This window comes from Pteropus medius, unplaced genomic scaffold (assembly GCF_902729225.1).
Source record: "Pteropus medius unplaced genomic scaffold, Ma_sr-lr_union100, whole genome shotgun sequence".
In the NCBI taxonomy this organism is placed as follows: domain Eukaryota; kingdom Metazoa; phylum Chordata; class Mammalia; order Chiroptera; family Pteropodidae; genus Pteropus; species Pteropus medius.
Window position 1 is genome coordinate 41,621,862 of NW_024351730.1, and position 265,992 is coordinate 41,887,853.

At 35.8% G+C, this 265,992-nt stretch overlaps 5 protein-coding genes, 2 non-coding genes and 4 pseudogenes across 12 annotated transcripts; 4 read left to right on the top strand and 7 right to left on the bottom strand.

Moving 5' to 3' along the window:
- The first annotated feature begins 5,837 nt into the window (after nt 1–5,837).
- On the top strand, nt 5,838–5,956 carry LOC120588631 (uncharacterized; annotated as a pseudogene).
- Nucleotides 5,957–33,609: 27,653 nt separating this feature from the next.
- EIF4E (eukaryotic translation initiation factor 4E) lies at nt 33,610–67,981 on the bottom strand. Its single transcript, XM_039845770.1, has 7 exons — nt 67,140–67,981; nt 47,486–47,592; nt 41,429–41,524; nt 38,802–38,865; nt 38,017–38,130; nt 36,691–36,830; nt 33,610–34,702 (listed from the first exon to the last, which is right to left on the bottom strand). Exons 1-7 carry the CDS (start codon nt 67,155–67,157, stop codon nt 34,588–34,590), a joined length of 654 nt encoding a protein of 217 aa, XP_039701704.1. The 5' UTR covers nt 67,158–67,981; the 3' UTR covers nt 33,610–34,587.
- A 37,333-nt stretch (nt 67,982–105,314) lies between these two features.
- METAP1 (methionyl aminopeptidase 1) lies at nt 105,315–158,689 on the top strand. Of its 2 annotated transcripts, XM_039845775.1 has the most exons (11): nt 105,315–105,517; nt 132,754–132,805; nt 137,558–137,670; nt 138,694–138,754; nt 142,238–142,329; nt 143,250–143,333; nt 145,101–145,239; nt 146,913–147,044; nt 149,835–149,978; nt 154,230–154,295; nt 156,997–158,689. In XM_039845775.1, the coding sequence occupies exons 1-11, from the start codon at nt 105,404–105,406 to the stop codon at nt 157,158–157,160; spliced, it is 1,161 nt and encodes a 386-aa protein (XP_039701709.1). In that variant the 5' UTR covers nt 105,315–105,403; the 3' UTR covers nt 157,161–158,689. The 2 variants fall into 2 exon arrangements, with proteins under 2 accessions (XP_039701709.1, XP_039701710.1); XM_039845776.1 differs by lacking the exon at nt 132,754–132,805 and having other exon boundaries at nt 105,317–105,517.
- Nucleotides 108,186–108,304, bottom strand: LOC120588383 (uncharacterized; annotated as a pseudogene).
- On the bottom strand, nt 127,509–127,627 carry LOC120588454 (uncharacterized; annotated as a pseudogene).
- LOC120588510 (uncharacterized) lies at nt 156,716–156,833 on the top strand (annotated as a pseudogene).
- Nucleotides 158,690–167,781: 9,092 nt separating the features above from the next.
- ADH5 (alcohol dehydrogenase 5 (class III), chi polypeptide) lies at nt 167,782–179,156 on the bottom strand. Of its 3 annotated transcripts, none has more exons than XM_039845773.1 (9): nt 179,005–179,156; nt 176,257–176,358; nt 174,520–174,661; nt 174,017–174,104; nt 171,456–171,675; nt 171,056–171,316; nt 170,195–170,330; nt 168,206–168,344; nt 167,782–168,067 (listed from the first exon to the last, which is right to left on the bottom strand). In XM_039845773.1, exons 1-9 carry the CDS (start codon nt 179,029–179,031, stop codon nt 168,043–168,045), a joined length of 1,140 nt encoding a protein of 379 aa, XP_039701707.1. In that variant the 5' UTR covers nt 179,032–179,156; the 3' UTR covers nt 167,782–168,042. The 3 variants fall into 3 exon arrangements, with proteins under 3 accessions (XP_039701707.1, XP_039701705.1, XP_039701708.1); XM_039845771.1 differs by having other exon boundaries at nt 178,972–179,072; XM_039845774.1 differs by lacking the exon at nt 176,257–176,358 and having other exon boundaries at nt 179,005–179,128.
- Nucleotides 179,157–180,704: 1,548 nt separating this feature from the next.
- Nucleotides 180,705–180,774, bottom strand: LOC120588703 (small nucleolar RNA U2-30). The gene has a single exon (XR_005649287.1). It is a non-coding gene; the product is annotated as a small nucleolar RNA U2-30 (small nucleolar RNA).
- A 171-nt stretch (nt 180,775–180,945) lies between these two features.
- Nucleotides 180,946–181,022, bottom strand: LOC120588704 (small nucleolar RNA U2-19). Its single transcript, XR_005649288.1, has one exon. It is a non-coding gene; the product is annotated as a small nucleolar RNA U2-19 (small nucleolar RNA).
- Nucleotides 181,023–182,535: 1,513 nt separating this feature from the next.
- Nucleotides 182,536–205,984, bottom strand: LOC120588342 (all-trans-retinol dehydrogenase [NAD(+)] ADH4). 2 transcript variants are annotated; one of them, XR_005649229.1, is made up of 10 exons: nt 205,831–205,984; nt 204,557–204,658; nt 203,410–203,551; nt 201,961–202,048; nt 199,946–200,177; nt 198,364–198,624; nt 194,629–194,764; nt 194,033–194,171; nt 191,940–192,035; nt 182,536–182,552 (listed from the first exon to the last, which is right to left on the bottom strand). XR_005649229.1 is itself a non-coding variant. In XM_039845777.1 (9 exons), exons 1-9 carry the CDS (start codon nt 205,846–205,848, stop codon nt 192,011–192,013), a joined length of 1,143 nt encoding a protein of 380 aa, XP_039701711.1. In that variant the 5' UTR covers nt 205,849–205,984; the 3' UTR covers nt 191,617–192,010. The 2 variants fall into 2 exon arrangements, 1 of the variants encoding a protein (XP_039701711.1); XM_039845777.1 differs by lacking the exon at nt 182,536–182,552 and having other exon boundaries at nt 191,617–192,035.
- An 18,421-nt stretch (nt 205,985–224,405) lies between these two features.
- On the top strand, nt 224,406–243,336 carry LOC120588343 (all-trans-retinol dehydrogenase [NAD(+)] ADH7). 2 transcript variants are annotated; one of them, XM_039845778.1, is made up of 10 exons: nt 224,406–224,601; nt 227,368–227,453; nt 227,975–228,076; nt 228,954–229,092; nt 229,384–229,471; nt 229,573–229,789; nt 236,222–236,482; nt 237,922–238,057; nt 240,481–240,619; nt 242,593–243,336. In XM_039845778.1, exons 2-10 carry the CDS (start codon nt 227,409–227,411, stop codon nt 242,615–242,617), a joined length of 1,152 nt encoding a protein of 383 aa, XP_039701712.1. In that variant the 5' UTR covers nt 224,406–224,601; nt 227,368–227,408; the 3' UTR covers nt 242,618–243,336. The 2 variants fall into 2 exon arrangements, with proteins under 2 accessions (XP_039701712.1, XP_039701713.1); XM_039845779.1 differs by lacking the exon at nt 227,368–227,453.
- Nucleotides 243,337–265,992: the final 22,656 nt, after the last annotated feature.

A 265,992-nucleotide genomic window follows, 5' to 3' on the forward strand; every position in this document is an offset into this window, starting at 1 on the left:
ACTAATTTCAAAAACCAGAAATACATTCAAATACACATGCAAATTTTGACCTAGCAATTCTAATAGTAGGATTTTTCAACTAGTAAAATATTTGCATCTAAGCAAAATGACACATGTGCAAAGTCATTCATCATAGCATATTAAGAATAGCAAAAGATTGGAAATAGCCTAAATTGGAAATATTCCATTAATAGGGACTAATTAATTATGATCCTTCCACACAATGGAATTCTATGCTTCCATAGAGAAAAATATATTCTCTATGTACTGAAAACAAATGTTCTCCTAGATACAAAGGAATGTGTTTAGCACACGACCACTTATTTTTTTAAAGAAGGGGAGGGAAGAGAATTTACGTCTGCCTGGAAGGATGTGTTGTGGTTGATAGGAAACAACTGCGGCAACAGGAATTCAAAATATTATCTTTATCACTGATAATGCTCATATCAGAAAATGCCATTTAGATATGAGTCAACAGTGGGTTTCCCAATACCAAACCCCAGAAGCAAGTAGTCTCCTCCACCTAAGTGGGATCCTCACATGCCTCTCCATGTAGGAGCCACCTTGGTACATTTCCCAACATGAAATTACAGAGCACAAAGCCTTTGCTGGAGTCATCTTGGCTCCCAAAACAAAAGAGAAGAGGAGGAGGACTGGGCTCCACATACCAGTTTTTCTCCCAAACTCATAAATCATGTAACTCATTCCATTCTAAGGGGATAAGAAAGAAATAGGGTTAAAAGTGAGGAGAGTTAGGAAAATAACTCTCTTCTTGTAAACCTTGTAGATGAGCAAGAAGTGTTCTTTCCTATCTCCTGCCCCAACAAGGTAGACAAGAAACATAACTGAAAGCCTGAAGGAACAGGTGCTACATAACTGGGGGACATGGATTAAAGGAGACCATGAAGTGGTTTCCCTTTTATATTTTCAGATTTTAAACCATGGGATTATATTCTCTATTCAAATATAAATAAAAGTAAAATAAATAAAACCATCTCTGTGCAGATAATTGAAAACTGCCAAAAAGGGATAGAAGAAGCAAGACTGAATTCATGTATCATTGTTTCATAACTGGTGAAAAAATAGAACTTTACCTAATTTGAGAATTAGAAAATTAGATAGAAATTTTTTTTCCAAAAGCAGGTAAACTACCTAGAAAGTATGACCTCTCCAGCCATGTTTTTGGTCCTTTTGCACGAAATGTGCTATTTGTCCACCAACAGGCCGTAGACAGGGTTCAAGAGGGCTGCTGCAGACATGATCTGTAAAGAATGGTGGATCTGGAGAGGGATGCAATATGACTAGTAAACACCTTCCCAGTGCCTGGGGCTCATACGAAGTGAGTGAATAGCCTCATGGATGCTCTGGATGAAGAGCTCATGTTGACCAACATTTATAATGCTGAAGAATGTCTTTTCTATGATCTAAGGACGCTTCTTACCTTACAAGCTGGCTGGTTCATATAATGGTACCTGCCCATGCAAACACAAATGGGTGTGCTCTGGTCCCCATTTTGTCCTCTTCAGATTGATCTCTTCTTTGCTTCGTGAACACTGAACAAATGAAGAAATGAATAGCTGTTGTCACCTTGACTCTGCTTTTGGGGACCTGAGAGGTCTAGATTTTGACTACTCCTATATGCTAAAAGTATCTATTAGGTTTATTTATTTTTTTGTAGTTTTTATACCATTTCTACTTATGTTCTCATATTTTTGGTAGACTCTGAAGTGTCAAACCAGGCATATTTTTAAAACGGCACTATAAATAGATCAAGAGAGGCAGCCAAGGAAAATGTCACCAACTCACAGTGGCACTGAAAGTAATGTTTCAAGAATGATTGACTCGAAGTGCTTCCTTGCTGGGCATGCAATGGCTGAGGCAATGGTGAAAAAGTTTAACGTACCAAATTCAGAAAGGACATTTAGGACAGCTATCCCACTCTGCCCTCCCTCTTGTCCTCTGACTTCCTCCCATGGAGAAATTGGCTTCTTCCTGAATGGCTTTGCTATATTTGAAGTAGTGTTGTGTAAATTTGGTTCTGAGTTTTCCTGTTAGGTTAGAGGAAGCAGAGGTATAAACTGTGTGTCAATGAAGGGGAAACAAAGTGAAAAGAGGTGGTAAAAAAAAAGTGTAAAAGAACTGATGAGGGATATTAATAAACAATACCAAACAAGGCTAAACAAAGCCCACCTCTTCTCTCAAACACTGTAGCATAGAAGTGGCTTCTGGTGGCAAAGCATTGCTTTGGGCAGGTCATGTACCTACCAGGACCTCAGCCTTCCAGGCAAGCCTGCCCCTCACAGTCCATTGGCAACAGTGCTGGTCCCCAGACCAAAGGAGTTTTAAAATAAAGTTTTCCCTTGTCCATGTGAAACTGAGGAAATAGGAAGCAATGTGGTTAACTCTTTTATTCTGATGTATTGACCCTGAGCAAGGACATACCTGTCAAAAAGGACTCCTTGTGGGTAACTGGCCCAAATTAATAATCAAAGTCTAACAGTAGTTGTTTAGAGGAGACCTCTCATTCACACTGCTTCTCAGGGAAAAACTACAGATCCCACTGCCACACCTCCTGCACTGTCTTCTTGCAGACTAAGCTGACTCTTATAAAGGAGGTCCTGGAATCATATTTTGACCAATGGGCTGAGAGCCACCCTAGCCAATGGGGCGTGGCTCCATAACAACCAATCAGGATGCATGATTTTGACCAATCATGACTGTGCAATTTGAACAAATCAAACTGTGTAAATTTGGATCCTTCATTTGCATAAAAATCGATGAATCGGGGACCAAGAAGGGCACTTTATATAAGTTGGCATCCCTTTTGTCTTGAGATGTGCACTTCTGATTTCTCCCACAAGCTGCATTTCTGTGTTTTACAAACTGTTCACCTGAATGAAGTCTCACCTTTTTCTGCACCCCAGAATGGGGATTCCTATTGGCATTGGATTGGTGGCAGTGATATGCTCACTTTGGCAGCAAATATACTAAAATTGGATTAGCGGTAGCAACCTTCTGTTGACAGGTGTTATGTCCTTTCTAAACTGGTGATGTTAAAATGTTCCTTTTTCACTCTATGGAGCTGTTAGACGCTGGTTGGTTGTTTTTTGTTTGTTTGTCTGTTTTGCTACTTGCCTTTAAATTTCCATTGCCTGCTCCATTTTCAAAGGCAGGAATGGCACATCGAAACCTTCCCACACTTGGAATCTCTCTGACTCCCATTCTACTATCAGATGGAGAAAACTCTATGCTTTTACATGGCTCAGGTGATTAGGTTAGGCCTACCTAGATACTCCATCTTAGGTCACTGATTAGTGCCCTTAATTATGTGTGAAAAATCCTTTTACCATGTAACTAATATAATCATGGGAGGAACATTAGGGAGCAGAGACCATGGAGGCCATTAGAATTCTGTCTGCAACAGTTCAGAGGAACAATGACAGGATTCTGTCTATATGCAAGTTAACAGAGAAGTACCATGAGGCTATAAAGAAAATTTTAATGTGATTCTTCCACCATATTTTAAAAATAGCCTGAGTGGAAAAAAAATTGTTCTCACAAAGAAAAAGAGTTAAAAGACCAAGAAAAAGAAAAAAAGAATAAATTGCACGTTTGTTTTTTTTTCTTTTTAACGCCTACAGAACCTGATCTTCCTAGGTGGTCTTCCATATATTCTGATAACATCAACTTGGAAAGGCATGGAAATTGACAAGAACATAGTTTATATCCACTTGGTTTGTCTCTGTTTCATTTTTATAACAGGCTTTCCATAATAATTTCCAATATGAGGTGAAACAATAATAATAGTAAGTGCCCTGTATTGGGACGCAACGGGTCTTGGTTCTGATACTGACTACTGCTACCCATTTAGGTAATCTTAAACAAGTCTCTTAATCTTTCTCTGGTCCCAGTTTTTCAACCAATAAAATAGATTCTATTAGATCGTTGTTTCCCAAAGTGCATTTTATTCATGAATGTTAAATGCTAAAGAAAGTTTGGGAAACTTTAAACCCAATTAAAGAGATTTCCTTTATGCAGGACTTCTCAGAACCTTTAATGTGCCAATGTTTATTGTGAATTTCCAATGGGGAAATACATTATTCAGTATCTTCTAAACTTGTCTGACTTTATAGCTCTTTTATTGAGAAGCATTTAATAGAAACACTGTTGAGAAACACTGAACCAAGAAATTCCTGAATTATCATTCAATACTATGATTTTATAATGCTATCTAGGTCTTCTTTCTAATTCTTTCAGGATCACACTCATATCCCAGTTTTAGACTTCAGGTCTACTGTTTTAGAATTTTATCCAGGGAGCAAGAGATGCAGGTAAATAAGTTTGCAAATTTTAAGTAATGTACTAAATCTAAAATATATCAGAAGGGAAGTATAGAGACTTATGCCATTACTGACATGGTTACCACTTGTGGGTAAAATACAATTTTTCTGACCACAGGAATGAAAAGTTTTAGACTTTGCATTAATATTTTGCTCTAACTTTACTGAAGTTGTTGAAACAAAAGTAAATGGCTATTTGAGGTTTTTAAAGAAGGAACCTTAAAACTATTAAAGCAAGAGAAAAATTTATGAAGCCAGCAGTCTTTAATAACAAATAGATTTTTTTAATAACAGACTTTCCTTAACTCTTCCCGACTAATTATTTGAGGAGTGACATGTTTGCACATCATTTGCAATTTAAAAGGATTATTTTTATACCTGCCGAGCTGCTCTATTGTGAAATTATTTTTGATATTCATTTGAAGTAACTTTTAATCATAATGATATCTGTTTTGAACACATTTTATCCACACTGGATTTGAATTACTGTGGTACACTTTTGGGAAACATTTTAGAACAATGTTTTTCAGGTTACTGTAGTTCATGGGTCGGTAAGACATATATTTATAAAATTGAGGCAGAGAGTTTCCCAACCATTTTTTTTTTCCCCAAGTGGGACAAAATAAAAGCAACTAGCAAAAATAATTAAGAAAAATAGGTCCTAGTAAGTGCTTTTCAATAAAAGATTTGTATAGTCAAAATTTTGAAGGGTGGTTTGTAATTGGTGGATGGTGTGGGGAAGTTGCTTTTTCCTGAGACTACTGTTATTCAGATTATATATTGTATGTATGAAAAACTGAGACAAAGATGTTAGCTTCTAAGTAACACACTGAAGCCCTCTGTATTTAAGGATCAAGTTATAATGGGTTGGACTAGCATGAACTTGGATACTCTTGTGTCAGAGATTATTTTGGGCATGTGTCTGACAATTTATTCTTAGAATGAAAATAATATACTATACAATGTAAAGTCTCCATAAAATATGTTCATGTTTATTTAGGTATACCTAATACCTTCAAACATTTTTCATTTAGAAATTTCTTAACCTAAATTTAACAAACATCATTTTTTAAAAGTACTCTTAAAATTTTTTAAAAAATAATTGTCTTGTAGCATTAGTGTCCCATATCAGAATAGAACTAGTCACATATTTCTTATTAGTTTGGAATATCGTGAGATGGTTAATTATAGAGTGTGTACCTGAAAGATTTCCATTGGTTCCTTGAAAAAGGCCTTAGTGATCCATTTTGTACCAATGGGTTAAGAAAAAGAAAAACAAACACTTCCAATTTGATAGTTCTTTTTATTTTGTAGAAACTACTTCTGAGAGATAGTTATTAAGAATGTTTTGTAAAAGTGTTTAAGAAATACATCTCCAAATTATCCCACATAAAAATCTTGTGATGGTGAGAGAATAGAATTTCAGAATAGTCTTCATATTATTCATAAAATGATAGAAGTGGTTAGTGACAGTTTGTTCAAAAAAATGTGCAATTTGTCTACAGCCATGCCACCCTGAACACACCGATCTCATCTGATCTCAGGAAGCTAAGCACAGTCGGGCCTGGTTAGTACTTGGATGGGAGACCACCTAGATAGATCGGGTTCTGTAGGCGTTAAAAAGAAAAAAAAAAACAAACGTGCAATTTATTCTTTTTTTCTTTTTCTTGGTCTTTTAACTTTTTTTCTTTGTGAGAACAATTTTTTTCCACTCAGACTATTTTTAAAATATGGTGGAAGAATCACATTAAAATTTTCTTTATAGCCTCATGGTACTTCTCTGTTAACTTGCATACAGACAGAATCCTGTCATTGTTCCTCTGAACTGTTGCAGACAGAATTCTAATGGCCTCCATGGTCTCTGCTCCCTAATGTTCCTCCCATGATTATATTAGTTACATGGTAAAAGGATTTTTCACACATAATTAAGGGCACTAATCAGTGACCTAAGATGGAGTATCTAGGTAGGCCTAACCTAATCACCTGAGCCATGTAAAAGCATAGAGTTTTCTCCATCTGATAGTAGAATGGGAGTCAGAGAGATTCCAAGTGTGGGAAGGTTTCGATGTGCCATTCCTGCCTTTGAAAATGGAGCAGGCAATGGAGTGAGGAATATGAACATTCTCCAGTGCTGAGAGGAGACAGCCAGCAAGTAAATGGAAACCACAGTCCTACAAGACAGAAAACTACCAAAAACCTGAAGGAGCTTGGAAGAAGATTTCTCCCCAGAACCTCTAGATAAGAGCCTAGTCCAGCCTATACATGAGTTCTTTAAAAATTATGTTAAGGAAATCTCTATCAATTCTTATTATAAAGTGTTATTTAAGTCAAGATGTTAATTTTCATAAAATGCCTGTACATATCTACAGTGATACTATCATTTCTCTCCTTTTTACCTATTAATCTGGTTAGTTATTATTGTTTTCTTGGTGACTGTCCGTATTTCTGATATGAATCCAATGAAGGCATAGACTATACATTAATGCGCTACTAGGTTCTAACTTGCAAAGATTTGTGCACTGATGTGTGATTTACATTGTAACCTTCGTGATGTTAGTTTTGTCAGGTATAGTAACTGATATTAATATACCCATTCCAACCTGTTTATGCTTATTGTTTGCATGGTATATCTCCTTCTATTCACTTGTTTTCAATCTGTGTCTTTATATTTAAAATTCATCTCTTGTGGAACAAGTCTTGTTTTTTTTAATCCATCCTGATGATCTCTGACTTTAATTGGAAAGTTTTGTCCATTAGTATTTAATACAAGTATTAACATGGTAGGATTTAGATCTACCAATATATTATTTTCTATGGTTGACTCCTCCATTTTTTGTTGGACTTTTTAATTTTTCAAGATTCTTTTTGCCAGTCTGGTGACTGTGTGGTGCTATCTTATTCTGCTTTTACTTGGGATTTTCCTAATTACTGAAATTCACCACTTTTTCATAGGTTTGTTAACTATGTAGACATCCTCTTTGTGAAGTTGATCAGGTCTTTTGCCCATTTTCATATTAGGTTAGCCCCTTCCTTATTGATTTGTAGGTTCTTTACATGTTCTGGTTACGATTCCTTGGCTAGTTATATGTGCTGCTACCGCCTTCTTCCACTTTATACTTTATGCCTTTTTACTATCTTAATAGTCTTAAAAAAACCACACACACACACACACACACACACACACACACACTCACCACACTCTCCTCTCTCTCTCTCTCTTTCTCTCTCTTAGTTTTAATGTGATCAAATACTTAACATGAGTGTTTTTGTGCCTTGTTTAAGAAATATTTCCCCATTGCCAGAGGCCATGAAGATACGTTATCTTCTAAAAGTTTCAGTGTTTGGCCTTTCATTTAGGTCTTTATTCCATCTGGAGTTATTTTTTGTGTATATGAGTTTGGGTCTAAATTTATTTTTTTCCAGTAATTTTCCCCGCACGTTTATTGGAAGACTATCCTTCCCCCACTGATATGCAAGGTCACCTTTGTGGTGAATCAGGCGTTCATATATGCATGAGTCTATTCTGGGTTTTCTATTCTATTCTACTGGTTTATTTTCTTATCCTTCTGCCAAAAGACCATATTTTTAAATTTTCCAATACTTAAAAATGTCTTGATAAATGATAGAGCAAGTTCTCTCAATGAATTCTTTTTTGAGTGTCATCTATTCTTAGTCTTAATTCTGTATCAATTCAAATTACTTTGTTAACTTATACACACAATTTCTGTTATGATTTTGGCCAAGATTGCATTGAATCTATAGGTCTATGGACCAAATCTGTCCATAGCTTTACAATATTGGATCTTCCATTCCATGAACATGACATATCTCTCCACTTATTTTGTCTGTTAAAATTTTTCTCAGCAATGTTTTTAGGTTTCTGCAGAAAAGGTCTTCTACATTTTTTTCATCAGATTTGTTTTATTAGATATTTTTGATGCTAAAGCTAATACCTATTTTAAATTTCATTTTGTTTGTTAATCATATATACAAATATAATGTGACATTTATAAATTGCTTATGAATCCAGGAACTTTGCCAAACTCTAAGTTCACAATAATAATATCTGCAAATAATGACAATTTTATTTTTATTTCTTACTCCTATGCATTTCTATATCCAGACTTCCTGCTCTTTCCAGGGTCTCTAGTACAATGTTGAATAGAAGTGAACAACTGTTTTTTTCTCCCATTCACAAAGGGAAATCTTTTCACTTTTCCTAGTTAAACATAAAATCTGTAAATTTTGATAGATGTCTTCTCAGATTAAGAAAGTTCTCTGCTAGTCCTAATTTACTGAATACTTTTAAAATCATGAATATTAAATTTTATCAAATTTTTTATGCATCTATTGGAGAAAGTCTTATGCTTTTTCTCCTTTAATCTAATTGGTAAGTTATATTGATAAATTTTCTGTTACCAACCTTGAAATCCTCACATAAATCCAATTTGGCTGAAATATACTGCCTTTTTTTACATATTGCTGAATTTGTTTTGAAATTATTGTTTAGGATATTTGCATCCACATTCATTAATGAAACTGACCTTAATTTTCTTTTCTCAACGTGTCCTTGTTAGATTTTTGTGCCAAGACTTTGCTAGACTTATAAAATGAGTTATAAAGTTTTTCCTCATTTTCCATTCTTTGGAAGAGTTTACAAGATTTGGATTATTTCTACCTAAATGTTTGACAAAACTCATATTTAATACCATTTGGGACTGGATGTTTTTGTATGTGAGTAATAGATTTTTAATGATAGTTTCAATTACTTTAATAGTAATATGACTCTTCAGTAGTAATATGACTCTTCAGATCTTTTTCCTTCCATAAGTTTAGTAAGTTGCATTTTTATTGGAATTTTCCATTTCAATCAAATTTTCAAATTTATTGGCATAAAGTTGTCAAAAATATCCACTGGTCATATTCTTAGTGTTAGTAGGATCTAAAGTGACATCTTCCTTTAAATTACTTGATTATTTGTACTTTCTTTCTTGACCACACTGAGCAGATTAATGAATTTACTAATCTTTATTATAAAGAACCAACTTTTACCTTTGTCGATCCTATCTTTCGTATATTTGTTTTCTGTATATTTGTCTTGTGTATTTTAATTTCTGCTCTCATCTTAAAAACTTTTTACTTCTTTTCTAACTTAAGATGTTTAGTTTATTTTCAGTCTTCTGATTTTCTAATAAAGTTCCATCTAAGTAGTGTTTTAGCTGTATCCCATAAGTTTAAGATATAGTATTTCCATAATCAATTAAAAATATTTTCTAACTTGCATTTCTTCTTTAGCTCAAGGATTCTTTTAAAGTATGTATCTTAATTTGCAAATATATGGAAATATTTTCAGTCTTTTTGTTATTTATTTCTAGCATACTTGTGATTAAGATATAGAATTGTGATTCTTTAAAATTTGGTTAATACTTTTTTATGTACCCTTTAGAATTTCTTTAGTGCAGGTCTGCTAATGGTGAACTTTAATTCTTGCCTGGAAATGTCTTTTCAGAGCTATAATAGAGGAACCAGACTTGTTCCTTCTAAGTAAACATGCTTACTTAGTATGTAGCTTCCAGACTCAAGCTCACTCATAATCCTAGAAAACTGCTAGAGTTCCGGGAATTCTGTTTGCATTCCTAGAAGCACAAAGAAGGAAAGAAGGAACAAAAAACACAACCAAGCTATCCATCCTTTTTTAAAACAACTTCTACTTATATCTCATCAGCTACAACTTAGTTACATGACCACACTGATGAAGGTGGGTTACAACATGTAGTCTTTAAGCTCAGTGTTTGGTGTTTGGAATGAATCGAAAGTATTGTTACTAAGAGAAAAGGGAAAAATGAACTTGAGTAGGCAGAGAAAACAGTGCTTGAAAAATTCAGTTTTGGCTTTATGTAGCTAAGGAGCTACATGCTGTACATGTACAATGATGTCATACATTGTGGAGACTGTCAGGTAGGGGTCACAGTAGAGAAAGTTCTCTCTATATTCTCCAATGGTGAGTAAGCAGGGAAGGATGCTCATGGCAAGGAACATGGCAGACAGCTCATGGCCCGGCTTTTGAAGCTGTTTGCACCAAAGTCCACCTTTAATACGCCTATTTCCAGTTTACAGACCTCCTTTCATGGAAAGGGCATAGTAGAATACTCTCAGGGTGTAGTTCACTCTGAGGAAACAGTAGGCAGAATATGCATTTTGTTTCGTTTTAAAAAATTAGCTATGCTCTTGTTTGAATACTCTCTTAAAATTTTTGGACCCCATACAGGAAAACTTGGGTAAATCTAGGGAGAAAGCTAATTTCACTCCAGTCTCCTGTAGGAAAGCTCTAGAGGCACAATTAAGTTCCTCCGGTTATTTTATCATCCTTTTGTGTTTTTCTACAACAGAATAGTTATAATACTGTGTTGATTACAGACACAGAAGAGTGATTTAATCAACCAGCAAGGGCAGGACATAATGATAACATCCCAACTATGGAAGCCAGCCTCCAAGATGGCTCCTGAAGATCCCTGCCTCCTGGTATTCATGGCCTTGGGTCTCCCCCTCCCATGTTGGGGAGCCACAGAATATTACGAAAATAATAGTGTGACTTCTGACCCTTGTCTTAAAAGACACTGCAGATTATTTTTCTCTTTTGAATCACTTGCTCTGGGGGTAGCAAACTGCCATGTGAGGTCATGCAAGCAACCCTACAGAGGCTTACATAGTGAAGAACTAAGGCCTCCTGCCAACAGCCATATGAATGAGCCACCTTGGCAGAGGGTCCTCCAATCGCAGACAATCACAGCTCCGGCCAATAGTTTGCTTGCAACCTCATGAGATATTCCAAGCTAAGCCATCCAGCTAAGCCACTCTTTTATTCCTGACCCACAGAAACTACACAATGTTGTTTTCTAAGTCATTAAATTTTGGGGTCATTTTTTACTCAATAGATAACTAATACACTAAGTTTAATATGTTTATCTCCCAACAGAATTCCTGAGAGGTACATCTGCAAAACATCTCCCCTTAATAAATCTTTTCTCTTTACTTTACCGATAAGATTGTTGCCTCTCATCCAGACTCTAAGTGCTCCTCTTCCTGAATGAGGGTCTGCCCTCACTATTTGCTTGATGAATATCTTCCCACATGTCCACTCAGTGGGAAAAGCCCGGCCCAGAAAAAAATCATCCAGATATCTAAATCTGATAATTATCTCCTTATGATCATCTCTTCTGTCAGGTTATTAGTATGTGAATAAATGGTTAGAAAAAAGAGCAAATGTGCCATCATCCTTGGTTTCGAGACATAATTATAGTCTAAAGCAGTCATTTTGGAATAATCTAGAGTTTTACAAAATACAGATCCTAGGCCTAGGCCTCACTAAGTCTGAAGTGAGGCTCAGGAATCAATATTTTTTTAATCACTAAATTATTCTGATGATCACCCACTGTTGTTTTTTCTGCTAAAACCGTATTTCCTTCTAATATTTATCAGTCTCCTCTCTCTGGAATATAAGCTCCATGAAGGCAGATATTTTTGTTTATCTTGTTCATTGATATATCCCTAGCAACTAGTACTGTGCCTGGCACACAGCAGATGATCAATAAATGTTGAGTAAGTAAACAACAATTTCAGAAGCGATGAGTGCTATGGAAAGAAATAAGAGTTGGGTGAGAAAGATCAGAAATGAGATATAGGGTATTTACAATGTAAAGTCATAGTAGGGTAGATTTCACTAAACAGTGACTTTAAGAGGTTAAGGAACGTGCTGTATGGATATCTGATGGAAGAGGGTTCCAGGCAGAGGAAAAGCAGTAAAAAAGCCCTGTGTCTGGAATATTCTAGAAATATCAAGGAGACCAGAGTGCTTGGAGTGGAATGAGCAAGGAAAGTACTATGAGATGGAAAGCAGAGAGGTAAACAGATATCAGATCATGTACAGTCATACATATATATCAAAGAACTTCAGCTTTTAAGAAATGAAAAACTATTGCAGTGTTTGAACAAGGACATTGCATTTTTAAAGGATCATTCTGGCTGTTTGTGTTAAGAATAGAATATAGAGGAGCAGGATGAAAGTAGGGAGACAAGTTAGAAGTTAGGCTGAGCTTTATTAAAATGACTTTAAGAAAAAATTGGAAGAAAGAAATTGGATATAATGAATAAACACAACCTTCTTGAGTTTTGCTGAAAGGGGCAACAAATTATTCAAGCAAAGGTTTTATTTTTTTGAGATGGTAGATATAACAGTGTATTTGTATGCTAATGGATGACCCAACAGAGGAAAAAAGCACGGGTGGTTCCCAAACCTGGGATTCTAAACCCTAGAAGAGACAGGAACCAGTGAAAGAGATCAGTAAAGACACAAGGGGATCTCGAAGAATAAGTCATTAAGACTTTTTTGTAGACACTAGCTTCAAATTGTAGTGACCAAAAAACCTTTCCCTGTGGAATGTTTGAGAATAAAGTGGCACATCTCCACCTCTTTTTACATAATAAATGCTATAATCATGTGTCAAGAGAGAATGGTTTCTCACAGAAGCGTCTGCTAACCTTTTCCAGTCTCCATGGGGAACGTGGGGTTGACCTCAGTTCATGTTACCATCACTTTCTCCTTCAGTTTTTTATTTTGCTCTCTGGTAAACTGCATGTGGTTTATATTAATATTTAAATCCTCTCTCTCCACCTCACCCCCCACACCATATTCACTCAGCAACGCACATCCTGGCCGCTCTCTTTATTTTGCAAATATCATAGCAGAATTTAACAGGTGGGTTAATTTGCCTAATGATATTTCTGTTCAAGAAACATTTGATCATCTAGATCAGGGTTTCTTAACCTCTGCAGTATGACATTTTAGGCTGGGTGTTTTTTTGTTGTAGTGAGAGCTGATGCATTTTAGGGTATTGAGCAACATTCTTGGCTTTAACCCACTAGACGTCAGTAGCACCTTCCTTCTGCCTCCACCTCCTGCCCAATGTGACAAAAAAGTCTCCAGACATTGCCAACTGTCCAGGGGGTAAAAATAGCACCCAGTGCAGAATCACTGATGTAGATGTAAAATTCAATACAATAATAACAGATCTTGATGGTATCAATGATAATACATGGGACAAAGCTGGGGATTTATTACCTATATCTTTATCCTGTGCTTTTGTCACAGATATTATTGTTAACCTTCCACTACTTACCACTATTCTTTAAAGAACACAAAAATTTCACCCTGGTTTTAAAACCTGATACTTTTACAAATGATTGGACTGGGGAGAATGAAGGAATGAGAATAGGTGGACTATGGAAACTTAAAATACTATTGGTGAGATTTTGTCATCTAAGGCTTTCCAAAATATTTGCCTGAAACATCATACGGAAAAATATTTTTTCTATTAACTGATTGCTGATGGCTTAAAATTGGTCTTAGCTGCAATGGGTCCATAAATGCGTATTACTTTGACTTTGAAGTATCAAAAAACAGAACCAGAAGAGCCCAATCAAGCTTGAATTCAAGATCTAGTGCAAAATTACAGTAAAGACAGTATGGGATTGGCACAAAGATACACAAATACACTACTGGAATAATCAGGAAGAGTATGACAGGTATCAATGCAAGTCTATAAAAGGATGAATGGTTTTTCAATTGGTATTGAAACATTTGGATATTTTATGGAACAAAATGAGACTTGACCCTTACTAAACATGATATATAAAATTTAATTTGAGATAGAGCACAGTTCTAAATGTGTAAAACAATAAGCTTTTGGAGTATAACAGGAAAGTTTCTTCGAGATCATTAAATAGAACACAAAGGGCACTAACCATAAAAGACTGACTTCATTAAAATTAAGAACTATACTTACTCATCAAAAGACACAATTAAACAAGTAAAATGACAAATCACAGACTGAGAGATTTTCATGATACATATATCCGACAAGACTCATATTGAAATCAGTAACAAAATGACAAATAATCCAACTTTTTTAAAATGGGCAAAACACCTGAAGAGGTCTGTCACAGAAGAGGCTGTTCAAATGGCCAACAAGCATGTAAAAAGATGTTCAACATAATTACTTGTCACAGAAATAATTAAAATATAATACACCTACCAGAATGATTAAAATTAAAGACTGTCAATATCAAATATTAACAAGGATATGAAGCAACCATTGCAACTCTCATACATTACTGATGAGAAGGAAAATTAGTTCAACCGCTTTGAAAAACAGGCAGTAAGAAAACTGATAGCACGATGCACTAAAATGAAAAATACACCTATCCTATGATTCAGCAATTCTTCTCATAGGTACAATTCACGAGAAATGAGTGCACATATCCGACAAAATGTTTTAAGAATGTTCACAGCAACATTATTCGTAATTCAAAAACTAGAAACCCAAATGTCCATCAGTAGAAGAATCAATCAATTATGGTAGTCTCACAATGGAATACTCTGCAATAATTTTTTTAAAAAACTAATGATACTTGCAACAAAATAGATGATTATTACAGACATTAAGGGATGTGTTTATATGAAATTTAAGATCAGGTTTAACAATTTTATCACAGAATAGTGTTACCTTTTGATGATGGTATTGACTAGGAAGGAGCATGAGGAAACCTGGAATGTTCCATAAATTTATATGGATGGTGGTTTCATGGGTCCTATAGAGTATAGATAACTCAACTCTTGATGAGTTTTGCTGCAAAGTAGAGAATCAGAGTCGTAGCTGGCAGAGAAAATGGGGTTAAAGTTTCATAGAGAATGGGGAAATAACATATTTATATGTTGATAAGAATAAAGGAGTAGCAAGGGACAACTGATGGTGATGGAGAGGATGATGAAGCAATGTCCCCGAACAGGGTGGGAGGAGATGAGATAGCCCGCCTATGCGGAGGTAAGGGAGGTTCTATAGCAGCAGATAAGAAGCCAGAATACATCTAATTGTACAAGTGGATAGATGTCATGATGGGAGGGAGCCTGGAAGGTTCTGATTGTTTCCATTTTCTCATATTTAGTTTAGTGTGGCTGTGTCCAGCTACACAGGTATGAGCACCTGAAAGGCAGAGCGTTGGGTTTAACCAGCTTTTCAGTTTGCCATAGACTAAGTAAGTTTTGTGAGCAAGATCATATATATCTGGAAATCTTATTTTTACCAGTTGGAGCATAATTACCATTAGGCTCTTTCCATGGACCAAACTAGGAAATAATCTTAAATACTTTTAAGTGAATTCATATTAATATTTGTAACTTTAATATTACAGGGATATTTCATCTCACATTTATATTTTTTCTCTGGCAGTGAAAATCTTGGGTCCTGATTAATTCTGATACCAGTATTACTATCAACAATAAAATTACCTAGTGAAGTTTTAAGATTTCTTTGCAGTAATTTTTGTTCTTAGAATATATACCATTAAGGACGTACAGATGGAATATTATATTCAACATTCACTTAGAATAATTATTTTCTCTGTATAAATCCTACCAATATGAAATATAGGCTTTTTAACTGTTGGAGTTAAATTTGGATGTTTACATTTTACATACCTCCTACATTTTTTTAATATACACAACACGTTGTTAAAGACAACCAAAACTACATAAAACGTTATACTCAGAGAAGTCTTGCTTCCATCCTTCTCCTCTCCCCAAGCCCTCTTCATCCCTTATAGGTAACCGTTTCTTTACTCTGTAAAGGAAAGAATTAAACATTTATCCTTACCTTTGGGGAAGAACTATAATTTATTTCCTGTTAATGAGGGAAAATTCTTTTTTATAGGAAAATGTCAATAAATGTTGAAGAAATTATTTAACGAAATTTTTTTCTGTAAATTTTAGTGAAATATTTCAGACAAGGATATTAAAACCATTGGGCAAAAGGTTGTTAAAGATAATGATACTGGCACAGAACCAAAGTATCACCCCACAGATTACTTGCTTACTGCAAAGGAAAAACATATCTTACGAATGAGAGATCTGGTATTACCATCTTAGCTAAATGATCAAATCTGACATGTGCTTACTGATGGAATGCAATATGAAATACACAACATTAACCATGAAGCACTCTTGCCAAAAAAAAAAAAAAAAAAAGCTTAAAATAAATCTGGCCAAACTCTAAGCTAAACTTGCAATTAATGGAAATAAAAGATTCCAGAAATAAAAGAACAAGTTAAACAATCAGACAAATCCAGAGTGTGGGCCATCCTACAATACAGCTAATCTGGTTTCTTCTAATAGGCAATGTCAACGGGGAAATGTGGCAGAGCTATTGTTATAGGTTAAAAGACACTAAATGATTTAAAACCTATGTTTTTAAGACATAATGACTCACAAACAGTAAGGTATTCATACCAGGAACAAACCATATATTTTGTGTGTTAAGCAACTCATTATTACTCTTACTGTATAAAAAGTAACATTTGTGTAGAAGTAACATGTGAAGTGTGTTACTGATTCTTTACATTGGCAACAAGATGGACATTGAACATTAGAATTGTAAATTTTATGTATATAAATCACTTAATAGCATTTCATTAAAGTTTCAAAAAATTAAAAATTTTTAATTTAAAATTTTATTTAAAATTGAGACATATTTATATTTTGCCTTTTAGTTTTAATAATTTTGAATATTTAAGACAACTCTTTTGAAAACAGAAATAATTTTTAATATTTATTTTAATGTTCATTTTTGATGAAATAATTTAAATATTGTACATTTGGAATACATTTTTTATAATTCATATCACTGCCAACAGAAATTTAAGAGAAAATTCTTATTATAAAATGTAATGATTCTGCTAGAATGAAGGCAAGACAAATGTTTCCTCAAAGATTTGAAAAGACAAAAGATAAACACAATGGAAGAATAACCAAATATATAGAGAATATAATCAAAATAAGCAGTGTTCCTGACAGAACAGAACAAAAGAAACAGAGGCATTAATCAAAGACAGATGTCCTTATCTCTTTACCCAAACACTGCTGTTCAATGCCCAGATATGGCAATAATTAAATTCAGTCATTTTTGATATTTTGCACTTTGTCATGTAAAAACCATAGTGCTACACATCTTTTTCAATTTTATTGTAATGAAAATTTACTTTCCAAGGTAAAAGGATGGAATATATTTTAAATTTGTTAGCTTGACTCAAACAATTTAAATATTTAGACATATATTACATGTAGATCTCCATTTAACTCTTGCCTTGGGCCCTGTAAACACTGGAGATGAGCCTGACTGCAATTTTCAATAGAAAGAAAAATTAAGCAATATCTATAAAGTGTTCAAAGAGAAAATCCTATAACACTAGAATGTTAAACCATTTACACCTAGTCAAGTTTCCTTTGCATGTAAAAAAGAAACAAAAAGATCATTTCATCTATGCAAAGGCTGAGAAAATATACCATCTAGGACTCCTTCTTGGAAAAGGCACATAATGATGTCTACCAAATGGCCCCAAACTAAGAGCTCTAGAGTTTGAGGGATTTCTGGGAAGACGGCAGTGGGAAAGCATTCCTACCACTCAGCTCTCAACTGCAGCCCAAATGCCCACTACCTCCCCCAAGTAGGCAGGTAGAGTATATGAGCTAAAGCCTCAGGTCTTTAGAATGAGTGAGCAGGACTTTCTCTTCCAGGCCAGATGAAATACTGGGGTCCTAGAGAAAGATAAGAGCCCTGAATTAGGACTGAAAAGTCACTTATATGTGATCATACCAAATCTTATGATTATTCCTTTTCAAATCTCTGGCCCTTGGAGAAAAGTGGGAACTGACAGATTGACTGAACACTTCCTGCCCCAGAAGCAGAGTTCAAGGGAGCAGAGTTCTCTGTAGGGGATAAACATAAACAACCTTCTGGCTCGAGCACCAACAGCAGGCTACATGACATCAGTGTCTCTCAGGACTAGCGGAGTCACGCTGGAGGTACACCAGCAGCAGGATTTGGGCCCTGAGCAAGGCTGAGGCCCTGTGCAGGCAAAGGAAAACAACAAGGCCCTTCACCTAGCATCCAGAGTGAGGAAAAACAGGAACACCCAGAACAGAGATTACCTCCTGAAATAGAACCACTCAAGGGCAAAGAAGCTACCTTAAACATAAAAAATGAAGAGCTTGAGGAAATCTGATTACAAATCACAAAGCATGGATTTAAAAACTTTAAATTAAGTAGATAAATCCAAGCACAGAAAGGTCACTATTTCGACCTCCATTAATTAAAGTGAAGTCAGAGGCCTGTCTCAAAACCACTCAGCAAGCAAGAAAAATGGAACTCAAGAGAAAAGATGACATCTGACCTGTATAGATCAAATCGCATCTCTCATTACAAAAAAACAAAAAACAAATACACAGGAGTGCCAGAAGTTAATGAAATGTAGATGAAGGAAAGGCAATAATTAAACAAATTAATTAAGAGAAAACTTAAGTTTGTAGATTGAAGGGGTTAGGAGCCCCAGTCAGGATTGAGAAAATATGCACACCTAGATTAGCTTCACAAAACTCTCTATTTCAAGAATAAAATCATACAATCTTCTAGACTAAAAGAAAAACAGTGAGAGACAAAGAATCATCTCCCCACCTACCTTCCAAGAAAGATCAGTATCGTGTTTTCAAAAAAATCTCTTAACAATTTAAGATAAAATCAGGTTAGCTTCTTTCTTAATCAAGTTTGAGTCCTTTCTTATGTTGCTTGGTATAGTATAGTCTTTACTAGGTAGCTGATATAGTCTCTGAATACTTCCTGATTTGGAACTATTTTGTTCACTTAGCAAGTGAAGGATATCTTGGCTGGGTAACAGATACATCGTATGTATTATGTCAGGCACTGTTCTAAGCACTTCAGAATTATTAACTCTTTTAATTCTCCTAACAACCCAGGAGGTAGATGCTGTTATAATTCCTATTGTACTAATGTGAAATGGAAGTACAAAGAGGTTAAAAAACTTGCCAAAAGACACAAGCTGATAAGTGGCAAACTTTTTCTTTCTGCTAATACCAGCCAATGTACAATATTAAAAGCCATAGCAGAATAGAGACATTATAAAGTAGTGATTCATGCAGGTACACCAGTCATAAATTTGTAAGCACTAACAACATACAGATTTGACTTCAAAAAAAAAGTCAATTTGTGAATGAGAAAAAAAATACCAAAACTTGTCACTGAAAGATATAACTGTAAAAGTATTTATAATGCAAAATAAATAGTTAAATAGCTCTTAGAAAACAACAGTAAAGAGAAACAACAGAAAAAATGGACTAGGGATATAAACATGCAGAGGAGTATTAATAAGCAAGAGTCGATCTGAATATATACACATAAGAAACTATTTCTCTACAATGCAGAAAAATATAAAGAAACAATAACATATCACTTTACACCCATCCAATTGTCAAGAACTAGGAGCCTCAATCAACACCTTATGAGCCCTTCCTACAGCCGACAAGGCCATGGTGAGCTGGGCCTGGGCTGTCCCGTCGGACCTCATTTCTTTCCACTCTCATCGCTCCATTCAAGTCACTGTCCAGCTAGTGATCTTTAAACACCAAAACAGTCTCCTCTGCCTGAAACCTTCTCTCCTTAGATATGACTACAGCTGCTCTTTCACTCTAATCAGGTGTTTACCCAAAAGTTAACTGCTCAGGAATTTGCCTTGATCACCCACCCAATCTAATACAGAATCCTCCCTCCCATAATGCTCCATCTGTTTATCCTACTTTATTTATCCTTACAACACTTATTAGTTACCTAGTATAACTGCTTGTTTTAATGTATTTGTACAGTATTTGTTTTGTGACTATATTAGTTTTATAGTTGGGTATTTGTATATTGCCTGTCTCCCACAGTAGACTCTAAACTCCATGAGAGCAGGAACTTTTTCACTCTATGACAGAGTATAGGACACACGGCAGAGACAGTAAATATTTGTTGACTAAATGAACAGACATACAATGAGCGAACACCTGCCACTAGTAAAGGTGCTAATAAAGTGGAATTCTTCTGCACTTGTGGGAGATTTCAGGATTTATAATAGTGTGTTTGAATTATGTAAAATTATGCATTTGTATGACAACGTTCTCTTCAACCTAGCAATGGGTCACCATCTCTATAATCTGAATAAAGTTCCACAATATAAAGACTTTTGCATAAGAAAGATGTCTATATTAACAATACTTACAAAGGGAAAAAAAACTGGAAACAAGAATGAATGCTCATCAATAAGGATATGGTTGAATAAAATGTGGTCCATACACAGCCTAGATAGTGCAGGCTTTAAAATAACTGAAATTAGATCTGTGCCTGTTGATTTGTACTACATAGTAACCAAGAAAGGCAAAATTCAGATTAATGTATACATGAGCTCATTTTCTAAAACAATGACTAAACCTCTACTCTATACTTCTGTGCATATATAGCAGATTAAAGGTGAGGTATCAGATTTTTAATAATGGTTATGTGGGGTCTGGGTATGGTAAGGAAAAAATAAGTTCTTTTGAAAAATGTCCACAACAAAATAAACACAATACACGGCCGCTTTATGTACAATTATACATGTGACAGATACTGTAGGTTATCTACCTAATAGATATTCCCCATCATTCTTTCTTGCTATCAAAGTCTACCTCTTGATACAGACGCCAAAAATGCCAGAAGCGCTCTTTCCCAGCCTCCATTGCAGTTGAGACATGACCACGTACCTTAGCAATGGAAAGTAAAATTCTGCTGGGGTCTCATAGGAAAGATTTCTTTTTTCCTTGAAAAGAGAGGCACAAGGAATACGTTTTTTCCCTGCTTCCTGCTTTTGAACATAGTTATCTGTGGAAGTTATGGCTGAAACTGTGAGAACTATCTTGTGACTATAATAGGTAAATCAAGAAAATCAAGAGAAGCCAGTCTAAAGCCCTGACGGCTAAGCTGCTGTAAATCCTATAACTGTCAACATCTAGCCTTCTTATTATGTTACATATTTAATTAATAAATCTATTATTGACATTACTTTTAGTCAAATATTTGAGACAACTGCAGCCCAACATAGTAACTAGCCCTATTTTATGTGGGTATTATGGATACATGAAAATATGACCATCAAAGTATTAACAGTAGTCCTCATACTTTTATAAATTGCTTGAATTTTTAATAACCAAACATCATTTATATAGTCAGATCGAAATAATAAAACTGATTTCATTATTTTTAAAAATGATGATTTCAGGGACAAGCAGTAAATGAGTAAATTTAAATGCTGTAAATGTAATTATAAAACAGTGCAAATTGTCAAAATTACTACTCAATGAGAAAACAGACATTGTAAAAACAGTATTAAAATAATCTAGCTTTTTGAGAATAGTTAAGAGTTGAAGCATTTTCTTAAACAAAAGGAGCTGAAAACATTACATGTCATAGAATGGTAAATACTGACAAAGAAGAACACAAGTTTAAGAATGTTTGAAAATTTCAAACATCCACTACAAGGATCAAAAATAAAATACACATTTTAGAAAGACAAAAGCAGATAGTTTAAAGCAAAACACTGAAAAAAGTAGCAATCAAGCATTAAAACTAAAAGATGACTGTCACAAAGAAAGAAATTATAACAGAGACAGATGGTCTCAAAAAGGATTAAAAATGACCAAAATCTGGTTTCCAACAGAAAATAATATACTGAAGATAAATTTACCTCCCCGCCTTGCCATAATCGTAATGAAATAACAATAAAGAGGAATGAGGACTTCTGATGTGCAATAGCTATGGAAATCATCATCTTTCCCTCTCTCCTCCTAGAAACCGGACAAAAGCAACAAGAGTATAGGGAAGAAGGAAACCCTGGAACTTTTGTCATTGAAACGTAGAAAACATAAAATTTGTAGACACCAAAACATAGGTAAGTTCTGCCAAAATCACCTGAGACTACTATATAGAAGAAATGACCACTGGTGGCAGATCTCAGAGAGCACTAAGAAAAATACACTTCTACCCTAAAATGCATGTCCTTCTTTACAACAACCAGTACAAGAACTAAAGTAAGGGCAGTCACAGGCAAAAGGGAGTAAACAGCTTAGACGGTATCAAGAAATTCCAGCAACAGAAAATCTGAGAAATGCCAGAAAAGTACACTTAAATTTCAACTAAGTAACTTTTTTAACTGGGTGCATTAAAGATACTTTAAGAAATAAAATGAAAAAAGCAAAAGTGACCAAAAAATGAAGAATACTCTTTTAGAAAATATAAAAATTATAGTAAAAAAGAATGAAATGGCTATTTTCTTCAAGCTATTCTGGTAGCGACTGAAATACAACTAAAGTAAAAAAGGGAGGAGGGGATTTATCTGCTCACAGAATGCAGAACTCATTGAAAAAAAAAAAGTAGGAAAAGTAGGGAAATATATGGGCTTCAGAAACAAATGGGACCAAGAACTCCAAAACATCAGGTCTCACATTCTCCTCGATTCTGGGGTGGACACACGTGATCACATACACATCCCCTCCCCCAGACCTTAAAATATATTCAACGTCACTCAAAATAAGACAATATTAAAACTATACCAAAATAGCATTTGTCCTCTTTCCATTGTCAAATATTAAAATATTAACAACATACTGTTGATGAGGCCATGGGGAAACAGGCACTCACACACTGCATGTGGCATGCACACTGACGCAAACCTCTTAATAGGGAAGCGATTAATAAAACTACATACTACTTACCTTTAAACCAAACAATCCCACTTCTAGTTGTTTAACCTGAAGATACATGAAAATTTAACTGTAAGATTATTCATTGCAGCACTGTTTGCAATTGCATATATTGGCATGCAAATGGTCATACATAGGAGAGTGGTTGTATAAACTACAGGACAGACAATGTAAGTACTCTGTTGCTATAAATAAGAATAAGACCTCTGTGAATTGATACTGAACAATTTCTAGAACACACTGTCAAATGAAATAAAGTGCCAGAGTCATCTGTAGTATGTTATCTTTTGTATAAGACAAAACAAAAAAATATAATGTATCCATTCCTTTGTGCGAAAGAAATTAAAGATAACCCAGAAGACATATGAGTTTGGTTACCTATAGGAAGCAGGTAGGAATGGGGTAGAAAGGACAGAAGGAATTGAGGGCAGGATGTCATTTTTCTGAGTATAACTTTATAGACCATTCTGACTTTTGGAAATGTGAATGCTTTGCACATGCAAAGAAGATAGGAAAGAAAGGAAAGGGGGAGAGAGGGAAGGGAAAAGGGAGAGAGAAAAAAAATGAAAAGAAAAAGGGAAAGGAAGAAAAGGAGAGGGAAAGAGGGAAAAAGGGAAAAAGAAAAACGGGGAAGGGAAGAGAGAAACAAGTAATTATGGGGGCAGGGTCCTTAAAATGGAATACAAAAAGACACAATTGAACAAAATGTTATTTCAAATGATAATAGCTATACTGAAGGAAGGGATGGGTGGGAGGGAGAACTGAAGTTTGAACACAGTATTTGAACTAAATGCCCTAAATTTAAAGATAAAATTAACTCTAAACATTTCTTAAATTGTTAGGCTAGCAATTTTGAACTACTTTGTTTATTCTAGGATTGAACAAGTAACTACATTGGGGATATTCTGCTTTCACACTGCACACAGAAAAGAATTACACATATGGAGAGAGAGAACTGGAAAAACTCATGATGTTAGGTTAGAATTAGAGATATCAGTGTCAACTCATGGATTTAAGGCATATATATATATATAAATAATTACAGAAATCAAGATGTGTGTGGGTATATATACACGCATCAATTTCCTAGCTGTCTGCTGTGAGAACTTATAAGCAGTGACAGCCTGGCAGCAATGGGTATAACCAACTGCCCAGATCTTGGTTACTAAATTCTATTCTCCACTAAAGGAATCAGGGTTCCATGGAGAAATCACCAATTTCAGGGCTGAAGTAGGGAAAGTACAAGATGAGTCAAGAGATACCTAAGACTTAACTTTTGGACCCCAAAGTAAACTCCATCAAAAAAGGATGCGATTATGTCAAAAGGACAAGGAGCCAGCTTGAAAGGGCTCTCAATGGCCAAATTTGGGACAATTATGAGCATCAAAATGACAGTAAAGGATTATCAATTGAATAAAATAGAAACCATGAATCTGCACTGAATAAAATTATGTAAATAAGAAAAAGCTCTTTCTTACAATAGAAAGTCAACTAATATAGAAGGATAATGGAAGTAGAAAAATCGTCACTTGGCAATCAAAACTGAAGGCCATCAGTGAGTACTGAAACTTTGCAGGTAAATCAGTAGAGAAAGAGGAAGTTCTACTACAAGATACGTATTAACTACAAAGAGAAAATTAGTATATTTATAATGGAGAAACTCAGAGATATCACCTTAATCTAGTGATCAATGTTAACATCACCAGTAATGGAACTAATTGACATGTGCTCCCTGGTACGATGTCCTCAGAAAAACATTTCTGTTCTTGCCAAAAGTTCATAACCTGATTCTGATCACATGAAAACATTATTCAAACCCAAACTGAGCGTTGGTGGTATAGTGGTGAGCACAGCTGTCTTCCAAATTCAAACTGAGAAATATTCTACAAAATAACTGGCATGTACTCTTTAAACATGTTCAAAAAAGAGGACTGAAGACCTGATCCAGATTAAAGGAGACTAACAGGATGACAACTGAATGGCAAGTATAAACCAGTTTTCATTTGCTATCAAGAAAATTACTAGGACAGATTATACTATTCATGTTAATTCAGATCACTGTATTATGGTAAGAGAATGTCCTTCCTTTTAAGAAGTATACACTAAATATTTTAGGAAACACACACTGAAGTATTTAAGGCACAGGAGATGTCAGCTTATTTTGAATGATTCAGAAAAAAAAAATTAGACAGAATACAGTAAATGTGGTAAAATGCTAACATCTGATGAATCTGGGTGAACGGTCTATGGAAATTCTTTGTATTATTCTTATGACTTCTGTAAATTTGAACTATATCAAAACAAAAAGTTAAAAAAAAAATTTACCTGGAGTTCATACATAGGTAACTTTAATTACTGGTCTGGAATGAAACTTAACTATTTAAGATTCTAATCTAAAGCCAAATGGACTTCAGGAAGTGGGAAGAAGCAATAGTTCCTAGATGGGAGGTTTCAAGGCAAGTAACACCAGTGGTGTCTACTGCAACAAGAAATATTAGCCATTTCTCTGTATGATAAAGCATGAAATTAACAACAAAAACTGTCATCTTTTAGCATCGAATAACTGCTTTGAATTGTGTTAAGGCAAAAACTGTTTGAAATACAAGGGGGAAATGAACGTATAGACACAATTACAACAAAAGCTTCATTGGGTGAGAAATTTTTGTTCTGCTTTGTTATTAGTTAACTAGCCTGGCATATAACATTTAATAAATGTATTTTCACAATTCTATTATATATATAAACTTACAGATTATAATCAGCATGAGGATAGAACCACATCTATTTTATTCTCCAGTCTATTAAACACTTAGCAATAACTAGCACAATAGGTGCTCAATAAATATTTACTGAATGGCTAAACATGAGTCTGCTCTTTAAGTTGGTGGGAGACTGCATAATAACACCTTTAACAAAGTGGAATTCTAGTGGAATAAAAATATTAATATACATAATCCCTCTATCTTCTTTTTTAATTTATAACTTGATATTACCCTTGGATAAGATGAATATAGGCTCTTTTGCTACACCAATGTAAGTATTCATATTACAAATGAAATGAAGTATTTTTCCCTCATGAATTGTGTGACCTTAAACAGGCAACTAGTTTTACAATGTAATTATTTTACATCCCCTCCCTCCCCCCAAAAATCAAACATATTCCACAGAGTACCTAGAACCAGCATTACTACTTTTGGCAATGTCTTAACTATTTAACTGATTAAAAGTTAATGGTGCCATATGGCAAAACAACTCACCTAGAAATATATTTTATATTTATGTTAAATTAAGAATTGATTTATGCTAAGTAAAATAAGTCAAAGACAAATACTATATGATTTCACTTATATGGGGAATCTAAAAAATAAAACCAGCAAACAAACAAAACAAACTCATACACACAGAGAACAACAAACTGACATTTGCCAGACATGAGAGAGGTTATGGGGTTAGATGACAAGATGAAGGGATTAAGAAGTACAAATTGGCAGTTACAAAACAGTCACAGGGATGCAAAGTATAGCTTTATAAAGTACAGGAATATAGTCAACACTATTGTAATAACTATACATGGTGTCAGGTGGGTGCAAGACTTATCGGGACCATTTCGTAAGTTATATAAATGTCTAACCAATTTGAACACCTGAAACTAATATAATATTGAATGTCAACTGTAATTTAAAAAATTTAAAAAGAGGTGAAAAGTTAAATTAATCAAGTAGAACAAATGATGGAGGCTTTAAAAAGCATTTTTATAGCCAATTGATATAAATTGCTTTATAATTTTAATAGGCAGGGACTGATAAATGAAGATGGAAACCATAATAAAAAAGAATTAGCTTCGCATAGAAAAATCTCAGAATGCATTCCTTATGATACAGCTGAGGACACCTTGTTTTGGTATATGAATAAACTAAGTCAATTTAAAGTGTATTTCTTATGGTAGGTTGCAGTAAGAATATTTTGAAAATGCTTTTTATGCTTTAGAACACTTTCAGTAGAACCTAGGCCCTTCTGTGCAGATTTTGTGACATACCATTCAGGTATATGTCTTTATCAAGTCCAACTTTCACAAAAAGAATGGCAAGCTTATTCTAAACTCTGTTCCTAACACATATAATTGTGCGCATAATTAGTTCTTTAGATATCTGTCAAAAAGTAAAACTCACTGCTATTTGAAATTTATTAAAAAACACCAATCTAAAGGACTGGTTCTCAACAGACACAGTGCCACTGGCATTATTAGGGATGAGAAATACACAGAAAGGATCTACACACCTAAGAGCTAGTATCGAAATGATATCCATGTAAATGTTTTAAAAATCTATTTATAATATTAAAATTTTAAAATCTAACTGTATTATACACCAAGTAATTTTTGCAAAAATTTAATATACAATGACTTTTCCAGAAATACCACATGAAAACTGAGAAAAGATATATTTTGTCTAGAACTTTACTTATTGTTCACCATTGTGAAGTAAATAGCTTCAAATTAACAGTTGTTATTCACACTGATACGAGATGTAGGTTCAATTATCAGACTACTTCATAATGTCATTACACTTAGGCTACAATAATTTTACTAAAAACGACTTCCTTCTAATTTCTCCTCTCAATATTCTATTATCATCTACTATTCTTTAGTTGGGGAATTTAATAATTTTCTTTTAAAAAGTGGGTAAGCAAGTTCAATTACCAATGAATTTCACTTCAGGATATCAAGAGTGTACAATGATCTATTTTCTTTTGCATATGGGGTGCTGTGTCTGATAAAGAACCACTGATTTAAGGATTTATGTACCCATGACCATCTCACTAAATCAGAGGCTCTTAATTTGGGAATACAAGGACACTCAGCCTATGCAATCCATGGAGTGGTTTCAGATCAACAGAGTTCTCAAATAGTGTGTACATACTAGAATAACTAACAGATTGCAAAACTAGAATTTGAACTCAGGTTGTCTGACTCCAAAGCATGTGTGTGCTTTTCTGGAGCAGGGGGCTGTTTTTTCTTTAATCTTACTGTGGAATATCTACTGGATACTGTCTTCCTATAGCATAGCTTGTCAGATAACTTAGAGCAAAACTTGTGTCCCACAAATGGCCATTGCCCAAGCATGACGTCATCATCTCTGAATGACTTGCTTCTCCCTTTTCGTTTGGTCACTAGAACAGGCTTTACGGAATGCATTTCACACACTAACCTTACTTCTAGCTTAATCTTCTCACATTTTCTCCCCTTTCATTTTTTTACTTTTTGTAATAAAGGAACAAATAAATGCACACCACATGCTACTTTAGGTAATACAGGAATTAAATGAGTAAGACAGTCCAAGTTCTACGGAGTGAAAACAAGTTTTGCTGGATTCAGAAATCACTTTGTAATCATTTTTATAATTTAAAACACCAACTATCACTTCAATAACAAGTACATATGCTCCAGTATTTTCCAGTTTGAGAGAACTCTGGTTACCTTGCTGCTTTCCAAAGAGCAATAAAAGAAGCCTTAACTTGCAGATAACGAGCATTTCAGGACATGGGTAAAGAGTAGGAAGGTCAGTTAGGATGTCTTAGCGTAAGAACCCAGACAGTAACAGGGAAAATGAGAAACTGCAGTATCCTCAGAGATACTATCTAAGTGGAAGGTGAGAGGAAGGAATAATGATGCAAATCACACTTAGTTGACTGTACTGATGATAAAGCCATCAGGTGGAAATGAGGTTAAGGGTTTGCCAAATGTGAAAAGGAAATGGAAAGAGGATATCTGGTATTTCTCAACAACATCACTACAAAACATTTAGTTAAAAGTCAGCACTTTTTCTATAAAGGCCAGGTTGTAAGTATCTTAGGCATTGCAGGCCAGCCAGTCTCTGTCACAACTAGCCAATGCTGACACTGCAGCTGAAAAACAGCCATAGAACTATGTAAACAAATGGGTGAGGCCATACTTTAATAAATAAAACCTTATTTACAAAACAGAATGCAGGTCAAATATGGCCTATGAACTACGCCCCTGACAGAAGTCCAATAGGCAGAAAGAAGGATGGATGTGAAGTACAAGAGGAAGGTCATGGCTGAAGACACAGATTTCAAAGTCACTGTCACAAATAAAGTGACAAGATGGAGAACCTAAGAATAGTAGAGATGGCAGATATATATTTAAAGACAGAACCCTTACGAATAGCAGCATTTTTTAAAAAAGCATTAAGAGGAGGTAAATAGTCATTTCCTGAAAGGAGAAAAAGTATGTGAAATAGGAACTTATGATTCCCTTAAATATCATTCTGGCTCAATTACAAATTCGTTGTACTTGGAGAAGTGCAGGACACTGCAATATTTAAAGACCCAAATGTGTATGCAATACATTTACACTATGACATAACAAGACAAAGCAGAGCAAGGTCAAGTTGCGATAAACCTTATGCTACACTTATCTTATTGCGTACCCCACACCCAAACAAAATGTCAGAAATCACGCACAGACTATTCACCCAAAACTCAGTCAAAGGTTGAAGACAAAAATAAAGGTAAAAAATAATATCCTTAAAAATAAAAACAAATGACAAGATGAACTGGTTACAAGATAAAGATGTTTGGGAAATGCTATCATTTCAAAAGCTGTGAAGTTAAATTTATTACAAGGCTTAAAAACAAAACTAGGTCCAATATCATTGTATCTGATTTCAAGCTTTTCCAGTGTTTATAAACCTAAAACAGAATTACTAGCTAATTGCTTATCTTTGGGAAAAGTACAGTCTAGCAAATAAACTATTTTACTTGTATTTATAACAATGTTGGCTCATTAAAACAATTAAACCCCAAGCCAAAAAAAAAAAAAAAAAGAGAGAATCAAAATTGCAAAACTTACAAAGTAGTGCTGTAGAATAACACGATCATAAAACTGATGATTCATGTATGTAAATTAAAATGGTCTGGGTGTGAAAGGGGTAGAAAATGAGTGCCACTCAGTACTTCTAAAGAAAAGCCATTTTCTTTACACACACCAAAAATCACAGTGCATACAGATAAGACTACCACTTACACTGGGGAAATGTAAAGGTAAAAATAACAAGGAAAGAAGGAAAGAAAGAAGAGAGGAACACAGTCCTCCAATAAGGTATATATTCATATAATGGATCACTAGACAGTTAACAAAAATGTTCCACATGCACTATGACATTTTAAAATGTCCAAGATTATTAAATGAGAAAACAATGCTAGCAATATTACATGTCCAAATAAAAATGTTACACAACACGCACACATACATATATCTGGTGTATGCACAGAAAATTTAAGAAATTTGGGTGGTACCTTGAAAAAGAAGAGTAGGACGGAAGACAGGAAATTTTCACCTTCTACTCTTCTGTAGTGAAAATAAAATAAGCATATATTATGTTTGGTCAAACAAAGAAAAAAACAATCAGTATTTTGGGAAGGTGGTTAAAGCGAGGACTGCTATCTATAAAACCACACCAATGCAAACACAAATCACACTTAAAATGTTTCCTCATACTCAAAAAGTATGTTAAATGAATGGTGAATTTTTAAGAAGTGCAATCACATAACCAAAAAAGAGCCACAAAACTTCACTTGTAAAATCATAGAGTTCAGTAATATAAAGTAGAAATTAAGTCTTGCAAAAGCTATAATTTCTAGTGTTGAGGGTTTGGCCAAGTCCTCCTATATGATCTGTTTAGATACAATGTTAGAGCAGGAAGGGTCTTCAGAGCAAACCACCTCATTTTGTATTTACCCCTAGACTACTAATCTGCAGTAATACAAACCCTAGGACTTCAATTTCAATAACAAAAACTATTCGTAGAAACTTATGAAGAGAATTATTTTTGAATAATGTTTGCTTTTAAAAGTTTAGAGCAGGCGCTAGTCCATTTTGTTTTCTGCCCACACCTAGAGCAAAGAGAGGTAATCAATACATATTTTTTTTGAGGAAAGGTAGAGACAAAGTGCATTTGAAGTGCAAAACTATAAAGAATTATAAGTTCTAAAGTAAAAGGAGCAAAATTAAAATGTGAAAATTGGTTCAACTGAATTGGAAAAGACAGTGTCATGATTGGGGTTTTTTTGCTCCTAGTTGTGCAAGAAACAGTCACAAGAATATTAAAGTCTAAAACCACTTAAGATACTAGGTAGGCTGCCTTAATTTGTAATTCATAATAAGCATACCACAAAATATTATTGCAAGATGCTACAGATTAAGACTGAAATTTTGACACCAAGTTCATTAGTTGTGAGGAAATGAGGAGTGGAGAGATGAAAAACTCAATTGCTTTAGGGATTACTGGGCAAATGAGCTGGCTTTGACAACTGAGGATAACAACCTAAGAGTAGTGTTTCTCAAATTGCACTGTCAAAACCATACTTTCGCAAAATATATATTTTTTAATTACTAGAAAAATGACCATACTTTAACATCATGGCAATATCAAATCGCTGTATAAGTTTCTAGACACACTCGACTTCCATATTAGTCCACAGAGACACTGGATAGCAATGGCCTACTTTTGATTTTTACTGTCAATCTGACCTAAAATCGAGATTTTAGTAAGAAATTTCAGTTTTCTTCCCCAATGAAATAATGAAGACAATTAATAACAATTAAGAGATTAAAAAGTAGCATAGACTTGTCATTAATGTTTTAATTTTGAAACATAAAACATTGCATTACCACATTGCCTTAGTAAATTAAAATTATTTTTTAAATGTAAACTTTGGCATTTAAGAATTTCGACTCCTATCAATCTGAAAATTTTGCCATTTATCATAGAGGGTAATAGGACAGACACCTAAAATTGTATATGAAAGTATATATTTAACCTACATGCCTATAAACTCCTATACCACTGTCTGCTGGTTCTCGAAACTTCCCCAAATGATTAGTTTAGTATACTGCTAACAGAATGAACCTAGGGGAACTCTCCATCTATTATAAGTTTCATTATCAAAGGAAGTAAAATGAAATGTTTGTATGCCTATACACTGACTACGTAAGTCTGGTGCATTTTCTATTGCCTACCAGATAAAGAGTCTACACTATTGAGAGAGTGTAATGTGATTTACAGGATTTCTGGAACCAAATTTCTAAGACTCAAATCCATACTTTGCAACTTAAAAACTGTTAATCCTTACTGCTTATTTCTTCATCTGTAAAAAGGGAGTAACAGCATCTACATCAAAAGGTTATCGTGTAGGTTAAAGTGCATGTAAAGTGCTCAGATACTGCCTGGCAGATAATAAGTACTATATAAGTACTGTAATTATTTAATTCTTACATAGTATGCCTCAAATCCTCCTGTAGAATTGGGATTAACAATTAAATTGATTAAATGTAATATCACACATCCCTACAATGAATTACTATTCATCTGTCAAAGATTATTTTAATTCTCTATTATGAAAAAATATTTACAACATCCTATAGGACAGGGAAAGAAAAAAATCATGTACGGTCTAATCTTATATTTAAAAGTCAATGAAATTATGAAAAGTTGCAAGTCACTGTAATACTTAAGTGGCGTTTGCCAAAAGTGACTCAGATGATTTATCATTCTTCCCCACCAACTGGGAAAAAGACTTAAATTAGTTTTAAAAATTTAGAACTGTGTACATTCAATACATTATTCTTCCTCCATTCTTGAAAGCTGATGCTTCTTAAAATGGACTGCATCTTAGAATTAAGGAAATAGAGACTTCGTTTCTAATATACTAATAACTCTAATCCTACCCACTGACAACACACCACCACCACTTTTAAGTTCTTGAAGTGCTCACAACTACACATATCAACAAGTAAGTCGCCTTAACCAATTACCCAAGCTTAAACAGCAGATATTAGCTACACTGAGATTATAAACACAAGAGTCAGTATTTCTAGAATATTGAACAAGAGGTGTTTGTGGTATTTAGAGTACTCAGATGATAGCCTGCAGTACCTTTTAAGCTGTTTTAAAGTTCTTAAATGAAATCAATACTATTAATTTCATGTTTATTTTTTATAAGATTTGTCAAGCTTTTCCATTTCTAAATGATTTCATTCATAATCACCATTTAAAGACAAATTTTCCTCTCAACTAATGATTTGCAGTCTACCTATTAATTCAGCTTATTCTTTTGTCTATGATAGCCATATTTCATTTCATGGTATCTGAAATACATAATTATATATTATAGGCAAAAATGTTTTCAAATTTGCTTTCAAATGATGCCTACAAAGATCAAATTTTCAAGTTTACATGAAACCATACTACACCAATTTATCAATAAATAAGTCTTCATACCTATTTATTCCATTCTTAGACAGCAACATTAACAAAATTCGATCATAATGCTCCCACCACCTGTACTCTTTCCCTAAGCTATCATTTGACACTTAGAAGATTATCTCAATTCAGCAACCAAATTTTACAACTACTATTCCTACCAATCAAATGGTGATGCACCAAGATCACAATTCTCCTAGGTTATTATGCTGTTCACGTGGAAGATACTACAAGAGAAGATACAAGAGACTGCCTTGCAATAAGAAATAAAAATTCCTTCTATAGACATGGAGAAATAAAAGGACAAATCTAGTTGTCTAAAAGACAATTCACTGTACACATTTTATTTACAGTTTTGTACACTGTCTTAATATGAATGGGACCGCTTTTCTACTTGAGCCATTTTTTAACCAAAGCAAAATAACCTAAGTAATACAAAGTGTTAAAATACAGCATAAAGATACAAAAACAGACATACTAATTCTAATTAGGAATGTAATTATGATGTTACATTTTTTATAATCCACAATTATGTTTAGGAAATCACACAAACATAGATCACTGATTTGAATGAAATGCATAAATTTGTAGCAAAGCTTTGTAGTTACAAAAAAACAAAAAATTGCCAAAGAATGCACAAAATTAATGTTTATTCCACCTTTGTGTCATATTCCTGGATCCTTCACCAATGTTACATGAGGAAAAAAACAAAAGCAAAACAAATGAAAAACTGAAATCAGAATCACTAATGTTATCAAGTAGGGAAACAAATAAATTAAAATCTAGCAGCCATCAGCAAGAGTACAGCAAAGATAATGCTGTAAAAAGAAACAAAGAAAATTGCTAGAAAACTGTATGCATCATACTCTTTCAAACCAGCAAAATATGCTTCCACATACAATGGAACATAAACAGAATTATTTTCCTGTAAGGTATAGATATGCAAGTTCTTTTTTAATATTGTGGATGGGTAAAATGTATTTGTAATGGTAATTCTACTAAGCTATTACAGAGTGGGCAAGGAACATATTTATGGATTCTGGGGATGATGTGTACTGTAATTCTTTGATTGGGAAAGTGGACACTCTAGCCAAAATTTAAAAAAAAAAAAAAAAAATGAACACAGAAGTACAAGACAAAGGCGAATGAGACTTCTCTTATATCTTAGCAACATTTAGATGGAAATCAAATTTAAATGCAGTCCACTCTGCTTTTGAAGAGGCTTTGGTTCAGCTCCCAAATCTCGATTGCTTGACGCAGTCTCCTATGAGAATACTCAGAAGGTGTCTTCTTAAACAACAAACCTATTTTTAGTGGTGGAGCCGCTCTTAGTAGCTGTGTCTGCATGGGACTGATAACCAATCACTATCTTTGGAGGAAGTCCTAACCTTTCCTTATATACCCTCCTAGAAGAAGAAAAAGAAGAAAAGTCACCATTAATTTTTATTCACACACACACAACACACTGAATTCAGTATTATTCTTTATATTTAGAAAATATCTAGAGAGTGAGATAAGAAATTTCAAACTCTTTTCCTCTTAGCAAAATTTACTCTTCATTTTCACGACAATCTTGGTTAACGACTTAACCAATATTTGAGAGTCTATTATGTATCAAGTACTGTGATAATTAATAATAAATAATAAATCAATAATAAGCAAAGCAGGGAGTCCCTGGGCTCAATGTTTGTAGTATTTCTATTATTTACAAATAATTGCAAATACACATGGTGAAGCTATAACACATATATAATTAAAATAAAAAACAAAATCGATACCATGAAAATGTCTATTTTAATTCTGATCTAAAATGCTACAATTATCTTACATATAAATTCTAATAAATACTGTATATATGTTACTGCACATTTACATTTATACCTACTACTGACAAGATGCAGACATGAAAATTAAAAATTTTGAAGGCAATTTATGATATTTTCAGGAAATAACTCTACAACCAAACTTTCAAATAAGATGTGCATCAATTTTAGGAACAAAATATGGTAAGTGCCAAAGAGGGTAGGTATAGGGGCTGTGATATTTTATAATGAGCTAATCTCATTTGTGAAATTAGAGAAATTTCTCCTTTAAGAGTCATGAAGTCAAAAGTATAATACAAGATAATGAAGCATATCTGAAATATGAAGAACCAAAATAAGGCTGTGTGGCTACAGCTAATAAGAAAAATGGATAAGATTGAAAAGGTAAAATTAGGGACAGATCACAGGGTATCGTAGGTCAAGTCAGGAATCTAGTTCTTTATTCTAAGAAAAAATAGCAAAATGTCAAACATAAGCACCACAATTAAATAAAAATGAAAGGATATACATTTTAATGGAGCTAAATTCTCCAATATGACATAAGATAGTTTTATTCCTACTCCATCTTCCAGAAGATTTCACTACATTCCTTCAATTAAGGCATCTAAAACCAATTTTATGAAAACTAAAATTATCACCATTATCAGATTTACATTATGATACAATGTATTCCCTTCAATTATACTTAATCATTAAAAATACCAGAAAGCAAAAGCACTGATCCACATGTAACTTGGATGGGTAAAAGATAAAATCTGTCCTTGAAAAACTAAAGACAAATGTTTCATAAAAATTTCAAAAACTTTTAACATTGACATAAATACAAAATTTCCTGAGGAAAGAAATTCATATTTAATTTCTTTAACTCGTTTTCAAATAAATATGAAATTCTCACAATTAATACATTTTGATGCTGACAGAAAGATCGAGAATATGAATAATCAACTGCATTCTCCTATAGAAACCTGTAGAATGAATCCTGGAAAATCCTTATACCTTTTAATTCAGAAAGGATTCATAGGAGAATTTACGATGTTTGAAAAATCACAAAGGGGCAAGCCAAACATTTTATGATCTATGAACAGTGGTTAATTTTAACACAAAATCTGAAGTCAACTTTTATTAATGTAAATGTAAAAAGAAAATTGTACTTAACATTGATGCTAAAAAATAAAAACAAAAAACAGGCAATGTTTGTAAACAATATTACCAAAAAGTTTAAAATTTACACATGTGCATTTGAAATATGGACCAAACCAAGATAGTGTCACTTAAATTTCAATAAAAACTTGATGTACAGTGTACACACGTGCATAATACACAAAATATACACACAAAAATCACTGATTATAAGTATTAATCACTAGTACTACATTTTTAAAGTAGAAAAAGACTTATATTCTCATTTGATAAATAAAATGCTACGTGCCAAAACTGATAAAATTGTTCATGAAAATACAAGAAAAATAATGATCTACAAATCCAAGTATTTCTAAAGCTCTAAATAAAAAGTACTTCTGCTTTTAGTTATCTTAATATTTTAAAAGAAACACACAAACAGCAAAACTTACCCTATATGTGTAACAGCTTCTCTGTTTTCACATTCAGTAGTCCATATTGCTATCTTATCCCCTTTAGCTCTAACATTAACAACAGCTCCACATACATCATCACTGTAGTCATCAAAAGATTCTCCAATAAGGCACAGCAGCTTAAAAACAAAACCAAATTTCAAATTACATCCAATAGATTATAAACAGCTTACTCAACTACAAACATCTCATATATTTGTATATATACACGAAACTGAAAAACAGTTTTTAAAAATCAAGAGTAGGCTTTCTGAATGTATACATTATAATTATGTATACGGTTCTCTCTCCTGGCTTTCGAAAACTTCGTTTGTTCCCCTGTTTCTTTTATCAAGAACATTTACAGTTGTTTTAACTTTCTCAGTAAATCGGGCAATTAATGTCAGGACACACATAAAAAATGAGTTATTTTATTAATATGCATTTGTTATGCTGCTGCTTAGATTAAATGCCTCTTGTTCTTGCTGTTTTTCATGAACACTTTCTCATTTTTTTTTTAATTGTGGTAAATATACATAAAATTTACCATTTTAACCATTGTTAAATGTATAGTTCAGTGGATAAAGTATATTCACACAACACTGTGTAACCATTACCACCATCCATCTGTAGAACTTTTGTCATCTTGCAAAACTAAAATGATTTTTTTCATGTATTTATTGATATTTACTGGTATTTATTGATAATCTCTCCCAAATGCAAAACTCCCTTCTTAAAAAAAAAAAAATCATTCATTCAAATATTAATTGCTTAATTTATTAAGTGCTAACTATAACCCAGACACTGTGCCAAGTGCTAGAAATACAAAGAGACTACAATTCCTGCTCCTAAAAGACTGGGCTTTAGGATTTTTCACTACAGAAAATGCTTATTATCTCATATTTAATATATGTCCTATGAAGCCAAAAGTTTCAGGTTATATCACAAAGAATAAGCTGAATGATATCAAGCTACAATTTCATTGTTTGCTTCACTGATCTAAAAAGTTTAGTATACAAAGCAATACTTTAAGAGGACTGTAAAAACTTACATTTTATAAAATGTAAGGTTCTGTAATTTTGAAGTTAATGAAATGACTAGAATGAGATTGCTGTAGAAGATGAGTCAATTTGTAATGTGGTAGGGAGTTTCGCTGTACTAGTATGTAAAATACACAGGATTCACATGATAGAACGAAATTAATTGCTGCCTCAGATTTTCTAGAGTGGGCACCCTTATCTCTTCTTTGATTAAGTGACCAACATAAAACATAATGTAAATCAAGTTTTAGTATTCCAAAACTGTTTGAAAATTTTAAAACCTTACTGTCTCTAGCCAAAAGCGATCAAGGTCACTTCGTCTCTGCTGTTTGTTCAATGTAATTAGCCATCGTCCTCCTCGTTTGTTTTTCTCATCTTCCCACATAGGTTCAATACCATCCTAACAAGGTTAGAAGACAACATTAGACAATATTGTTACTTTAACTTAAGAGATCATCACTAGAAATAGCAAGTAACATCCTGTCAATTTTTGACTTCATTCCCAGTAAGACTATTATTGATGTAGTGGGGAAAAAAGCATACAGGACTTAAAGCCAGAGGCATGGGATTGCAGAATTAGCGTCCTGACTTAATCACTTATTAGCTATCAAACCTTGCATTTCATTTAATTTGGAAATTCTTGAACATTCTGGAAAATGTAGCTTTGAGAAGCTACATACACTTCTATACATAGAAAACATGCAAAATGCTTATGCAATTTCAGCAAATTAACGAATGCCCCACTACTTCCTATTGCCTGATAAAACCCATTTGTAAATATCTCAAGGACCCACAAAACCCACGTTAAGATTTCCTGACAAACTCTGGACTTAAGTCTACTTAAATATATAGAGATTGAATTGAAATCACGGTATGTGCCCATAAAGTAAGACTTTCACTTAATTTTAATTATTTATACTATAATAGGGGAACATATATTTATGCTAAAGCCTAGTAAAGGTAATTTAATTTTCTCCAAGTAGAGCACTGACTATTTCTGGCAAGATTTCTTAGTGAGTATCTGAATGGTCCAGTTTTATAATAAATAATGAAATCATCAATTAAGCATACCTTAAAAAGTGAGTAGTCACAGCCAGGCATTAAATTACTAGACAACTGGATATGGTTGTACAGACTAGGCAAAAGAAAAAGACAATTATAAACACAAAATATGTAATGCAGAGTTTAGGAGCTTACATATATATTTAGAAAATATGATAAAAATAAAAAGATACAAGTTTATGTTTACTTGTTTTTCTATGAAGTCAATTAAGACCGAACAGGTCTTAATAACATCTAATGATTTTTCAGAAAATATTTTTAATAATTTATTTTGACAAAAATAAATTTTGATATCTTTGTTAACTCAATGCATTCCTGGGTATACAAAAGAAATTGAGAATAGAGGTACGAGGTAGTTTTAAGTAGATTAAAAAATTTATGAGGCTAATGAGCAGTTTTAAATACACAAAAAGACAAATCAAGAGAAAGCAAGATGACTTCTCGACCACTAGCATTGTATGGCTAAAATAACCCAACATTATTATTCTTGAAGGTATCCAAGAATAGAACAAGCGATGGTTCCCAAACTCCAGATTATTACTAGTCAGCAGAGTAATCACTTGGAGAACTTTCAAATTGTTATAAAATTGACAAGAGTAAAAATGTTTTGCTTGTCACCAATATAAATGCAAATACCATGATTTGAGCTGTGACTACAGATCATGGATGATGCTATTTATCTTTAGTCAGATTCTCTTGGTGTTTTTTTCACCCAGTCTAGGAATACTTTGAGCACAGTTTTAAGAAAGAGTATGGCATTCTTTGGATCACATCCCAACAGGATAACATACAAATCCAATTTGGGTGAGACAGCATATGACCAAATAAGGTCTGTTAGCCACTACCTCATGGTCACTCTTCCCAAACATTATCATTGACAGCTTCCACTAGACAACAAAAGAGTTTTGGATACTAATAGTAACTACAGAATTAACTCCACTATTTTTATAAAATTAATGGATTGTGTAGAAGTGACCTTCTTAAATGATATTCAAGGTAGAAAAGGTCTTTCTTGTTCATGTTGCTCTAAGATCTCTTAGTAATAAAGTTTATAATGAGAATTTGTAATGGCACAATTTAAACAGAATCCTAACAATATAGACTGGATGAATCCAAAAGGACTCAATGGTTATCACTAAATTTGCCAGAAAAAAAATAAAGTGACTTAGATATTTAGAGAAAGCAGAAGGATTCCTTCATATCTCTAAGTTATAGTATTAAAAATCTACTATGCAATGACATTGTTCACATATAACTAAAGTGTGGGGCCATGTTCTAATTAGAAACACAATTATGCAAACTGGTGAAAGCTAAACTAAATAAATGCAAGTCTGATTCAGTGGAAGAAATGGTTCGAGATATTTGCTCCTCCCTCCTCCACAGACTAGAGACTTTTTTTGTTTTAGAGGACTCTTGAATAAATTATAGAAAAAAAAACACGATGTTTTGAGGAAGGATGAAACATAATAACCCCAGTCAACTACGCAACTAGACCTATGAAATACTGAGGGTTTAAATGTAATTCTATTACTTAAGAAAAAATAAAAGTCAATGCTTTCAATAAAAAGTGGCTAGTTCACCATTTGTAGTTTTCTCTAATTATTCTGTAGTTTTTTTCCCCAGTGATTCAAATGCATAATAAATGTCTATTACGGGAGAAGCATTAGAAATATACAGAAGAATTCTGCCCTGAAGGAAGTATACATGAATTGTCTGAATTTGTTCTTTTGTGTGAGCAGAATACACTCCAGTAGTTACATTAAAACATAAGAGGAGCATTGACTTCATAAATATATAAAATCAATTATATATCAAATATATATGTAAAAATGATACAAAAATATGCTAGATACACATATTATAGAATATTTTAAATAATCACTAGGGAATTTACAGCTCTTCATTATCTTAATGTTTTCAAAGTTCCTCCCTACATGTATACTCAAGTATATATACTAAATTAACTGAGTTCTTAGAGAATCAATATTGCAAATCCTGAAAAAGACTTTACAATTTTATATTTTATTTTGAAGTCATGCAAAGGTTCATTCATGACCCCCGATCTTAACTTTTTGCTAAATCTGAAACAAAATCTCAAAAACATTTTTCAACTATTCTTGAAGTTGATCACAAAGTATAATGAAATTAATAGATGATCATCACAGAAACTGTCATTCTTTGACAAACCCTAAATATTGAGCACTTCAGCCTTTGAAATCTCAAAATAACTATAAAAAGAAATCTCAGAGGTTACACTGAAAAAAAATTTGCAAAAATGAGGACCTAACAAAGCTCTGGAATACCCAAGAATGAGGCAAAAGTATCTAGGCAACCAAGAAAGGAGACAAGTTCCAACAAGTTGTCAAAAAGTTCTAGGGGCAATAAAGGATTCTGAAGCCAAAGATACCTCAGGACAAGAAATAAAGAACATGCAGGGCTAAAAGATGACAAGACTGAAGGTTTCTAAAACTTGATGAGGAATAATCACCAATTCTAACAGTTGTGAGGCGATGGACAGACAAAAAGGTAATTCTATAGATGTTTATTAATTTTTCATCTTTACCTTCATTTTGTAAATGTGACTTAAAATGAAAATTTATACACTAATAAAACAACATCCTAAAAGAGTTACTTACGCCCAAAAGTCTTCAACAGTATCAAACTTAGAGATCAGCCGAAGGTTTGCTTGCCAAGTTTTGCTTTTATCATTTTTAAAAAACCAGAGTGCCCATCTAAAAACAAAAAGTCAATGTCAAAAAATGGCAATTTTACATCCAAGTTCATTGCATCATTACTCACAACAGCCAAAAAATGGAAGCAACATAAGTGTCCATTGATATATGAATAAACAAAATGTGGTAAAAACAGACAATGTAATATTAATCAGCCTTAAAAAAGGAAATTCTGACACTTGCTACAACATGAATGGACCCTGAAGACATTTTGTCAATATTCTATGATTCCACTTGTATGAGGTACCTAGAGTAGTCAAATTCAAAGAGACAGAAGGTAGAATGGTGGTTGCCAGGGGCTAGAAGGAAGGAGAGTAGGGAGCTGTTTAATGGATAGTGCTAAGATGAAAAGAGATGCAGAGACTGGTAGCTGCAAAACAATGTGGATACACTTAAAGCCACTGAATTGCACACTCAAAAAATGGTTAAGATGGTAAATTTTATGTTAAGTGTATTTCCCCAAAATTAAAAATAAGTAAAAATTTTTACATGTTATTACAATCGCAAATAATGAGTAGCTTTCTTTCATTTAAAAGGTATGTATTTTGTGCCTAATACGTAACAGATTCTTTGCTATACAGAGAAACCCACTGAGGTTCATCCGTCATGGAAACTGACAGATATTTAGTAAAGGAATAATTATTGTGTGCTAAGTGATATGATAATCAAGCACAGTTACTTAAGAAAAAGAGAGCGGAAGCACTTAACCTGAAAACAATGTAGGGAACAGGAAAGCTGAGTTTTCAGAGAAACAAAAGGGTATAAACCAAGGGGAAGAAATGAGAGTATTAGAAAGGGGGAAATTATTAAATGCGATTCTGTTTACTCAAACACACAAATGGGAAAATAACAAAATAAAGGGATTTATTAATGCTACCAGAGATATGTTCTGCAATGCTGTATACCAGCTTCTATATATCTGTACATACTTCTCTGTTAGAAGAAAACAAAGTTTTACTCTAATACCCTGAAAATAAACTCATGTCACATCAAAGTTACATTTAAATGTTATCATCCCAAGATGATTCATCTTTGGTAGAATTATATTCTCTGAATTACTATACCAGGTAACTCAAAGGAAAATTTCATTTTCTCATTGATAAAAATGTTGTCCAAAGACAGGATTTCCAAATGTATGTATTTCATTAACTCTATAACTAATGCTGGATAACAGACATAAAAATGAGATACACTTTATCATCTACCTGATAATTTGTATTTGCCAACCCACTATCAAAGAAAGCAAACAAACCAGAAAATTTATTAAACATACACACACAAGTTCACATGGTATTTATCCAAATAAAAACACTAAAAAAAGATGCCTGCACTCCCATATTCACTGCAGCATTATTTACAACAGCCAAGATATAAAAACATCCTAAATGTCTATCGATGGATGAATGAATAAAGAAAATGTGGTGTGTTTATGCACACACACACGGAAATATTATTCAGCTATAAAAAAGAAAAAAATCTTGCCAACTGCAACAACATGTATGGACCTGAGGGCATTCTAAGTAAAATAAGTCAGAGAAAAAGAAATATTATACAATCTCACTTACATGTAGAATCTTATAAAGAGAGAGAGAGAGTGAGCTCACAGATACAGAGAACAGATTGGTTGTTGCCCAAGGCAAGGTGGGTGGGGGAGGGGGATGGTGGAAGGTACTAACTTCTAGTTATAAAATAAACAAATCATGGGGATGTACTATACAGCATGGTGACTATAGTTAATAATGCTGTATTGTATATTTGAAAGTTGCTAAGAATAGATCTAAGTTCTTATCACAAGAAAAAAATTTTGTAACTATGTTTTGCGAGGGATGCCAGTTAGACATATTGTTATGATCATTTCAAAATATATACAAAATATCAAATCACATATTGTACACCTGAAATTAATACACTAATGTTATATGTCAATTATACCTCAATTTAAAAAATAAAACAATAATAAAACTGTCTTTTTCTTTACTGCATTCAGCCAATAAACATATAAAGATTTATCCTAAGAAAATAATTAGATGATTAGGCAAAAGTGTTTATATAAGAATGTACTTAATTTTGGAAAGTTTGGAAACATCTTAAGTGCCTATCAACAGGGATTTTTAAGCAGTTTTCAAAGTATGGTTTGCAGACACTTAGGGGAACCCAAAACCCTTACACCGGAGCTTTAATGAGGAAAACTATTTTCATAATGTGAAAACATTATTTTTTCATTGTGTTGACATTTGCACTAATGGTACAAAAGCAATGGTAGGTAAATCAGCTGGTGCCTTAGCAAGAATGATACAGTGGCATCAAACTGTACTAACAGACACTGTATCCTTTATTATCACCAACTCTCACAATAACAAAATCAGTTTCAGTTAAGAATGCCATTATGAAGCAGTAAAAATTATCGGTTTCATTAAATTTCAATCTGTGTACATGCCTTTTTCATATCTGTACAAAACTGCATACCAAAATACAATTCTTAGGCAACTGCACTGTGAGGTGAACTAGCCATTTTTTTCATGAAACACTATTTTTACTTGAAAGAATGGCTGATAAACCATAGTCATTTCTTCAAAACCGAACAGAGTGAGCCTGCTGGTTAAAATGTGAGCTTTCAGGAGAAAATCAGAATGTTGGAAAGCCTGTGTGTGCCACTGTGAGCTTGATATCTTATTAAAATGTAAAGATATTTTTGATGAGTTTAATATATTAATGTTATTGTTTAAATACTATATAATAAAAAGTATCAATATTTGGAAGATCTGCATAATTCACTGAACCAATATTTTCCAAATGACCAGTGTGCTGCAAAATTCTGTAGCTGTAAAAAGTTTATTCTCCTTGGAATATAGACCAATGGATTTCAATGTAACAATGCAGGAAAAGTTCTTGGATATGGTTTCAGATTCCACATGGCAACTAACCTATAAGAAACCTAGTATCAAAGGAGACTACCCATAATTATTTTAAAAGGCTATCAAAAAGTCTTCTCCCTTTTCCAACTACATACCTGTATGAAGTCATATTTTTGTATGCTTCCCCTGGAACAACTTATCTCCAAAGTCTGAATGCTGAAGCAGCTATGAAAATCTAGCTAATTTCTAAGTCAGGCACTTGAAGAGATTAACAGAAATGAAAAATCTATTTCCTACTATGTTTTATTTTGAGTATTTTTTCAAAAAAATATTTAACATGTAATGGATTTTTAAATGAATATATAATTTTACATTTTTTCAGGTTTATTTTCTAATATAGTAAATGGAAATAGATAAAAATCTATAAAATCAAAGCTCTGTAGAGCTCTCAAAAATTTTTAAGACTATGAAGAGGTCATAAGACCAAAAAGTTTGAGTACTGATGATTTAAATAAAATATAATGCATACATGCAAGAGACTATGTGGCCATTAGGATAACTGTGTGGATTTTCCTAAGACTGATATGAAACCCAGAAGCCATGAAGGAAAAGTGATATTTGACTACATGAAAATCAAAAATCTCTAAAAAATATAACTCCATAGACAATGTTAAAAAGCAAATGATTCTGATCACTCATTTCCAACCTAATCCCCCTTCTGGATGGGTTAGCATCCTTAAAATACAATGCTTGGAAATAGACTTGAAAAGATAACCCAGGAAAAAAAAGTCGACAAAAGAACTAAATGTCCACAGCCTGTTTAAAAACATAAATAAAAACACAAATGCTCAATATGCAATTGTTTTGAAACTTCAATGAAAGAAATGCACATTTAAAACAATAATACATAGTTTTCTCCAATGAGACTAGGACCAATCTGTTTGGCAATAATAATAAAGATTGATGGTTGACAAGGATTTAAAACCAGAAACTCTCCCAATGGTTAAAAACTCCAAGCTGGTAAAGGAGGATCATTTGGCAGTATCTACAAAGGTTGTAAAGGGTAGTCTTTAACATAGGAAATCTAAAATTTTACCCTATAAATATGTTCACAAAAGTGCACAAAAACCTGTAAGGATGTACAGGTTTGTAAATAGAAAAAAAAACCTGTATTCCCATTAATGTAAGCCTGATAAAATACATGACTTTATATTCATTTACAAGACAGTAGTTTAAAATGAGGTAAATCTGCACTGTCAAACGAAAAAGTCAATAGTATAGCTGGCCATCTGTATTAAAAAACAGTATAGATATATGCACATTTATAAGTTTTAGAACATAAAATAAATCTAACACTGACTACTTCAGGGAGCAAAGTAAAATGAAGAAGAAGAAATCTGAGAAAAGCAGAGAATTTCTACTTTATACACTTATACTCTGTTGATTTAATCGCTTATAATTATTAGGTTATTTTTAAAGATAGCGAAATAAATTTTGCAATATTTGTGAAAAGTAAACAACAAGGAAACTAAATCTGAACCATTAAGCATCTTAGAATACTTTTCCAAATGATATTTATAATTTTACACAAGAAGTAAAATTTACAGAGAAACTGAAATCCTCAGAGACTTCATTTTAACATTTAATCAGTTTGTTTTCCAATGAGGACACTTTTCAGAAATCTCAAGACTTCATTCAAGCTGTGAGAGGTATCTCTTGATTATTTCTTCCCACAATAAGAGCAACACTAAGAACTGTGCTCACAGACAGCTAGAAGGCATACAAAGATAGTTTTTAAAGATACCACTATAAAGAAGAAAAAATACTTTAAGGATTTTGGTGTTATTGTTAGGTTGAACTATATGAAATTCTCACTATTCAATTGCCCCATTTAATACCTTTGGCACAACGCTTTCCTAAGGAAGATTTTACCCTCTCTCTATGGACTATCTGACCTTTGTTATCTCACTCACTAGCTGACAGTCCCATTGTCTAAAGAATTGAGATTTTCCTGACTGACAGACATGCTAAAACCATGGGTCTCCTATGAAAAAATGACAGAAAACATGTTTGGACTATTATTTCAGTAGCTCTACCATGGTATGAAGGTTAAAAAATATTTAGGCCATAACGGGAAAATATGTTCCTTAGATAAATGATAGAATCTTTAAAGTAAATAAAGGGTGAAGGTACAGAAAATGAAAGAAAATGAAATACTTAAATATATTCAGAAGTCAATTCCAATTTTCTTTCTTCCAGATTCTAACAATGTTTATGTGTTGCCATTTTCTTCGCACTATCAATTCTCAGTGAATTCATATATATTTTCATTATATAAACCAAAAAAGGCAATTAAGTAAAAACACGAACATACTGGGAACAGGTATGGTAGAGTTGGGAAAACCATAGAATGAACAACCACTCAACTACTACACTAGAACTGTGAAAACTTAGCTCATCCTAGCTTCTCCTACCTTGTCATAACTACAAACCAACCTCCAGGTTCCAAATCCCCCAGCCCTCTATTTTCCCCTTCATAGCCCAACTTTAAGTTGCCTATTCTTGCTCTCTATACCCTTTTGTATACTTTCTATTCACCCTTTACGCTACTCCAATCTTTTCCCATCATCTACACTAGACGTTCTCCTGTGCATTAGCAAGGTTTTAAAAAAAATCATCCAATCCAATGACTCTTTGACCTTTCTGTGACATATAAAATGTGTATATAGTTTATATGTATATACCCTTCATGGGCATTCTCCCTCCAAAAAACAATAAAAATAAAAAATAAAAAAAATCCCCTATATGCTGATATCCCAAGCCTCTGTCTTTAGTCAAGTTCACTTAAGAGAACTCATTTACTACTGTGGTTTCAATTACCACCACTGATTACTGTTGAATTTCAAACCAATCTCTCAACCAGTTCTTTCTGAGCTCAAGATTCACACATAAAAATGCTTGCTAGACATGGGTCATCCAAGAAAAAATGGAATCCTAAACCTGACATACCTAAAACTAGTCTCACCTAACCTTTCTTTCCAAACCTGTCCTATTCACCATTTACCTTGTTGTCTAAGTCAGAAAACCCATATGTCAGAAAGCTTACCTGTTCTGTAAAGGATGTTTAATATAGTGTTCTGGGTTAGCAACCTCCTGATTAGATTCTGTTTTATCTTCTTCTGTAGGCGGGGGATTAGGAGTAGGGGTGGTTTCCTAGTGGAAAATAATAAAACATTTAAAATTTCTTAACATATCTATGACAGCAATACTCTAAATAAACTTGAACGAAAGTGCCAATATCTCTTTACCCAACCATGGACCAGTACCAGTCCGTAGCCTGTTAGGAACAGGGCCGCACAGCAGGAGGTGAGTGGAGGCTGAAAAAGGGAAGCTTCATCTGTTTTTGCAGTGGCTCTCTAGAGCTAGCATCACTGCCTCAGCTCCACCTCAGGTCATCAGGCATTAGATTCTCATAGGAGCACTGGTCCCTGGTGCCAAAAAGGTTGGGGACTGCAACAGACCACAGGCCAACCTCTAAGAAAAGCTCCAGACCCTCTGTTCTAGCATATCTTCATTAAGAGCAAAGGGTTTCTCAAATTTAAAAACATAATAATAATATTATATGTAGTTATCTTCCACTTACACATTTTAATATCAGAAAGACTATCAGAGACCATGTAACAAAGCTGAGAAAATCATCTGTATTAACATACTGTTATATTGAAGTATTGTATATGAAAGTTGGGATGGAGGAAGAATAAAACTAAAGTTTGAGAAGTGTAATAACTATGGTACAATAACAAAGTTTTATAAAGTGATCAAGCCAATATCATACATTAAGGTCCTTGCTTTTATATCATACTGATATGATGACATACAGTAACTTAGAAGTTCAGCAACTTCTGTCATTTCTAATTTGGTCCTATGCAAAAAAGCTGGACACTGGCTTGACCTTAAGTCGTTTTCTAGGCTAGATAATAATTAATACCATCATCTAATGCCAGAAAATAAAGGTGCCTGGTAAAATAGGTGTTCTCCACATTACTCTGCGTAGCTCTTCATTCTATTATTAATTGGTGTCAACAAAAGAGAGAGCCAAGGAAAGTCACCAGAAGCTGAACCAAAAGCTGATACAAAAGGGGATGAGGGGGGCCTGCAACAAGAGTATGGGTATCAGATTTAAATTGAACAACCAAAACAATAGATATATGTTCACATTAACAAGATTATGTAAATCAAAAATGTATAATCTAAAAGATCACAGAACAGATAGGTGATTAGTACCTATTTCACAAAACACATTTTTCTTATCAACATGACATGTCCAAGAACTACTTTCTACTATTCTATGAAGTCACTCATAAAAGGGGCTGTCTTGATTTTGCTCACAGGTATAATGCTTCACAGCGCTATATCCAATAGGAACTTACTGACTTGATTACTTAACTGAATAAATTTAAAGGTTTACATAGAGTAGATAAGGCCCTAAAATTTATAGAGTAGTTAATGCCTTAGAACCCAAATTGTTTTTACTAGTATTTCCTTATTACAGCCACTTTAAGTCTTCAGATAATAACTGTCAAATGCCATTGCTTACTCTAGTAGCTCAACATTAATGATGGTCTCCAAACAGTCTCAAAGAATAAAGAGACAACAGTTAGGGGCTGACAGGCAGAGGTGGGCTTTGGGGGACAGTGTAAAAGTGAAGTGCAGAGGAGTGAGCCTCAAAAATCGATGTAAAAACCCCTCAGAGGCCTTTGGCTGACTCTGGTGGCCTAGCAGAGAACAGCTGAGCCAAGACTTCAGAGGCTAGACACCATTAGGAGACAGCATCTACATCCGGCCAGAGTGAGTGGGTGAAAATCCCCAATTTTCAGATGAAATTCTAGGAATTTCATGCCCTAGGAATCAGGTGAAATACATCTGCCTATCAAATCCTAAAATCAATCCTTGACAGGATCAAGGTAATCAACCTATAAACAAACTAACTGCCTCCAAGAACCGAACTCTACGCTCTTCAGACGATAACATAATCCTGAGCCTCTATAAATATTATTTATAATGCCTAACAAACAATCAAACATTACTAGATATGCAAAAAATTCGTTTAAAGTAACTAATGATCAAGAAATTAAACTGTCCATAGAAAGACACTCTGACATGATCCAGATAATGGAACTGGCAAAGCCCAAATAATAAGTACAGTAAAAGAGAAGAAAAGGTGGAGAAAAGGGATGGGAAAAAATGAAAGTATTTGAAAAGAGACTTGAAATCTATTTTTAAAAATAATCAAATAGACATTAAGGAACTGTCAACTATAATGTCCGAAATTAAGAGCTCACTAAGACTGAACTCAGCAGAATGTAGGACTGGTGAACTCCAAGACAGGCCAATAGAAAATATTTAAACACACTGAGAAGGGAAAAATTGAATGGTATGAAACAGATGGAAGATAGTTAAAAAGTTCAAGCACAAGAAGAAAGAATAAGACAAGCAGTATAGAAAGAGATAATAACCAAAATTTACCAAATTTCATAAGAAATTCAAGTTACAGATTTAAAAATATTCAAGGAACTCCAAGTAGTATAAACACAAACACCACCTGCACATATCACAAACTACTGAAAATTAAAGATGAACAGATAACATTAAAAGCAGTCAGGAAGGGGGAAAAAAACCACACATATTACTTTCACAGGAAAGGTAAGAATAATGGCAACTTCTCAACAGAAACTATGAAAGCCATAAACTATGAAAGACAAAAGAATGGCATCTTAATGCTAAACAACAACAACAACAACAACAACAACAAACTGTCAATCTAGAATTTGGTGCTTAGGAAAAAATATCTTTCAGAAATGGAGAAATAAAGGCAGATTTAAACATCCCCCACATCCCGCCCCCAAACACACCAGACACCAGGAGGTCTGAAGAAAGGAAAATCTTCAAACCAGGGGGAGCGAAAATCCCAGATGGGAGCATGGAAGTACAAAAAGAATGAAAAAGGTAGATATGTGAGTAAATATATAAAAGGCTATTAACAGTTTAAAGGAGCAATAATATAGGTGGCTTGTGGAGTTTAAAATAATAATGATGGTCCTACCAAAGGGTTGGGCATATATGATTCTGTGAGGTTGGTTGTATATGAATAAAAGATCCTCTTCCTCCCAAAGTTAAGAAGTACTATAAATTCTCTTAATTAAAAGACAAATGATTAAGAGAAAATTTATTCATAAATTCAAAATCCTCATTATAAACCATAATTTCACATTTACTTAAATCTTTTACCTCAGCAGCACATAAAAAATAATGAATTAGAGCAATTACAAGTTTCATGGGGTCCAAAATGTCACCCTCTAATTCATTTAGTATTTTCTCTTCTTTTGTTATTTGACTTTTCACCATTAGGAGAATGATGAAAGAAGACTTAGATGGTACCAAAAGTCTCTGGACACACAGGAACTAAAAGCAGGTAATAATCTCAAGGGAAAAATATATATTCAGTTCCTAGAATTAAAAAAGTTTTCTTTTGAATAGAAAGTCCTACTTTAATTGATGTTTTAAGTAAAAACATGTAATTTTGAGTTTTTCCTATAACTAAAAAAAAAAAACTACTCATGTTTAAATAAATGTGTGGCTGTATAAATCGATAAACATACTAATTTAAATTCTTTCACTTTTAATATTTTATATAAACATGCTACATTTTAAGACAAATGTTCTAAGACATTGACAAAAAAGTTTAACCACAATCATCATCTCAGTATTTGAAACCTTTTTTAATGTAAGCATAGTGTACTGATGTTTCTCTTTTAGCCTTTTAAGTTGCTATCTACAGTTTAATGGTCCTGTGTTCAAATTTTTAAACTTATATGAATTTCTCAAACCCTCTAAATTGTTTTAATAGCCAATTGTTTCCAAGCTAGGATACAAAATATTCAGATACTCTATGAAAATATTCATTCACATGGCACAAACCAAATCTAGTAACATTTAGAAATCACTTCATAGTGGAAATTACTTATGAAAACATTAACATTTAAAAAGAGATAAAAGGGCATATGTTCTCAGTACAAATTTCTCATTTAGGTCATATTTTGCTATGACCAGATCTACTGATTTCAACAATCCATTCTTAATCAGCAGAGATTTAAACCAAAAAGCTTACTATCAACCATTCATCCTTTAAGTTTCCTGATTTCACAATTATGTTGTAAATTATTGCAAAGGAAAAAAAATTGTTTGAGACTGCTGAGACATGCCTCATTACAAAATCATTTTGTTTATTTCTTTCAACTTATTTTGTTGTTATAAAACCTCTGAATTTCAATTTAAATAATCAGGATGGCCTTTTTTATTTTCAAATTAAAATGCTTTCAGCTCACTCCTTAGTTAAGCATAAACCTCAACTATGATAACAATCTCCAAATTTTTCATTAGTGGTCTCAATTTCCTAAGTACTTTAAATATAAATTAAATTTGACATTAAAATTAAAGTATTCTGAAATTGTATCTTTTCTTAAAAATCTTTGTAAGGCTATTAACCACTGAGGTATCTGAGACAAGATCAACAGAATCACCATTAAATAGGTACAAGAGGACGATGTAATACTATATCACCAACTTCACAAAAGTGTCCCTAAAAACCCCAAAAACCCCAAGAATAGGTGTTTTCATGGGACGAGTTTAAAATTGTTTCAATCAGATATTTTCCCATTTATGTAACCATCAAAAAAGTAAATAAGATTGTCATGTAATCTGTATGGGAACTAAGAAAGATATTTTTCAAATTTGTCATTTTTATGGTTGCTTCATACAGAGCAGGCAATAAAATAGTTTTAAATTTCTTTTCAGTTTAATTCTTTACTGCCAAGTCCCACAACATTACTCTACCTGTTCTTTCAGCTTGGTGGTCTCCCTCATAAACAAATTTCACTGGAAATTACATTTGAAATATCCATGGTTTAAAAATTAATCAAAACAAGAAATGTGAATTTAACAGAAATGGCTACTCTCAAAGTAATCAAATTCATTAACTCGAAAGATGAGCTGTACTTGAAAAACCATTGCAGAACACAATTCAGATGGGTAGACTACAGTGTAAAGCCATGAGATGGTGCAGTGTTCATCTAGAAAATGGTAAAGCACTGGTAAGAAAGAAAGACAGAGTTCTTGAAATCAGACAGAGCTAGAATAGTAGCATAAGTGAGACTGTGAAAGGCCTTAAAGGTCAGGCTAAAAGTATACCTTTCATCCTGTGAGCAATGGAAGCCATTAACAGACATGTCAAAGTAATTAAATACAGATGACAAGGAAACAGAAAAGACAAGTTTAAATGCAAAATACTAAACTTGGTTTGGATCTGCTGAGTTTATGAGATTCAAATAAAAAAATGTACATTATAATTTAGTGGTCTCAGAGTTCAGAAGCTGTCATAGCAATAGAAGAAAGCTGAGGGGAAAGAAAATATGTTAAGCAACAGTGGGACAATCTAACAATTAGTTGCAAATAATCTCAGGTAGCTTTTCACATTCTACAAAAATCAACACATGTATCAGGCATAGTAGTAATTGTGTGGGACAATTATATTATAAAGCTAAATATTTCTCAAACCTACTAGTATCATTTCTGTGGGTTTTTTCCTAATCTGACTAAAGTTTAGATTCTTCTCTCGCCATGTTCAAATTGACACAGCTTAAGTTCCTAAACCATAGTATGCTTTCCACGGTTAAGAACATTCAATATTTCTCAATCCAAACACACAAACCATCTCTTCTAGAAATAATGAGCCTTCCCTTCAGGACACCCAATTTGTTTCCTCCATTACTTCACTGAACAAATATTTACTCCGAAGAACTTCCAGGATTTTTTCCCCTAGGTTAGGACATCACCTAAATCTTAATTTAAAGTATGCAAAATCAATTGTTCTGCTGATACTAATAATGGTTTGAAGCAGTAACTCAAAGTGTGGTCTATAGCCAAGTTAAGTATAGAAATGGAAAGTAAACATTTAGAAAACTTTCTAGCAATTAGTACTTTGATGTCTGTTGAAATGAATTATATCAAATTTAGGCTTATATTTTGTATGCATTTTTTACCTTTATCCTATTTTTAACTCTTTACAAAAAACATTAGATTGGGAATTGCTAAAACACAAACTAATTTTCTACAAGAGAATAAGCAGCACTGGTTTAGATCACATACACTGGAACCATATTACCCAGGTTGAAATCCTTGCTCTGCCATTCACAGCTGCATAATTTTGGGCAAGTTCAACATCACAGCACCAAATAACGGATAACAATACTATTGGTAACCCATCTCCAGTAGCATTTCCTTATATTCCCCCTTCTTTGCTTCATCACTGTTTTAACTGAATTGGAATAATCTTAATAGAAATGGAAATGCTCCAAAAAGACAGCAGCTAACTCAACATTTCAGTTAACTGAAAACACAATATATATATTAAATAAAGATATGAACTACTAAGCAGAAGGGTAAGCAAACTAAGAACAAAAAATAATAGCTTTATGATTTTTAAAGTGGTAACACCAACCCTCACACTTCATCCAAACTGAATTTTTACTTGATAGGCAACATTTACTAAGCAGCAACTATCAAGCAAGGTGCTACATATTTTTATATACATTATTTCAATATATATACATTATCTCAATACATTCAATCTTCACAATATTGTGAAACTACTATTCTGCTCTTCAAATCTAAGCCCTGGAACATCAACATGTCCTAACTCTATGCTATTTAAATCCAGGACTGTCAGTGTTCATGGCCAGAGATACCTTGTATCTTACTTGTACCTGTTTGTTGCTTCATCATTATTATTACTAGAACGCTTCTTCTCTCAAAAGTCCCAGAGCTGAATATATTGTTACCAAGGTACTCTTTCTGGGCGGCACAAGCCTACAGCATGTACTACATCTGCCCACAGCCTCGGATTCAACATCTTCACTATCTTGCAAATACATACCATTACCAACAGACTAGGAAAAAAAGGCATGAATGGCACATCTCACTCTCCCCCAACACACACACAAAATCTCACTAAGAAAAAAGCAAGTAAATGTCAACGATTAGTTATAGTGAATTTATATCATTATGCAAGACAGCATACTAAATGTCTGTCGTAGAGAAGTGTAAAATAAAAGCCTCTCTTTTATGGATACAAATAACTAACTCTGAAGAAATAATTATTATTAAATACAATAAGATATGTAAACAGACCACAAAACTCTATTCTTCCTTCTAGTTTCCAAACACTCAGTTCCCAGGTCTCTTTTCAACAAAGGATGCATTTCTCCCAGCACCCTCCCACACGTAAATTAGGATAATTAATTAACTAGTACACAAGAACAAGTAGATTTTCACCACCTGCCTCGTAAGGAAAGGAAATTTTGGTGTGAACAATGAAAATTACCACAAATAATTAAATCAACTGTTTTTAGTTTTTGAGAATATATCTATAGTAAAGGAATCACGTAATCTGACATCACTCATCAGGAAAGTGTGGCTGTGGATTTTTCAGTTGTTCTACCTTTTCTGTAACGAAGGATTAAAATGGTAACCTTTGCGCCCTAAACTAAAAAGTTGAAGTAGAAAAACAGAGAGAGATTTAGCAAAATACAAATATGTTAAGTTTAAAACACTGCTCAAATGAAATTTTTTCATGCAAAGGACTGTAAGACCCCAAATATAAAATTTGATTCAAAAGACAGTACTTTTAAATATTCTTTTCAACTAATATAAAATGACATCTAAACAAAAAGTAGCTGAGATATAGAGGGGAGGAGCTGATTTGTACAAATTAGCATGTGTCTAAAAACACTGCAAAATTTTATAACCCAACATTCCAATCTACTTAAATACCAGTAACCTAATTAACTGAGTAGCGCTAAACTCTTACATGAACAGAGTTAAGTTGTTGTTGCACTACAGCTAAAAATTAACATTTCTGGAGAGACAGCAAGCAATGTTTAACTATATTTTACTAAAGTATATATGTACACACATACACACCCCTAAGGGCCACACTTGAACTTCTGATCTTCTAGAATACTATTTTAAAACTTGAATGCACATATCCTTAACTCTACTACAAAGACTTGTAGGCATCTTGTTACATTTAAAATAAACTTTTTTTGTTAATAAACTAATTATTAAGGTAGCATTAATATCTGTCAACCAAATTACCCATCTTTTGTAGCTTAGGACAAAATTACAAATTCAGAAAGAAAAGTGTGGCAATAGAGACATAAATAAACGTTGTGATCTAGAATGATAACATGACTAACAAAATAAATTTTTATGTCAATGCTACTTGAAACAAAGGCTCCCAGATGACTCATATTTAAAAATAACTATGGAAAGGTTCACCTAAGTCGAACGTTATATACAAAAGTAAAAAATATCTCAAACTATATCAAGAACACTAAAATGACGTTAGGACAAGCACTTATACTGCACAAAATAATATTGGTTCCAGTAACATGGTAATTTCTATTTCAATTATTCTTTAAAGCTTTATAATAACAATTTGAAAGGCAAACATTTTGACTTTAACTGTTGCTTCTAAGTTTATATCTTTCAACTTTGAAAAGCATAAGTAAAATGTAATGATTGATTAAATGTTAAGTTTTAAAAGATCAATTTTTACATATCAGTTAAGCAGTTGAATGCTTTCTAAATTCTTAGTTTTAAAAAATTCTATGTTAAAAGTTAAAGGTTAAAATTTCAATGTAAACTAGTTTTAATAAGAAAAATAAAATAAAATCTATTCTTATACTCCAAGTATTTAAATCACCTTTCAAAAGAAATCAAGCTATAGTTTCTTAAAAAGTTAGAAAACCATGTATATTGTCACTGTTTCTTAAAAAGTTAGAAAACCATGTATATTGTCACTGTTTCCAACCCCAAGTTTATAGAGGTTATATCCTTCCACTTACTGAACTTAAGTTAATGAACTATCAAACTTCCAAATATAAAAAGATCTATATTCTTTAAGTCAATAATTATACTTCTAAGAGATTTCTTCAAAGAAACAGGACACCATTTTATATACTTTATGCTAGTAAATAAAAGTAGAGACAATATCTATATCTATATCAAAAGAAACAACCAAAAGGTAACAGATAAATTAGTGTTCCATGATATAGGCACTAAATGTGATGTTTGGAAAATTATTTTAAAATGCTAATGTAAATGTAGGAAAAGGTACATTACGCAACTGTATAAATAATGAGCACTTTACTTTTTTGGAGGAAGAATCACTTCATTTTTAATTTAAGAAGTCCTAAATAAACTGTGGTCTAGCCAATGGAATATTATCCCTCACTAAAAAGAAATGAGCTATCAGACTGTGAAAAGACATGGAGGAACCTTAAATGTATATTACCAAGTGAAAGAAACCAATCTGAAAAGGCTACATATTATATGATTCTAACTACATGACATCCTGGAAAAGGCAAAACTATGGCAACAGTAAAAAGATGAGTGGTTGCCAGAGGTTAGGAGGGAAGGAGAAATGAATAGGCAGAGAACAGAAGATTTTTTAGGTCATGAAACTACTCTGTATATATTATAATGGTAAGTCCGTACCATTATACACTTGTCCAAACCCACAGAATGTACAAGAGTGAACCCTAACATAAACTATGTATGTGAGGTGATAATGTGTCAATGTAGGTTCATCTAATGTAACAAATGTACTCTGGTGTGGGGTACTAATAGTAGAGAAGGTGTTCATATGGGGGGGAGGCAGGGAAGGGGAGTGGAGAGGTGGCAGAAGGTATACCGAAACCCTATGCACCTTCCTCTCAATTATGTAGTGAAACTAAACTGCTCAAAAAAAAATAGTCCATTTAAAAGGGTGAGGGTGAGGGGGAGGCATAGAGTGAGGTATAATGAGAAAAAAAGAGGCCACAAACAGGTAAATCAAAATATTAAAGAACACCTAGTTGTTAGAATTACTGATTTTTATTTTCCTCACCAATTTCTTACAACAACATTATACTTAAACTCACATACTTTAGTCTACTTATGGACAGCTCCGTCTGTTGCAGTGATCTGTCAGTCCCCATCTGCACCAATAACACATTTTAAAAGTTACCTTTGTTTGGTAATGTTTTTTTTCTTGTTGTAGAGCAAGTTCTCCGTTCCCCCTTTTCTCATTCTTCTCAGAAATGTACTGCCAATTCTCATTTGTTTATTCTTTCAGTTAAACTTCACAATCATTTTATAAAGTAAGGGCTTGCAAACTTTCTCTACAAAGGGCCAGAGAGTATTTTAGGCTGGTAATCTTTCTATCACTTATTTTTTGTTTTATTCTACAAGTCTTTGAAACATAAAAACCATTCTTACCTAGCAGGCTACACAAAGTAGCATGGCCAGTTTGTGGAGCCCAGCATAAAGTGTAGTTCCCTACTGTATCTGCAAAGATTTTGACATTTTGATTCAGTTTGTACCGAATTTAGGTATTTAGGAAAAATTAACATCTTTCCAATAGTAAATCTTTTTCAAAAGCAAATAATGATTCTTCATTTATTAAAGACCCCCCTACTGTATTACACAGCAGGAGATGTATGGCTTTTATTGATGAATCTTGCAAATTATTCATTAAATTTGTAATTCCTGGGCACTTGCGTACATGAATGCTGCAAATTGCTTGCTAGGTTTATTATTCCTGGTACTTTTTTCCCAGTTATAAAAAAGCTGTAACACTGTATTCCATAATCAGAATGTAATAGTAAGTTACTTCTAAAATGTCAAGGTGTTATTTCTTTATTTCTTTTCTATTCAGTAATTCAGTAACTATAAGGTCTAGGGAGAGCTGGGTTAAACACTTGTTAGTGCTTGGCACATGACAGGCACTCAAATGTTTGAGTAATTCCAATTTAGTTTCCTTTCAAAATTCCACTGAAACTACTGGTAAAGAGATTCCTTTTTAAAGCCCACAATCATGGGGGCGGGTGGAGAGGGGGGCGGCTGGAACACAGATGGAGGACAAGCTGTAACTGATCAATGCATACAGATCCTTAAAGTCTCAGAAGCTGGAGGCATCTTTAGAATTGGGACTGAAGGAAGGAAGGGGGTAAATTAAAGAGAATTTTGTGAGAGCTGTTTGAGAAATAACTAGAGCCCTCATTCCCTTCTCCAAGTCACTAGGATTGCTGCCATATGGGTTCAAAAAGAAAAAGAAAATAAGCAACTTGGAAGAAACAGGGAGCAAAAATAAAATGCCTTTTAAAATATGTACCTATATATATCCTCAAAACTTAAGGTTTTGTATACACACAACAATTACTGGAAGCTATAAAAAAATAAAATAAACATTCAGGAAGGGGAGCGTGCGCAAGAGAGAGAGAAGAAACCTGGAAATTAAAATTATCAAGCAGAAAAAATTAGGAAATAAATGAAATTTCCCAGAAAATCAAGCAAAAAGAGATGGAAAAATTAAAGCAAGATTTAATTTTTTTTAAGTCATAGAACCAGTCAGGGGGCCCCACCGTCTGAACGACTGTTTCTAAAAGAAAAAAAGAGGAGAGGAAAATAACAAGTATGTCAGAAGCGAGGGACGTCAGTCCTTGCCATATTTTAAAAATCCAACGAGTAGGTAGCACAATGGGCAAAATTATTCACACTTAAGCATGTTATTGTAAAATGGGGACAAGGGAAGATACTTCTGACTTATCAACAGCTACAACTAAAGAACAATGTGAAACAACGTGGAACATGACTTCAAAATTCTGAAGAATTCTACACCTAGTCAACTACAGATATAGTTTAAAATGCAAGGTCTCAAAAATCTTCAACTCTCATGTTACTTTTCTCAAAAAATTACTTGGAGATGTGATCTCTCAAAGTGAACAAGAAATAAAAGAAAAGGGACACAGAAAATGGAGAGGTGCACGAAGAAGTCAGATGAGAGAGAACCAGGAGCATAGTAAAAGGAGATTCAAGAAAGACAGGTGTGCACCAGATATAGAGAGGAACAGTCCAGATTAGAGCAATGTGATTCCAGCTACATTCATTTGATAAGGTTGTTATGACCAAGATGCTTATAATTCTACCTCTAAAACAAAAACAAAAACAAAAACATTGCCATGATATGTCTGGCCCAAACGTTTACCTATACTTAACTCAGCTTAACCATGTGTTAACCAAGCTCCTTTTCTCGTGTCCTGCTCCCTGAACAGCTAAGAATTTCACACGGGAAGAGTTCAGCTTCAACCTACTCTTCAAACAAGATATACAGAGAGGGCTGACTCCCACAGACAACTCTCCAAACTGAAGGTTCTTTGCTTGGACCATGCCATGGCCCCATCAGATAACTGTAAAGTCCTGTTTCCCAGAATATGTTTATGATCTTACCCACTGGTTTTCCCAAGATGGGGTATAGTAGAAATTCCAGGAAGCTGAACCCAAACTATAACCCAGAAACTGTTCAGCTTATCTTCTCTTGGGAACCTTCACCTAACAGCGGCAATAGTATCCTTTCTTACGAGTCATCTGAGTCTTTAGTTTTTTGAAACTAAAACACATAACTAAAAGATACATACACAGGAGATTAAACTCTAAAAACAATTATACTGTTAAAAAGTCAAGGGAATGGCTAATGCAAGTCAGGATGGGGGCAAAGAAATATGAATGTAATCATGAAATATAAAGTCAAGCTACTGGTAATTTCTTAGGTGACAAGTACCATAGGTCTTCAGTTTATTACTGTAAAACTTATCCACATATGTATTTTTATTTTTTCTACAAAGAAACATTTCACAATTTGAAAGGGGAGGAGCCCTAAAACAAAAAAGTAGTCTGATAGCCAACTACAGTTGCGGAAGTGTTTTATTTGACCAGTAGAGGTAAATTTTCAATTTGGTGCCAAAACATTTTCCTTACAGATATACTATCCTATGTATGGAATGATATCGGTAAAAAGTTATTCACCAGAGCACTAAAATAGCAAATGACTGGAAATAACCAAAATGTCAATTAACATAGAAATGATTAAGATCAAACCATGTCAACCATCAGAAAAAAAGTGAAAGCTTTGTGAAAGCTTTGACATGCAATGCTCTAAAAGACATATTAAGTGAAAAATAAAATGTCAGAATAGTGTATATAGTTGGCTACCACTTACTTTTTAAGAAATATACACGTACTTGCTTGTGCATATACAAATCTCTATGGAAAGATACAAAATGATAATGTTAATTGCCTCTACAGGTGATCCACCTGGATAGGATCAGCTTGAGAGGACTTCACTGTATACTCTTACATGAAATTTGAATTCTGAACAATGTAAAGTACTACTTATTCACACACATTTTTTTAAAATAGCAAAAAAAAAAAAAAAAGCCACAGAACAATTTTAATTCCATATAAGACCAAATAACTATCTTTGAAAGTTTAAAACATAGTTGTTTCCCTAGGATAAAATTAAACAATAATTTATTCAACCAAACTGGTCATATTCAGTTGTAACTTACAAAATTAGGCCAAATACAATATACACATCTGTTTGTATATACCAGAATATGTCTCAATTTTAGAGCTATATTGTTCATTTGGTAGCCACCAGCCACATACGGAATTAAATTTCAAGTAATTAAAATTACATTTGAATTAAAGTTTAAAATCCATTTCCTTGGTTGGACTACTCACATTTTCAAGTGCTCAGTAGGCGTGTGTGGCTAGTGGCTGCCATGTTGGACAGCACAGATATATGTCATTTCCATCAACACAAAGTTCTCTGGGACAGACCTTTTCTAGAAGAATCCTCAAAAAACTAATTAACGGAGAATGCTTTGGAGAGAGGAGAGGGTGGCTGAAGATAGAAGATAGGTTTTCCACACTAATAACAAAGGATTTAGCCTGTGCCAGGCAGCATCATTAATGTTTTGTGTTAACTGAATCCTTACTGTACACTTAAATATAACTGAATTCCTTTGTAATCTTAAGTATTTTATTTAATACATTTTAAAACATTATTCTGAGAACAGGGTCAAAGGTGTCACCAAATTGCTAAATTTAGGCCATGAGCATGTATTACAATTACAAATTCAAAAAATTACAAAAAAATTTTAAAAAAGCTAAATACCATTAACTATAAACCAAAGTTCAAAAGATTTTTACAATCCTAAGCATTATTAAAAAAATAAAGTGTACAAATTCATAAAAAAGTATCACTTCTACTTCCACTATGCCACTGCCCATAAATCATCTCATATATTCTTTCAGAAATATGATTTCTTATTTTATTTGTGTATAATGATGACCTATGTGTCAATTTTATCCTTAAGGTAGGAGTTTTACTGAATAAGAGTTGGACTTTTTAGCTTCAGTTGAATTTTCTTTTTGAACAGAATTGTTATAAAGCTTACCGTTTAAACCTAAATTTGTATTCTAGCTCTCTCACTTAGGAACTATACGGCCTCGATAGAGAAATTTTAAAAATCCCTCGAAATATGAATTTCTCACCTATAAAAAGTATTTATTCCACAATATTAAGAGAATCGGAAAAAACTACAAGAAAAAGATATGTTTTAGCCTTCCAATTAAAATATCAAATTTTCTTGCCTTAGTTAATACTTAAATATTATAACTACTTTACAGTAATAAGTTTAAAATATACAACTAAAAACATGCAAATGTACATTTTAGCTTTAAAGATTACTGTAAAGCCATGAGTTTCAGAGAAATCTCATTGTCTTATATATACCTTCCCAAAACAATTTAGCTTTTAGGACTAAGAACATACTACAACTAAAATTTTTTCAAAACTGTTTTACTCTTTGCCAAACCTCTCACCAAAATTACTAAAACAACAAAGGTAGTTGAGAATAAACTCCATATTCTCAAATTTTTAAAAATGTACTTACTGCATTGTTTTCAACAGCAAAATATTTTAACTGGTAAATCATTTGTTTGACAGGATCCAGAAATCAAATGAAAAGGGGAAGAAGGGGACTATTCACTTTCTTTAGAAATCTACCCACAAAGTTCTAGACCAGTTACTAAAATACACCAGTGTTATTACTTGTTCAGTCCGCAGATGCAGACACAAAGGTGCTATTTTCTTATGATTCTGTACTTCAGTTATCAAACACTGTAGTACAACAAAGCCTAAAAAATGTTCATACATTTTCTCTTATACCTGTAGCAAAATATCTAGTGAAGTTCCTCAAATTAATTTTCCCAAGTTGCACAAGGAAACCATATTACAACAGGCCTACTGGAAAGACTGTCATAGTTAAGAACATATACTCTGGAAATGGTTGCTTTAGTTCATACTCCACCCCACCACTTAGCTGTGTGTTCTTGGACAAGCTTGTAACACAAAGTTACTTAATCTTTCTGTGCCTTGGTTTCTTCATTTGTGAAATAATAATACCACCTACCTCATAGAGTGAGAATTAATATATGTAAAGCACTTAGTGTGGTGCATAACATAACAGTAAGTTCTATATTTTAGCTATTATTAGAAAATAAAAATCTGGTTACATTAAAAATAACTAACAGATTGTGTTTAAAAGGTCATTTTTATTAAGTCAGTTGCTTAGAACTCTAAATTCATATCCCTGGAAATCTAATGTTGGTTAGATTTGTCATAATTCCACAGAAACTTATTGAACACGGTGTGACTAAACTACAGCTTCCTATTGTTTCTGTGGAAAAATATCAGAAGTTCCAATGGGGACCTTATTTTCTGACATTCTCAGGTTCTAGAAGTGACTAGAAATGACTACTCAGTACCTAAGAGACAAAAGTGATCCTTTCTTTTTTTCCAAACACAAATAGGAACTTTTGAAGAAATGCTAGTGATTTTTATGGTAGAGACAGAGTGGGAAGAGTATCTCAGGGTTGTGGATCACAAGCTTTGCATTTCTTACTACTGGCCAAGGATTGATAATCAAAAGACAGCTATGTGAATTTCCTAGCAGAGAGGAAAAGGTGCATATATGTATCCTGTATACACCTGCATGCAACACATTCACAGAATATGAACTTTATCTAGTCTTTTATAACTGACAAAATATCACCTCAGAATACTGCATAAAAATAGCAAAATCACTGTAAGATATCTTCTTATTCTCATTTTTCAGCTAGACTTAAGATTTTCAGTCTTCCTTCAAGGTCACACACACATTATACTTAAACCATGCTCATTTCCACTTCTAAAATGTCTCTATGACAAAGATGAAGCAAGTTATAGGTACTAGAAGAACCAGAAAATTTCCAGTAGTAGCAGGGAAGGAAAAGTAGAAATAACCATTGCTAGAACAACTATTTCACAGATTCCTTATTATGTCCAGGACTGTTGGTACTTCTACATTCTTTACTATATATAAAGTTTATTAAAAATTTTTTGCCTAAAATGTTCTGTCCAAATTGGATTAAGATTACAAAATTTTTTTATCCTCTGCAACGTCAGTGTGTAAACTGTGTCTATTTACGAACTGCATTTCTCTAAGTCAAACAATTATGCATACTATTAATTAATTCAAAGTGTAAGATGAAGTGAAATTTAGACTATAAATATCTGAACTGAATTTAGTTGGTTTATGGATGAATTTGGACAGACTGGGTTCTTTCATTAGAGCAAGAACACATATTAATCTGTAAAGTCTGTTTGTCAATCAAGTCTTTGGTTAGCGAAAAACCCTGAATTACATAACATATTTGTCAATAAGTATTTAAGCCTTACTTTTAATAAACTCTGCAATAAAAAGCATGTTCCTAAAGAATTAAAAAAGAAACAAATCAGCTGACTGTCCAAGTTGATTCTACTTATGAAATTAATGTAGTTTAAAAAATTCAAGAGACACATATAAAATTAAGTAAAATTACACATATTCGGCTTAACTAAAAAAAAAAAACTTACCTTGAAAAGAACTACAAGTTAAAAAAAAAAAAGTCCAATAATGAAGAATGCAAAATGAAGATAAAGCTAGCTACAAAGAAACATGACCCACTGGAGACAAGATGTCCTGGGGAAACCGCCTTGCCATCTTCAACAATATCAAGTCTAATTTTGACCTAGCCACAATCAAATGCCAACTAAATAACGAGAAAGCATTATTTATCTCAATATTCAAAATTCTGCCTTATTACCTGTAAAGAGAGAAAATGGCTCCTTTAATTTTCCCCATCAAGCTTCTCAACAAATATTTGAAAGCCATATCTGAATGAGAAAAATCACCCAGTATCAAACTGAAATGATTGATATTTTATATAATTTACATAGATAAAAAGTCCCCAAATGCCTATGAAAAGTGGAACAAGCAGGAAAAACCCAGGGTTCTTTTAAGTGCTTACGATTATATTCAGCAGAGAAGCAATAAGGAAACTCACAAGCTAGCTGAAATAGCAATGAACAAATATGCTTTTTGTAGGCTTCCGCAGCGATACCTCAATTCCAAGCAATACTAACCAGCTGCTTAAAAAAAAAAGAAAAAAAAACCTCACTATTTAAAGTTGTCAAAAAATTCTAAATAACCTCTGGACAAGGATGCATTAAAAGTAATAAGTACTTGCATTTTCACTAAAAATAAACATTTCAATACTATTTTACATCCTCAAACTACTACTTTCAAACTGGCTTTCCACTTTCACACACTTTAGGTTTTTAGGTTCTCTACTTCGCAATTTAAATGCAGTAACCAAATCTACAGGGACAGCACTAGAATACTATACTGTATCACTGACCTCATTGCTGTGAATTAAGCGGTTACACTGAACAAGGTATAGAATCACATTTTGTAAATTCTGTATCCTAAAGAACAATTGGTATAGTGTCCTAAACATATCAGGGTCTATAAATATTTACTGACTCGAAATAGTCCTTTAACACTTTGTAGTTCTGTTTTGTGCTGCTGAAACAAAACTGCATAGCTCTGCAAAATCTACAGGACCTAAATACTACTTCACAGAATACATTATTGTTTCGAGGTTTTAGCCTTACCCCTATTACCAGTTGTAATGCTTTATACTGACACTGGTTCAGTGCGCAGGAAAGCAGATCCAGTCAAAAGTGAACATTAGAACCCGTTAAAGGGGTTTTAAGTTAAAAATTTTCAAACATCCTATGTCTTTATTCTTTATGTACATTAATGTTCTAAAGTCAATTAATTGTATCAGCAACTTAAGACACAGTTTTGCAGTCAATCTAATATCCAGAAACATAAATGAAAAGGGGCACCAATAAAAGAACCCGTAACCAAGCAGAAAAGCTTTCAATTCTGGCAACAAGGTAAGAGTAGTTTATAGCGATGTAAACAGAAATAAGTCTTTCTCTTCTCTACAAGCCTTTCCATGACTAGTTTTCGAAATAATTATAAAAGTCCTTAAAAAGTCAAAGCAAACTGGTAAACCATTATCAAAATCACAAACTACCATATACAAAAATATCTAGGAACCCAGGTCTAGAACTGATTCCAGAGTATCAACGTTTTCTGGTTAGTAAACTCCATTAGGCCTCTAAAACAACGTCACTTTAGATGAACCGGCAACATAGGCTTAGAAGTTTCAATGAGCCGGTGCCAGCAAACACTAACTATAACAAAGATACCCTTTCTCCTTTGGGCGGTAAACTACCAACTTTCTGCTCTGGGATCCACTTTCTGCTTGCTTCCACTAAGTTTAAAATGGTGTCTGAGAGGAAAGCCTGTAGAACAGATAAAGAGAAAATAATCAAATGGAAAGTTAATTTTAAAAGTTCCTAATTCTAACAAACTGTGCCTTAGAAATGTCAGACGATAAAGACTCGGAAGAACAGATGAATTTGAACCCATTCGCATTCTCTGGGACGAGCGCAATGCGCAGAAAGGATGAATGAATGGAAGACAGGCGCGCGTGAAATGCAGCAGGTCCAGCCCGCAACCACACCGGCAGCAGCGATCAGTAGGCCTCGCTCCTCCCCCTTCCCTCCTCCATGACAGCCCAGTCTCAAGCATGGAGGGGCGAGGACAATGTGATCCCCCTTCTCACCGCCACCACCACCCTTCATCCTACTTTAAGAGCTTTACCGCGTGACACGGGGTCATCCTCCCCACCCCAAACCTTTCTCGCCTCCCCCGCCGCCAACCCCGGCAACTCTCCGGCGCGCTGGAGTAACATGCGCTCGCCCCTCTCGGCTCCCCTCAGCGAGGTCAAAGCTTCTCTGCGCGTGCCGCCGCACCACTCCCGCCCAACCCACCCTCCGGCAACGCGCGCCCAGAAGCTCCCTGGCCCACCGGTCTAGCGAAGACCCGCGCGCACTCCGCGCCCGAGCGTCTGGGGTGAAGGGAGGGAGGGAGGAAGGGGAGAGGCCGTCCCGGGGCTCCTTCCTCCATCTCATTCCAGGCCTGCACGCCGCCCACCCTCCCTGCGGCTCCCGGAGCCCGCTCGGAGCCAGCGCCGCACCTTCCCATCCCTAAGACAATCCCCACACACCTATCGCAGGGCCCAGATCACTCTCCACCCTTGTGGGCCACCTCGCGGCTCTACAGGAGGAGCCGCACCGCCCCTCCTCCACTCCTCTCCCCCAGCTCTCGGGCCCCCACCAGAACGTGTGCGCTACACGCCGCCACGGCCAGCCTCCGGGGCACCCCCAGTTGCCCACGGGGAAGTCAGGCCCAAGAAGAGGGGGAGGGGGCGGCAAGGGGTAGCGTGCGCGCCGGGAACGCTGTCCCGCGGGGTCCCCCAGTCCGAAGGGAGACTGAGCGCGGGGACCGGTGGGGGTGGGGGCCACAGGCAATACTCACCGGTTCCACAGTCGCCATCTTAGATCGATCTGATCGCACAACCGCTCCTGAAGGGGGGGGTTAGAGGAAAAAAATGGGATTCCAACCGGATTGGTCGGTTACTGTCCACGTGACGGACGTGTCCGTTTGGCCTTGGCGGCGCCTGCGCAAGAGTGCGGCTGCGTGGGTAACAAGAGGCTTCTGGGAAGTGGAGTCTCTTTTTTTTTTTTTAAGAGCAAAGAAATTTTAAAAAGGACTGGTCACGTGGTCGATGGGTAAGGTGCGCGGTTCGCGCGGCAGACACTCGCGTGCTGGAAAGTGGTTTAAAGTCCTCTGTTCTACCGTCTGGTTGCTGCTGTCTCACTTATTGCCAAGCATGCCTACTGTGCCATTTGTTGCCCTGTCCTCCCATCTTCCCCGGAGTCTGGGAACTAGAGGTTCAGCACACACAATAAGGCTTCATTTGTTTAGTTGAGGTCCCAGGACAAGTTGCCTGTGTGTTTATTTAATTTTCTTTTGACTTCCCACCATTTTCTCTCAGTTTCAAAAAGAGGCGAAGGCGATGAAGAGTTAAGCAATCAACCCTCCCCCAGTCCCCCAGCTTCGCTAACGCTGGTGGTCACTTGCCATGACAGCGAAACGGGGTGGCGGAACCGCCCACAGTACCCACTTGCCACAGGCTGGGGGAGGGGGAGAGCACCCGACAGCTTTTCCTGTCCCAAATCCTGAGATTAAGACCTCAGGGCTAAATCTTGCGCGGAAGTAAAAGTTATTTGGAAGTTCAGCCCTCTCTGTTCCACTATTCTGCTTTGTCGTGAATGGAAATAGCCTAAGTCCAGGTGCCAGCCAGGGAAGCCACTCTGGCCCCACTGACTAAGCACTGGACTGATCGTCAGAAGTCAGGAGTCGTTAGGCAGGGTCAACTATGACTCGATGTTGACTCACTCTCCTTAGGCTGGTGACAATCATTCAGTGCCTCAGCTTTTTCATTTATGAACCGCAGGTGGTAATACACTTACCTCACAAGGGTGTGCTGTGGTAATGATTGTAACCAGCTTTGAAAATGCATCAGACTCTATAAATGCTTCATAATAAGCAACCTCATGCCTTCCTAAGGATCGGCTGCTTCCTCTGATGTTTTTTTAAACGATGTTTTAAAGTTTTTGTTTACTTTGTTACATGATCATGTACACCAATGCAATTTTAAAGTTTCAAGACAATTTTTGTCTTTATAACTGTAGCTACCCTTGGTAGGGGCTTTAATGTTAAGGAAAATATTGTAATATTCACGATAATCACTGGCATTTAGAAATTTATCCCTACTCGGGCATCCTATATTTCCTCTCCCTCTGAGATAACTGTGCTATCATCTCTCAAGATAGTGTTATTCTGCCCAGTCTGGTTATCAATACAACAAATAGGGAAAAATCTAAGAGCTTTAATGAAAAAGAACCTATATTATTACTATTTTTCATGCTTCTTAGAAATGTAAACACCAGAAAAATCAGTATACGCATGGCTGCCTGTACTGCTTATAGTGTTACTGATGTCCAGAGCTGTGTCATACCTATTATTGAGTGCATAATGGTTGCTTGAGTTGCCTAACACATAATTGAGGCTGTATAAGAACTCAAAACCAGTGCTTGTTCATATGTTTCAGTTTTACCTGGATGCCAGATGTGATTGATGAAAGCTTTTATACAGTCAGCTTAGCTCTAGTAGGTTTAAAGTAGATGGAATTCTTTAAAAATTTACCAATCAATGTATTTCTACTTACAGAGACTATCTGTAACTAGTAACCAGTAACTATTATTGTTACTTAAACAAGCCAAAGTAATTACAGTTGATGTCAGAGATATTTTCTGTTGGTTAAAAATAGTATCTGCTTATCTTCTCTGAGAAAATACCATAGATGTACTATCTTCATGATGCTGCTAGATAACAGAGCCAAGAATTAAGATTTCAGTCCCTATATGAGACCGAAAGCCAATTATTTTCTTAAAATATTTTTTAAATAATAGCTTCCATTTTATTAATGTTTCTCTTGATCTGAAAACTCCCCACTTTTGTCAGTCATCCTAGTTCTTTTACAATATTTATATATGCTTTTATTCTTTATAACTTCATTTCTCTCCGATTTGTATATATTTTGTTGCATGTGTTTTATGGCACATTCATGTGTCTTTGCCTAATATCACCATTAAATTCTGCCATTTCAAAGATTTGGTGATTAGATTTTTATTTTTGTGTGTATGTAGTTGATTGGGTTTTTGCCAATCTGAAATATACAGAGCAGAAATTGTATACTTTTTTCTCAATTTCACATAAAAAATACATTTGTTACTACCATATTTGTGCTTATACCTAAAGTAATAAGCTATATGAAATGGGATATGTATTAAAATACTATTCTACTTGATCGAGTTATCTACTTTAAGACATAACTACTTATGGCTCAGCACAGTATCATGGTAACTATTATTTATAAGCCTGTACTAATTAGTTATCATTTAGCATCTGTAAATAGTTATGAATTTTTCTCTACATAATATATTCAAGCTGGTGTATTATTAGTCTATAGATTTAATTCATGGTAAAAAAAACTAATTTGATAGAACGCAAGTTGCTTTTATCATGTATTTACCTCTTTGTCATTGGAATTTATTACATTTTCTAGATAACCAAAGTCATTGTTTTGCTAGGCATCGTTTAATTATGGTTCAAACTGATCATATCTGCCATGATCAATCCGTCAAAAATATTACTGCTGCATTGTCTATGATTAAAAAAAAACAGGCCTTGGAATTTTAGACATTCTGTTTAGATTAGATGACTTTCTTAGTCTCTGATCACTACTTAGCAATCATTTTTCTTTAATGAGTAGGTTTTGAAATAGAAGATATGAAATTACATAACAAATGATCCTTAATATTACAGGGTTGGGTATTAAATATAATGTAAACTAATCTCTAGGTAACACTAACATTGTTTTTAACCTTGTCCACTCACTTTTAAATTTGCTTATACTTACACTTTATGCTCTGTTATTGTTATCGTTGCTTTCTATGGTGATATTTCTTTAGGAAAGACCTCAGATGATGGCTTCTAACAGGATAATAATTTTAAATTACAGTTGTATAATTTAGTGTTTAAGACTATGAGCTCTGATGTCAAACTATCTTGGTCTAGAATCCCAACTCTGTTACTTACTGCGTGACCATAGGCAGTTTCTTTATGCCTCATTTTTGTCATGAGTTAGATGGGCATAATAATAGTACTTATCTTGTATGGTTAGTGTGAGAAATAAATGAGTTAATCCATGTAACATGCTTGGGATAGCTCTTATAACATAGTACTCAATGTTAACTATAATTTCAATGATATAATATGACATACATTCCTTATTTCTACTATTTTTGTCTAGTGTCATATGCTTAAGAATTCTTTTATGCAGAGAGCCAGCTTCAGCCCATTATCTTTAAGGATATTCCAAACTTTCAAAGTAAACTAACATTTATTGATTTCCTGTAACATACCAAGTATTTTTCACAACAGTTACTTCATATGACCTGGATAACAATTATGTGAATTAAACATTATCATCCCCATTTTATATATAAACAGATTCAGTAAAGTTAAGGGACACATGCAAGTCAACACAGCCAGTGATGAGCTGGAATTAATCCAATTCTCTTGATTCCAAGATTCTCTTCTCCCTATCATAGCTGCTTCCCTCTGATAGGTTCTTCCAAATGTCTTTCTCTTCAAAGGACTTCTCATACTAAGTTCATTTACAGAACTGACGCACCATTCAAGAAGTACTATGTTAGTAATGGGAAGTGTGTAATCACTGAAGGCTATTTAAAGGACATGGGAAGCCCAGGCACTTCCTTCCTGGACTATAAGATCTGCTTGACATCCTAAGTCATAGAAATTTAAATAGTTAAGTACCCATATGAAGATGAGTGACTACGAACCAAAAGGATGCAGCTAACCAGCACTCATACCTAATGAATGAGACAGTTACATAGTTCTTCCGTCATTTCATTCAGATCTCTGTTGCAATGCCATTTCCTGAGGGAAACCTTCTTGACCCCCCTGTCTAAATCAGCATGCCCATTATACTTTATGCAATTACCTTGCTTTATTTTTCGTTAGACCACTTCATAACCCTACCTCGAAACCCCATATTATATTAAATATTGTTTAATTAACTGTTGGTTGTCTCCACTAGTAAAATATTAGCTTCTTGATGATTTGTAGGTAGATTGCTAACTAATATTTGGGGAGAAACCGTAATCTAATTTTAAACACTGCACAAAAGTCTAGCCTCAGGACTAATAATGTAAGTAATAAGAAAATGACTATGTCAAGAACCATGTTAGTCAGTTCACATGCATTGATAATACCTCATTTTATCTTCAAAACAACATTCTAAGATAGATAAGGAAACTGAGGTTATACAACTTTCCCAAGAACACAGTTCTGTCTCTTCATACCATAATATTGACTTTCTTATTAGACTGCCTAATAAGAAAGATTATTGTCTGAAATAATGAGAAAGAATCTACAAAGAATTTGTGAAAAATTCATGTAAATAGTATGTTGGTCCAACAATAAGGTACTTTTCCAAATGAACTTAATTTACCTTTTAAAATTGAAATCAGGAAAAAACCAAAATGTATGGGACAAGATCAGGAGTCTTTAGAAATAACCTATAAGATTGTAAACACCCAAAATTCAGAGATTATATGGAACTCCAGGGAGACACAACTGGATTTTCATTGCTACATACATGAAGAAGTGCTTACATTGAACTTGTCTAAAGAAAGAAATGTATTTAATGGGTTGCTTGCCATCTATAAAAGAGGAATCTAGAATGACAATATTTGATGATCTATCTCTAGCACTGTTCTGGGGACAGGGTGCCCTGGAGTAAAAATATGGATTGCTGGTCCATTGGCCCTCATTGGGAATGGTTTCTTGATACCAACCATACAACTAGTTCACCTTGTGTTAATTCCAGGTTCACCAAATAACCATATGATAAACATGTCTTCCGTGTTGATTTGTATATAGGGCTGATATAGAAACATGAATACTCAGACCATAACTATTATATTGCTCAGATTCTCTCTCTTTCTTTTTTTAAATGGTACTAAGTTTTTTAATTTGTTATAATTGTGCTCCATGAGCTTCTCTAAGGGAAAGCTACCCCTGTGGACCGGATTTTCTCTGTCTTCTTGGATTGTGATGATTCTCTGAGGAAATGCCAAACTATAGGAATTGTCTGGGTGGCTAATCACCTTTCCCAGGATTTGCCATGTGCCTTTCTACTCCAACTGCCTCTTTGGAGACCTGGGAATTAGAAATTTTTTATTCACCTGCCTCTAAATTCTTATTTTAATTTCGGAATTTGAAAGATACCAGTCCTCATTCAAGACATTGCTTAAAAACATGGGATGTACTAAAAATCCTCAGATGTGGTCCTATGTGTTTCAAGTACCTAATGGAAAACTATGCTTATTATTTTATTAGAAGGAAATGATAATAGTAATAATACTCCAAGAGAGCCATTTTTATCTTTTGAAAATGAGAAATTTCTATTAAAGACTTGCTATTTGGGGAGAGCTTTTGGATGGATGCATTTAGTACAAATTGAGCAACAAGATTCAGAGCTCTGAAATGGCAAGTTAAGAAACAAAGGTTCAATCTTTATCATATCAGTATTTGAGATTAGAGATAATCAGGTTTTAAGAAGGGGAAAGATTTTGGTGCAGATATGTGTATTAGCAGACAGGATGTATTTAGCTTGTAAAAAGTGACTTCTGGGAAATGATAAAATAACATATTGGGCAGACTTATGAAACTAACAATTTAATTGCTAGGCAATTTATGGAAATGCTACCTTAAAAAAAAATCTGACCTTGCTTAAAATTTTTTCCTTAAAATTTTATATGCTTTTGCCCCCTGAAATTGAGAGAATTTGTTCAGATGAGAGTTAAATGTGATAACTATTACAGTCAATAAAATTGCAAGCTGAGTAAATATGATCATTTCTTTATTAGAGCTTAATTTTTACATTCCAAAAGATATTTTTGGAAGTATACAGGAAAATATCAGCAGTCGTTAAAATTGAAAAAAAACAAGCCGAAATTATTGTTTTGTAAATTATTTTTTAAAAGATTAATATAATTAATACTTGAAATACAGTAATCAACAATGCTTGACTGAAAATATTTGAGTGAAAGCATTTAAATATTTTAGCTTATTTTGTTTTTTTGTTTTAACAAGGAATATTACATTGTATGTCAACTATACCACAATAAAGTTGTTTTTCTTTTTAAAAAAAAGTTGGAAAAGAAATGTTAAATATAGGAAATTCATGCTATTTTCTGAACCTGCTTAGAGAATAAAGGTATTTAATGTACTCATAAAGAAACTTGGAAATATGTTGTTGTTTGGAGCGATTAAATCAAATTCCTGATAGAAGACAAGATTGCTTAAAAGCCTGGTACTCTTCTATTAAAAAAAAAAAAATTCACAGCCCTCCTCAGAGGTGAATTTGTTTCATTATTAGTTTGCTTTTTAACTTGGAACTGAACTTTCGTATAATATTTCACTTGGGGGATGAGACAATAGCTTAAATTGGTTTGAATCTATAAATTAATCTTTTGCTCTTCAAAATCGTTAAGGAAACTTGAAGCAGAATTGGAATTTAAAAAATGATTTTATTATTCTTATTGTTAATTTTTTATTTTCTTATCCTTTGTGATTTTTTAAATATATTCAATTTTATATAATGGTTTCATTTTAAATGCAATGTAACAAACAACATTAAAAAAATTATGTGTGTGTGTGTGTGCACTTTAAAGATGAATCTCTCCTACTATTCAAATCTCTCCTACTACTAATATACTCACATGCGAACGTTTTGTGCTTTTACAATTATAGGGCACCTTAAACTTTGAACTCTGCATTTTTTTACATGATATTTTATTGCAAATATTTTGGACCTTGGTTATAGACTAGATAACAATTTTTAAACTTTATTTTGAAAAAAATGTATCAAATTTACAGAAGAGTTGCAGTAGTAACTCCCACAAACTCTTCTAAATTTACCAATCCTTAACATGTTGCTTTGTTTCTCTCAATCTTTCATTATGTCTTAAGCCATTTGAAAACAAGTTGCAGATATAATGACATCTGAATACTTCAGCATGTTCCTCTTAAGTATAAAGACATTTTCTTACGGAGCCATAATGAAGATAATGAAATCAGGAAATGTAATGCTGATTAAATACTTTTATCTAAAACATAATCAGATAGTGAATATTCGAATTTTTCTAATTCTTACAATAATTTTATAGACTTTTTTTCCAATCCAGGACCATGCATTGCATTAATTGCCCTTTCTTCAATTTCCTTTCATATGGAAAAATTCCTCAGTTTTTCTTGATCTTTTGAGACATTGACACTCTGAGGAGTAAAGGACGGTTGTTTTCAAGAATATCCCTTAATTTGGTTTATTTGTTTTCTTGTGACCTTGTTATATTGATACAACACTTTTGGATTTATACATTTTGGGCAAAAATACTACATAAGTAATATTGTTTCCTTCCTAGTGCATCACATCAACACTGATAACATCAATGGCTTCAGGATATACCACTGAGTAGATACATTACAATTCCCTTACCCAGTTCCCCATGGTTACATGTTCAGGTTATTCCCAGTTATAAATAATGCTCTAATGCATACATTCATGAGAAATTGGTTTTCGTATGTTAGACAATTCCTTCAGAATACATTTTCAGCAATGGAATTAAATGGTTTATAGGATATAAACAAAATCTTCACTCTTTATACTTATTAGCATTCGCCTTGCTCTCAAAAAGTAGCAATATAACAGGTCACAAACTTGTCAGCCTTGAGTGTTAAAAAGGATTAAAAGAATGTATTGTTAATAACTTTTATCACTGGTTTCTATGTTTATTCAGAGCCTCTACTCCTACTTAAGATTTTTTTTATTTATTGGGATAACATTGGATAATAACATTATATAAATTTCAGGTGTACAACACCTATATTGTGTGCTTACCACCCAAAATCTAGTCTCCCGTCACCATGTATTTGATCCCCTTTACCCAAGTTGTCCTCCCCACCCCCCTTTTCCTTGGGTACCCACTATTCTGTTGTCTGTATCTATGAGAGTTTTTTCGTTTATGTGTTTGTTTTGTTTGTTCATTTGTTGTTTTTTGTTTTATATCCCACACATGAGTGAAATCATAAAGTTCTTGTTCTTTTCCATATGACTTACTTCGCAAAATACTCTCAAAGTCCATTCACGTTGCAAATGGCAATATTTTATATTTTTGTGGCTGAGTAACATTCCATTGCATATACGTACCATATCTTTACCCAGTCATCCAATGAAGGACACTTAGGTTGTTCCCATGTCTTGGCTATTGTGAATAATGCCATAGTTTATATAGAAGTACACATATTGTTACGAATAAGTATTTTCAAATTTTTCAGGTAGATACCCAGAAGAGGGATTGCTGGGTCATATGGTAGCTGTATTCTTAATTATTTTTAGGAAACTCCGTACTGTTTTCCATAGAGGCTGCACCAGATTACATTCCCACCAGCAGTGTGTGAGGTTTCCCTTTTCTCCACGTTCTCTCCAACACTTGCTACTTCTTGTTCTACTGTTAATAGCCATTCTAACAGGTGTGAGGTAGTATGTGGTTTTGATTCACATTTCCCTGATAACTAGGGATGTTGAACATATTTTCATATATCTGAACATATTTTCATATATCTGTTGTCCATCTGTATGTCTTTCTTGGAAAATTATCTGTCCTCTGCCCATTTTTTTTATTAGATTATTTTTGTTGTTGAATAGTATGAGTTTTTTGTATATTTTGAATATTTGCACCTTATCGAAGGTATTGTTTGTAAATTTCTCCCATCTGGTTGGTTGCCTTTTCATTTCGTTGATAGATTTTTGTTTGTTTGTTTATTTTTGTTTATTTTGCTGTGCAGAACCTTTTTAGTATGATTTAGGCCCATTCATTTATTTTTTCTTTTATTTCTCTTGCCTTTGGAGGTCAAGTTCACAAAAACCCCTCTGAGACCAAGGTCCATGTCTGCATTGTTTTCTATGTATTTTATTGTCTCAGGTCTTATATTCAAGTCTTTAATTCATTTTGAGTTAATTCTTGTAAATGATATCAGATAAAAGTCCAGTTTCATTCCTTTGCATTTAGTTTTCCAGTTTTCCCAAACACCACACAGAGGTTATTTTACCATTCTCCAAATGTGTAACCAGAAAAGACATATCTCATAGTTGAAATCTTGACCCTTGGGAGAAGAGCTATCATAGTGAGGAAGGTCAAGTGAAAACTTTTGAAACTGCTCCCCATCTCCCACTGAGTCTAGTTAAGACAATAAGCCAAAAGTAATATATTTCTGGGCAGGATAGTAATAGTGCAACTCCTAAAATTCAAAAGGATGCAGGGATGGTGGTCCTCATCATATCTTGATTTAATTCGCAGGTCTGGCCCATGCAGAAACTGAACAAATTCCCCAAAATGACATTAGACTATTGCAAATCAACCAGGTGAAAGCCTCAAATGATGCTGCTATAACAGACATAATATCTTTGCTATAGCAGATGAAATGTCTTTTCTATTCCTATCCAAAATGAGGATTAGAATACTTGGCATTTGCACGGACAGGACAGTATACATCTATAATTTTGCCCTTGGGCCAAGTTATACTACAGTATATTATATATTTCTGTCATAACATAGTCCAATGAGATTTTGAGTGTCCGAACATCCTGCAGAAGATCACAATGATCCACTATATCAGTAACATCACTCTAATCAAACTAAATGAGCAAAAATGGGCTAGCACATTAGAGACCTTGTTAGAAGATATATGCACCAGAGGGTGGAAAATAAGCCCTATTAAGATTCAGGAGCCTGCCATGTCAATAGAATTTTTAGGGGTCCAAAAATTCAGGGGCATGCCAAGATATGCCTCCAAAACTAAAAGACCAACTAAAGGATGCAATTATTGCATCCCACACTTCTCACATTGAAAAAGGACGTACAATATCAGATATCCTTCAGAGTCTAGAGGCAGCATATTCTACATCTAGGATCAAGTAATAAGAAAGGCTGCTAGCTTTGAGTAGAGGGGAAAGAGCTTTGAAGCAGGACCCGACTGTGGTGCAAATAGCTCTGCTCCTTGGACCATATGACCCAGAACACTTATGATGTTAGAGTTGTCAATGGTAGAAAAAGATGCCATGTGAAATTTTTGGCAAGCCCCAGTAAAATAGTCATAATGCATGCCTCTGGAGTTCTAGAGCAAGGCCATGTCATTTGCAGCCAAGAATTTTACTCTTTTTGAAAAACGATTCTTGGCATCCTGTTAGACACTGGTAGAAGGAAAATACTTGACCATGGAACACTACATGACCATATGGTTACAAGTGTCCATGATGAGCTGGGTCCTATAAAATCTAGTACACAAAGTCACAAGGTCAGACAGCCTAGCAACAATTCGTTATGAGCTGAAAATTGTACATCTGGGATCAAGTATAAGTAGGACAAGAGGGCACAAGCAGGTTGCATCACCACCTCTCCTTCAACTTGCACTATGGTTATATGGGAAATTCCTCATTATCAGCTGATGGAGGAGGAAAAGTTCAAGCTTGAACTTTTTGAGTCACAGCTGGGTCAACTTGATAGGTGAGTGCAAGCTGAAAATAGAAATGTTGCCACAGCCCCTTAAAAAACAATGATGAGGGAAATTCCTCGCAATGGGTACTTCCACTTCATGTGTAAAGATAGGTGGCCCAGGGTTAGAACATATATAAACCAATGTCAGTTGTGAATGACTTGGTGAGCTGGACAGAGGCCTGAAAAAAAAAAAACTAGATTATGGTCAAGTAGATCTGGGGTATAGCATATGGATAAACATGAGAATCAACACAAAGTATGAGAATCTTTGTATCATGTTAATGCCCACTAGAGCATATCCACTATGGAAGAGACTCTAAACAACCAAGAAAACAAAATGAGTTGGCCACTTGATGTTAGCTAGCTCCTGTCATCAGCTACTTCAGAGCTTGCACAAAGGATGCATGAACAGAATATCCATGGTAGCAGGGAATGGAGGCTGTACATGTACCCAAAAAGATGAACTTTGCTTACAAAGGATGGTCCAGCTTCTCCCACTGGTAAACTCCGACTTACCAGACAAAAAGAGGAGTCATCATCCTGTTGGAAGTAATTGACTCTGATCATCAGGAAGAGGTAGACATGCAGTTAAACAAAGGAGGAAGGAAGGATAAGCTTGGTGCCCAAGATATCCACTTGGGTGCCACTTGGTATTTCCTTGCCCAATTTTGATGGTAAATGGACGAATACAGAGATCTGGCCACACAGAAGCATGGCATCCTGAGAATCAGACCCTTAGGATAAGGACATGGGCCAAACCATGGGCAAACTACCAATACCAGCAAAGGTGCTCTCTGAGGATGAGGAGAATCTTGAGTGGATAGTAGAGTAGAGAGATAATGAATCTCAGCCACAGTCCTAGCATCAGCTGCTGTGATAGTGGCTGTAGTTCCTCCCCATCATCTTCCACTTCTAGATTTCCCTGAGAAAATAGGTCTACTGGGATCCAGGAGGAGGTATTCCAGAATGTATGTGAAGTGGATCTGAGCAGCACGAGGGGTAAACTGCTGTCAACACTCTGGTGAGCCACTGAGATTCTCTTTCAATGAACAGCTTGTTGCCCCTAGCTCTATGTCAAAATCTGCTTCCTAGTGAACCAACCAGACACAATGAATAGACGTAGTTGTAATTTGAGATATAGGTATGGAAGAACAACTTTAGCATATTTTAATAGAAATATCTTAAAAAGATATACCAGCATTTGAGCTGACCTGGAGTTTATGATTAAATTGTAATTTATGAATAAATTAGAAAATATATAATGGCATATTTTTTCATAAAACCTTGAATACATATATTAAGCTTAGTATGTAAATCAAAGAGTGAAAAGGTATTAAGTGGCAATGTGATACATCTGGCAACTTAAGCTGTGATTTCCATATTTTTTTTCTTAATTGCTACATAAAGAACTCATATGTCTTGATCTAAAGGATTATTATTGCTATTTAGAATAATACAGTTTGAGAATGTGGCTAAATATTATTATATTTAGGTGGATAGCTTACATATTTCTATACTTAGAAATGTTAAAATCCTGAAATTGTACTTTATATGTTTATTCATAATGGTCCTGCTATTTCTGCTTGGGTTAGGAACAGGTAAAAATATAACCTTCAGGCAAACTTACCCTACAATCTGCAATCCCCACCAACAAATTTTAGCCCCCGAGCAAGACTTTCTCACTAAGTGATATTATGTGATTATATTAGGGTTCTCCAGAAAACAGAGCCAATAGGATATATATGTTGTATGTGTGTGTGTATATACACACATACACACACACACACACACACACACACATTCAACATATATATATATTTACATCTCCTGTATATATGACTTACATACAGGAATTGGCTCACACAATCATGGAGGTCAAGAAGACCCACAATCTGTCTCTTGCAAGCTGGAGAACCAGGAAAGCCATATGGTGGTGTAATTCAGTCTGAGTCCAAAGGCCTGAGAACCAGGGGAGCCAATAGTGTAAGTCCCAGTGTGAATTCAAAAGCCCAAGAATCAAGAGGCTGATGGTTTAAGTCTCAGACCTCGTCTAAAGGCTGGGGGACGAGGAGCATTGATGTCCAAGGGCAGAAGATGGAGGTCCCAGCTCTAGTAAAGAGCAAGCTCACCCTTTCTCTGCCTTTGTTCTGTTCATATCCTTAAGGGATTGAATGATGCCCACCCACAGTGGTGATGGCAATCTTATTTGGTCTACCATTCAAATGCTAATCTCTTCCAGAAACACCCTCACAGACATACTCAGAAATGATGTTTTACCAGCTATCTGAGCATTCTTTGGCCCAGAAAAGTTGACACATAAAATTAATCATCACAGTGTCATTAAGATATCTATCTAAATCTAATATCTGGGACTCACCAGCTTCAGGTAGAGTTGGAATCTTACCCAGCTGCCTCTATTGTTAACCAGATGTTTTCTTTTAAAATAAAGTGCTGCAGATATTGTTGCAACCCTCTCCACAGCCATAAAGCATCCTTCCTAAACACTAAACCTTTAAAAATCTTTTTATATTACATGTTGGTCATATGTAATTTGTAGGGTTTGAATCTTCTCTAATTTAAAATAATTGCTGTTTGCAAGCTTTAAGAAAATTTTCGAGAAATTAATGTTAGGGTATTTTGTCAAAACCTGCCAATTGGACTTACAAATTTGAATTCCAGTAATTAATATGACATGTAACTCATCAAGAGATTGTGAATAGAATTGATGAAAGACATGTTTTAAACTATGAAAATTTACCAGTTGTATATAAAGAAGGAATATATTTGCATGACACTTCCTTAAATCAGTCTCGCTGATTTCTAGCCCAAAGAACATGATATGATTCTGACTGTGAATCTGCACACTGCTTATTGTCATCCATGTACAGGTAATGAGCAAAAGGTGTTGGTAGTCTGATCCAGCTGATTCAGCATGAGTATTCCCTGAAGAAATAGTATCTCATATTTACAACTTTGAGAATCCTATTAGTGAAAAAAAAATAAGTTTCTAACAGCCTGTGTAATCTCAATGACATACCTTGAAACATTTTGTTACCACCTAAACCAAGTAATGTTTCAGAGATGAGAGGAATGAAATGGTAGTCTCCTTAAACTAAAGAGGATATGTTATTTAGGGACCTAGCAGAAGCAAAAAGGGTGGAGGAAATTACTTATGAATCTCTCTTAACTGGAAGAATTTGAAAAAGACAAGAATGCAGCTAGGTTTCAAGAACAGGGAACTTGAATGACTTCAAAACTTCCTCTGACTCTTACAGTGCTCTACAGTTCTTTATTCTCTCACTGCAAACTGGCTTTCTCCAAATTGTAGGAAACATGGCTGCCCAAACCTCTAAACCTCACTGGCATCCTACAGGCTTTGGGGCCATAATGGTACTGACTCCCATGATCCTATGTTAAAGGAAGAGTTCTAAGTCAAGTGCCAAGCCTAGACCAATCAACAAAGTCCAGCAGGGGTAGAGTGTTATGATTGGTCTAACTTGGATTGTGTGCTAACTCTTGGACCAGTCAACTCTGCCTGGGGGAGGGGTGGCATTTGTAACAATGTAGTAGCTTCTGTGTGTCAGAAAGTTGGAGGAAAAGTAAGAGCAGGTTATAGAAAGCGGGTAGGAAGGATGTGCTGCCAAGAAAAGAGTGTTTAATACAGAAGAAAACCCAAGGCAAGAGCTTAAGGTCATACGCAGATGAATAATTAACCAGATCAACCAACCTAAATATTGTAGGATGAATAAACTTTAACAACAATAGTGTAAAAACTAAAGCATATCTTGACAGAACAGTAATATGAAAATATCCAGAAGGAAACATATTGATGTATTAGTAATGGTTATCTCTGGGGAGTGTGCAGGGGGAGGGGGTCAAAGGGAGAATTTTACTCTTTACACTTCTATAGTGTTTGAAATTGTTACAAAAAGATGATATATATCAAAGCTTGTAGAAAAATAGCAAACAAAGATAAAAGATGTAAGGTTCCTTTAAAGTCTTTTAAGCAATAATAATTGGAGAATATTATGTACTGGGAAACTAACAGGTGGCATGCGTGATGAAAAACACATCAGAATCTATAGAATGTAATAGTCTCCGATTCTGTAGATTTGAGGTGAAGAGAGAATAGCTGTTCTATTCTCAGAGAGAAGAGTACAGTAAGTCCTCACTTAATATTGTCGGTAGGTTCTCGGAAACTGCGACTTTAAGCAAGAAAACTATGTATAAGGAAACCAATTTCATTATAGGCTGATTGATATAAACAAAAGTTAAGTTCCTATGGCATATTTCAGGACATAAAAACATGACTAAACTTTCATATAAAGACCCAAAACATTTCTAATGTTAAACATTGAAATAAATGTCTCAATATTTAGCTCTATATACATTTAAGAAAGATGAATAAAAACAAGTAATAGAATTTTTTTCCAACCTGCTTATTCAAGTTCAGGGTTACAGGTGGCCAGAGCCTCTCCAAGCAGCTTAGGGCACAAAGTGGGGCCCATCCAGGACAGGACACCCTTCTATAGCAGAGTGCACTCACACCCACATTCACTCGGCCTGGGACAATCTAGACACACCACTCACCTCGTGTGCACATGTTTGGGACATGGGAGGAAACCAGAGTCTCCAGAGAAAACCCATGTGGACATGGGGAGAATGTGCCAACTCTACATATATAGTGGTACCGGCTGGGAATCGATTATTTTTTCTCATCAACATTATAATGAAATGACGTCGAACAAAACGACGTTATTAGAAGACCTGCTGTATCTATAAGAGTAGTAGCAACAACGCTGATGAAATTGGTAAGGTATTGATATGAGGTCACAAAGTACATTGGAGTCTAGATAGATAAGAAGGACAAATAAGAAATAAGAAGAATCTGAGGCAAGAATAAGTTGGCTAGTGATAATTCAAACATTTCTAAGGCCTAGAATGTTGAGATGGGCCTGTAACAAATAATTATAAAAAATAATAATGAACATGGGCTGGGGGGTAAATTTAGGTGTTTCAAGGAGATAAAAACAAGGCAGGATACAAAGTGATGTGAACACTTACCCAATGAGAATGGAATTAGGAAGTGTAATGTTTTCTGATTAGGTAGAACTTGACGTTTGTTTTAACAAATTAAAAAATTGCCAGCTGCTGCTCTCAGTGGAGACAGAAGAATCACCCCCACCCCCCAAAAGAATCACTAGAGTGGCTGCCTTTAGTTATGTAAATGGAAAACATACCACCCCTTACCCTTTACTTCAGTGGTTTGACAAAGGCTGCCCTTCCTAATGCCTCTTGATATGCAAATTTTTATAGAAAACGGAGCCTCCTGGATAGAAAGGAATCAAGACCTTGACCTCTTCTCTTTTGATATTCCAATTTATTAGACTCTATTTAATAAATTGAGATGGTCTCAACTAATCCTTTCTGGCAGTAAAGGATACCAAAGCCATCAAGAATTCACTGGGAAGAAAGGGGGCATCTGGGTATAGGGACAAAGCCCTATGGGGCACAGCATGTGGCTCACAAGAAAGCTTTTCTCCTCCCCACCTCATATCTTACTTGTCTTGGACAGTGTGTTCCCAAATATAAGTTAAAATGCTATACTTTTGTGGGCCCAAAGCTAGAGTGACCTGTGCCCCATTTGGACCAGCAAGTTTATCCTTGTTCTTTTAATAGACAAACTCATAACCCTCAACTAAGGCTGTTAGTGAACTGGTCCACTTCTCTAATTCTCTCTTAAGCAGCTAAGCAATTGGGAATTAGAACAGGCCTCTTTAGACTGAGTAAGTTTCTAGGCTTTTTCATAATTTAGGGGGAAATGCCAAAACAAGTATAAATTACCAAATAACAAGTGTAAATTACCAAATTCAAGAAAAATGACCTAAGTATAAATTTAGGGAAGCACAATGAGATTGTGATTTTAACGAAGAAACTTAAAACTAAGCCATTACAATATATTCTGCCTGAACAACAATATCCTTTATTGTTGGGGCAGATGGGGTTCATGGCGGTCTCCATGTCTTTTTCTCATCCTCTACATCTAATAAATCATCAACTTTTAACAATTCTTTTAATATTCTCAAATATTTTAATATTCTCTTAATATTCTCCTCTTCATTCTCACTATGATAGTATAGAAGGCATCTTTAGATCTATAGCTCAATTTTCTCCCACTTCTGATAACAGTAGCTCTCTTCTTTTGGCGACTTACTCTTTTGCACTCTAACCACGTGGTCCTACCAGAATCTCTCTCATAGATCCCCTTATTCCAACTGACCACAAATGGAGGCACATAACCTAGGGTAGGAAGTTGGAAAGGGAAGCATAACTGAAAGGATGTGCTCACGCATTTTACTTTCTTCAAGTCAAGCTTTTGTAGAGGTCATGGTGGATGACTCTCCAGCACTGGTCCCTCCCCAAATGATTAGTGTAAATCAGTAAGTCACCATACTATTGACATTTGGGGTCAGATTTTTTTTTTTTCAGTTTTATTGATATAATTGACTAACAGTTCTATACATGTTTAAGGTTTATAGCATAATAGTGACATACCTTTATTGTGAAATGATTACCAGATAAGTTTAGTTAACATCTATCACCTTATATAATTACGAAAAAATTATTTTTTTCTCAAGGTGAGAACTGTTAGGACATACCCTCTCAGCAACTTAAAAATATACCGCACAGCAGCGTTAACTATAGTCATCACATTGTACATTATGTTCCAATACTTATTTATCTTATAACTGGAAGTTTGTATCATTTATTCACCTTTACCCAATTTCCCCCTTCCCCACCCCTACCACTGCCTCTGGTAACCACAAATCTCATTTTTTTTTTAATGAGTTTTGTTTTTGTTTTTGGATTCCACATATAAGTGAGATCACATGGTATCATCTTTCTCTTTTATTTCACTTAGCATAATGCCATCACAGTCCTTCCATGTTATTACAAACGGCAGGATTTCTCTCTTTTTTAGTGGCTGAATTTATGTGTGTGTGTGTGTGTGTGTGTGTGTGTGTGTCCATCCATCTGTCAATTAGGTTGCTTCCATGTCTCGTCTATTGTAAATAATGCGCAGTGAATGTGGAGGTATAGATATCCCTTTGACGTAGTGATTTTGTTTCCTTCACACATATACCCAGAAGTGGGTCATATGATATTTCTATTTTTAATTTTAATTTCTATTTTTAATTTTTATTGTTTTCCATAGTGACTGTACCAATTTACATTCCCATCATAGTGCACAAGATAAGTCTTGGTTATAGGGAGCTGTTCAATGCATTCCAAGATGGTTAGCAGTAACCCTGGCTTCTATGTATTAGACATCAGTAGCACCTTTCCCCCAAGTTGTGACCAAAATGTCTCCAAATACTGCCAAATGCCCCCTGGAGGATGAAAATCACCCCAGGTGGAGAACTACTGGTCTAAGCTATTTATTTTCCAGTGTTAGTTTAAGACTGGGCAGTCCTCCCAGCCTCCCAACCTGGCCAATGTGACGTTAAGGAGTCGACCATTAGAAGACTTCTAGAAAGATTTCCTCAATCTTAAAAAAGAGAACCCAAAAAGAAAGTCTTCTTTTTTTTTTTTACTGGAAGTTGTGTCTGCATGTAAGTACTTAAACTGCTACAGCCGTCATGACCATAAGGGATCAAGCTTTAGGATGAAGCCAATATGGAGGGATAAATGTAGAAATGTAGGAATGTAGAGAAATGTAAGAAACTTGCATACTTACATATTGAGCTGATGATTTCTCCGTGTGTACCCTACAGCAAATTTATCTCTGCATATTTTTAAGTATATATACTCATTTGGGTACGTGTATATTTTTTAATATATTCATATTATAAACAGCAGTATAATAATATACCAATATACCCTCATTTGGGTGTATATAAATTTTTAATATGTATTTTTACATAATTCTTTTTTCACATATTTGTAGGAGATGCCACCATATGAGTGTACATAGAAATCTTTCATTCTTTTCATTTACTGCAAATTATTCCATTTTATAGATGAAACATAATTTATTTAACCAGTATCTCGGAGGCTTTTATGTGTTTTTTTTTAAACATTTCTCTAATGCACATATGTGCATATGTGATTTTGATAGATATTGTAAAATTTCCTGGGCAAGGGATAAACTAAATAACACTCATTAGCAACATATGACAGTGTCTGCTGCCCCATGCCCTCATGAATAAGGTAAGTTACCAAAGTTTTTGTGCTTTAGTGTTTTGTGAAACGTGGTACTGTCATTTTAGTTTGTATGTCTGTTCTAATGAATGAAGTTTTTCTGTATTTAAGAAGGAAATATAGAAAGTGCTTTTTCCTATGTTTAAGAACTGTATGTAATTTCTACTTCTATGAAATGTCTGTTCATATCTTTGTCCTTTTTTTTTATTAGGTTGTTAGGTCATTTTATTATTGACTTTAGGAACTCTTTCTGTATTAGCAGAATTGTCTCTTTGAGACATGAATTGTAAATATTTTTTCCCAGTTTATGGTTTGTCATTTTTCTTAATTTTTATTGGCTTTCTTTATTCAAGAATTTAAAATTTTTTAATGTGATTTACTTTATTTGTCTTATCTTTTATTGCTTCTGGGTTTATTTCATACTTAGGAAGCTCTACCTGATTCTAAGAGTGTGTTATTTAAATTTTTCTTTTATGTAGTTTTTATATCTTCTAAATAGTTTAAATCTTTGCACTATTTAGAAAAACTTTTAGTGTAATGTGTTATGTAAGAATCTAATTTTATTTTTTTCTGAACAATTATCCAATTGTACCATAGTTCTTTTCTTTTAGTTTGTGTATTTATTTATTATTGTAATTTTTTCTACAGTTGCACCTATGACCAGTTCTATCCATGTCTCCTTTTTTGCTCCCCACCCCAAATTGTTGATGAATTCTCCTTGACTTCTTACTTTCTCTTTACTTGTCCCATAACTGTCCCATAATATTAGGATGGGTATATTCTCTTTGTTATAACAACCACTATAGTTTACCGTCATATGTAATACATATGAACCCAGCTTCTGCAGCCAGAATTTAGGGTTGTGTCTGTTGCTTACTAGCTGCATGCCCATAGCTTCTTAATTTCTCTTTGATTTAGTTATCTTACCTGTAAAGTGAGGCTATCATGAGGATTAAATCAGTTCGTGCTTGTAATGTACATAGTTCAAGGATTTGTAAGTATAAAAAGATGGTGGACTATTATAACCTCTTGGTCTCAGCGGCGAGGAGAAGGAGATTGCTAGCACCTACAGAGAGAAATGTATCTAGCAGGACTCTAAATAAATGCTGGGTGTATGGTAGAGGGAGCAAGTCGGGGAAATTTGTCAGGGAGAGGGAGGGCTAGCGGATACATAACCCTGCTTTGTTCTTCCCCTACCATCCGATCTTCAAGTTAGCTGAACCCAATTGGAAAATGGAGGAAAAGCAAGTTTACCAAAACAGGTAAATTTCGCAAAGCACACGTGATGAAACAGTGTAGAGCACAGTGAAGAGGTGACCCAAAGGAATCAAGTGGAAGTTATCTGGCACACCTTCCATCCCATTTACTCTCCCTCTTAAATCACAGAGTTAATCTCCACAGGTTGTTATATTTTCCCTTTTGCTATTTATCTGGTCTTCAAGACCATTTCTACCATTTCAATGAAGTCTTCTCCAACTTTTTTAGTCAATTTGTCCTCCAATGTGTTCCCATAAAATTCCATTTTAAATATCTAAATTTTATACTTCATTAATAGCTGTCTAGATATTTGACTTCTCTGATATATTGTAAACTCTTTGCTTGTAAGGGACATTCTACAATCATTTTGTATCCCACTTCCACCTGAAAATACAGAAACCCAACTGTCACAATGTTCTCTTCCCAGAATCAAATATTTCAGAGCTGGAAAAAGTTCAACTATCTCATTTTATAGGTGAAGAAACTAGGTCTCAAACCAGTGTTGTTAAGAGCCCAATAAATGCTGGTTGAAGCGAAAGTGAAGATTCAGCCCAAAAGGTCAGTGAATATCTTTAAAAACCCTTTGAAAACAAGTGGGAAAAAGTTACCTTCTTCTGGAAAACCTACAGTGCCTTGTCACCTGGAATCTGGTGTATGATTTTGTTTTTGACCCAGGCCTCACTTCCCTTATAAGAAGAATGAAATAAGCTAATGCACATAGTTTCTCAGCAGAGGACCTGGCACATAGTAAAATTAAACAAACATGCCAGAGAGCAGGGGACTGATCTACTATTCAAGCTCTGAATGAGAAGAGTCAGAGAAACAAATTTAGGCAGCACCTATCCAAGCACTGTCCAAGGAAGGGACATTCATGGCCAGTGGAGAGGTTTTATTGGCAAGACCATTCCTGTTGTCAGATAGGTTATCTCAGGAACTCTCAGCCTGGTGGCATTAAATTATAACCAAAGAAAAAGATGAAAAAACCAAATGCACCATATTAGATATGAGAAACGAGATGTAATCAAAAATCTGGCAGAGATTTTTAAAAGTTACATGAATATGATATATATAAATTTTTTTGCAAAAAAAAAATTTTTTTTTAATAATTTAGCCCAGAAGCGTTATAATTAAATGCTCCAGTAATAACAGAAGATATCAAGAAGATGGTCAAAGAGTTAACCTTCCTCAAAACAAAAGGGCCAAATGGTTTAACTGATAAATTATATCAGATTTTAGAGAACAGATATAATGTATTCTAGATATTTTGGAACAAATATAAAAAGATGAAAAAATTCTCAATTTCTTTTAAGAGGCTAACATGATTCTGACATCAAAACCAAAGAACAAAAATCAAAATTAAATCTACGAAAATGATCACTTAAAAATAAAGGATAAGAGGGGTGGGAGATGGGTAAAATGAGTGAAGGGAGTCAAAAACTACAAACTTCCAGTTATAAAATAAATAAGTCATGGGGATAAGATATACAGCATGATGACTATAGTTTGTAATACTTTATTGCATAATTGAAAGTTTCTAAGAGTAGATCTTAAAAATTTTCATCACAAGGAAATAATTTGTAACTATATATGGTGACAGATGTTAACTAGACTTCTTGTGATGATCATTTTGCAATATATGCAAATATGAGATCATTATATTGTATACCTGAAACTAAACTAATGTTATGTGTAAATTGTACCTCAATTAAAAAAGAGAAGAAAAAGGATTCCAAATAAAATATTATAAAAATATACCAACGGTGTCTTAAAATGAATCACGGCAAAGATTTGTTTCAGCATACAAAATAATGCATGTATTAAAAGCCTATCACCTATATGTATGTGTTATATAAAAAATCGAGAACATTAAACAGTTAAAGCAAAAAGTTCGCAAACTCATCTAAATAAATACTGAAAATATGTTTTATAAAAATTCAGTACTACCACCTCAGATTCAAAATAAAATTGGTCTACTCCCTTATTATAATAATAACTTATCTGAAACAAATGGCCAATGTCATTCTTAACGATGAAATATTCCAGGCATTCATCTGAAGTCAATCTTGGACATTTTCATTCTTTTGAAAATTGTTAGCAAGATACTAGTTGTTACGACTATCTATATGGTTCAACTTAAGCAAAGTTTCTGAACATAGCAGAGAACAAATATCTATGTGGAAGGCGGGTTGTATAAATGTGTGAGGCAGCCAGGGTATAATGATATTCTTTGACACAAAAAAGGAGAATGCTATCTTTTTCTCCCAGAAACATATAACACATGGGTATAAGGAAGCTTTTATTTTCCTTCGAACTTTTACTACAGGAAGCACAGCAACTCAGATATAATGATAAATGTCAATTGACAACAGCATTAACGAGGGGAAGCTTTATAGAGTGGTAGCAGCTGTGCGTGTGCTTGCTGGCAGGGCAAGCATCTTCACGCATGTCGCTGAAGCAGAAACAGAAAAACTTACACAAGGTGAGCTTGAGGTGGAACTCTATTAGTCTGAGTCTTAACTTGCATATAATTGTGAACCACGTCTGTGGTACAAATCAAAAGTAGCCTCAGGAATGCGATGTGGGGGCGCCATAAGTGTCTGTTCACATGGTCCATTTATGAAATGCAAGAAACCATTCCATAGGGAAAAAGGTCCCCAAAAGATTGAGTTGAAATCTTTTATTAAGATCAATTCATATGGTGACCAGATCTGTGGTGTATCCATTGGTAATATTTATTTTGGTTTTGTTTAGTCTTTTTGTGATTTGGGATCTCTCACCTCTGCTTTCACCTTGCCCATCAGTACTATCTCCTGTCACCAGGATTTCCTGCAAACCTCAGAATTCTCTTACCTCATGGTCACATCTCCTGGATATCTTTTATTCTTCAGCAAACATGACATTTTCTATGCTGAAAATTTCTTAAAAGTTTAGTCTTTGGTTTATGTAAAATTAATTACAGATAATTTTGAAAGTTCAAAATTCTTCAAAGTTTTTTTTCTTAAAATGGAATATTCATATATGTTAAAGGAATAATAATAAAAATCACTTTTGCTTTATAATGTGTCAGATAATGTTCTAAAGACTTCACATGTGAAATTTCATCCTCACCACAATCCTGTGAGATAGGCACTATCATTATCTTCATTTTCAGAGAAGGAAACTGAGGCACAGAGATGTTAAATGCATTGTACAGGTTCACACTGCTAAGAGATAAAAAGTTAGAACGTGAACCCAAGTTATTTGGCTTTAGAATGCACTCCTAGCCACTTCGCCACGTCGCTGCAAGAACACTGGCCAAAATACTTAAGGGAAACACTCTTTCATACATGCCAATCATTCATTTGCTCCTTAATTATCATGCTATTTGGAATGCTGACTGTAAAAAAAAGATGCTCTTCTGGGAATGGTACAGACAAAAAGCAAACAAAAAATAACCAACAAGTGCTAAGAAAATAAAGAGATATGTAAACTCTTAAATAAACTCAGAACCATTTAATCAATTAGTGATGTATTATAATCATATTTACTTTTATGTAGTTCATGGTAAGTTGTTCTTATATCCCTAAAAAATACTTTTGGCATTTCTCAACAAAACTAGCTCAGAACTTCATTTTATTATCTCTATTTAATTGTTTAATTTTGGTAAAAAGTTTACTTTAAACAAATCTGATTTAGTCGCTTTCCATGAGTTATCATGCTAAATTTGGTCTTTAGTGTCTTTGTTCTTTACTCTTAAATGGATATATAAATAATCTAGTGATCATAAATCATCATCAGAACTGTTGGGACTATTTGAAGGGGGTCACTTGAGAACTAGTGTCATAATCATTGAAACAAATAGAAAGTAACCTCATTTTGTAGGCTACCATATATAGGGTCTTATTTAAGGCTAAAAGACCCAGACTTTGGGAAATGCATCAATTTGGACTCTGATCATTGCCTCATAGAGATCGTGGAGCCAAATCATATCTGCATGAATCAGTGCAGGGTTTTAGCCCCAAAGGGAAAAATATATTTATATTCTGAGAGTAGTAATTGCCTTATATATCCTACCTTTAACATCAATATTGAACAAGTTAAACCTTAGGATACCTGTGTTCCCATAGCCCCTTCTAAGAGATTCTTCTGTATAGTCCTCTTCTAGAGTTTTATTTCTGCATAGAATTCTCTTCTTATATAAAATGACCTTGTCACCTAAGCCACAATTGATATGAATAAGGACAGTTATCTGATCCAAGGAAAGCCAATAACCTATTTAGTCAATAACCTATGAGTTAATTGATCATGAAAACTCTGTCGAATGGGAAAAATTGTAGCTAATTAGTCTGATGACTATCCTCTTTGTTTTGGAGGTGTTCAAATGATAGCAAAGGCTACCTATTCCATGCTGAAGGAAGAAGAAGGAGAAACTAAAATGAACTAAGATAAGCATCTACTTATGGTGAGAGGAAGAAGAGGGTCAGTTTATTGGTGACATGTGCCATAGAGCAGGACAATCAGATAAGAGAGCGGCTGAGTCGTAATGAGCACATAATGTTGTGGAGCATACAACAGGGGTCATTGGAAATTTATGCAGTCACTTCCAGTTCTCAAGCCATATTCTGTCATCTTGAGTCCTAATAGGTTGAGTATGTTTTTATTCCTACGATCTGATAGATCCTAGCTACTCACCCATGCTCTGCAATAAATTTCATTAGTTTAAAAAAACCAATACTGATTTGAATAAGTAGAATAATACATTTGTTTATAAGGCATAAAGTTAATAAAATGAGAATGACAATTGGAAATCAGAATTTAAGAAAGATAAGCTAGGAAATATTCTAACTCCAAAGATCTATACTTGTTATGTGTACTGAACATAAAATTTGAAGCTAAGCTTCCAAGTACCTAAGGCAAAAAAAAAAAAAAGAACAAAATAACGGTATTATCCTCCTTTATTTTTTTCCTTTTCTTCCTCTCATATAAGTAGGTGGACATGTTTGTGCCTTCTTCATCAAGATGAAGTATGTAGTAAGGATGGATACTGAAGTTGCCTAGAAAACTTTCTGGCTTTTATTTCAAAAGACTAATCCTCTGTAGAGAAAAGAAATTGCATATAGAGACAAAATGACTTGGAGAAAGGACTTCCCACAGTTTAGAAAAAAAATTCTACAGGTTATCAGGGGCTAAAGGATTTGGGTTTTGAACACGGGAACCTGGATCATACCTTTAGGGAGTATTGCTAGGGAGGGAGCAAGATCGACTCCAGAAAGGAACTACTGCAGGGCACGGCATCCCCTTGCCTTGGTGAAAACAGCCATGCTGCAAACCAAGTGCAGGTGCAGCTGAGAGCTGCTGGACATGAAGGGATGATGCAGACAGAGCATGGTCACTGCTGTGAAGAGATAACCAACAACATGCTTGATGTCTTGGCACTGCATCAGATTCTAGAACCATGAGCAACCTTGGGTAGGTAGAAGTCAAGCTCCAAGAATGCACCAGGTTAAATTTTCACATGCCTGGTAGAATGGTGGTGATAGGGCTCAGAATCAGGAAGTATCTTGATGTGCAACACTTTTTGTTCATCTGTATCTGTGAACTGATATTCACATTACCAGAAAAAAGTACCAAGATCACTTCTAAGTTTCAAATTAACCCCAGTGCCTATCATGACAATTAGGTTCTTTCAGATGACAAGCCAAAAAGACATGCTAGGGAATCTTAAGTAATAGGGCTTTAAGATAAGAAAGACAAATATCTTACAGTCAGACTCTTTTCCTCCACTGGAATGAATCTAGAAGGTCATTCAGGATATTAGAAGTTCATGTCATTGTGTTATGCTGCCATGAATCCCTATTGCAGTTCTATACCATTCTGGGGACTCAGCTAATCTTCGTAGCTGCTATTCCTGCTATTCCATTCTCCCCATTGTCTTTCTTAGCTCTTGCCATTCATGGTTTCTGACTACTCTTGGCTTCTATTGTCTCATGGCTTCTGATCATTGCCTTTTCTCTGGGTGTTTGGTTGGTTTTGTTCTTTCTCACTTTTTTTTTAATTCTACTCCTATGATAAACTGCTGACTTACTCTGTGTGTTATACACTCGGCCTTTACAAGAAAGAATATTGATCTATTTATTCAGTCATGGCCACTTCTGTTGGGCAGAGCTCGCACACTTGGGTCATCTCTGCTGCAGCCAGGGCTATGAGTTCTTGAACCTTTCTGAGAAGGAGTTGTGCTAGGGATAGACTCTGTGAGAATAATAAAAATAACTAACACAGAGTGCTTACTGTAGACCAAACATTGTTCCAAGTGCTTTATAGTTAGTTTACTCTGAATAAAATTTCCATTTTACAGATGAGGAAGCTAAGGTGGTTAAGGTTGAGCAATATTTCCAAAGTCACACAGCCAGTAAGCAGCGGAGCCAGGATTCTAGCTGAGCAGTCTGGCTTTTAATCGTCTTTCCAATTCAACTGAATTTAAAGAAACCTACACTGGAGTTGCTGTGCATAGAAGAGGTGGCTAGCTGACCACTAAAGATTTAAATTCAATGTTCACAATGAGGATTTGTTATCTAGGTTTTCCAGTCTCTCTAAATCTAAGTAGGAGCATGTGACTGGTTCTATCCAATGTGAACTGAAGTGATGTACCTCATGTTCAGGTCAAGGAGGTAAGGACCTGGTGTGCCTTCCTTGTGCTCTATTCCCCTTCCGCAGAAACCTTGGAGCTCACGTATTTAAGACAGTGGTGCCAGAAAGGAAGTGACTAGTTCCCTGAATGACCTGTTGGAGAATAATTGCCTAGGAGAGCTACCCAATCAGGAGCATTTACTAGACTTTGCATGACGTAGAAACACACTTTAATGCAGTGAGACGTGGGAGTTATTTGTTATGGCAGTTAGCCTATTCTGAAATATACCATGTAAGCACCCATTTCTCGAATAAAGTCCATAAGTTTGTTGTTAAATATGTGGTCGAGATGTTCTAACCATATAAATGTTTTGGACATTATTATTAAGTGAGAAAATTTCTAAAAAACTTTGACAAAGGCTCTGGGAAAAAATGCTTTAATCTTTATTGATCATTACTAAAGATTACATTATAGCAATAATTGACTTTTGTTTTGCATGTGTGACCATAAATGCAAATATTTTTGTACGTTGGGACATCTTTCCCTGGAACTCTTAGAATAATGTAAATAATCAAGATCATCAATTGGGAAATACTGTGAACTGTTTTCCTATTTCCTGGAGCTAGATTCTGATAGATTTAGGAGAGTGTATTTTCCAATGTCATGGGTTGAGCTGTGTACCCCTAAAAGCCATATGTTGAAGTCCTAACCCCCATTACCTCAGAATGTGACTGTATTTGAATATAGGGACTTTAAAGATGTAATTTAGGTAAAATGAGATCATGTAGATGGGCTAATATGACTGGTGTCTTTATAAGAGATTAGAACACAGAGAACACAGACCAAAGGATGACATATTGGGTCCAGCAAGAAGGTGACCATCTGCAAGCCAAGGAAAGTGGCCTCAGAAGAAATCAACCCTGCTGACACCTGATCATGGACTTCTAGCCTCTAGAATGTCAGAAAATAAACTTCTAATATTTAAGCCGCCTAGTCTGTGGGGGGAAAATCTCTTTCAAAGGAATAACAAGAAGACTAACACCTAACTTTTAAATAGAAAACCTGAAAACCAAGAGACATCGGAGTAACAGCTGTAAAGTTCTATTTAAGAGAACCTCCACGTGTCAGTTTTTATATCTTTTTTTCCTTTTCTGTTTCAAAGTTACTTTTAAAAATTGCAATATAATTCATATACCACAAAATTCATCATTTTAAAGTGCATAATTCAGTGGTTTTTCATATATTTACAAGGTTGTACAACCATGACCGCTAATTCTAGAACATTATTATCACCCTAAAAGAAACCTTCAATCATTCCCCATTCCCTCCTCCCCGGGATTCCTGGAAACCACTAATTTAATTTCTATCTCTATGGATTTGCCTATTCTGGACATTTTATATAATCGGATTCATACAATATGAGTTAGGCTTCTTTCACTTAGCATAATGCTTTTGAGGTTCACCCATGTTGCAGCATATATTTAGTACTTCATTCCTTTTTATGGCTGAATAATATTCTATTACATAAGTATAACACATTTAAAAATTTATTCATCAGTTGATGAACATTTTCATTTTCTTTTTAAATAAATGTATGGGATTATTTTTGGACTTTCAATTCTATTCCACTGATTTATATGTCTATCTATAAGCCAGTATCACACAGTTCTTTATTTTCTTGAAAGCACTTATGCATCACTGACATTTATTTATTCGATTCTTGTTGGAACCTTTGAGAATACAAACTACATGTTTTCTATTATTCACCGATATATCCTAAGACTCTAGAATAGCACTTAGGATATGATATGTACTCAACGATACATGATTCAGTTGCATTTGGACTTATTATTCTGTTTTTGATAATTTCTAAACATGGAATTCTAGAAAATCTTTCAGAAGTTTTCCAAATACCTAGTTTTATTTCTGTCAATTATCCTTTGGCTAATTTTATAACCTTCAATTTCTCACTTTTGCTCTTTAATTCATCATTTAAAATTTTTTCCCCCAAATGTTACCGAATTTTCCCAAGATTATTTATTTATTATCCTTCCCTTTTATATGTGTGTGTGTGTGTGTGTGTGTGTGTGTGTGTGTATATATATATATTTTTTTAACACTTTCAACATATATAATATGTGAGGGAATTCTCATACATAAGAGGCAGACAAGGAGAAACTAACAGGGCAGGGGATTAATTAGGATTTGAATACAGACATTCTTATTTTTCCCACTTCATCACTCTGCTTTCTAGATGATTTTGTCCCATGGGGCTATATTATTGTACTGCTACCATATATTAGAATTAGTCTTCTTTTCTAATTTATTATTTCTCTTCCATACCTTTGTGGCTACCCTTGCCTGTTTTTAAAAAATAAATAAAATTAAAAATAATTTCAATAACAATTAGCAAAACAATAACAACATATCTCGGATATTTTAATTGTAAGTATAACTAACCTACACATTCACTTGGGATAAAATGACATTTAAAAAAATGTCTGTCTTTCTATATTTAAATATGTGTCTTTCCATTTATTTTAGTTTCTCAATAGGTTTTCTAAATTTCTTCCTCTTGATATTAACACGTTTCTCAACAAGTTACTTGTTGCTATTTTTAAAATTGGTATTATAAAAGAAATCTTTTTTTATTATATTTTCTAGTTATATCTACTAGATGTCATTTATAATGTGTGAAAATCATCTTCTTAAGAGCACTAACAAATATTTATTAGCTAATATTTATTGTGTCCATTTTTAATATGGCTTTAAATGCAAGTATTGTATTTTGAATATTTTAAGAGCCTATTCATTTATGTATAAAGTGAGTGTGAGAGATTTTTCCCTTAATGATGATTCCACATCAGTAAATCAAGACCAACAGAAAGTTTGTTAGTCATGTTTATAATTTAATCAATTCATCTATTACAATGCATTTTGTACTTTACAATTTATTAAGAAGAACAAAATATCATTGCTCGGAATTCTAAACAGCCTGTTATAATCTAGTTATTTTAAAATTTAAAAAGTATATTGCAGAAGTGTCACTAAAGGAAATGTGACTTCTAGACAGGTTTTAGCAAAACATGCTTATTGTGTTTCTTGAATAAAAATCATTGTGAGAGATACAATTTACCATATCTATTGTCCAATGAACACATTGATATTGTATATAAGCACAGAAATATGTTTTATGTGATTCATGGCTGAAATTTGTATTTGTGTGATCCCATCATTGTTATTTTGTTACTCCGTGTACATATACACACAAAAACATACAAAGTATGTATGTTGTTAAGATTAACTGTAAAAACCACCTTCTAGTAGAATTAAAATATGTACATGCTAAAATAAAAGCATTTGAATCAAGGTCAGGGTATCGCCTCAAAGTAGGTCAGGCAATTTTCACTACACCTGTAGGTCAAGCAGTAGCTCTGCCTTCGGTTAAAATTTTTAAAAAAGTTATTGTACTCTGCATTAGAAAAATTAACTAGTATATGTAAAATATTATTTCTAAAATACCTTGCATAGGATAGGGCTACATTTCTTGAAACAATCTCAAACTTAGAGAAAAGTTATAAGTACAGTACAAAAATTATTTTTTCTTAAACCATTTGATAGTAAATTGCCTACCTGATGGTCTATCAATCTCTAATACTTTAGAGTGTTTTTCCTACAACCAGAACATTCAGCTACATAAGGAGAGATATAAAGCACTACCATGAAAATCAGGAAATTATCATTGATATATTATTACCATCTAATCCTCAGACTCTGTTCAAGTTTTGCCAGGTGTTCAAATAATGTTCTTTAGAGCAAAAGGATTCATTTCAGCATCATGAATTTTTTAAAGCCATGTCTCTTTAGCCTCTTTCAGTTCAAAAGAGTTCCTTAGTCTTTTTTTATTTTCATGACTTTAACTCTTTTGGACATTATAAGGCAGTTGTTTGTATAATATTACTCATTTTTGGATTGTCTGATGTTTCTTCATGGTTAGATTCTGTTTACACATCTTTGGAGGGGACATAAATTCTTCTCATCCGATCTTATCAGGTGGAAGATGATTTCAATGTGTACCTTTGCTAATGGTGTTTACTTTGATTAATTTGATAAAGTTGATGTCTTGTTAACTCTGAAGTAAATTTTCATCCTTTATAATTGATAAGCATTTTGTGGGGAAGTATTTTGAAACCATGTAAATATTCTATTCCTTATCAAATTGTCAATTCATTTATTTATCATTTTATAGCAGTATGATTCATTGTTTCCTATTTTATTCAATGGGCTATAATTTATTACTTTCATTATCATTATTGCTGTTCCTTTTAGTAGAGACTGATATTTAGAAGCCAATATCTGGGCACTAGGTATGATCCTTGCTTTTGGAATGCTGTAGATCTCAGGCTTGCTCAGTGGATAGAACTAAGGGATGTATGTATTTATATCCACACATATACTTACCTCTGCATCTATATGTTTATATCTATCAATATAAATTGAAAACCGTAGCTGACACCAATTCCTCCAATTCCAATTCAACATCACAGGGTTTGTTTTAGTTTTCTGTCTTTCCATACTTTAATTCCCTTCTCTGACAGAGAGAAAACTAGCTTCAATTATCCTTAACATATTATTTGATGGACCCAGCATACGCAACTAATTTCCACTGCTGCTGCTGCCCTCCCTTGTGCACATTTTCTTCTTACTACATGTAGGTTCTGACACCCCCCATCATTACCCTCTTCCACATGGATGCCTTCCTCACTTAGCTCAGGCTCTGATGCTCTGCACCTGCTCCCTTCTGCACGGGCCCCCTCCTTGCAGTATTCAGGCTCTGACTCCCCATGTTGGTCTATCCCTCTGCAGGAGGTGTCCCATCTTACCTCCATCAGGCTCTGAACAGGAGAATACATATATTGTAGTATAATAGAATAATAGGATACTATAAAGAATATAAACAAACTAGAGCCGTAGATATCAACAAAGATGAATCTCCCAGTCATAATGAAGAATGATGAAGGTAAGATGAAGACAACCCACAGTACAATGCTCTTCAAGTTTGAAGATATTCATGAGAACGATAAATACCAACTTTAGGATAATGACTCTCCTGAGGGAGAGAAAGAAGGGGGATGTGATCGGTGAAGGAACTTCAACTGTATTCCAGTTTTTAAGGTGAATGGTAAGCACAACATTATCCTAGATTATTTTTCATTTGCCCCTCTGGATCCATTTTCTGCCCTTCTCAAATTGGCCCTCTGCTCTAGAAGGCTGCCTTGTATGGTCTCCTGTGAATCAATGTATGCCTTATCCTTCTAAATTGTAGAAGATTGGAAGGAGGGAAGATATCGAGGTCCCGGATTCTTGATTTTAGGATGGCCTTGGACTGGCTAGGTTTCTTAACCAAAGGTCACAACTCCTGCTAGGAGGCCCTCTCAACCCAGCTCACTTTGGTTTTGGTTATTTGCCCGGTCCCCTATCCCTTCATGCTTAGGAATGGAAATGTTGCCCTTTGTTAACTATCAGTTATTGCAGTATTCCTTTTTGGTTTCCAAGACACTGTTCATGCCTTAGTATATATTGCCTTTATTAACTCTTCACTCTTTTCAAATTACCCAACTTGAGAATGCCATCTGCTTTTCACTGGGTTCTGACTGATAGAATATTTTCTCTATCTCTCTTTCTCCCTGTCTCTGTCTCTCCACATACACACACCTTTTTTCTCTTTTGTATATTTGAGATAATTCATATTTACAAAAACCTTAAGAAGGAAAAATGCTTATGAAGCACTTATATGTCAAACATTCTGATAGGGTTAAAGGTTGAGAATATAGAGAAAAATGAGACAAAAACCTACTTGTCACAAGGAAGTCACAGTCTAGAAGGAGAGACAGGTGAAAATGAAAAGTTAATAAGTATAGTGGTTAAGAGCATGGGATTTGTAATCAGGCAGACTTGAGCTCAAGTCCAGAATTAGCCACCAAATGGTTATGTGACCTTGGGCTAAAGAGATAAAAATGGGATCAGTACTAGTACTTTCCTCATAGAGTCCTTGTGAAAATTAAAAGTAAACTCATTACCATCTATATGTACTTATACATTGTATAAGTCCTTAATAAATGTTACCTAAAATTGTTGTTAACTGCAACAATTACACTTTGTACCTGGTTTAGAGGTAGCACAGAGGAGGCACATGTTAATTATAGCTGAGGAGGTCTGCACAAGTTCAATGGGTGAAGTGATGCCTGAGCTAGATTTTGAAGAAATAGTAATTTCACTGGGATCAAATAGAGATAGGCAGGCCAGGCAGAGGGAAGAGCATGTATGAGAACATGCAAGAATGAGATAGTATTGCGTGTTCAGGTAACCGTGAGCAGTTTACTATTGCTGAAGGGTCAAGGCCAAGGCATGATGAATAGTGAGAGATGAAGTTAAGCAAGTAGTATAGGGAAAAAAGCCTAGATTGGACTTGATCCTGCAGGTGATGAGCATCAAGGAAAGATTTTTAAAAGCTGCTTCTTTTTTTTTTTTTTAAAAATATATTTCTAACTTACAGAAATGTTAGAAGAATTGTAAAAAGAACTCTGGTATACCCAAGTTCCCCAAACACTAACATTCTACTACATTTACCTTGTCATTAATTTTTTCTCTCTGTATATTCTGAACCAACAATACAACTATAGCATAACTGTCAAAATCGGAGAATTCATAAGGGTACAATGCAACCTAATTTCATTCAGAGCAAAAACACTTTTTCTTTCGGTGCAAAATCCACCCCAGGGTCAAGTGTTTAGTTGTCATATCTCTTGATCTGGGACTGTTCCTCAAATCTTTCCCTGTTTTTTGGGACACTGGAATTTTGGAGTACAGGGCAATAATACTGTAGACTATCTTCAGTTTGGGTTTGTCAGATGTTTCCTCATGATTAGAATCAGTTATGCATTTTGGGCAAGAACACCACAAAAAATATACTGCATTCCCAGTGTTTCAGATCAGATGGTGCACAAAGTCGATTTGTCCCATTACTGGTGATTTTAACTTTGATAACATAGTTAAGAGAGTATTAGCAAGGTTTCTCCATTTTAAATGATATTTTATAAGTAGTTACACTGAGACTACATGAATATTCTGTTTCTTAAACTTTCACCCAATTGTTTTAGCATCCATTGATGAGTCTAGCCTGAATAAATTATTATAACTGTTGTCAAAGGTAATTTTCTAACCCTACCATTCCTTCCAGATTTGTTAGTTGACATTCTATTGTAAAGAGCTTATTTTTGTCCCTCATTGGTTTATTTATATATTTTTATCAGTATGGGTTCCTAAATTATTACATTTTTCTCATGGGCTATAATCTGATACTATAATTATTTATGCTGATGCTCAAATTGTCTCCTGTTTGGACAGTGGGAGCCCCTTCAAATTGGCTACTGTATCCTTTTCATAGTCTCCATCATTTTTGACCTCTACCTTATGTTCTGGTACAATGAGATTATCTAGACTTATCTTGTACTTTCCTTGCTCTGGCCCTGGAACAAGTCAATTCTCCAATTCCCCAAGGAGCCCTGATTCTTTTTAGTGGAGAATTGTATTTAAAAACAAAGATCTGGAAATTAGGTGTGCTCATTGCCATTAGGCCCTTTTAGGGGTCAGAGCTTTACACATACATGCACACACATTCATCTATACTATCCATCTCCTTAGCTATCAAAACCTTGAGTTGACATCAATATTTCTAAATCCAACAACACAATTCATTCCAGCCTTCATTCTTTCCATGTTTGTAACTCTCTTCTCAGACAAAGAAAAACTTGGCTCTCATTATCCTTCATATAGTTACTTATTTACTCGTTTCCCCTTTATGTACCAAGCCCCTGATCCCTTTGACTGTTTCCTTAGCTTTGGCCTTGGTGGTTGCATAGATCCCCTTAACCTTGACTAGTAACATACCTCTGTTTACTTGGCCCCAACTCTGCAGGTTCTGTCCACCTCTTTGACCCTGGCTCTAGCTCTGCAGGCCCCACATTAATGAAGGATTTTAAGAAAGGGAAAGGCATGCTCAGATTTGTCTCTTAGAAAATCAGCTTGATATCAGGGTAGATTCAATGGATTAGAGGCAGTTAAGAGGTTGCTGTAATAGTCCAAGCAAAGGCTTAAAATGGCCTAAACTAAAGCTGCAGCTATTAGAAAATAGAGAACACATAAAAAATATTTAGAAGATAAAATCTATAGGACTGAGTGATTAATATGATGGAGGGTGGCAAGGAAGATGAAGGAGACTAATTTTTTTTTAGATGCGAATTTCCTTTTATTACAACATAATGTAAAATCCCATGCTTTTCAGAACACTTTCTTACATTTATTTTATTTATTAATTTGTTATTTATTTTTTTATTATGGTGACATTAGTTAATGAAATCCAGTAAGTTTCAGGTGTATAATTTACCTGTAAGGCATATATATATTGCATTGTGTGTAGAAGGGGCCTAATTTTTAACTTGGGAGATAAGAGTAGACAGAGGGTGTCACTAAGAAAGATAGGGAATTCAGGAGAAAAAGCAGATTTAAGTGAGGTGGCAAAAGTGGGTAAATAGAAGATAATTGTTTCTTTTTGGTCATGTTGAATTTGAACTGTCTGTGGACACTGGGTGTATAATAGCTAGTTAGATAGATGGCTTTTGGGCATATGCTTAGATACTATCCCCAAAGTGCTTTTTCCTGTGCAGATGTCCAGGGAATCAAGTGCCTTCAGTGCCAAAGGACTTTTCAAAAATGCCAAATTCTCATCTGAGATCCTGTAGTCCATTCTTCCTCTTGGAAGTGTGTTAGCTGAACTTTGCTCACAGGAATGAAAATAGTAACCAAATGTCCAATAGGGACTTTGAGTTAAGATTTCAGAAAGAAGAATTAAAGAGGGACTATGACATAATTTTGTAAAAAAACTCCTATGTTCTGTCATGTTTTTATGCTTAAACAAAAGATCTGGGTGATTATCTTAACAGCCAGAAAGGTGGTCTTAGGAAGTTTATCTCACTCAATAGCTTGTCTTGTGGGAGTAAAGAGAACCATGGAAGGAGATGCTGATGGCAAGGCTAATAATGACAGTATCACTTATTGGGCTTTTAAGCACTTCGTAAATTCTATCCAACTTAATTATAACAAAACTCTATGAGGTAGGTACCCTAACCAGTATTTTTCAGATATGGCCAGTGAAGTTAAACAATTTTGCCCATGGAAACATAAGGGAGGGGGGTTGAAAAGAGAGATTTCAACTGAGGTCTGCCTATTTTAATGTAACATCTGTGCCCCTAGCACTGCTTTCCTAAAGATGCAAGGAGGCAGCAGCCTTCAGAGCAGATGGCCAGCAGGGGTAGGAGAGTCTTCAGTCTTCCTGGTCGCAGGGAGAACCCTTAGGGTCTTTTGGACTAGAATTTTCAGCAATTCTTGTACCTCCATTTATTAGCTCAATCCTGAACATAATCCATCAGGGGTCAACAAAGTGAAATTCCTTCAGAGTGGATGGACAAAGATTGCAAGTCATCTAAATGTGCTATATAATACAAGAGAATGTTGTAAGAACTGATAAGCCATAAGACATGACAGTTCATCTCAAATACATAAAGAACTATTATATAGAAAAGGAATAGAATTTACTGTTTTTTTTTTCTCTAAATCTAAGAGTAATCCATGTTATGTGAATATGTAGGATAAAAATTTCATCAGTGGCAGGTATGTAAACATTGAACATTCTGGTGGACAAGGACTGAAGGTAGAAAAGACAAATGAAATGTGCTTAGTTGATTGTATTTTGGCCAATTTGTGTCTTGGACATTTTTTTAGTATTTTTCTGCAAAAATAAAAGCAAACATAAAAGAAATACAAATGTTAATAAAAAAGGACATCACTTCCATTTAACAAAAAGACATGAATTAAAAATAGTACCGAGCACTAGTAGGGTCTCAGGAAATAAGATCTCTAGTACAATTTGACCATAGTAAATTCGTATATACTTTCTGAAAAAAATTTTGACAAACTATATAAAAAATAAACAGTAACAACCTTTTGATGCAGCAGTTCTATTTTGAAGACTATATCACAATAAGGACATATGCAAAATTCTGGCTAAAAGTATATTCACTGAAGTCCTGTTTACAATGTATAACAATTAAAAATAACAAATGTCTATTAGTGAGTTTGGTTCAGTAAATTATCCATACAATAATTGAAGAAAGCGGTTAACTAAATACTCTGCATGGTATGGTCCTGTTTTTGTTAAAAAATATTTTATAGGTACATATATACATATATATACATGTATAATATATACTTATATTTAGTGGTTGATGTCTTTTTGTTTATGTGTATATCACATTTAAAGTTTATTGATTTTGTTACATTATTTGTATTGCTTACAATGCAAAGCTAAGTTATTTAAAACACAATATGAGCTTTTCTCATCTATTAAATATGGAATTTAAAAATGGATTAGATAATACAAAGTTTACACTACTTAGTCGTTGATCAATATTAGTTCCTCTATCCTAGTGACAGGAGGTATTCAAGTACAAGTCAGAAAATGGCAGATCTGGGATGTAGGTGAAGAGATTTAGGCAACAGGTTTGCATCAGACGACGTCTAATGCTCAGTTAATCATGACATTTCAAGATTAACACAATTCTCTCCTATTTACCTCTTAAACAATTATAATACAAAGAATATTATATGTATAAAATATAATTAAAGTTTGTAGTGGATATCTATTAACTGTTGTGTTACTATCGCCAGCTCTGTAGATTGTGAATGGAGGTGGGTAGTGTGAAAAAATATCCGGCACCACCGAGGGCCCATGCAAATGTCAGCCCACCTCCTCATAGGCAACTCTCTGGCTCCCTTTTTTTGTGAATGAGCGGTGATCCTTAGGCCTCAGATTAGACAGTAAGCAATAGAACTTAAAAAAGGGAATTACTTTCTTTTCCCAAGGAGCTGCCAGATGGACTAACACAGAGAAGTGGAGCGCCCTTTCCAACAGCTTGCGAGCGTCGGGGACATTCAGGACACTCAGATTCAATCCGTAAGGGACGACTGGGTATCTCTCTCTAGGAACAGAGGGCGCGAGGCATGTGGGCCTCTCCTAGCTGGCCTCCCTTGGCCTTCTCCGCCCAGCCCCCGGAGGTCGCGCTCCCTGGGGGTACCCCTCCGGGGTGGGCGCGGAGCAGGTGGTCTCCACAGGGTTACCTCGCGGCCCCCACGTGCGCGCTCGTCCCGGAGGCAGGGCCCTTGGGCGGGGGGCGGGGCGCCAGCTGCGCGCGCGGGGCGGGGGCGGGGCGCGCAGCGTGGTCAGGGCCGGTCCCGCGAGCCTCTTCCTTCCGCGCCCAGCCCGGGCAGGCCGAGCTCCTCCCCCGGCTCGGCCTCCCTCCCTCCTCCTCTTCCTCGGTGAAGCGCTCCTCCAGCAGCCTGGCAGCATGGCGGCCGTGGAGACACGGGTATGCGAGACGGACGGCTGCAGCAGCGAGGCCAAGCTCCAGTGTCCCACCTGCATCAAACTGGGCATCCAGGGCTCATACTTCTGCTCTCAGGTAGACGCCTGCGGCGCCGGCGGCAGCGGACTCCCTCCGCTTCCCTCCCCGCCAGCCCTCGCGGCCGGTCGGGACGCACTCCTCCTCTTCCCATCGGCGCGGACTGCTCTTCCTCCCCTTCAGCCCGGCGCCCCGCCCGCCGCCCGCGGTCCTGGGCCCTTCGCGACCCGGGCCGCGCGGGACGCACGCGGGGGCGGGGCGCGCTCGTCGAGGCCATGTGGGCTGGAAGCGGAAGCGGACTTACCCGGGGTCGGCCCGCTGCCCTGCGGAGCCGCGTGGAGGGACCGGTTCCCGCGGCGCATATTCTGCCGGGGCAGAGGCTGCCAGTTGTGCGGGCTACCTGGGACAGGTGGGCACACCGGAAGAAGAGGGCCGCCCCAGCCGAGAGAGTCGCCGCTGCCGCAGCTTCCGGCAGGGCTTTGGTGTCGGGTCGCGGGGGGCTCCAGGGCCGGTAGTCACTCTGGTCCCGAAGGGATTGAGGGTCGGAGGAGACCCACTGGGCTTTGAGGAGTGGGTTGCCTGGGGATGGTGGGAGTAGAAGAGAGGAAGAATATAGGTTCCAGCTCCACCTCTGTCCTTGTGTTTTACTACGGCGCTTTGACACTTAAGCAACTTTGGGGATGAGGACGGAGAGGGGTCTGTGGAATTCATTCTTTTCCTTCGGCATCCAAAATTTTTAATTTGGAAAACCGTAAGTTAACGGTATGAGTCGCATTTTGCATTTACTGAATTTCCCTGAGTGGAAAATTCAGTTTTATTAAGAGTTAAGGCTGTAATGTCTTAATAAGTTTTGTGCAGTGGAGCACACCTAGCATTGAATGGGGTCCTGATTGAAACTGTGCTCATATTTATGTTTACTGAAAAGTACTAGTATTCCGCCTGCATTTTGATACTCAGAATTTTGGCTGGGTGGCAGTGATAGGACTCTTAGTTACAGTCCAGGTTTGTTGAAGAGAGACGCATGAATATTCAAGTATTAAATTGGTAGTTACCTGCGGGGAGAAGAGCACGAACAGAGTCTGAAGGTCTGGTCAGGGTTCTGTCCTCCCCAGTTACTGTGCGATCTTGATTTAGTCACGTTACCTAACCTTTATGAACTCTTGTTCCACCACTCTACAGAGGAGAAATGATTCTTTTACTTACATATTTCACAAGGTTGTTTTGAGGCCCAAGTTATTCAATGAATGTGAAATGCTGGTAAAATGTAAGGCATTTTTTAAGGCCACCAGTACGATGTAAACACTGCCATATATGAAAATAATAAATGAAAATATGAAACAACAAATACAAATAATATAAATATTTAAATACAAGATATATGAATATAAAACTATATGCAGAATAAACATAAATAAAATCCTCAAGTCACACTTGTAGATATGCCATTGTAAGAGATCTTAGCTATGTTGTATAGGTCTTGTTTTTAGTTAGGATTTGATCCTTGACCTTGTTAATATCAGTTGGAAAAAGTTGCACATGGAGGTATGTTGCTCATTCTAAAAATAGCAGTGGGACTACTCCACATACTAAACTTGGTATGAATCCTTTTGTTTTTTTAAAATAATTTTCAAATTCTAGTTTGTTGAGGCCTATGTGGGACCTGGACTTAAAAAAACACAGTAGTTTCCTTTTGGAAATTGTGTAACATCTGAGTAGAATAATGTAGTTTACTTTGCTAAAGATTAGGTGGCATTTTGTAATGCTGAATGAATTCATATATACAGACACTTATCTGTTGAGATTTTAAAAAGATACTATGAAACCATATTCATTAAACATAGATGATATTCTGTTAAGCATGGTGTTATTCAGTAGAAAGAACATTGGCTCATTGGGATCTGTGGAAAAATTCAACACATTTTTGAAAACCTAAGCAGAGTTTGTTTAGTTATTTTAAAATAATTGAAGTTATTTTATATTCATGTTGGATTCTACGGGTATATTTCTGGTACCATTGCTATACCTGTAAGTTAAACATATCCCAAGTTGCTCTCACAGCTATCTCTCTTCATTCCTATTACAATCTCCCATGGCCAGTTTTTAAAATTTCTTACCAAGTCAGTTGTCGTGGTGTCTTAATTCATCTTCCTACTGTAGTTTCCCCATTGTGCAAACAAACACCCACAAAAAACCATCCAAATAAAACCTTATGAACAGAAGTTACTTTCCCCTAGCATTGCACAGTTCATTTATGCTTACCCTCCACTCGTAACAAATAGTTACCATTGCTTACGGGATTCTAGTCCCATCAGGGAACCTCTTTGGAGTCCAGCTTATTTTCTCTTGCTCTCATCAGAGGCTGGCTTTCTTTCATCCAAAATGTCACCTGTCTTCTGGAATCATAGCTATTCTTTCAGTCTCAATTTGAGACTTTGATCAAATCGCTAACTTTTCATAAGCCAGTTTCCACATCTGTGTTGAAAGTAGGGCTTCTCCTTGCTACTTTGATCTTCTTCACTAGGATTGGTGGTCTTTCTTTATTGCTTGCTCCTTTGGTCCCTAGAGTGGCTGTCTGGCCAGCTTGTCTTTAGGAAAAAACAGAAGTACAAGAGGCCATAACAGAAGTAAGCCTTTCCCAGTTACTCTGTCACACCACCTTGTTTATTTCCTCTGTAGTATTTTATATAATCTAATTATCTCATTTTTTTACTTTTTTTTTTTTTTTTAACGCCTAAGGCACCTGGTCTTCCTAGGTGGTCTCCCATCCAAGTACTAACCAGGCCCGACCCTGCTTAGCTTCCGAGATCAGATGATATCGGGCACGTTCAGGGTGGCATGGCTGTAGACTGTTTTCTTATTTATCTGTTTTTCAGTCTCTGATTTAGGTGAGCTTTATGAATAAGCTGTCTTGTTCACTGCCCTATCCTAATTTTTCAACACAATGCTCTTTATGCAGTAGTTGGTCAAATGTTTGAATCAATGAATAAGTGTATCAAAAGGCAGAATAGAGAGGTAACCGGCCTCATTTGAATCACAACTCCATCATTTACTAGCTTTGCAATGGTCAAATAACCTGTTTTCTGTTACATCTTTTTAAAACAGGGCTATTAATAGTACTTATCTCAGGGTTTTAGTGAAGACTAAATATTTAGTGTATGTAAAACAGCACATTAGCAAACTTAATCACCGTCAGCTGTTTTTATTATACATCTGTGTTTTATGCTGAAAAAGACAGAAATATTTTTATCTAAATGCTTTATTCTAAGAAAAGTTTTGGTTCTTTAAATGAGTAAAACCCATTTTACCTGAAAATTCAGCTTTTTAGGAGTTCCTCATGTTTGATAGTATTTGTTAGAAGTGTTCATTCTTATTTAATAGTAGTTCACTAATTTTAAAAGTAATTTAGTAGTTTACTCCTAGTTCCTAGGAGTTTGTAATACTTTTTTTTTTTTTTGAGAATGGAGGCTGTGTTTTACTCATTTTTGTGTTTCTCTAAGTGCCCTGTACACAGTAGACACTTAGTTCATTAAATGAAAGAGAGATAGATGGGCTTGAAAAAGAAAGCAAAGAGCCTTCAGGCCTTCAGTTTAACAGCCCGGGGCAGATGCTATCTTGCCCTTAAAGGAGCTGAAAAGGACCTGAGTGGTTTGCAACCAATGTAATGCATAAGAACTTAAAAGGTAGTATAGTGCAAGTGAAAGGATACTGACCTGGGTTTAAACCGTTTGCTACCATGTCCTTGGGTAAGTCATCTAATTTTGTGAGAGAGGGCTAATGGTACATCCTCTTTATGGAGTTTCGGGGGCAGTGAATAAGAGAGCCTGCAAAATGCCTAGCACAGTGTTCAGTAAGTGGTTTTACTTTGCATATAGCCTCCTGCCTAATACGGTTGCAGTCAGTTATAAGGAGGGTTTAAAAGTGTTTAAAAGTGATATTTATCAATGTTTTGAACAAATTCTTGCAATAGTTTCTTATAAAGAAGCAGTGGCAAGGCAAGGTGATTAACTAACTGGATGTCCAGGAAGAAAGTGAGAGGCTAGGCATCTTGCAGGAAGGATTGCCCTAACAACATGTAGCATCTTTGAAATGCAACCCTGTCCTCTGAAACTCTCTCTCCTTTAGTGATAGAGTTCTAGACATTGAAGCGTGTTTCTGGAACTCATCATCAAATATTACTATATTATACTTTTTCTATTTATAGAGATTTTCTTTAAATTCCTCACATTACTCATCACACCTAGATATTGCTGTAAGTTAAATGATTGAGTACAACTGTTGTCTCATAAATTAAAGGTAGAATGAAGGTATAGAAAGGTTATGATTTTTAAACAGAAATAACTGCTAATATATTTACTGTAGAAAAATTAGGAAATACAGGTGAAAAGTTACTCTGATAATTTCTGTGAAATTTTTGATGTGCATTTTTACAAACATTTTATATACATTAATATGCATATCATTGCATATGTTTTCACAAAAATGTTACCATAATATAATCCTAGGGAAATTGGCCAGTCTTTTGCTCTAACTAATATATTGGGAGTGTCTGTCATAGCTACATTTACAGTATCCTTTGTAATGGTTGAATTGTATGCTATGTTATAGATATACTGTCCTTTAATTATTTACCTGTGATTGAATTTAGTTTATTTCCAATGTTTAACTGCTATTTAATTACTCTTCAGTAAATGTTCCTGTACATTTTAAATCATTTTGATTTACTCAGGGTCATAGAATAATGGTAGGACTGGTACATGAACCCAGGATTGAACCATCCCAAGCTGCTAGCAATTCTCACATTGTAGTCAGTGGTTTTTTGTTGGTTTGAGGACCTTCTGGTGGTCAGTGGAGATCTCCTTTTATTGACATGCTTATATTATAAATACTTAATATTGAGGTTTTGGAATGAATTATACTTATATTCAAATAGGCCTTGTAAAAAGCAAGCTTCATTTGGTTGGCAGGTGATCAAAAGTTGAGCAGATCTTTAACTCTGAGTTACTTTTTTGGGGTTCTGAGGGCTGTTGGAAGTTTGTGTATCTTGTATGGTTCATATAGTTTGTGGATAGAAGTTTTAGTCACTTTTTCTTGAGAGCCTTTTTTCAGGTTTGGCATACTTGCAGAATTTTTAGTTTGGTCTTAGTAAATTTAGTGGGGGTGATAGGCGCATAAGCACATAGCTAAGTACATACCCAGCTGTAGATGTCAGGAGGGAGAAGCAGTAGCATGGTACCTCCTTCTGTATTAATGAGGAATTATCTTTGGTATTAATAGCAAACCTATGTAGTAGATGTATATAGGCAGAAATGCCCTACACAGCAACCATGGTATTCTCTCCATATTAAAATTTTAATGTAATGAAATATAAATATAATTATTACCCTTTCCCTTGACCCTACAGTTTTAACATGAAGCCTTCGCTTATTCATGTTTGGGCAGGTAGTGCTCCCAGCTCAACAATAATTAGTCTTTTTATTTTGATTTCTTTGATTGGCATCAGTCTTGTATCTGGCTTTGAATAAAGAACAATTCAAAACACTCTGTAGGCTAGGCTTGCCTTTCTCAACATGTGTATTTGGCAGCTGCAGTTGAACCCGAAAGAGGGCCTTGGGAAACTTCCTCCAAATTAAACATTGCAAGAAAGTTCTCTCCTTGCAGCACCGTTCACAGTAGCTAAGTTGTGGAGACAACTGAAATGTTCATGGACGGATGAATGGATAAACCAAATGTGGTATAAACATAGAATGGAATACTATTCAGCACTAAAAAAAGGGAAATTCTGCAATATGCCATAACATGGATGACCCTTGAGGACATTATGATTAGTGAAATAAGCCAATCACTGAAAGACAATACTGCAGATTCTGTTTACTTACATGAAGTATCTGATACAGTCAAATTCATAGAACCAAAGAGAGGAATAGTGATTTCCAGGGGCTGGTGGGGAGGGATTGAAGGGAGGGAGTGACTGATGAGTAATATGAAGTTTCAGTCAAACAAGATGAATAAGCCCTAGATGTCTGCTATTCAGTGCTGTACTGACAACAATTAAAATTGTATTGACACTTAAATTTGTTAGGAGAGTAGATCTCAAGTTTTAAGTGTTTTTATTATTATTAAAAAAAAAAAAATTCCTGTTTTTATCTCCAGAAACTGATTTTTTATTGCAAAGTTCAGTAGGGCCTACTTCCTGGTATACCAGAACTGTGCCAGGTCTGTTGGAAAGCATTCCTCAGAACCCTGTCAGCTGAGTCTGCTAGTGTGGCAGCATTTATCTGGGTCATAAGCTCCTGCCTCTGAAGAGCGGGTAAGGTATAAATGATAAGAGAAATTATGACTAACAATTTCTTTACCATCATAAAGTAAGACAACAGAGACTTCTCCATGTTGTGAACCTGTATTTAATGATTCTGCCTCGATAGAAGGTGCAAAAGGTCAACACTTTGTATCAGATTTTGAAGGTTACCCTGTCTTATCCATCAAGTTATGAGCTTAAATCATTCCGTAAAATAGGTAAATGTAAGGTTTTAGATTTGGTGTAGTTTCTCTCCCCTAATAGGTATTTTATTACTAATTATTTTGTTAATTAGTATTAGTGATGGGTTTGACTATTTGAATACTGACAGCTTTGTATTGTTCACTACTAAACAAAAGTACAGAAAAATATAAATGCAGTTATTATATGAATAATGTAGTATTGCTTTTGAATTGAGGTTTTAAGTACCTGAAAGTCAAGATTTATACATAAGTTTTTAGATGTTGACTAGAATAAAAAATAAATAATAAGTCATCCATAGGATCTAAAGAAGCATGACACAGTAAATGCCTGTATACTTACCACCTTACTTAATAAAAAGAGTATTCCTAGGAAAAGCCAGAAGGCTCCTATGTGTTCCTCATATAGAGGTACCCCCTCGTCTTGAATTTTGTGTTTATTATTCATTTGCTTTTCCATATGTTTGATTCCCTAGATAAAGCATTATTTAGTTTTGAGGTTTTTGAAATTTTTATAAGTGAAATCACTGCAAGTATTCTTCCACAACTTCCTTTCTTTGTTTAACGTGTTCTTGAGATTTGCCCATGTTGTACATAGCTCTAGTTCATTCATTTTCATTGCTGTATGCTATTCCAATGAAATAATATATCATAATTTATTCATCCCTTTGTTACTGGATAATTGGATTGTTTCAAGTTTTTGCTATTATAAGCAGTGTGGCTCTAAATGTTCTTGTACCTAACTCCTGGTGCCTGTGTGCAGTAGTTTCTCTTGAGTGTACACCTAAGAGAAAAATTCTTGGGTGATAGGGTATGTGTCTGTTTAGCTTTATTTGGATGTTCCAAATTGTTTTTTAGTGTGATTGTACTTACACTTCCATTGTCAGAAATTTTATATTGTTCCATATCCTTGCTAGGACTTGATATTAACAGACATTTTGATTTTTGTCAATATGGTCTTTTGTGTTACTTTTGAGTAACAGCATTCATTAGGCTATTTTCATATCTGTAAACTTGGAAAAATTTAACTGTCCTCAAGGGGCTTCTGGTTGCTTATACTGACAGGAGGCACAGAATGCCTGGTTGTCCCACTCCCAGTGGTACTAAATTTGATCACTGGGTTAAGGATGTTACTGCCAGATCACCATAGCAAACATAACTTTTCATTTTGCAATTACTATGTAATCCGTGGGATGATATTTTGGCATTATGAGAATATGCATTTCCTCAACAGTCTTTCCCCCAGTGGTTTTAGCATCCGTGATGATCCCTGCCTGATAATTATTTCAATGTTGGTTGCCAAAGGTGATTCCTACCCCAACGTGATCCCCATGGTCCTTTAATAGCTGATTATTTTTACCTGTAAGGAAGAGTTTTCCCTCATCAACTGGTGAATAAACTATGTTCCACCTAAAAGTGGTATTATTCCTACTTTTTAGTAATGGACATGTAATGATAACATACTGGTTGCTTCCAGTTGTCATAAATGTTTGTTTTCTCATTCTTCAGTTTAGGGGTCTTTGGACTTTTTTCCTTCATTAAATATTAAAATCAATTACAGTCTTGTTCTTTTATATGTTGATCAGTATTACAGTTTTCAAAGTGGCTTCAGTACCCTTTTGACTCTCCTCCATTAGTCTCTGATTGCTTCCTGGCTTTATGGCACAAGACAAATCAGATTTACCGTGTAATTTCTCTATCCCAGATCTGGAATCAATCCTGTCTCCAGTAGCCCTGGTTTCTGGTAGGAATGTCTTTAGATTTCTAGATCTGCGTGCTAAGTATGCTTCATGCTACTGGAGTGTCCTTGGGCGGGTAGGGTAGTGACATCTTCAAGGAACTTTGCTGATGGCTCTGTGGAGGACACAAACCACTATAGGGCGGTGTTTCAAAGCAGCACACTAAATAGGTAAAGAATGGTATAGGTAAGAATAAGTCCTAGAATGTTTCCTAAAGTAGGAGCGTTAACTGGATTTTGATAAATTAAAAAAAAAAAAACAAAAAAATTAAAAGATAAAAAGGTGTGTATTTGGATGAAGGAGAGGACATTCTCTCCAGGGAAAGGATGTGTTTATGGAAAAAGAAGGAAGCAGAGCATATCTGTTACAGCAGATAGATTAGCTTTACTGTAGTGAAGAATCCCAGTACAGACATGTAAGGAAATAAAGTGGTTGTAGGGATAGAGACTCTGCTCTCCCATTGAGTATAATTTTTTCAAAATGTAAATATCTTTTGTTTTTCATTATAAAAAGCAGTGCATAATCTTTGTATATATTTAAAACAAGTGTATAAAGTGAAATCTCCATCATGATCTTATCTTAAGAGAATGTTAACAATTAGGTTTATTATCTTTCTAGACTTTTATGTATGTATTACATAGAGGATGAGAGCGTGGATACTGTCTCAAGAAGGCCTGTATTTAAAACCTGGCTTTGCCATTAATTATCTGTGTGTTTTTTGGGCATGCAAACCCATCTAGGTCTCAGCTTTCTCATTTGTAAAATGGGATATAATAGTAGAACCCACCTCTTGGAGTGGTTGTGAGGATTAAGTGTTAATACATAGTAAGTGCCTAAATCATGTACTTGGCATGATAGTAGTACACATTTGATGGTACACGCTCAAATATTAGCTGTTGTTTTTATTTTTTAAAAACAATAATAGGATCATTGCTTTGTATTTCATATAGCTATGTAGTTTAGTAACGTTTTTTAAAAATATGTCTTTTTTTCTTATTGTAAGAAACATATAAACTTTACCATCATAACTATTTTAAAGTGTACACTTCAACAGTGTTAAGTATATTCACATTGTTGTGGAACAGATCTTCAGGACTTTTCATCTTGTAGAACTGAAGTTCTATACCCATTAAAGAACAACTCTCCTTTACTCCCTCCTCCCAGCCCTGATAGTCACTGTTCTATTTTCTGTATTTATGAATTTGACTATTTTAGATACCTCATGCAAATGGAATCATACAGTATTTGTCCTTTTGTGACTGGCTTATTTCACTCAGAGCCCTCAGTGTTCATCGATGTTGTAACATATGACAGGATTTCTTTCTTTTTTAAGGTTACAGAGTATTCCATGGTGTGTGTATACCACATTTTATCAGCCCATTCTTTGACATACATTTGGGTTGCTTTCACCTCTTGGCTATTGTGAATAGCACTGCTGTGAACATGGCTATGCAAGTATCTCTTTGACCCTGCTCTCAGTTCTTTTGGATATGTATCCAGAAGTGCAATTGCTGGATCATTTAGTAGTTTTATTTTTAATTCTTTGGAGGAACCATCATGTTTTCTGTAGCCATCACCGCCCCAGTGTAGTTTACATAGTGCTTTAGGATCCTACCAACAGTGCACAAGGGTTACAACTTCTTCAAATCCCTGCCAATATTTGTTATTTTTTTTCTTTTTTTTTGATAGTAGCCAGCTTAGTGGGTGCAAGATGATATTTCGTTGTGGTTTTGATTTGTATTTCTCTGATTAGTGATGTTGAGTACCTTTCATATTCTCATTGGCCATTCTTCAATCATTTTTGGAGAAATGTCTATTCAAGTCCTTTGCCCACATTTTAATCAGGTTCTTTGATTTTTTTTTTTTCTCCTGAGTTGTAGGAGTCTTTGTATATTTTATTTCTTTTTCTTGCCTGAATACTCTGGCTAAGACTTCCAGTACTTTGTTGAATAGAAGTGGTGAAAGCGGGCATCCTTTTCTGTTCTTGGTCTTTAAAGAAAAAGGCTTTTACTCTTTCCCCATTGATTGTGATGTTAGCAGTCGGCTTTTCATATATGGCTTTTATTATGTTGAGGTAGTTTCTAGTTTGTTGAGTGTTTTTATCATGAAAGAGTGTTGAATCTTGTCACATGCTTTTTCTGCATCTATTGAGACGATCATGTGGTTTTTGTCCTTCATTCTATTAATGTGGTATATATTACGTTAGTTTTGTATGTTGAACCATTGCATTCCAGGAGTAAATCCCATGTGGTCATAATGTATAATCTTTTTAATGTTGAGGATTTTTGCATCAATATTTAGCATGATTATTGATCTGTAGTTTTCTTGTGAGTTTATCTGGTTTTGATATCAGAGTAATGCTGGTTTCATAGAATAAAGGCACTGGAAGTTTACCCTCCTCTTTATTGTTAGTTGAATCTTTACCTTTTTTTCCTCCTTAGTTTAGCAAAGGGTTTGTGGATTATGATTTCAAAACAAAACAAAACAAAACACCCAGCTCTTAGTTTGATTTTTTATATTGTTTTTCTGTTTTATTAATCTTCACTGTAATCTCTTATTATTTTCTTCCTCCTGCTAGTTTCAGATTTACTTTGTCGTTCTTTTTCTAGTTCCTAGAAATGTAAAGTTAGGTTGTTAACTTGGGATCTTCTTTAATGTATGCATTTATAGCTATAAACTTTAGCATTGCTTTTGCTGCATCCCGTAAATTTTGGTATATTGTGTATTTTGGGATGTTGTGTATTTGGTGTGTTTGGTATTTTGTTTTCATTTGTCTCAAGGCATTTTCTAATTTCCCTTGTGTTGTCTTTGACCCATTGATTAACAGTGCATTAATTTTCACATAATTGTGGATTTTTCAGTTTTCCTTTTAATTAACCTTTTAAAACCTAAACCATTGTAGACTTCTTTGTATGCCCATATATATGTAAGGTTAATTTCATTATTTTTAATGACTGTATAGAATTCGCTTGCATGGTTGAATCGTATTTTATATAACCCATTTTATATTGATGGATAAATTCTCTTTAATTTTTCACAATTATAAATAATGCTTCTGTGAGTATTAAGTTTGCATATATCTTTGCTAATTTGTCAGGTTATTTTCTTTGGTTAAATTTCTGTGTGCGGGTATATATGTTTTTATGTATTAAATATTTATATACATGTTATATTTTGATACACATAGCCTTCTCAGTACCAGCTGATCATTCAGCACTCTCACTAACATTGTATGGGGTACTCTTTTTTGCTTATATCTTCATTAATGTGAATTGATTTTAGTTTTCAAATAGTAGAAAAGAGAAAAATAATACAGGTTCTTAAGAGGATAGGAGTGGGTAGGTAATCATATTATAAAAACCATTTCATGTTAATTCCAGCAATACCTATAGGGTGGTTTGGAATAGGAAAAGATTAAGGAGAGGAGGGGATCGAGGTGGGGAAGCTGTTTTGGTAGTTTGGCAAGTCAGTAGGGCCTAAAATAAGGTGGGAGATAGATGTTGGGATTATTAGATGAGAAGAGTAATATAGGAAATGACTTGTTCTGACAGTGAAATGAAAATACAGATATTTTAACTCTGGTGGTACTTTTACATTCTCCAGTGATTCATAATCCTGAAAATAAATAAGAATCACATAGCTTATCCTCAGAGATTCTGATTTAATTTGAGGTGAGAAACAACATGAGTATTTTTAAAGAAAAGCTTTCCAGGTGATTCTAAGACATCGCCAGAACTGAGAACCACACTACCCCATATATCTTCTAAAACTGATAGATACCTCTTGGTACTAAAGGAAAAGTGTGTTCTCTTGGGGCGAAGACTCAAGTTTTACTTACTATTTATAAAAGGTTATCAGTAGACAGTGCTTCAACATTGTTAAGTACGTGAAGAATAAATCAGCGAGAGAAGGTGCTCTCAAAGAGTACCGAATAAGTACACGTGACCTGCTGGGCTTAGGTGTGAGATGGAATGTGGTGTGGGGATACTTTATGGAGGAGGCAGCATTTGAAATAGACTTGAAGGGCAGGTAGCTTCAGAGGATATAGATGTAAAGGTGTCAGGAAGAAGCAGATAACGCAGGTTGTGCAAAGGAAAGGAAAGTGTGGTCTTCGTCAGGGGAAGTCTAAATCTAGTTAGGTCATTGGTACATTTTTCAGAGATAAAGAAGGAAAGTTCGCCCAGTTAAGGAGTCAGGAGTTGATTCTTCATGGAATGCATAGTCACTCAGGGTTTTGAGCAGTCCTAGTCTGGTAATGAATGAGAGAAGAGAAGGTGAGATTATGGTTTAGAGAAAGAACGCTGTTAGGTCTTCAGGAGTAAATAGGAGATGTGGGCATGTTCTTCGACACCATCGGTGACTTTGAAGACTATCAACTGGTCGCTTCATGGCCTCAGCAAGTAAGAGGAAGTTCGGTGTCCTTATGCAGGTAAAAAGTGTGTATTATGAATATTTCGTTTCCTTCATTTACTTGAATCCTCATATATCTTGAAATAAAAGCTGTTAGCTAATTAGGCTGTTTTGTGAGACAGTTTGCCCATTTATTTAATGATTTATTTAATGACGATAATCCTTATTTAAAAGTTGGGATTTGGTATAAGTTTCATGAATCAAATAAAGTACTGTGAAACCCTCTGAGGAAAACACAAGGCTATTTGGATAGTTACTTTTCAGTGAATGTGTGGAATTTCAAAATGTTAGATGATAATGACTATATTGAGAAAAATAGATGTGGGATAGTTTTGAATGCCAAGTAGTCTGAAAAATGTAAAGCATGTTCCTCTTTTCCAGGAGTATGTTCATAACCTTGTTGAAAATGTTCTTTGCTGAATAGAATCAAGAATGATTATTTTTAAGTCTTGGTAATTGTTCCATAACTTATGACTTTTCAGAATAGATATTGAAAGGAAATAATTTTCCATGAACACTTAAGATGTGTCCTAAATGTTGGTCTTTATACATTTTCCTGGGTTATTTACTCTGCCCACTATAAAGTAAGGATGGAGGAGAAGGGTTTTGATTATAGTTCCTTCAAAACATTTATACTGCTTTTAGTTTGTTCAAAGTTTACCTGACAGTCAAATCAACAGAAGCGATCACAGTGGAGTAGATTATCAACTTAATTGCAGAGGCAGTGATGGCTAAAAGGGTTTAGAAAAAGTATCATTTCCCATTAGAGGACAGTAGGAGTTTTACAGAGGAGATGGTATTTAAAATCAGTTATAGTCATCTTCTCTACTCTTGAAGGAAGGTAAGGTTTGAATAGAGAGAAGGACATCTGATTATTTAAGTATAATTGCTTTGAAGTATACATATAGAATTGGGTACAAATGAGAGCTGCACCAGCTTCCTGCTCCTGTGTCAGTCAGAGCAGCTCTTTTTTAAAAACTATTTTAAGTACTGAAGGTTCCTCTAGATTTCTTTTTACAAGACTTCTGTGGGTAAAAAGAAAAATATTTGGAACCTACTCTGATACACTCCCTATGGCAAGCCTTTGCAATTAGAATAGAAAAGTCTTTAATTAAAATTCAGGAAGATTTGATGATTGGGTTCCGGGCGTTGTCAGGTTGTAAATGACATTACCTTCTGAGGAAGAAGGTAGGAACAATCAACAAATACTGATGAATGTGTAGACATATACACTGTAAGGGATGGGTCACTGAAGACAACAGTGTTGGGAAGGGAATTGGGTTGATGTGAAAGAAAGGAGAAATCTGATCGTTTCTTTGGATGCCAGTCTGTCAAGCTTAGTTCACCGAAGCTTAGTGTACCCCAGGGAAGAGGCTGAGAGAGGTGGGCTGTATGTTTTGGACACTGGGGGGATACTGAGTTGTGGTACAGAGAATAACTTGTCCACTCACACTGTGAGCAGACAAGTATAAACGTGTTGCCTTAATGTCGTATTAATTGGTATATAAATAATACCTACCTCATAGGGTTAAAAGTTAACATACATAATTAGAATAATGATGAGCACATTGTAGGTACAAAGTAAGTATTATCTGTTACTACATTGTGATTAAATTTTTTTTCTTGTGCAAGTCTACTTAGCTTTCTGTGTACTTATCTTTAATTTACCCCAACTCTTCCTTTGGTTCCATAAATCTCTTCTTAGTATGTTTAAACATACTTGGTATTCTATCACTTGGTTTCACGTTCTTAAAAGAGTCTCTTCCAGAGTCTTCTGATCTCTAGCTCTGCTGTATAGTTTTTTTTTGGTAGAGGGAGGGGAATCATCTCACATCATTGGAGGTTTTTCTTGACCATCTCTTGTACAGTATCCCCTGATTCCTGCGTCCTACTAAACTATTCATGGAAAATTTCTTGAAAAATAACATTTTAAGAAAGTATTTTCCTTTCTGGAATATAAAGCAATTGTTTTTAATTTAAAAGCATATATGGGTGGCAGTTTTATACTTTATGCCCTTTTTAGAAAGAACTTTGATAATCATTTACAATTACATATATCAGTAATGGTGAAAGCTATTAAATAGCAGTTTTGCATGGAATTACCTTAGTTTGTACCCAAATGCATTAGACTGTCACTCCAGGAATGCTTTATATATTGAGCGCTCATTTAATATTAATTGATTGGTTTTGGCAACTGTTAAACTTTATATTTGTTGAAAATTTTAAAATAGAAACAATCAAGTTTTATGAAACCACAATAATTGTTAGTTGCAGTATCTCTAGAGCTTACAAAATGGGCCTGTATCCTCTTAAAAGGACATTTTCTTGAACTTAAATGTCATCCTAGTCCTTCTTCCTTGTGTCTGGTAGGTCTTATAGAATAAGTAGGTAGTTTTTGTTTCGTTTTCCTTATTTGGAAATGGGGAAGAAAGGACTTACTTGTGACGCACCAGGAGGGCTTAAAAAACCATGCTGTATAACATTCTGGCAATGTTTGCTCATTTTTATTATTTAGAGGTTGCATTTTACCAACATAAAGGATAGTAATCTGGCGGAGTGACTTGCTTAGCACTTAAAACTTTTTTCAGTAGCACAATTTACAAGTTCATTCCTTTAATGTAAGACCTTTCTGGGAGCCGCAGTGTAACAGTTAGTTTTGTATCCCCAGGTGTATCTCTTAATCAGCATATTGTTCAACAGAATTCAATAAGAAACATTCTGGGGTTTTTTTTGTCTCTGCTTGATATCATGGGTTACTATAGTGTCTAATAAAGAGATAATTGCTACTGGTAAGAGAATTAACATGCAGTAATATAAGCTCTCTGAATGAAAACATTTGATCTGTTGTAGAATGTTTAAGTTGTAAATACAATTCTGCTTGAGACTAGTCTTATGCTTCTTTAACTTTATCCTTTTGCTGATTCTTACTATATGCCGAGAAATGTTTTTTATATTTATATTTTAAAAAATCTAAGTTAAAAAACTTTAGCCTTTTCTCTTAAATCTGTCTCTTTTTACTTTGCCTCTCATCTGCTGCTGCTTCTCTCTCCTGTATGCTGCTAGGTTGTTTTTTCTTTACATTTACTAGTTTATTATAAAGGATACAACTCAGAGACAGCCAAATGGAAGAGATGCATAGTGCAAGGTTGGGGGATAGGGGCAGTGCAGGCCTGTATCTCATTCTTTTTATGAAGCCGTTGCATCTTCAGAGCACTGCCTTGTGAGCCTTACAGTTCTTTGGAAAGAGAGTGGACTTTGGAGCCAGAGAGTCCTGTATTTAAATTCCAGCTCTGCCACCTGACAGGTGTTTGAGCTGTCAATTTATTTAACCTTTCCCTGCTTTAGTCTCCTTGTCTGTAAAATGGTAATATTAATATCCAGTTTCTAGGATTAATGTGAAATCTGAATGAGATAATACACATGTAAGGTGTCTGATATTCATAAAGGGTCTCAACAAATGGTAGTTCCCACTAGCAAATGTTAAATGGAGGTATGACGGGCTGTTACCTATAATGGAAGGTGATGTCCTTCTAACTTGGCTCGATGGGAACCTTCCTCTATAGATATTCACCACCTGGTCCTCTTTACTCATTAAGAACATGACAGGGCTATTTTTACTTTAGAGACAAGACTGAAGCAGAAGTAATGGCTTGGTTTCCTCCTTATTATGTATTGGGAGGGTTAGATAATAAGGGTTTATAGTAACAGTTAATAACAGTAACAACAACAATAATAATGGTCAGTAGCAATAGTTAGTGAAATGGCAGGTAGACAGGGAAGGGAAGAAAGATTAGCAAGAAAACTCTGAAGTAAAATAACCTGCAATACAGAACACGTCAAGAGACAGAATGACCATAACTTTGTAAAAACAACTATTACCAAGTTGCATTTATGCGGTATATAAAATAATAATCCACCATAGTCAGCTAGTTTATTTCATGGAGGTGAAAATCATTAAATAATAGGAAAAGCTATTACTGTAATACATCAAATGAATGTTTAAAAATACAAAAAAAAAATTGCTTCTCTAAAATGTATTTGATAAGATTCAACATTAGTCCCTTGTCGCATTATTTCTAGGGTGGAAATAGAAAAAAATATTTCCTTAATATAAGAAAAAGTATAAGATTTCTCCAATTTTCTTTTTTAAAACTGTTTTAGCTGTTCTAGTTCATTTGTCTTTTCATACAGATTTTAGGATCATTCTTTTCTGTATCTAAAAAAAATCTTTTTATGATTTTGATTGGAATTGTTTAAAACTTACAAATGAATTTGGGGAGAATTGACTTCTTTCCTATGTTCAGTCTTCTACTTCATGAACACAGGATATCTTTTTATATCTTACTTAATTTCTTTTATCATTGTTTCTTAGTTTTCAGCATATAGCTTTTATACATGTTTTGTTAAATTTATACTATATTAAATTTTGGGAGGGGTGGTTGTAAATGGCATCTTTTTGTGTAATTTTTCAATTATACATTGCCAGTATATAGAAATACAGTGGGTTTTTGTGTGTTGACCTTATATTTGTGACCTTGCTAATTATATCATCTTTGAATGGGGACAGTTTTATTCCTTTCCAGTTTGTGTGCCTTTTATATTTATTTTTCTTGCCTTTTTGCAGTGTAATACTTTTGGTGTGACATTGAAACAAGAGTGTTGAGAGTGGACATCCTTGTCTGGTTCCTTATCTTAGGGATAAAGCATTGTGTTTTTCACATTAAGTATGATATAATCTATAGACTCTTTGTAGATGGTCTTTATTAAGTTGAGGAAATTATTTTCTAGTTTACTGAGAGTTTTTATGAATGGATGTTGATTTTTGTTTCCAACTATATTGTGGATTTTTCTCTTTTTCCTTCACTTCTGTCACTTTTTGCTTCAGTGCCTTTTGAAGCCCTGTTAGATATAGGTAGTTTAGACTGTTATATCATCTTAGTAAATTGATCTTTTTTTATCATTATCTATTTTTTTGTCTTTACTCTTAGGAAATTTCTTTGTTCTTGTCACATAGGTCCCTAAGGCTGTGTTCATTTTTTAAAAATCTCTTCAGTGTTTGAATGGGATAATTTCTTTTGATCTTTCATTTCATTTCACTGAGTCTTTTCCTCTGTCATCTCCATTATGCTATTGAGTTCATATAGTTAGTTTTTAATATTAGCTGTCGTATTTTCCAATTAAAAACTTTTCATTTGGTTGTTTTTATATCTTATTTGCAAATATTTTCTTTTATTCCATTGATTTCAAGAATGTTCTTGATTGCTTATTGGAGCATTTTAATAATAGCTGCTTTAAAATCTTTGTCAGTTAATGTCAACATTGCTAATACCAGTGCAGGTGTCCGTTGACTCTCTTCGTGAGTTGAAATTTTCTTGGTTCTTAAAATGCCAACTACTTTTAGATTGTATCCTGGAGATTTTGAATATTATATTATGAGATCTCGAGTTCTGTTTAAATCCTGTGCAGAATGTTGATATTTTTATTTTAGCAGGCTACTAATCTGGTTAGATTTAGGCTGCAAGTTCTAACCTGCCTTCTTTGGGCTTTGGTTCCAATGTCAGTTCAGTTTTTAAAGCCTTTGTTTTGTTATTCAGACCTGTCGCATTGCTTGGTCTGAGACCTGGACAATGGTCTATTCTGTTCTCAGAAGCATCTGTATTATTTATTATGGACAACTTCATGGGGTCACTCTCTGGAATTCCTCCTTGGTACTTTCTGGTTCATTGGAAGTCGTTTTTTTTTGGTCCTCCTGCCAGAAAGTGGGAGTTTAGTTACCTGCTCTGCTGCACACTTACATGACTGTTCCTGTGTCTGGGGCCAAATGGCAAGAGGACACAGAAAAAAAGCAATGGGTTTTGGCCCCACCCTCTCTGAACCACAGCTTCACTGATAAGAGAGGAAAATGCCTCTTTCCAAGAATTTTGGCTTCTACAAGCTCATGGATCACTTGGGATCTGGGGTGCAAGAGGACAGGAAAGAAGAAGGTGGATGTCAGTATTCTTTGAGTACTAGGGGTACTCTTTCCTGTTCCATGAGCCAGAATTAGAGGGTTTCTCCTGGAGCAGTCTTGTGTTTGCCCTGGTGATCACTTCCCCCTAGAGATTAGGCGCCAGTGGTTTGGGATGGTAAACTCATTGTTAGTTCAGTGGTACTTCAGATTTTGGTCTCTCCCTAATCTGCCCGCTACTGTTCACTTTTGAGAGTCCTTAAATAACTGCTCCCTGCATTCTGTTCAGGTCTTATATTTTATAATTTTTATAGACACAATCTGTGAATTTGTGATTTTTGTCTCATTTGCACTATGACTGCTGATGTCTATGCTCATTTTATTTTTTATTTAAAAAAATTTTTTTAAAGAAAAAGCCTGGCTTCCTAAGGGTTGCTATTGTGTCTGCATAGCTTAGTATTCTGTCAAAGATTGGTCACAGGTTGTGCTCAAACACCTTGAGCCTCTTTTGTTCTCAGTGATGGTTTGTGTGTTGGCCAGGAAGTGCATTTGAACTTAAGGTTCTGCTGGGCTCTTGCATCCTCTTCCCAATGTGCAATTTCTGTGAACTATGATGCTAGTAAGATATAATGCCTGTAGTAGTCACTAGCTGCTTAATATCATAAGTTTTCATAAGCCAAGAATTTGGGTCAGGTTGACGTACGTGTTAAAGACAAATATTTAGTTGCATCATCTTTTCACATTTAAAATTTAAATTGCTTTTAAAAGTAACAAATTGGTGATATTTGGAATTGAGCACTTATTATTGACCACACATTTTACACAGTTATGTTCTCTACATTACAATTTAGGAAAGTGGAACTTAGAGATATTAAGATTTTTCCCCCTCAGCGTCTTTCAGCTAATAAGTGACCAAGCTAGGATACAAGTTTGTTTGACTTCAAAGTCCATGATTTTAGCCACTGTCCTAAATTTAGTTTTGAAATTGAATATTTTAGAACACCACGTGGGTTTTGAGTTGTCTCTACTTATAAACTCTTTACGAATTGTGAATTATCCTTAGAAATAAGTAGGCACTTATTTCTGTGTTTTAGTAGTAGTAAAAAATTAGGCAAGGATACCGATCATAGCATTTTAAATGCTTCTTTTACCTCTGTTCTCTAATGGTTTCTTTTCTACTCCCTTTCATAAATTAAATTGGTATGTAAAGCCCCCTTCTAGATTTAAGTTGGTATGTAAACTTTTGTGTTACCTGAATCAGTTGAGATAGAGATGTTATTTTTGGAAATGCGTGTCAGGTTTTGTGAGGGTAAAAATAGATGCTGGGTGATAACAAAGGTATTTTGCTCACATAACCTATTTAGAAAAGTTTTATAAATGGATTGTATCAGGTTTCCAACTATATAAAAGCAGATCTTATTTTGCAGTTTTGATATGGATGAATTTTGTTACCACAGTTCAGTTAAACAAAACCAGTTTCCCAACAACAGAGAGTAATTACATAAAGTATAAACTTCACTGCTAGCTCTAAAGTCCTTGGACCACTGCATAAATCGCAGGTGTGCATTTTGATCAGTGACCAGCCGTTTCACTTCTTTTGAAGCCCATCAATGACTGGTCACTGTGCATTTGTCACTCAAGTCTCCAGCAGGCAGCAGAGCCTGTAGCCGTGTTACTTTCTTGTTTCCCAGGGATAACTTAAGTGACATTTTACAAAAATGGATAATCGAAAGAAGGAATTGGACAACAAAGATGAAAGTTCAGCAAAGAAATGAAGTGATAATGCTAGAATTGAATTCTAAATCGAACATAAATGGAGTTGTAGAAGGCTTAACTGACCATGGGAATGTTGACATTGCCCACCATGCGAGAGAGTCTAGATGTGCAGCCAGAGGAACTCTGTGAGGCAAACTTTTGACATAAATGAGGAAATGGTTATGATGTCAAGAATGACAGTGTCTCAGGGGAAGTGACACCAACCAAAGACTTCACATTAAAGGAACTCTCAGAGGTATTGACAGTGCAAGGATAAAATTTGGAAGCTGTGCCAAACTTCGGCAGGAGTATGACAGCTGGCCCAGCATGACTGTATTTCATAAGTTATACAATGAGAAGAAGGCATACAATCGTTTAAACTTGTCTTGATAACATTTTTAAATAAATAAAAGCCTCTAACTATCAATATTTCTGATGTTTTAAATTATAGCATACTAAACAGATACTAGTTTTATTTATTTTTTCTGTTCCCTGTATATTTAGAACTGACAGGAAGAGAGTTTTTAATATTTTGACAAAAAATTTCAGAGGTCATAGACGAACTGTAATTGTTTATATTGATTATGAAGATTGCTTTTTAGGTTGGAGCTTGCATGGTCATTTTTATAGTTCTACGCTGCTATGCAAAGCAGGGACTGCCTGTATTAAAAACCATTTTATGGAGTTCTTCAAGACCATTCTGTATATTATTTAGAAAAAGTTTTAATCTTGGTTTTGTGGATGGAGATCAGGGATGCCAAGAACTCGTTTTTATCCGGTTGTTCTGGTTTAAAACCCTTTAATGGCTTTCTGTTGTTATTAGAATAGACCAGAATCCTTAACCTGATCTGACCTCTACTTATATCTATCTTTAGCTCTTCAGCCTCTTCTCATAGCACTGTATACATATAGATATTTTTTAGCCCTTATGACCTAAACTATGTAGATAACTGTGTAATTAGCCATATAATATTTGTCTGGAATGGGCCTACATTGTTCACTGCTGAATGCCCCGCACCAGTGCTTTGGTCATAACATACACTCTGTATTTGCATGAATGAATGAATAGAATTGTATGCACATGTTTGTTTGTGCATGCATGTTCTCTGCCTCCCCCTGCCCTCCGCAGAGAGTAATGATTTCCCAAGATTCTCGAAGGATTCAGTGGTCTAAAAAAGTTAAAGTATCACACTACAGGAAGTTTTGCAATGAAATGGGTACTCAGCCTAACTGGTATCATTAAACATTAAAGATGTTTACTTTATAGTCTCAAATTGCATTTGACTGTCTGGACATATGTGTAGTACTATATGTGGTACTATATATGGCCATGAGCAAGCATTCAAAATTATTATTTTGTAGAACATAAAATTTATTTTAAAAAATGTTATCTGTGATGGTTTGTATTAATAACATCTAAAAAAATCTGTTGATTATTACATAAGATGTATAACAGCAGAATAGAGTTGCTGTTGAGTGGGAGATTAGCTACTTGGCAGATTTCATCTTCTATAAAATTATGTTTCTTTTAGTTTTAAAATTCTGTGTTTTCTTTCTTATTTCTTTTTTATTTTTTAATTAAAAGATTTTGGTTTTGTTTATTATATTGAGTGGTGGTCTGGAGAATCACTGAACTAGCAATTTATATATATCAGATTATAAGAATTTGTGAGTTATTTTTGGTCCACTTTTTTTTTTTTCTAGATACCTACAGCACCTGGTATTCCGAGGTGGTCTCCCATCCAAGTACTAACCAGGCCCGACTCAGCTTAGCTTTTGAGATCAGATGAGATCGGGCACATTCAGGGTGGCATGGATGTAGACTTGTGTTTTCCTTTTTAAATTACTGATTTTTAAAGTGCAAATTCATTCTTGTTATAAGCTTTAAAGGAGTTTCTTTAGCGGTAGGTGTATATATATATATATATATATATATATACATATATATATATATTTAAAATTTTTTTTATATCCAGTCGTAACTCACAATAAGGTGATTTAAATGTCTCAACATCATAGAAGCAAAATGTCCATAGTTAATTAAAATAATTTTTTATAACTTTTTAGTTGGTTATTCAAATTATTTCAAATAGACTCCCCTCCTCCCTTACTTATTTCTTAGTCTTTTAATAGTTTCCATTGGTCAGTTAACCGATTTATCCTCATTCTCTTCCACAGTTGTTTAGGACTCCTCTCAATACTTTTAAATATGTTTGTCATATAATTAGTTTTTTCTTGGTAATGGCTCTCTTGAGATTTTTTTGATCCTCTCCAACCAGAACTTCTTGTTGCCTGGGCTTGTTTTGTAGCGGTCACCCTTGTATCTCTCTTCAAGCATCATCCTGGAGGTTCCCTTTACTTCTCTCTGTCTTGTCTGTATCACATCTTCCTCTTTCTTGATTTATTTTTGTGTTTTATATAATATCTTCTCTAGTAGCTTTCTGAGAAAGATTGTATGAGAGGTAAATATTTGAGATTCTGCATGTCTGAAAATTTCTTGCTATACCTTGATGCTTGGTTTTCAGTTTGGCTGGATATAGAATTCTATCTTGGAAATGGTTTCTCAGAATTTTTATGTTATGGCTCTGTTTTCTTTTAGCTTCCAGTGCTGTTGAAGTCTGATGCCACTGGGATTCATAATCTTTTGCATATTATGTCCTCCCTCCCCCCTTTTCTCCATAAACTTATTGGATCTTCTCTTGTTCCTGGTATTATGAAATTTCAAACCGTATGCTTTGGGCAAGTTGATTTTCATCTTTAGGGGGCCTTTTTGCTCTGGCAATTGCCCTTCAGTTATGGAAAACTAAGTTATTTGAACTCTTCCATTTTCTTTCTGAAGGTTTTGTTCAGATGTTAGACTTGTTGGTTTAACCCTCTGTTTCAAAAATATCTTTTAATTTTCAACTTTTTGTGATTTTGCTCAAATTTTGGGGGAGATTTTCGTAACTTCATTTGGAGATATTCATTTCTACTGTCATATGTTAAAATTTCTAAGAACTTGTAATTTCGTAATTATAAAATGGAATTATAGACTGGTAGAGCTGAAGAGTATCTAAAAGCATCTTTGTTAATCCTGCTCTGTTCAAAGTTGTTTCTTTGTTGCTTGACATATTTTTTTCTCATTTTGCATGGTCATCTTCTTTATATTCTAATTTCAGTGATGGCAGGAAAAGGGATAGCCAGGCTGAAGGTGGTACAGACTGCTGGTGCTTACCTAACATTTGGAGTGGTTTAGGATTTCGGATAAGGGGGCTTACGTGCCAGGAATCTGTCCTTAATATTTTCAGGGAAGATTGTTGTTCATAGTGATTCATAGTGGTGCTGCAGTATTGGCTGTAACAGTACCTAGGAGAAGTGTAAACCACTTTAGCCATACATAATTCTTACTGGGCAGGCAGTTAATTGATTTACTCTAAGATGGCATAATGAAAATGAACTGACAACCAACCGTACCAAATGTAGTTGGTATTGAGATGGTTTGTCTGGTGTTAAGGAAACATTAGAGTTAAGGCCTTGAAGTGAAGAAAAGCAGTGGTATGCCAAAGATGCAGTCGTGGTGGGGTTTTGCCTCTGGGCCTGGAAGACTCTTACATGGGTTCTAGGACCTTCCCCGAACTTTTCCCTTCTCTCCTTTCCTTCCCCATCCCTGATCTTTTTCTGATAGTCTTATTGCCATAAACATCATTGCCGTAAGACTAGACTGGATGAAGGAAAAAGAAATGAAACTCCAATCTGCCTCATCACTTTTGCAGTCATATCTGTGATGAGGAATAGCTCCGATGGGGAGGAAGAGAAGAAATTGAAATTGCCGACTGAAGTTAGGGTTCTTAAAATAAGTCATGTGCCTTTGCTCACCCCATTTAAAAATTACCAGGAGTAATTGAGAGTTGACTCCATAAATAAGTACATGTAAGTGGAAAAAGCTTCAAAAAGACTGTACTTAGTCCATCACCTTATTTTAGTGTAGAAATTGGATTCATTCTTGTGTGCCCTGATGTCTTGTCAGTTACCGTGTTAGTTTCCTGTGGCCGCTGTAACAAATCGCTGCAAAGTGAGTGACTTAAAACAATGGATTTATGCTCTCACAGTTCTGGAGGCCAGAAGTCCAAAATCAGTTACATTGAGTGTAAGTCAAGCATGAAGCACAGAGCTGTGCTCCCTTCAGAGGCTCTACTGCATTACTGAATTGACGCTTTGAATTCAGTATACACACCCGAACACCCACCCATCCACACACTGTAAAGCAGTGAGAAAGCCTGACCTTTAGTCGGGTAATGTTGGGTTTGAGTCTTAGTTCTGCTAGGTTTGGTTCTGTTATGTGATAGACAAATTATCATGCTTGTTTGTGCTTTGGCCTTGTCATTTGTAAAATGGGGATAATGCCATCTGCCTTACAGGGTTTTGTGAAGATGAAATTAGATATAGGCATAAAGTGCACATATTCAGTAAATGGTAATTTATAGTTTATTATGATTGTCTTCCTATTTTAGATCCATGTCGACTTCCTTTCTTATTCTGTAGTAGGTGTGGTAATACTGACGCAATTATTTATTCCCATTTTAGATCTTGGGATTTTTCAATGAAACATCATTTCCCACTCTTGTGGTACAATAGATAAATATTTGATTTTCTACCAATTTCCTGTAACTCTGAGGTGGGGAGGAACTGATCTTTTTGCCAGTTGTGAGTGGTTTTTGCATTTTGACAACAGATAAGGATAACTATTTTCCTTCCTGTATTAGTTTTTCTATAGCTGCCATAACAAATTACCACAAAATTGGTGGCTTAAAGTAACACAGATTTATTATCTTACAGTTCTGTAGGCCAGAAGTCTGAAACAGGTCTCAGGGCTAAAGTCAGGTGTTGGCAGGTCAGCATTCCTTTCTGGAGGCTCTGAGAAGAATCTGTTAATTATCTTCCCAGGTTCTAGAGGTAGCCTGTATTTCTGGGCTCTTGGTGTCCTTTCTCCATCTTCAAAGCCAGTAATGTAATGTCTCTCTGACCCTGCTTCCATCATTATATCATTTTCTGACTCCTTCTGCCTCCCCCTTCTACCTTTTAAGGACACTTGTGATTACATTGGGCCTGTTTGGATAAAACAGGATAACTTTCCCATCTCAAGGTCAGCTGATTGGCAACTTTAATTCCCCTTTATCTTAGTTGCAGTTTAGCATATTCACAGGTTTTGAGGATTAGGACATGGACATCTTTGGAATGCTCTTAATCTACCCACTACACCTCCTATCCTTTCCAAAAGACTGAGCTCAGTTTTAGCTTTTAGAAATGAAAAAAAAAAAAAAGAAACCCATTAATGTTGTGGATACCTTCTTATACATTTGAAGTCCGTTGTTGTAGGTTGTAGTAGGAGGAAATAAGTGTGACCTGGGTTCTTGATTTAACTGTTGTAGGCTGTGAGGATACAAGAAGAGTGAAGGAGAAATAGTTAAGATCTTGACCCTGGAGGGAGAAACTGACTTCTCAGAGGTCCTTGGTAAACCTTTAGTGAGAATAGCCTTAGTGTTACTGGTGTAATGTGTGGTTCAATTACTACACAGTCCTAGGGATGTTTTATTTTGTATTTTTTCCTTAGATTTTTCTCTTAACCATGACTTACTCTTTTATGTTTGCAAAAAAACATAACTCTTTCCTGCTTGAGCGATTCATATCAAAACATGTATAGGAATTTGTGAATTTTTGTAGTATTTGTAATGATTTATAGTAGTCTCCCCTTATCCCACATTTCAAGACCCCCAGTGGATGCCTGTATATACTGTTGTTTTTTTGTTTTTTTTTTCCTGTACATACCTATGATAAAGTTGATGGCTTCTCTTTGACATATCCTAATTGCCAGCATCAATCTTTTGCTTTGGAGCCATATTAAGTAAGGTAAGGGTTACTTGAACATGCTCTCTGATAATGCCATGGTTTGACAACTGAGATTCCTACTAAGTCATTAACAGGTGGGCAATATGTACGGTGTGGATATTACTGGACAAAGGGATGATTCATGTCCTGGGCGGGACTGCACGAGATTTCATCACACTACTGAGAATGGAGCACAATTTTAAATTTATAAATTATTTATTTCTGGAATTTTTCATGTAATATTTCTGGGCTACAGTTGACCTCAGATAACTGTAACCACGTAAACTGAAACTATGATAAGGGGTAGACTACAGTGTGTTTGTGTAATTTTAAATTCTTTGAAGGAGGGACTCTAAAATTTAAAGCATAAATAAGAACTATACCTGGTTGAATCATTTTTCTAATGTATTAAGTTCATTACTTTAATTCAATTTATTATTCAAACTCATTTTTCCCAGTTCAGTAGTTTTTACTGTATCTGAAATATGTTATGTGAACATATTTTCCTAAGTGAAAAGTTAGTCTTTCTAGTCATTCATCCATTTGATCAGTCAGTCAGCAAGTCCTCACTGAAACTACTGTGTGCCAGGCCTTCTGCTTGGCTCTGGGGACATGTCGATAAACTTGACATGGTCCCTTCTCTCATGGAGCTCATAGTTTAGTAGGGCTGTGAGCACATAGTAAACAAAGTGGGTGTGACTGACTGGGAATGAAATTACTATAAATAATCAAAGAATCTGCAAAATTTTCCTTGTCTTTTTTCCTAATGCATGATTGATTAATTGGCTTGTGGTTCTTTTGAAGTATTTCAAAGTAATTTGGTGACATAAAATTGAACTATGACTACTATTTACAATGTAGGCTAATGTTTCTTATTTGAAGTAATATAAAGTTTAGGCTGCTTTTTGAAATGAATTTTTAAGCAGGTCTCATATTTTCTTAAGCTTTTCTAAATATTTATGTAGTGAAATCACAGATTTGATTTTTGCAAATGAAATTTCCAATAACTTTCTTATATACAACATTCCTTAAAATGTTTCTAATTATGGAAGGCCTGACACAGATTTTCATGTTTGTTCTTTTAGGAATGTTTTAAAGGAAGTTGGGCTACTCACAAATTACTACATAAGAAAGCAAGTAAGTGAAACCACACATCTCTGTACCATTTGTCTTAAGCAGCTTTTGTACAGAAGAACAATATTCTTTCAATTCTGAAAGTGTATGTTTGAACGTTCTGAAAATCTGTATTTGAATATTCTGACAGTGTAATCTCAAGAGCTGGAATTTGGACATATTTTTTATTTGTCGTATGTAATCATGAAAATAAAATGTGGCTGAGAGATATCTTTGTTGCTGTGTGACATATGTAACATGGAAACATGAAATGTTTTCTGGGATAGATGGATCTGGCTTGAGCAGTACCTGAGAATGTCTAATCTTTTGGCACCCTCTTTCCTTTGCTAGAAATACTGTATATTCATATGAGCTATCTGGCTCCAATTAGCCTGCTATCTTTTGTTTTTGTTTGAACAAAATTTTGAATTTTGATTGCTTTTTCTTCTCAAAATTACATTACTCTGTTTTTTGGTGTTTTAATGTTGTTATTTTCAGTCAAAGGTTTAATTTGCTCTTTTGAAGCTACTTTGTCAGACACCACAAAGTGAAAACTATTGGCTGCTTCTTAGCTATTCTGTCAGCCACAGAGAGTATCTCTGATTCAAATGGCCTTTCTTGCTTGGGCTATTCATCTGTAAATTCATGATATGATTGTGTTTGGCTTAAGACAACCCATCACAGTTACCTGGCTATTGACAAGGGCTTTCTGTTATCATGGCTTTGCCTTGCTCTTGGAGGAAGCTATGGCAGGCAGCATGTGGTCCTTGGTTAGGGGGTCTGCATTTAATGGAAATGCTAGGCTATTGTGGGAGGAAATGTGGTTAGAGGTGAGAAAAAATGATTGTGAATAAATGCGTTTATCAGAGCATAAATGACAAAATTTGTTACCTCAAATCAAAGTATAGAGCTTGGTTTAGATAATTTCATTTAGCTTTATTCACTCATACATTAAATACTGTATTTCTACTGTGAGGTATTTTTAGAGCTCTTTGAGTCAGTTATTAACATACTATAATCAGGAAGTTAGAACATAAACAAAGGGTTTAAGTGAAACAGTATGTAAGTAAAAGAGCTTAGAATGGGTCTCTACCCAAGCATTTGCTAACTCATCGAAGTGTGTGCCTATTTCTTCAATACTGGATTTCTAAAGGTAGAGTTATTTCATTATGACCTATACTACAGGAGAATTAAACAGCCAGTGTGCCCTAAAATAAAAAGAACATAATTATTACTTCATTGAACTGAGGCTGTTTGGGTTTTATGTCTAGTGTTCAGTATCCCTTTGGGCTGTGTTGGGTAGAAACAGCCCTCAGGTGGCCAGCCCTGTATCTTTCCCACCCTAATAAACTGACCCTGACTACACCAACTACACACTTATGGATGACTCTCCTAGAGGAGGGAATGTGTAGGGAAGAATGTTCTTCCGAGTGAAAAGAGTATTGGGAAAGAGAATAGGGGGAAAGAATGTTGGGTTATGAAGGAACAGGGAATCAAAAAAGACAGCACAGCACCTTATTTTAAGAAACAGTAGAGTGATAACGTTTCCAGCAATTCATTTTGTAAAGATGGTATGTTCAGACTTTTTCTTACCGTGTGATGTGTACTCATCTTTACAGATGGGTGATATATATCTTTGTGCCTCTGGGATATTGGTCTGTAATTTGCTTTTAATATCTTTGACTGGTTTTGGCATTACAGTAGTCCTAGACTCAAAAAATAAAATGGAGAATGTTTTCTTCTGTTTTCTGGAAGAGATTATGTAGAATTGGTATTATTTCTTCCTTAAATGTTTGGTAGAATTCACCAGTGAAACCATCTGGACCTGGAGTTTTCTCGATTGCAGAAACTAATTAGGCTTTAAGAAAATTTCAAGTGTGAGTTAAATAAATGACTGGAGGGTGGGATTTATTTTTTGGTGTCATAGTAAAGACCAGATTATAAAGCCCTCAAAGGCACATAATGCTAATATATGGGTGGATAGTTCTTATACTGTATGTCCTGCCAGAGTGTACATAGTAGCGTTTGCTTTTAGTCTGTCAGATCTGTAAAAGTTGTAGCATTCCATATCTCAATGCTCTATTATTCTGCATGCTTTTTATGTATCACTGTTATATTCAGTGTATTTCTTTGTCTCCCATTTCCTAAAGTAAGAGGTGGAAGCATTTGACAGGTGTATTTTGAGTAGTCAAAAATATGCTATAAAAAGCCATTTAAAAAAACCACACCAAAACTCTAAACAATACTTTTATTTCACTCCTCTACCCTCCAAACTAGTGTGCTTGATTTTAGGATTGCTTAGTGAAGTTGTTATGTAATGTTTCAAAATTGGTTCCACCAAGCTTTGTGAGCACGGATTATTTTGAGCCTCACCTCCAAAATGCTGAAATCATGTTTGATGTGAGGATTAAATGAACAAATCCATGTAAAGTGTTTAACATATGTAGAGAGCATAGTAAGTGCTCCACAGCTATTTAATAATAATATCTAGAAGAATTGAGTCCTAATTATGATCAGAAAATCCTGTCCTAGACAGAGCTTAGACATATACAGTTATTTTATGTCAGCTGACTGGAGGAGGCAGCCTGCACAGAACCTTTCAAAGATTAAAGCCTGGATGTGGTGTATTTTGGGCCAGACCTCGCATGTATCAGGTACTCTCTGACACTGTCTGCATCTTACCTAGCTGCATTACATCGTGATGTTTGAGAGACACCTTAAAGATATGTATTTACACTGTCCTATGCTTTCACAGCCTTTTGAAAAAGACCATTAGTATGCATTTTTGTTACCAAACCCTAGTCCATTTCAGATTTATTACATGTTCATTATATGTCTAGCACTTAGGGCTCAGATCAAACTGACCCTAAAATGTAAATAAACTGACTTTTGAAGTGTAAATTTCCCTAAGTAAATTATTAGAACTTGCCATATTTCAGTCTCACATGGATAGCTTTTTGGTTATATTATTTGTTCAAGGTCTGCTTTCAGTTCTCTTTTGAAAATAGACTGTAGAAGGCTCTGAATGCAGATCAGCAGGAAGCTCTTAAAGAATTTACATCCTTCTTTCTTGTTCCCTTCCTCAGAGTGTATTAAAGCAAAAAGCCTGCATCTTGATTGTTAGTCTCTTCTATGTTTCAAGTGAAAATTATTCTTGAGGTTCATATTTGAGATAAGAGCACTTGATGCAATTCATAGTGGAAGCCGGCATTGGTGGGCCTGCATTTCTAACTATTTTCTATAATATTTGATCTTAGTGGCAATGAATGGAGTCTATTTTTGTCCTGGGATGAGAAACAGTTTTCTTATTGACATTAACACTCATAGTGGCTCTCTTGAACTCCAGAGGGGAGAAAGATATTTAAAATTCAGTAGCACAGTAGAGCTTTTCTTTTTCTATCATTCTTTTCTGTTCCTTTACTTTATATGTAATATCATAATTGTATTCTCTTCCAGAGTACTGTGAATGGATTGACTATATTTTTGTATTCCTTATCTCTGTCCATGTGAACCCCCTTGCCTCAGTTTCCTCATCTGTAAAATGAGGAAATTTGACTAAATTGTCTTTCTGCTGTTGGTTTTTAATCACCATGCTGTACATTATATCCCTAGAACTTATTTATCTTATAACTGGAATTTTGTACCTTTTGACCCCCTTCACCCATTTCACCATTCCTCAGTAGCTTAATATGGTATGATTCCATCTCTTCTCCCCCATTTCATATTTTATTTTAAATAGATTGTTTAAAGGAGGAATTTTATTTTTCTTGTACACTTCTAAAATTATTCGAAGCCTTTCAAAACCTGTGATAACATGACAGTGATCAGGAAAAGATGGGTGTGCTTTGGGAGGTATATAGGTTGATTTGAATTCTTTATAGGTTGATTTGACTTTAAATTGTATTTAAAGTCTTAGGTTAGTAGTTTTATTTCACATTGGAGATAAGAGGTGCAGCCAGTTCACTGATACCACATACCATAGAGGGTCTGTTCTGTGTGATAAGGATTCTTAGATGCATTTCAATAAATACAACATTATATATGAATAACTGACCTGATAAGGGGTGTGTGTGTGTGTGTGTGTGTGTGTGTGTGTGTGTGTGTGATTCTTAATTTTTCTACTGAGTTTTCAGTAACTTTCTACTGATTGTTCCCTCCCCTTATCTTTGCCTTTTCCTACCTCCTTCTGTTACCCCCTTCCTGCAGAATGGTAAATGATGTTCATAAGATTTTTAAAGCAATTTGAAATATTGACTTGAAAGCCATTCATCATCTAAGTGGGAAATTTTTATTTTTTACTTTAAGTTTGCTTTGGGGTTCTTTAGAATCTTTTTTTTTTTTTTTTAGTAAAAGCATAGAATTTATTTCTAATACCTGCTCTCAGTTAGGAAGTTATGCCTAGGTTCAGATTTTATATTTCAAAATGGGCTTCCTATAAATTGATATTGTAGAGAGAATATATTTAGCATTTACTTCCGAAAAGGATTTCTACCGTGAGCAGTTCCTAGTTGATATTGTGTAAAAACTTACAATATGGTTAGCTTGGGCTTTCTCCCCCAAGACACTCAACATCTTTGAGTCGTCTTGGGATTGTGAACATAGCAGGAAAGCAGCAGTAGCTTTGGTGATTTAGATTGGAGTGGGAGTTGGTTAGATTTTTGTGCCTGAGCTGTTTGGTGTAGTGTTCAAACAAGTGATAAAGTATGCTGCTGCTCTGTAGCTTGACCATTGAAGCATTTCTTTCTCTCTCCTGTATTTCATCTATCCATCACAAAGAAGATGAAAAGGCAAAGCGAGAAGTGTCTTCCTGGACTCTAGAAGGTGATATTAACACTGACCCATGGGCAGGTTATCGATATACTGGGAAACTCCGACCACATTATCCACTGGTGAGTAAATAAGGTAATAAAAATTTAACATTCTTTTAAAACAATTTTCAGAATTTGCAGTTTCTTAAAAATGACACTTGTAATTTGTATTCCAGTTATGAGTCATATAGTCAGGATTAAGTTTGTGTTCTGGCTCCTCAGTACATTATTTGGAAGTTAGTAAGAGAGTAACTGGCAATCAGGGATGAAGTAGAAAATTATAGATGAAAGGATTAAAACAGCTTTAATCTTAAAAAGAAAGTGGTGGAATTGATATTTTCTGGCTGGCACAATGGTACTGTATATTGCTTTTCTAAAATTTTTTTAACATAATATATTTTTACCTTAATTTTGAGGTGGCTTTCCTGCCACTCCCACCCTTTTCTATGTTCTTTTTTTTTTTTTAATTTTTATTTTTAAATTAGAGTTGTCATTCAACATTATTTTATATTATTTGAAGTGTATAGCATCCACCCTTCCTATGTTCTTGTCAGATGGGGCTCAGAGTCTTAACATAGGAATCCACTGAAGTTGAAATCTATTTATCATCCTTAAATATTTAAATTCTCTTTACTGATATTTCTCTTTTTATAAAAAGAATACACCTTTAATTTTAAAAATTTGGAAAAATTTCAAAAATATAAGAAAATCTTTTTAATTCTACCTCTTAGAGATAATGATCCAGGAGCATATTGGTGAATATTTACTTACAGACATTATTTTATTGTAGTTGGTTTGCTAGTTCGTTTGGAATAACATAGGTACCTGTTGTCTGTGTGCACTCTTAAATCCTTAATAGCCTTGGCTGCTCTCCTCCTTTTTTACAATATCCTAAGAAAGAGGGTGGCATTAGGAAAGTGAAGCTTAATCTTCATGATAGATATATCATGATATTTAAGATGTCATTTAAAACTTTTCATTTAAGTGAAATGAACTTTTTAGAGTTTTTCCCCACTACTTTTATTTCCTTTGTTAGTAAATTTTAATAATGAAAGTGACTTTAATATTTGATTCAGTTTTAACTAACATCTTTGATGTTTTTAGATGCCAACAAGGCCAGTGCCAAGTTATATCCAAAGGCCAGATTATGCTGATCACCCTCTAGGTAAGTTCTGCTATACTGACTCTTCAGATTTCAATTTGAGAGCCTGATGACTAGTGCAAAGGAAAGGCGTGCTTTTTTTGTAGAAATTTTTTAGTGCTGGATTTCTAAGGTAAACATTTTTGAAAGAGACACTAGAACATTCGAGAGAATTAAAGATTCTTTTCATCAGTTAGAAATCTATCCAGTTAATAGATAGTGAGACAACCAAAGAAGATAGGTAATTTGCAGTACAGGTTACTGGCGCAGTCTCTGACCTTAGGGCCTGTACACATAAGTTAAGTTGGATTTATGTGAAATTACTGATTTTGCATGTCAAAAATGGTTATCAGTATTTCATGTGGTTTAATCTGCTGAGCTAAGCTACCTTCGCTTTGTCTCTGAGAAATGGGGAACCATATTATGTTTTTATGAATATAATTTCAAAATTTAGTTAAACTTCATTGTTTCAGATATATGAAGGAAAAGGTAGTTTGATAGATAGCTCTTGAGGCTGTATAATTTCATTACTCTATTTAATATTCTTGAATGTAGTTTTAAACTGTAGTTTAAAAAAAATACATTGACAAGGTAAATTCTAATAGGAAAAATGTTACAGAAAAGTAAGTCCTACTCCACAAAGGTAACCACTGTTAACAGTTTGCAGAAGTTTCCAGAGATGTTTTGTGTGTGTACACACATAAATACCACTGTGCCCCTCCCCCCCAATTATACACAATAGGAACAAACTATATACACTTTTTCACCTGTTGTATTCTCTTAATATATCTTGTAAATATTCCATGTAAGCCCCTATAAAACTTCTTTCTTTTCAATGACAGGTGTATTTCATTGTGTGGATGTACCATAATTTATTAAACTAGGCTCCCATTAATGTACATTTAGATTATTTCCAGGTTTTTACTTCTGCCAGTTTGACTGCAGTAACTATTCTTGGAATTACATGTTTGTGCACATGTGATAGTATTTCTCTGGGTTAACTGCCTAAAGTAAAATAGCTGGATCAAAGAATACATACATTTTTTATTTAGAGAGATATAATAAATTTTAGAGATTTGGCAGTTGTTACTTTCATTAAAAAATATAAGGATCTCTTTTTTTCTGTTATCTTCCTCAGCATAATGTGCTATCAGGCTTAATGATTTGTGCTAATCTGAAAGATGAAAAATGATATTTTGCTGTTATTTTAATGTATTTTTAAATTACGAGTAAGGTTGGGCATCTTTTTATATGTTAAAATTATTTGTATTTTCTTTCCTTTTGAACCATCTGTTCATCTTCAGCCCTTTTTTCTCTCCCCCAGTTAGGTTACTAGTATTTTTCCATCTGATTTATAAGTGTTCTTTCTATAATAAGGAAAACAGTCTTTTGATGTATGTGGTATAAACATTTTTTCTCAATTAAGCATTTACATTTTGTCTTTATAGCATCACATTTGTGACAAACTTTCAGCATTCTTCTGTAATAAAATTTATTAGTGTTTTTCTCTAAGGCGTCAATGGCTTAATGGCCTAGAAAGAACTTTTTGATTCAGAGATTATAAAAATATTTTCCCATGTTTTCTTCCACTATTTTTATGGATATATTCTTTTTGTGTGTGATAAAATTTTTGATTCATCTGAAACTTTTGTAGTACTAGGAATTAAATGTGGATGCAATTTAATTTTTTTCCCAAAGAGTATCCGGTTGTCACATCACTAGTTTTTTAAAATATCAGTCCTTTTCTTACTGTTTTAAAAGGTAGCCTATATCATTGTATTTAATTCTCACATGTCTTTGAGTCTGTTTTTGGATCTATTCTGTTTCTTTAACCCATTTGTCTAATCGTGTGCCATAGCCAAATAATTATTATAGCCATATAATATTTTAATATTTGGTAGGCCTTGTTGTCCCCACCTTTCCTCTTTTTCAGAATTTACCTGGCTATTCTTGCATGTTTGTTTTTCCATGTGAAATTTGGAATCAGTTTGTCTGGTTCCCAAAAAATTCCTGTTGCCATTTTTTATTGGGATAGTATTAAATTTATAGACTAATTTTGGAAGAATTGACACCTTTACAATATTGAGTCTTCCTATCCAAGAACAGGGTATGTTTTTCTATTTTATTTAAGTCTCCTTTTATGTCTTTCTGTGGTATTTTAAACATTTCATCATTGAGTCTTTTATTAAAGTTTATTTGTGGATACTTTATCTTTTTTAGTTACTCTTATAAATAGTATCTTTTATATTTTCTAGCTCATTATTTGTATATGGGAATTATTGATTTTGATATATTTAGCTAATAATCTGCCAACTTGCTGAGTTCTTATTGCTAGTCATTTACTAGGTAGTCTCTTATTCTAAGGATACATAATCATCTGAAATTGATGAGGATTTTGTCCTTTTCTTTTTAATTTTATATGTCTTATTTCTTTCTCTTGTTTAATATATCTGCTAGTACCATCAGAACAGTGTTAAATAGTGGTGCTGAGAGTGAGCATTCCATGATGTGGGTTCTTGGCTTGAGATTTATTTTTAGCATATTGGGGTAGTAACTGGCCATGTTATTTGAATCATCTTTCTAGATGATCATTTATTTATTTTTCTTCTTTAATCTTCTATGACTGTGACAAATTATATAGATTTGTTGATATTGAACTATCCTTGCCTTTTCAATATGAATCTCACTTAAGTCATGGTATAATATATATATTTTGGATCCTGTTGGATAATATTTTAGTTGGGATTTTTATATCAGGTTTATAAAAAATATTAGTTTATTTTTTTGGTCAGATTTTGAAATGATTATTATACTGGTTCTAATATTTTTAAGTATATAAATAATTTGAGTTCAGCTGCTTTTATTAGCGAAGATTCTTAGGGCAGTATTTTTCAAACTTTTCTGACTGTGACTCCGAGAAACATCTTTTATAACATGATCTGTGTGTCTGTGTCTATGTGCGTAAATTAACAGTCAGACGTTTTACAGCAGCACTTCCCCCTACCCCGTATGATGTTAATATTTTCTCTTCCCTTTATTTACTTTGGAAATTAATGGGCCACAAATAGCAGTTTGAAAAACACTGACTTAGGTTCCTATTTAAAAAAAATAAATTTGAGTGTAATTGACTTATCAGTTGTTGGTATAGAGTTGCATCATAAGATGATAATCATAAAAGCTTTTGTGAATTGTGTGGTACTACTCACATCGAATCATTTACTGACCTTATTAGCATAGCGCCTATCATGTAATAAGTGTACTCCATATTGACTGATTTCTAATAGATCTGGAAATTCATGCTTTAGAATTCTTCCATCAGTTTGTGTAGTAAATTTTCTTTTCACGTTGAAAATGTATTTTCAAAAAATTTGACCTGGACCCTCCCAAATTATGAAATACTGTTCTTTGAAATAGACTTGATGATTATTATATTATCGGGGAAATGATTATGCTTAGTATTATATCTGTCCATTTGTTTGGGTTTTACTTACTGATTTTCCTTTCCAGGAATGTCTGAATCTGAACAGGCTCTTAAAGGTACTTCTCAAATTAAATTACTCTCATCTGAAGATATAGAAGGGATGCGACTTGTATGTAGGGTAAGATTTTTTTCCCCCTCATGGTGTAGGACACGTTTAAACAGTTACTAGACATGAAGTCAGTGATGTGCTGAAGGGAGGAAATGTTATGTTGTAAGGCTGTGAGTAGCCATACTTACTATTCATTAAACTTACTTTAGTATATAATTCTGTGCAATGGTTGTTTTCTATTTAAATAGTCTATTTGAAAATTAATATGGCAGGTAATCTATATTTAGTTGACAGTCTGCTTTACCCCTTATATATTTTTTTTAAAGAACCAGGTTTTTATGATATTTTGTCATTTTATATTCACAAGTCATTATAATTTAGGGCAGAGTTTAAGGCTTATATAAAGTTAAGCTAAAGCTCCCTTTGAAATACCTATGCCATGTAGTGGTAGTGGCCGATACTTATTAAGTGAAATCACATGTTCACATTTTTCTAAGGAAAAAATTGAAGAATTAGTAGTTTTCATTTAGAAATGGTTTTTAAAGTTTTTATTCAGTGCTTAAAAGTGATTTGATACTAATATTCTTTGATAATCTGGAGAAATTTATATTTCTATCACTTTTGTGCTATGATTTTTGAGGATATCATTCATCGATTCTTTTATTTCCCTCCCTTCCCTTCCCCTTTATAGAAATATGACAAGACTCAGCCTCTACCAGTTGATTATTGTTTAGATTACTTAGGATGTACGTTTTCACATGGAAATCATTCAAACTTACTAAGTTGTTTGCTAGTCACCCCAATTTTATTTATGTATTTATACACACATACACATGTTTATTGGATGTTAGAAGTACACATGGTTTTAAAATAAAGAATTTAATATTCAAGGCAAGATGCATTTTACAAATCTTTCACAAAACCTACGTAGTACAAAGGGTACAGATTTCTGTTTCATCTTGGATGTATTAAGTGTTTCTCTTTTACAGCTTGCTAGAGAAGTGCTCGACATTGCCGCTGGGATGATTAAACCAGGTGTAACTACTGAAGAAATAGATCATGCTGTACACTTAGTAAGGACTTTACTTTTATTCTTTGAAAAATTTTTTTCACATTATTAGATGTTTTAGACATCTAAAAATTAAATAAGCCTAAGTAGCAAATGTCTAAAGTAACTTGGCTAAGCCATTTTGAAAGTAAATTTTTACTTGGTTTCAAATATAGAAAATATTCAACAGTAATTTTCCCCATCTTATAATATCTGTGATATTGAGGTCTGAGGTGAGCTTGAAATATCTTGTTTCTAAAACCTCACATTTCATAACATTTTAGTTTATTTGTGCTTTAAATAAATTATGCCACCACATAGAACAAAGATTCTGAAATAAAAAAGAATACAGCTTCCGAAACTAGATTAGTGAAAAAATGTTTCTTTTTATATCCACAGTAAGGCAGTAAAAAGAGGTAAATATTTATAGTAAATATCATCTTGAGATATCTTTTTTATAAAGATGATCTATGCATCAAGGAGAGACCTTAAAACTCTTTAGTAGATGAGTGCATACCTTATGTGAACAGATTGTTCACAGAAGAGGAGCAATAACTAGTAAATAAAACACATTGAAAACTAAACTTGCTCTGGTCATCATACAAATGCAAATCATAAAGTTCTACTAAATTATTAAGTATTTTAAAGATGTTTATATCCACTGCCTGTGTGGGGATGATGAAGCTGATACTCTTTAACGTAGTGGTGGTATTGTAAAGTGGGGCAACCCTTTTGAAAGGACAGATGTTCTTGAGTATAATAATGTTTGTAAAGACTTTATGTTCACAGTTTTATAAATCGTGATTTTTGGTTATTGTTCCATATGTTACAAAATATGTAGTATGCAATAATAGCATTTTGAGTGCTTTTTTTTGGCCACATGCTCTTTTGTGTGCTTCTTTTACTAACTCATTTAATCTCCCCAACGACTCCATTTTATAGATAAGAAAACTGAGGCAGGAAGGGGTTAACTTGCTCAAGGTTACACAGCTTGTGATGGAGTTGGCATTTTCAGTCAAGACATTCTACTGTGAGAAATATAGAATTATATCATTAAGCAAGGGAGAAGTGATAGACATGTAGTTATCGACAAGGAGTAATATAGTTTTATAATCCAGGGAACTTTAAATTTCCAAAAATAATAAGACTTGTCAACAAAATTCTAGTGCATTCCACAAATTGTATTATATGCAACTATTTAAAAATTATTAGTCTGAAGACTGTGTAGCACTACACTGAATAAAAACATCTAAGTAAAATAAGACTTGTCATGGAAAACCAGACCATTTTCTAGGAGGTTCCTTTGTTGTTCCACGTGACTGTAGTGATTAAAATGTCTCTGACAGTACTTTACCATTTCTCAATTATACTTGTATTCATTTTTTGGTCAGAGATATATACTTGTTTCTATATAAGAAAGTATAACTATATTAAAAGTGCACATTAATGTTTATTTAAAATAGTTTTTACTTTAATATATTTTTCATAGGATTAGTTAATTCTAAACTAGAGTTTTCATATTTTTATGTATTTATTAATATTCGAAATATGTGAATTTTTCTTGGCAATTATCAGTAAACTGGTTTGCCTACAGTCTATCTGACTGGCACATATCCTTTTCTATACTGTTTAAGATAACTACTGCTATTTCTAAAATAAAATATTAAACAAATTTTTCATTAGGAGCATCTTTACAACAAATATTTTTACATTTTTCAAATTTTAAAATCTGGTTGATTGCATAGATTAATTTTTTTCTTTTATATATTCCAAATTATTCTCTTTATTTTAGGCATGCATTGCCAGAAATTGCTATCCTTCTCCCTTGAATTATTATAATTTCCCAAAGTCTTGTTGTACTTCAGTGAATGAAGTAATCTGCCATGGAATTCCAGACAGACGGCCCTTGCAAGAAGGTGATATTGTTAATGGTAAGAAATATGTAAATGTGACTTTTGTCACCATGATCAAAGAGACAACAAGGTTTGGACAGCCTGATAGTGATTGTGTCTTCTCCATTTGCTTCCTGTCTTTAACTTATCCTTTTTCATATTTAGAATTTAAAATAAATCTTAAATCCATGGAAACCTTTTTTATGGTTTTAAGATACTGCTTTTAAGGTACTTCTAGTATGATGTGTTTGGTACAGCATGTATTTCTTTAATGCAGATTATCATAAGTGATTGTGGAATAGATGAAAGATGTCAGTGAAATGTGGGAGTAATGTTGATTCAAGTGGGATTATTATTTTTTGTTTCTTTTAGTCTACTAATGGTTTTGAAGAGATCAGGACAGGCTTTCTTCCAGATAAAGAGAAATCCGTAGTAATATATGAAGACCTTAAGAAAAAAGCTAAAAATCCTGTGAAAGTGCCTTCCCTTATATAAGAAGTTCATCCAGTGACTTTCAGGACCTCTGTGTTAAGCTGTCTTGGGAAGCTGCAAGTGCAGCGGAAGGAGCTGTCCAGATATTTTCCTCTGTGATTCAAGAAAAATTGATGAAGAAGGCTCCCCTAGATGGTGTTTTTAATGTTGATGAAGTTGGTCTTTTTGTAATCAGGGATCGTCAAGGACCTACCTTTCAAGTGAGGAAGCATGACCCCAAGTGTTAAAGGCTGCAGAGAATGCACTGACTGTGATGCTGGCTGTGAATGATAGTGGAGACACTGTTTTTATCTGGATTGTTACTGCTTTAGTTAGAGTATCTGTTCATAAAGTTCCGTAGGTTTTTCAGGGGTCTGCCTGAATAACCCTGTTTTTCATATAAACCCTGTTGTTTTATTTTATTATTTTATTTTATTTTTAAATCAATCAGTTTTTTATTATGGTGACGTTGGTTAACAAAATCCAATAAGTTTCAAGTGTACAGTTCAGCGGTATGGCATATATATATTGCATTGTGTGTTCGCCACCCTAAACCCTCTTGTTATTTTACTATATGCATAATGCGTGGGTTTTTTTTTAGGAATGTATGTATTGTGCTAGAGCCAACATACCTGTGATATTGTAGGTTGAAAATTCATGGTTTAAAAACACTCATTTCATGTGTCCTCTAATAGACATTTATTGTATTATAATGGTGTAGTAGTAATCTGTATTCTTAAACATGCGGACAAAGAGAAGGATGAATATTCACAAATAAGAGAAAGGCAAATGAGTTTTTGAAAAATAACTGTAGAACAGTGTAAGTTTTTCTGTTTTGATTTATTAGGAGGAAAAACTTCTTTGAAGATAGTAAGTTTAAGCAGTATTTTCTGTTTAATATCAAATGTAGCAAAGTCCTCCAAAACTTGGGTATTGACCTTACATGAATGTATCCTGGATACAGTTTTCTTCTGCCATAAATGATCTACTTACTACTATATAAGAATATACAAGCCCACCATCTGGCTTGTGCTGTGTGACCATGTCCTGTCCTCCACGGTGAGTTTAGTTGCATTAGAGATAAGAAGTGTCTGTTGGGCACTCACTATATACCCATTGTCTAACTGACAATGAAGAAGTTATCTTTCTCATTAAGCTGCTTGATGCTGTCATATTGAAGAAACTACATTTGTTTGACATAAAAACAAATGTAGTCTTTATATTTGCACATTCTTTTGCAGTGGACATCACGCTTTATCGCAATGGTTATCACGGGGACCTGAACGAGACATTTTTTGTTGGAGATGTGGATGAGGGAGCACGGAAACTGGTCCAGACCACGTATGAGTGCCTGATGCAAGCCATCGATGCAGGTCAGCTTCAGGGCTGGGCACCCGCTTGAACGTCTGTGTGTTGTTGGGTCTTCAGTGATTTGTCACTGCACCATGAATTCCTTGTCCCAGCTTGGCCTCTCCCCTACCTGAGTTAGCTTTGGGTTTTACCAGTGATAGTTTAAGGATGATTTGTAATCCCTTGATAAGGTTGGACTGAAAGACCGTTTATTTTTCTCTTCTCTGATTTGCCCGCCTTTTCTTTGGCTGATAAATGAGGGGTAATGTATGCATAGTTCTTGAGTTCAATCTTTTCTACTTTTTATTCTTTCATAAATATTGTGTTCTCATTATAAATAATTATAACAAGACACTAGATTATGAAGGAAAAATGAATTATCCTCCATTACACTTGCCTCTCCTCTTTCCTTTTTATATTTCTCTTTTCTCCAGAAGTATTCACTTTGAATATTTAGGTTTTTTTCTCCTCTGTGTATTAACACACACATATACTCATACCTATGTGTATGTGTTTAGTTAAATAGAATCATAGTATTCTGTAATTTGGTACTTTTTCAACTAATAACATCTTAGTGATCTTTCTAAATTAGCATATGTACCTGCATGCAGCATTCTACCATATTCTTTTAGTGACTGTATGTTATATTCCATAGTACAAACATTTCTGTAGCTATTCCCCTACTGGATTTTGGTGTTTTCTAGATGTCTTGCTATTGTAGTGAATACTATCTTTGGGTAGACATGTATTTCTCTAGCATTTTTTCTCAGGCTGTCTGTTTTTGTCCATACAAACAATTCATTGAGGGTTTTTGTTTATTTGTTCTGTATCTTGTGAGGAGAGAGAAAGGCTTGTCGCAAGTGTTAACAGACTTTTACTGAAAAAGACAGTTTGAGGACAAACAACTTTTTGGTTGAAATCCATAGCAGTTCAGCTTTATTGTTCAGTTTATATTATCTGCATTTCCCACCCACCAAACAAACAGAAACACCTCTGATATATCATCTACAAAGTATTGTTCTTAGGCAAACATTTATTTATCTTTAATAACACAAATCCATTATTTTTATTATTTTTAGTCAACGTGTGGGAGATGATGAAATTTTTACTGATTTGATGAAGTTTGAGAAATGAACAATGAAAGTATATGATATTTTCATGTATCAATTTTTTTTTACTTATTCACTGTCGATTATTGAAAAACAATATTCCCAGTGGTATTGTGAGATGAGAACTTTAGTATTTAGTTTCTTGTTTGTGGAAGCTTTAGATTTAAATAATTTTTAGAGTTTCTGCCAAATAATGTATTCATTGTTTATATCCTTTTTGCTTCCCTGTGAGTTAGTTAGCTGAAATAACCGGACAGCTGTTATGTCATTTTACAAAGACATAGGAATAAAACATGCCAAGAAACTATCAGAAACTAAAGTCTTTATAACAGTAACCAGGAAAGAACAAAAGTTGCTTAATCTCTTTGTATGTATCATTCCTGCCCATTATTTTACAATAATTTGGCTGCCTACGGTGGTGCAGGGCACTGGAGAGCTTGATCATTTGTTGAAATTAGCCTTCTGGAAGAGGGCTTCTCACTTTACAGGTGAATGGCATTTTGAATCCGATAAGTCTTTGTTGTAGGGGCCTGTCCCGTGCTTTTTATAGGACACTTAGCAACATCCCTGTCCTTACCCATTAGATGCCAGTTGCACCACCACTCCTAGTTGTGGAAACCAAAAATATCTCCAAATATTACAAAGTACACCTGTGGGACCAGAATTGTCTTTTCTTTGAGAATTAGAAAGGAATCTCCCGCTTTCACCCCATTATTGTCAAACGGGGACGGTCTTTACTGTATACTATGCAACATGGATTAAAATTTTGCTTTTCTTGCTGAATGGGACTGATATGAAGACTTGGATGGGAATGTAGGAAAATTGTGAAAGTCCATGTGGTTCCTCAAAATCATTAACCTTCTGCCCCCTAAAAATTTCAAGCTGGAACATCTGGTTAAGGACAAGTAAGTGTTACTTAAAATGATTTCTTGGGCTGTTGGCCCAGAAATTTGATAGGCTGGAGAAGATATGTTGTACCTGAACCTCAGGTTGGAAGTCAGGCAGAGAAGGAGACTGTAGGGGGCCTGCGTGACTCACTTTCTGGATCTCAGTGCTAAGAGAGCCATAACATCAGTGAGAACCCCTTCTTCTGTTTGGGTTTTTGTTGAAACAGTAGTAAAGTCATAAAAATTAAAAGGAGTAGGAAGTATGTAGTGAGAAGTACCTTTCTATACCCTAAGCCCAGGACCTTCTGCAGAGGCAACTATGAATAATTTGAGAACCACTTTTATGGAGATGAGGAAGCCCAGGGGAGGTAATTCTTTGAGAAATTGACCAGACTGAAACTCAGGACAAGTCAAGTTACTTTTTGGACATTCCTTTTTCTCCTGGTGCTCTTTCCTTTTTTGGCTCTTCTGTTCACTTTAATAGAAAGGAAAGGAAGAGAAGTGTGTTTTCCATTCCCTTGTTTATTCGGAAGGCAAGAGGTACCTCCCTGCATCCTCTTAGTACTGGGCATTGGACATGTGTCCTACTCCCCCCGCCCCATCCCCACTCCCATCGAAGGAGGTGCTACCGGTTTGAATTTCAGCTTTACTATTTACTGGCAGTGTAGCCTCTCTATGTCTCGGTTTCCTCATCTGAAAATTTATGCATGTAGCCGTGTAAAGCATTCAGAAAAGTTCCTGGCACATAGATAGTAAGTACTTGCTCAGTAAATGTTAGTTATTACTTTTTGTCACGAGTCTTTTCTTTATCTTTCAGTGAAACCTGGCGTTCGATACAGAGAATTGGGAAACATTATTCAGAAGCATGCCCAAGCAAGTGGCTTTTCAGTTGTTCGAAGTTATTGTGGGCATGGAATCCACAAGCTTTTCCATACAGCCCCCAATGTACCCCACTATGCCAGTAAGTGCTGTCCAAAGATTTGGTGTTCGCCAACCATTTATCCAACAGATATTTATTCAAACATTTAATAGGACCTACTATTTTATATTTATTAGAATAATCTATTAGCTATTATAAATAGACCTCCCCAAATGTATATTTGCTCAAACACAATACACGTTCATATGTTCATCTTGCTCACAGAATAGTCTAAAGCATGCATGTTTGGTTGCTCTGTGCGGTAGGGCAATTATTCTGTGATCCAGGCTCTGTCATCTTCAACCTACAGCTTTCAAGATACTCTGGAAGTTGACTCATATTCTGTAGATATTAGGAAGGAAGGAGAGAAGCATGGAGGGCTATGCTTGGGAGGTTTTAATGAACCAGCCTGGAATTGGCATAATCACTATATTTACTTTTCATTGGCAGGAATTCAGTCACATGTCTACCTTAACTTAAAGAGAAGTTGGGAAATGTTATCTAGCTGAGTACTCTGGGAAAAAAGTAAACTAATTTTGGTGAACAGCCAACAATCTCTGCCACATATCTAGCCATCACTGTTCTGATTCTTTAAATAAAATTGGTTCAGCTTGGTTTGATTTGAATACTTAGTTGTATGTCAGATAATATACCATTGTTGGTACAAGCAGACAAAATACCTTTCCTCAAGTTGAGTGCTGTCTGATAGAATAACAAAGGGGGAGTGTAGGACAGTTAATGTCTTCCAGAAACCTTTTCTCTTGGAGAGATAAGACGTGCAGGAATAAGTCATGTTGCTTAGTGCTAGAAATGAAATCTATCCACTACAAGTAACCTCCGAAGGAATTTAACAAATATGTAGGAGCCTCTGCTCTATAGAGGCTTTCACCTATCTCTTTGTGCTTAAGATTTCTCATCTGTACAATGGGTAAGGAGTAGCACCTTCCCTCAAACTGTTAATAGGATTAAGTGATACAATACATGGAAAGCTCTTAATGTTAACATTTAGAGTGATGCATGTGATGATGATAAGGTAACATTGTCCAATTTGATCATCACAATTCAATGAATAATTATTTTGCTCTATTTAAAAAAAAGCAGATTCTATGCTTAGAGAAGTAATTTATTTACTCAAGTTCACAGAGACTAGTAAATAAATGCCAGGGCAAGGATTGATACCTGGGTTCTCCCTGGCTTTCTATACTTATTATTTTCTCCTGTACTTCGTGCTGTCTAGTAAGGACCGAAGCAGTTTGGTAGTATGTCCTGTGGGAGAAATAAAGAATGATTGAGATTTGGTTTGGAGGAGAAGATGTAGAAGAGCATTTCTAGGTAGAGGTGAAGCATGAATGGGTGCAAGTTAAGACTGAACAGAGACAATAAGAGCTTAGCTGAGTATTATGTGTTAGGAACTAGTAATAGGCAGTGCCAGACCAAGGATATTTGACCTCATTCGTAGGAATTTGCAGAAACATTTTTGGGCAGAGAACTAGCAAGGTGAAGTTGTCGTTTTGGGAAGACCAGTTTGGCCTTAGTGTCTAGAATGTATTGGAGGTGCGAGTTGGTGTGGCCAGTCGGCCCGGTGCACTGTTGCCGTGGTCCTGGGAGGAGGTAGTAAAATTCTAGATGTCCCAAGTTGTGAAGAGAAAGTGAAATGAGTGAGAAACTGCCTGACAGTCGGAGCTCGAGAAGTCATTTAGAGCACAGTATTTGACATCAATCAATAAGCGTTTATTAGCAGACCACATAGTTCTTTTTACTTAAGATTTGAACTGTGCTTAAAATAAAAGCTGGCAACAGAAAATTAGTAGCCAACTTCATTCCTTCCTGGTAAGCCTCGTAATAATCACCTGTTGTGCATTCTCTTTAACAGAATGGAAGTAGTTATTTTGATTACAGTGGTGTGAGTGTGTGCATGTGTGTAAATAAAAAAAGTATGTGCAGGGAAGGAATGAAAAAAGTGCCCTTGTAGAGGTGACAAACTCAGGTTTAGGTATGGATTATATAGAGACTGTCCGAAGAAGATAGGATTTGTGGGAGGAGGGGATATGCATCAGTAATGATGGTGTCAGCCAACTATGGTGCCACTGACATACAAGAGATGCCACTTGAGTTTCTTTTTAAACTATTTAGTAAGAAATAAACAATTCTGAAAAAAAGCAAGGACCGGGTAGGTATACTTCATTTCATACATTTGATATGTTTATGAAAAGTCAAGTGTAAATCAGGGTTTATATAAATCACAATATGTTGTGATCGCTTTGGGGAAGTGTCGAGGAACCTGCTGGGATAGTCTTTGTGGAGCAGAGAGAGGCCTTTTGATATGTAAATGATCTCTGGCCTGTAATTCCATATTCCTAACCAGCTAAAGGTGGAACCAGGAAATTGTGTAACTTCCCTCCACCTCTTTTACGTAAGAGAAGTCCTTGTTATAGTAGAGTTTATTTGCTTCTTTATTTAAGTTATTAATGGTTGAGAAACCATGATGATAATACCTTACATTTAGAATATATAGTATGGTAATCTTATGAGGTAGATGATAGAGCATGTACAAATTTTTTAAAAAGTACTTAGCGTAGTGTCACTCAGATAATGTGTGTTGGTTGAGTGAGATATGTTGAGAAACTTGAAACCATGAGTCGATATGAGTAGGAGTTGTAACTTTTCTTGAATAATGAATCAGTGGCAGCAGCAGAGTTGGAACTTAGATTCTCTGTATCAGTGCTGTCCAGTAGAATATATGAGACACATATGTAATTAAACATTTCTAGTCATAGTCAAAGAGTAAAATAAAATAGGTGAAATTAAGTATGTTTAATCTACTACATTAAAAATATTAGCATTTCAACATTTAATGAATAAAAATTATTGAGATATACTACATGCTTGTTTTTTTTTTTTTTTTTTTTTTTTGCCTTTGTCATATTTTTACACTTACAGCCTGTCTTATTCTGACTGGCTGCGTTTTAAGCGCTCAGTAGCTGCACGCAGCAGCTCTAGATTTATTTATTCTCTTCTTGTATGACACCACACTGACACTCCTGGCAATCTTCTTTTTGATATCCTCAGAGGAATAGCATTAATTGTGTATATGTAGTAAATTGGTGATCATTTGGAAAGTTCATGAGATTAGAAATAAAAAGTCAAAATTATTTTTTGCCGCTTAGATTTTATAACTGTTTAGAAACTCCAGATTTGGAACCTGCAGAAAGTGTATTTGGGAAATACGTAAGATAGTGGAAAGCAGCATGATGGCTATTCACAAGGAGAGATGTGCAGGAAAGAAGTGTGGGTGAGGTTAGACCATAGTAAAGAGTGTGGTGTTCAGTAGATTCAGTCTCTGTGGACACACGGCAAAGACCAAGAGCCAGGCGGAGAAACTCTGAAAGCTGGTGCTTTTGCCATCTGCTGGTCAGGCTGAGCAAATGCAGGCATTTGTTTACTGGGGCTCTCTTTTTTAATTTAATTTAATTTTTTTACCAGTTCTTGTTTTTCAATTTGAAATTTAAACTGGGTCTCCATTTTTGTCTGAGATTGTCCTAAAAAGGCCTTTCTCTCTCTCTGGACACTTTAATTCGTAGTTATGTTTCTCATGATGATCTTGAAAAATACTCGCATATTAGTGAACTTGATCAAAAACTAAAACAGTATTTGGAGGGAGAAATGGAATTTTGTTTCAAATAAAAACGAATAGTCTTGTCAGCATTAGGTTAGTGTGCAGAGCCAATGTTCCCCTTTGAAGATAAGAAAAAGAAGACAACGTATAGAAGAATTTAATGAAAATTGGCAATTGTTTCTACAGGCTGTGTCCTCCCTCTACCCCACCTCCACACATATCCCCACCCACCTACCCATCCACCCATCCAAGAGATGGGAGATTTATGGCATAATCTGAAACATCTGTTATTCTCCTTTAAGCTGTTATACCTGGATGAGTGATGGAACTTTGTTCGGTTCCATGATTGCAGTTCCAGTCCTACTGTAACAAATGGTGGACTTTTCCTTTTATAGAAGTGATAACCACATCTGAAATCTAGCCTACAGATGTCTCTCTGTATTTTCCTAGAGATAACATAAGCAGAAGGAAATATGCCTAGGAGAATATCTGTCCCAAAGTAGGTGCTTATCAGTAAGGTACCTGTTTGTTGAATGATCTACTTTAAGAAAGGGGAATCAGAAGGTAATTTAACAATCACGGATGGGACTATAAGTTATATATTTTTTCCAGTGAGCTGTTCAACAGTATACTGTTGGTTTTTTGCTATGTTTTGAGAATTTTTTCTTTAATTTCAGAAAATAAAGCAGTTGGAGTGATGAAGGCTGGCCATGTATTTACAATTGAGCCAATGATTTGTGAAGGTGAGAAAAAAGGATACAGTAATGTTCTTTAATTGAATTTTTATTTACTTTTGGTTACTCGTGATCAGATTAGTAGTCTACTTTCTTTTTGCTTATTTCCTCTGCCTGTCCCATATTGAACTTGATTCAGTGTCATTTAGAGAACTGAAAATTTTAAGAGTTGTTAAGGAAGCAGTATTTTCTACACTGTAATTTTCTTGCTGTCAGTAAATGCTAAAGTATTTCATTCCCAATCCCTTTTCATTAAGATCCTGTCAAAGGGTATAGTGTAATAATTAGGAGCCTCCATCAAGCCTGTGTAGAAATTTATTGCTTGACATTAGGGGGCACAGTGCGGGGTGGAGGGGAGGAAAAATGTGGAGCAACTCACTTTGAGGCAGACACAGTTTTATAATTTAATTCTCTACAACTTATGAGGTAGGTGCTATCCCCATTATACAAAAGAGCAAACTAATTTTTGAAGAGGTTACATAATATGCCTAAAGTTGCTTAGCTAGTTACGTGGCAGAATTTGTCAGACTCTGATGTCCTGAGCTGTTCTGCCTCTTCAGGGTCTACACTTATTTCGTCAGGTGATGTCTTACAAATATTATGGAGAAAGCACAGCACAGACACAGTTTTATGTCCTCATGGTTGTTATGTCCGGTGACAGGCATGTGGCAATGACAGTAGACTCTGTCGTGGTTAGGGCCCCTCACTGAGATGTCAGAGTGATAGCTGGAGCCTGCTCGTGAAGCCTTCACCTTCTTTTCTGCCAGTTCTCTGTTGGGATCATGGGGTACAGAGTGAGACAGTAGTTAGTAGCAGGCAGTGTGTCCTGGCCCTGTGTTAAAGGTACCTACCTCTCTCTGAGTTCTTCCAGTCTTTTTTGTACCTAATCTTGAGAGTGACATCCCACAGCTTCTACCAGATTCTCTTCCTTAGAAGGGAGTCACTTAATCCAGTTCACACTCGAGGGGAGGAGGGCATTGGAGGTTGTTTTAGAGGCTGCCTTAACCTGATCCTTTTCTTTAACATGGAAATCACAATCTTTCTCCTGCTAACTCTGAGAAGCTGCTCTAAGAATTAAGTGAGATGATCTATCTTAACACAGAGTACCTCGTATACTATAAAGGGTTGTACAAATATATTGTTTTTGTTGTCCTTATGGAATAAAGTTCTAATCATATATAACAAGTTGAAAAGGCAGTAAGTACTATTAGCAGAGAAAGGCAAGACAGTGAGAGGAAATTGTCTTTTGGTCACATACCTATTTTCATTAACTGGCACCTGGGTGGTGAGACATAATGTGATGGTTACAGGCATAAGCAAATAACTTTCTGTAGAGCTGGTTCAGATAATCAGCAAATTATAACAGTGTAACTCAGGCTAAATCCCAGCCTCAGAGTCTCAGATCCAAGAATTTGAATTTCTTCAGAATAGTGGCCAACTATGTTCGACTTGACATTAATAACTTGTTTTAGTAGATCATAGTAAAATCAAAGAAGTATTATGTGTAAAATCCATTTGTGAAAAGGTCATTCATTACATTGGAAAATAACCATTTACTCATCTTTAGGTGTTTGGCAAAGTATGAGTTAACTTTAAGCTACCTCATATTCTTTTTAGACCGAGATTTAATTTTGCAAAAGTAGGTTACTTCAGTGCGGAGTTTGTTGTGGGATTTGTCTGAGTCAGTGAGACCTAATCTTTAACGAAGATTACTCAAAATGAAGAATGGATTGATGTTTTGACATGTAATTTGGAGGCCAAAGTATATGTAAATAGGTGTTTTTGTAGTATCCGGAATTGCACAACTTTCTTATTCCCTCTCTGCCTCCCCTCCCCTGTCCGCTCTCTCTCTTTCTCTAGTGTTGTGGCTTCTTTTTACCATTGTCTCCCAGCCCGTTTCATGTCTCTTCATTTCCTTTCATTAGTTTCAATCCCTCTCTAACCCATTCTGCCTCATCATAATTTTTTTATTCTCTTGCGAATCCTTATTTCATTCTCTGCCTTCTTTCTGTTTACAGGGGTGTGGTCTACAAAAATTTCACAGTATAATCTATTCTCACCATCTGTGTGCCAGCATATCAGGGATTAAATGCTATAATAAAAGTATATAAAGTTACATTATTTCCTTCACAATATATGTTCGCTATAGTTTAGTCAGATGCCAGAAAAGAGCTAAATTATACCAATAAAGAATGGAATTTATTCATCCAATTTTTTTTACTTGTAGTTTTGTGATGACTGGTATCAATATGTTTTCTAAAATGTATCACCCACTGTTTTTATTTTGGGAATACCATCTTGATTGGCTGTTTGGGAGGTATAAAACATTTGAAGTTTTAACACACTTGAGGTAAATTTAAATATTATTACTTCATTGAACTAAAGACCAAAATGAAGTTGGAAATGCTTTAGCTAAAACAATTGAGGTAGTCTATGGCCATGCCACCCTGAACACACCCAGTCCCATCTGATCTTGGAAGCTAAACAGGGTTGGAGTGGTTAGTACTTGGATGGGAGACCACCTAGAAAGACCAGGTGCTGTAGGTGCTAAAAATAAATAAACAAATAAAACAATTGAGGTGTAAGTAGGAATCTTAATAGTGAATTTTCTTATTGGTTTTCTGTAGGAGTATATGCAAACGTACTTACCTAGCACTTACTTAGAAAATTGGGTGATAGATTTAAGAAAAATTGTTTTTGTGTATTTAAGGCGGATGGCAGGATGAAACCTGGCCAGATGGCTGGACTGCGGTGACGAGAGATGGGAAGCGGTCTGCTCAGTTCGAGCACACCCTGCTGGTCACGGACGCTGGCTGTGAAATCCTAACTCGACGGCTCGAGAGTGCGAGGCCTCATTTCATGTCCCAATTTTAATTTCTTCCGAGATGGCACATCTCACTAATGCCTTCTGGCTGTACTTGTGCATTTTATTGAGAGTACAGAATGGAAGATGAAATTTTTTATTACTTGTTTTGTTTTTGACTATAGATAAGGAAGGACTACAGCATTTGACGTGTGTCCTCACGAACTTGTCTTGGGTCTGAAAAAGCCGAGAAGGATAAAGGAAACATTTCTCAACTCCTTTGAGTGCTCCCCTGTCCCCCGCAAGAATCTCTGTACCCTTGTTTTCTCATTCGCCTTTGAGCACTTTTACTTAAACCTGCTTCTAGTTGATTTTATCACTGCCACAACTGGGCCATCGAGAGCCAGCTGCTTTCCAAATGAATGTTGAAGATGGGAATCCTTGAAACTTTAGCAACATAAGTTGCTTCAGCTTTTTTTATTATATATGTATGGAAATATATATGTATACATTTTAAATTCCATATATATAATTACTGAACACTATGTGACCTGGAGTTTGTGTTGATTCTGCTCTGACAGGGTTATATGCTGTTGTAAATGGACCCATAGTTTGCAGTGACTGAATTCCCAGTTGGGAATTGGCCTCCCTCTTCCCCCATGCTAATTATTTACTCGTGTAATTGTGTGTAAGGAAGCACTCAGGTCAGTGAGACTTTCTCTTCAGTGTGGACTCTGTATCAGCGAATGGATGTGGAAAAAATTCACTTTGAAAAAAGATTATTAGGTTTTTAAAAATCTAGTTTATGACAAAAATAGCCATGCTCCAAGTGGTAGCTGGCTGTTTCAGAGCATGAGAATTTTGTATTACATTGCTGTTTCATACCTATTTGGTCGAAATGGGAGGGAAAACGTTCCTTTTCTCCTCTCTTTTATTTCCAGGGCATACCTTGGAGATATTCAGAGAGGGGTGGAGGTTGCACTATAGAAGTTGATGGGGAAAGCCAGTTCTGAAATCTCTCCAGCAGTGAGCAGAGTAAGTCAGGTGGGCTGTTAGATCCTAACATTTAGCAAACCTGGTCGTGATAAGAAAGGAACCTCTCTGAAGACCGAACTGTTCCCTCATGGCAGGGATGCAGCTCTCCTTGGTGTGCTGAAAGCACGTTTCACCTTTTCATCGCTGGGAACCTCATCACAAATGAACTTAGGTGCCCAATCTCTGTTCCTTTCAGTAGTTCAATTCAAATGAGAGTGGATCCAGTGAAGACAGATCAAAGTCATTGTTATTAGGCTGTACTTGATTACTGAGTATCTGGTAAGTTTCTTGTAAGATAATTTGATACCACTGACATATTATACTTGTACGAGAACATCTTTCCCAGAGTGCCTCAGACCTTTATTGCTTTAAAAGAATTATGATAATGTTTTCATTACTTGTATTATTTTAATGATTTAGTAAAGTGACCGAATCTGGTATACACTTTCGGGGGTATGTGTGTGAAATTTTTTATCAAACTGTAATATTTGTGAATGGAATGCCTTGCAATATCAATGTTAATATAATGTATAAAGGGAGATTAAAAAGTTTGATTATCCCACCATGTAGTCGTTAACGCTGCATTTGTTTGGGATTTCAGGGGGAAGTGGTGGGAGCGGGGTGGCTGATTTCATAATCAAAAATAAACTCACAACCATTCGAATAAAAACTTTTTTCAAGTTTAATGACTATATAAAAATTCTTGTACTGTGTTTAGTTCAGTAGAGTCTATCAGCAGCACTTGATATGCAACCATATTTTTGAGAGCTTTAAGACAGAATGCTGAATATTTAGAGAGGCATTTTATATACTGGTAGTGGAATTAACAGTACGGGCTGATTCAATGTCTATCAGAAAATAAGCTTAAGGGAAAAAAACCTAGGTGGGGTAGTTTTTTTCTTAAAAGATTTTAAAAACCCATCACATTGGTGATGATGTTTTTCTTGGTTTGGGAGATTTTAAAACAATATGGGCTGTAGTCTAATTGTATATATCTAATTATAAGTGTGTATTAGATTTAGGTGAGAAAACATCCAGTTTCATCATTTTGCCTATTTTTCAAAATAAGTCAATGTATTAACGTTTTTGTTTTTTGTATTGTTTTAAAAGAATCTTTTCCCCACCCCCTCCCTGCCCCCTTCTCCGCCACTACTCCTCTCTATGAAATTATATTTAGAAGATGGGAAACATGTTAACCTTTTTTTCTTCATTTTATGTCATTTGCTTACAAAATAGATTAAGGTACGTTAGAAGTCATTTACCATCACCTTTATACCACTTGCCATCCATACGTATTAAGTTAACAAGAAGTGGAAGTTTAGAAATTTGTTTGCCATCTTGGCTTGATTCCTCAATTTGTTCTGCAACCACTTCTGGTTTTTCATTGGGTTTGGTTAAAATTAAGAGCAGGATGCACCACTTTGCTAAAGCCCCCACACGTACCCTCATGCTATCTGTAAGCTTTTTTTTTTTTTAATTTTTTAAATTACAATTTTTTATTTAGAAAATTTTCAAGTTTACAGAAAATTGTCAAGTATACAGAAAGTATAGTACAATGAAATAATCATATAGCCTTTTCCTGTATTCAACAATTGTTATTTTTCTGTATCTCTCTGTATAAGCACTTTTCTTTTGAAATAAGTGGCATCATACTTAACCCTTTTACTACAGCATGTCTCTCTTAAAACATAAGGACATTTCCTACATGATCATAATACAATTATCACATCCAAGAAATTTCAGAATTGTCTAATGTATAGTATGTATGCAAACTTAAGTCTCACTTTCTCCCAAAATGTTCTTTAAAGCTCTTCTTTTTTTAAATCCAAGACCCAAACCCATGGCATTTGGTCGTCCTCTATCTGTAGTCTTCTTTAGAATAATTTTTCTACCTTTTTTAAAAAAGGTAGGAAAAATCAACACTTAGAAAAGCAGGCCAGTTAGCTTGTAGACGTTTGTATTTCTTTAATTGTTTCTCACCAGTATGAGTAGGTTCAGGATAAACATTTTGGCTGAAGACTCCATAAATGGCGTATGTTATGTCTCATTCATTATGTCATATCAGGAGGAACATAAAGTTATTGTCACATTATTGCCAATGTAAGTTTGATCACTCGGTTTCTGTCTGATGTTTCCATTTTAAGAATATCTTTTTCTTAAGCGATATGGGAGGAGATAATGTGGAGATCATTTGCATATCCTGTTCACTCAAAGGTTTTAACATTCATCAATAATCCTTTTCAGAATTCATTTTATTACATTGGTGGCTGCAAATTGGGACTTTCTAAAACTAACATTCCATCTACATTATTTAGCTGGCACTCTTTTACAAAGAATCAACTTTTTTTCTTATCTCTGCCCACTTGTTTTCAGTATGGCTCATCGATTCTTTTTAAACATTCTATTTAAATTACTGTAATTTTTTCAAATTTGGTCAGCAAGAGCACCTTTAAGGGTATTCATGGATCATTTTTACCTGTACCTATCAGTCTTTGAGCACTTTCTTGCTTTTTGCTATAGCAAGATAGTCTAGATTTATCATACAGTTTGCCTGCCCCAGACTGGGAATTGGCTATTTCTCCAAGGAAGGAGCCTTGTTTCTTTTCTTGGGGGATGGTATTTGGAAATCAAGATCTAGGTGCTACTGGAGTGCCGTTGTTTCTAGGCCCTTTTAGGGAACAGAGCCAGGAAATGCATTTTCTATATATCACGAGTTCCTTCTGATACTTTCATTTCAAATTTAATATTCATTTTCCCTCCCCTCCCCTGTCCCATATTTGTATCTTCCTTCTTTCCTGGGGAGAACTTGGGGTTTGAACAAGACCAGTATTTACTTATTTGATTCTATAAGACATTTAAAATTATTTCAGAATTACATCAAAATCATGACCAACAGTAAACTTATTAAATGCAAATTTTGTGATTCTTTTTATTTTTGGAACACGTCTCATTAAGGGGGTGCAGAGTATTGGTTTAAAAATTATTTGAAGTAATTAATTTTGATCTTACTGTATTTTAAATTTCATAACCATACGCTACTTTTAAACAATGCAGTGAATCTTGGGAGCAAAACGTAGGAGTGGGGAGGATATTTTAGTGGTCTGGAAGTTAGAAATACCGGAACTATTTGAGGTGGTGTGATAAGATTCTATTTATACTTGATGGTGTTTGACTTCTGCCAAGCTCTCTAGTTATAGGAGGAGCAAATTATACCACTTTGTGGATGTGTGGCTTATTTTGCAGTATTAGTAGAAAAAAATGTGGACATTCATGTTTTAGGAACAAATTGTTTCACAATGTAAACTGCATCATGCTAACATTCTGAATGTGTTTCATATTAAAAATGAACGTCTAAAAGTGAGCTTAGCAGTACAAGCTCCATGCAAAATAATAGTTTGCATTTGGTTTATTTTGTAAAAGAGCAGGAATAAGATGGCATTGGCTACCTGTAACCTGTTGCTTTTCGTTTTGGGGACTGGGTGAGGAACAACAGAACTGTCTGTATATGATAGTTATGTGCTATATTTAAAAAATGTGTCAGTGCTGGTGTATTTTACTAAAATGTGTCAAGAAGTCAACATGTGAACACTCAAGGAGGACTTCCTGGAAGGATTTTTACTCATCACTATTATGCTTGTTATAGTTCAAAGTATTCTGATATTTTTTCCTATGAACATCCAGCTTTTTACTACCGTAAAGCTTTTAGAGTTATTGCTCCCATCTCCTGAGTTGTTAGTCTTTACTATTACTCCAGCCTCCTCATCTCACTCCCTCCAAACACATACCAATACTGAACTTTCCAAAACATTTAGGCAGATTTGCACTACAGTATCACGAGACGAGCCACAAGGTCAACATTCAGGACAGCAGGGCTCTTGTTTCTCTTAATTTTTTCACTGGTTGCATGGCGAGGGGCCAAGTCACCATACTTCTCTGTGGAGATCTCCTATTTAGTGATACCACAGTTTAGCAACTGTTTTCTAGATATGTAGTGTGACTATAAAGCAAATTTGCCTAATTTTAGTAGTTGGGTCAGAGGTCAACAGAGAATTCAGGTTAGAATTTTAAAAACTTTATCAGTAAATATGAGCCCTAGGTAATTCTGAGGGAAAAAATAACCAAGGATAAGAACTTTTAGTGTTAAAATGTAGACTTGAGAAAGAGATCCACAGATATTCTTAAATTTCTACTGTCTTAACATATCTTGATATTTTTGGTATTTCAGTCCATGTCTAAACCAGAGGGAGTTCTGTGGTGGATGAGCACTGCTTTCCTGAAGGGAGCATGTGCATATTTACCTCATCTCAGGGAATTGTTGTGGCGTCCTACTTGATAAAAACGCATCTGCTTAAGAGCCCGTCCCATCTGCTTTGCTCCCATAAGGAAAAATTCCACTAAAGGAAATTGGCATAATGGAGGGCTTCATATGTCCCTGTTCATTTCATAATTGTTTCTCTAAAGATATGGTTTCCTTGGTATAGTTTTATACATTTATTATCTAACTTTAAAAACACTTTTTCAAATGCATTTGTGGTATACTTTTTCTCAGGTATTTGCTGGCACAGAATCTGATTTTTCGTGCACAGTGTCTGTAGACCTAAAGAACTGTCAGCTGCTTTCAGACTTTGATCATCAGCCTGCTTGGCAGATGGGTAGCCAAGTAGAAAATGTTCTGAAGCATTCTGTGCATGTAAGATATGTTCCCCCTTCCCCAAATCAACAAAACATTTTGAGAATTACCAGCTGCATTCAAATGGGATAAATGGAAGTAGCATTATATATTTTTGGAGCCGTTTTTGTTTGGTGTAAGTTTTACACACATGAACTGGCTCCCTGTGACAGAGTTTTGAACATAATGCAATTTTTCCCTACCTCCAATCCCCCCAAACCCCATGGTTCTACACATTCTACTTTACATGTTGTTAGTTCCCTCTGCATGTAATAAAGAACTTGTTCCAACTCAGACAAACCCGTAAATGGACTAGCTTTCTCTAGTGAACATTAGTAGATGGGTTAAGTAGAATTAAGCAGAAGGAAGAATACCCCAACATGCTGAAAATGGAAATAGACAAGATTTGAAAAATGTTAGGTATGTGAAAATTTTTCAATAAAAATAAAGCTAAGATCCTTAACATTTTAAATCCTTAAAAAAAATTTACTAGCTTTCATGAAATGTACAATGCAAATTTATAGCCATATGTTAAAATTATATACCTTTTATCCAAGATAGCAGTTTAAAGATATTTTCAAAAAATTCCCAATACTTCGAAGATGGTAGAAACCTAATTTTGGACAACCAGGATAGATGTGCTGACATGAACACAGTGAATGGTTTTTAGTCCTGTGTTGTATCTGTGCTTTCCTCCAAAAACTATTTGGTTCAGCAGTATACATAACATCCAAGAGGATGTAGTAAAAGGATCTTAACAAAGAAGACTTTATACCTACAGTCCCATGATCCAAGGACTCTTATAGTAAGGATCTTGTAAAATTGATTCTTTATACTGGTTCTTTGAAACAGACAATTATGCTTTCCACCAGGAAATGCTCATACCTTTTAAAATGAATTAGCTGGCTCAAGAGTATGTACATAACTGTGACAGAAATGAAAAGTAAACTAATTGGGCAGCTACAAGTATTGGAGTTCCATTATTTGAATTCCTTAAAACTGCTTTACTTTTTCATATTGGTGAACATAAAAATGTTTGCCATTCTCATTCATGTATAACTTATGAGAAGAAAAAAGGGAAGAAACTTTTAAAATAATTATTAGCTCTCCCCCATTATTTCCCTACATGCTAATTTTGTTATTGCAATTGCACAAGGCAATAACGTTTTGTTCCTGGAAGGCTGGGCTAAACCAAACCGGATTAAAAACACATTTCCCTCAGCTAGGGTAGAAGCTAGTTTTTATTTCCCCTTTCTTCCAGTTCACCTAGAACAATAGTTCAGGGCCATCTGGGCCTCTACTATGTCTCCAGCCCTCTAGGTTACATTGCCTAGCCCTTCAAATGTACCAAAGATGTAAGAAGAACTGAAACCTGTACTGCCGCTTTTCCACTTTACAATCAACTAAATATTGCTCTCAGAAATACAGCCTTTTGAGAGTAAACTACATCAAAATATTTAAAAAAGCATCTGTTTTCAATCTAAAAGATAAATATGTGTATGGCATATCTGATGTGCTTGAAACAAGTCTAAAATACGCTATCATGGAAAAACAGGCCGCTGAAGAGCATTAATAGTATTGCTTTGTGTAATTTTAAAGGATGTGTATAGATGCTATTAAATGCACAGAAACTTCTGGGAAGATACATAGACTTAGTGGTCACCAGGTTATAGGGGGAGAGGAGTATAGCTCATTTTATCTACTATTTGAATTTTCTAACTCTTGGATATATTGCATTCATGTGTTTACTTTTATGTCATTACATTACCTGGGATGGTAAAACTATGGGTCATTTTATTTGCTTTATACTGCTCAGGATAAGGAAAAAAACACCTGTGCTACTTAGCACTAGGAAAACACTGATAATAGATCTGACTGTATTAAAATAAAAAGTATATTAAAATAAAATATAAAACCGACAAAAGCTTGGCATGTAGAATAAAGACCTAAATATTACTCAAGAAATGAAATAATCCAATAGAAAAATGGGCAAAGTATGTGTGTGAACTGATACTTTACAGAAAAGGAAATACGAATGGCCAAAAAATGAGATTTAGTAATTGAAATACAAACTAAAGTCACAATAAAGTACCTTTCCACACCCATGTGATTTGCAAAAATTTCCAACCACTTTGAAGAGCAATTTGGCAATTTCTAGTAAAAGTTAAAATGCGCTTATTCTAAGTAACTGACACATTGAGTACAGTGTACAAGAATGTTCCACCACAGTGTTGTCAGCAATACAGAAGCAGCTTTGGACCACACCTTTAGCCTGTCGAATGGAGAATGGATAAATTATAGTAGCTCATATAACTGTATCACAGCACGGCATTAAAAGTAATGAATGAGCGCCTCACATGCAACATAGATTAAGTACACAACACAGATGAAGCATATGAGTGAAAAATGAAAGCTGTAGAATGGGACAGTTTCAGGTTTAAAACATTCACAACAATACTGAAGATTATAGAGGGTTTATGGATATATCCAGGCATACCTCGGAGATATTGCAGGTTTGGTTCCAGACCACTGCAATAAAGCAATTTACATGAATTTTTCAGTTTCCTAGTGCATGTAAGTTATGTTTACAGTATGCTGTAATCTACTGTGTGCAAAAATGTCTGAAAAACAATGTACATACCTTAATGTAAAGACACTTTGTTAAAGTATGCTAACCATCATCTGGACCTTCAGCGAGTTATATTCATTTTGCTGGTGGAGGGCCTTGCCTCAGTGTCGATGGCCACTGATTCATCAGGGTGGATTGCTGAAGGCTGGGGTGGCTGTGGCACTTCTTTAAAATAAGATAATGAAGTTTGCCACATCAACTGACTTTCTTTTATGAACTATTTGTAGCATGTAATGCTGTTTGAATTTTACCCAAAGAATTTTTCAGATTGGAGTTAATCCTATCAAATCCTGCTGCTGTTTTTATCAACTAAGTTAATTTAATATTCTAAATCCTTTATTGTCATTTCAACAATCTTCATAGCATCTTCTCGAGGAGTAGATTCCATTTCGAGACCACTTTCTCTGCTCATCTGTAAGAAGCAACTCATCCACTCAGGTTTTATCTTGAGGTTGTAAAACTTCGGTTACATCTTCAGGCTCCATTTCTAATTCTAGTTGTCTTTTTGTTTCCGCTACTTCTGTAGTTACTTCCTCCACTGATGTCTTAAATCTCTCAAAGTCATTCAAGAAGGTTAGCATTAACTTATTCCCAACTCCTGTTAATGTTGATATTTTGACCTCTTCACATGAGTCACGAATGTTCTTAATGACATCTAGTAATGATGAATCATTTCTAGAAGGTTTTCAATATACATTGCCCAGATCCATCAGAGGAATCACTCTCTGAAATATTGTGAGAATTACCAAAAAATGACACAGACATGAAGTGAGCAAATGCTGTTGGAAAAATGTTGCTAACTTGTTCTACATAGAGTTGCCAGAGTCCTTCAACTTGTAAAAAAACAAATGCTGAGAAGCGCAATAAAGGGACATGCAGTAAACATGGTATACAGCAGGTCCTCAAATAATGTGGTTTCCTTCAAATTCATTGTAATGTCAATGAGAAAACTGACTTCCAGCTGAGGCCATTGTCTGTGCAGGATTGGCACATTCTCCCCGTGTCCACATGGGTTTTTTTGGGGTATTTTGGTTTCCTCCCACATTCCGAAGATGTGATTATGTGGTCAACTGGCTTGTCTGAATTGTCCAAGTGTGGGTGTCTGTGAGTGGCCCTGTGTTGAGAGCGTTCTGTCCAGGGTGGGGTCCTACCTTGTGCCCTGAGCTAGCAGGAGACACTACAGTCACCCATGACCTGAGCTGGAATAAGTGGGTTGGAAAATTATCTGACTTTATTAATCTTTCTTAAATGTACATATAGCTCGCATTTCAGTGTTTTAATATTAAAAGTGTTTTGAGTCTTTACTTACAAGTTTTGTGATGTTTTGTGACCAGAAATATGCTGTAGGAACTTTTATCAATTAGCCTATGGTAAAATTGATTTCGTTATGTCCTTTCACTTAAAGTTGCAGTTTTGAAGAAACGATCGATAATGTTGAAGACTTACTGTATGCCTGTATTGTAAAAGCATAACAACATGCATGAGACTGATAAAACATCAAATTCTGGATGGTGACTACCTCTGGAGAGGAAACGCAGTGTGGGCTGCAAGTGGTAAATGTTAAGATTTGACAAAGTAAGTGCTGGGAACTTGGATACTCAGTACATAAAAATCTATTTTTTGTATGTTTGAAAGAGTTCATAGAGCTACCAACACAGACACCTACTCAAGCACAGAAAGTAGTTCCAATGATGAATTCTAGTGCTATGGGCCAGATACCATAGTAGGCACTGGGGGTATAAGTCTGAACAAGGCATGTACCTATCCTCAAGAAGATAATCTCAAAGCCACCTTGGGTTCTGATTAACTTTCACTGATAGCTAAGGAAATCTGTTCCTTAGTAAATGGGCCCAAGACTCTTTAAAAGTTAAGCCACAGTTACCTAGGATAGCAGCAGACAAGGCTCAGGCACACACTTCTGCTCTGCTTCCTCCATCTTTCCTTTAACCCATTTCCCGTTTGCCTTGAAAATACAGCCGGCAGCACTTGGGGCTGCAGCATTTACCCCCATAACTTGCGGATTACAGTCCTAGCTTTACCCCCAAAGTTTGCCATGAAATATATTGCTTTTTTTATTTTCACACTGCTTAGTATATTGATAGTCTTTGGAACTAAATGACATCATTTTATTTATAGCATTCTGTATTTAGTAGTGCTATTTCCATTTACAAAATATAGTAATTCTCGATCACTTAAAATATCAAATCCTAGAAAATGTAGCATCCCTATGTGTGATGTTAAATTAATGCTAGCAGTGAGCTGCACTTTTTTCTAAATGGGAAAAGGGTTAAAGAATGAAGATAATGAAGAGAGAGAACTGGGAGAATAGATTCAGCAGAAAACAGATAATACCTACACATATGCAGAAATTACTTTTATTATGTTAAAAAAATTCCTTAATGAGATAGCAATTATTCATGTGAAGAGTCTAGAAAACCGACTTATTAGCTTTATCCTTGAGTGAAGGTTTATGAATTATACACAAAACATTATTCCCTAGAGTTGGTTACTAAAGGTCTAAGAGGATGTGAACTTGTTAAGAGCTTCTCTCTACTTGTTTGGCTGATCCAATCAGACCACATGACTCAGGTATTAGGATGGACATATTTTTCTCTTGAATTTAAAATTTGACAACACTTCGGATGCTGTAAGAGAAGGAAATAATAAACACAGGTTTTGAATGGTATCTTTTAAGGTCACTAAAATAGTATTGTTTTTATTTTTTTCTCTATAAACCTCAAATCATTACCACATGCTATAATATATAACTAAAGGAAGCTTACCTCATTCCTGCATGCAACAGTTCAAAGGCTTTGTTAATTTGGTCAAAAGACAGATTGTAAGTCACGAATTCATCAACTTTTATCTTTTTGGACATATATTCGGACACCAACTTTGGGACGCTTTCTACACTCTTCCATCCTAAAAGAAATCATACATCTATTATTTTTCAACAGGTCTCTACAATATGTTTATTACTTCGTGGGTGAGACAAAGACATTTAAGAGAATAAAATTTTTCACTAAAGAGGAATGAAAAACTTCAAAATGAGCACAGAGATGAGAAAGAATTTAATGTACGTCGTTAGTTAAAAAAGTAAATGCCTTTTTAATATTTTCCTTTTTCTTTATTGATTTACTAAAATCTCATTGTCTCAATTGAGACTTTTAGACTATCTAGGATAGAACCTGCAAGTCTTAGAACAGCCTTATTTAGGTCCAGGAAAGATTTCAATAATCATGAAATTCAAGTAAGAAAAATACTGATGTGACACATGACTTTATTTCCTTCGTTTAAATTCAACAATGAAATAATAGCATCTCAGAATAGAAAACTGAAACTGAAATTAAAGAGGAATAAAAAACTTCGAAATGAGCATAGAAATGAAAGCAAAGCAGAAAAGGTTTAGCTACATAGTATTTAAAATCAGATGCTTCAATTTTTCACTTGTATTGGAGCTTTTTCCAAATCTCCTCCTTATATTGTCTACCAATTATTTTTTCCTACAAATTGTGGGCTTTTTCTTTCTCCATTAAAATTCCTGTTAACTGAGACAACTAAAACTCTAAACCAAAACATCTATTTGCATTGTGGGTCATATTTTTGCAACACCATGGGGCCCCAATGTTCCAGCATAGTTCCCAACCAGCATGTACTAGGATGAGGCTTCAGTTAGAGGTTCCTACCCCCGGCTCCATTACCCAGGCTTGGAATAACTTCTCAAATCTAGTTATGGACCCTAGATGATGATGCCTCTGAGTTGCATGTGTGGCTTTAAAGTCTGTTCTAAGATATTTAAGTGCAGTATACTTTTAGGGCTTTGGAAAGGAGGGTTTAGTCAGCCTGACATTTTCTACAGCAAATTCAATTGTATAAAGAAGTAAAACTTTGGCTAAACCCCTTGTTTTAGTATACTTTACTAATCTTTAGACTTTTAAAAAACTGGCATAACACGAGACGGGATGTTAACAGGTATATTGTTAAACATGGATTATTAAAAAGTCATGCATGCCATGTAATTTTTTTTCCCTAAGAGGATGGTACACAAACTTAAGATTTCATATAGTCACAATAGTTGGGATATACAAACATGTTTTGATGTCTTTTTGCTTCCCTAGGTAAGCAACCATGAAAAAGATGGAAACTTTCTCAGCATTCTACTGGTATTTAGGCAACCCCAAACAACCAGGTAGTTTTTAGGATCAAACAGGGAAAAATGATTAGTCTGGCAGCTTTTCAATTTTGTTATAAGGTTTTGTCTAATTTAATATTTTCAGTTTAAGACTTAGTTACTGCTGAAATCATTATTATTTAGACAGATGTATGATCACATACAGTGATCACTGCACTCTCTGGAAAAATTAGTAAAAATGCCAATAACCTGTTTAAGTTTAAAACATGACACAGTATGACTGACACTATTGTTTGCTTACCTTGCAACCAACGTTTCACTCCTACCCTACCCCTAAACTATATCCTCATTAACAGAATACTGATTTTTTCTTTTTTTTTTTAGTGTATAAAAAGTGGCCTTGTGCTTCAGGAGAATCTGAGCACCAACCCAGCCCTGGGGGAAATACTAATTGAGTGTGAAACCCTTTTATTACAATAACTTTGTATGTGACAACTCATGATGAGAAGGCAGCCTATGAAAATTCTTGTTAAAACAAGAAAGTTAGTCTGGAATTAAAACTTTGCAAATGGAAAAAAACAAAACAAAAACCTCTGCCAATGGAAATAAGAAAATGTACATATCTCATTTATCAAATTACCTCCAAAGGCGGTGCCTTTCCATGTGCGACCTGTTACCAGCTGGAATGGACGAGTGGCGATTTCTTCACCTGAAGCAGCTACTCCAACCACCACGCTGACGCCCCAGCCTTTGTGGCAGGCCTCCAGTGCTGCTCTCTGCAGGCAAAAGAGAAGCCCAAATCACAGAATTCAGTGCATTTTGCTGAGAATATCTCCCTCCCCAGAAACTTCCTGGGAGAGAGCGTAGTGTCACAAAGCTTTCTTAAAAAAAAAAAAAAAATAGGGCAACAAAATGATCAAACTGAATGTTTAATTTTAACAGCTATTTTTTAAAAAAATTACTAATCTGGCTTAATATTAACACAAACCGAAAGAATTTAAAGCTTTTATCTTTATGGAAAAGTAAATGCTAGCTCAAAATTCTAAACACTTTAATAAAAGAATAGGCAGAGAATAGAAGTACTTTTCCTGAGTGTCTACTTTGTGTCAAGTAGGTGCCATTATATGTACCTGCATTTTACCCATGAGGAAACTGAGGTTTAAAGAAGTCATCATTGCTCAAGGTCACTGATTTTTAGTACATGGATATCGATCTAATTTCAAAGTTCGTGCTCTCTATAACTGTATCACTTTTTTAATTTAAGGAGACATAGTCTAAGATTTGGCATATACTGAAAGGCAAAGAAACATTTTTCTGCATTCTTCCCTGAGCTGTTCTAGTATCCTTTCCCATTTGTAGTTTAAATAATTATTTTTCCCTTCCTCTATTAGAATAATTCTTATCGGGAGACTTTTACTTTCTAAAAACAAACACTTTAAAATCTTAATTAAGAAAACTGCGTTAAAAAGAAAAAGAAAGGAATGAAATCAAGCATACTTACCATGACCTTCACGTTACCAATACACTCAAAGGAATAGTCCACGCCCCCATCAGTCATCTCAATGAGCACTTCCTGGATGGGTTTACTGAAATCCTGGGGGTTGATACATTCGGAGGCTCCAAACTCCTTGGCCTTTGCAAATTTATCTTTATTGATGTCTACACCGATGATCCGGGATGCACCAGCCACCTTACAGCCCATAATAACTGCCAGTCCAACTCCTCCCAGGCCAAAGACGGCACAAGTAGAGCCAGGCTCCACCTAATAGTAAAGGCAGTCTATGAGGCACTCCTTCCACAAGAGTCAAGGAAATCACTTGCAAGGCAATTTCATTATTCCAGCAAAGACTTTTGTTATACCAAATTAGAAAGTAGAAGCGACAAGCCAGGCCAACACTTACCTTGGCAGTGTTCACGACAGCACCATAACCAGTGGAAATGCCACAACCAAGGAGGCAGACTTTATCCAAAGGTGCTAAAGGATCAATTTTGGCAACAGAGATATCAGCCACAACTGTGTACTCAGAGAATGTGCTGGTTCCCATGTAATGTAAAATTGTCTTTCCTTTGCAAGTAAATCGGCTAGTGCCATCTGGCATTAATCCTTTCCCTTGAGTGACTCTAAAGAAAATAAAAAAGAAAAAAGGCACGGTACAATCAGGAAAAAGAAATTAGTTTTTAAAATAATGACCAATAAGTAGTTAGAAAAGTGTGCTAAGACCAAAAATCTAGTTTCTAATGTATTTATTAATAAGTTAGCATCATTCAGCAATGCCTTATTAGGAAAACTTATAAGAGATTTATAACCTTATCTTTTCCGACATTCAATATCCTTCTGGATCTTATTGTCAGAGTAGTGAAATAATTTTAACAGCTACAACTTATGGATCAGATGAAATTATTTTAAAATTCCATCATAATACTCTGTAAATGTGACTTCATAAAGCGTAAAGCCAAATCCATTCCCTACAAGCAGAGATCGTGAGCAATTATCCAGATTAGCTGATAAAAATAAATGGCTAACTGGCAGATTTAGATCTTTCAGGAGGCCTTTTCTAAAAGTTGAGTCTTTAAAAGATTCAAGTTATTTTTTCTTACATCTGCTTCTGTAGTTGGTTACAGCAATTGGGGGGTGGGGGGGTGTCTCACAAAGGCAACCATGACATATGGTAACAAAAATTATATTAGATATTCTAAACAGAGAGGTGATGTCTTGCTTAGGAGTACGGGCCCTGAAGTCTGACATACTTGGGTGATCTGCATGATCTTGGGCAATTTAATTAACCTTTGTTTCTTCACTAGAAAATGCAAAAAAACAACTATCTTTTTCATAGATTGCTAAAAAAAAAATCAAATGAGATGTTATATAAAGCATAAGCACTGTGCCTGGCATAGTGTTTACTAAATATTTGTTATTTTTAATAAAAATATTAAAATATTTATAGATATTTATAAAAATTTGATGTATACTCTTAGACAAATTATTTGGAATATATATAAGTAAACAAATACATAGATGAAGAGAAAAATGGATTGCCTCTGGATTCAAGAGTAAATATATGTCCTTTAAGAGAAAAACAAAAACATGACAAGAAACAAAGAATAGGTGGCAAAGCTCTACCATAAATCACTTCATGAGAGTAACTTAAGTTTGTTTGGTCCTCCTTAATGTGAGAAATCACTTCTTCCCAGAAGAGTTTCATGAACAAAGGGTGACATGGGATACATTTTAAGCTCTGAAAGGACTTGTCCCTCTAAAAGGTTCTAGACACAGAAAGTCCATTACTATAATTATACATGATCTATGACAAAATTTTTCAGGCTGTTTAATGTTCCCTCTGAAAGAACTAGTTTGTTGTTTTTTTTTTTTTCTTAGCTTTGCCAAAAGTAACTGGATTTATGTTATAAAATAAATGGCATCTTGGTTTCCCAAAATAAACTAATTTTGTCAGTGGCATCAGAAAAGAAATATAAGAACAGATTTCTCATATACTCCTGGTAGGAGTGCATCCTATGACTCAGCAATTCCAATCCCAGGAAAATATCAAAGAGAATGTATTGCATATATCCACCAAGAGACATGTAATGAAAACATTCATAGTAGCATTAATCACAACAGCCCCAAACCGGTAACAACTTAAATGTCCATCAACAGAATGGATAAATGGTGGTACCTGGAATGGAATATGAGAGAGCAACAACAGAGCAACTTGGATACATCTCCCAGACACTATCAATGAAAGAAGCCAGACAAAAGAGGGCATAATGCATAATTCTATTTACAGTAAAAGAAATCAGAATAGTGGTTACCTTTGAAGGAGGCAGTTGCTGATTAGGAAAGGATATGAAGGACTTTGTGGGATGCTAGATGGGTTCTCTATTTTGTTTTGGGTTATGGTTATAACTATTAGGTGTGTATGTACATAAAAATTCATTGAGCTGTACACTTAAAATTTGTATACTTTAAGTACTTTAATATATGTCTGTTCTATTCAATAAAAAACAAAGGTGGGAACAAATACATGATTGTAAACAGCCTCAAAAAAGTAATTAAGTACTGTTACCTTACTACAATAAAGTAAATACCTTTTCTGTTTTAAGGGGTTATATTATCTCTTGTAGTCTTCCCAATAACCTTGTGAGATTTTATTTCTTTGATTCATAGACAATAAAACGGATATAAAAATGACTTAATTTAATTTCATAAGCATGTCTCCCTTTATTACATATTTTGGCAGATTTAAGCGAGTGTTATGGAGAGAGAATGAGTTCAGAAAAATCAGTTTTGTCTCTTAATAGCTTATGATACTGGGCAAACCACTTAATTTCTGAGTCTATGAAAACTAGGATACTAATGATGATAAAAAGACAGAATAAAATAATTTATATAGAATGCTCTGTATAAATTGCCACATTATTAATATGATCTCTTGTTTTGAGAATAAAATAAAAAGGTACTAACCTTATCTTCTGGCAAAGGTTTGTTTTAGGATTTAGACAAAATTTGCATTCTCCACACTGAGGGATGTAAAGTGGGATGACAGTATCACCTGGAAAACAAATACAAAAACATTATCCTGAATTAGTAGCATCTGTTTCTGCAAATTCCTATTGCTGTCAAGTCATGGGGCTTTACAAAACTAAATTCAAGGTTTAAAACTTTACCTACATAACATCATTCAGACACTGACCACACAAAAAATACAAGTTTCAAAATTTTTATTAAGGAAACTCTTAATAACTAGAGAACAAGGAGTCATGTGCTTCAAAGTACTGACTCATTGATGCATCTTTAAAAATTTTTGCTTAATTAGATAAAATTGGCTTAGGATATGTACTTAAACAGTTTTAAATGAACAGCAGTCTGAAAAATCAGAAAAAACCATCAAACATTTGTGCTTCTCAGTAATTTCCCTATAGAAATGAGCCAAAGTTATAAAATAAGAGGTCCAAATATCCTCTTACCTGCCTTCAGGTTAGTAACTCCGTCACCAACACTTTCTACAATTCCAGCACCTTCGTGTCCCAAGATCACTGGAAAATTCCCTTCAGGATCAGCCCCACTTAGGGTATAGGCATCAGTGTGGCAAATCGCAAAGGCAATAATCTATCAGGATATTAAAATAGAAAGCATTTAATGGTGTGCATGTAATTCAAGGAGAGGCATAGGTCAAAGGATAGGCACTTTTACTTTAATACCATATTTCACTGATTCTAAGATATACTTTCATATTTTAACCTCTAAAATCATCACGTGCTTACAAATCTATGGCATCTTAACTAGAATTGGCAGCATTTTTTAGTAGTACATAAAAGTAATGGTGCATCTATATGCCATGTACATGGTGTATCTATTTTCAGTGCGCATTAGCAAGACAAGGTAAACAAGGTGACTCTATGGGCACTTGTGCCTTCAGGTGTGAAGAGGAACAGTACCTGTGTGTTAAGCCAGGTGGAACTCATACACTGCTGGCCTCTTCGTGACTGATAAGAAATGTGATTTCTAAACATGCTAGCATGTTTGGTCTGTGCCAAAATGCTTCAGCTTTTAGTGGAACCAACTCTCTTTTAGCAGCCACACTCAAATTCTACCCCTAAAAAGCCCTTTATCCCAATTTATCCTCAAGTATCTCTTATTTTTCCAAACCACCAAAGCAAAGAAAGGAAGTCTTAGAATGTTTGTATTTATACTTCCCTGCTTCTCATCTATATACCCACTTACAATGTAAGATTCTTTGCTATTTTTGTTAGCAGTTTCCCAGGGAAGACAGCTGAACTCCATGTGCCCCATACAGCTCATTTTAGTACATTTGCGACAAACATTTTCTTTTTCAGTGGCAAAATCACAATCAGCTTAATTTTTGAACTTAAAGAAAAACACACAAACCAGTATAAGATTTCAGATTCTTGGGTCTGGGTTGACACGAACCTTAACAAGTTATTTGGCCCTGGGCTTCATGACCTATGTGTGATCTCTGGAGCATGAGCCAGTATGTGTACATGTGCTGTATGTTTGGAGATGGGATGGGGGACATATACTTCAATTTACAGCAAAAAAGAGCTGCTTTTTCTAGAATGTTAGTTTTATTCAGTGGTCATACGTTAATAAAGCATTAATTTTATACAGAGTATAATGCTAAAAACATCCAGCTTGTACAATATGCCTCTCTCCAGGAGTAATTCCATTTATCTTCCACAGCAGGGGTTGAGAAGCTCTGGAACCCAGGCCCTGTCTGCAAGGGTCAGTACATTTCACAGTTCTCTAAGCAAGCTGACTTTACTCATTTGTTGCTCTAGTCGGTCAGGAACCTCTTCCCAAATGTTATTTGAAGTCTCTTCTAAAAACACTGAAGCCTGTTTTTTTTTCTTTTGTTTCTAACACGTCACCAGACATTTTACGTTATAGGATCAACATCCTACAAAGCCATGTTAAACCCAGGCTACAGAAATAAATTGTAGTAAACTAGTGATTCCTGGGGAAGGATGCTCAGCCCGATATCAAAACTAAAAGATGTAGAGAAGTGCTAGAAAGGTGAGAGGGATAAAATAAGAGGATGTTTTGATTCTATGGTTGGGTGAATTTCAATACTTTGTTCTCAACACTGTCCTTTGGGACTTATCTATCCTCTGCAGACCTCAGAAGTTTCATCTATCTAGAGACCTAATTGTAAGTCTTCTCCAGTGCCTCAGATGTATCATTACCTTAATTCGAACTTCATGAGCCTTTGGGGGTGCCACCTCTACCTCCTCTATGGAGAGAGGTTTTCCAGCCTCCCAGGCAATAGCAGCCTTGCACTGGATAACCTGACATGGGAAAAAACAGACCAAGGTGTTTATCCTCCCGAATAATGAGCTGCTTATTAGTTAATTTAGATACTGATGAATACCAGAAATTATATCACAGATTCACAAAGGAAGATATACCTCTAAGTGATATGGAGAATTGTTTTACCTGTTTTTAGATTTCATATAAATAATATGCATTAAAATATTTAACTGCGATGACCACAAGGTCAGATATAAAAGCCTCATTTGGTTAAGAAGTTTTATTCATCAAATATTTAATGACTCTCTACAATGCATAAGGAAAGCAGGTTACGAATAGAGGTTCCAAGAGAATCTGATTCTGTGGGCCTGGCACAGGGTCCAAAGAATCTGAATTCTTAACACGAGCTCTCCGAAATTCATTTGCTCAAGCTGGTGTAGGTAACACTGGTGTAGTGCACAACTGCAGGGTGGGAAAGAGTATAAGGAGTATCAGAATAGGGGAACTTTAAAAAACTATATCTATCCTTTTTAACTGAGCTATCCAATACAGTATCCCATTTGCCACCTGTGGCTACTGAGCACTCGAAAAATAGCCAGTCTGAATAGTTTATCTGTAAATGTAAAATATACTCAGATTTTGAAAGTGTAGCACCACCTTCAAGTAAGGATATTTCAATATTTTTAAAATATTGATTGCAATAGTATTTTGAATGTATTTGATTAAATTTTAACCCAATTTCAAAATAGCTAATAGAAAAGTTAAGATTACCTATGTAGCTTTTATTTCTATAGTATAGTGCTGCCTTAAAGATTCCAGTCAGTACCCACCTCCATTACTAGAGGCTCAAGCGTAATGAAGGTTTTGATCAGTTTACATAACAGTTATGAAATGTGTTGATAGAATAAAGGTTGAAAACCATTGGGTTTATAGGAGACAGACTGGAAAGTTAATTACAAAATGTGTGATTTAAAGGAAGAGGCATAAAGTGCTACAAAGTACAAAAAGTGGAGAAAGAGTGTAACTTTGGTGAGTTTGAGAAAGTTTTACTTTTAACAGGGATACTGAAGGAGGAGGAAGAATTAGTTGTAGACGGTGATAAAGCACCTATGTTTAAGGTGATTGTGAAGAGTGAATGAGAATGAATATGAAGCCCCTAATACAGTCCTTGGCAGAGGGTAGCTTTTCAAAAACAGGTTAGTAGTTATTACTAGCAGTAGAACAAAGTATGGAGGAAAAGGAGAGTTGAACTATATAGAAGGATGAGTGGCTTGTGTAAATTGGTGAGGCCAGAGATTATTGCTTTTAAAATTAAAATGTAGATATTAAATCTGATCGGATAGCAAATTCAGACACTGTATTGGAATCTTTATTCACCTCAATGTAAATAAATCTCAAAAGTCAAATTAAAACACTAACAATGAAGCCACGTATGCTAGATCTCTTAAGCAACAAGAATAAATAATATTTATTATTCATCCATAATCTAAGTTTTATGCTCTCCCTTTTAAAGTATGTTTGAAAGAAGCTTAAACTTTTCTTTCAATGACAATTCTAAGCAAAACAAAGCCTCACTCTAAATCACAGGCAGTTGCCCCACTTCAACATCTGAACTAAGTTATGAATTATAACTTTTCACCTCTGAATAAAGATATGTGGTAATAAGGAAAAACAACTGACAATTTGTTAAGTCTGAAAGATTTTTGGAGTTTACCATTTCTTTTCAACTCCAAAATTTAAGGTCATAAATCTTTCTAGAAAATCTCTAAAGTTTGCAAAGCAACTTTAGATTGATTACTCATGTTTTCGTATATTTCTACCTTTTCTTTATTGTCTAATGTGTATTTCAGGAACCTGGAATGGTCTGTTGCACAGGGACAGATCTGGATCAGAATCCCAGCTCACTATCTTTAGTGTGTCCACTAAGCACTACTAACCTCTAAGCCTCAGTTTTTGGTAAGATGGGGACAATACCTCAGAGGTTTTACATGAGGATTAAAGGAGGATATAAAGCTCTAGTGCCTAAATACTAAAAAATGTTACTGAAAGGAATCTAGAAGTCTTCCTAAAATACATTCCTTGGTATTTCTTGGTGGCATAATAACAGCGCAATTATGAATTACTATCATGAAACAACGAGCAACCTAGAAGTTAGGAGCACCGGCTCTAATCGAAGCTTTGCCACCTGCAAGTATGACCCGGGGCAAGTTACAGTAAGTCGTGGACAGGTTCCATGACTTTATGCAAAATGAAGTACAAGGAAACCAATTTTACCATAAGCTAATTGATATAAACGAGAGTTAAGGTCCTACAGGCATCTCATTAACTTAATAAAGAAATGGGGCTTGAACAAAAAGATCTGCTTTACTTATTCTGGAAGACCTGTATTGGAGGACCTGTTGTACTTATTTTTTGCATAGGCAGAGCCTGGCCGCTTCTAAGCCATTTTCACCAGGATAAGCACAGACCATTCCCGCCCCCCATTCTCCGATTCTCCCCGCCGCTCTTGCCGCTCAGAGGCAGCAAAACCCTCCCAAGAAAGGAGCCCAAACAAAGCTTTTTTCCCGCTGAACTGCTCGTCCCAAGGCCCGTTTCAGCTCCAGTACCCAGCGGCGTGATTACACCCTATGCTTTCTCTCCCTTCCTGTCACCTTCAGACTAGGCCCTGGCTGGGCCTGCGCTACCTGTTTCGCCATGTTCTCGGTTCGCATCAGCTGAGGACTGGCATTCAGGATGGGCCGCGCGGTCTAAGATGTGGGCGGAGCGTGAGCCCTACGTAGGGGGCGTGGCGCGGTGCGGCGGGGTGGGGCGTGCGCCCTGAGCGTCTTGCTTCCGTCGGCGCCGGGGACAGGGCGTGGAGGCGGGGCTTGCGGGGCTTGGGACGCGAAGGGCGGGGCAAGGTGTAGAAAGGCCTGCGCCCTAGCTGCAGCGGTTGGTTTCCTGGCAGGCAGAGTGTTGGCGGCTTCGTGGCTGTCCTAACAGCTGGCTGCAAGACATCTGTGTTAGGAAAGGATTTTCTCGTGTAACTCTAGCCGAGGAAGTGCAGATAAGGCTTACAAAGAAGAGATGTGGAAGGTGAGGGACCAGGATTTTCACCAGAAGCATGTGAGAAACAGAGGACTGCGCGGTCTTCCTGCTCCTTTATACATATTGTGTACACTATGTCTTGAGGATGCAAGATGAGTAAGAAGTAAGTGCCCCTTCAAAGGATTCTCCATCGAGAGAGGAAACAGTTCTGAGAAGAATGAGAACGGGGACACAAAGAAAGGGGGAGGGATTCAGGAAACTTCCCAGGTTCCTATTCCAGCTGCTGCTGAAGTGTGAAGAGAAGTTTTGGTGGTCGATAGGACACCGGGTGAGGAATTTGCAAGGAGTGGGTGTGTGTTTGGGGGTGGAGGGTTAGCGAAAAGTCTCTGGAAGATGGGTGTGGTTGATGTGTTTTAGGAGTGGGCCAGAGTTCAGAGAGAGAGGGTGAATGGAGTATTTGCCAGTTTACTCTTAAACTGGTTGTTGTGGACGCCGAATTTTATTAAAATAGCTCTGCCAGACAGATAACTCTCTTGGCTCCTTTTCTTCAGTACATACCTTAAGGGTTGGCCATCGCAAAAATTCTGTCCAAAGTCCTTCCCTTCACTTCCCCCTTTCATCCACACTATGGCTTTCAACTTCCATTTATGTAAGAATAGCTTCTAGAGTAGGAATCAGGATGGCTCCTGGTAAATTCTAGGCTTGGATATGTAACTACCTACTAGACATATGTCTCCATTAGGATATCTCACAGTTATCTCAAACTCAACTTGTCTAAAACTCATCTTGTAATCTTTCTCCTTAAAGGCACTCTTCCTTCTGTCTGTGTGGTACCAGCACCTACTAGCCCCACACAGAAACCTGGGAATTACAATTTTTCTCTTTCCTTCAGCTCTCGCAGTCAGTCTGTCACCAAATCCCAAATACCTCTCACATTTTGTGCCTCTTTTCTCCCCCTACTGCTCCTCCCTTTGTTCAGGCTCTCATCATTTCTTACAGGGTTTCTGACAAAGCCTTTCATCTGATTTCTATGTTGCCAGGCTCCTGAATCCAAATCAAACTAATGCCCACTTAGTGATCTTTCCAAAACATACATCAATCCATGCCATTTCCTTTTACCTTTAATAATTTTTGAATGATGTGGGTTATAAGTAAGTAAATGTCATTCTTTTATTTAAAAATTTCAAACTCTGTAGCTGGGCCAGCCTGGCCCTGCATAATGTTTTCTGCTTAACTTTCCATCCTTAATTTCTGCTATTGTGCCATACAAGTCTTGCTTCAACCTTACAGAACATTTGCAGTTACTTAAAAGGACTGTTCTCTCTCTCTCTTTAAAAAAAAATTATTTTTCTTATTCTGAACTCAGATCAAATGTAGAAACCTTCATAGTTACAGAGGTCAGTAGTAAAACCTTTACATCATTGCTCAGAACTGATTAGCCTTTCATATACACATGTCCCTTACTCGTCCAATCTCATTCATCAGCAAGTCCTCAGAAATCAACCGTCACCTTTATAAACACGCACGTGCATGCATGCACAAACACACACACACAGACATAGGCCCTTATTGTTTTAAATTAGTTTATACTTTTGCTTTTTCAGAACTACAGAGATCAGGCATCAAGCAGACTGGAAGGGCTGATCCTCAGATTTGGATATTTTCATTGCTGATCCATTTCAGTTAAGAGCAGATCTCAGATAAGGACTTTTCTTTTTTAAATTCCAGGCCTTTGTATATGATAGAACTTCTGATTGGAATGTAACGAGCTTTTTTCTAGTGAAAAAAAAAAAGGAGCTTTCTAGCAGAGAGTTAACTTTCTTTTCCGTATTGCAGATATATTGTCTATCTTCTGGGAAGAAATGCTTGCATTTTTGTGATACTTTGCTTACCACAATAATAGACAGAATTTTTAATTTCTGATCTGGTATATAAGGATTTTCGAAGTTGTTACTCAATCCAAATGAGTAAAAAGCTGAGCAAACTGAGAAATCAGAAACTCTTCTCAAATCCATCAGAGAAGAAGAAAGAGACAGGAACAGAAGCAATATTTGGAGCAATAATGACTGAAAACTTCCTCAAATTAATGTCAGACACCAAACCACAGATGCAAGAAGCTCAGAGAACATTAAGGAGGCTAAATGCCCAAAACAAACAAACAAACCTACAGCTAAGCATAACATATTCAAACTCCAGAAAATCAAAGTTAAAGAAAAAAATCTTGAAAGAAGCCAGGGGGGATAAATACCTTACCTATATAGGTGCAAACATAATAATTAAATTCGATTTCTCCTCAGAAACCATCCAAACAAAAAGAATTAAATACTTAAAGTGTTGAGAGAAAAACCTCTCTAATCTAGAATTTTGCATCCTGTCACTTTATCCTTCAAAAGTGTAGGAGAAATACTTTCCCAGACAGATAAAAATAGAAAAAATTGTTGCCAGTAGACCTGCCTTGCAAGAAATGTTAAAAGTTCTTCGGAGAGAGGGAACAATGGTATAGGTCAGGAACTCAGATCTGTATAAAGAGAGGAAGAGATTGAAGATACAGAAATGACGGTAAAATAAAAACTTTTATTTTTCTTATTCTTAGTTGATCTAACAGATAACACTTTGTTCAAAATAATAATACCAATATGTTGATTTATAGTTATGTATAAGTGAAATGAATGATAGTAATGCTACAAGGGTTGGGGGAAGAAATTAGGATTACTTTGTTATTGTAAGGTACTATCCCTAACAGTGAAGCAGTATAGTGCTAATGCAAGTAAACTTGAAGTATAAATTTGTAGTTACAAAACTGTCATGAGGATGTAAAGTATAGCATAAGAAATATAGTCAATAGTATTGTAATAACTATGTTTGGTGTCAGATGGGTACTAGATTTATTGGGTGGTTACTTTGCTTTGTAAGTTATATAAATTTTTGATCACTATGTTATACACCTGAAACAAATATAATAAGTCAACTGTAATTGAAAAATAAAAATTTATTTTAAAAAAGTGAACTTGGATTGGTTGTAAATATACATTGCAAACTCTAGGGAAATAGTAAAAAAAAAATTTTTTTTGAAAGAAATAATTGATATACTAAGAAAAGAAAATGAAATCATAACACCAGAGAAGGCAGAAAAAGACGAGAAGACAAAAATAGTAACAAAGAAAAAGGGCAACAAATAGAAACCAGTAACAAATATGATATTAATCCAACTTATATCAATAATCACGCTAAAAGTGAATAGTCTAAATGCACCAATTAAAAGACAGAGATTGTAAGTGTGAATCAAAAAACAAGATCCAAATATATGTTGTCCACGAAAAAACTTTTAAATAGAAAGGCATGTATAGATTAAAAGTAAAGTGATGGAGAACAATATAACATGTTAACACTAATAAAAAGAATGCTAGAATGCTGTATTTCAGACAGAGCAGACTTCAAAGCAAGAAATGTTGAGGTATAAAGAGAGGCATTTACCTAATGATAAGAAGATCAATTCTCCAAGCAGACATAACAATTCTTAATGTGTATATGCCGAGCAACAGAGCTTCAAAATACATGAGATAAAAAGTGATAGAACTGCAAGGAGAAACATAAATTTATTTTAACAGTTGGAGACTTAAACATGCCTCTATCAGAAATGGACAGATCCAGCAGGCAGGAAATCAGCAAGGGCATAGTTGAATTCACCAACATTGTTAATCACCTTGATATAACTGACACCTAATGGACTATTTCACCCAAAAAGGGCAGAATACATTTTTTTTCTTAAGCTCACATGGAACATCCATCAAGATACACCAGTTTCTGGGTTATAAAACACATCTTACCAAATTTAGAGAAATAAAAATTATACAGTGTATGCTCCCTGACTACAATGGAATTAAACTAGATACCAACAGCAGAAAGATAACTGGAATAACTGGAATATACAGGAGCTTAAACCAAACGTTTCTAAATAACACATGGGCCAAAGAAGAACTCTCAAGAGAAATTAAAGAAGTATTGAACCTAATGAAAATGAAAACACAACAAAATTTGTGGGATACAGTGAAAGCAGTTCTTAAGGGGATATTCATAGCTTGAATGCATATATTGGAAAAGAAGAAAGATAAAATCAACATCTATGCTTCCACTTTAGGAAAGTGAAAAAAGAAGAGCCCATTAAATCCAAAGTAAGCAGAACAAAAGAAATAATAAAATTTAGAGTAGAAATTTATGAAATTGAAAACAGCAAATCAATTGAGAACATCAACAAAATCAAAACCTGGTTCTTTGAAAAGACCAGTGAAAATGATAAGCCTTTATCTAGGCTAAGAAAAAAAGAGAGCTACACATTACTAATACTAGAAATGAAAAAGACATCACTGCAGATCCCATGGACATCCAAAGGATAATAAACTAATACTATGAACAACTTTGTGCCCACAAAGTTAGCAATCTGATCAAATAGACAAAAGACACAATCTGTCCAAAATTCACACAAGAAGAAATAGATCATGTGAACAGGCCTGTATCTATTAAAGAAATTTAATCAGTAGTTAATAACCTTCCAAAACAGAAAGCACGAGGCTCAGATGGGTTCACAGGTGAATCCTATCAAATATTTAAGGAAAAAATTATACCAGTTATCTACAATATTTTTCAGATGATAGAAGCAACGGGAAGATAGATTGTTACTAATTCATTCTGTGAGGCCAGCATTACCCTAATACCAAAACCAGACAAAGCCATTACAAGAAAAGAAAACTACAGACCAATATTTCTCATGAACCTAGATGCAAAAATCCTCAACAAAATATCATAAGATTGAATCTAACGATTTATGAGAAAGTTACATGGCACAACCAAGTGGAATTTATCCCAGGCATGCAAGGCTGGTTGAACATTTGAAAATTAATGTAATCCATGACATCAACCTTAAAAAGAAAAATCACATGATCATATCAATAAATACAGAAAAAGCATTTGACGAAAATCCGACCCCCATTCATGGTGAAAACTTTTAGGAAATCAGGAACAAAGGGAATTTTCTCAAGTTGGTTAAGAACATTTACAACAAATCTATAACTAACAACATACTTAATGATGAGAAACTAGAAGCTTTCCCACTAAGATCAGGCACAAGGCAAGGATGTCCCCTCTCACTACTCCTTTTCAATATGATACTGGAAATCCTAGCTAATACACTGAGGCAAGAAAATAAAATAAAAGGTATTCTGATTGGCAAAGAAGAAATAAAATTGTCTTTGTTCCCAGATGACATAATTGTGTATATAGAAAATCTGAAAGAATCCACAAAAACCTCCTGGAACTAATAAGCAATTATAACAATGTTGCAGATACAAAGTAATATACAAAAGTCAATTGATTTCTATACACAAGCAATGAACAAATGGAATTTGAAATTAAAAATACAATACCATTTTACATTAGCATGTTAAAATATGAAATAGGTGTAAAGCTAACAAAATAGCATAACATCTATATGAGGGAAAACTGCAAAACTGTGATGAAAGAAACCAAACAACTAAGCGAATGAAGAGATATTTTATGTTCATGGATATGAAAAAATATTGTCAAGATGTCAGTTCTTCCCCACTTGATCTATAGATTCAACACAATCTCAATCAAAATCTCAGCAGGTTATTTTGTGGATATAGACAAACTAACTCTAAAGTTTATATGGAGAGGTAAAAGACCCAGCATACTCACTCAGTATTGAAGGAGAAGAGCAAAGTTGGAGGACTGACACTATCTTACTTCAAGATTAACAATAAAGCTATAATAATCAAGACAATGTAGTATTAGTAAGAGAACAGACAAATGATCAATGGAACAGAATAAGGAGCCCAGAGATAGACTCATGTAAATATAGCGAATGACCTTTAAACATAGAAAAGAAAATACAATGGCAAAGAAAATATAAAAGAGAAAAGATAATCTTTTCGAAAATGATGCTGGAACAACTGGCCATCCACATATAAAAAAATGAATCTAGACACAGACCTACATGATTCACAAAAGTTAACCCATAATGGATCTATAGACCTGAATGTAAAATGCAAAACTATAGAAGTTCTAGAAAATAATATGTGAGAAAATCTAGATGACCTTGGGTATGGCAATGACTTGAAATACAATACCAGAGACATGATCCATGAAAAGAATAATTGATAAGATGGACTTCATTAAAATAAAAACGATATCTACTCTCTTGAAAGACACTAACAAGTGATGGGAGAGATGGAGCATGTAAGGGAGAAGAAGCAAACCCCTCACTCCTTCCCCACTGCAGGTGTAATTTCCTGGAGTAGCAATGGCAGCCAAGCCAGTGGTGGTGGTGTTCTGTGTCCAGGGGTGATATTGATGGTTCAGCCTGTAGCATCTGGGGTCCGAGGGCAAGGAAAGTAGTGACCAGATCAATTCTGCTGTAAGGTGTGGACATAATTTCAAATTGTATATCTCTGAAAGTGTGTTCTAGTTCTCGATAATTCTATGACCTACCCAATTTCCTCTTAATAAATTTTATTATTTTAAATTAACCAGAATTGATTTCTGTGACTTGCGATGAAGTCAATAAAAAACAGTAGCAGTCATAGATACAGAGAACAAACTGATGGTTGCCGGATGAGAGGATGCCGTGACCTGCACGGCTAGAGGGTTAATATATCTGAGAGGGGGCAATGGAAGGATGGAGAAAAACACAGAGACAGTATATACAAAAGCTGGGGCCAGATGGGACACTGCAGTCTGCTCAGATATAGTGCCCCAAGGCAAGCTCAGTGTGTTTATTATACACTTTTGAAGGTCAAGGAGGGAGTGAGAGTCTTCTTCTCAGGACTTGAAACTTGTTGGCAGCAATAATTTCCCAAGGCCTGTCTGTACCCGGTTATCTATGCTAAACTAGAAGGAGCTGTCTGTTAACGGTTTCCCTTCTCTGTTCTTGGCAGATTGTTACACATCCAAGCATGGCTTTGCCAATGCTTCGGCCGCAGGATCTGCAACACAGTCAAGCATGGCTTTGCCAATGCTTTGACCACAGGTCCAGCTCAGATCTGGCTCTCTACAGGAGGAGAGTTGAAAATGAGTGAAAAAGGGGAAAGGATTAAAATATATAAGTTGCCAGTTATAAAAACAGTCATGGGAATGTAAAGTATAGCATAGAGAATATAGTCAATAATGTAATAAATATGTGTGATATCAGATAGGCACTACACTTATTGGGGTGATCACTTCATAAGTTATATAAATGCCTAATCACTATGTTTAGGCACTTGAAACTAATAAAATATTGTATGTCAACTGTAATTGAAAAAAACCACCAAAATTAAAAAAGCAAAACAAAGCAACAGTAGCAGGAGTATTGAAAGAAAACAGACCATCAGAGAAATGGGTCAGTCTGAGATTAGTTATCTGATCTGGTTCAGACCGAAAGCAGTGAAAATTCAGTTGACTCTGAGGAGGAGAGTATCTCTAGGTATGCAGGAATGGAACAGTTAATAAAAAAATCAACTTTGATTTCTTGGAATAAAGAGTAAGTATTGAAGGCAAAAGTTTTGGGGACCACAAGGTTTTTGCCATAGAAGACTATTAAAGGGCATATCATTCAAAGCCTATGGGGGTAGATGGTTGCTTCTAAAAGTGCTGGACAATTTAATGAAGGAGAATGGTTAATTCTGCTTTTCCATGATATCAAGGCTCTAGTTCAGCTTCTCTGCCATTTGCCACTCTTGTCTTTCCCATCATGGTTTCAAGATGGCTGCTGCAGCTCCAGCCTGTCATGTCTTTACATGACAACATCCAAAGGCAAGAAGGAAAGGGTCTTCTCCTTATCCTCTCCACCCCTTTTTAAAATTAAGAGGGAAATCACTGCCTAAAGCACCACCCCCTCCTAGAAGACTTCCCCTTATATCTCACTCACCATAATAGAGTCTTATGTCTATCCCAAATGAGTCACTAGCAAAGGGGAATGGGATTAGACCAATCACAGTTTAGATCCTGGAGCAGAGGTTGAGTACCACCTTCCCTGAGCTCATTATTGCCTGTTTCATGAATAAAATTGGGATCTGTTTGCAAGGGACAAGTGAGGAAACGCTAATGAATAGGCAGTCAGCTTGGGCAAAACCATCTTTGGGAAGCCCTCATCTATTTATAATGTGACTTAAAAAACTGCCAGCTTTGAATAGAACCCAGAGCAAGAGAAGTTCAGCTTGTCTAGATTGCTATGAGAACAACTCTGATGCTTTCCTTTTATGGACTGAATAGTTTTTAGTGGTCCGTGGCAGGATGTTATATGGAGCCTGTGGTGAACTCCTATAATGGAATAATGGTAGATAACCCAGAGTTTTAGAGCAAAGTCATGCTCTCTTCAGTCTTGGTTATGGTTAAAAATGCCTGAGCATGAGACACTAGGTGATGCTATCTGAGTTTCTTACCAGAAACTGGGTATTTTTGGATCCACAGGATTATAAGGCTGGACATGCTCAGGACAATAGCATTATCAAGCAGGAGTGATAGATGTGGGACTGGACCCAATCAGACCTGAAGGCACAGGAAATTGCCTGAGCAATTGATTCATACTCCCACTGCAATTCCACCCCTTGGGGAGATTTCTTATGATCAGTTCATAGAAGACGAAGAGATTTCATCTTGGTTAGGCAGTTTTAGACTTGAAAAACCTGGCCAGGGAACAGAACTTCAAGGATTATATCTCTCTGATTCCTCTTTGATAAGAATGAAATAGCTTGAGGTATGGATCTACACTAAGAGGCAGTAATTAATGATTTGGTCAGAGGATCAGAAACTTTGAAGAAATTAGGTTGTAAGACTGGTAATAAGGAAGACTAGAAAAAAAATATGTGGATGAAACTTTCTTAACAGGCACTGAGTGTGAGGAAATTTCTGTTCCATGTGAGTCTCACCAAAAGGTCTGATTTTGGAAGAGGTCGTCAGTAATCAGGTGACTGTCCTGGGGATGTTGTTCAGCAGCAACCCCCTTCCCACCCTTTCTTGCTCAACGGGGCTTATAAATGCAGTGACTGTGGAGGTGAGCATGGGCCCAATCTGTCATGCTTCTATTTATACCATCATTCATGAATTTATTAATATAAATGAAATAAATTCAGACTCAGATTTAAAAAAAGAAGTAAATATAGCAAAGGCATAGATAGGCTTTTAATTATTCCATTATTATGTAATAGTTAATAATTCCACATTGTATATATAGGAGAAAAGGAAAATGCTAATGATCCTCTCTTAATTTGGCAGAAAAATTAAAAGACTGCTTAGAAATTCAGAGATGTCGATTATAATATTATTATGAGGTTGAAACCCTATCAACAAGATAGAATAGCAGATTCTTCTTGGAGGTTATTTTTACAGGACAAGGTGACACTTTCTAAAGCCTTTGGAGTCTTATTAGATCATTCGGTTTAAATAACATTTATATTAACAAAGAATGGATTTCTTTTTAACAAAAAACAGAAGACATTCTAGTAACAATTGTGAATATTTACATGTCTCCATATTGCTAAAAAGAACAAATTGATACTCTTGGGAACATTCTTAATTTAATACTTATCTAATCAGGTTTTTAAAAGTAGCTTATGATGCAGAATTTTATTTCTCTTTTTTTATAGCTTCAAGAAGGACGTCTTTCATCTCTTAGACTCCTTTGGTTAACTATAAAGTATTTAATTTTTAAGGGCAGGTTCTAAAATTTCATTAGCTACATTATAAACAAGCCTATAGAACAAAATTTTATTGGCAGAAACGGAGAGATGAAAACTGCTACTTAATAGCAATAAAATAAGGAAGACATAGTTTTCCTTCTATATTATTAAATACCTTATTTACTTACAATTTCCTTCTCAAAAGACCTTGCAACTTCAGAGAAGAAAAATGGCCTATCCTTGGGTTAAAGTGATAGAATAAAAGCATTCTGTTTTAACAGCATTCCGGAGAGAAAATGTTTAGGAATTTTATATAGCTCAATATTTGTTAACATTAGAGATGGCTGACTAAAGGAAGAATATGTAGATATTGCCTGCGTTTACTGGCATATTATTAAGAATAGGTATATTATTCAGACCACATACAGAATATTGAGTTTAAGTATATTCAGAGAAATTTAATTAGGAGTAAAGAAGACTTGGTGGTAGGGGTGCAGGGGATGTACCAACTGTCTTCAACTATAAGAGGGACTGAACTTACTCTATGGTGCTCCAGAGAGCAGACCTTAGCTTTTAACGATTAGGAAAAAACTGGCCTGTGAAGGTGTTTAACCCAAGCTTCACTGGCTACCTGTGTTATTTTTTAAAATGATTTATTTATTAAATTTGGGATTGGAAACCATACATCTTTCTTGACCCAACTTTTTATTTTAAAAAGTTTCATGATTTTGAAATTAGAAAATCAAGACAATGAACACCTCTATGTCCTTCACCTAGATGTACCAATTAATATTTTTTGTCACATTTAATTTCTCTCTCTCACCCACCCACCCACACACGAGTGCGTACACATGTGCAGACACATACTTATCGATGAGCTATTTTAAAAGAAGTTGCAAATTTCATGAAATTTACTGTTAACTTTTTCAGTATCTTCTGTTACCACCCTTAAGATAATGTTCAGCTTGAAGATTCAAAGATTCTTTGGATTTTCTTATGAAAATTCTCATAAGCAAGTCAGAAAAATAGAGACTGTTTTCCGTGTAACATAGGATTTATTTACTGAGGTTAATAAATTCTGCCCTGCCTACACCTCACAGGGTGCGTTACTGGAAGGTCTGCTATTTGCAAGGCACTCAAAGAATATGAAAAATGGCCTTGACCTCGAGTGAAAATTTTGGAGAATCAGACAAAATACTGCACATGAAAGTACTTTTAAAAATGTCAGTTATGATGTAAATGAAAGTTGTTATTCTCTCCCTGAATTCTTTTTCTCAAATAGGATCTAGATGGAAAAATAAAAATGTTCAATAAAAAACACCAGAGGGCGCTGTAGTAGCATTTAGAAAGCAATGACAGTCCAGATGTTTGAAGAAACAGCGACTCTACCTTAAAACACTTTTTTCTTTTCAGAAGTATACACTGTGATTGTATTACCTTATAAATTCAAGTATTGTTCACCCTATTAACTGGCATTCTTAAGGATGCGTGATGATTTCAGACCAAAAAATCATTAAAAAAAAAAATGGCCTGTAAATCTTACATTAGAGAATCCAAACCTTTAAAATAACGTTTTTGTTTTTTTGATTTTTGGTTTTGTTTTCCTTCCCTTGGAGGGTTCAAGTGCCATTCCGGTTTTGTGGACTCAAGATGTGTTAAGAGTTAAATAAAGACACTCAGAGCCAAAGGAGATCAGAGAAGGAAAACAGCTCTGTGGCTGCCAAGAACTGAAAGGAGACGGGTCTCAAGGTGGACCTGAGGAGGATTGAGGAAGGCAAGAAGAGGTGGGGTGGAGATGAGAAGGAAGAACAGAACTGATTCTGAACATAACTGAAAGCATGAGAAAGGCCAGCCACCTGCAGGGTGCATCCCGTTCCTTACAGTACCAACAAAGGAAGCAGTTATAGATTAACTAGCTTCCATTTCTAATGAAAGAGGAAGCTAGTTAAATGAGCAGGAATATAATTTTCTACTTTGAGACATTTCTACCCTCTTCAGCCAAAGCTTCAGAGAAGTTTATCTACTCTCAGAGATCAACATGTAGTAAACATTTAAAAAAAAAAAACTGGCAAGTTTCCAAAATTATGCTAAGCTGGGGTCTAGTCTTTGTTCCTGTGCTCCGAATTATTATCTGTTTTATCCTTAAACTGTTCATGCAGCACCTATGAGTATAATAGTCTGAAAACTCTCATTTTGCTTGTATAGAAATCTTATTGTCTATTAAATCTTGTAACTACAAATATTTTTGCTTACATTACTTTATTATAAGTACATTGTTTTATGTCACTTTTGGTCGACTTTAGAAAGCAGATTACTTAGTGAAATTACAGATCATTAAACTCTATAAAGCTCTAAAAATATGTTGTAATAATTATTGAAGATAAAAGAGCAATTAATAAATATGGAAATTTGAGAGCATAGATGTGTTTTTTCTTTTTAAAAATCTTTAATTATATATATATATATATATATATATATACACACACATTCATTTATATACATATCCCACTTCTGATATCCCACAACTTGTGATTATAGTTCACAATGGTAAAGTGGGGCTAAGAGAAAAGAAATCGACAAATGTTTAAGAGAAAATTATTTAGCAGTTTATTAAAAAATAAATTACATAATAGCATTGTATATGTATACACGTACATATATAATATCTATTTTAAAGATGTATGTATCTTATTCACATAAATAATAGTGATTTTTCCTAGTTTCTCATTCCCACTTCTCTAGAACTAGTTTTAAACAATTCCTAAACATCATATGATTCTATTCATAAACACATCAGTTATCATAGTTATTTAATATAGGAAATGTGAATATATTTTATGGATACGAATGCTATAATCTTTATAACTATTTGATGTTGAGATATTAACTAAATATTTGTTTAAATTCATGGTGATTCTTGTTGATCATATCAGGTAATAAAGTAACCGGTTCATATTCAGTCAGATAGTGTTCCAAATTTCACCCGGCATCTTCAAAAGGTCAGAATTGTTCGAATGCTGTTAATAATTATAAAACAATAATCAGTATAATTTTCATAGTTAATTTAACCAAAACCCACAAATAATTTTTGTTTTTCCATTTCAGAATATGATTCAATCTTTCTTTAGAGATATAGTTTGCTAAGTCTAATTTTATTTATCTTGTCATCCTCTTCCATTCATGGCATTGACGATACTTGATATATAATGCCAAAAACCTGGGGGAAAAGTGAGGACCCTTGCTTGGTCCTCAGCAAGGTCTTTTTTGCCCAGTGGTGCTGTTGAGAAGTAGAGCATATCAAGGTTGTAGTGAGCTTTTCGCCTTGGAATGGTCATTGCTCTTGGCTCTCCTGTAGCCTAGAGCAATTTGGGCATCAAAAGAGGGGGTGATTGGTGTGTTGGAATGCTACTTTCTGAGAATACAAATATTCCTACTCCTGGATAACTCCTTCTACATGTAGAAGCAAAGAGGGAGATAAACCTCAAGGACAGAATTCCTTATCTTGGACCTTACTGCTGGAGCTGTGAAATCTGTGGCATCAGCAGGTTGCCATGCATAAATGTCTTCTTCACTCAGGGGCTGGAAGCTATACTTCCCTGTAGAGGGAGAATCTTTGTGTCCTTCTTTCACCATAAATGAGGGGCACTGTGCCATAACAGACTAATTGATCATTGTATACCATCCCTTTTCTCCACTTTCTTGCTTCTATGCAGTTAGTATAGCAGGAAGGCCTGTCCTCAATTGTGTTTGCAGTAGCCATACAATGAGCACACCTGGGAAGTTCCACCCTCTGCCTTCTCTGATGCTGCTTTTCCATCTGTGTGGGCGGTCAGCGAGCCAGGGTGGAAGAAGGAGGTTTCATTCAGGTGTTTCCCCTAGGCCTCCATTCTACCACTGATTACTAGGCCTGCTTTAAGAGTGTGGGAGACTTGCTCAGTTATTAATAAAGTAATGCAACATTCTCTCTTGGCTGCCACTTAGCATCCCTTGTTGGGTAAATTTATGACTGGGGGAGGAGGAGCTAGAAGCTGCAGGGTCTCAGGCCCCAAATGCCAACCAAACTCCTAACTTGAGGAATATTCCTTGAGGAATATTTGAGATTGAGCGAGACATGGGACTCATACATTAAGTTACTTAGTGTAGCTTTAAAAAGAATGTTGATTTCTTTTTTTTAAAAATTGAACTCTTTGATATGTTATAGCTAACTTGTTTGCAAGTTAGGGAGTTCATGTCAGTAGGGACGTTTTCTTGCGTTTCTTTCCCATGAAGTAGCCTGGGTCCTTTTACCGTGGATCTATTTTCTTTTGTAACATTTCTTCTTTGTGTCAAAATTCTGTCATTTAACTTTAGACTTTTCCTCACTCCCTTTCTTTTGTAATGTCTTCTCTTTGCCTTTTTTTTTTTTTTTTTTGTCCTGCATCTCCTCTGTGCAGCATTGTTCCTGGTGTTTTGTCTTTTGCCTCTATTGATCAAGGCTGTATACTTGATCGTTTTAATAAAAATTGTTGATCCTAGCCTTACCCACTCCCCAACGGCTAGGGAGCCTCTAATTGGGACATTTCTATAAATCAGTTATCAGGGTCCATCCATGTCAAGAAAGCACAATAAAGCTAAAATTGTGGGTCAGAATGTATCTTATAGGAGGCCAATGACAAAGCAAGGAGACAAGAGAGTTGGGGCATCCTTTAAGTATCTGATACCTGCCACTCATTGTTCACATCTCCATGGTTTTCACCTGATTCTGATAAAGAAGGGCCTGAAGTGGGCACTCTTTGTCAGAATATAATGATTCCAGAGCCAGGGCTATATTGGACCAAAGGGACCTGAGGTTACACTGTAGGAAGTTTTTTTTTCCTTCCCAAATGGCCTCTATTTAATATTTAAAGCAGATTTAGTACCTCTGATGATGTGGAAAGTGTCGGGAAAAAAAAAAAACTGATTAGTTTTTTACATCAAAGAAAAATAATATAGTAAAGGTTTTTCAAGCCACTTACCCATCTGTTTGCTAATTTACCTTTTTCCTTGGAGTATTAGGTCAAGTGCCTCATTGATTTTGTCAAAAGGCAAAGTACTGGTTACCAAAGCATCTAGATTGAATTTCTTATTCTTGTAGTCAGTAACCAGCTTTGGGATAGAATCCGCACTTTTCCAACCTGTAATTTGGCCAAAATGCCAAGTAAAGACATGGTATTTGTCATGAAGATGTAGTTTGGTCAGAGTTGAATGAACGAAATTATCAGGCCAGCTTCAGCTTGCTCCGTATAGACTAAACCCCTCCCCATCTTTAATTTTATGTATTTTCATGTACTTAAAATTTTTTCTTCATAAGAAAAATTCAAATTATTTTCTACTTCTAGATAAGAAATTATCTCAGTTTGGTCAAAGTTTATTGTTTGCTCTTCTGTGTTTGTTCAATTTTCAAGTTGTAGTTACCTATCTATACAAACTGTTTACTTTCAAGTAATTTATAGAATAGATTTCCTGTAGTCCTTAGATGTTTTCTAGGTACTTAATATTTAAACAACAAATTATTTTTCTTTCCTTTCAATAACATTTATTTTAAGAATTTGAGTAGTACTATGGAGAATATTAAAAGAAAAAAAAACTGACCACCAAATAATGTTCCATTGATAGTACGGCCCATTAGTAACTCCAATGGAGAAAGAATCAGTTCTTTGTTCTGCATGGCTACTCCAATGAGAGTACATGATCCCCAACCTACTGTTGTGCATTCCAGGGCTGCTTTCTGGAAAGTCAAACAAAAAAGACCAGCTGAGTAAGTAGAAAAGTAGAACATGACTCCAGTGTGGATATGTAGTATGTTTTAGGGAAGATTTATTCAATTCTGCTTATGAGATAATGGGACGTCATAGTGTGATAGATTAAGCTTTGAACCTTTTGTTTCAGATAGAACATCCAATAAAACTTTGAGATTCATCAAAAAATGATATTTAAAAGAAATGTAACATAGTATTTCACCCTGATTAATGCCATAGTTATATGAACCTAGAATGTATATCATTGTATATCAAGAAAAATACACATACATGAAGTTAGGAAAGTGTATAGACTATAAACTCTGTAAACTCTAATCAAAAAGCTTTTGACTATTTACCATGGGTATATACTAAAATGTTTGCAATTCCTGGGGTATAGGATCAAAATATTTAAAGTCATTAAGAGAGGGTAGTTAAGTATTCACTAGAGCATAGAATGAGGCACATACTGCAAACTTAGTAGATCTCAGTGTAGGATAAATGAAAAGAAATGCTGTTTAAATCAGAGAGTAAAATAGTTAAACAAAATGACATTGACTGCTGCTCATGAAACATTTCATCTGCATCGCTACACTTTTTAGCTTTCTTATAGTTAGGTAGAGTTATGTGACTAGTTCTGGCCAATGGGCTATGGGCAGAAGTGATGTGTGTCATTTTCTAGGCAGATCAGAAAAGCCAGTGTGCAACTTGTCAGTTGTCCCTTCTCCTGCTGTAACAACCAAGAGGACCTTAGGTAGAGATTGCGAAGCCACAAATTTGAACCTCCTTGATTGCTGAGTCACCACATGCAAGATAGTGGGCCAGGGGAGTTGCATTGATCTTTGCGTGAGAGAAAGAGAAAACATTATGGTAACCTATGATAAGTTTGGGAATAATATAAAAATGCCAGGGATTGAAAATGTAAATAAGTTAAAGAAAGATATAAACTTCTGGATGGCCATTCCACATATAAGTCTTATGGTAGGTAAATAGATGAACATTTAAAATGTTCTGAGACTAATATTACAAAAGAAAAATGTAAACATTTTCCTATATCCTTGCCATAGTCAGCAGTCAATTGATTCTGACCTGTTGGGGCAAGTTTTACTTTTATAGAAGTCTCAATAGGAAATATAGTTCCTTTTCATCACTGATCACTACACAAAAGAAGCAATTTGAAGTACAGTAAATTCTTTGTCTTTTCTCTCTTTTTCTGCCTTTTTAGTGGCAGAAGAAATCAATGACTAGAACTTGAAGAACATGTTTTGAAATTTTTGTTTGATTATGTGATTATTTATTGTTTTGGAAATTCCTAACACTTCTAAATAGCAACTCTTCTATTTTCTGTACTTTTTATATAGCAGAAACATTTTTATTTATATATATATAAAAAGTACAGAAAATCTTCTATTTTCTGTACTTTTTATATAGCAGAAACATTTTTATTTATATATAGAGATCCATAGAGAGGGGAAAAGACCACAGGCATTACCTGTCACCTGAAGATAGCTGCTTACACTGACTTTTTAAAAAAATGTTTTTCCTATTGCTTTTTCTACATTTCTGACTTTGATCCAAGCAAAGAATTAAATTCCATAATGATAGAATGATGACTTAATTAAATGTGTATTATATGGAAATACAGTATTTTATTTAGTAGGCTCTGATAACTTTTGATGAGAATTATTTTTAATCCTCAAAATCTTATAAAATTATCAGTTATTATGATTTGTTAATTGTGTTGTGGGTTTTTAGGCTGATTTACAGCATGAGAGGTCATTGAAATCAAGTTTATACCTATTATTGGAATCTCCTCTACAACCCAGAAATGTATCTTTTCCTAGTTATGGAAACTTCTAGTGGAAGGGTAGCTAGCTCTTCTTTTTGTGATTAAATAAATCCATCTCTTTTTATTTGGATTCTCTATTGTAATTCTATTCCATAATTTAAAATATGTTTCTTGGTACAATAAATAAGTTAATAGAACGTGCCAAGTTTTAGATCAGTGGTTCTCAACTTGAGAAACTTATAAAAAATATTGGCGCCTGGGCCCCCAACTCATGAGAATATCCTGGGATGTGGTCCATTCATGAGAATATCCTGGGATATGGTACTAAAGAAACCCAATAACTCCTCAGGCACTTCTAAAGTACAGCCAGCGTTGAGAATATTTGTATTAGAAAAACAAGGTAAATGGTTGAATTTCAATGTTTGTAAAACACTTGAGCTCTGCGAAGTGGAGGAATGGATGTGGCACATTGCAAACTGCAGGTGCCAAGGACAATTAAGAAAGCAGGACCTTAGGCTTTGAGCACAAGGGAGCAGTGCAGGATAAGGAGCCCTTACTGCATGAATTTTCAGTAATAGCTAACATCTATTGAGAGCTTATTACCTTTCAAATCCACTTTTAAACAGTCATATTATTACAATGAAATTATTTTGAGAGGAAAGATCTAGCAATGGCAGTCTGCTACTCTTAGCAGCTCTTCCTGGTCTTCACTTTTCTGGAGAATGGGTCAGTCAGGTAAGAACCGAGGGGAAGAAAGAGCAAAGCCTGCTCCTGGTTGAAGTGTAGAATTTTATTTTCATGTCTTTCCTAAAAGAGGGTTTTAGGAGCTAGGCTGAATGAATGTGTAAATAAAAGCAAATAATGCACAGCTACTTCACAGCTCTCCCTAATGAAATAAGAAGGAGCCACAGGCAGATAATTTAGTTGATGAATTCTTTGGTTATTTCATTAAAACAAAACAAAACTACTTAGCGTCTTTGAGCAAATATGCACTAGGTGACTCTTCACTGGATAATAAAACTGGATACTCTGACAAGTTAACTTTTCCATCTATTGCCTGTACGGTTGGCTCTTTATTCTTTTTTTGGAGTGATATAGACATAGCTGGCTTCATGGGCATGCAGCCAGTGCTGTCACTCAGGGCCTTCAGAAGGGTATTGAAAATTATGTAGCCTGTCCTGAGAGGAGAGGAAATCTCAATGGCACAAAATTGTAGTGTTCAGGAAAAAAAGATTTGCTTTTCCATTTTGCACTTCGTGTTCGTATGTGTGTTTAATATATTGAAAATTTCAAATATATAATTTGGACCTAATTTTGTAGCCCATTTATTGAGATCTGACAGAATTGGATTGTCTTTAGGTTGCTGACCTCTCCCTGCTTTACTTTTAAATGGGAGTGGGTATCCCCAGCTGTTAAGGTGGCACCATTTACCTTCTCTTACTCCCTCCTTTAAATCTGTTTTCTTTTTTTTTCACTTCTCATAGGCATAATTCTTTAAAAAATTTTTTTCTAAGTTTTCTCTTAATTTATTGCTGTTTCATGTGGAAGGATAAATAGGAAGATTAATAACATTAATATTAAGTATTTATCAGTAATATTTATTAAATATCAATTATAAAATATTGCATAATATCTAATATAAAATTGAACACTGCTTATTATATAAATATATAATTTATGTATTTATATAAATATATAAATATGAAATGTGAAATGAATTAATACATTAATATATACTATCAATGTTTATTAAGGTTAATAAATATTATTTATTACATACTATTATGAAAACATACCTACCATGACTTCAAATCCACCTACACAGTCAAAGGCAAAATCCACACCTCCATTGGTCATTTCAATAATGACCTCTTGGATGGGTTTTTGTAGGTCTCTAGGATTGAGGCAGTCAGTGGCTCCAAGGCCTTTGGCCTTTGTAAACTTCTCACTGTTGATGTCAATAGCTATAATTCTTGAAGCTCCTGCTACTTTACAACCTATTAGAGCCGAAAGACCGACACTTCCCAGACCAAAGACGGCACAAGTAGAACCAGGGGTGACCTGCAGGCAGGAAAATGATAAATTAACTTAAGAAGCAGCTGCTCCCACTTTTTTTTTTTTCAAGGAACAGAATGATATGGGGACAGGAACATTTAAATAAAGAATTGTCTGTGATAAAACAAAATAATATAACCACTTAAGGAAATCTGCCAGTGTGAACAAGGATGTGTCACTGACTAAATTTGGAGAATTATTTGAGAGCCATTAGGATGATCAGTTCATAAGGAACAAGCCCAAGTGCAAATTGTTTCCTTGTTTTCTTTTTCCCTTTAGTGTTATCAGAATAAAATTCTAAAACTCACATATTTTAAAGGGTTTATTGTTTTTTCCCCATATTTTTTAAAATTCAAAAAAATTTTCTATTACACTATTACATTAGTTTCAGGTGTACAACATAGTGATTAGACATTTACATACCTTATGAAGTGATCACCCCAATAAATCTGGTACCCACCTGACACCATACATAGTTATTACAATGTTATTGACTATATTCCCTTTTGCACTCACTTCCAACCCTCCTCCCATCTGGCAACAAGGGATACCTTGTTGTCTACATTTCTAATAGGCCTTATTTGATTGTATTAATGTTATAGTTGGTTTTGGATGACCACTAATATTTCTCTAGATATGAATTAACTCACTTAGTCATCCCAAATTGTCAATTCATTTAAATGAAATGAGGTATAAATTTCCTTGCATGGCTTTGGAGGATTTTTATTATCTCACCCCTTTCACTTTTTAACTTCATCTCCATGATACTTCCAGCACTCCAGCCACAACAAACTGTTGCACTTTCCTTTTCTCATTTGAGCCCCTCCCTTGGAGCCACAAAAGGGATAGGATGAGAAGCAGAGATGAGTTACTAGTTTAGGAAGAGGAATCTGTAGCATCAGAGAGAAAATAGGAGAGGCTATATGATTATGGGTGGGAGTCTCTGTAGTTTCTATTGTCTCTTGAGTGGGTCTGCTGTCCCAGGTTGAGGATTCATATTTAGGGGACATATTTAAGTTGTATTTAAATTAGGGATGGTCTATAATTAATGTACTAGTGTAGGAAAAGAAATTAACATGAACTGGGTGCCAACTATATGCCAGTTGCTGGGCCAGATGTCTTACATATGTAATATGATTTAATTATTCCCACAGCAATTTGTAGCAGATATTATTATAGAGAGGTAGGAGGAGAGAGGTTAAATAATTTGCCAAAAATCACAGAGGTAAGAAATGACAGAACCAGGAATTGAAGATAATTCTAGCTGCTTTATCACGCTGCCTCCTAGTAACTTCTATTATATATAACCTTGTGATAATCATTTTACCTTAGCAGTGTTGATTGCAGCTCCATAGCCAGTTGAAAATCCACATCCAAGCAGACAAACTCTCTCTAAATTTACATCATCGTCTATTTTGGAAAGATTAGCATCTGATACTACAGTGTACTGAGAGAAGGTACTGGTCCCTAGGAAATGGTAAACTGATTTGCCTTTGCAGGTAAATCTGCTTGTTTTGTCTTCCATTAGTTTTTGGCCCAAAAGAGGATTTTCGAGTGAACTAGAGAATTAAAAAAAAAAAAGATACAAAAAAAAGTAAATGGACCACTTACTACTTTCCTGAAAAAACTGTTAGGTGTTATATATTTGTTATGACGATTTTATAAGATGGAAAAATTGAGAAAATGACTTGAGACTTTTTGCCTAAATATATATGTATATACATAAATAAATATATAATATACAATATATTATATATTATTTATGTTATCAAAATAATATATTATATTACACATTACATGTGTAATATAATATATTTTATAAATATATAATGCAAACAATATATAAATAATATAAATAATATATAACATAATGCATAATATAATAAATATAATGGAAGTAGTCTATTACAGTGATGATAATAAACTTTTTATTGAATAGTTTTATATGCCAGAAACTCTTTTAAGGGTTTTACATGTATTAATTTAAAACATTTTTTATTATGGACAACTCAAACATATATAAAAGTAGAAAGAATAGCAGAATGAATCTCCATGTAACCATCTCCTGGGTTCAGCAATTACCAATTCATGGCTAATCTAATTCCATCTATTACCCTTTCCTACCTCTCACACTACCACCTATTCTTCCCCCATTTTGGATTATTTTGAAGTAAATCCCAGACATTACTATTTCATTGCAAATATTTGAGTATGTATCTCTAAAAGATAAAGATTCTTATAGGTCCACACATTGCATTTGGTTGATATGTCTCAAGTCTCTTTTAATTTATAGATTTTCACCTCTCCTGTTGTTTTTTCCTTGCAATTTACTTGTTGAAGAAACAGCCATTTGTTTGGTAGAGTTTTCCTCATTCTGGATTTTTCTGATGGCATTGCTGTAATCTGGTTTAACATGTTTCTCCATTGCCAGATTTCCTTTAAACTAGTATTTTTGAACTAAATGCTTGATCTGATTAGGGTTTTATATTTTTGTAGGAATACTTCAAAGGTGGTGTTGTGTATTTTCATCTGAAGGCATGTAATACCTTATCTCTCTTTTTGTGATATTAGAAAGAATTTATGGTTATTGCCAAAGTCTGTTATTTCATTAAAAGTTTGCAAAGGGCATATTAATTCTTTGAATATCTGCAATAACCCTTGAAGTAGGCATTATTATGTCAATTTTATAAGTGAGGAAATTGAGACATAACAATAGATATAAGAGCAGTATGATAACTAGTTTTAATTAGCATTAAGGACAAATAGATCTTTCTGTAGTCTTGGTAAAGAATAAGGTGATTAAGATTTGATTCACAAAGAGATGATTCACATTCTGGGCAGTATGGGGTGGGATGGCATGGGATTTCATCCCACTACTCAGAATGGCATGTAATTTAAAACTACGAATTGTTTATTTCTGGAATTTTCCATGTAATATTTTCTGACTGCAATTGACCATGAGTAGGTAACTGAAACCATGGAAAGTGAAACTACAGATAAGAGAGGCCACTGTATTCTATGTTGATACATGTAGATCAAGTTTAGCCATTTTCATTGTTACATAGTATTCCATTCTGTTGTTGCATAGCAATTTGTTAATCTATTCTCTTATTGATGAACATTCGTGCTATTTTCAATTGTTTGCTATTATAAACAATGTTGCAATGAACATTCTAGTACATGTATCCCCGGGTGATCTTGCAACAGTTTTTTGTATGCTCCTAAGAGTAGAAGTGGTGGGTAGAAAATATGTACCTCTTCAACTCCTTTTAGGTATTGCCAATGCCGTGCCCAAAATATTTGTATGAATATACACTCTTACTAACAGTGTATAGGGCTTACCCAAGTTTCACGCAAATATTTGTGAGTGGACTCAGACAGAACTTGCATTTTCTACATTGAGGTACGTAGAGTGGAATTACTTTGTCACCTAGAAAGAAAGGCCATATGTTGGTTGGTATCTAAGATGTTACTTATAAAATTCACCTACCAGATGAATCAGTGGAGGAAAGCACCATTCTTTAGGGTATATATTTTGTGTTCAGCAGAAAATATAGCTGGCTACAACATTTTGTTACTATCTAAGATTGCTGATTACCCCAAGTATTGCATATTCTGTCTTTCTTTTTCTTTTTTTCTCTGCTGGGCAATCGAGCAACATATCTGTATTGATACCATCAGGGGAAGAGTCTTGTCTAAGGACTCTTCTGTCATTGCAACTCTCTGCATCATGACTATTATTTATTACATTTCTAAACATCTGTATGGAATAGAACTCCTTTATATAATAGGAGAGGTGGATGTAATACGTTAGATATGGAGAGTAAACTTTATATGATATCTCCATGTTTCACCATTTATTTTACTCTCAAATTCTATATTTTTTAACTTTTTATTTAATTTCAATTTAAAATGCCTTCTATCTTCTGATGACCAAGGTCCAATAATAAATAACATTAGTTCAACATTTAGTATGTGCCAGATACCATTTTAACTGTTTGCTTTTATTGTCTCATTTAATTCTCAGAACAACCCTTTTGGATGCATGCTATCATTGTCCCCACTTTAGAAAAAAAGAAGTCTGAGTAACAGAAAAGAGACTTAACAGTCAGTAAGTAGCAGATCTGGGACTACATTAGCCAGACCCCTTCATGGATATAAACTTTGGGAGCAATTGGTTTTTATGATCTTGTTTGGAATGAAAAGATACAATAGACCTCTAGATTTGGGGCATTCTCATTAAAGGAAGAAAGAATGACACAGTTCATCCTGCCTGATAAGTCCTCAGTATTTGGTGGATCTGTTATGAAATAGGAAGTTAATAATTTTAGCCATTGACATGTTTCATTTATGTATTATTTTTATTTTTCAAACTTCCAAAAAGATACTTAAACTAACATATTTCTCACTTAAGTCACTCATAAGACCTCATTCTTTAAATTCTTATTTAAATTAGTTTTCTCTTTTAGAGGAGGTTGTTTTAAGTTGTCATTTGTGCCTCCATGAAAGCTTCAGTTTAAGCTAACTTTGTAGCTTTGCTTCATGGTACAATTTCTCAGTGCTATAGGTAAATAAAGTGGCCATGTTCCCCAGATACTATTAGATGGCTCTGATTTCAAATATTCTGTCTCATTGTTAGACTGTGATAGATTGTGTCAGTTTTGCTTTGGAAAAGGTGATCCCTCTATGTAAATAGAAATCAATTATAGCATGCTAAGCCAGGACTGTATTAGGAATTACCTCTGAAATATCCTGACATTTCCGTTTAATTGGAATCAGAAAATAAAATACCTGGTTTGAAGTTGGTCACTCCTGGCCCAACGCTTTCCACAATTCCTGCACCCTCATGACCAAGGATCACCGGGAACACAGACTCTGTACTTTTAGGATGGATAATATGGGCATCTGTGTGGCATACAGCAGTGGCGATTATCTACAAAACAACCACATACTTAAGTTATGTTTCTGTAATCGTATCATTGGGATAGTTAGGTGGATAATTTTAGGCCCAATGTCACCTGGAAACTTTACAACACTCTTAGAGCTTGATAAAAGAATTGTATTTTGAAAAATAAAAGAACAAAATATATCAGGACATATTCTTTTCCTCTTATAAATATGCCTTTGTTTTCTACTTTTTACTGTCTTTGGAAAATCATAAAAATGGATATAATTGGCAGTTACTCTCTCTAGGAGAGGAGAAATAAAAAAGAATAGGGAAAAGTTAAAGTCTAATAGGCAGAGAGAATGGAGGAAGCACAGGTTTCTAGGCCTTGTTCAAATTTTGTTGAAACTGCATGAAATGAAATAAAGGTAGTAAAATTTTATAGTTAAAAGTGAGATACCAAATATAGGTAGGATTGTCTAAATTAATTACTGCTATATCATTATCATCATCATCATTATTATTATTATTATTTCAGATTCTGCTCATGAGGATGTCTCATTTATTCTCATGTATAAGCCCTTGATGTAGTAGTCTGGAGGAAATACATGGTCTTTTCTCCCTGCTAACCCACTCCTGGTCCCTTAAACTGGGCACCCAAAACCTTATGCTGCCTAGGGCAGCACTTCAGTATTTCCTCTTTCTTGTTTTGAACCAAATTCTCTATCTTACTTTTAATAACACTTTACAATAATTGGCAAATGGGAAACAAACAAACAAACAAACAAACAAAACAGCTAATTCTAATCCAAGGTGAATTTCTTTATCTGATTCTTAATGTAGTTAAATTTTAAGCCTATTATTAATATTCTAAAAAATAAATAATAATTTACCCCTCCTAGGGGGGTAAGGGTTATTTTTTATCTGGATCTAAAAATATAATTCCCCCATACTGTAAACTCCAGGGCCTCTTAGCCACATCGCAGAGGCTTGACCTGAGGGAAGGCTGTACTTAGTGCCTTGTCCGTCCAGCCCAGGCAAGTCCCCACTCACCTGAATGCGAACTTCGTGAGCCTTGGGGGGAGCTACTTCAACCTCTTCTATGCAAAGGGGCTTGCCTAATTCCCAGGCAATGGCTGCTTTGCATTTAATAACCTGGGAGAGTTGGAGAGAGGGAGAGAGAGAAGGGGAGAAAAGGAGGGAGAAGGTAAGGGAAAGGAAGAAAAAATGGAAGGGAGAAGGAAAAGGAGAATATTGTGGGTAAAAATTAAAAAGCATGTTGATACCATAATTTCCTGAAAAAGAATCATAGAGTTTGTGCCTGGATGCTATATATCATTATATTATTTTAAAGAAAAAGGATGTTCATTGAAAATAAGTCATAATCTACATTATATTCACTACATTTTTAATTTTTGAAAAGAACAGATATATTAAGGTTTACCCTAATATAATGCCTTGATTTTTTTCCTTCATCACAGAAAAATATGATCCTCCCTTAGACCACCAGTTATTGACATCACCAGGGAACTTATTAGAACTACAAGCTCTGTCTCAAAATCACTAAATCAATATATCTGCATTTGAAAAAGATCCAGGTGTTTCATATTCACATAAAAGTTTGAGAAGTGATGCTTATGTAATAATTAAATTTATCAATAGAATATAAATTAAATTAATTTTAAATATAAGTAACATTGAAAGAAAGTAAAAAGAAACAAACCTATAATCCTCCATTCTAATGCTACTATTTTTGCTTTTGGTATGATTTTCCCAGTCTTTGAGCAGCACATGAATATATGTTTTTTGATTGTTGTTATGCAATTTTGAATTATATCTTAAAATATCACTAGTCTTATTTACAAATTAAATATATATTATGAGAAGTTTCAAAATACAAATAAGAACAAAAGAAATAAAATCCACCTATAATTTTATGAGGTAAATCCTTTGACTGTCCCCAAATGGGATAGTATTATATGTGATTTTGGTAATCTTTTTTCTACTTATTAATATACTATGAATATTTTCCATATTCCTCTCTAACACTACTTCTCATAAATGCAAATTCTATTTTATGATTATAACATAGTTACTTAAATCTCTCTTTTTTAGGGCCATTATAAGTAACATTTAATGGAGTACCCTTGTGGTAAGCATTATGGTGAATCCAGAGTAATTTCCTTGAATTCCTAGCATGGGGAATACTTTTGATTAACTTTAAATTGATGCCTTCTGAGAGTAATGCCTGAAGGAAGTTTCTTTTAGCAAATGTATAAAGAGACAAAAAAAGAAGAATTGAACAAAGAAACAATATATTCGCTTACTTTGCCCTTGGTACTCATTTTTCTCTGGAAAACTCGCCTTGGAAATTGCTCTCTAACTTAAGAAGTTCTTCCACTTCCGTCCCAGGTGCTCTGTATCCTGTAATGAACTGTCATTCTATAAATACTATCCCTGCTCTTTATTGTCCAATCACTTTCTCTGTGGTTACTGTGATCCGCAGCCCTGCCCATTTTTCCCCCCCGAAGGCATTGATGCTATCATATCTCAACTGTAAATACTTATTGCTCCCAGCCATTATTTGGGGAAAGATTTTGGTTTACTTTTTCCCCTTTAATTGCAAATCATAAGATAATAGAAAAACGTTTTTTAAACATATGCATATGAGATAACACATAATTATAAAGAACATTTCCACTGCTCCAGAATTCTTCCTGTACTCATCCTTTTCCTTCACAACCTTAATAATCACTTCCTTGCATTTCTTTATGATTTATGCTCCTCTGTAAGTATTGTTTAATTTTACTTATTAAAAACTTTATATCAGTGAAATCTTAGTGTACTTATTCTTTCGTCTTTTTTTTCTTTCAACTCCATGTGAGATTAACGCACATTGCTTATAGCTGTTATTTTCATTATCATTCATTTTCTTTTTTCTTTTCTTTTTCTCTCTTATCATGAATCAATGGTTGCATAAAAAAGTTTCCTTAGGGAAAATTTAGGACTAATATGCAGTCAGTACACACTATTAAGGTGATGCTATTAAATTATTTAAATACTTTTGTTTCAGTTGGTAAAAAGCCATTGCTCCAAACTTCTAATATCCCTTTCAACTCTGTTGCAGCCCTGGGGAGCCCTTTTTGTCACTGCTGAGGAGTTAGACTCATGGCCCTCAGTCTGGGTGAGCCCAGAACCAGCTCCCAGTGGTTCTGGGCCCCTGGTTGTGCACAGTACAGGCTAGTCCCTGGAGACCAGCAAGCAAGTATCTGGCGCCCATCTGACCTTCTGGGGCTGCTGTGGGCCAGAGCTTGTTTGTGGGAAATGGAATATTGCTTGTTAAATATTTTGACAAGTATTGGAACTGTTTGAACTTTAATATTGGTAAACGATGTTGCAGCTAGTAGCAGCAGTGTTATCAGAGTTCACAATGTACTATGTCCTCAGCTGTACTTGGAACTGCCAGACTTTAAAACTTTTAGTAATTTATGGATGTGTAATGATAAGTAATTGTGTTTTATTTGTATTTCTCTGATTATTAATAAGGGTAAGCACCAGTGGTGTATTGGAGCCAGTGCATATTGATTTTTGGCCTGCTTATTCTATTAACTGCTGAGAGATGTTTGAAAATCATTATTATGAATTTGTTCATTTCTTACAGTTCTTTTCTTACATTTTGCTTTACATATTTTGAAGCTTGATATTAGTGCATGCAAATGATCTTTGTTGTATATGTTTTAAAAAGTTTAACACTGTATTTTCTCTGTCAGTATGTTTTCTTTATTTATATCATTTCTTTGAATGGTCCCATAGTATTCCATGATCTCTTCCAGACTTTAACAAATATTTTATTGTTGAGTAATTAATTTGTTCTATTATAGTTTTTGGAAGTACAGTTTATACTCTTTGCTCCCACTTTCTCACTTTCACATTTCACTTCTTAACTTTTCTGATTTCCATCTCTATCCTTTAATCGAAACCTCATTTTTTATTTAAATGACCTTTAAAAAATTCCTTTGTAGCATTTAATTTTTCTACTTGTTTTGTTATATTTTTATAATTTCTTTCCATTTAATCTGAACTTTGACGGGAGTTTCTAGCTAATTCTAGACATCTCTATTTTAACAGTGTTCGTGTTCACAGAACAACCACAACTTCTTTTGCAGCTCCAGACCCCTTTCTTGGACTCCTTATTTTGACACACGCATCTCCATATTTTCTTATTGTTCCGAAACCTCCCTTGACCTTGCTTTTTATGTTGTTTACAAGCTCTGTATACTCTACCTGTCATGTGCCTTTTATTTCCTTCTTTCCACTTTTATTACATTCTAGTAATTCTTATTACTTCTTGTTTGCACTATCACAGTAGCCCTCCCACTGATTTTCCTATTTTTAGAGCTCCCTCTGTCAGTCCATGTTTCAAAATGGTGCTAGATTAGTATTTTTAAATGTTTTTTTTTTATCATGTAATTCTCTTAATTTAAAACCATCAAGAACTCTCCATTTCCTTCTGAATTAAGTACAATACTCTCACTGTAGCATTCAAAACCACTTACCTACAACCCAAACTATATTTCAAAGCTTTCCCAATTTATATTTTCGTCTCAACCCAAAGCAGACCTTTCTCTAATGCACTGCATGCCTTCCTGCCTCCATGCTTTTATTCAAACTCTTAACTCTGATTGGAACAGCTATTGCTGCCATCTCTGCTTCCTAAATTCTCACATATTCTTAAAGTCCATCTCCAGGTACCTATCTTGCCTTTTCCAGTCCTTCTCTTCAGGTAGGATCTTTCCCTCTTTGAACCCCCATAGTACTCATTGTGTTTGCAACTCTCTTACTGTTCACAGGTAGATAGCTACTTGAACCAAAATTTATTCCATCTCATGTTCTATTTTTTTTGTCCTTTTTTGACACTTCTCCACCCTCCTTAACTGTAAAGATTGCATTTTACATCCCGCAGAGTATACCTACAAGGCCTGAAAAATACCAGGTACTTATTAATGCTGATCAAATTGAATATTTACCTTGGAAACACCATAGCCATTAACAAACTTTTCCGAATGCTTCGTATTAGCCTTCTTCTGCCTTTCTTTTTGAGCTGCACTTTGATGAGCTTCTTTGAAGTTAGAACTGTCTTTCGTTTTCTGTAACTGTCAAAGCACCTGCTAAGAAGTGTTTTGAGAGGAAACTGGAGAAGAGATTTCAGAATGGTAAGATTCCTGGGCTTCTGAATGTGTGGACTTCTTCTAATGTTAAAAAAATAATAATCATGGATTCTTCCCATATAGATGGCTTTAAATTTTCTGACTGTTCATTTTCAGGCTTGTAGTTCTTAAAATTCCCAATGTATATATTTAAAAGTATAATTTCCCATTACACTAGTATGTATAGTAATTTTTTTTAATAATGATTTTTAAATCTCAGTATGAATACCAAAAGAGCATACTTGGAACTCACAATGGTGTGAACTCAACTCATTGTGTTTCTGCACAAACTAGATCTTTCTCTATTTTTCTAAATTACATGTTTCCTTTACTTCCTACATCTATTTACGCATTTCCTTAATTGTAAAGCACTTTTTACAAGATAAAGTCTCTGATATCAGTTTCTTTTTATCATTAATTACATAGTTTAATTACAGCAGTTTTCTTTCTCAGTAGTATGTAAAATTATGGCGCATCTTAAAATTGATGATGTATTAGCTCTGATGAATTGTGGTAGTTGTAAAAACACATAGATTAGAATTCCTTAGCATTTCACCCACTCGTCTTTCTATTCATATGACCACCATTGTAATTCATTTCTTCACTGTTTCTTTTTTAATCGAGATAAAATTCACAACATAAAATTCACCATTTCAACCATTTTAAAATGGTTGACTTAGTGAATGTTAAAGACATTCACAATATTATGCAACTATTACCAATACTAATTACAGAATATTTCTATCACCCCAAAGAGAAACCCATACTTTCCAATGTCCCCCTCTACCTATCCTTTGGTAACCATGAATCTGGTTTCTGTCTCTATAGATTAGCCTATCATGAGAATTTCATTTAAATGGAATCATACAGTGTATAGCCTTTTGTGTCTGTCTTCTTTCACTTATCATAACATTTTAAAGGTTTATCCATGTTTAGCATGTATCAGTGCTTCATTACTTTTTATTGCCAAAAAACATTCTATTGTATGGACATACCTTTTCCAGTTGATGGATATTTGAATTGTTTCCACTTTTTGACTATTAGGAATAATGCTGCTATAAACATTCACTTACAAGTTTTGTGTGGAACATATATATTCAGTTCTCTTGAGAGTATACCTAGGGATAGAGTTGCTAAGTTATGGTAACTCTGTGTCTTAACTTTTGAAGAACTGCCAAACTGTTTTCCACAGTGTCTGCAGCATTCTACATTCCAGCTAGACATACATGAGGTTTCCCGGTTCTCTACTTTCCATCAACACTTGCTATTTTCCTTTTTCCCCCCTTTCCTTACAGCCATTACAGCAGGTGTGAAGTAATGTTCTTCACTGTTTTTTAAATGGTATTTCTCTCATAACTTCCTCATTGACCTTCTGGTCTCTTCCCATTTCAGTTCATCCAAATCCCACTTCCAGAATAGATTTCCAAAGTAAAGTTCAAGTTATATAATTTCCTATTAAAAAAATCTTCAATGGCTTCATAACAAACCTGTCAAATTAGGTATAAATTTGTTATCCTGGAACTCAAGGACTTTTAATACATCTCCCCATAAATTTCAAATACTGGTATTTTACTCCTTTAGTACTGGTACTTTATGTTTCAACAAATCTAGAAAATTCACTGTCACTCGAACATCTCCTATAGTGTCCTGCCTTTGTTAATTTTGTTTCCTATACCTCCACTTCAACAGATAGAATTCCTACGTTTTAGTCAAGGCTCATCTCAGAAATCCTCATGCACTGTGGTACGTATATAATGGAATATTACTCAGTCATAAGAAGAGAAGAAAAACTGCCATTTGCGACAACTTGGATGGACCTCAAGATAATCATGCTAAGCGAAATAAGCCAGACAGAAAAAGTTGAAAATTACATGATATCACTTATATGTGGGCTATAAACCTAAAAACAAACAAACAGAGACTCATGGACATAGTGTTTACCAGAGGGTAGGGGGTGGGGGGAGAGGGGAGGTAGACTGGGTAAAGGGTCAAATATGTGATGACAGAAAGAAATCTAACTATGGGAGGTGAACACACAATGTAAATATATAAATATATATATATGCCTTACTGTTAAAGTGTACACCTGAAACTTATCAGATTTCATTAATCAATGTCACCATAAAAATAATAAATAAATAAATTTAAAAAAAGAAAGAAATCCTCTTCCGAATGAAAGCACTCCTGATTCTTCCATCCTTCCAACATTTTCCTTCTTGTGAGTATCCAGAGAAATTGGTATGTTTCTTATGACATCTATCTTTGCCTTGTAATTTGAAAGATTGTGTTCTTTTTTTGACCCTCCTCCTGAAGTACAGACTTATTCTTCTAGTATATCTGCACTTCCTTGCAAATACAAAATATTAATAATTAACTAATTTGAATTTGAAATCATTCAATGGTTTCACAGATATCAAGTGAAGCTTTCTGAGGTGTAGTGTGCTGTATACTGGGTTATATATTAGGGAAAAGAGAAAGACCCGGTCTTCAATATAATTAGAGAAACAGGACTGACAATATAAAATTTACAGAAATATGTATCCATGAATATAATAAGTTTAAGCCTGCCTTGAAGGGGAGGAATCATGCTGGTGGACTGGAAAAGTGATGGGCACAATAAGAGCAGATTCTTGGAAGTAGACCCGGGACATTAATTTAAAGGACAATAGAATTTGGAAGAGTTAGAGCACAATAGAGTGAAGACATATTTTCTCCAGTAAATCTAGTAACTCAAGTTACAAGTTTGGCAAATGTCTTATTAAGTGATTTAATTCTTTTCGTCTGTTTTTTTTCAACTTTATCTGTTAAATGGCCTAGAAATTCAATGACTTATGTTGTTAAGTAATCTTCATTTTCCTGCAAAATCCGCAGAGCAAATAAGCCTGAGGTGATGATTTAAAAAGACATTTCAATTTTATGCCAGTGAGGAGATACTAAATTCAGACACCAAAGTGATAATAACCAAGTCACAGAGCATTTGCTGGGGGTGAAAGCAGTTTTGTCATGATAGCATGGCTAGTAAATCTGGCTAACACGGTGTGCCTGGTGACTGATGCTTCCCTCTGATGCTCCTTCCAGGAGGTTACTGCGAAGTGTGTACAGGAGCTTTCCCAGGCCCAGGCCACTGTTGCTCTGTACTTTTGTAGTTATTCTCCTAATGTTATAGTGGTAAGGCTATTTAATAAAAAGAAAGATACTTCTAATCTGAGATGATTTGAGTTACGACTAGAAGAGATACCCTCTGAGGTAAAAGCGTTTTTTTAAAAGCATAGTACTATTGCCTTTTGTGTTTTGATTTGGCAGAGAGGAAGGGGTGGTGGTGGGATGGTCTAGTTAGAACTTAGTATAAATTACTGATAAAAATTGGTAATTTGTGTATTGCTGGAGATGATTACTCTTATACTTTAAATAAATTTGTATAATTCATCTTTTAAAAAGCATATTTTGGAATACAGATTAATATATTCATATAGCATATCAGAAACATCTGGCCCAAGATTTTATTACTAATTTTAAAATTTCAGGAACTTTTTTTTTAAATCTAAGGATAAGGTAGTTCTGAGAAAAGAGGCATAATAAATTAAACTCATAGGTGACTGCTCATTGTAATGCCAACTAGTTAATTTATAACAGGAGATATATGAGGCCTGTCAGAATCATGTAATTGATGCCCATAAAGGCCACATCCATGATGATTGGTAGGTCACTTTATGAAACTCTCATTAGAATTCAGAGTTTAGACAGTTCGGTTGGCTATTGGGAAATCAAAAGAAATTGGGGATACTTTATTTAGACTGAAGGGAGCTTAAATTATTTGATACATTTTTGGGGCAGAAAAGGGTAGAAATCTGACTCAAACTAGCTTAAATAAGTTCATTATGGCTTTAATTCGATTTCCAGAGATATGGCTGGCTCTGGGGTTCGTTGATTTAGTGATGCAATGATGTCAGTAAGAACTCAGATTTTATCTTTTTCTCTGCTTTGCTGTCGCTGTTGAATTCATCAAGGGCTGCTTTCTTGTGATTATAATCCTTAGTTAGTACTAGATGTTTCCTTGTTCATGTGAGACTGAGGGGTGGGGAAAGGGTGGGGGAGAGGATGATTTGGATTTGATTACTAGCTTTGTAGTTTCAGAAAAAGAAACGCTACCTCACCCAGGATGAGGTAGTCCTGAAAAACCAACCAACCAACTAACCAATTCAGATGCAACCTAGTTAAACTCATGGGAGATTGTAAGCTGATTGGGCCAACTCAAGTCACATGTCCATCTCTAGGCCAATAACAATTGCCAGAAAGAATGTTAAAAGCTGCTGTTAGTTTTAGTTTAATCATCTGGCAGGTGGGGGGGGAATAATATTGAGAATCAACCAGTACTACAATGAATTTGAATGACTTTTTCTCTAGAGATTTATTAAAAAAAAAAAATGGCTTAAAGTCAAAACAACCCTTTCCGTAGACATGGTTAAATATTCTATTTTTATAATGTTCATATTTCATGTGTGTATGTTTTATATATCAATTATCACACGCTTGTCTCTGTTAGCCCATATGTCAGATAAAGACGCTCTATCAATGTCATTAGTTTAACTCTTTTAACCCAAAGGAGTTAGTTAGATTGTCTCTGTTTCAAGATTTTAGATCAAATTATTATATTGCTAAAGTTTGTCTTTAAGCATTATAAAGAGGATTGGGTGAGATATTATTGGATAAGTGTAAATATATTACTGCTAATAGAGAAAAAGGATATGTCTACTTTAGTGGACATCGAGTTACACAGATGAAGATCTGCTTCAAGCATACTTTGCATTGCAAATGCTATAGAATTTCTTGGAACTGTTTGCTTATAGTATTCCAATTGAGCAGGCTTTAGACAGAGATTTAATTATGAATATATGAGCTGTATCACGGAATACAAAAGTAAAGGGGCAATTATGCCTCAGGAAAGAACTGGAACCAGGCAGTAGATCTCTACCAGAACTCCATTTCTCTCCTTTGCTGCTTCTAGGGCATAGTCTTCATTCCTCTTGCTGCAGACTGGCTATCTTTTGATTTCTTTTCATGTTGTTGAAATTATTTTGCCAGGTCGACTATTTCCCCAGGCATTTCTATTGGGCCAGACTCTTAGGAAAGGGCTGAATTAACACACTTTCTTTGGTCTAGATTCCCAATTCCCAGAAGTTTTGTGACTACATTTGGGCCCATCATAAAGATGACTCCTAGGACCTTATCAACTTAAGAAATAGGCAGGTTTTTTTTTTTTTTTTTTTTAATGAGGCGCTGAGCCAGATAGACAATCTCATAGATATTCACTCTATTGAGCTGACTTATGGCAAATTGCTCAATAAATTTTTATTCCTATATTTGTTTCTGGATAAGATGTCCTTTTCAATCACAAAGTCAATGACTTATTTTCTTGTGTAAGAGGAAAGCACTGGATATTGGATCAGGGGACCTTGGATAAAGTCCTGGCTCACCATTTATTATGTGATCTTAAGCAAGAATGGTTACTTTGTGTCTAAAACTCATCGTTAAAGTGAAAGACTTCAACTAGAGTGGTATAATTTAAGAAGCTATGTTGGAAGAAGAATGTTTTATCAGGTAGAATCAACAAAGTGAAATCCCGAATTCTACAGTTGGTACTATAAGAATCCTTGCTTTCTGACAATTTAAAACTGGAAAGAACATTTGCATATTAAAATATAGTTAACATATTCAACTCTGAACTTTTTCAATTAAAAATTTCTACTCTTGGCATATTTTTAAATTGAGATGTTTATTTTATTTCTTTTATAATTTCATTTTGAAGAACAGAAGTATACCACTAGTATCACAAGTAGGAATCTTACTTTTCATCTTCTACATTTTTTTATTGTTGTTTTCATTATAGAGTTAGTTTCATTTGTGCCTTAGGTGTGGCTTATAAACTGATTTCTTAGGACTAGATTTTGAGTCCAATGCAAAGCTTGGAGTTTAGAAACCAGTCCTAAGAAGTCAATTTAGAAGTCCCAGTATATGAATGGGATCCAGTGGGTACCACCTATGCAAGGTCCAGGTTAATTAGTAAGAGTCACTGTAAAGCAGGAATTTGGTACCTTTGAGATCACCTAATCTACTTTTTATGGATTATTACAGAGCTCTCGATAGTTCCATAAAATACTGTGATTACATGTAATAACTACTTTAGCTAGATCCTCTCAATCTTGAGGATAGAACTCTTTTGGAAATGTTGCCCAAGTTTACAAAATTTCTAGCAATGCTAGAATAATTTTTTTTTTAATTTTGAAAAATAATTTTAAGTTATAGAAAAGTTGCAAAGGTATCAAGGTCATGAATATCAAGGAAAGAATGAAAAGTTATTCCTGATCAAGAAAGACTGAAGTGACATGATAATTAAATGCAATTTGTGGTTTTGAATTGGATCTTTTTCCTCTAAAGACATTATTGGAACAGTTAATAAAACTTGAATAGGGTCTGAGGATTAGATGATAGTAAAGTATCAATATTAATTTCCTGATTTTGATGATTGTACTGTGAGAATGTCTTTTTACAAAATATGCATAAAGGTATTTGGGGTGATGGAATATTACTTTGTCAACTTATTCTCAAATAGTTCAAGAATATAAATTCTTCGTTCTGTACCTGCTGCTTCTGTAAGTTGGGAGGAATGTTTTAAAATATTTTTAAAAATTTAAAATGTAAAGAAAGTAAATGACATTTCATATTTTAGTGTTGACCATTTTCCAACAATGTCCTTTATAGCCTGTTTCCCCCCATGAGTACTACAAGATCTAGTCTAGGATCCTGTATTGCATTTAGTTGTCATATCTCATTTGTCTCCTTCAATTGTGAATAATTTCTTATGCTTTATCTTTTATGACATTGACATTTTTGAAGAATTACATGCCATTAAGTTTTGTCTTAATTTCTTTTTAAAGTATGAATTTAAGTCAATGAATTTTGGTTTTTCATGATTTTTATTTTATTTTTTTAAAATTTTTACCCTCTTTACTTCCCTGCCCCCCACTTCTACCCCCGACCTACGGATGTTGCTGTCTCCCCTTAAGAACTGGACCTCTGAAGGCGGAGCATCTCCTCCCAAGCACTCGCAGTGTGCCCCTGGGGCTTGGCACTCCCAGCACACTCGGGGGACCTGGAGCATCCAGGGCCGGGCGCACCTGGGTCATGGTTTGTGGCTCTACCTGGGGCGTGAACCCAGGACCTTCTTTGTGTAAAGCAGACGTGCTAACCACTACACTATGGAGCCACCCCAGTTTTTCATGCCTTTTAGAACTAAGCATATTTTAAAGATTCGATGAAAACACACAGGTCATTTTCTTGGGATGCCTTCACTTTCTAATAACTCTCAGTTGCAGCTGACTCCTGTTAAAGAAAACAATTATTAATGACACCTGTTAAAGCTAGTAAAGAAGGTTTTATTCAAGAGGGACAACTGCAGTGGGCCTTTGCAGTAGGGGAGAGAGTATGAGCTTAACTCAGAATACTACAGGGACAAGTGGAGGTTTATGGCCAAGGAGCAGGGTAGGAGTCGGGGAGGTCTGTGGAATGAAAATTATTAAGAGAATATCAAGACTAGAGAGATTTCTTCTTCTGGGTATCTATCCCCAAAATTTGAAAACATTTATTTGTAAAGATATATGCACCCGATGTTCATAGCAGCATTATTCACGGTGGCCGAGACATGGAAACAACCAAAGTGCCCTTTGATAGATGGTTGGATAAAGAAGATGTGGCACATATACACAATGAAATATTATTACTCAGCCATAAGAAAAGATGAAATATTGCCATTTGGGACAACATTGATGGATCTTGAGATTATCACGCTAAGCAAAATAAGTCAGAAAAAGTTGAGTTCATTGATTTTATTCATATGTGGGATATAAAACTGAAAGCAACAAATGAACAAGACAAACAGAGACTCATGGACATGGACAACAATTTAGTGGTAACTAGAGGGAAGGGGGAAGAGGAGAAGGTAGATAAGGGTAAAGGGAGTCAAATATATGTTGATGGAAGGAAATTTAACTTTGGGTCGTGAACATACAATGCAATATATATAGGATGTATTGTTGAATTATACACTTGAAACCTATATAACTTTATTAACCAATGTCACCCAATAAATTTAATAAAAAAGAAAACAGAAAAAAGACTAGGGAGATTCTTGCTATACCAACTCAAGAACTCAACGGGATCCTTGCTGAAGGCAGGCTAGGGTGATAAGATATTGAGGGTGGGGGATGAGGAATTTGATCACATATCAAGGATGGGGGATTTTTGCTAAACCGACACAATAGGATTCTTGCTGGAACTGGACAAAGCAGGCCAAGACAAGGGCCCAGTGGGCAAGAGGGCTCAGAGGAGCCTGATTTAAGTTTGGTCAAGGAGTCTATCATTTCTTCGTAAGAAATCATAATGTTTTGCTTTAGATGCAGCTTCCTTAGATACATTTATATATATCCATTTAGGCAAGTGTGTATATATATGTGTATATATATGTATTAAATGTATATATATATTAAATGTATATATATTAAATGTATATATATATTAAATGTGTATATATATATTAAATGTATATATATATTAAAAAAGTATATATATATATATATATATATATATATATATATATATATATTTAAATAAAAGTGTTATTTTAGAATCGGGCTATAGTTTGTGATAATTGACCAAGGAAAAATGAAAAATTCACATTGGTGTAGAAAAAAATGCCCTAGTGGTCATGGGTGGTAATTTAGGGTAAGGCTTCTGGTCAGAGTTTAGATGGAAGAGGTATAGATAATTAAAAATTATATTTGTGTCACTAGCCCTAAGTGGGACCCTGTAGCCCTCTCTCTCCGCACCGGCTGCCTGTCTCCACTGCTTGGAGGCCTAGGGCAGGGGAAATGTTGCAAAAGCAGTTGGATCTGTCTCTCATTACCGCTCAGATAGTCCAAAAGCTCAAGGGCTCCAATCCGTGTGCTCAGTTGGAATGGCGGGCCTGGAATGTCATATAGGGACTCCTGAAGAAGATGGCAGACTAGGTAAAAGCAGAGTTTGTCCCCTCCCAGGTCTGCATTGAAATTACAACCAAATTATAAAATAATCAATGTAGTTAATCACCTGAAGTCCCGCTGATCATAACACCTACATCTGATAATATAAAGGAACCACATCGAAGCCAATCCAGCATAGGCAACAACCATCAGCGGATTGCTTTGTAGTTCTCACTGGGTAGCCCTGAACAATCAAAAGCAGTGATTCACCTTGGCCTACAGGGGATCCGCTCCCAAGGGCCTACAAAACCAATGCATCTGGAGGCTGGCACCAGACCATAACGCAGCAACTCCTGACTGGTTCCGGTAGTGATTCACACAAAGGGTGGCTGCAACAAGTACACAAGCCTGCTAGGGCAAATCCCATTCAGTGAGTTCAGCCCCCCACACAACAACTCTTATCCTGAGCGTGCAGCCAATTTCCACAATTAGTCAGCCTGAACATTAAGCTCACCCACTATTCTACTAACAACAATAAAGGGTTGGCGACAACAGAAGATCACACACAAGCCACACCAATCTCACATCCAGAGCTCCCGGCATAAGGGATCAGGGAGAGTGCGCCACTGGGCCACACAGGACACCATCCACATTAGGCCATCTGGCCAAGGCTGAGAGACGGAACTAATATTCTTGACACATAGAAACACAGAGAGACTAATAAAACGAGAAAACAAAGAAACATGCCACAAATGAAACAAGAGGAGAAAACTCCAAAAAAATAAGCTAAATGAAATGGAGGCAAGCTACCTACCAGAGACAGAGTTCAAACTAATGGTTATAAGGATGCTCAATGAACTTATAGGAAGAATGGATGAGCACAATGAGAACCTCAATAGCATAAAAAAGGACATAGAAACCATAAAAAAGAACTAGATGGAAATGAAGAATACAATACCCGAAATGAAGAATACACTGGAAGGATTCAACAGTAGATCGGACGAAGCAGAAGATTGAATCAGATTGGAGACAAGGTAGCTGAATATACCCAATCGAAATAACAAAAGAAAAAAGAATTAAAAAAAATTAGGATAGTTTAAGAGACCTCTGGGACAACATGAAGCGTAAAAATATCCGAATCATAGGAGTACCTGAAGAGGAAGAGAGAGAGCAAGGGGCTAACACTCTATTTGAAGAGATAATGACAGAAAGCTTCTCTAACCTGGCAAAGGAAGTAGACATACAAGGTCAAGAAGCACAAAGAGTTCCAAACAAGAGGAATTCAAACAGACCTACCCAATTTCCTCTTAATAAATTTTTATTATTTTAAATTAGCCAGAATTGGTTGCTGGATGGGAGGGTGCCATGACCTGCATGACTAGAGGGTTAATATACCTGAGAGGGGGCGATGGAAGGATGGAGAAAAACACAGAGACAGTATATACATACCTCAACATAATAAAGGCCATATATGACAAACCTACAGCTAACATCATATCCAATGGGGAAAGGCTAAAAGTATTTCTCTTAAGATTAGGAACAAGACAAGGATGCAGATGCCCACTTTCATCACTCTTCTTCAACATTGTATTGGAAGTCTTAGCCACAGCAATAAGACAAAAAAGAGAAATAAAAGGCATCCTAATTGGAAAGGAAGAAGTAAAACTCTCTTTATTTGCCGATGACATGATATTATATAGAGAGAATACTAAAGATTCCACCAAAAAACTGTAAGAACTGATCAATGAATTCATTAAAGTAGCAGGTTACAAAATAAATATTCAGAAGTCAGTGGCATTTTTATACACCAATGATAAACTTTCAGAAAGAGAAATTAAGAAAACAATCTCACTTACAATTATGTCAAAAACTATAAAATAACTGGGATTCAAATTAACCAAGAATGTAGAAGACCTGTTTTCAGAAAATTATGTCATTGAAAAACGAAATTGAAGAAGATACAAATAAATGGAAGCATATACTGTGTTCATGGGTAGGAAGAATCAACATCCTTAAAATGGCCATACTACCCAAAGCAATCTATAGATTCAGTGCAATCCCTATCAAAATACCAATGGCATTTTTTCAGAGAGCTAGAACAAATAATCCTAAAATTTATATAGAGCTATAAAAAACCCCGAATAGCCACGCAATCTTGAGAAAGAAGAACAAAGTTGGAGGTATCACGCTACCTGATATCAAACTATACTACAAGGCTACAGTAATCAAAACAGCACGGTACTGGCATAAAAACAGATACAATGATGAATGGAACAGAAGAGAGAGCCCAGAAATAAATCCACACCTATATGTTCACTTAATATATGACAAAGGAGGTAAGAATATATAATGGGGTAAACACAGTCTCTTCAATAAATGGTGTTAGGAAAATCGGACAGATACAGGCAAAAAAAAAAAAAAAAAAGAAGCTGGACCATCTTCTTACACCGTATACAAGAACAGACTCAAAATGGATTAAAGACTTCAACATAAGATCTGAAACCATAAAACTTCTAGAAGAAAACACAGACAGTAAACTCTCTGATATCACTAACAGGAATTTCTTTTCAGATATATCTCCTCAGGCAAGGGAAGCAAAAGAAAAAATTACCAAATGGGATTACATTAAACTAAAAAGTTTTTGTACAGCAAAGGAAACCATCAACAAAGCAAAATTTATAAAGAATTTATACAACTCAACAACAAAAAAACAAACAATTCAATTAAAAAATGGGCAGAAGACCTGAACAGATACTTCTCCAAAGAGGAAATACAGATTGCTAATAGACATATGACAAGACGCTAATCAATAGAGAAATGCAAATTCAAACCACAATGAGATATCACCTTACACCTGTCAGAATATCTATCATCAATAAATCAAAAAACAACAAGTGTTGGTGAGGATACAGAAGAAAAGGGAACCCTCATGCATTGTTGGCAGAACTGCAAATTGGTATAGCCGCTATGGAAAACAGTATGGAGATTCCTCAAAATATTAAAAATGGATATACCTTTTGACCCAGCAATTGCACTTCTGGGTATTTATCGAAAGAAAACCAAAACAATAATTCGTAAAGATCTATGCACCCCAATATTCATGGCAGCACAATACCCAAGATATGGAAGCAACCTAAATGCCCATCAACACGTGAATGGATAAGGAAATTATGGTTCATATATACAATGGAATATTTCTCAGCCATTAAAAAATGAAATCTTACCATTTGCAGTGACATAGATGGACCTAGAAGTTATTATGCTGAGTGAAATAAGTCAGACAGAGAAGGATAAATATCATATGATTTCACTTATATGAGGAATCTAAGGGACAAAAACAACAAACTAATTAAAAACAGATAAATATAGTGAACAATTTGGTGATGGATAGAGGGGAGGGGGTTTGTGGGGCTGGGAGAATAGGGTTAAATAAATACAAATGAACAGTTGATAGTTGGTCACGGGGATGGGGAGCATGGCAGAGGGAATGCAGTTAGCATTAGGTGGAGAGCCAGGGGAAGGAGAGAGCAACTGGGGGGGATCGTTTTATGAACTATATAGATGTCTAACTAACGTACTGTATATTTGAAGTTAATTTAAATAAATAAATTAAAAAAGAAAAAATATATTTGTGTAAGTAAGTAATAAAATAGGAGGAATTTTTGGTCTTTTGCTTGTGGGTGGGTGTAACAAAAGTACCAGGACTTGGGGAAGAGTATAGCGAATGGCAAGAATAGCCTTGAATGTGATATGAGTGAGCAGAAAGAGAGCTCATGAAAAATCCCATGAGTAGTGATGGCTACAGAACATGAGGGCAACAATCACAATCAAACATTAAATTTCATGTTGTTGTCTGTTCATGTTACACTGCACTACAATCTCTTTTTCCAAAATTATCAGAAGTCTACTTCCACTAGAGCCTTGTGTTAGTGGTGCTTTGGGAACTACAGGGAGAGAGAAAGTACTGCATAAGGTAACGTGGCCCAGATGACAGTAGCTCCAGGAGGACAGCTGACCAACAGGATCATTAAAAGAAAAAAAAAAAGCAGCAGGAGCAGCAATTCAGACGACATGAATGTGAAACCTTCAGATACTCAGTTTGGAGTATATACTCCAGCGATTGTTATGGGGACTGTAGCCATATTTTGGCGGGAGGAAGTGAATGAAAGATGTGGACACACGTGCATGGCAAATATCTGGATTATACTGACAAAATTATGGTTTGTTTTTTTTTTTGTACCAAAGGTCTTTTGTTTTTATTTTTAATTAAATATTGTTATGATTTTAAGCAATGTAAATGAAGGCAATGCTCCATGGGTTCTGTTGCTTGCTAGCATTCCTTTTTTTGTTTCGTTAATATAATTTCATTTCTTATCAAAATATTTACAGAGGAGTTAAAAAAATGCAAAGAAATGGAAAACATCTCTAAAGAGCCAAGGGGAAAGCTCTTTATAAATATTTCTTTACAGAGCCCCTCTAGCTCCTGTCCTCATTTCCTGAGATCCCAGGTCCGTACTTGTCTCTTCTTGTGCCCGCCTCAGATATTTACTGTGACAATGTACAAGCACCTGAGAAACTCCACCGCAAAAGTCTCACTCTTGCATCTACTCTCCTTTTAAAAATTATCCCATTAAGTCTTTGTTATATGGTTTGGAATTCCGGAGAAATCCCCAAAGCTTTGGCCGAAACAGCACTGGAGTTTCAGGACTGGGGCTGCACAGTCTAATTAAATATCAATTAAATATCAAATTATATTTAATTTGTGGAGAAGTAGCAGGATAATTTGTGAGGTTGCAGCTTTGGGGTCCCAGATCTTGGGTGGGTCTGAATCTTTCATATTGATTCTTTTGGGTGATATTTCTGCTAGTTTGAAGAGTAATTACATCTTCTTACTGTTGTCTTTTTAACTTTTGGACTGATTTTATCACATGTATACAACACACACACACACACACACCTATATCCCAAGGATAAACCTTAATTCTTGGAGAAAGGGAGGACACATTAATTCTTAATTCTTAATTCTTGAGGAAAGGGAGGATACATTAATTACATCGGAATTAGCACGAGGCCACCGTCGACCTCCCCGAATCTATAGTCATTTTGTCTGGGCTGAGTGAAGTTCTCCTTTGGGCCAGCCAGAGCAGTAATAATGGAACCACTTGCCTCTTCAGTGGCAGTTCTCAAATTTCCAGAAAAGAGACTTTGATGTGCCTATGCAAGTGAGAACGCAATTAAATTTCTAGCCAAAAGACCTTTGTTCTCACAATCTCCATTAAGAAAGGGGAAGGAAAAGGCTTATTCTCATTGATCGATTAGTTTTTATTGCAGGAGTTTATTCCTGTTCTAATTCTTGTTTGCTATTTATTAAGGAAGATAAAACTGTTGTTTGGCTTTATTTAGTGGGAAGAAACTAATACACATTGGGTGCCTAGTGAATATCACAAACTGTACACTTATTAATCTAATCCTCACTGTGGTCCTGTGGAGCGGACATTATGTTTCTTATCAACAAGTAAGGAGCATAGCTACCTTGTTAGAGATCATTCAGTTGTTAGTTAAGGGAGCAAGAATTTGATTGGAAGTCTGTTTGGTCATAAAGTTCATGTTTTTCCTAGTACGGCGTCTGCTCTGGAAAATCTTAGATTGTTTAATAAAGTTTGGGCTTTGTAGCTTCCTTTCTCTTGCCATTACCTGTAAACTGAATTTTGATTTCTAGGATATTGTTCATTTTACTTTTACTGCCATTAAGGTAATGAATACTACTCTAGGTCTTAAAAAAGAGCATTTTTCATCTTTAGATGAGTGTCTGGAACATAACAATTCATAATAATGTATAATTATTTTAGCATTGGGATACCAGGAGAAAATGTAACTTTTACTTTTATTTATTTATTTATTTGACTATTTTAAATTTATTCATTTATTTTTTTCTGGTGACATTGGTTAACAAAATCCGATAAGCTTCAGCTGTACATTCTAACAGTAAGGCATATATATATATATATATATATATATATATATATATATATATATTTACATTGTGTGTTCACCTTCTATAGTTAGATTTCTTTCTGTCACCACATATCTGATCCCTTATACCCCATCTACTTCACCCCACCCTCTTCCCCTCTGGTAAACACTAGTTTATTGTCCATGACTATGAGTCTCTGTTTGTCCTGTTTGTTTGTTCCTTGTAGGTTTATATCCCACATATAAGTGATATTATGTGATTTTCGACTTTTTTTGTCTGGCTTATTTCTCTTATTTCGTTTAGCATGATTACCACGAGGTCCATCCATGTTGTCGCAAATGGCAGTATTTCATCTCTTCTTATGGTTGAGTAATATTTCATTGTATATATGTACCACAACTTCTTTAGCCAATCATCTATCGTAGGACACTTCGGTTACTTACATGTCCTGGCCACTGTGAATAGTGAACATCGGTGTGCAAATATCTTTTTGATATGGGATTTCAAGTCTTTGGGGTAAATACCCAGTAGAGGGATTGCTGGATCATATGATAGATCAATTCTTAGTTTTTTGAGGAACCTCCATATTGTTTTCCATAGTGGCTGTACCAATTTGCAGTCCTTTGTTCATGAGCAAATAACTTTTTGTTGCGTAAAGTTTGGTCTCTTTGGTTTGAAGGTTGAGACTCGTGATGCCTGTTTTGTTTATACCTGCTCAACTGTATCTGATGATACCTGCAAGACCCGTCTTGTTTCTTCAGCATTTCTTCAGCATTGCTGCGGGGACAACAAGTTTTACTTTTCTTTCTATCCCCAAACACCTAGAAACCACAGCAGTGAGAAAAAGTCTCTGTTTACTGAAACAAAAACCAAGAGAAAGATAAAATGGCCACTGCTGGAAAAGTAAGTAGACATCTCTGATTTTTTTAGAACTTTGAATATATTAAAGTAATTAAATAATTGGGGACGCTTCTTAAGGAATTAGATACCTGGGGAACAAGCATACACTGGGGAGGGTGTTTCCAAGTGCCAATAGAACGGGATAAAACAGCATATGCAATGTTTTTAGTAGGATGTTGGAGGAAAATGAAGAAATGTGGATTATACTGACATTATTAACAATTTAATTTCGAGATAACTGGGCATTTGCTCTTGGAAGCAAAATGTTTCCATAAGGAAACTTTTAACAGTCTCATTTGAATGCGTTGCCTTCATCTCTAATTCAGTAGGAGGTCAGAGTCTCATTTCCAGCTGTGGGAAAAGATTTTCTTGCTGTTAATGGGAAAGTGCTAACTCTGGAATGCAAAGCAGACGACAAAGTATCAAGGTTTTAAGATTTCTTAAGGATGTAGTTTTCATCAAAATATGTTTTAAAAATCTTCAAAAACAAGACGACATTGTAGTAAAGTACGTTTATTCCTTAGAAACAGAGTTGGCATCAACTTTAGAAATAGCTTTGGCATTTTTTTCATTTTCAAGTTGGTCAGTGCAGTTCCCCGCTTTAAATGGTACACAATTTTATAGTGTTATGCGCTTTTGTTTGTTTTTATTTAAACAGCTTTGCATTTAGCCTGCCTTAAGTTTTGGAAAAATTAAGATGACATTTGAAGTCTGAATGACATGACAATTGAGGAGGCCCTATAATGCTAGAATTAGAAATCATTGTTTCTAGAATTGAATAGAAGTAGAATGATAGCATTCTAGCTTGGTTAGGAACCCGGCAAAACTAAATTAATTGGATAATTAATTTTGCACTCTACAAGCTAGCAACTCTACCCGCAGAAGTTAATGAATCTTACGGTTGGAATGAATCTTAAATATTTATAACTTCATCAGACCAACAGATGTTTAAGTTCTAGTTATCCACCGCTATAAAGTGGATATCTAGCCACTGTTAGAACATTGCCAATGATGGAGAACTCAGTAGGCTCAAAGCAGCATTTTCCACTTATGATTAATAATACTGTGTATAATTTAAGAAATAGCATAAAAGCTACATAATTTTGATATAGCGATAGCCATGCAAAGGTATGGTTTGCAGAAGGATTATATGTACCCCAAGTTGCTCTAGTGTTTCAGGGTAGCTCATAAAAGGAGCGGCTGGCTCCCTTTACATTATGGGTTGTATTTTCCCCCTTTTTATAATAAATGTTTGTTTTCATTAACAAGGTACAAGATGATTGTTAGTGTGCTAGGGCTGTCATCACAAGTACCACAGACTGGGTGACTTAAAAACAGAAATTTATTTTCTCATAGTTCTGCAAGCTAGAAGTCTGAGATCAAGGTGTCAGTACAGTTTTTCCTTCTGAGGCCTCTCTCCTTGCAAATGACCATCTTCTTTCTGTTTTCACATGGTCTTTTCTCTGTACCTGTCTGTGTCCTAATCACCTCTGCTTATAAAGACACAAGTCATATTGGATTAAGGCCCACCCTAATGACCTCATTTTAATTAAATAACTCTTAAAAGACTATCTCAGAGACATTCTGAAGTATTGGGGGTTAGGACTTCAACATATGAATTTGAAGGGAATACAATCTAGTCCATAGCAATGATGAGCTTAGAAAATTCGAGTAATCAGAAAATATGAGGGAAAAAATTAATCACAGTCATATCCTAGACTGCTATGGATTTCGTTTTCATTCGTTCTTCCCTTCTCACTGTTTTTTCACCATATTGTATGTAGTTGTAGTCACACTATTTATTAATACTTTATTCTATTTTTCATACCTAAATCTGTTAACATGTTTTAAATGTATAATTCTTTATTTCTAGATTTACCATAATTTATTTAATCATTTCTCTATGATTATTTACATATTTATTTATACATATTGGTTATATAAGTAGTGCTGTGATGACCTCTAATCTAACATGTATTAAGATTTTTTTAAATTTAACGTTTTTAAGGTAGATTTTTACAATTAAATTATAGGATGACAGGGTCAAAATACTCTTAAGTAGGGTCCAAAGTTCCAGTTATACAAGATGAATGAGCATGGTGATGACAGTTAACAATACTGCATTGTATACTCAAAATTTGCTAAAAGGATAGATATTAAATCTACACACACGCACGCGCACACACACACACACACACACACCCCATAGTAACTATGTAGAGCTGATTAATAAGTTATTTAGCTTGATTGTAGTGATCTCTTCAAGATGAATACATATAATATCAAATTATATGCCTTAAACATGTTCAATTTTTATAAGTCAAATATATCTCAATAAAGTTGCTAAAAAAATAAAACGTGACCATATGCAAGGAAAACAATTCTTAAGTATGCTGATGTACACTGAAAATTAGTGTCCTAAGGTGTTGACATTAACGGAACACCCACTTTGACACCCCTTTGACAATACTGTGTGTTCTCGTTAAATAAAAAGTTATTGTGGACCTAAAACAGAATTATATCACGTCATTTTTTATTAATGAAACACCTTTTTATAACCAAGGAGAACAAACACTTCATGATATATTTGTTAACTTGTTGTATTTTCCTCCTTATGTCCTTTGGATGTATCTCTGAATGTGAATATGGTAACGTGGGAGGGCAGGAGTGGTAGGAGTAGACATCTACATGCTTTCCTTATAAATTTGATTAAACATTGTATGTATCAAAAAGTGTTAACTTTTGTCATTTCTGCTTTAAACATTTGAGATCCAGTGAGTTGCAAGAACTGGACTAGGTGTAAAAAAGAGATGCAAAGATGCAAAGTCCCAGACAGAGCCATCCAGCAACCCATGGTCTGCGTACTGCATGAACTTTATGGTCCCCTTCATCTCTAACCATGCTCATTTTTCTATTTCTTTCCCCACTGTTACATGATTATACAGCAATTAAATACTGGCTTGAATTCTTGCAGAAAAATCAGCAGCATTTCCTATTTTATAAATTTGACTTGTGGATAATTTATACAGATGACGATTTTGGTCATTTGAAATTGTAGTACAAGAACCTAGTTTATTGAAATATCGTGTGACCACAAGCAATAAAAGCAAAGGGCTGGAAAGGATGAACCTCAGATCCAGTCCAGCCCTGCTTCTCACACGTTATATGATTATGGATCAATCATTTGGGCTGCATTTCTCATACATCGAACATGGTGCACAGAAGATAATCTCTAGTAATTACAATTCTAGTTTTCAATGAAAATCATCGTGGGAAAATTAGAATATTTTATGAAATCTTCTTGTCCATATTTATAGTATTTTGGGAATCTGTATTCGTAATGACATAATTATGACCCATTATAACTTTCACATAGGTTATTAAATGCAAAGCAGCTGTGTTATGGGAGCAGAATAAACCTTTTTCCATCGAGGAAGTAGAAGTTGCCCCGCCAAAGGCTAAAGAAGTTCGTATTAAGGTAACAAGCCTTAGAATACATAAACCTAAAATGTTATCACACCTATATTGAGTATATCATTGCTGTGTGGTTGGATTCTTAAATAAGATATTTCACAAACTTTGTGTATTAATTTTCTTACTTGTCTTGTTTATTGTTAAGGATCTTGTCATACTAGATATGAAATTAATGACTTAATTATCCATTAAAAACAACAATATTAATTCACTCTATTAAAATTTTTTTGTTGAATTTTTATTGGCATGGCTCTGATTTTTAAAGTGCCTGGTAATCATGACTAATGACTTCTTTTAAAATCTTCTGGGAGTTGGAGAGTATTGAGATTACCTTTCAATCTCATTTGTGCCGGGAGAAATGACAACTTCTGGGAGTGTTTCTCCCCATTCCTTTGGACAGAGCCTAAAGGTTGGTTTGGACACAAAGTTGTTGAGTAGCATTGCTGCCAGTCTTTCCTTGACCCTCTCCTGTTACCTGGGCACTGTAATAACAGTAAGATTTTGCTCCTCGCTCACCTTCTTGCACGCCATTCCCTTTACCTTTCATTGAGAGAGTCCTAGGAGCGCCTAGCTGTAAAAATCTACTTTTGTGCTGGCCACATGGTAAAATCTGCATTCTGGATCCCTCATAAGAGCAACAATTTACTACGGAAAGGCACTGAGATTCAAAGTAGGGCCAGAGGCAGCAATATTGTAAATCCCTTGATGAGAGGGATCTTGCCTGATGGTTGATATTAGGCTCAGAATCTTCTATAAGTCACCACTATATTAGGCAGTCATACTGAATAAACAGCTATCTTTTTAGCAGTGAGTTAAATATCCTTCCAAGTGTAAAATGACCAGTGTGCTGTTTGGTGCAATGTTCTTGTCTTTGAACACAGATTTTGGCCACAGGAATCTGTCGCTCAGATGACCATGTGATGAAAGGAACGTTAGCATCTAAGTTTCCAGTGATTGTGGGACATGAAGCAGTTGGGGTCGTGGAGAGCATCGGAGAAGGAGTCACTACGGTGAAACCAGGTATGCGTACGTCAAGTCACAAGTTTGACATAACTTCTCAAAGGAAACAGCACAACTAGGAATTATTAGAGAGAGCCTTAACACGATTTAGGGGGATAAATGGATACAAGGAGATGGATGATACGGAGTAAAGTTTAATTTAACAGTCTCGACCTTTAGCAAGCAAACCTCATGACACATAAAATTTAGAATACTTTTCAGAAATTCTTGCATATGGCATAGGCTCAAAGCACATTTGTTTATTTCATATTTTAATGTTAATGACCAACGTCTTCTGATGTTTCCCTCTAGGTGACAAAGTCATCCCCCTCTTTGCGCCTCAGTGTAGAGAATGCAAATCTTGCCGCAATCCAGATGCAAACGTTTGCATTATGAGCGAGTAGGTTTCAGTCATTTTTACTCTAATGCCATTTACATTGTTTTTAAATCTAATGCTAAATTTTGAATTGAACTAATATGTGTGTTTGATGTATCAAATAGCTTTACGGGCCGCGGAGTACTGGCCGATGGCACTACCAGATTTACATGCAGGGGCAAAACCGTCTATCACTTTGTGAGCACCAGTACGTTTACTGAGTACACGGTGGTGGACGAATTTGCCGTTGTTAAGATTGATGATGCAGCTCCTTCAGAGAAAGTCTGTTTACTTGGATGTGCGTTTTCCACAGGATATGGGGCTGCTGTTAAAACTGGCAAGGTAAGAAGCAAGACGGGCTAGTTTTTTCCTTTTTGTTTATTTATATTTCAATTTACTTATTTATTAAATTTATTGAAGTGACATTGGTTAAAAATTACATAGGTTTCAAGTGTACAATTCTATAATACATCATCTATATATTACATTGCGTGTTCATCATCCAAAGTCAAATCTCCTTTCATCGTCATATATTTGACTCCTCATTTACCCTTTTCTACCTCCCTCCCTCACCCCTACCCTCTCGGAACCACTAAACTGTTCATGTCTGTGTATTTTTGTTTGTCGTGTTCGTTTGTTACTTTTCAGTTTTATACTTCACATATGAGTGAATAACATGGTTTTCGATTTTTCCCATCTGGCTTATTTCACTTAATATAATATTCTTGAGATCCATCTATATCGTTTCTAACGATAGTATTTCATCTTTTCTCATGGCTGAGTAATATTCCATTGTATATATGTATCACATCTTCTTTACCCAATCATCTATCCAAGGGCACCTTTCTCGTTTCTATGTCTTGGCCACTATAAATAATACTGCAATGAACATAGGAGTACATATATCTTTATGAATAAATGTTTTCAAATTTTGGGGGGTAGATACTCAGAAGCGAGATCGCTGGGTCATATGGTAATTCTATTCTTAATTTTTTTTTTGAGGACCCTTCATACTGATTGTACCAATTTACATTCCCACCGGCAGTGCATGAGGGGTCTCTTTACCCACAGCCTCTCCAACACTTGTCATTGTCCTGTTGGTAACAGTCTTTCTAACAGGCGTGAGGTGGTATCTCATTGTGGTTTTGATTTGCATTTCCCTAATAGCTAGTAAAGTTGAACATCCTTTCCTATATCTGTTGGCCATTTGTATGTTTTCTGAGAAGTATCTTTTCAGGTCCTCTGCCCATTTTTTAAAATTGAATTGTTTGGGTTTTTGTTGTTATTGTTGAGTGGTATGAGTTCTTTATATACTTTGAATATTAGCCCTTTATTGAAGATGTTGTTTGAAAATATTTTCTCCAGTTCAGTTGGTTGCCTTTTTGTTTTGTTGATAGTTTCTTTGGCTTTGCAGAACTTTTTAGTTTGATATAGTCTCATTCATTTATTTTTGCTTTTACTCCTCTTGCCTTTGAGGTCAAATTCATAAAATCTTCTCTAAAACCAAGGTCCATAAGTTTAGAACCTGTTTTCTTCTGTGCGTTTTATTGTTTCAGGTTTTTTATTCGGGTCTTTGATCCATTTTGAATTAATTTTTGTGCATGGCGACAAATAGCAGTCTAGTTTCATTATTTTTCAGGTGGCTTTTTAATTTTCTCAGCACCATTTATTGAAGAGGCTTTTATTTTTATTCATTGTATGTTTTTGGCCCCTTCCTTAAAAATGATTTGCCCATATACGTGTGGGTTTATTTCTGGGTTCTCAGTTCTGCCAATGCCATGCTGTTTTGATTACTGCCGTTTTGTAGTGTAATTTGAAGTCAAGCAGTATGATACCTCCAGGCTTGTTCTTTTTTTTCAGAATTGCTTTGGCTATTCTGGGCCTTTTATGGTTCCATACAAATCTGACAATTTTTTGTTCTATTTCTTTTTAAGAAATGGGATTGGGATTTATGGGGACGGTATAAATCTGTATATTGCTTTGGGTAATATGGTCATTTTAACTATGTTGATTTTTCCAGTTCATGAACACGGATTATGTTTCGATTTCTTTGTATCTTCTTCCATTTCTTTTAATAACGTCTTGTAGTTTTCAGTGTATAGGTCCTTCACCTCTTTTGCTAAGTTTATTTCAGAGTATTTTATTCTTCTTGTTGCAATTGCAAAAGGAATTTTTTTTTCATTTCTTTTTCTGAAAATTTATGGTTAGTGTATAGGAACACAATGGATTTTTGTACATTGATTTTGTTTTTTAATTATTTTCTTGGAACCCTAAAGATATTTTTAATTTTTGAAAACATATCTTTTAATTAGGTTTTTTGTATACAATGCCAAATCAACTGGAGGAAAAATGAAAAATTCAGATTAGAAACTTTATTTCGAAATAAGCAAAAATAAAATTTCTATATTTAATTTTGTTTCTAAATTTTAGATTCTAACCTTTAGATCTGAAATTCACCGTTTCTCTTTTACAGAATAAATGTCAACGCTGGTGTGTTAGTTTGCTAGGGCTATCATAGCAAAGTACCACAGACTGGGTGGCTTAAACAGAAATTTATTGTCTCATATTTTGGAAACTAGAAGCCCAAAATCAAAGTGCTGGCAGGACTGATTCATTTTGAGTGCTGTGAGTGCAGGATCTGTTCCAGGCAGCTCTCCTTGACTGTCTTCTCCCTGTCCCTCCACATTGTCGTCCAGCTATGCCAGTCTTAGTGTCCAAATGTCTCCTCTGTAGAAGGATATCAGTCGTACTGGATTAAGACCTGCCCTAATATCTTTGTTTTAACTTGATTACCTCCGTAAAGGCACTATCTTCAAATAAGATTACATTCCTAGGTATTCAACATATTAATTTGGAGGAGACACAATTCAACCCATAATCTAGGGTATATAATATGAAAACATTACTGATTTTTTAAGAATGATCATTTGGACTCAATTTTTGTTACACTTCAGGAGTCAAAGAAGTAAGTAGAATAACACACAATTCGTAATAGTACAGCCATTCCCACAGATGATACAAGCAATTCACATACTGTGGTACTCTCATCAACTCCAAAGTCTTTAGAAAAACTATTTATATGTTAGTTCCAAATTTATAGCTCAGAGTCTCTTCAAATTCTTTTATCCAACTTCCTTCCTGACATCTCCATTTGGATGTCTCACGGGTATTTCAAACTGAATATTTATAAAACTGAATTCTTAATTTTCTTACTCCCTGACCCTCAAACATATTTTGTCCACTCCAGTTTTCTTCATCCTTGATCTTCCCTTTCTACCATTTTATATGCAATCTGGCAGCAACTCCTGTTAACTTTATGTACAAGGTATATTTTAAATCTCTCCATTTTCTTTAATTTACTACCATCATTATATTTTGACTAGACAGATTCAGTTGCTTCTCTTCTATTTTCCTCATTACTCTTCTTGACCATCTCCAGTAATTCTCCATTTACAAGCCAGAGTAATTTTATACAACGTAAATTGGACCACATTACTTTTTTGCTCCAAAATTCTTTGGTAGTTTAACACTTGGAACAACTATGTCTCACCTACTATAATCCAACCACACTTGCCTCATTTAGGATTCTTAAGCCTGCTGTGCTATTCCTGCAGGAAGGCCTTTACCCATGCTATTCTGATGGTCTGGAACACTCAATCCTGAGCCCTCATGTGGTTGGTTTAAAAATCACCTTCTTGCTTTAAAAATCACCTTCTTGCTCAGAGAAGTTCTTGTGTTTCTTTCTACTCTATCTAAGCAGAAACTTCTTCCCATTATTCGAGGGAACATAATTGCTTCATGAATAGTGTGCATCCCAAATCTCAAACTCTCATTATATCTTTGGCGTTCCTCATTAGACTATAAGCTCCAGAGAAGTAGATTTATCTCAGATATATGTTCAAGACAGATCTGAGATTTATGAATGTATAACATTAGCATGCATGCACATATCAGTGACATATTTGAGTTCCATTTGCTTCTAGATTTCTTTGGAAAATCTAGGAGATGGAATAGTGCTTCCCCAAGGGTCTCTTTGGTTTTGTTTTGTTTTGTTTTGTTTTTTTAAGGTAGAGGGGAAAGAAAAGACATTGGACATAGTTTTACGTTAATATTTGTAACTTTTTAAATTCTGTTTGATATATTAGCCCCATATTAGTACTTGGTTGATAGACTATTAAGCATGACATTCTCCACTTTAGCTATAATTTTTTCCTGGAAGCTCATTTAGGGTAAATCACTTGAGAAAACATACATTCTTTCCTTTGCCTATTTGAAAATAGGTCAAACATAATATGAGGGTGTGTTGGGAGTCTCTAAAACCCCTTTTTGTTTCGATGATCACTAGAAGGATTTATAAAAGTCAGAAAAGTTATACTTATGGTTACAGATTACTATAGCAAAAGGATACTATTAAAACTAGCCCCACCAAAAATGGGATGGCGTCCAGGAAAGATCAGGTACAAACTTACAGTTGTCCTCTCCCAGTGCTGTCCCATGGACAGAGCTTAATTCTCCCAGCAACAATGCGTGACAACATATGAAAAGCAACAATGTGTGTCAACTAGGGATGTTCACTCAAATCTTGGTGTTCAGGGTTTCTACTGGGGAGCATGCAGCACCCACATGACTGATCTCAGCTACTCAGACCCCAGCACCACCTGAGGTCAAGCTAATGACTCAAAGCCTCAGTCATTCGCCATAAACCACATTGTTAGTATAACTATCTGGCATAGAACAAGGTCTCAGGTACATAAAGACACTTATATCAGGCAGGAAATTCCAAAGACTCAAAAGTTATATTCCAAGAACCCATCAAAGGCAGGTCCTGAAGATCTTTGGAATGTTGAAACACAGATTTTCATTAAAGAACACTAAGGAGATCCGAACAGTGAAGAAAACCAGTAGTGAGAAGTGGAACCTTACTACATTTTAAATTCATAAAGTTTTTTTAAAGAACTTATATTTGATACTTTTATTTTAGACTCTGGCTTCCTTCCACAATAATAATATGGATAATTTCCTATAGATGTTAATCTCCAGTTCCCATTACTTAGAATAGGAGGTTGAGAAAAGGAGAGAAGTTGTTGGTTTGCTGTTGTTGTTATTAATGATTCTTGTTTGTTTGTTTCTTTGTTTATATTTTGGGGTAGAGGGAACATCTGAAGTTAGCGGATACTGGGGCCATGATCCACTTAAAGATTCAGATGCAGGATGACAAGAAGGTCAAGAAACTATCCCTCTACGGATGGGTGACTTAGACCTAGGGAGAAGTGTTTTGTAGTACAGTTTCTTGGTGGTTAGAAAAACCACACTTCAGGGATACCAGAGTTTAAGGTTTACTAGAGATTAAATGAGAAAGGCTAACTGAGATCTCAGAAGACAGAGCTAGAACCATAGCTTTTGTATCTAAATCTAGAACCTGAAATTCAGCCATTAACAAAAAATTTCATCTCGAATCTAGACAATTAAGCTAGCAGATAAACTGGGAGATACAGCATAGAATGCCCAATTTAATTTCTGTTGTAAAATTGTAAAATGTCGACCATCAAGGAATCAATTAGTAAAGTTTGCTGAGTGGATAAATGAATGACTGAATGATATTTAAAAGAATGACTGCACTGAATGCAAAGCTCCAAATTCCGGAACGGAACTGAGAGATTAGGAAGCCATAACTGAAATTAAAACTCATGGAGAGTGGGTGCAATACCACTTCAGTTCTCTTTAAGTCTTTGTTTACAAGACTTAAAGAAATGTGAACATTTCAAATGTGGACATTTCAAAACACATGCATACATATACAGCCACAAGCTATTTCTTCAGGTAATTCCTGCAAGGGAGGACAAAGCCAGGGAATGAGGAGGTCTGAAAAAACAGAGAAGAGAGAGAAAAAAGAGGGTGCAAGAGAGAAAGAAGGAAGGAAGGAAGGAAGGAAGGAAGGAAGGAAGGAAGGAAGGAAGGAAGGAAGAAGAAGGAAGGAAGGAAGGAAGGAAGGAAGGAAGGAAGGAAGGAAGGAAGGAAGGAGGAAGGAAGGAAGGAGGAAGAAAGGAAGAGGAAGAAGAGATGATCACAATGAGTGCCATACCCATTCTGTGTGTCTCCCTGAGTTCAAGTGTCGCTGTTACCTGATGTGAAACATGATTAGGGCTCTTCCAACAGGAAAATCACTTTTGGATAGAACCTCCTTTAATATAGCGTAGCACAGGGTAAAAATCCCAAAAATGATTTAACTACATTTCCTTCCTGGAACTATACATGGATCATCTAATTGAAATATGGAAGTTGACTTTCATAAAAAACAAAAAACAAAAAACAATTAATTTACAACTGACTGAGAGTTATGGTTATTAAGAAAATTCTAGTCAGGCCAAACCTAAAACAGATTTAGCATAGCTTTGTAGAGAAGAGATAATAGAGAGCTTAGTGTTTATTTAATCTTGCTATGAGGTTCGATGAGGTTATGGATGGGAACTGAAAGTCTGCAAAAACTGCCACAACAAAGGCCTGAATGATGTAAACTTTTATAAAGTGTTTTCACTTACTTGGCAAATACTGGGGTTTGTTTGCTTGTTGGTTTGTTTGTTGGTTTGTTTATTTTTCCATTCTCAGAACTTCTGCTATTTTCAGACCTCTTCATGGCATCATCGTCAGAACAAGTGATCCAATGCTGACATCATAGTGGTCCTCTAAATTTTGTGTTTCTAATACTGGAGATACTTTTCAGGTTTAATTTTTTTATCCTACCTCTAGAATTTGCAGAAAATTTTCTCTCCACAGGTCACCCCCGGTTCCACTTGTGCTGTCTTTGGCCTAGGAGGAGTTGGCCTTTCAGTCATCATGGGTTGTAAGTTGGCTGGTGCATCCAGGATCATTGGAATTGACCTCAACAAAGACAAATTTGAGAAAGCTATGGCCGTCGGAGCCACTGAGTGCATCAGCCCCAAGGATTTTACCAAGCCCATCAGTGAGGTGCTGTCAGAAATGACAGAAGACACTGTGGGCTATAGTTTTGAAGCTATTGGGCATCTCGAAACGATGGTAAGAGCCAAGTTTAGGGGAGCTACACAATACCCAGGCTATTTGATCGTGCAAGGTAAAACTCATTTTGTATAGCTTTATTAACAACCAACTATGGAAATACATGTTAGGCAAAAACTGGTAACCATGAAGCAATTTTGCCTAAAAAGTCAAAAGCTTATGAGCAGGTCTGCATGACCAAGTTTATCACGTCGCACCACTCTCACTTGACCAGAGTGCAAGGCAGCCAACCTCTAGACAAATTTTTGTGTTCTCTTCCTTGTATCTGTGGATTTCTTGGCAAAGGTGAATCCATCTCTTATACGTTAGCAAGCTAAACAGCACAAAGCAACTCCCTGAGGAGAGATAAGGAAGAGACCTAGGTGGAAAAGGGACCATTCCAAATTTGGCATCTCTTCCCCCAAACCCATGATGTATCCAACGTCTTACTCTTTAAACCTTAGCTGAGTTTTTCCTTATGTGAATTCCCTTAGAATAGGAACCTTCGACTTTCTCAAACATGCCTGCACTGTGGCAGCCATGTAGGTCTGAGAAATAGGTCCAGACCCTGGGTAAGAAAGCCCCAGCCTGGGCTACGGTAAGGAACCTTGGAAATATGGGACAAAGTCTGTCTTGCTCATGGTCAAGTAGCAGATTCAATTCACTCCAATACTTTTGATAATTTATCAATAATTTGTCGTTAATTTACCACTGTAATTTTTTTCTAGTGCCACTTAGAATTATTCCATACCAAAAAATAGTATTCTAGGTTGTATGTTTACAGAACCAATCTGCAATATTGGATATATTGTTAGGGCCTGTGGATTTACAGGTGATATACTGATGAACATTGATCTCTGAAAAATTCCAACATCCATTGCTGCAATCTAGCAACTGTTCAAAACTTTTAATGAAAAAAATGGAAGGGTGAATGACCAGAAAATCTGGGGTTAGTTTTGGAGATGCCATGGGGGGAAAAAAAGAGACTCCTTTATCTTATATTTTAGTATTTTATTTAATTTTCAGACTAACAACAACAACAACAACAACAACAACAACAACAACAACAACAATCTAGCTTAATTGATTTAGTGTAGTTAATTCAATTTAGTTTAGTTCAAATGACTTTCCAAGGCTTATCTGAGATGGTGATATTGGTCTAAAAATATCACGGGAATTTTCCCTGGATTTTGATCCATGGCACCCTGAAAATGCCATGAACATTGACGACGATAATTTCTGCTTTTTGACCTAAGGGCAAATGTATGAGTTAAATTAAGACTAGAGTTGTGTTGAGAATTTTTAAATGCAACCAGAAAATTAAAAGGATGCGGACCTAATTTAGTGGCATGACTTGGAAACTTGAAATAACTACTGGAACTCTGATAGTATGTAGGGTATTTATGAGCCCATGAAATATTATAAGATGTAAGAAACAGTCTCCTTTATTTTAAACTCAGATTGATGCCCTTAAATCCTGCCAAAAAAACTACGGGACCTGCGTGCTGGTAGGTATTCCTCCACCAGCCAAGATGCTCGCCTATGACCCTATGCTGCTCTTCATGGGACGAACATGGAAAGGATGCATTTTTGGAGGTAGGGAAGGCAGAGCCTCTGGTCCAGGAGTGGTGACTTTAACTCTGTTGCTTTGACAGGTGAGAGAAGTCAATTGTCTCATCATATCTCCGTTAAAGGTCTTTCTTCCAAGGATAAATATGAAGTGATCTAACATGGGACTGTGACCACAATGATACAAAAGAAGATTGCCCGCCCATTAGCTTGATTTAGAGCTAATATTGGCGGGAACATTTTTAATATTAATATTTGCAACTCAAGTTCTTCAAAGGCCTGAATGTGAGATACCAGCAATGTCTCTATGGGGATGATTTTATGGGACAGGAAGTGCTGATTTAATCCATTATTTTCAATATACACGAGAACATGTATGAAAATAGAATTTATTCAATTCACAATAGCAACAGCAAAAAACACCTCTGGACCCAAAGCCAAAATAAACAAACAAAAAGGGATTGTTGCATTTAAAGAAACAATTGAGCTTCGCACCAGAATGATTGACACAGACAGTATGGTCAATTCTCAGTCCTGGTCTTATATGAAAAATTGGCAGGATTTGATACAGCTGGTGGCTTCCTTTTTCTCAAACACTCTCTTCACTTAGCTTCTAAACATTACTTTGATGTTTGTTGTTCTTGTTCTTTTTCTTCCACCTACTTCAATGATCATTCCTTCCAAGAATCTCTGCTGGATCCTCCACATCCTCAGATCTTCAATTTTGGTGTGTCCTAGTGCTCGGTCCTCAGACTTCCTCTTCTTCATTTACATGTACTTCCGAGGTACTCTCCTCTGATCTCATGGCTTTAGATACACTCTATTTATAACTTTTAAGTATATATCTTCAGCCTACACCTCCACCAGAGTTACAGATTCATATATCCGATTGTTTACCTGACATCTCCACTTGAATATTTGATAGACAAACAAACTTAACCTGCCCCAAACCACTCCTGATTCTACCATCTCCACCCTAGCACTCAACCTATTCCTCCCACCATCTTCTCATCTCAATAATGATGACTCCATCATTGATCAGGCCCCACGCCTTGGCTTACATTCGTTCTCTTATACAATGAATATTTCAGCAAATCCAATTGGTTTTATCTTTAAATAATACCCAGGATCTGACTATTTCTCAGTAGCACCATCACTTGTCCAAGCCACCATCACCTCCTTCCTGCAGTATAGTAACTTTTTAAATGGTCTCCCTGCTCTTGGCCTTTGCCCCATATGGAAAATTTCCCACTGAACAGCCAGAGTGCAACTGTTAAAATGAAGTCGGATCAGGTCATGCCTCTCTCGAAACCCTCTAATGGCTTCCTTTCTCACTCAGAATAAAATCGTAAAACCGACAATGGCCAGAAGGTCTCAGATGATCTGGCCCACTGCCCCCAGCTGCTGCCGTTCCTCTGTGCTCGCTGTGCTCCAGCCACACTGGCCTCCTCGCTATTCTCACTTGTCAGCACTCCACCTCAACACCTTTGCATATCCTTTCCCAATATTCCTGCCTAGATCATTTCCCTTATCTTTTTGCCAAAATGTCACCTTATCAGGTAGGCTTTCCCCGAGCTTTATAAAATAGCATTCATTCCCTGGCCCCTTTCCCACCCCGTCCTCCAACGCTGCCTATTACCCCTGCTCGACTTTATTTTTCTCCCTTGTGCTGTCACTGCATGATGAGCTCTGCATTTGCTTTTTCATTTTCAGTCTCTCTGCATGAAAACAAGAGGATAATCATGCTTCCTGAGAGTAGGGACTTTGTATGCTTTGCCTCTGCTGTATTTCCAGCCCCTGACATAGTGTCTGGTAGTAGCGCATACCCAAAAGTATTTACTGAAGAACTGAATTTACTTCTAATGTTCCTGAATAACCCATAATCTCCCCACATCACACAAATAGTTGAAGTGAGGAGGCTCAACTTATAGCTCTTATTGTTGCTCTTCAGTTCAAGTCTTATTTCCTCCAAGGAGCCTGCTCTAAAGAATTGCATTTGGACCCAACCAGTCTCTTGTTTTCGTACCCCAGATAATGTTGTGGAAAGAGAACAAGCTTTGGCCTTGCATTGAACATTGTCTGAGTTATGGGTGACCTTGACAAGAGCTGTAACAGCAGTGTGTTGGGTGGGCTCAGACTAGAATGGCAGGAAAAGAAGCGGAACTGGAAACAGTGAATTAGAGATGGTTTTTTTTCCCCTGTAAAGAAATTTTTCTATAAAAAGAACAAAGATATTGGGCAGCTAGAAAGAGATGGAGTCAAGAAGGTTTTTCTGAAGAGGAAGTTTGCCTTTGTTTCTTAAAGTGGGAGAAATATAGCTCATATGTGTGCTATTGAGAATAGTCCAACATGGGGAAAAGGTTAAAATGTAGGAGAGTGAAGAAAAAGTTATAATAAAATATAAAGATTGTTTAGTAAATTCCAAAGAGAAAATCTGTGTTTCTTTACAGGTTGGAAAAGCAGAGATCATGTTCCAAAACTGGTGACTGATTTCATGGCAAAGAAATTTGACCTGGACCAGTTAATAACCCATGTTTTACCTTTTAAATCTATCCAGGAAGGATTTGAACTGCTCAATTCAGGGAAAAGGTGCCTGGTTTTATTTTGTTGTTGTTGTTGTTGTTGTTGTTGTTGTTGTTGTTGTTGTTTTTCTGGTGAGTTTAGCTCTTCTCCGCAAGTTACTTTTGAAATTCAATATTTATAAATATACCTACTTCTTTCCCTTTTATTTCTGATTCCTTAAGCTAACAAGATAGACTTAGTATATCATTGTCTTATATTAACCAATTGTTAAAAATCTTTTGGACTTTGGTTTTCTACACTGGATTGATTTCATTTTGGCTATTTTTATTTCATCGTAAAGATGCAAGCTTTCTCAAATAATGCTACAAATTTTCTTCATAGTTTTTGAAATGCTTTTTCAAATATGCTTTCTCTGATCCATGCAGGTCAGGTATTATGATCTTCACCATTTTCAATTGAACAAGCTAAGGTTGTGAGAGACAAATAAATAACTTGCCAGACCTTGTTGGGGTAGCACCAAGATGCAAACTCAATGCAAAGCTTAAGCTCTTTTACCGTGCCCTGGACTCCTTTGATGGAGCTGACAGGCTCCGAGCAAATATGGGTGCTCTTCTCACTGTTCTTGCTGTTTCTGAGGGTTGGGCGAGGGTAGAGGTAGAATACAAAAAATGCCCACAAACATTAACTACAAACGTCTGCTCATGGATGTCTAGAACAGCAATCAGAGAGCCTGTCTACAAGAAGAAATAGGATTTCACTCACTGGGTCCATAAACGTTCATTGAACATCCACTACGTGCCAAGGATTTGAGTTCCATTAGCAAAGGGACCTACCTGGACATTAACCTGAGATCCAAGTTTTCACTCAGTTTTCCCTTGAGTGCTTTTTCAGTGTTGTCTCTTGTCTCTACCACGGTTGTGGACTACCAGGCCATTGTATTATGAACATACATTCAACTCTTTTTAAGCAAGAAAACAATGGGTTAAACTGTCCGAACAACCTTTACTCAGTTAAGCAAAAGAAATGGCTTAATATGACCAGTTTGAAAAACAGTTACTAACTGTTGTCCAAAGAAACATAAATTCGCTCTCAGGAACTTTGCGTCAAATGTCACCTTAATGCGGTGACTTCCAAACTGACCTTTAGAAACCGAAGCTCTTCAACGTCCATCTACTTCCCGCATTGTTCCACTCGAATGTCTCACTTGCATCAATTTCACCCCAAATAATTCTTCTACCAGAACATCTGATCTCAGCAAATAATGCCATATACTTTGCTTTTACAAACTAGGAGCCAGAGCATCACATGTGACCTCTTTTTCACTCTCGTCCACTACATGCAAACTGATGCTGAGCCCGGACAATGTAATCTCCAGTGTCTCCTCCAGCTTGCCTCCCCCTCACTGCCCATGAGCATTACCTAGTTCAGTCCAATCATCTCTCAGCTGGACATGTTAACACAGTCGTGTGGGAGCAGGTCTCTCGTCTTCTGCATTTTACCATAGTAGTCAGGCCTTCACTAAGCTGCTGAAACTCAAGTTGCCCAAACTGTCAATGCCTTAGCATGGTTTTGGAAGCTCTTACTATACATTTATTAATCCATCCAGTTATTCAACAGCTAAAAACTTAGCACACCCTCTACTGCAGCCTCAGTGCCAGGCCCTGGGGATAGAGTGAGGGAGTAGGTCTCATGTCCTCCTATGACTTCCTAGGCAACCGGAAGTCTAACACCAGGGAATAGCCTTCCTGTACACACCTTCCTAGCCTTAGTCATGCTTTCTCTTCAGCCAGAAAATTCCCTTTCCCTTGTCAGCCTGTGCTTGTCGCAATTGTGCTGAGGCTTCAAGAATCAGCTCGGAAACCCTTTTCAGCGACCCACGAGAAAGAAAATTAATCGGCGAGGACCACAGCTTGGAAGGCTTTCCAACAGCAGCATTTACCTGAGGTTTCCTATACTGGATAGGAAGGATAATTGCTTAAACTGTTCTTGTTTGGAAGATATGGACACAAGTCACTAAAATGATCATTTTTACATTTCAGCATCCGAACAGTCCTGACGTTTTAAGATTCGAAGTGGCAGGAGGACTGTGTTGTGTAATGGCGACGTGGAGCTTCCCTTTTCACACGCACCTCCACTAGATCCTGGATCTGTTTCATAAATACCAGCAGAAGTAGAAGATTTAGTGAAGAAATGCATTCTTTATGAAATAAATATTTAGTTTTAGGCAAACACAGAAATTAGCCGGGGGCTTGGATCAACAATATTATAATTTTAAACATACATTTTCTGAGGTCGTGATGATATATTTTGAAAAGATACATATATATGGAGATTTTTTACAAAGAGTTTTACCCAACTGACACCAATTAGAGAAGATTTAACATGTAAAGATATGATACACGTATTTCCTAAAATTATATTTACTTTACTGAATATTATAAGTTCAGAAAAATGAATTGAGGATGGACTTTAACACTTTGTAAGCATTCTTATTTGGATTCGATTGTAAATATTTTTTAAGCACATGTTATAAATTGCATTTTGTTTTGAAATCAGTTCATTGCATGCTACAGATTGATTAGATTAGGAAAGAAAGAAAAATTCTAGGAAAAATCTAATGATTAACTTTAAGGATCATCCTTATATAACTGACGCCTTGGATTTAAGCCACATTTCATTGGGACATACATACTGTGCTAAAGTGGCTTGTAATTACCTGGACATTTCAGTGGTATTTTCTGAAATATTAATATAGGCTGGCAATAGACTCTTGCACCCTGATACTATGCTTTTAGTATGCTTTTAGTACAGTATCAGGGTGCAAGAGTCTAATGCCAGCCTATATTAATAATACTATGCTTTTAGTGTAGCATCAGGGTGCAAGAGTCTATTGCCAGCCTATATTAATATTTCAGAAAATCTGCCTTTTAATAATATTATTTAAATATAGAATTACAGCTAGAATCACATTGCAATATACATCCTAATGTTCACTTCAATAAAGTAGAATTCTAAGTCCCCGGGTCCCTGTTTACCTAGTAATGACTCCGTTTAACAACTAAAAAAAATTTTTTTTTTTTTTGTACGACTGCACTGGCATTACTATCTTTGTATCCATCTATGTATAACATATTAAAAATTCTTAATAAATTTTAAATACTTTACAAAATGTCTAGTGGCGATACATTTTGTTTGAATAGGGAGCTTCATTTTGTTATGGAATCTTGATTGGTTATGGATAAAGAATTAAAGCACTTGAAAAACATACAAAATCATTTATAAAGAGAAACAAGAAAGGTAAGCATAGCAGATAATGGGGGTTTAAACATAAGAATGTACTATAGTTCGGACACACCTGCTTTGATAGATTGCAAAATGTCCAGGTAGTTACGAGCCACTTTGGCACAATATATATGTCCCAATGAAATGTGGCTTAAATCCAAGGTGTCAAATTTTTTCTTTTACCATATTATCGATTTGGGTTTAATCTAGATTTGTGAAAAAATAAAGAAGGTGAAATACCTGAAGAGTATACGGAATTCCTTTGTGAAGTACCTTCAAACATCAGCTAGGATGAGCTATGGCGATCCTCACAGTACTTATAGTCTCAGTTTACAAAAATGTATCATATATTCAACATATATAAACACGTGATATGTATGCACATGTACGATCCTCTCCTAAGAATTACTCGGAGACATCTCCCTCATCCATTCACGGGGCCTATAGATAGGACCCTAGGACCTAATTCCTGAAGGATAAACTTCCCCATAAAACACTTTTTTAACCAGAAAAATACGTGAAATAAAGTGATGTTTAGCGTTTTTTAACATCAAGTTTCAAAAAACATAATCAATAAGGATAACTAAAGTTATATACAAATATAGTTACATCGAAAGAAATAACTGCAAGAAAGAATTAACATGTACACACTCAGATCACAGTTTTTAAAGTGAACTCCACTTTATGCCTAGAGCTTCCTATAAATCCTATTTTTATAAATGCTACACATGTCACAATTTTATATATTTAATATTTATTGTGAAATTTTGTGGAATAATTTCTCACTTCTGAGCTTGTCATGGCCAAATAGTGAACAGAAGACCTCCTTCTACCATCTCGCCAGGGAAATCTGCCTATGAGCAGTTTTTCGAATCATCTGAAAACACTGGTTCTAAGGAGAGATCAGGAAATTGATAGTTTTTGTATGTTTTTCTTGTCAATGAAGCCATGAAGCAATGTGACTCTGAGTTCCGGGTATTACATGAAATAATAAATAAGCAAGAAATAGCTAGAGGAATGTTAAATGAAATATCCAGTTTCCAGTTTAAAAAGTAATCTAGAATTTAATCACTTCAATGATGTGTGAAGGGTATTCGTTCATTTGGCGTTTTTTCCCCACTTCAACCTTGGACCAAGCACTGAGTTAGGTGAACAGCTGGCTCACAGTGATGAATAAAACGGATATGGTCTCTGCCTTTATAGAGCGTGTAGTGTAGCAAGAGACTCCTTATCAGACAGAAAAAGTTGAAAACCATATGATTTCACTCATATGTGGGATATAAAACTGAAAGAACAAGACAGACAGGGACTCAGACAGACAGGCAAAAGTCTCGTGGTTACCAGAGGGAAAGGGGGTGGGGGAGGAGGTACATTAGGGTAAAGGGGTCAAATATATGGTGACAGAAGGAAATTTAACTTTGGGTGGTGAACACATAATGAAATATGCACATGGTATTTTATTGAATTTACACTTGAAACCTATATAATTTTATAAACCTATGTCACTCCGGTAAATTTACTAAGGAAAGAAAGTAAATAAACATAGAAATATATTGCTTACATTTGTGATGTGTTTAATAGGGCGGGGGCCAAGGATGAGCTGAAGCGGGCCCCGTGAAGAGAGAGGCAAAACTCTCAGTTGAAGGAACCACACGACCAAAGGCCAGTAATTTTAAAAAGTTGAACATCTCCTACTGAGAACTGTAGAAAGGCCAGTAGAGCTGGTATTTGCCTCAAAACATTAATAAAATTGTTCCGTTTCATGAAGCTGAAATGCTAATTCCTTATGGATGATTTCATGCATTTACTTATCTCAATAGTCAGCTTCCTCACTCACTTGTTCAGGCAAGAACATGCTTTAGTTAATACCAAGATGGATATGAATCGATTTTTATTTAGAGGAAGAGAAAGACTGTACAGAGCTTTTCCAGGAAAGCTCTTTCTACCATGACCTCGACTCCAGTCTTTAAAAGTGCCTCCTGCCAGCATTTTCTTTCTTGTTTTTCATTCCTCTTTACATCTACGATTTTTAATATTCCTCTTTAGTAATTAGCTAAATGATGCCTCAAATACTAGTTTATGGTATTTACCTTCTCCGTGCACATACATGTGTCCATCTTTTTTCCTCACTTCCTCATAGAGTTGGATTCCCTTCACGAAAGAAAAGGAAAATCCCAGTTACCTGAGGCAACCAGCCTTAGGATCCAGCAGCTCTGTCTACCAGTCTTCTGACATTACCAGTCACCCCACGGGCTACAGAGAAGGGACCGGTGCCTTTCCGGAGAGTTCAACCCTTTTTATCTGTAAAGCTTCAGAAGATAGGGACCATGCTCTAAGTTCTTTCTTAAAATAGTACCACGTAGCTCATTGTGTGTCCTGTGAACACTGTGCAAACATTCTTGGCTGACTTAAAGATTGAATTAAGAGGACCATGTATTTCTGGCTATCAGGTGTCCAACACACAAAATAAGTCCTCGTGTTAGCCGAAGAATCAAATGAGGCAGCAAGTCACGTCCTTGGCAACTGCTCTTTGAGGTCGTCAAACATTTCATTTCAAATTTGTATTTATTTTTCTCTACTGTGAATGAATAAGACTCTCACTTAAAATTCGAGTCAACATTCTAATTAAAAATAATGTTTATTTGAATTTTCAATCGCACATTTGAAAAAACAAAAAAAAACCCATTTAACTTTGTTAGCATTTTATAACTTTCAATGCAAGTTTTGGCCAAGAATCATGATATGACAAACTGACATGCCTCAAATATAGTGCTATTTACTCAACAAACCCTTTTGTAAACACATTTTCCTACCAAAAAAATCCATAAAGTGCAAATGTTGTACTCTGAGCGTGGAGACAACTTCCCTCTAAAGTCTGATGTGGTGGCCTCATTCGGAAGGCCTGGGTTTAAAACGCTAAGCACCTGTTTCTTGAGGTCCAATCTAGCTCTAACTTTCAAAGTCTCTAATTAGAATGACAGCTCTTGAGATAGTCATAACGTTGGTTTGTCTTTACTTTGGAAAACAATACTTGGAGTGTCTCCCTAGGAATAAAAGGTGCTAAAGCACTTACAATGTATTTTTGCAAAATAGGGGACCCACGTCAGTGCTTTCATCCTGCAAATGAGAATCATAGAAGTAGGCTCTCCCCAGGAAGCCGCCAAGGTCTTGGGAAGCACTTGGCTGAATTCAAGAGAAACTAACTTTCAAGTGAGTCGGCTTGATCAAGGACTGACTAACCCAGAAAGAGAGACAGACAGAGAGAGAGAGAGAGAGAGAGAGAGAACTGGGTCCCAGGACCTCAGCCCCAGCACTACCAGGGGGACCTATTTCATACCTACCTGCTTCTAGGATGCGTGGTACGGCAGAAGTTGCTCATCTGAAACTTTAACAAATTGTCACTATGGCATCCGGTATTTTCTTGAAAGCCAATTTTACCATATTCTGAGGTTTGCCTTATTTGAAGACTATTAAGTCTCATCTCTTTCCTCCAGTTGCTTTATTAAGTGATTAAACCACGGGAAATATCTCATGTTATCCAAATTATTTTCTCTAATTGTAGTAAGGGTAAAATGAAGATCTATTTCATTTAGTCCCTGGCTACCAGGCTGAGGGCTTCCATGGAGGAAGTCAGGCATGTTCCTTTGACATCAGAGCCTTGGGCAGTGTTTGTAGGAACAACAACTCCTTAAAAGGGGAAACATTGAATCATTTGCTGATGTCTCCCAATCTCACTCAGTTGACCTCTAATACGAGATCTCTCTACTTTTAAACAAGAATATTTTTCTCCTTTTCCAGAATATACATGATAGAAATATCCCCGAGAGTTCACACTTTGCCCTAAGAATAGCTTAGCATTTTCACCTCACTGACATGCATTAACTCCCTGGCTATGGGAATAACTACTTGGATCACTCAAACCATGACCAAAACGAAATCTTCGTTTTTTCCATAGTCGATCTAACTCCTGGGTTATCCACTTGGGTTTATGGCCTCACTACCCACTCAACCTAGAAAGCTGGGCGTCATGCTAGATTCTTCCCTCTACACCAGTCTCCACATGTAGTGAATCAAGACCTCTTGGTAATACCTCCTAAATGTAAATCGATTACTATCTCCCCCTCTTCCCTGCTAGCAAGTTTTCCCCCAGTCTGTTTCCTCATCTCCTGCCCATATTCTTGCAATAACCATCTAGCACATGTCCCTGCCTATTGTAGAATGGCTTTAAATTGGCTCATCCAAACCCTCAAAGCCTACCATGAAAATACCCTAAGTGAGAATTCTCTATTTCTGTTCTTTAATATGCCAAAAAGCTTTTTAAGAGCAAAGGAGGACGTAGCACCAACATCCTTCTTCCTCATCCTTTTGCCTCCGGCCTGAGAGCAGGATACTTCAGAGTTCCAGAATGAACGGATGTGTAGGGTGGAGAGAGAATGCCCTGGTCACTGTGAACCAGCTCTGCTTGGATTCCTGCTCACGTGGGAGTGATGCTTCGGCCACCACCTGAAAGGGTGGATTAATGTCAAGCACAGGTACACTCTGTGCCCGGGCACAGGTCTTGTTGACACAGTCTCCTAATTTCCATCAGAGCAGGAGCTCCTTATTGATCCCTTTGCCTTAAGAAGAAGAGGATTTGTCTTTCAGTGGCTTATTTCCCCTGAAAACCAAGACAGAGGACTTGGGGACAATACCATGGAATAACTGCTCTATGCTTCACTGGAGACAAGCTTAGTAACACTTTTGGAATAGTGACATTCCTCTAGTTAGATTTATTGTTTTTAAATTTTTGTTCACTCAGTACTCACCGAAAACGTAGTTTGTGTGACTGACTTAATTTTCCCCATTTTTAGAAAATCGTCGGTAGTTACAGGGAAGTTCTGCTATCCTATTATCTTCCTCCAAGATAAATACAAGAGAACCTTGGGAAGTTCCATGTACCCTGCTCTTGTCCTGTTGCCCTCAGACTTATCTTCCCTCACAGTCCCCAGATCTCTTGCTCAGTATGTGAATCATCCTGAAGGCAAATCTGGCCAGGTCACTCCTATAATTAACAGTCATTCGAGGGCTCTACTTTGCCTCCAGGATGTGCATATGAAACGAAGGGCCTTTGTGATCAGCCAGAGGACCTCCCACCAGCCGCTGCGCTCCCCACCACGCTCAGGCAACACTAAAACGCTTGAGTTCCCCGTGCACCCACCCTGTTCGGGTTTCTTTTTTCTTCCTGGATTTCTCCCTTCTTATTTCTCTTCCTAGGATATTCTCCCATCAAGTCCCCCTTTGCTAGCAAATACCTGCTCATCCTTTGCATTCAGTTTAGCCTTTATGGTCCGGAATGTTTCCTCTGATCTCAGTGCCCCTCTACTCAGTGCCGCCTGGGTAACGAGTCTGTCATTGTGCGCACCACGTCGTATCGTAGTATTCTGCTTATGTGTTTGTTCTTTCATGAGTCTCTTCATCTATCTCCAGCTGCTGGCAGAGAGGCTAACTGTAGACATCCAATAGTGTTTCTGAACTAAATGCATAAGTGAAAGGCTCTTGGTCCCATGAGAACTGGATGCCTCTGCAGGACTTAGAAAGGGGCTGCAGATGGTAGTATCTAGCTAGGCCAAAAAGTTATGAGCGAGTTCATAGTTAAGACAGAAGGAGAATCAGAGATAACTGCTCTCTGTCGCATGTGCCTCAGAACACTTTTCCAGCTGCCTTGTTAATTCTCTTTTCCAATAGAGTCGAGGAACATGAAGAAACAGCTGAAAATCTGGCGCTCATTGGAGACACCAAACCCTGTGGGACAGGTGTGTAACTCAGTCAAACTACATCCTCCCACTTTCGTTGTGCGTGACCGAGAACTGCATTAGGAACAAGAGAAAATGCATAGAAAACGGTCTGTTACTCAGTATGTAAATCACCTTCTAGCTTACAAACAATTTCATAGACTGAGGGATTATTAGAGAGAGTGCTTAAATCCTTCCAGTGACTCCCAGTCTTCCTTTTATACTTTATTTACGTTTGTAACTTTTCCATCTCACTGAATTGATCTCATTCTCCCACGGGAAATTCTCTAATTCCTCCCACAATTCCGGACCTATAATTTGTTCTAAATAATAAATGTAGGTTAAAAGAATGGTTTAGTTCAGCGATCCCTAATGGTTTGCTTTGGCGGTTGCTATAATTGTCATTTTATACTCTTGTCTTTCTCCCTCATGTTGGTGAACTTCTAACCCAGTAAGCCAGAACCTAGAATTTTCATACAGTTCTGCTCACCCCAGGTGGTCACTGCTTATTGACTCGTCCAGTGAATACCTGAGGGCAAGGCCTTTCTCAGTCAAGATCCTCGCAGATTGCAGTAGACTTAGAGTTTAATTGAATAAAGTTAATTAACGGGGTGTTTTTAGAAGTACAAGCAGGGTTAGTCACTCCAACAAGGAGTAAGTATCCAAAGTCTCACTATAGTGGGAAAGTGTAATTTCCCTGAGGCCTGAAGGTCAAGGGCAAAGGAGAGTTACCAGAATCCAGCAGGAGGTGGAGCCATAGCAGAAGGACTGCCTGAGAGCAATAGAAGAAGCTGTCACTGACCAATGAGGGTGGACGATGAGGAAGACAATGATTAAGCACCTCAACCTCTTTCTCCTGCTGCCTCTGACCTTCTGCTGGTCACTTTTTGACTCCAACCAGCCAGAATCCAGAAGGGAGAGAGGCTGTGCGGGTCAGCACCCCAGGGCTTAGGTTGGATCTGAAGGGCAGGCAGAGTATCACAGGCTGAGGACACAAGACTCATTCTCAGTTTTCTCCCCAATACCTATCACAGTGTTTGTCACCTAGGTCCCAATAATGTCAGTATATAAGTGCCTCCCTTTGAAGTACATTTGAGCTTTGAACAACGTGGGTTTGAACTGTGTAGGTACAATTACATGTGGAATTTTTTCAATTGGCTCAGGCGGTTGAAACTCCCATTTTTCAAGGACAAACTCCGGGCTGGGGTCCATGTCTGCAGAGGGCCTGTGATAGTTACACGGGGATTGTCGACAGAGCGGGAGGTCATTGCTTTACGTGCCCCCTGACCCCCACCCCCTGCACTTTTCAAAGGTCAGCTGTATTTAGAGACAAATTAGGCTAATTCATAAGTGACTGAAAACTGCTAGTGAAATTATTCACCACCCAAAGACTGGTTGACCTGACCATTGGTCTCCTTTCTATCACTAGTGTTTTTTTTAACGATTTACAACCAGTTCCCCTTTTATTATTATAACCCCCTTGTTGACTTCAGGGTTTGAAATATATGTCCATTAAATGTAATTTAAAGCAATTTTTACTAATCAAAACCACACATTGTCACCATCTTCTGGTCAGCATAAAATATGTAAAGTTACCACACTGAATTTATACAACTCAATAGAAAGAAAAGTGCTGTGACATTTTAGTTAGCCTCTGAAGTCTTATGAAGAAAAAGACAGATGCTTGTTTTGTATCCCAACTTGTCCTTTGCCCTTGTCACTCCCTTCTCAAAGTGTCAGGACCCTCTAAGATCAAGAACCAATGCAGTAAGTCTTGAACATCAGTATCTGGTATTCTGTCACAGAATGAAAGCAATCGAGAAATTTTCAATTGACCGTGTGACTGCCACCTCCCGTTTCATAATATGAGTGTATCATGTATTTATTTATGAATTTATTTATTTTTTTGGACCTATAGAATAATGCTTTGCTTAAAAGAAGAAGATTTGGGTCTTGAAGAGCAAAGCGCTAGGACAAGAAGAACTGCTTTCTCTACCTTGATTACCTCACAATCTCTGAAACACACTTGAGTCACTAAACAGGGCATCTTGCCGTACAGCGTATTAGGTCACCTTACCACTCGCTATGTAGCTGGATCTCTCGTTTCTCTGAAAAATGGGAACGAAAAACCTTGCTCTGTGAAAACCAAGCTTGGAATTCTATGTATTTTGATGGCATTATTTTGGGCATCAGCTTCAGGATTACTCTTTAATATAAGAGACTTCTGATTCTGGGAAGAAGTAAAAACTTCCTTCAGTAATCAGAGTTCTGTAGCTATTACAGGCTCAACGTTAGGGAAGTATTGAGTTTTCAGTCTGTTTCAGATCTAGAATTGGCTGGTTTCTCTCTTGAACTTTGCATACATAATTCAGCTTTAGGGATCATCAAGAACAGAAATATTTTCATCACTAACCATTAACTTTTAGTGGTTAATCCTATGTCTGATTAGCTTGGCTTCCATCTACCCAAACTTCAGAAATATGGTAGAAATCACTACGACAAACTGTTCAGCTATAACAAGTTTTCCTAAAACGAGGATGAAAATCTGCGGTCAGAGATCCTTTGAAAGAAGGGCCTTCCGTGTAGGCTCGGTGCTTCCTAGGCGGGATGCGGGGTTTCAGAAAACAGCGCAGTCAGCTTTCTTACAAGTGTGTAGCACAGGAGTCACGTTAAAGTTCAGTAGTGGAAGGAATGTTCCAGAAGTGGCTGCAGTAGTATGAATTGACATGGCACTGGTCTCAGGAGAGCCAAAGGGGTCCCTTGCCTTGGTCACAGCGGAAGAGTAATATGTGCTCATTGTACATGGCTGTGTGTGCCTTACATGCATTTTGGCTTTCGCTGCTGACCACACGGCAAAAAGAGACTGGGAAAGAAATCTAAATTGGGCCTTTTTCTTTTTGCATGGACTTGTGTATACTGAAGAGCTAGCCTTCTTTTCCAGGCTGGGAATATGGGCTTGGCTAAGTAAGGAGGTATTTCTCGGGGTTGGGGTAGAGGTTGAGAGTGGGGGTGGCAATGCCCTTCCGAGAACACAGGGACGTGCTCTTGATAGACACACAACTCTGTCAGGGTGAAGGACCCTTTCTAATGGCCTTTGAGATTTTTGATGTTATGACTTAGATGCCCATGTGTAGCAATGAGTAGAGAGAGTGTGTGATGGGTGCGTGTGTCTCAATCTTTCTTCACCATCACATGAACGGGGTGAGGGTTGATTCATGAAGCCCTGGGAGCTGATCCAGAAGAAAGTGGGTGAGACTGGTGCTCTCGGTCTCCAGGGAGCAAAGAGAGAGTCTTATCACCTTTAGTACACAAGGCATGGTGCAATACGTTGGTCACTCAGCTTATTTTTCCCCGTCCGCTTGCTACCAGACGTGCAGATGCTTCACATAATAATCAGACATGTAAGTCAAGTCCTAAATGTCACATGACTGTCTACTCTCTTATTTATGTATATACTTGTGATATAGCCCATGGAATATGAAGCCCAAAAGAGACCCTTTTGAGAGAGTAAACATTGCAAAGAGTCCTTATTCTAGTTGACCTATGATGTATTCCTAGTCCCATCCCACCACCTTAAACTACATGGCCTGGAGAATATATGCTGAAAGGAAAAGAGTTTTAGGTATGGCAGGGCATCACCTCCCACCCCCACACCTTTTCTCCCTAACATCATGAAGTAGAAAGATTTAAAATCTTCCAACTCGGCCCACGGGATAACCCAGTGCCCTCTCACTTGCAGTCTTGGAGGCTCCCTGGCAAAAGGCCTGGGAAAACCAGAGTGTGAGGCCGCCACTGCAGCTCAGTGCAGCTCCCATTTCTCCTGCCAGAAAGAGCCGTCAGGACCTGGCTGTGACCTCCTGGGATCCTTTCATAAGGAATGATCGGGAGTGGAGTCTCTCTGCCTGAAATCCCATCATCAGACTTGAGCTTTGGTCATTAGCAACTCTGAGGCTTCTGTGTGCAGAGAATACGTAGGGTGGGTAGGCAGAGCAGTAGATACCTATTTGGTGTCTACTCTTTGGAGGTCCGAGAAGAGAAGACGAGAGGTCCGGCGACCATTTTCCTTAAGGGTGACATGCAGTTTCTTCTCTGTAAAATGGGCATAAACCTATGCCCCATCTCTTTGCTGGGGTGATGGTAGAATGTAGTAAAGTCAGGGAGGATAATCAGGCATCAGTGGTATCCGTGAACTCCGAATCCTTATGCTTGGAGCCAGACAGCAGTTTCATCAAGAGGTTAAAGAGACCACAGAGATATCGCGAGGAGCCGTGAGAAGTGTAGGATGGAGGGTGCTTCTTTCTTTAGCTCTTCACCTACAGAGCCCTGCAGACTTCATCGCCACCTCAATAAAATTGTGGCCTCAATTGGATCACAGGCTCAGCTTCAGGTTGACTCACTAGTGGTGACATTTTTGGCATGTGCATCCTGTGAGCTTAATTAAAGCCTTCCCAGGTGCTGTGGGAGGAGAGGGAAAAGGGAGATAAATGATGCTGACATGAATGTTTGTTTTCATTAGTCAGTTCTCACTATTGGTTTACACTTAAGTCTCTTTGTGAACTTGACTCATGTTGAAAGAAAATCTGTTCGTCACTCTCATCCTCTCAGCATTATGTCCCCTGACACTCCTAAGTCACATTCCGCTATTTCTGATTCTCCTCCATGGCAACTTTCACATGCAAAATATGGTTCTTCAACTTTTACATGACAAGGCTGAGAGATTACCCAAATTTCTCAATTGGAAAATAAGCCAAACATAGCAAAACTGGATACACAGATTTTTATGGGAAGGAAGACTGAACCGATAATAGTGTGGTAAGCAGAAGGCAGATATTACTTTAAAAAAATAATAATAGAATTATAGCCTGTGAGAATTGGAAATGATCTTACAATTCTTCAAATATATCCTCCTTGTTTTATAGGTGAGGAGGGTGGAGAATAACGATGCACAGCTGGTTAGTTCAAAAATAAGAACAGAGAGAGGAACCATGGTCTCTCGTTAGTGTAGTTTCTTCTGCTCCTCTCTGTGAGACACCCTGCTTCCCAGTATCAGGCGTGTCTTTTTATTATTAAGCTTTTGAACAGAAAGAACTGTTCTCTGCTGCTTGTGGTGAAAAGGTCAGGGAATCTTCCAGCCAAAAGATTCTGGTGGAAGAGCTGTAGGAGTCATCCCCTGAGAACACCCACCAATCCAGTGTTGAACTTGTTCCCACTGGGATTTGCCAAAGGGTTGTATAATCTCTGCTGGAATTATGTAATCTGCAATCCAAGTCTGCCCATGAGTGTGTTTTACTGTTCGACAGCCAGCCTGGGGAAGTTGTTCATCGTTCAGGCTGAACTACCACTTTCTAAACTCCCTGGCTCTGCCTCATGGGCCCTAGAAAACGGGTCGGGTCTTTCTTCCACTTGCCAACCCTTCTTCGGGGAATTAAAGATGGATGTCAAATGTCTTCCTGACCTTCATCCCAAGCCTCTACCAAAAGACAGCAGGGTCCTGTTAAAATAGCCATCGGATCAGGTCACGCCTCTGCTCAGAACCTTCCTGTGGCTTTCTATCTCAATTACAGTAAAAGCTGGAATGTTCTCAAAATGGCCTCAACACTCCAATGACTTCTTCTCCCATTGCTTCTCTGATCTCTCCTCTTCACTCCCATCTTGTTCACTGTGCCGGGTCCATATGTTTTCCTCAATGACCTTCGAGCCTTCCAGGCAGACTCCCACCTCTGCTGTGCCCTTTGCCTGCATGGTCGTCCCTCATACAGCATTGTGTCTGTCTCTGTCAGCTCTGTCAAGTCTATGCGAAAAGAGAGTATTCTAAAGAAGGCCTTTCATAACCACTGTATTTGAAATTGTACCCATGTCTTCTCCCATGAAATTCTATGTGCCTTCCCTGGTGTATTTTTTTTCTCAGCATGTATCACTAATTCCCTGTGTAAATGGCTTATTCATTTTGTTTCTTCTCTGTGAGCCCTCACTGAATGTAAGTCACATGGGGACAGAGATATTTCCTAGAACAGCGCCCAATATGTGTTGTGCACTTTTTTTTAATCTAGGATGAACTTGCTGTGGAAAAGAAGGTGTTATGGAGCATAAGCTGTGTGTTCGGGGTTCAAATTCCCATTCTACCACTAAGTGACCCTTGGAATAGTTAACCTACATTCTCTCAGCTTCTATTTTCTCCCATGTGTATATTGTTAACTATCTTGTAGCCTTCTGGTGATGATCTACCGAGATGGTGAGGTCTTTCTGGATGCAATTGAGAGAAACTCACTCTTGTGTCTACTTACTATCTCTCCATCTGTGGCTGTCATTCCCCCATTGCAGGCATGCTTTCTCTGAGCAGTGGCTAATTGGGATGCTACAGCTCAACTCATGGATATTAATTTAAAAAGAAGGAATAAAATAATGTTCCAGATTAAATAAAGCAGATGTCCATGACAAATTGAGAATGTATTAACTCATGGAATGAAAAAAGATAAACAAACAATAAACAGAGAAAGAAGACACCTGGACCTCAGCAACAATGATGGAACTTGACCTCAGGGCAGAGTTCTTCTTTGCCATTTATCTGCTTCCATGTGTGAGTTAACTTCTTTTTCCTTCACTACTGCCATTCCCCATATGTTGTGGGAGTCAGTACCATTCCCACCACTGTTCATGCCCTCTTGATACATGAGTTGATGTGGAAGCAGAGGATTTAGACAGCTCTGAGAGGCAGAAGCCTTTGACATATGTGTCCCATGTGTTCCTACTGCCTAGTCTCTCCATCTCTTGTGCCTTAGCCAGCCTTGGCAAGTAACTTATTATCCAAACAGTATAGTTTTAAGAGTGCATGGCAGCCTTAATAATTATATTGAGATGACAAGCACCCATGAACAGGATCCAGAAAAACTAGTCACCCTGCCTTTAGCTTTTCACTATCTCACTCTCCTCCTCCCACAAGAGCTGTTTGTAGAAAGCGTTTTATATCAATCATTTATGTCTCTGCATGAATCAGATTACTTTCTCCCCCAGGGAAATAGGGAAAGCTGGTGTCTTGCAGCTTCCACCAAGGCCAGGAAAGAAAGAGGAAAGGAAAGAAGAGCTACAATGCTCCCCACTGGAACAAAAACTCATGACCCATGCCCATTCTTCTAGATAAACAGAGGGAATGGGAGGGACAGTCGTTGTAGGGCCAACCATTAGTTATCTATGGGAGGAAGGGACTTGCGGCTCCAATTGTTGACGGAGTCCCTAGGGTGTCTATGTTACATTTTCAAAACTATAAAAATTGTTGACTAAATGCTTAAAATTCCTTTACATATATATCAGCAGTAGGAATAATTTTAACATTTAGACAATAATTACGACTTTCTAAATTATATTAGACATTGTCTCTATTCTTGTACCACAATCTTTTATTAAACAAAAATTTCCATTTAAAAAATAGGTTAACAAATTGTATCCCATTGTCAGTTTTTCCTATGCCTTCCCACAAGTCAGAATCTTACTGCAAGTGACTTTCCCATCTCTCCTCACATGTCCCCTTCACATCATTCAAAAGGTTTCCCCAAACTCCCTCTCCTCCCTGAAGTCTGTCCTTACTAAATGAAAGTGATCCCCTTCTAAAAATTTCCTTGATTACACAAAAAGTTTACTCAAGTGTGTTAGAACCTGCTTGAAAAAATGAATACAGTCATAGGTGACTTACAACTATATGAACCCTTTCTTCACATGTTTATTAATTTTCTGTTACTAATTTTTATTCAAGTAACAAGTTACCACAAAGTTAATGGCTTGAAAGATCATCTATTTATTATTTCACAATTTCTTTAGATAAAAAGTCTGGGCATGGCTAAACTGATTTCTCTGCTCCGTCTCTCAGTGTTGAAAGCAAATATCAGCTGAGTTTCCACTCTGGAGCTTGGGGTCTTCTTCTAAGTTCACGTTGTTGTTGGCTAAGTTCAGTTCCTTATGGTCAAAGGATTCTGTTCTCTTGCCATCTGTAGGCCAGAAACAATTTCAGAATGGTTCCCTCCATAGGTCCCTTCATGCTTCTAATCTCCTGACTTCTAATCTGCCCCCCGCATCCCCCATCTTATAAAATGTAACATAATCATGGGAGTGACTAAAGCAACATCATTTGCTGTGAGACAACCTAACATAACCTAATCAAGGGAGTAACTAGCTCATCATATTCAAGGGTTTCATCTACACTTAAATGTAGGGGCTCATACAAGGCATGTACACCAGGAGGTAGGAAGCCTAGAATCATCTTAGAATTCTGTCCACCACAATGTGACAATAGAATTCAGAACTGGAAACCCTCAATTTCAAGTACTTATGAATTATTAAAGAATGTGATTGCCAAGTCTCCTTTTAAGACTTTCTATTATATTGGATAAAGCTACTTTTACTGTGGGGCAAATTGATTAAATAGTTCAATGATACCTTCCTTATTTGTTAATTACAGGAATTGAATTTGATGAGACAACATATGCAAAGCACCTAGCAAATTAAGCATTGCATGAATATTAGATATAGATAGCAGTAATTTGTGTTTTTCATAAAAAATAAAAAATATTTTTAAATGTTGAGGAGAAATCTCCATCATTAAAATACTATTTTCAGTTATATCTTCACTTTGTTGAAATGTATTATTCTAAAGTATTATGAACATTTGGTGTTTCAATATCATTCTCAGTCAAGCAAATCATCAAAATTATTTAAAGTAAGCCACCAAAACGTTTGTGGGACATTCTGAATGTTTGTAGTTCAGCTTTCACAGAAGGGACAGGTGTGTCCATCTTCGTGGTGAGAATTTTGGCTTCTCTTAGACTATTTCCTGAGACCCTCTGAAGACAAGCAAACAAAACTCACTCACAGTGCTCTTCACGGCAAGGTTCCCGCTCCACAGCCACAGAGATGTTGGCAGGCATTTCAACTCCCTCCACACTTTTAGCTTCATTATTAATAACAAAATGAAATGCTAACTGAATAGTAATTAATGGTTTTAAATATGAGTAGTTTGCAAAATTGCTCTCAGAATTTGAAATCTTGGTCCAGAGTTCCATTCACTGCTACTGAAGATTATATTTATTGTTCTTTCTAGATATTTAAAAAATAATATTGATTTCACCATTCTGCCAAGTAATTTAACCCCTAAAATGAAGGATTTAGACTGAGGATGATTTTTGCCAGTTACAATATACTCTCTTAGGATCGTGTTGTTGTAACAAATTACCACAGACTCTCTTGGAAGATTAACAGAAAGACAAGGACTGGCATCTCTAATAAAGTCAGACAGCAAATTAGGATCAGTGCTGGCTTTATGTGACTTACATTCAGTGAGGGCTCACAGAGAAGAAACAAAATGAATAAGCCATTTACACAGGGAATTAGTGATACATGCTGAGAAAAAAAATACACCAGGGAAGGCACATAGAATTTCATGGGAGAAGACATGGGTACAATTTCAAATACAGTGGTTATGAAAGGCCTTCTTTAGAATACTCTCTTTTCGCATAGACTTGACAGAGCTGACAGAGACAGACACAATGCTGTATGAGGGACGACCATGCAGGCAAAGGGCACAGCAGAGGTGGGAGTCTGCCTGGAAGGCTCGAAGGTCATTGAGGAAAACATATGGACCCGGCACAGTGAACAAGATGGGAGTGAAGAGGAGAGATCAGAGAAGCAATGGGAGAAGAAGTCATTGGAGTGTTGAGGCCATTTTGAGAACATTCCAGCTTTTACTGTAATTGAGATAGAAAGCCACAGGAAGGTTCTGAGCAGAGGCGTGACCTGATCCGATGGCTATTTTAACAGGACCCTGCTGTCTTTTGGTAGAGGCTTGGGATGAAGGTCAGGAAGACATTTGACATCCATCTTTAATTCCCCGAAGAAGGGTTGGCAAGTGGAAGAAAGACCCGACCCGTTTTCTAGGGCCCATGAGGCAGAGCCAGGGAGTTTAGAAAGTGGTAGTTCAGCCTGAACGATGAACAACTTCCCCAGGCTGGCTGTCGAACAGTAAAACACACTCATGGGCAGACTTGGATTGCAGATTACATAATTCCAGCAGAGATTATACAACCCTTTGGCAAATCCCAGTGGGAACAAGTTCAACACTGGATTGGTGGGTGTTCTCAGGGGATGACTCCTACAGCTCTTCCACCAGAATCTTTTGGCTGGAAGATTCCCTGACCTTTTCACCACAAGCAGCAGAGAACAGTTCTTTCTGTTCAAAAGCTTAATAATAAAAAGACACGCCTGATACTGGGAAGCAGGGTGTCTCACAGAGAGGAGCAGAAGAAACTACACTAACGAGAGACCATGGTTCCTCTCTCTGTTCTTATTTTTGAACTAACCAGCTGTGCATCGTTATTCTCCACCCTCCTCACCTATAAAACAAGGAGGATATATTTGAAGAATTGTAAGATCATTTCCAATTCTCACAGGCTATAATTCTATTATTATTTTTTTAAAGTAATATCTGCCTTCTGCTTACCACACTATTATCGGTTCAGTCTTCCTTCCCATAAAAATCTGTGTATCCAGTTTTGCTATGTTTGGCTTATTTTCCAATTGAGAAATTTGGGTAATCTCTCAGCCTTGTCATGTAAAAGTTGAAGAACCATATTTTGCATGTGAAAGTTGCCATGGAGGAGAATCAGAAATAGCGGAATGTGACTTAGGAGTGTCAGGGGACATAATGCTGAGAGGATGAGAGTGACGAACAGATTTTCTTTCAACATGAGTCAAGTTCACAAAGAGACTTAAGTGTAAACCAATAGTGAGAACTGACTAATGAAAACAAACATTCATGTCAGCATCATTTATCTCCCTTTTCCCTCTCCTCCCACAGCACCTGGGAAGGCTTTAATTAAGCTCACAGGATGCACATGCCAAAAATGTCACCACTAGTGAGTCAACCTGAAGCTGAGCCTGTGATCCAATTGAGGCCACAATTTTATTGAGGTGGCGATGAAGTCTGCAGGGCTCTGTAGGTGAAGAGCTAAAGAAAGAAGCACCCTCCATCCTACACTTCTCACGGCTCCTCGCGATATCTCTGTGGTCTCTTTAACCTCTTGATGAAACTGCTGTCTGGCTCCAAGCATAAGGATTCGGAGTTCACGGATACCACTGATGCCTGATTATCCTCCCTGACTTTACTACATTCTACCATCACCCCAGCAAAGAGATGGGGCATAGGTTTATGCCCATTTTACAGAGAAGAAACTGCATGTCACCCTTAAGGAAAATGGTCGCCGGACCTCTCGTCTTCTCTTCTCGGACCTCCAAAGAGTAGACACCAAATAGGTATCTACTGCTCTGCCTACCCACCCTACGTATTCTCTGCACACAGAAGCCTCAGAGTTGCTAATGACCAAAGCTCAAGTCTGATGATGGGATTTCAGGCAGAGAGACTCCACTCCCGATCATTCCTTATGAAAGGATCCCAGGAGGTCACAGCCAGGTCCTGACGGCTCTTTCTGGCAGGAGAAATGGGAGCTGCACTGAGCTGCAGTGGCGGCCTCACACTCTGGTTTTCCCAGGCCTTTTGCCAGGGAGCCTCCAAGACTGCAAGTGAGAGGGCACTGGGTTATCCCGTGGGCCGAGTTGGAAGATTTTAAATCTTTCTACTTCATGATGTTAGGGAGAAAAGGTGTGGGGGTGGGAGGTGATGCCCTGCCATACCTAAAACTCTTTTCCTTTCAGCATATATTCTCCAGGCCATGTAGTTTAAGGTGGTGGGATGGGACTAGGAATACATCATAGGTCAACTAGAATAAGGACTCTTTGCAATGTTTACTCTCTCAAAAGGGTCTCTTTTGGGCTTCATATTCCATGGGCTATATCACAAGTATATACATAAATAAGAGAGTAGACAGTCATGTGACATTTAGGACTTGACTTACATGTCTGATTATTATGTGAAGCATCTGCACGTCTGGTAGCAAGCGGACGGGGAAAAATAAGCTGAGTGACCAACGTATTGCACCATGCCTTGTGTACTAAAGGTGATAAGACTCTCTCTTTGCTCCCTGGAGACCGAGAGCACCAGTCTCACCCACTTTCTTCTGGATCAGCTCCCAGGGCTTCATGAATCAACCCTCACCCCGTTCATGTGATGGTGAAGAAAGATTGAGACACACGCACCCATCACACACTCTCTCTACTCATTGCTACACATGGGCATCTAAGTCATAACATCAAAAATCTCAAAGGCCATTAGAAAGGGTCCTTCACCCTGACAGAGTTGTGTGTCTATCAAGAGCACGTCCCTGTGTTCTCGGAAGGGCATTGCCACCCCCACTCTCAACCTCTACCCCAACCCCGAGAAATACCTCCTTACTTAGCCAAGCCCATATTCCCAGCCTGGAAAAGAAGGCTAGCTCTTCAGTATACACAAGTCCATGCAAAAAGAAAAAGGCCCAATTTAGATTTCTTTCCCAGTCTCTTTTTGCCGTGTGGTCAGCAGCGAAAGCCAAAATGCATGTAAGGCACACACAGCCATGTACAATGAGCACATATTACTCTTCCGCTGTGACCAAGGCAAGGGACCCCTTTGGCTCTCCTGAGACCAGTGCCATGTCAATTCATACTACTGCAGCCACTTCTGGAACATTCCTTCCACTACTGAACTTTAACGTGACTCCTGTGCTACACACTTGTAAGAAAGCTGACTGCGCTGTTTTCTGAAACCCCGCATCCCGCCTAGGAAGCACCGAGCCTACACGGAAGGCCCTTCTTTCAAAGGATCTCTGACCGCAGATTTTCATCCTCGTTTTAGGAAAACTTGTTATAGCTGAACAGTTTGTCGTAGTGATTTCTACCATATTTCTGAAGTTTGGGTAGATGGAAGCCAAGCTAATCAGACATAGGATTAACCACTAAAAGTTAATGGTTAGTGATGAAAATATTTCTGTTCTTGATGATCCCTAAAGCTGAATTATGTATGCAAAGTTCAAGAGAGAAACCAGCCAATTCTAGATCTGAAACAGACTGAAAACTCAATACTTCCCTAACGTTGAGCCTGTAATAGCTACAGAACTCTGATTACTGAAGGAAGTTTTTACTTCTTCCCAGAATCAGAAGTCTCTTATATTAAAGAGTAATCCTGAAGCTGATGCCCAAAATAATGCCATCAAAATACATAGAATTCCAAGCTTGGTTTTCACAGAGCAAGGTTTTTCGTTCCCATTTTTCAGAGAAACGAGAGATCCAGCTACATAGCGAGTGGTAAGGTGACCTAATACGCTGTACGGCAAGATGCCCTGTTTAGTGACTCAAGTGTGTTTCAGAGATTGTGAGGTAATCAAGGTAGAGAAAGCAGTTCTTCTTGTCCTAGCGCTTTGCTCTTCAAGACCCAAATCTTCTTCTTTTAAGCAAAGCATTATTCTATAGGTCCAAAAAAATAAATAAATTCATAAATAAATACATGATACACTCATATTATGAAACGGGAGGTGGCAGTCACACGGTCAATTGAAAATTTCTCGATTGCTTTCATTCTGTGACAGAATACCAGATACTGATGTTCAAGACTTACTGCATTGGTTCTTGATCTTAGAGGGTCCTGACACTTTGAGAAGGGAGTGACAAGGGCAAAGGACAAGTTGGGATACAAAACAAGCATCTGTCTTTTTCTTCATAAGACTTCAGAGGCTAACTAAAATGTCACAGCACTTTTCTTTCTATTGAGTTGTATAAATTCAGTGTGGTAACTTTACATATTTTATGCTGACCAGAAGATGGTGACAATGTGTGGTTTTGATTAGTAAAAATTGCTTTAAATTACATTTAATGGACATATATTTCAAACCCTGAAGTCAACAAGGGGGTTATAATAATAAAAGGGGAACTGGTTGTAAATCGTTAAAAAAAACACTAGTGATAGAAAGGAGACCAATGGTCAGGTCAACCAGTCTTTGGGTGGTGAATAATTTCACTAGCAGTTTTCAGTCACTTATGAATTAGCCTAATTTGTCTCTAAATACAGCTGACCTTTGAAAAGTGCAGGGGGTGGGGGTCAGGGGGCACGTAAAGCAATGACCTCCCGCTCTGTCGACAATCCCCGTGTAACTATCACAGGCCCTCTGCAGACATGGACCCCAGCCCGGAGTTTGTCCTTGAAAAATGGGAGTTTCAACCGCCTGAGCCAATTGAAAAAATTCCACATGTAATTGTACCTACACAGTTCAAACCCACGTTGTTCAAAGCTCAAATGTACTTCAAAGGGAGGCACTTATATACTGACATTATTGGGACCTAGGTGACAAACACTGTGATAGGTATTGGGGAGAAAACTGAGAATGAGTCTTGTGTCCTCAGCCTGTGATACTCTGCCTGCCCTTCAGATCCAACCTAAGCCCTGGGGTGCTGACCCGCACAGCCTCTCTCCCTTCTGGATTCTGGCTGGTTGGAGTCAAAAAGTGACCAGCAGAAGGTCAGAGGCAGCAGGAGAAAGAGGTTGAGGTGCTTAATCATTGTCTTCCTCATCGTCCACCCTCATTGGTCAGTGACAGCTTCTTCTATTGCTCTCAGGCAGTCCTTCTGCTATGGCTCCACCTCCTGCTGGATTCTGGTAACTCTCCTTTGCCCTTGACCTTCAGGCCTCAGGGAAATTACACTTTCCCACTATAGTGAGACTTTGGATACTTACTCCTTGTTGGAGTGACTAACCCTGCTTGTACTTCTAAAAACACCCCGTTAATTAACTTTATTCAATTAAACTCTAAGTCTACTGCAATCTGCGAGGATCTTGACTGAGAAAGGCCTTGCCCTCAGGTATTCACTGGACGAGTCAATAAGCAGTGACCACCTGGGGTGAGCAGAACTGTATGAAAATTCTAGGTTCTGGCTTACTGGGTTAGAAGTTCACCAACATGAGGGAGAAAGACAAGAGTATAAAATGACAATTATAGCAACCGCCAAAGCAAACCATTAGGGATCGCTGAACTAAACCATTCTTTTAACCTACATTTATTATTTAGAACAAATTATAGGTCCGGAATTGTGGGAGGAATTAGAGAATTTCCCGTGGGAGAATGAGATCAATTCAGTGAGATGGAAAAGTTACAAACGTAAATAAAGTATAAAAGGAAGACTGGGAGTCACTGGAAGGATTTAAGCACTCTCTCTAATAATCCCTCAGTCTATGAAATTGTTTGTAAGCTAGAAGGTGATTTACATACTGAGTAACAGACCGTTTTCTATGCATTTTCTCTTGTTCCTAATGCAGTTCTCGGTCACGCACAACGAAAGTGGGAGGATGTAGTTTGACTGAGTTACACACCTGTCCCACAGGGTTTGGTGTCTCCAATGAGCGCCAGATTTTCAGCTGTTTCTTCATGTTCCTCGACTCTATTGGAAAAGAGAATTAACAAGGCAGCTGGAAAAGTGTTCTGAGGCACATGCGACAGAGAGCAGTTATCTCTGATTCTCCTTCTGTCTTAACTATGAACTCGCTCATAACTTTTTGGCCTAGCTAGATACTACCATCTGCAGCCCCTTTCTAAGTCCTGCAGAGGCATCCAGTTCTCATGGGACCAAGAGCCTTTCACTTATGCATTTAGTTCAGAAACACTATTGGATGTCTACAGTTAGCCTCTCTGCCAGCAGCTGGAGATAGATGAAGAGACTCATGAAAGAACAAACACATAAGCAGAATACTACGATACGACGTGGTGCGCACAATGACAGACTCGTTACCCAGGCGGCACTGAGTAGAGGGGCACTGAGATCAGAGGAAACATTCCGGACCATAAAGGCTAAACTGAATGCAAAGGATGAGCAGGTATTTGCTAGCAAAGGGGGACTTGATGGGAGAATATCCTAGGAAGAGAAATAAGAAGGGAGAAATCCAGGAAGAAAAAAGAAACCCGAACAGGGTGGGTGCACGGGGAACTCAAGCGTTTTAGTGTTGCCTGAGCGTGGTGGGGAGCGCAGCGGCTGGTGGGAGGTCCTCTGGCTGATCACAAAGGCCCTTCGTTTCATATGCACATCCTGGAGGCAAAGTAGAGCCCTCGAATGACTGTTAATTATAGGAGTGACCTGGCCAGATTTGCCTTCAGGATGATTCACATACTGAGCAAGAGATCTGGGGACTGTGAGGGAAGATAAGTCTGAGGGCAACAGGACAAGAGCAGGGTACATGGAACTTCCCAAGGTTCTCTTGTATTTATCTTGGAGGAAGATAATAGGATAGCAGAACTTCCCTGTAACTACCGACGATTTTCTAAAAATGGGGAAAATTAAGTCAGTCACACAAACTACGTTTTCGGTGAGTACTGAGTGAACAAAAATTTAAAAACAATAAATCTAACTAGAGGAATGTCACTATTCCAAAAGTGTTACTAAGCTTGTCTCCAGTGAAGCATAGAGCAGTTATTCCATGGTATTGTCCCC

Excerpts from the sequence above, each read along its gene's own strand:
- EIF4E (XM_039845770.1), bottom strand. Across the intron at positions 41,525-47,485 it reads AAACATCCTTTACAGAACAG|ATGGGCACTCTGGTTTTTTA; the intron begins GTAAGCTTTCTG and ends TTTTGTTTTTAG. Across the intron at positions 34,703-36,690 it reads GAAGCTGTTACACATATAGG|GAGGGTATATAAGGAAAGGT; the intron begins GTAAGTTTTGCT and ends TTCTTCTTCTAG.
- METAP1 (XM_039845775.1), top strand. The coding sequence starts at position 105,404 with ATGGCGGCCGTGGAGACACGGGTATGCGAGACGGACGGCTGCAGCAGC. Across the intron at positions 143,334-145,100 it reads TAGATCATGCTGTACACTTA|GCATGCATTGCCAGAAATTG; the intron begins GTAAGGACTTTA and ends TCTTTATTTTAG. Across the intron at positions 145,240-146,912 it reads AGAAGGTGATATTGTTAATG|TGGACATCACGCTTTATCGC; the intron begins GTAAGAAATATG and ends ATTCTTTTGCAG.
- ADH5 (XM_039845771.1), bottom strand. The coding sequence starts at position 179,031 with ATGCGAACCGAGAACATGGCGAAACAGGTAGCGCAGGCCCAGCCAGGG. Across the intron at positions 176,359-178,971 it reads AGCCAGGGCCTAGTCTGAAG|GTTATCCAGTGCAAGGCTGC; the intron begins GTGACAGGAAGG and ends TTCCCATGTCAG. Across the intron at positions 171,676-174,016 it reads AACCTTTGCCAGAAGATAAG|AGTCACTCAAGGGAAAGGAT; the intron begins GTTAGTACCTTT and ends TATTTTCTTTAG.
- LOC120588342 (XM_039845777.1), bottom strand. Across the intron at positions 200,178-201,960 it reads AATATTTGCGTGAAACTTGG|TTCACTCGAAAATCCTCTTT; the intron begins GTAAGCCCTATA and ends TTAATTCTCTAG. Across the intron at positions 192,036-194,032 it reads CTAATACTCCAAGGAAAAAG|CATTCGAACAATTCTGACCT; the intron begins GTAAATTAGCAA and ends AATTATTAACAG.
- LOC120588343 (XM_039845778.1), top strand. The coding sequence starts at position 227,409 with ATGCAAAGATGCAAAGTCCCAGACAGAGCCATCCAGCAACCCATG. Across the intron at positions 228,077-228,953 it reads CTAAAGAAGTTCGTATTAAG|ATTTTGGCCACAGGAATCTG; the intron begins GTAACAAGCCTT and ends CTTTGAACACAG. Across the intron at positions 240,620-242,592 it reads CTGCTCAATTCAGGGAAAAG|CATCCGAACAGTCCTGACGT; the intron begins GTGCCTGGTTTT and ends TTTACATTTCAG.